Below are 255240 nucleotides of genomic sequence, written 5' to 3'. Positions count from 1 at the left end.
CTATACGGATTGTGCTGAAATTTGGAACAGGTATAGCTTTTGGTCTGAATTAACATTTAGAGTGCTTTTTACCACCCATAACACATTCATTTCACCAAATAAAGTAGAATTCAAATTGAAAAGTTAGTTTGTTTACATTCGAATGTTATGATAAGAACGAAACGTATTTTGACAGCTATTGACAGCTATAGTTCGACAAATTTCCTGAAACATCTGTTTACATTTGAAATTGATCAATAATAAGTAAACAGTGCTTGATCGGTAGTGTAATGCAGATAGTAGCCTAAATGAAACATTAATATATAAGTTTTACTCAACGAACTATACTACTGGAACGCGCACTGCCCATAAGCCACATGTTGTGTTTTCCGGTCGCACACAACTGTGCGTTACTGGTGTATCCATGGACTTGCAGGCGCTGAAAGTGGGCAAGAACTCACCGAGTGGAGCGGCGATCAACGGGACGATACGGCATCACGCCTTTTCATGCCGAAACACAAATCATTGTTTTTATTTGCATTGTTGGCAACTCTTCCTGTTTATTCCGTCAAGACGTCTGATCTGAGCAACTCAACTAGTTTGTTTTCCTTTTATTTGTCAATGTTAGTAATGTTTGTTATTTCGTGACATGGTGAAGAGTTGCTCTGCGTACAACTGCACGTCCAGATAGACTAAAGGCATCCACATTTCTTGTCACAAGTAAGTTCTTACTATATCAACCATGTCATTATTTACTTTTAACTTCCAAAATAGTAATTTTCACCAATATTATGTTCTGTAAAGCCAAATTATTAACTGGGTTATCCAAATAATTAAAAGTTAAAAAGGACTGTTAATGAGTACATTAACAAGCTATCGTTTTTTAATCATGAACAATAATTATATAGTTGAATAAAACATGCTTATCACTCAATTATTTTATCCGCATTGATCCAAGATATCAATGTTGGTCGTTATAGCACTTATGAATGCATAAACTTATGTCATTGCTACAAACAGTATATACTGACCTACTCTACTTTATATATTATGGGAACTTCGTGATTTTCAGCTACCTGTATTTTAATATTTGTGTGTTTGTTTTGGCTTTCCATTGAATGATGACAATTTACTGAAAAAAGTGGATTACTGCGACAAAGAGAAAAAAATTTTAAGCCAACAAAACATACTGTTTTATGCAGTAGGCCTAAACATTTTACAGAACATGACTACCATTTAATTTTGCCTAAAAAACTACGAAAATGTCTCAAAAATGAAATAGTTCCAACATTTTTTTTATTTTCTATCTCATATACAACAGCCACTGGAGAAACGGAGAAGGACTATTGTCAGAAAGAAGGTGTTTTCAAGGGGCATTTAACTTATGACGAATTCACTGGAAGCCACAGGTTATTTTTAATTAAAACTGTAATTAAGCTATTTTTTAAATAATATCTCATCACATCGCAAAACAAAAAACTTTTGACATTACAAACACACCCAACTTAGGAATAAGGCAAAAGTTCTAAAAATAATTTTATTTTCTAACCCGTAGATTAAGTATGTCATGTTTGTAAATTTTATGTAGTTTACTTTGAAATACAATACTGTCAATAAAAATGTTGATTTTGCACTTGGGAAATATTTTAATCTTCGTTTTACATCTTTTACAGACATCTTCGTTTCCAACTTTATAAGTAAAATACCAAGTCAAAATCTCAGTTATTTTGATATAGTACAAAAATCTGTCTTTTAAACTAAAAATAAAAATCCACGGTAAATTAACATTTGTAATAATAAATAAATGGTGGTATCTAACAATATTATTAAGTCTAGAAGTGATGTTAGATCAATACTATAATGCCTGCCATATGGGCGGAGTGAGTTCTTGCCCATTTCCAGCGCCTGCAGTTTCGGAACGCAGCCCAGGATTTCTGCTCGTTTTCTCCGGCCCAGAGCGCGTTCCATTATTATAGTTCGTTGGTTTTACTCCAGATTGCGCCAGTGACGAATTAAAATCATCTAATGCATTAAATACTGTTATAAAACTAACCTTAATGAACAAAGTTATGAATGTTTTCACATAAGTTACTTTAAACTGGTGGGCTTGCTTAACATTATGATATTACATTTTAACAATGGCTTACGGAAAAACAGAGAAATGAATACTAACATACCTTAACGATTCATTCTTTCCCTGGCTACAGTCCAAAAAACAAGTGTAACGCAAAACTTTAATAACGATTATTTAGGAATGTTGCATAACCTTAATAAGGATTTCCCCCGGATGTACTTCCGGATTTTATACCGGAAGTACATAAGAAGTAGGTAGGACTTCCCCCTAGGTCGTAATAGGCTTTTCAGTCCTAGCAAACTCAACTATGTCATCACGATTTTGACCAAAGTAGATTTCCGAGAACTAGATAATCGAACGTATATAAAATTTGATCGAGGTAATGTGGCAAGCTAAACTGTGACATAGTATGTAAGTGAATTTAAATGGTCTTAAGTAGGCACTATTTAATCGAAGTAGGCATCTCGGTCCTACGTAAGTATGTATATATTTCTTCTTCGTCAGAACAACAAGGCAAACTCTACTATAATAGAACTGGAAATATTTTAAACCTGAAATATATGACAAGGACTGGAAATATACGCTTTTTGACCGAAGTAAGTTTTCGAGACCTGTGTGATCCGAGATTTGTGTTTTCTTGATCGGGATGATAAGGCAGATTCAGCTGTGTCGTTGTGTATATAATTAATTAAAACCAGAAATGCTCCTACATGTGCCAAACATGATATAATAATTAAGTTAAACTTTGATACTATTTACCACGAACTTAAATAATATCTACCTGATGTATGTCTACTTACGTTTTAAAATTTTTATAGGACTCCCATCATATTACATCATAATTGCTTTTACTAAGTAATATAAGGACTTTGGTTCTAAGATTGCGTGCGAAGCCACGGGTAACAGCTAGTAATATATATATATATATATTATATATATATATATATATATATATATATATAAATGTCTTTAAAACACTAAACAGTTAGTAGAATTACCATTAATTACAATTCAATATTCATACCTGATAATATATATTGTTTGGCTTCACAATTTAGAATTTAATTATCAATAAAACCAATTAAAAACATGTAGATTTTGTTTCATATTAGCTATATTTCATTTTTGCATTGTATATTTGGTTTATTTTACTAATGAGTAGCATAAATTAAATTAAAACGATGCTTATAGCAGTAGTCTTTAAAATCAATATTTTTGATAAATTGATAAAGATGAAGCTTATATTTGTTTCATATTGTTATCCTCGCAACAACCAATATTTAAAACACTTTCACTCTGTGAATCCTTTCGATAGCGTAAAAGAAGTTTCTCACAGAATATGTTTAAATATTGCTTGTTGGTACTTTACAATATTGTATTATTATATACCAAATTACAAAATGTTTGCTGCTCCTCGCTCGTGCAAGCATACATTAAAAATGTTCGTGCTCGCTTACGCATTGACGGATTTCGTTGAAACACGTTCTGTTATAATTTTAATAATGTTTTTTAAATAGGTATTGTCTGGTACATTTTTTATATCTATACTGGTTGTTTTGTTATTTTACGTTAAAATGTTCTACAGACGCCGTTTTGTATTATTAAAGAAATAACACAATAACTTTTTTAAATTTCCTTTTATTTATTCAAACCTATGTGCCAAATTTGGTTTTTTTAGCTTAACCAGTTTTAGAGATAATAATTTTCTTATAACAAAATATAAAAAGGCGACTAGCGGCTAAAAGACACATTTCTCGATCTACATTTATATGACTTTTTTGTTTGAAATGATGAATAATATTAGCCACAGAAGCTTGTGACACCGTTTTGAGAACACTCTGTATATATATATATATATATATATATATATATATATATATATCTGTAGCAATTGCAATGCAATATTAATTACCATAAACAAGAAATTGCCTAAATTCAAAGACTAAACACTGAAAAATGTCCTATAAACAGTCCATGCATAGCTTAAAGCTCTTTGTGAGTGCACACATTTTAGCGCCTTCATTCCTTAGTGCTGTTAGAGCAACACACGCTGAAGTCGTAGGCGTTATCGCTATTTGGAAATCAACTGCATGTATACGAGAAAGGTACAAATTACTTTGTTCATTATTCATGTCGTTTCTATAACTGACTATAATTTTTTCTAAGCAGTTTAACTTTTGTCCACTAGAATCATTTACATCTATCGAATGTTTAGACAGATCTCGTTACTTTGCTGTTTAATACATAACTGGTGACGGTAATAGTCCTGTGGTCAGACTTAGGCCAATCATTTTACTGTGGTAGACATTGTGGTTCATATGTCTCCTTATTGGCTAAACACACTGCACATTATTATAATTACGAAATACTTAAATAAATAATAAAAACTGTTAAATTAGTTTTATTTTTAGATTTTTGAAAATACTGAATTTTTTATAAGAACATAATCTTTTTTTATTTTTTATTTAACAAAAATATTCACAATTTTTAACTCGATAAGTGGTTAAAATGTAATAAAATTGTCTGTAAAAGAAGCATTATTATGAATTTTGGTTCATGTGTCTCGTTATTGGCTAAAAGCACCGCAATTGGGCACATTATTATAATTATTAAATATCTAAATAAATAGCAAAAACACAAATAAAATTTGTTATACAAAATGTTATTTATTAAAAAAAATCTCAATTTTCAACTCAATAAATGGTTGAAATGTAATAAAATTGTCTGTAAAAGAAGCCTTAAAGAAAAAGAAGCCTATGATACTTTATGCAAGTGTGATCGTGGGATACAAAGACCTTAGCAAGCTTCAAAAACACTCCAGTAGAATCGAGACAAGCCAAGCCAACGTAAAGAATTTAAGTGAACAAATATGTACCTTATTCATTCTCCTTACTACTTAATTATACACTGATAAAAATAGGCTCTGTATCGATAACCTACAGGCTTGCCATTCAATCCATGCTCAGCTATAATGTGTTTCATGCTTTTCTGGCCATAGTGGCCGAATAATTACATTTTCAGCCTAATTCAGCACACTTTTTCTGTTAGCTTCAATTTACCACCCTATTAAACAATTATATTTTGTGTGGGGTCAGGGATGAAAAAGTAAAAGATGTAATCTGCATTTAAATTGAATTAGTTTCACTTAGTTAACCTGTGTCTGAAAGTGAAATTATAATGGAAAGAAATAAACCGCACCACAATTTCGGAGACCGCAAGCCGAGGAATGTTACAGTAGAGCCGAGGCCAGTGCTCGAAGGACCTTGGACTTGACAAGGTTATAACCCGGTAGCAGGGAAAACCAGATAATTGTTGGAATTCAAAAGGCGTTTATAGTGTTTTAGCAGAGGTCAGCCGTCGTGGCAACTGATAATTTATGAGGCCGCCGCGAGCGTCGAGCTTCAGGATACTGTAGGAGCAGAGCGAAGGGAATAAGACTGTTGTAGCAAATACAGTTAGAGAGGAGTAAAATACTATTTTGTTAATGCATTATTATAGTTGTATAAACGTTAGTAACTAAGTATAGTCGAAAAAATTATGACTGCCTGTCTGTACGATATTTCGAGAACATAATAAAAATAAACCGATACACAGGATTTAGATAGACCCTACAGGACACGTCGCGTCTTCTGGAGCTACTTAACGCCTTCTCTTTGTTAACCGCAATACCATCTCTTTACTGTATTACGGGAGTTGCATACAAACTAGGCGCTTAGTCTTTCGACCTTCCAGTGAAATTTTTGACCTGAAAACCTTTTGACCCCGGAATCAATAGAGTTCTTTTTTGAATTAGTGAAACCTTTGTACCAAGCCTCTTGGAACTTTCCATCAAGATTTATTGCACATATAGACAAAGACACGACGCCACGAGTTTACGAACCCGCTGAGCCCTTAACAGCATCTGATTAACATTTATGTGATTTTAAATTGAGATATCGGTGTACTACCACGGTGTATATCCTACTTTTAACCGTCGAGCTGTGTGGATCCTTCTCGATGTTACCCCGTGACTTTCCGAGAAGTGAGCTGTATACCGCCTCGAAACCGTCCGCAGTTCACTTCTTCCCACCTCCTGTCATAGCACAAAAGTTAAGACCCCATTTGCATTTTATAAGCACGTACCCTAGTTTTTCGTGTAATTGATTTTCTCCTCAAAAGAAAAATCTATCGGTAACTTAGTTAGCTGTCGTAGGGTCGAAACTAGGAGGGAGGGGAGAATTAATCAATATTTTTCTACAGGTTATACATTTTTTTTATCTTGATACACCCACCAAAACAACCCTTAGACACGTAAATAAAAGCTGAATCATCCTTAACCAATAATATAATCACGACGTTTTGGCATAAAATTTCGAATTCAGTCTCTATCTCTCGTTGGCTGACAATGCCGTATGTATTATTTAAGATGCTGATGTTTGGTCACGAGTATAGTAAGTTAGTACAAATATTATTTATGCCCAAACTTGACTTTTGATATTTTGAACCCTTTCGACAACTTCCCATTTGGTGTTGTCTAAAAGTAGCGCGCGCGGCTGACGACGGATTTCTTTTTAAGGGGGGGGGGGGTCCTCCCATAGATTTTATGAAAAACTAAGTGTTGCTGTTTATATAATGCGTATCGGTTCTCTGGACTCAGACTATTATTAAATGTTAAGTTAGAATAGTTCTTTTTAGTGTTGACAACACGTAATATGTAAATTAGGTCAAATTAAAAAATGACATGTTACCGCGTGGCATTCACTCCTTTTCTCACTTCTCCAGTAGGTAATACTAGGCTCTCACCTAACACCTGGCTGGACACCTCTGCAAGAGTCAAAGTTCGCCTTGACAGCTGCGGCGGAGAAATTACCGCACACAGTAAAAAGACCTCTACTTTACCGATCGGGTCGATTAGGCGCGTTTCCAGGATTCAAGAAGGCTTCTGACAAATGCGTCACATGCTTAACGTTCGATGCCGGTATATTCTGTAGTTTCTTCGGTTTCGTAAGACTGTACGACACTTCTTCGTGAAAGGTTGGTTATATATATACAAGATAAGGTTAATTTGGTTCTCAGTTTAAAGTTTCACTATTGTAAAGTAAAAATATTGAAAACAACGTTGTATGCTGAATTAGCAGAAAATGGAGATATTATAGTACCACTCATACATTATACAGAAAAAGAAGAAAACAAGTAAATCTAATTAAGCTTATATTTCTATCATTTTCAGAGCTTATTTAAAGCTAACCCCTTGCCTAGTGGAGATCACTTCTGGCTGGTTTATACGTTCCAGGTGAACCTACTACTGGGCACAGCAAAAACCGATGTGTTACTTAAATCTGGAAACCTTATGTATGTCCAGAAGCGGCACATTACTAACCGCAAATGTCGAGATTATGGGGACATTTCGATATGTCTAGTTTACTGCGGGAGATGACTGTTGGAGTTGGTAGGGTTCGTTACCTAACCTCAGAGGTTCTTGCTAGCCTCAACATAAGGGTGCCACCCCTGCCTGCTTTGACTGGAGATTCTGGTTCAGAGTTGGCCTCCCGTTCTTTCCAGGGAACATGACTTGAGATTAGTGGCCTAAATTCTTCCACATGGATCTCGATAGGAGGCGGTCCCTACCCTAACCTTACCCATCCAGAATATCCTGTTACTCCGAAAGCAGTGCAAAGGTCATCATCATATAACTATGTGCAGTTTATAAGCTTCTTGTTCGAACGAAATAAGTTAGAAAATGTAGATGAAAATGGCTGAAATGTGTAATAATTGTAAAACTTATTAAGTCTATATGTCGTATGTTAAGTCTATCAGACTGTCTTGATTATAATAAAATATATTTATTGAAGACTGTGATCAAATTTTTAAAATTTTTTTGGGGGTTTTTACCAAAGAGTTTTATGGGAATCCTGATGACACGCCTATTGCGGTGTATGAAAATATGTCTTACAACAGTAGTACAGAGGGTAAAGGTCAAAGGTTATGATTTCTCTATCTGACCATAACGTTACATAGTAATATTATAGAATTTTTCACCATTCATGACAGATTTACATATGAAACTTCTCTGGGAAGCCTTTGCAACTTAATTTGGAGCAATGAGAGGTAATGTAATTTATTTATAAGCTGTGAAGTTTTCGAGCAATGACCATCATTCACTACAGTGGTACTAAAATATGATTTTCCATATCGTGCTGCAACAAGCCAACGCAGGTTGGAGATATGGAGTTTTCCTCTAATGGCATCTCTTATTTCAGGAATGCACATGAACTGTGTTTGTGGTCAGGCGTCCTTTTGGAGTCCATTTGGTATTGGTCTGAAGCAGCGAGACTGGATAGAGTGCAGACATTGATATTTATAAAAAGATTCTAAGATAGTTTTTTGTGATGTTAAGAGAACTGAAAAGTATCATTGCTTTCAAACTAGAAATTACCATTCTAGACTTCTAGACAATAATGTAGATGATCCATTGGTTACGTACCCGGGTAAACCTAAGGCTCATACCACTAGACTAGCTTAAAAATCTTCCAAATCTATAAATAACTGTTTATTTATGGTTATTATAACTATATATAGTTTTACTATATATAGTTTAACTATATATAGGTTTTTGGACCAATTCGTATTACATCTTAGCCTAGACTTGGTGCGTGTTGAGAGTTTGAAATGGTTCTGTATTTCTAATTTTGCACATAACTTAAAACTATAACCTAATTTGACGTGGAAAAATAAACGTTAAAGACAACATGCGATCTTAAAATGTGTAGCTATCTATCAGATCTACCTGTTTTTTGAGGTACATTTCTCCGTGTACATATCTCCCTGTATATTACATAGGTAGATACCGATATCCTTAGATAGTATGTATGTAAAATTTGAACTTAGGAGCTTCACATAGATCATGGGGAGAGTAAAAGTAGGTTGATTTTATCTTTTGGAATATGTATTAAAGATGAAGTGTGTTTAGAAAGCGTAAAAAAATTAATTCAAGGTACGATAAGTATGAACCATTAAATTAAGAAAGAAGCTTTCTTAATTTTGCCCTCCTCAGCATTTACTTAGTAACTTGTATAACTTGCAAGAATGTATAACATTTACTATGTTTCGATGTAAACACATTAAGTAGTGTTAGGAAATGTAACTTATGTAGGGGGATAAGCTACAATTACCTTCAGAAATTTCAATCAAATCTGTTTCCTTTGCAATAATTTCTAAACTTCAATCAATACGTTCATTTGTGTTGTAAATCAAGCGTTCAGTGGCTAAAGTTAGTTTAAAATCAATGTATAATTTTATTTCAACAAATTTCTACGATGTTTACACTAATACGTTCATATAAACAAGAAAGATATAGTAATCACGTGCACAAGTTGAAAAGTATGACTCTCACCTTTTTGGTCCTGAATATATTGCAATTATTAAGAACTTTTTCTGTCCTCCTTCAGCGTTAGTCAGTCAGTCTGTCTCTCTGTATGTTGATAATAAGGTCCTAGAGTCTTGAAACTTTTTGCATAGGTACCTTGGTTAATGGAAGAACTCTATTAATTTTGGAGCCAAAAGGTCAAAGGACTGTCCGTGTTTTTATGTCCACCTGCCTGTCCCTCTGTCTGATTACGCGATCAAAAACCCTATAACTTTCAGCTTGGTATCTAGATTCTCTTGGTATGAAAATCTCTATTGTTTTTGGGGTCAAAAGGTCATGGCAGTTCGTCTCTATATCAGCGCAATGATTCTTTCCTTGCGATCTGTCAGGTCTATTGACACATTCAGATACACATCTGGATTTCTTGATAAAAGCATTCTTTTACTTATATATTTTTACCGCATTTTTAGTTATGACGTCATTTTCTGGAGGTATAACTACAAAATCTTGTTTAGAACGGGTGCGTGGTCTGGGAGGTCAGAAAAGCTGCCATAAATGTTATCCTGCGGAAGGGCTGTTGACTCTACTTTCAATTTTCATATATCGTGTGCACACTTACAAAAACCTAGTAAGTCCTCACCCGCAGATTTGAAACGGGGCACACAAATAACCATTTGTCCTTATGTTTCGATCGAATATCCTAAAAATCTCGATTCAGTATCTTGGATAAAAGTGATTTAACCCTGAAATAAATTAGATATGCGATAGTTTAAATTTATTCAGTTCAAAATTTAAAAAAAATTAAATAGTAAAGGGTACTACTTAATCGAGGTATTTTTGATAGATTTTTTCCGAGATGTGGAGCGTTGTAATTAAATTAATAATTTTACTAATACTTTCAAATACTAGTGGCTCAACAGTAAAATAAACATACTATCTTGACCTAGTAATTTGTGATAATGATCTATGCAATGTATTTGTCTATGATCGATTAGACTTTGACTCCATTGTATCGGGTTGTTTAAGTCGTTTTCGGTTTTTATGGAAGTATTTAAAGAAAATCTAACACCCTTTTCAATATTGTTTGTTTTATCTAAGCTTTCATAAGTGGAAACAAATGAACAAACGATTTGATTTGCAAATTTTACTTGATATTAAAGTTATTAGAACTCCGGAGCCTTTAGGTCTCCATGAATTCTGAAGTTGTGATTTTAAAAGGTTAAAAATAAAATAAAAATATGGCAATAATGTTGTAAAATGTTTATTCTTCCGCTTTTACGTTTTGAAACATGCACGATTTTCAAAAAGGATCCAAAATAAAATAAATAAATTCCAATATATTTAAATTAGGTAATATAATTCTAAGATATGTACTATGGTGCGAGATTAAATTTCTTTTCGTTTACATCCTTAAATTACTTAATTTAAGAAAATTGTAAAATTCCATATATATTTTCGGAATATATGGTTAGGTATGGCATCAAAAGTAGAGCTTGAGTCTAAATGATTGAACGTGTAGACATGTAGACCTGATTAGTAGCAACCGAAACGATCAGCAAAAGACGTTGAAAATTGAACCGTATTCCGCAACAGTAGGTCAAACCAAATGAGTGGATGCCACACTCGCTTGTATACGCAATCGACATACTGCTAATAATACAAGAGGTCGTGCCAGCCACCTCACTATTATCGTATGTACGTCCTGGCTGACGGTGAAAGGTGACAATTTGGGATCAGCTGCTCGCCCGTTATATAAAACGGTCGTAAACCAACCCACAGTAGATTATGTATGGCAGGGGCAGAGGAGCCTGGCCTTTCTACAGCATCTGGGAGACGGGGCTGAACGAAAGTGAACGTACTTGCATCTACAAGACTTTGATGTTCTGACATACCGCGAATAAATTTCAACAACATCCTTCCATTGAAGGTTTTAGAAAGGAGTGTAATAAATTGTTAGATATACATAAAAATTTATTCGTCTTACCTTATATTTCATTGCTTTTGCTATCACCTGCCACTGCAAAACTGGAAAGATTACCAAGTTTAAAATATTGGACATTTTTTAAAGTGGGTAAAATCACTTTTCGTGTTCTAAAAAAGATTATTAGATTTCGATGTTTCAATTTACAATTTTTTTTATATAAGAAACTACCTAATACAAAGTATAAATTGATTAGAATAAACTTAAAATACTCGTGTAAGGACCAAGATCGAAATAGGACCGCAAAGTAGGACCCAAACATTGATTGAAGGTTTTCACTTGACTGTTCACACATACGGTTTCATAATAACGGTTAAAATTACACAAATATATTCTAGCATGGTTATTTAGATAAATAATTTAGCTTAGAGTAAAAAATTGACAAATCAATTTCTTTGGTTACAAAACAATGTTTTTTTAATGAGTGAGTTTCACGAGTAAAAAATATACAACAAATAATAATAATAATAATAACAAGAGGCAATACATAGGTTGGTGTAATTTAGGAAATTAAAAGTTGTATGTAACTGTGTTTGTAGTAATGGTTAGATTTCCACCCGTGTGATATTGTGATGTAGGAATACTTCCATCACATCTGTACGGATTGTGCGGTGTATGTGACGTGCACAAACATGTACGACTATGTGCGTATGCTCCATACCACGCAAGGTTTCGCAACGGGCTTTCATATTTCCGTTTAAGGCACGCTCGCTTTAGTAAGCAAAGCCCATTGATTGTTCGTGCATTTCTTTGACACAAATTTCAAACTCCAAATCAGCGCTAATATTTTTTTACATTTGCAGTGTCTTGTCCCTGTTGTGAAACGTGTCAACAACCACAAGCGACTTGCAATGCTTCCGGTATGACGTTCGCTCCGACTCAACATGATCTTATATTATGTCACCACACATACTGAGATTGTTGGTACAGAGGTGTATATGGTAAACGTTCTTCTTGTAAACTTTGCATTTAGGGTTATATAGGGTGTTCCGTAACTCTCTGGACAAAGGTTTACCAAGTTATTGCTTAGTCCACGACAAACACATTTCACCATATAAACATGGGTTTCCTATGCTTAGTTTTCCATCTGTCTGTCAGTGTTCTTCAGATTTTAAATAAAACATTGATAACATGTCTGCTTTCAGCAGGTGAATGTATTTTAAATAAACTCAATCATATATATGAGTGTTCACAGTGTTATGTTTTAGATATACATTTGACTTATTTGACATATAATTATTTCTGTTATCAGTTATGACTAGAGCGAGTTCATCAGTGCATATCGATTAGATTTTAGTTTTTTTTGTTATTTATTATTTTTAGTATTTAATATGAGTTAGGAGTTTTCACATCTGAAGAAGCCTAAAGATTATTAACGTCATGAATACCGACATATATATTGTATATGTTCTACAGTAAAATAAGTTAGTGCACTCAGTAACAAGAAGGAAGGAAAAGTTAGAACTGGATTAGCTTACCCAGATAGAGGTTAGTTACACACAACACAATACTTGTATCACTTGTATTAATTACCACACAATCACAACTGTTAATTTTCACAACACAGCCACTTGTGACAGTTTAAACAAAATATAGGAAAACACAATATGGATAGGATAGTAAATTGTAAATGGATAGTTTAGTATTTATTTCTGATGAATTGTGTCACTGAGTATCCAGAGTGACGCCGGCTAATGCATGACTGAATCAGGCACAATTTGGACAAACCTCTGTCTGAGAGCGAAACTGAACTTTGCTCTGAACAGGTTGGACAACCAATGAAAATAAAATCACGGTTGCCCGGCGTTATTCAACAATATTTGGATATTCATAGAAACCTATCAGCTCTGGTTCACGTCAGTAGTATTAAAAAATAAATAAAATAAAAAGAAAACACTACAATTGGAGGCTCGATTTTAAATAACTACTATTTTAAGTTGCTGGACTCTAGATTAAGTGTATTAATATTATTATTAGATTATATCACTGGCCACACTACTGGTAATAGTGGTCAGTAAATTCCGAAAAAGTTATTGTGAATTATACTTTGTAAATTATTGATGGAATAAATTATTATTATTATTATTATTTCAATTCTCAAAACACAGTGTTATATTTTTGTAACATTAACGATTGCAAATGTCCATAACCAGAATTATTGACTATTCTTTCTAATTGTCCATAGTCAATAATAAACCTTAAACAAAAAAACAAAAAAAATCATTTAGGCCTCCACCTACATAGTTACAGATTAAGGTCACATGGACCATATGCTTCTAGAAGTCTCCAGCTTCTAGAACCACTACTGGTATCTGGGTTCTCCTGGTCTCTAGAAACTATTCATTTAAAAAATCGTACCTCTGATACAAACTAGTCTGACATTTTTGTTTCTAGCCTGAACCAACAGACTCTTATCACAAAATATGCCAGGAACAATAACGAAACCCCTCTGAGAAGATAAGAGATTACTCCTAGGTGTTAAGAGTATGCAGACCTTACATTTTCGTTCTGTATAAACTAAGTTTTTTTTAAATTATGACCGTGAAAACCCCCGCCCTGTAAATGCGTCGTACGAAGAAACACAGTTCCTAGGGCATACATGCTTGACATTATAAATATTCCCAACTCCCTGAAACACAAGTTATTTCACATAATAAAAGTTTGTGCATTTTAGTCTTGCAAATAATCAAACCAGCAATTAGACAGTGACGGATTTAAAGACGCTGGACCAAGAAAAAGGAGAACTAGAGCTGAACTCAACATTCGCATTGAATCAACCCTTACCACTATAGCTACGTTATGTGTAGAAAACTTGGTTGCTCCACGGTGCTTAGATATCGTGTCAGAAACATCATAGTACACTGAATTGTGCATCTGAGACAATGAGATACCAGTCTCTTCACCTAGATTACACTATATGTTCATATTTTGTAGTCTAAGTATCTCTTATTTCAAAACGATATAAAGAGTTAATTTTGAGCTTCTTCGTCGTCGAATTTTTTGGATTCTTACAGATGAAAATGACTCCAAATTCCGGGAGCCAAGTCTATGACTGTGTCGGATTCCAGACACTGCGCTGAAAGAAGATGAACTGGTGCTGAATTCAACATTCGTAATTAGTTAATGTGCGTTTCACAACTGTAAACGTCCTTAAAACTTTCATGAATATTATAGTTACCCCAACTCTCTAATTATTTTTCTTAAAATTATTTCTTATATATTTTTGAAATACACCTGGGCACCCTCTCTGATTTGGTCTCTCAATCCCCTTCCGCTCCAGTCTTAAAGTATCCTTGATTTTGAGTTCCCGAACGACCACTCTTAATTCTCTCCTGAGGCGGGAAGATCCCAGTAAGGATCCGCAACCAAACCACGGTCGCGGTCCAGTTCGTCATGCCTCCAGTTCCCGCTGCCATGCCCGCTTGACCGCAACATTTCGCTTAGCCGGTGTGGTGAAAGTGGCGTTGCTTCGGTGCGGTCCAGTTTATCGCAGTTTGTTACTAACGATTTTCCGGTTAATGGCGGAAATAATGTGAAGAAACGTCCAGCGATGCTCGGCAATTAGTCTTGAACTTGAGGTAAGTTAATGATTAAAGAGCTCTTAATGAGCGGATGAAAATAAGCGTTTCGTGGTTTATTCAAGGCCACTGCCTATAAAATTACAACTTGACAGATCCATTACAAATTCTTAATATAAGACGAAATGCTGTTTTTTGGGGGTTTAACTCTACTAAAATACCAAAGTGCCTTTAAATTGAAAAGTTGATCTGTAACAAGAAACTATACACACTTAATACGTTGTAGTTAAAATACACACATTTTCGTCGCAGTTTTTCAAAATTGTTCCCAGGTTTTTCTACATTACAATTTATTCAAATAATTATAATTTTTTATTGTTTATTAATTAAAATAACCATGAACATTCCACTAATTTCTCAATTTGCTGGAAGGAAAATTTTATTCAAGAAAAATAATTTTCATTGTTGTTCAATGGGTACAAATTTGTGAATGTTACTCAGTTTTTAGTTTTTAAAATCCAAAATCACATGAAAGAACTACTGGTATAATTTTAAAGTAGATAACATTTTAGACCAGTTACAGTGTTATGTATTAAAATAATAGTTCCAAAAACGTCTTTTAGATAAATGCGTTTCTTCATTGCATGTTACGGGTGGTTGTCGCATTATGTCTTTAAATATACGGCTATTACTAAGCAAAACATATGAAGGCGTACATGTCTTGAAGTAGGAAGGATAAAACATGGTTACCCTGGATTAGGCGCCCTAATTTGTAATAGTAGACCTACAAGTATAAAAGCAGGCTGAGATTTATGACATCTTAGGTTTATTACTAATGTTTATTATTTTGTTATGTCAGTACCAAAAGTTTTTTTTTCAGTTTTTATATAGTAGAATGTGATAGCCTAGTGTCATATGAACGTGTCATGGGGATATTTTAGTAAAAAATGTTGACAACTATGTTCTACATACAGTATTGTGGAACTAGTCCGTTCATTATGAGCTAAAGTGGACATGGTCTGAGACATTTCGCCTAAATTTGAAACTGAAACTTGAAGGACCAGAAATGTCTACTTAACTTGTCGACTACTGATTGTCGATTCTGACCACATATCACTTTCCACCGGACTGCAGCAGCACTCTCACGATCGGATACATTACTTCAAAATGTTGCCGGACATGCAAGGCATACCTTTCCCTCTGTACTGTGAATAACGCATAGTAAAAGTAATCACGATCACCGAGAGTGTACCGGTAGTTGGGTATTCATGTTCCATTCACTTATAATATAACTTTTTCCTAAAGCGTTTGACTTCCCTTAGACCAACTGTACCATCATAGACTTTCTATTTCTCTAGAGTACAGAATAACACAATTTTCCTAAAACTCACTAAGCTTTTGTTAGATAAACACCAGACAAAAGTACTTAGATGACCGAACATTGCCATTTTAAATCATTATATGGAATTGACTTTATTTGCATTCAAACGATCTTGATTAGTTTTCAACTCTGTAAGTATGATTATAAATCTGGTAGAAGGCTTTCAAAGTGTTTGAATCCTGCATAAGGCAAAACCAGCATTTACTAGTTATTGTCTAACAAGTAGTATCTTATTTTAAGGGTATAAACAGATAAATTCTTTGTTAAATCATAAGAAAAACCCTCTGCTTTGTAAGACATTTAGGGTTCTTGAATTAAAAAAGAACTCATGATTATGACCATCTAAAATGTTCATTTTTTAATTCAATCAAGCTTGATACACCGCATTTCAAAAATTATACAGGCGAGTCAAGAAATTCAATATGAAGTGTCATACAAGTAATGACATTCGGTGGGTATGAAACAAACACACGCAAATACATATCTATATGCCCAATCTCACTATTATCTAGCATAGTCGTTCTGGGTATTGGATACATAACAAATTCATTCATGCGGTATACATACATATTTGGCAAAGCTAGCTGGAATGCAGAGACGAGACCATTATATTAGGCACTAGCTGTTTCCCGCGGCTTCGCACACTTTTGTAAGATTTTCCCGTGTATGAGCAGTTCCGGTACAAGTGGATTATATTTACAACGCCGATGTAGAGTTTGCCTTGTTACCACGATCAAGAAAATCCGCCAAAAGTGTACAGCCATTGTACACGCACTTACAATATATAATACAGTGATCTAACACTCAAGCTTTTAGTTCAACAAGACAAATATACATAAACACTTAGCGCCTTCAAATAGTGTATGGCTATTTAATATACGTAACTGTATCGTAATTTCAGTTTATGTGTGCAGGTACATTGATAGCTTTTATATTTTGCAACACCACCTGGTGGCTAGTTCAATAAATGTGTATAGCATATAAACCTTCTACTTGAAAATTAAATATACATAAAAATTTCCATAATGATCGGTCAAATAATTTCTGAGCGAAGAAAGATATTACGAAGCAATGATAACAAAAAACTGTTTTCAAGCTGAATGAGACATTCAAGAACTATGAGATCAAGGAAGGACACGACTCCGCTGTGGAATTAACGTAATTCCATTTAGTTGTGGCTCAGTGTAGCCCAAATTTGGAAGGATACAATACTTTTAAGATCTAGAAGATAGTAAGATCTTGGGGGACTAGAAATGATAGGATAATAATAAATGTACAAAGGGGAAAACGGTTAAGCAATAACAAATGACAACACAAAAGAACAGGCACAAAATCTCTACAGTTATTCAAGGATTATAAGTGAAAACTTAAAAAATTCTCAATAAATTCACCAAAGAACATAACTTCCAACAGTTAGAAAGCCTTTGATTAAGAAGTGACACTGATCACCGTTTGCCATATTAGTCGTTGATTGGTTAAGCCCCCTCCAACTCGCCTGTAGAGACGGATGTCAATTATTTGCAGTTCCGTTTAACGTCTGTTGACCGATTTCTGTGTATAGCTACTCCAAAAGCTATAAACAATTGAACTGTGTTAGTCACGTTTCAAACTGGCTGTAGGAACTAAGAAAACTAAGCACCGTTACTCTATAATACAGTTTACAATATTTACTATTGTTGGTGTAGTAGCATTTAAAATAATTATCTCTTAACTAATCTGATGATAATTCATGTATGATATGATCGTAAAAACCCTCTCTTTAGGTGATAAATTTTAAATAATATTTAAATTTTGGCTTCAATGTAAAAGCTGTAATTTTATTTAACAGTTAAGTTGTGTCATCGACAATCCCGGATGTAGCCTATTCTATGTGACAGGTCAGCAAGCCCTCTGATCTCACTAACTATGCAAACTACAAGTAAAACGTAAGAGCGCTATAACTGAAGTTAGGAGGTATTCTATGTGACAGGTCAGCAAGCCCTCTGATCTCACTAACTATGCAAACTACAAGTAAAACGTAAGAGCGCTATAACTGAAGTTAGGAGGTATTCTATGTGACAGGTCAGCAAGCCCTCTGATCTCACTAACTATGCAAACTACAAGTAAAACGTAAGAGCGCTATAACTGAAGTTAGGAGGTATTCTATGTGACAGGTCAGCAAGCCCTCTGATCTCACTAACTATGCAAACTACAAGTAAAACGTAAGAGCGCTATAACTGAAGATAGGAGGTATTCTATGTGACAGGTCAGCAAGCCCTCTGATCTCACTAACTATGCAAACTACAAGTAAAACGTAAGAGCGCTATAACTGAAGTTAGGAGGTATTCTATGTGACAGGTCAGCAAGCCCTCTGATCTCACTAACTATGCAAACTACAAGTAAAACGTAAGAGCGCTATAACTGAAGTTAGGAGGTATTCTATGTGACAGGTCAGCAAGCCCTCTGATCTCACTAACTATGCAAACTACAAGTAAAACGTAAGAGCGCTATAACTGAAGTTAGGAGGTATTCTATGTGACAGGTCAGCAAGCCCTCTGATCTCACTAACTATGCAAACTACAAGTAAAACGTAAGAGCGCTATAACTGAAGTTAGGAGGTATTCTATGTGACAGGTCAGCAAGCCCTCTGATCTCACTAACTATGCAAACTACAAGTAAAACGTAAGAGCGCTATAACTGAAGTTAGGAGGTATTCTATGTGACAGGTCAGCAAGCCCTCTGATCTCACTAACTATGCAAACTACAAGTAAAACGTAAGAGCGCTATAACTGAAGTTAGGAGGTATTCTATGTGACAGGTCAGCAAGCCCTCTGATCTCACTAACTATGCCAACCAGAACTAAAACGTAAGAGCGCTATAACTGAAATTAGGATGTATTCTATGTGACAGGGTAGCAAGCCCTCTATCTCACTAACTATGCCAACTAGAACTAAAACGTAAGAGCGCTAAAACTGAAGTTAGGATGTATTCTATGTGACAGGTCAGCAAGCCCTCTATCTCACTAACTATGCCAACTAGAACTAAAACGTAAGAGCGCTATAACTGAAGTTAGGATGTATTCTATGTGACAGGTCAGCAAGCCCTCTATCTCACTAACTATGCCAACTAGAACAAAAACGTAAGAGCGCTATAACTGAAGTTAGGATGTATTCTATGTGACAGCTCAGCAAGCCCTCTATCTCACTAACTATGCCAACTAGAACAAAAACGTAAGAGCGCTATAACTGAAGTTAGGATTTATTCTATGTGACAAGTCAGCAAGCCCTCTGATCTCACTAACTGTGCCAACTAGAACTAAAACGTAAGAGCGCTACAACTGAAGTTAGGATTTATTCTATGTGACAAGTCAGCAAGCCCTCTGATCTCACTAACTATGCCAACTAGGACTAAAACGAAATAGCGCTATAACTGAAGTTAGGATTTATTCTATGTGACAGGTCAGCAAGCCCTGTCACACTAGGACAACTATGCAACTAGGACAACTAGCAAGCCTAACTATGCCAACTAGGACTGAAACGTAAGAGTGCTATAACTGAAGTTAGGATGTATTCTATGTGACAGGTCAGCAAGCCCTCTGATCTCACTAACTATGCAAACTACAAGTAAAACGTAAGAGCGCTATAACTGAAGTTAGGATTTATTCTATGTGACAAGTCAGCAAGCCCTCTGATCTCACTAACTATGCCAACTAGGACTAAAACGAAATAGCGCTATAACTGAAGTTAGGATTTATTCTATGTGACAGGTCAGCAAGCCCTGTCACACTAGGACAACTATGCAACTAGGACAACTAGCAAGCCTAACTATGCCAACTAGGACTGAAACGTAAGAGTGCTATAACTGAAGTTAGGATGTATTCTATGTGACAGGTCAGCAAGCCCTCTGATCTCACTAACTATGCAAACTACAAGTAAAACGTAAGAGTGCTATAACTGAAGTTAGGATTATCAATTTATTCGCTTTCTAGAGAAAGCTGGTTTATGACAACGGGATACTCATCCCAGCTAAGCTTGACTAAGCACTGTGGAGAGTTGGCGTGAACAGTAAAGGCAGGAGATTGCTTGACATTGATGTTTGGAGACACATACGAGAATGGATGGAATGGGAGCAAACTATGCTAATTCTTCCACGATCTAGATTCTCACTGGCCGACGGTAATTCTAGACTCACTTTAACAATATAAGGAATTTCTAAACCATTTGAAAAATTCAGTTTTAGTAAACCAGGTTTTTAATCCCAAATTCAATCAAACGAAAAATTCATTCTGACATTTTTATTAACGAATGATTTTAGAGTGTTCTAAAATCTAAAATGCCTTTTTCTTATTGCACCGTTATAATAAAGAAAACGCAATACAACACACAAATAATATGAACATTAATAAAGGTAATACTTGAACCTTAGGTGACTAACAAGGTTTAGTTTCCATAACACCTTCTATGTTTATCACAGAGCCAAAATAGCTTTTGTCAACTATTTTTGCCGCTTAACAATATTGGCAAAAATACAAATCACGATAGTTCCCACGCGCAAACACCGATGTTCTAAAATTCTTCAAATAAACTATTAAAATATTCAACTTCGTCTACTGATCATTATTCTCCCTGATAATTCAACCCAAAAGACACTTTCCTCCAATTATTACAGAAATAGCTGAATAAACATTTTATTTCTCCAGTCATATTTCATATAATCTTTCGTACACATACTGTAATGTCATATCCCTATCTTCAACAGTTTTTTACCTTATTATAAGACGCCTAAAGTTCTACTTCAAATTCATGCCAGTTCTATTGCACGTAACAGAAAAACAATTAATCTGAAAGTTCCAAGCGGAATCTTCATGTACCTGGGCGTGGGTGTTCATAACCTTTCAATGGGTGGTCTCTGTACCACTTTCACCATCTTGAGGAGGCCGGATGTGGCTGCTGATACGGTGACCGGAAGTCGGTAACAATCCTCTCTTGTTGAATGGGAGGGGTAATAAGACCACTGCTTGGTTTTCGTACACAATTAAACCTAGACTGGACCAGAACAATACACACAGGTTCACTTTCCTTCGTCTGCCCTTCTATTATGTCTAATTAAGTGAGATTAATTTCGCGACGCATGTTACATTTGCAGTTTTCACAAATTTTCCGTTTAGGCCAGAATGTACGCTGTAACATCGAGCAGTAATATCTGCTCGGTACTGTTATTTACACATATAAAGAATTTTGAGATTTAGTTCCTTTTTGATATTGGTGTTAGTTTTTGACTTTAGACTAAACCTTGGCAACAAATTTGACTTTTAGGAATTTCTAATCACCATAATTTCGTTATTGAAGTCAAAACAAGTTTTCAACCTCATTTATTCCATTGCCTTTTATATTACAGTTCCTTGAACAACGACTGAATTCTTGAGAAACAAAATATATGAAAGGAGAAAAACTTTCTCTTTCCAGATTCTATGAAACACGTACGCGCATTTGATTTAGATCAGAATCTTGAGTATGAATGCTATTTCATCGAATGCCTATTTCATGAAATCTGTATTTATACGTATATCAGCATCCTCAATATCCCTCCAAACAGCATGTTCCATTTTCTCTTGCTAAATTACCATATCACAATATTATTGGTTACTTTGAGCAACTCAGCTTTAGGGATTAGATGAATCCCAAATTTCGTTTTGAATCATATCAAAGCCTGCTTCTTGTTGTAGCCTCTGCCTAACATTTCACATTCACGTTTATAGATTGCTCATACTTGTAAAAGTAAAAAGTAAAGTAAAGATGTCTTATTTTATCAGGCGAAGTTAGGGCTAAGAGGCCCTTTCTAACACAACTTGGAGACCAACGGCTTAAAGGTGACTTCAGAACTACCACCCGGGCAGGCGGACAGGATCGCTAAGCGGTCACCCATCCAAGCAGCAGCCACGCTCGATGTTGCTTGATCTGGTTATCTTGCGATAATCGTTGTACCCGCTACACTGCGCCATTTGCTATTGATAGTATTAGTACTTGTATTTACTATCGTTAGAAGTGTGGTTATGGACCTATTTTTCATTGATTGATTATTTGTGAGTATAAGCCTAAGTAGTTAGAGTAATAATTATTGTTCCCACGTACCCTCCGTTGGTTTTCAATATTTCCTTAATTTTATTTTTAAGCTTCCTTCTTTTCTTAGTTGTGCGATAAACTCTGTTATAGGCCATTCCCACTTTCGTCCATGGTAATGTGACATGACTCTTATTTTTAATCTGTGTTATTATTAGAATAATAAATCGGAAACTAAAACCCTTTTAAAGAAAGAAGGGTACTTTGGGATTATACCGACCACACCCAGACATGAATCGTTATTTCACATTTCGTTTCTACTGATTACTAGATTAGCGTAGAACAATATTTCGTCAATATAAAACAGGAATTGTCTTATCGCAAACACCTCCCCATCCTCAGACAGAGGTCAAAGTCGAGCGTCTAGTAGATAACGTGATTGCAGAGTCTCGCCGCCCGTTCAGCTGGTGCATCGCTTTGTTGTACTTCCGTGTTTTACCTCTACATTTCTCCAAACACAAAAATTCAACAAAAACAAACATTTACCAAACTAAACTTTTTATTAAAAAAACACTCAAAACTTGTTTTTATTCTTGATCACATTCCGCCACCCAAAATGCGAGTGCCTCCGGCCATCAGCGCGGGCTTCGACAGCACCTTCGGTGCTGCCCCGCGCTGATGTCGACGAAAGAAAAACATCCCTCGAGATAGTACCTATCAGTAAAATATCAAATTCTAGAGGGGCTAATCAGAAATATAAATTGAATTGTAATGGAAAGGCAATGATGTACCGTGCAAATCACGTGATGCCGCGCGGCCTGCCGTAATCAGGATTCTCGAGAAAGATAAGATAACAGCGACAACAATACCGATCACAATACCTGGAAATGCTTGTAAGTTTGTAATTTTGTAATTGAAGAGTTGTTTTTTCGTTCTATCATGTATGTTTCTATAAATTTCTATTTTTGTGTTCTTCATACTGGTGTGGTCGGTATAATCCCAAAGTACCGAAAGAAGAATTACATATTAATCTAAATTATAACAAAGATCCTCACAACATATTAAATAGCAATTTAAAAAATAAAACAAATCCTATGTTTGAAAAAATATTAAACACAAATTACTAATCAAAATTACAACTGTGTCATATAAATTTAACATCTGTTTAAATAGTCGACAGGTGTATATTTATTTGTTTTGTTTATGATTTAGTTAGAGGTTAATGTTCACACTGAAGATGGTTTATACCGAAACACGTGTCTGAAATAAAATAATTTTAAAAGGGTTTTAGTTTCCGATTTATTATTCTAACATAAAGATAACCCAATAATGTGGAGTTCATAACATAACTGTGTTATTATATTTAATTTTGCTTTCAATTTCTCAACTACAGTATTTTTTTGGATCAGTATTGGTTACTAATATAAAGGTACTTGAACCCATTTCCTCTATATTTTGTTGACAGAACAGCTAAAGTTTCTATAACCACCAGGCTCATAGATCCTTCGTCTATCATAGTCTTTTGCTGAACGTTAAGAAGCTTGAAGGAAACTCCTTCGTCCGTGGTCAAGGAAACGGTCGTAGCTGGTGTAAGAATAACTACGTACCCGCTACGCTCAAGATCTCTTTCAGAGTTTGTGTTCTTGTAGACAGTTCTCCTAGTCAGCGGTTCCGTGACCATCTCGTTTAGTTCTTCTTTTGTCCTGTCTCTTTCAGCCATCGAGTTGGGCTGAAAAATATCAGTCCTCGATTTGGGCATGACCTCATAAAAGACCATACTATAACCTTAATACCATTACAGTTTGTGTGAATGTAGTTGGTAATACTGTTGCTGTAAATTTACCAGACAGACGCGATACAGTTATGTGGTCTTGTAGAGTTTTCTTTATTATCTGTAGGTATGAGAGTTTTTCGACGAAACAAGCAATTTAGTCCAAGCCTAGCAATTTCTCCACATCACTTTTGATTTCCGTTTTCATATAGTTGCCAAAGACATTTAAGATATTTGCTTCTTGTTCTGTTTTATTGATTATATTTGATGTTTCACATTTTGGATTAATCCAGCTCCCCTATTCCGTTATCATTCTCTAAGAATCAATCTCTTCCCCTATACGAAAAGCAAATATTTCGTATTATGTTTCTTCTTGGAGAACATCTAGACACTTTAGCACTTATTAATAGCTCCTCCTATATTAATAGCTTCCTCAAGCGCTTTAATCTACTTCTTCCATATGCTGACGCCGCTTACTAGTTTAAAACATCTTTTATTTTCCCCCAATGAACTTTAAAATTTTCCATCCCGGAGCAACTCGAAGATTTGAATTCAAAAGTAGTCTTTCCATTTCCCTGGGGTGCACTACCAGTCGTTGTACTTGACATGTTAGGAATTTGTTCGGAGTTCCCTTCCATATCCTTCTTAGCTGCCTCTTACGGCAGGCAGTACAATACCCAAGTCTATCCTGCTGTTCTCCTCGAACCTGGAGAAGGCTTTAAAAGCCAATGGATAACGAAGGAGGGAAAATAACCCAAGATGCTTCCAGATCATGAACTACTTCCTTTAAAAAGGAATTATAAGTCAAGATACCAGTTGATTGTAAACCTGTATACCCAGTTACATCCAGAATATACCAAGTACCTTCTTATTCAGCAATGTTTTCTTCAACATCTTATTGACATTTGGTTTTGGCTCAAGTATTATGTTACAAAAAATACATATTCTAGTTCTGGTAATGAAATATTATATTACGTGGATTTTAAATATTATTTAACACTCGAATTGTATACAGAGTTTGACATGCAGACTTTACAGTGCCTAGACTATGAATGATTGGAGCGTGTTCATACAACATTAATATTATTGACAACACTACACAATGGGTGTTATGAGTTCATAATATATTTAGTAGAACGATACTTGAGAGACTAACCACTTAACTTGTGTTGCTATAGCTATCAACCCAAACAAACTTTTACCTGTTATAAGAAAGTGGCCTCCCTTAGGGAAATTCAATAACAGGCTTATCCCAATAAGTACACAACATGCCTGGTGGTTTTATATATATGAAGACACTTCTGTTCATAGAATCGGTATTGGGAACAAATGTAACACAATTGAATAATCTCCGACGAAATACTGCTAGAAAAGTATATACTTGTTTTGGTATATGTTTTCTGATAATTTCACCAGTCGCAGGCACAATTAGTGATTTTCCTTTATTTGATGCACTAAACTATTTCGATTATTTTACTGAAGGTATCTTGGCGTATATTTTGTCCTGTGCGATTTTCAATTATAGAACAAAAATATTTACAATACTAAATCTGTCCGAAATCGTCTACAGTCTGTCATCAGCTGGGATTGTACACATAGACCAGTCACAACCTCTCGTAGCTTGTGTTTCCCTCCTTATATACTTGTGTCATGCTGGTGAAAACTTAGTGTATTTAAAACTATCCTTCAGCTTAGAAAACAGTGCCAATTTGTATTTCCAGATTTGTGATATTTACGTCAACTTGCTGAAATGTAGTCAATTCTTTGGCTGCTTGCTTCTAATGTGTAAATGTGCCAGCATTCAAAACACAGTGATGGAAGAAGTAGGAAAACTCAAAGCAAAGGTAATTGAAGAGAGATCATCCTTGGGACGGTTTAGGAATTCGAACATTCGCATTGCTTGGGGAGAAGACACCAATACTTGGCTCGATCAATTATCATTTCTGTACAGAATCCACGGCAACCTCAGTCATGAAAATCGCTCTGTTTGGTGCTGCTACAGGGTTTTTGTGTTTTGGATCACAACAGTTGCCGCAGTATGGACTCCTTTCTACCTTGTACAGCTTCAGATAATCCCTTCGAATACGTGGATGAAATATTGGTCCCTCCGACCTTCCTTGTGCAGCTACCCTATTTTAATTGTCATGGTTATAACGTGTTTGACCATGTATCAGTCTACGCAGGCAAACTCTATTAAACAGCTATCATTCATCTTGGTCAACAGCAGAAGGAAAAAGCAGCGAAAAGTCGTCAAAATCCCAACTGTTAGCAGGACATCATCGTTCCAGTTCTGTCTCCTGTTACCTGTTTGATGTTAGCGTTTCACTATTGGTTTCTGTTTTGGACACAAGTTTGTTGGTTCTCTGTACGATGCTAAATTGAACAGAAGAGAAGTTGAAGCTACTTGGTATCCAAACTAGGCATTTCAGTTGGGGACAACCAAACACGAAAAGCAAATGTATGGAGATATACTTGTTTAGCGGCAGATCATCGTGGGTTGAGTTTAGTGTTCCTCAATGATATTTACTTTGTTTTATATTGTAAATTCTCTATAACAACGATTTGGTAGTGGAATTTATCAACGTACAATTAATAATGTATTTACAGGGCGTGCTAAAATGTATTAAAACGTTTCAATCAAGTATTGTGTATTCCTTTCATCACATGAGAGAATAACACATTTTCTAAAAATGTATTACTGGGAGTAAATTTAAGAAAATGTGTGGAAGGTTACTCTACAGTTGTATACTATATTATCACGGTATTATATACTAGCAGTTACCCGCGATTTCGCACGGAATTTTCTACTTAAAACAGGGATATCGTTGGCATATTAATTTGAAATGACATTCTAAACACTCCTAGCTTAGTTGATAATCACTCAATTGGGTTGTTATCGTATAAGGCTTATTGGTTTTATAGTTCATCCACTGGAAAGCTAAGACATAGGAGTTTTAGTAAATTTCTTTATATATAATGTTTAGATATAACACTTATATAAGTTGAAGGGTGTTGGTCATAAAATAAATGTTTATTTTCCCTAAATCTCTTTATCATATCTTCATGTACTACATTCCTGTAATATTCCAGTGTCAATCAGAGAAAAGTTTAGACAAGAGTAAATAACGTTGTATCCAATTGCTCAAAGTCGATTTCGAGTATTAGCATGCAAAATACTCTTAGCAGCAAAATAATGTACTAATGTAAATATGTACTAATGTACAAAATAATGTAATACTCTTTGACAAAGGAATGCAAATTTCATTGGAGACTAAAACTCCTAAACGAAAATCAGGTGTAAAATAGTAGACGCTATAAATAAAAGAGAGTATTTCACAATTTTACATTCCTCAATCAATAATTTAAAAGTGTTTCTTGCCAATATCATATAGAAGCTTTACGCTTTTAACGTTTAGAGCTTGTATCGAATGGACGAAACACATGGTATCTGAAGTCGTAGTAATAAATAACCTAGTTATAAGTGGTATTGCACAGTTTACTTATAAGTTTAATTATGGCAAATAACACCAAAAATTACCACTTTAAGATGTTTAAATGCTTTCTGCCAAAATAGAGTAGGGTGAACTTGGTGATTGGACCCGGTGGTTCCAATGTCCTTTGGAATTTTTCCAGCATCTTGGCTTGAAATTGCAACTGTAGGCACAATAAGGAAGATTAGAAGACTAGAGGTCTTCATGATATGACATGATAGTATGAATACTGGAAGTACTCAAAGTTGAACAAAAACTCGCATACGTAGTTCTCGTAAAATAGAATCGCGACAGTATTATCTATTTATTGAGACAACTTATAATCACAATAATGTGGTCTCGTATCACACAACTAAAATCTGTATTAATCTGGTAAATAAAACATCATCGTAGGTAAACTACTTTACTATTTACGAATTTAGTCTCGCATGAAAGGGCTAATTTGTAATACGAAAATTAAAATTTTACTTACTAACAAGGCGCGCTAGGTGGTAACCGATAAGCTGTCGAACGGCTACAAAGTTCAAGAAAGAAAAAAATGACTACGCGTTCAAATTACACCAAGTTATTATTACGCCAAGAATGTATTTCCAAGAACATCGGAGAAGAATAATACTGCAAGTAACGTGTAACAGAGTTGCATATATAATGCAAATAAATACTGGTACAAACTTAAAATCACGCGAATAAGTAGAACGTGTACATTTCCCTGTTGTCAGGATTACACGTAATGATACACACTTTCTCTGAAGATTGCCGATCCCTGCGAGTCACTCTTTAAGACACGTCTGGCAGCAGCCCAGTTTACTCTACTTTAGCCCAGAATTGCAGACGAGTCAATCTGCTTCCATTTCTAGCCAGTTGAATGTCGGTCATACAGGTGTTTAGCCTTTAGTGGGTAAACAAGTATACGATCCTCAACGATGACAGCGAAGTGTTCGTCGTATTTCGCGGTAAAGGATTTGGATGTAACGTGTTACAAGGAGGTATGTGACGTGTATTAAGGAGGGATGCAACATGCTATAAGGAGGGAAGTAACACGTTATAAGGACAAGTCCTGTTTGACTTCAATATCTATCCGGGGTGTTTTTGTCAGATGCAAGTCCAGCATCTGACATCAGCATCATAAATTATTTTTTATCTAAACTGCATCTTATATTTTCTCTTGCAACTCATCTAATTACAGAATAACAAAATCCTTGGTTACTTCGGGCTACTCAGCGTTAGCAAATTGATGGATCTTCTCCATAATTTCTTTTTGGAGTATCTCAAAAATTTGACCTTTGCCCAAATTTATAATTCCATTTTGAAACTACTAGTATTTCTATTACTACTAGAGGAGAGCTGTGTCTAATTTTTTATTGTTTGAGTATAATATTTCAGTAGCTGGAGTAACAGCTATAGTTTCCACGTCCTTTCTTTCCTTTTTTTTCTCTTTTGATCTCATTCCTTACTTACATGTACAATAATACAACAATTGGACTCATTAGGTCAATCCTATTTTTGTTTTTTACATACAAGTTTTCATTATTGAATGTTTCAGCTTTGTCAATGTGATTCAACTCTACAGATCACACCCCAAGTCATTTCATCTTTGGTGGTCTATCTAAATATCATTATAAGTTTTTAATTACTGTGTACTCTTTTTGATCACTATTGATAGCTAGTATAAAGGTAAAATGCTTTTCCATTTCAGCAAAATTCTCCAGGTTTTGCTTCATTTACTCTAATTAATGTTTTATCTCTTGATTTAGTTTTTCCTATCTCCTTAAGGATCTGCAAAGAAACTCTTGTTTTAACGTCCATAGCTTGTGTAATAATGACATTATAGCTACCACGCCCAAGATACTATGCTACGATGTTCAGAGACTGTGTTCTTGTAGGCATTGCTTAACCAACGGTCCATAACTATCTCAGATAATTCTTCTTCCCTGTCATGTTCTTTCGAGCATCTCGCTAATTATGCCAGCTTTCTATTTGAGCTTATTTTGTTATATAACCATGCCATAGTTTTTATGAGTGTAGTTGCCAAGACTGTTGCTATAAGGTTACCTGAACGGCAGATAATATATTTATCTAATCTAGTTTAGATTGTTCATTTATGCAGAGAAGAAATTTTTGTTGTGAAATAAGAAAAAAAGATTTCTTCATATCCCATATGACTTCCACTTTTATGCAGTTGCTACAGAGTAATAAGCAATGTAATTTATTTACTGTTTAAACCTGAAATGTCACATTTTGGTTTAATCCAGGTTTCCTTTTTTTAATAAAAAAGATAATTCTTTGACGCTCTTTTTATTCTTTTTCCCTATGAGAAGGGCAGACTAAGTTGAAAATCGACTGAACGACTTGGGGGTAAAATCTCTACTGCAGCTTCTAGACTTATTTTTATCAACAAAGGTGTGATACTCCAAGAGGGCCATAAATCGTACATAGATATAATGGAGTGAGACAATAAAAAAACATGGAACAAATAAGTTGTTTGATCACAAACCGAAATTTTTCCAGCTGAATAGTATTCTCTTTCATAATTTCTGTGTTATATTCGGTTTTGCTTTTTTTCTTTGCGCTAGTAACTAACTTAATTACTGAGGTCTTTATTTTCGATCTACTAAATTATTTCAAATTTTTTTTACCTTCAGTATTTTATTTTATATTTTGTATTGAGCGATTTCTCATTACAAAAAACGTTTTATCTGTCCGAAATAGTCTACAATTTATTTTTCATTAACTGGGATTGTTCACATAAACCACTTACAACTTCTCGTACCTTGTGTTTTTCTCCTTATATATTTGGTCCACTGGATATATAACTGATCAATAACCGTATATAACCGGATATACGACCCAGGCACTTTAGTTGGCTGTAATCTACACCTGAGTGATAAAAAGAAATGGTTGGAAATAAATTTCTTTACAACAGTTGTCGCGGTTTGGGTATGGAGTACCCCAAGGATCGATACTAGGCTCTTTGTTATACATTCTAAAATACAAATCATTTTGAAGTGTACATTGCGTACCGTGAGTTACATACCAACATAACAGCATACACTATTGAGTATGCAGGCGATATTCCTTGTTATTTTGGAGATCACTCAAATTACGTTTGAAAATACTGTTTTATTTCTTCACAAAAATTGTACTTTACAGTATTTAAAAATCCATTTTGATTTCAATAAAATTGTTATTAGTAGTTTTAAATATTAAGGTGTAACAATTATGCCGTCTGAAAAAAAAATTATTGTATTAAAAGCAACAAATAATCCAATAACTTTAGGGCTGGAAGAAAATTAGATGGTAAGTTTAGCGGACAATCTCATAGGATCTCACAATGAAACTAGTCTGAAAATACTGTGCAGAGTGCATTCTTATCAGATGTGACCAAAAAGTCTGAAATTTAACCACTGAAGGGCTAAAGGATGGATATGCAAACATTTTTGTTACTTATAATACAATATAATAACATGACACATAACATTTGTGTTCTAAGGTAAACCGTGTTTAGTCATAAAGTTCTTATTAACTATTCTTATTCTACTCTTCTAGTGTTCAAGCGCCCTAGTGCTATTAAAAAAATAACAAACTATCAAGTAGAAAAGTTAATGTAGATAAGTATGAAATTCGTTATTTGTTTGATTGTTCAAACTCGATTTCGAGTATTTAGAGGGCAAAATAAATATCTGTTACGATTAGACATAAGTTTATTTACTGACTAAACGTCCGAAATAAAAATCTAGACAGTGTAAGAAACGAGAATTTTTCACAATATTCCTATCTTCCTGCATTCTGGGAAACAATGTTTTAAAATTTAAGTTTTTCTTAAACAGTATGCAAGAAGGTATAGACTTTACGCTTTCAACAATGTAAGTATGCCACCTTAAGATAATTGTCATAATTATGGTGTGTCAGTTTCCCCGTTGGCAGAACAACCCATGATGGTATGCACTTTCTCCGAAGGTTACCAATCGCTATGGGCCACTCTTTAAAGACTCCTTAAAGGCGCGCCCGGCCCAGTTTACTTTTGCGCGGAATTACAGGCCAGGCAACCGCACCTGTTTCCATTTCCATCCGGTTAAATTCTGTCCTCATATTCAGGTTTCAATGTATTCAGACATTGATAGGTTCAAGCACAATCTTAGCGAATATACGGTCCCTTTGTGAGAGCAGGCTGATGTTTCTATTCGGCTGCTAAAGACTAGAATGTAACATGTATCAAAGTATTGTGTATCAGTTAGCAATAACCTAATTAGGTTGTGTATTGCATATCTGTCGTAGGTTGTATCTGCAAGTCTTAGGCTGAGTCGTGCCGTTTGCCCATTAAGGAAAAAATTTAATGAACTCCGTGCTCACTGTCTGACAATGGCCTATTTTGCTTTATTCCATTCCCATTGTAGTTGTGGCACAATGTCCCAGAACCAAGATGTTGCTGTTGCTTCAGAGATGGCAATAACGAATGTATACAATGTCACTTTGAAAGAACACTGCAGATCTTTGATTGCACTGATAGGAATCTTGGCCGTATCCAGTGTATATAACTTGCAATGCATCTTAGTCATTCAAGAGCCCATCATTGACCCTTCGTGCAGATGTTCATAACTACCAGAACCATCTGTACCTATTAAATTTCTTGTATTGAACGGTTCATTAAATCATTCAATCGAAGACTCACATGAATGTTTGTTTTCACTATGTAACTGGCGTGTGTTTGTCAGAAAAGGGCCTAGATTTAAACACTGCTGAAAATCTTTAATCATGCAGTTGATAGTCCTATCGGTGTATTAATTTATAAATTAAAAAACTATGAGAAATGGGTACGAATAGGTCACTCATTAGTAGGGAATGGATTTGTAAAAATTATAGATTTTAGTCAAGTGTAATACATCCTGCTCGAGGTTTAGTTGACGTTCTCCTCATGCAAGAGATGCGCATATTGCAGATGCGCTGCATGAACGGTTTTCGCAAGTTTAAGCCAAAGCATCTTGAGGTTATTGGAAGCTTCCATATTTGAGGTGAATTGGAAATAAATTACTTGATTGTTCTAACTTTAACTATAAATAACTTTACCTCTCCCCTTTTAGGATTAAAAATTACAGCACGTAAAAGGAACGTTTCTGTAAATAGTAGTTTCGATTTATTAGATATGTTAACTCTGCAAGATAGCTTAAAATGTAATACCGACACAAATATAGACACCATTTAAATAGATTGTCTGTAGTATTGTTGTTTAGTGTACAGCTTTGAAGTTTTCTCAAGAGCAGGGAGTTGTTTTGTTGAACGGTATTTATCAAGCCGATCATATGCGCATTTTGTTAACAAATATCGTGAGAATTCAACTTGTGTATACTAATAATAATTAACGTTCGTAAGATATATTTTGATTTGACTGATTCCTTTTTTCATTTTACTACTCGATTACCTTTTGATGTGCGTAACTTAATGACCACTCTGTATTAAACATGAAGGCTTCTCTAATTTGATTAAAATATGTTTAGCTTCTTCCCTAACTTGTTAAACATTGCAAGTCCTCCACTGCCTGTAGGTGGCCATTTAAATTAACTTTAATTGCTACACCTTTAAATTACATTTCTAAATGTATTGTATTTTTTATTCTCTGATTAACTTTGTGGAGAGCACAATTTATAAATGATAATAATTATTAATGTTGTTAGTTTAAGAATTGTGTATTTGCTACGCCGTCAAAAGAATGAAGAATAAATTGAGTTCATTTGTAATACTGATTTGTGTTCAAATATAATAATAAATAAACGTGTTAAATTGCTTTAATTTATTAGAGGATTTATTTTCAACGTTTCATGTATTTTAGCTAGACAGTAATTGTACAGTTTAAAGGGCAATTCTTTGTTTCAAGTCCTGAAGGGATCAGGATTTTTCAGACATCTTCTATTGTGTGATGATACAATAAATAGTAACACTACGTTTCGAGACCTGCAATCCGATGTCTTCCTCAGGATATATGACCTATCACATAACTACAATCTAGGTCAAATAACAAATCATGCTAATACGTTGTGATGTGGATAAGTCAAGAATCAGAACAGACATGTGTCATATATATGTCATATATGTGAACTCGATGCACACAATCTCTAAAACAAGCACTTATATTAAAGGTAAAATAATTATAATTGAACTAATTAAAGAAAGGTGCATACCATCTGTATACCAGTATGTATACATCTGCTACAGATTAGCTGTCACGTATGCTCATTTTTATGTCACGTCATAAATTTTGCCTGTGGCTTCCCTCCCTTAGCTGCAAAAGCTTTGTAGAAATATCTTGGGTTGAACCATAATACCTCTAAAGTTGAAATGTAGAATACATACTTCTCTCAAACACGTCATTAATCATGTGTTTAAAATAATTTTGGTAGTGGTACTCTACCCCCTTCGGTCCTCTTGTATCATTAAGAAACAACCCTGCATTTGTTTACTGTTTAATCTTGATGGATGATACATAAGTGAATAATTAATTGGTTACACAATGATAATTATGTGGGAAAACTTATAATCTATAATTGCTTCTTTTAAGTTAACATACTTCTACAATTAATTAATTTATATTATAATCATTATTTGTGTCATGAAGATTATTAAGTAATAACAATCTTAATTCTACTATTGGCGCCTTTCCATTGAAGGAGTGCGTTAAATACTTTTACCTTTTCCAGTTTCGTGACGAAATAATGGTGTTTTAAATCGTAAGGCAAAACATATGTTTACAATCAGCAAAGTTCATTCAAATGTAAATTATGTGTTGTGTTAAGAAATAAATACTAACTTTAATCGATTATAACATGTTATTTTAGTACAACTAAGGTAAAAAACTGAGAATATTTAAATTTTGTCTTCGAACAAAAGATGTTTGAAACAATACAAATACTCTATAACTTCCAGAAAAACAGCGATTGTCAATATGCTCAGGATATTACGAAACGTTAAACGTTTGTTAAATTGCCTTTAACAACTGCCAGTTAAGACATGTAAGCTCGAATGGATTGTAAATTTCACAAGCAATAAAAGAATAATGCCAGTGAAAATGTCTGTTGCAGAACCGGATGATCCAGTGTTGCTAGCCATGGCGAGAAGAAGGCGACCCCGTATCATCTTGAGAACGGCGCGTCGGGGACAGAACGGCAAACCAGTTCGAAAGTGGACGGAAGGATGTAGAAAGTGCAGACGATATGGTAGTGCCAGAGCCAGGTCAGAGTGTTAGGGCAGTGGCGAAGACCGGTACCGGTTATGGAAAAGAGGATCCGCAAAGACCACCGCCCTCAAGTGGACCTCAACAGAGAATATAGAATTACAGACCCATTACATTAACGCTTTGCTAAAAAAATAATAAAAAAATGGAAAGTCAGTTGCGGGACTGACCGATATAAGTGACTACTTCTTTTAACGGCCTGTGAATATATTTCTTGAAAAAGTACGTTTGGTACTTTTTTCTTAGAGGATTAAATTACATTATTGCTTTGTTAATGGATTAGAAAAGATCTAATCAATTTATTTTTAATCCTTTTTTAATCTCGTCAGGACGAAACTAATAGTGAACTGGGGTTAATATTAAATTCAGATTTAATATTAACCGTGCTGAAATTAAAAAAGTCCAATTCATACCAAAAATGACCTGAAAAAATTCCATAACCAAGGAGAGTCTATATAAGCAGGGGTAGATCCAGACTGTATATATATATATATATATATATATATATATATATATATATATATATATATATATATATATATACTAGCGGGCCCGGCGCGCTTTGCTGCGCATTTCAATAATTTTTTGCAAAAGTTGCCCGCGGCTTCGCACGCAATTTCCCGTTGAAAACAGTACACTATATTCACTTATTCTTTTTCTATCACATTCTAAACATTGCTGAGATAATTGATAGTCGTTCCATCGTGAGCCTCTTGGGCGTATTATGAAGGTATGTACCATATTCCTGCCTGTATCTAGCTGTTACCCACGGCTTCGCACGCAAATCTTAAGAACCGAAGTCCTTATATTACTTAGTAAATTTTTTTTTTTTTACTATAATAAATTTTAGATTAAATTAGTTATATCTCCGATGCCACGATTGAGCTTGCTTTGTTGTCTCGATCGAGAGAATATGTACACACGGAGTTTTGAGAACCATACTTCTGTCAAAAAAAACAACTAAGGTTGATTTTATAACATTCTTTATATTTGTAGCCAACGTAAGATAGTAATTATGATATCTGCATTACTCTTCTGATCAAGCATGAGCATGGTTTATATTAAATAAATATTGCAGTTAAAGGTGAATTTTTTACGTCAAATTTGAATTGTATTATCTGGATAGTAAAGTCTATGTTTAACAGTGATTGCAAAAACAGTTTAAACAAAATTTGTCGTTTCTCTTAAGCTTACTCTATGCTTTAAAACTATAAGTGTAATATATGTTTACAAAGAACAGCTGATTAAAAATTTGAAAAGACGTTAACATATGTTTGCTGCAATGCATTTCTTATGGGTATTTCTGTAACCAGTGGGGCGGAATCCTGAATCGGGAAAGGGATGGGCATAGCTTATAAACCTTCTCCGTGGAAAAATACATATACGTACAAATTTTCATCATGATCGGTCCAATAGTTCACGATTCCATAAAGGACAAACATACAAACATTCATTTTTTATATATATAGAAGATATATATATAGATATAGCTCCAGACACATTCACTCCACATTTCTTAAAGGAATATACATGAATCTACTAAATCTGAATTTCAAACAAGCATAATATCCTTCATAAAGTTACCACTAGATCTATTGTATACAACTATAAATGTTTATGACACCGTGTTTGTAACATCAAAATACGAGATTCGACTTTTACGATTTGAATTGTTCTCTTAGGACAAAAAGCTTATAAATTGCACTTAGTCCTGTAAGAACCTTTGCGCTGCTTCCGGAGTGACAGGATATTCAGGATGGGTAAGGTTAGGGAGTAGGGGCCGCCTCCTATTGAGATCCATGAGGAAGAATTAGGGCAAGTCATGTCCCCCTGGAAGAAGGGGAGGCCAGCTCTGAACCAGCCTCTCCAGTCAAAATAGGCAGGGGTGGCATACCCTTGGTAAGGTTAGCAAGAACCTCTGAGGTTAGGGAACAAACCCCACCAACTCCAACAGTCATCTCCCACAGTAGACTAGACCTATCGAATTGCCCATTAATCCCAGAATCTCAACATTTGCGGTTAGTGATGTGCCGCTCCTGGACATCCATAAGGTTGCCCAGATTTAAGTGACACATCGGTTTTGGCTGTGCCCAGTGGTGGGTTCAACTGGAAGGTATAAACCAGCCAGAAGTGATCCCTGCTGGGTACGATTTGAATTACTACAATTTTTACATCCATGATATTGTTGTCTAAGATAACTTTCAGACTCTCTCTAGATCGCGTGTATAAGTCGGTAATGCCGGAAGCTAGTGTAGCGACATCTACAGAAATCCAGACCGGAAACTGTCATCTTGAAATGGCAGCAGTTCCGGTCACGTGACGTCAGTGTCAGCTGATTGGATGAGTGCCGCGCTTGTTTGTGTACAGTGATGTAATGTGCTTGAACAAATAGAGAAGGCTGTGGACTGCGGTCCTGCAGCAGTGAGTTTCAGGGAGGTCGCTGATGATTAGGACGTTTTGTTGAGACCTCGGTGCGTAACCGTGAAACGCCAAGTGTCTACCTTCCCGCCAAAACCGGAGGGAAACCGCAACATTTGAAATTTCATGAATTATCAGAGGTGGTGTTACCAAATTGAGGGTTTCAATGTTTATTCGCCCTTCATCATATTCTGTTAATTATACTTTGTCTCGGAGAGTATTCTTTTACACAAATCCGCCAAAATGTTACTTAATGTAAGTATATGCTGCTCCTACTAAATTCAAAATTTAAATATTAAAATAAGTTTACAATTAATTCTAGTTAGTCACTGTAGGCTAATTTTTCTAAGTGATGTAACATTTCTGTGTAATCCAATAACTGTTTAATTATGTACCATCATAAGTATACATAAAATACTAATTTAATATTTACATTAACAAATATTAATCCAAAGAAAGACTAAACTTAGTTAAAATATGCCGATACTACGGAGTATCCAAGAACCCGAAAGAAGCTAATAAAGGTTTTTACCTAACTCACTAACTTTTTCCTGGACTACTGCCCTTTGTTTACTGTCTTTTAACATTTTCATCCCAAAATCTATAGAGTTCTTGCTTTGATGGGAACATGTATACCAAGTTTTAAATTTGTAGGACTTTTCTATCAAGAGTTACCGCAAAGACGGAAAGACAACAGCGCGTTGTTAAGTAGTATCAGTCGGATGTTCAAGAAACAAAAATATATCTTCAGAAGTTAAATGTACAGACACAATCAGGAATACTGTCTGCATAGACTGGGTGCAGACAATCAATCTTTCGCTGGGGCGAAATCAATCTTCTGCTATTATTTTCCATTGGCCCAGCAAACCATGTCCCCTGACCAATTACAATTACTCTAACGTTTAAATTTCTTTAGATCATTGCTGCAAATCCATGAAAGAATACGCTTCAACGTGGAGACACCAGTACAGTATTGGATTATAATTACAATTTTGTAATTAGAAGAAACTAATTCAGTTTAAAGGTCAAGAAGAAGGTAAGGGTAAGACCCATAAAAGTTCCACAGAGATGAAATATACATAAGTTTAAACTATATATATATATATATGTGCTAGCCCAAGGACAGTTGATCAGTGCCTCTATGTTGCGTGAGGTCGCCTGGACCGGTCAGGCCGCTCTATAATCAGTCGAGATGAGAGACGGCTCCTGAAACACCTAAATGAAACAGCTATTCTCTCACTAGTCTCTTGTTTTAAAAACTTGTAGAGCGAGGAGCAACAAATTTTGAGAAGCTTCTGTGGTAAACACGAATATTTCTGTACAAACCAGTTATTAATCAATAACAAATTGTTGTCGAATAGTGATTGCATAGTTGTACAGTGGAAAATACAACGCCTTTCGCAAGCTTAGTGTTGTGCTGAAAGTGTTATAATATTTGGTCAAGTGAAATAAACAAGCATAACAATTTTGGTCAAGAATTTTGAAATATAGAAAAACTAAACTATGTTGTTTTTCTTAAAAAGCTGTTGAGTAGAAAGATGCAGTTGAAGTAGTTTTTTGAAGAAATAGTGGCAAAATTACATTGTTGGTTTTTGTTAAACCCTATAACATCAATTTTGGAAGACTAGCAGACGATGAAGCAGCTATTCCCCAAGCAATAACTAAACAAGAAGGCAAAAATTGAAAGTAAATTGTTTCTTTTTTTACGACCATTTGAAAGAATGTTGTGTTTAGCTCAATTATACCTTCCATTTAGTGCAGTGTTTGAAATCTGATATTGCTACAGACTTGACTCATTGAATCATGTCAAAGTCCGTCTAGAGAGAAGGAAGGTCCACTAAGCGGAAGATAGAATCGATCTACTCATCATAAACATTGAATCAACCCATCCCACTATATGTATGTTACGTGTTTTTTTAATAAGTTTGAAATACTGGTTCATAATGTCGTAGTAATATGTATCTGTGAGAAATTGGCACATTTTTTTGTTTTATTAAGAGAAGGAGTGTTCTAATGAAACTATCTTTTACATGCAAGACTGTTTGGAGTACACATAAATGTTACTTAAGTTAATCAGAAAATAAAAATAAAAATTTCAAATTTAATTTAGAAATGTTTTAGATGTAGATTATATAATATATAATCTATATTATAGATGTCCAAGAGAACTACACCATTAATCCATAACACGATCACTGATTATGAAATAGAAATTTACGCATTACTGTTTTTCAGTGAGAAACTTCCTTGACGACGAAACAGCTTTGGGCTCTGATTATTCGTATTTTCTTAACCAAATGAAAGGAATTTTCAAGTATAGAAAAATTAACATTGAATCTGCTCCCCTTCGAAATCATAAAGATCGTCTATGAGTTCCATACCCGTTACTGACACTCAGACATTATAATATTATTTTCTTGAAGATAATGACCAATTAATTGATATTTGACAGACTACTTATATTTTCAAGATTTTAATCAATTTGGAAATTAGACAATAATTGTTTTTATCGACTTTTACTGAAGGAGTAGAGTTTTTTAGTGCTTTAAAGATGTTCAGAACGCATAGTAAAATACTTAGTTGATATCCCAAAGACATAATTAGAAGGAAAATGAATATTTCCTTTCTTCTGCGTTGTCAGAAATAACTTCAAGATCAGGAGTAGAGCCGCACAAAAATTTAAACTACTTGCTATTTGTTTAACAAAATCGGAGTTGTGATAGTCTTTGTTGGTTAAAAGTCTATTGACGGGAAATGATTCAAAGTTAAGAACAGAATAGGATTAATATTTCAGTATTTGGTTTTGGTTCCGTATTATCTCTCACCTGTAGGTGTGATAATTGTTATAAAGGTCAATAGTGAAAGGCCGTGTCTAGAATTATTTTACTAAAATTCTCACAAGAGAAATTACGAGACATCGAATAAGTTTTTTCACTTCTTGAAAAAGAATTTTAGTTTGCTGATTGATTTAAGGGACCACGTCAAGAGACATTACAGCTGCAGTCCAGAAAACGAGTGGCAAATTAATTACTCGTCCTCCGTACATGGTCAGTGTATGAACGAGGAGTGATTAAGTCGTCAGCGTAAATGTCAGTGACAACGAGAAATGACTAGGCAGAATAGTACAGCCCTGTTCTCAGTCTCGCTTGTCAGAATCATTGCTGAGTTTGCTCTGTTACTATACAATTATGTAATTTAGAGCAGACTTTGGTCTGTAGATCTTGAGTATTTGATAACACACTGTGTAAGCCGAGCACCTTGAATTCATCAATCATCAAATTCGTCTTTGATAAATCTATATTAATATCCTGAATACAAAGATTATTCCGTTGCTCTTGTTCCGAAGCTTGTTAATGTCAAATTCAAGATTTACCAAAGCTTCGACCACTTTAAGTATAGGCGTATATAAAGGGGGGGGCCCTTTCGAAATTTTGATAAACAAACATTAAAATTGTTAAATTGTTAAACATTAAAACTTAGTTTTTTGAAGATTACATATTTATAAGATCTTAAAGTACACCAATTTCCCGAGGGAAGATATCCGTGCCCCCTTTTTTTTGGATGGTATTTTATATTTTATAACTCTTAAACCATCCAATGTGTCAGCCCCCCCCCCCCCCCGAAATAATGACCTATATAGGCCACTACAAACTTTAAGCCAACTCTTCGAAAGACCCATGAAATCAAGTGTAAAGAAAACATTATTTAAACAATTGATAAAACTGTTTTGGAGAAGCTTCTAAAATTCACTAAAAACCCGTAAACAATTGAAGCCTAGAAATTCTAAAAGATCTAAGTGCCTAACTAAAATTGTTGGAAAAGAGGAAAAAACTGCACAGTTTTCATGAATAACAATATTTTATTGAGAACATATTTTCTTCTTATTGTTAAATTATCAGTTAACAATTATACTAGTTATGCAAAGTTTTCCATAAGAACTGTAATAAAGAAAAATATATATTGTGACATAATAGCAGACAGATGTATGTTTAAGGCAAAATTCTTTGGCAAAGATCTAAGTCCAACGTTCGGTTATGTACATTTTCACTGGCACATCTCTTAAAAAAAACACTCTATTTTCTGGTGATACGTACTCCAACATTTTTCTCAGGTCCTTCTTCTTGTTTTCTGAGAGTGGGACTTCATCGGGTAATTTCTCTAGATGCATATTCACGATATTTTGTATTCCAACGTTACGTTTGAAGATATATGTTTTTTTGGAAAGCCCCAAGTTCACAGAAGTTATTTTTAAAGAAAACATAACCAGGATTGTTTCGATTAATTTTCATCCAGGTTATCTTGGATATTCCTAATGTCTTTGTGTTTATGTAGGCTGCAGATGCCTGATCAAAATCAAAAAACTTGTCAGTCATGTCCAAAAACTTAAAAGGCTTTGAAGGTCTGGCCCGTTTAAGACTTTCTTTACATCCTCAACAGATTCCATCTTTGAATGTTTAGCTATTTTCTCTATGAGGGCAAAATCCCTATCAGCACTGGAAAAGCTGTGCCCAGAAATGAGGAATTTATGTTCAATTTCACAGGTTGACTTTCATCGGTTGTGAAAGCTACAGAAGTGTCTTCATTCATATTTGTAATTAAAAAGCAATAAACACAACGCCTATAATCACTGAGTTTGAGGTTAGAAGTCAAAAGAAGGAATAGCAAACTAGTAAAACAACTTGGATCTCCTAGAATTTCCAGATGTGGTGGAGTTACACAAAGCGCATTCTGTTGGATTATTTTACAACTACTTGGAGAAGAGATGGCAAATACATCTGATAGGTGTGCATTGGCATTGTCACTTGGATCACATTGGCAGCAAAAACTCATTTTATAAAAAAATGGCACTTAGAGCTTTTAGAGTTTCAATTGTTGTTCAATTGTTTAGGCTTCAATTGTTGCTCTCGGTTTGAATCTAAGTTTAAAATAATCGTAACTATCCAGCTCAAGATAAATTACAGGAAAGTTCTGATCATCATAATTAGCAAGATCTTTCCACAAGGTTTAGCCATTACTGCTGTTAAATCGGACATATTTAATTAGTGCTATCCGAATACAACATATTATATTATTCAAATTAAAAGTATGTTAACGGCTATAAAGTATCAGTAACATAAGCATGATAGTGATAAAAGGCATGAAGTGAAGGCATTGGCTTTAAGAAAGGGACCAATGAGAAAATTTTCACAGCCAAATTTGGCAATAGTAATGCAACAGTAGGTTAAAATAATACAAAAACACACAATAGTAATTAGATATCTCGATTATAAATAACATTGTATTAATATTATATATTAATAAAATATTAGGCTGTATTTGTAACACCATAACATTTAATAAGCCCCTTTAAAAAGTGTTAATTGCAATTGTTTTTTTTTTTTTTTTTTTTTTTTTTTTTTTTTTTCAGAAATCAGCACATTTAAATAGTATTAAAACAAATAAGAACACTGCTTCAGTGTCCAAATCTTTGCCGCTTAGAATAGTTTAATTTCCGTACATTGGTGATCTAAAGTTTTTCTAAATTTGATTTAAAGACAGGTTGGAAATCTTTGGTTCAACTAATAAGGCAAGGCTATTTTTAATATTATCACTGAGCGCTTATGTTAAGCTATTAATTAAAAATATATAGAGAAATTGATAGAAAAATAAAATAGATATCTAGTTGTTATTCAGGTCTATTTTAGGTCTATCTAAAACATCTGTGTTTTTATTCGCTAAACACTAACTTAAAGCCGTTTTTAAACTTACAGCCTGAAAGTCTTTCATCCTGAATTTCTGTTTTTTTTTTTTAATTCTAGCATGAGTTGGATATAAATTTACAATTACCTAATTTTTTGCTTTAGAATGGAAATACATTATATGTTTCATGTTTAATATTGTTAACTGTAATCACTTAATGTAATTTTAAGTTGGGCTTTAATCATATTGGAGTTCAAATACGATCGCGTGCACATATTATATAGAATATAAAAAATATTCTTATATATATTCTTATACATAAAAAAGAAGTTACTATTTATAGGACTCTAATTCTTCTACTGGTAATTGGTGGGTGTGGTAATTATGTTATTTAAACAATTTTATTGTAAGATTTAACTATAAAAATTATTATTTTTTCTAATTAACTGACTGCACCCACTGTTATTTCAGAATTTAAGCATGTGCATTATGTTTTAGGAAGTGATGAATGTTTTATTTAGTGTTTCTATGCAAATAGAGGAGAGAGAAGAATTCCTCCGAAACTATGTTATGGATTGTGCCAACGGACACAAATTGCTTATTTAGGTGTAACCTATTACTTCCTCAATTTCACCTCAGAGGTCGAGGTCTAGCCAGCATTGTGCCACATTCCTCGGACAGCTGCGGTCTACCGAGAGAAGTCGCATCTTGTCGTATCTGTCCAGCTGCCAAGCTCTACCAACAGTTCCTGACCCACTTTGTCCATTCTTTATCATACAATGGTACAGAGAGCTGCATCACATAAACCTTATAGAATTTATATACACAAATAAATTATCCACATTACTTTCATTTTGTTCTGAGTACTGTAAGAACATTTGAAATTGAATGGAAATCGGTCTTGTACTATAACAGAGCAATGTTGCCTTACCTGTAGAAGATTCGCTTTGATAGAAGAGTTGTAAGATTTCATTCATACTCCATGTTCCTACTTTGTAAGACATTCCACTGCAACCAAACAGATTGCAGTTCTTTGGTACTGTACAATTTGATATAAGACGCAAGAAAAGTTTGATGGAAGATGTAATATCGTTTGAGACCAACGCAAACTATTCCACTGTAATTTTAACCTTATTCGTGTGTTTTTTCGTTCTTCGTGTAGCGCAATTTCACATGTTGACTTAAGACACAATAAAGCTCTAACATAAAAAATTATATGATTTATTATGCTCCTAATATTCTAATTTGAGTTCCTTTTTTAATCATGTAAAAGTGAAATTTACTATCTCGTATAAGAAGCGATGAAGATTTAGTGAAGAATTTTATATAATCTCATTCACTCCCAATAGTTGCAGTATTTTGCATTCTGGTAGTCGAATTCGGCTATTTTTGCAGGAACCATAGATGTTTTTACTATTTCTAGCTGGACGAAAATGAGTGATAAATTTAATTGGTAATACAACATTTTGACTCCACCAAATAACCTAACGAAATGTGCCCTCTTTGGAGAGATAGTCCATGGAAGCAGAATAATTTGTTAATTTCTCGTTCTGGTTTTAGTCCATGCAAACATTGGAAATTTAAATTGAAGCAAGTCAGGAAAATCTTGGGTTTTTAGAGTGGTCAATGAAACAATGAGTACTATTGTAAATGGTATCCATTAAGATCTTTTTTGATATAACAATTGAATATGATTTAGCTGGTCGTACAACTGTTTGTTGAAACAGCAGTAGTTTTATATTATGGAAGATCTACATGTATATTTAAATACTAACAAGTTTATAGAGCAAGTTATATTGTCTACTTCATCGTGTTTGTGTATAAACATTAAGCGAAGTATCTCTTTGACTTTGTAATTGAAACCTTTTATCTCGCTTTTTTATAGGAATCACAAGGAAGAAACAATTAAAATAAAATAAAAAAAATAAAATAATTTGAAATAAAATAACTGCTAGACCAAAGAGAGATCTGTTTAATATATATATATATATATATATATATATATATATATATATATATATATAATATAACTGGTATTACACTAAATTGTGTACATTACATTGCATGCAATAAGTTCAGTAGGTGTCAGAGAAGCTAAGGGTAACATACCACTTGAATATTCTCAGAAGATCTTTGAAATCATTTCATAAGTGTAATTTTGACTAATCCGCAGATTCTGTCAAATCTAGTCAACATATCCCAAACCATACAAGGAGAATTTCTCTAAAAAATCTCACATACTTCAGGTAAGAAATAGTGACAAGAAGGTTTTTTTTTCATTTCAAAAATTAGCTAACTTGATAAATATTAATTAGAAATCACCATATTAAAGGGACAAGGTTACTAAACTATATTCATTGATTCATTTTGTGATAATTTAGAACAACAGAGGAATGATTTGATTTAAATAAAATGAAATTTTCTGTCACATATTAAAAATGATATTATTAACACCACCTTTGTACAGAAAATGTATTGTGATGATTGGAATACCCATGTGCAATTTTTACAATATATTTTTTTATTAGAGGGGTTACAGTAATGCCAGAGGTTTAACAAACTTTACTTTGTACATTCAGTATCCCTTTTGTTATAAGAGTATATAAATCATTTAAAGTAAATTTTAAACAAAAGTATACCATTATACAGGGTGTAACAATTTAAAAGAGTAATGCAATTTCCCTGTAACGTTATGCCAAATTAATTTGTATTGATTGAAGTTAAAATAAATTCCTAGTAATTTATTTTCGTGTTAGTTTTATCACTATTCTGTAAAAAAGGTGCCTCTACTAATTATTTTTATATACATTTTATAAAAAAACTACACTTTTATTATTACCAGAAACACTACGGGCATGTATTCGGAATAACTGTGATCTTTTTTCCGAAAGTATGTTCTACTTATTTTTCTGGAAATGGTGGTTTTTGAACATAACCGTTTCAATGATCTGACAACGTATATTCTTACCTTAATTCCTAAATAAAAACGATTTAAACCGTACTAAAGCGAGACAACGGGTCATTGAAGAGTCTGAGAGAACGTAGCAAAAGCCTTCAATGCAGTTTTCCCAGATCAATATTTTCAATATCATTGAAAATCTTGATCCAAAATAAAGATATAGTGGTCAAGAGAAATCAAACATTTTTACTACGTTTCAAGTCTCTAGGACCTCTCAATCACAGACAGATCTTGACGCTGTCTAGGGTCAGACAGCGACAAGATTTTCAGAAAACTTTAACGGATCCTTGATAACTTTTAGAATACCTCAAGCCAAATCATCTAGAAATCTAATTCAAGAACAATATTTAACGCTAATTGCTTCGAGCAAATTAAAAAAAAGCGACACAATTAATATTTATTTTTGTTTTTTATTACAATTTAGGTCAAATATGGAATTAAAAACAAAAATGCTCTTCTTACTGCATATATCTTAATACAAATCCCCAAGCTTGGGTCGTGCCTGAGGTTGGAAATTCTAAATGTTTAAAACTATTGGCTAAGCCTTAGCGAAGGCTATCACTCGTGTGGCTGAAAAAAATGTATTTATGCCTGTCTGTATGTGCGCACGATGTCTAGAAAACGAACTGACACATAGACTTGAAATGTTGTATGAAGGTTTACATATGAGGAACACTGAGTCCGATAATGTCTCTCCATAGGATTCAGAAGAGCGTCAGCGAATCAGCGAATATTTTTACACTACGGGTAACCAAGATGGAAAAAAGTCATATGAGATTTTAACAAGTGAGACTTTTATTCATACACTCAGTGTTGATGATAATATTTGACTTGAGCGCACTCTGACGTTGTAGTACCCTCGCTGGCTTTCCGGAAAATTGTATTTGAACACTGCTATAAACCTAACTTACCGAACAACAAATGTGAATGTACCAGGTTACAAAATATCTCGAGGAATAATTTATCTGTAAACTATGAATTTTGCATCAAACTTCATTTCTACATAGATAAGAATGTGTTTTATGATGATGCATGTCCAACCATAGAATTTGGCTGAGCGTCATTGATGCCTATCACTCAGTAGGCTGACACAATTTGTCTTTTGTCTGCCGGGGGAGGGGGGGATGTAAATATTTCTTTACTGAGTGATTGTATCTATGTATGAATTATTTAAATTTTAAAACACGCATGGAAACATACGCGAGCCTGTTACGCGACACGTGGCGTGGCGTACTCCTACTTTGCAATGCAATAAAATAATTACATAGTGAAAGAGCCAATTTTGATTTGAAGTTTTATTTATTATTATATGAAATATTTAACATTTATATGGTGATATGTTTAGTTTAGAATGTATGGCCTTATTCTCAAAGAACCATTCCAATTTGAAAATTCCTGGTGATTTTAATAAGACAACAGCAAAGTTTTGGGATAGTCTAGTTTCCTGAGTATTTTATTTTTGAATTGGAAAACATACTGGTGCTTTACATATGTTACTAAGTACCGACAGGACCTGACTGGATACATAGTCCGCTGAAGAATGGCTTGCAATGCTCCATAGTTTTACTGGGATCTTTTGTACTTTTACGATCCTCTCTAGTCCATTGTACGACGATACAGAAATAACCCATAAATCATAGTTATGAGGAAGATCGCGCTGGACAGACTTTAATGAGGACAACCGCCTTTGGTATGGCTCTAATTCCAGCTCCTTCAGTGGACTCACCAGAAATGCACGTTTTACTCGTAGCACTTTCGTTCATCATAAACGATTACTATTATTATCAGTAAAGAATTACGATGAAGGATATGGTATATTTCTAAGACCTAATGCCTTTCATGCATTACAACTGAAATTGTTTTAACTGTCTCAGACTTGTTGTGAATGATCATAAACGATTGATTCTAACTAACGGAAGGTGGCTTTTTGGATTAATATTAAAGAAATTACAGCCTGTCTGTGATAGTAGTAAAAATTTCTTAGGATAATTATATTCGTTTAGATAATGATGGGATCATTAAAAATCTTGAAAGATTTATAAGATTTAAGAAACCAGCAAAACAGTGAGTGATATTTAGACACATCAATTCAACTTTGATGCCGTGGGGTAAAAATCTATAATTATTGAACAATACAATTAATTATAATACAATTTTGTAATCTACACAGTTATTATTTTTGAGTTGACTGAGTTTTTCCCGATAAATTGATATCATTCAATATTCTGAAGAATGTTCTTTAAATATTGCTAAATATTATACTTTGAGAGCTTATATTGTATAATAAATAGTAGTTATCTTTAGTACTTTTGATTCTTGAAATTTATATTCCGTAACTTTACCTTTCACTTTAAAGTAGTATCCATTGTTTTTTTATTATAACTAATTGAACTTTTCCATACACTGCATACGTATTACAAAAAAATGTGAATGTTCAAGGGATTAATTTTTATGGTTTCCTTAAGTAAAATAATTTTGTTATAGGGTCTACGATCTATTTTTGTTAATATTACGCTAAGAGGTAGATGGGTGGTTTGTTTTATTCAATTCAAAAATTGTTAGGAAAACTGTCACATTATCATTCCTGGTTGATTGGTATTAGAGGAGTGTGCTAACTTTATATCGGGTTTTCAAGAAACGGGTTTACATGAAAAATTGGTTTTACATGTAATCCAGCTTAATAGAGGTTAACAATCGGAGTCTACCAATCAAGAAACAGGAACCTTCAACATTTCTAAACTAGTTAAAAAATTAATTTCAGTTCACAAAATTATTTTCACAAATGGGATTGTGATAATCATGAGACTCTAAAGAAGTAACTACGTTTGTTCTTAGTTTATGTAAGTTTCTTCTAACGCTCTTTCCACTAAAGCATTCTACTGTATGGGTATAACAACGTCGAGAGAACAAATTCCGAGATAAAGACCAGATCTCCGTTCCTATATACATGTACCAGAGGCGCCTGTGGAAGCAAGGCAATCCCCAAGGAACCTACGCAGGAGTTGACCTGTTTCCTCGGGATGGTGAAGATGTTCAGATGAGAACGGGACAGCCGCTACGTGTCCTACGCTGGCAGTGACCCGCAGTGAGGGTCGACAGAGTTGTTACCTCCTCAACTGGAGCGTGTCTCCATCCGCCTGCAATCTTCACGGACCTCTTGGAGATGCTGGAGCCTGGTCGAGTTGAACACTATTTGAAAAATGTTTGATCCTTATTTAGTGCTGGTTTATAGTACTTCAACAAAATTTGGAACAAAAGTAAAATATTTAGAGGCAAAATTTGTTTTTATGGCTATTAAACATCTCTCCAGTATGCTGATAACACGACTCTCTGTTTCACTAAAAAATCCGTACCCTTCTTCCAGTATGGTGTCAGCCAACATAACAGCTGGCTCGTCATGCCTGTATACTGATCGCGAAGTAAAATTTATAGAAAATTGGATTTTGCATAATTTGTCTTAAGATTGAAGCTGTTGAAATGTTGGACGCAGTTGTTCATCTCAAACAAAACTCTGCTATTCCAGAATCAATTTTGATTTGCTAGTGAAACAGAGAGTCGTGTCATCGGCATACTGCACAAGTCTTCCGTGCAGAAGTGATGAACAATGACATTGATCAGGAAGAAAATAGGAGAAGTGGATCATAAACACTTGTGGAGAAATAAATTTCGGATGGGTCTGATCTACTCCCTTTGTTCAGCTCAAGCTATAAAAACATAGGATGCCCTAAAAGTGTGACCTGTGTCTATATGTTTACAGATTTTCCTTAATACCACTAATCCAAAAGAACATAAAAATGCAATTTTAGTTTGCATATACAAAAGGGCGTATCTTTAAGATCTCTACATGTGACAATGGAAGGAGAGAAACAATATTGTACTTGTATCAAACATATGTATTAAACGGTATATGGATATAATTACTGAGAATTTGAAAGGGAGTAGATAAGGAAGAAGATATATAAGGAAGCAAGATAAATTTACCAGAAGAAGAAGAAGAATACTTGCAATATACATAAGGTTTTGTAATAAATTGATATTTCATTTTACTACCCGATTGTAAATAATCATGCAATAGCGTGTTTGAAAGTAAAATGCCAGATAAAAACAATTTTAAATTATGATTCAATTATGATTAGTGCAAATAGTAAATTAAAATTTTCCTTATGTTACTTCATTGTATTTCACCTTATTGATACTGCTCCTAGACCATGTACCTAAATGTAGGTTTTGGGATTTTAAGAAAGGTATTCTAGTCCTTGTCTTTAACAAAAACGATCGATCGTTTACTTGAGGAAAGAACTGGAGTCTTCGTCTTCTGAAAGCTTTGGATGTGGTGGATAAGGTGAGGGTGTGGTAAAAGCCATTTTTTCGGTGAGATATGTTTGAAGGCCGTGGAAACTATCTCGTTTTAGCATGAGAAGCATTTATTTTCCATATACCTGGTTCTGGGAATGCCGTTAATTCGCGTGGACTTCATTGTCAATTGATCGATATGACCAAAGATCAATATGATGAAACAAACAGTTGAATCGAAACAATTAAATCTTCTGATGAGCGGAGGATGTACTTCAGAGTACGTATGTAATTGTGATACCACAAGTCATGCAGTTGTTCCATCTCAATACTAAATAGATGAAAGATGATCTGTATTTCTCTTGCAACAAGATCAGTTCCAACCCATCATGGTTGTTCGATGCTACCATTTCCTCCACAATGATCTTGCATGCAAAATTACGAAATATCGTATAAAAATAGATATAAATTGAAGGAGGTTGATTGAATAGTGAGTATTCTCATTCCACTCTTCCTAAAACTGTGTCACTGTTTGTACGTCCATAAATGTTCGAAAAGGTTCCTAAGTACTTAAAACTTGACGCATGCTTGATCTAAGGAAGAACTCTGTTTATTTTGGGGGTTAAAAGGTCAAAGGGCAGTCCGACCTTCTATGCGATAATTCTATCGTTACCTTCTGTCGGATCGTTTGGTACTAGGTTTATTAAAGCAGCGACGAAAACGTATCTATATTTGAACGATTGATTAAAAGTACCTAAGTCAATATTTTCACATTTAGTTATTACTGCTTTTATACCAACTACAGGATTCCACCCACCCTTGGGTGTCAAAAGGTCTTAATTTTAACTCTTAGAACACATTATTGCAGCCCCTACATTTTCTGCGGGAGTGTCAAAAAGCATCCAAGTCTGTAACTTTATGTAATAATTGTAATTACTAGTGCTACTTGTAAATTTTAAACGCCCCCCCCCCCCAAAAAGCCCATTTTGTGGAAATGGTTCGCTTTTCTTTTCTAGAGAGGTGTCATGAGTTTCATTTTTCTATCTTTGCCCATTGAAGGTTGAGTAGAATCCATCCATGCTTTTAACTTAGTTAATTTCAATGAGCTGCTATTTTGTAGTGGGTTTAGATAGAAAGGTTTAGTTTACACTGTTATTCTTCTTCTATCAAGACCTTTCAATGAGGTGTCGCTTAATTTGTTTTTATATTTAAAATTTTGAGTTGCCCCCCCCCATTCCCATTGTGGGGAAATATACAAAGTAGTAACAGTGACTAAAAAGTTCATTTCTATTTCCTAGAAAGGTGTCCATAACATGTGTATCCATACTTTTAACTCACACTGTATTGTTTCATGTCACGTCATGTCTGAACAGAGATTCGAACTCGAGACTTTTCGTCATACTGTCCGCGCTCGACGAGACGACCTGTTAAGGCCTGAGAGGTTATGGCCCGTTAAGGAGTTGCAGGCGTTTACTACGAGAATACACGGCGAGGCGAAGCTGAGCTACGCAAGCTACTACTTATGCCGTACATTTATAGTTAACCATATCTTCTGTATGCTAACATGTTTTGGCTGTCAATCATTTAATGATTGATATTGTATTTATACATTGGTTTCATCCTTTGAGCAAGACGCACAATAAAATATTAAACCGTTAATTTTTACAACGTAGGATCAAATGTAACCAATTTAGTTTTTATGTAATACTAGCAGTTACCCGCGGTTTCTCATGCAATTTAGTAGGCTTTGCACCGTGTATGAGCTTTTGTGGTTCGAGTAAATTTTATTTCCAAAGTCAATGTTCGGTTTGACTTCTTTCCACGAACAATAAAATATGTCAATATGTGTATATTTATGGCCATTTTAATTTACTCCGGTCTTAGTATTTGGTGTTCCATTGTTGGTTTTGCCAAAACTAAAATTGGTGTTATAACAGTCCTTATATTCATAACTAAGGTTGGATAGCAAATTTGTTAAAATCTAATACTTCATATTAGCTACAAATGTGTAGTTAAAAGTACATTTTCACTAAAACGTTTAATTATATTATTTGGATATTTTCTTACTATGTGCTCAACAGTGGTTCGGAAAAGGTTGAAATAAGAAGTGTTGTTACTATCAAGCTTATGTGCTTTTGCGCTATAAATGTAAACAAATAGTGGTTAAATTAAACATGTGGTTGTGCTATCTTAAAACAATGTGAACACAGAACAGATGATTACATTTAAAAGGCTTTTTAAATTCATTTTACACAATTTTAGAGACAAAAAAGGGATTTTTGCTGCTTTATAGACGAATGGGGCGTAGTCCGGAGGGATTTTCGAAATAAGAATATGCCTGTATTCATCCCAGGGATCCTAAGAATGTCCATATACAATGTCCAGTACAATCGGTTGAATATGCGTGACAAATAAACAAAGGCACTTTCGCATTTATAATACAATAAGGATAATTATGTTATTGTTTTATATTGGACAACTCTCCAATATGTGTGTGTGATGTGTGTTCTGCTGGGATTGGTGTTTGTTCTAAGTGTAGTAAAAATATGTTGAAAATGTAATAAAATGTAAGTGAATAAAACATAATATTTATATGTGATATCATCTTTACAATTGAAAGAAAAACCAGTAGACTTGACCTGCTTGGTTCGTTGTTGTAGCAACTAATGAATGTACAATGGGGTTTGTTTGAGACAATAGCTATTCACAACTCTAACAAATTAGGCCTACTATTGATTCAGGTCTTTATCATAAATATAGCGTCAAATGGATGGAGGAACTTGAAATTAAATTAATAATACCGTCTAATTTGCACAAACAATTTCGCACACTATTGATTAATGTAAAAAATATATGTAACATTGTGGAAAATAATATGAATATGATTGTTTGAATTCATAATTGATTTAAACTGTGGAATATTTCGGTGTTTTATATATTTGTCGATGTTATCACATTGATTAAAAATAAATGCGATATAAGAAAAACCTAAACGGTTTGAAAAACATGATGGATAGTAATACCTCACAAAATGCGTAACGATTTTGAAACATTTTGAAATTCCGTTGCATGGAATATGTTTAAGTTAAACTATGATTTTCAAATAATTCGATTTATAAAACTGTAACAATATTATTTCATGAAATATAATTTAATCTGAAATTATGGTGTTTTCTATGTGTTTGTGGCTTTGTACAACGACAGTGTTCTCATTTTCTGCCACATATTTCTTTCTTCTCCACGAGATGCATAGTTCTTAGACGTGTGTCTAATGGCTCTTGAAACTCTACAGTCCTTTTCTGTCATTCTCCATTATCTCCACAAAAAAAACTTCAAAGTTTCTCTTAATTAAAAAACTCGAAGCTGGATAAATGTTTCTCATTTATAAATTATTTCTTATTCTATTATAACAAAATATCTCCTCCATCAGCAGAGCACACTGTCAGACATATATATATATATATATATATATATAATATATATATATATATATATATATATATATATATATGTATATGTATATGTATATATATATATATATACACATTAAACTGTATAAATGCCAATAGCCTTATTTAATTTCAATAAACATTAAATCACAAAAAGTACTTGCTCCGCCGGGAGTCGAACCCGGATCTCTCACTTGCCGGGTGAATGTGCTACCATTACACCACAGAGCGCTTACTTTTTCCGATTCAGTTATTTTGTATTTGGCCATACCTGTCACACACACACACACACACACACACACACACACACACACACACACACACACACACACACACACACACACACACACACACACACACACACACACACACACACACACACACACACACACACACACACACACACACACACACACACACACACACACACACACACACACACACACACATAAATCAGAGTAAAATGAAAGTCAAATGTTTGCAGATTATAAGTTAGATTTAGATTGTCACGTGGGACTGAACTTGATTCGAATGTCACGATATGAAATTACTAGAAGGTGGAGAAAGCTGGCATAAAAAGGTAGATTTGTTTTCCTGGGCTGTAACACGAAAGTAAGGAGGAAACGAGACAATATTTGTTGGGTTTGATTGATTCACTTCTTACGTGATTAGCCAATTAGGTCATGTGATAGGTTTTTTTTCTCTTGGCTTTTACCATTATAGAGCGCTGGCTTAAAATAGAGTTTCTGATTCTGTGGAATTTCAAAACAATTAATTTTAAATAAATCACCTACGTGCGGGGAACGAAAACGGGTGGTTTTTAGTCAATATGGGGATTTATGAGTTCGACATTTCAGGCAGAACTTCTAGTATTGATGATAATACACAGTATTTTACCCATCCTAAGGTATCGATTAGGGAAAAGTTTAGGTTACATGAAAATATGGTCATATTAACCTAAATTGTTTTCTGCATTGGATGTACTACGCAAAACCATCGATTATTTAAATTACTATTATTATTAATTACGCTGTCTTCAATGAAGTCGCACAACAGTATAACATATTAGTCACGATTTTACTCGCACAAAAACCAAAAGTCACACCTTTTCACTGTCAGAGCTGTGTATTAAGGATCGCAGATGATTTTACTATGTACATTCTCTTTTTCCTTCTTCTCGCTCTTTTTTTCCTTAAAGGTCTGCCTTAAATCGACACATCAAAAGAAATAAACGATCATATTGTCTTATAAGTGTAGATCAATATATCTTGTTATTAGAGTACACAATTTGTGCGATTAATATTCATTCGTCATTGGCTGATTAAGTTCGACATTCTTCTAGACGAGTAGCGCAAGTTATGCAAATTCACCTCATAGAAAGGATTTCGGCTTCTATGGAATGGATGTGCGGCTGTGCGCATGCGCCCACTCAACGTGGAGGGGGGATCAGCTGTTTGTTTATAGCAACAGTTCCCTTCTCCTAACCTCAAACAGTCGCCACCACAATTGCCGTGCACTCGGTGTCCGAGCGTCGTCTGCGCTGTTAGGTCACGTGATTCTATCGCTGCTTCGGTAATATCGTGTTCATGACATGTTATTTTGTTAATTTTATGGTACAGACTGATGAAGTGGGTCTTCCATAAAGTGGTTTCAAATAGAATCAAAGGACACAAACCAATGGATAACATTTTCAGACAGAGAAGGATGCTGGTCCCGAAAAGGTAATTTATTTATTTATAAGGTGTTGGTTCTTATAATTGTTGTTATCTGCATAGAAGACGAATGCACTTATGTACAGCTAAAATTAAAAAATGGTAACATAATGAATATATGCAGTATGAAAACAAAACTTATCTAGCTTATCGTTATTATACGACAACACGACTATGTTACATAAATTAATAGTTCTTTTTATATGTGTACAACTTTTATATTACTTATCAGAAATTAATATTTATTATGCTTTTATAAAAAAATAAAATTAAGTTTTCCAAATAATCTCCCAGAACTACTATTATTATATTAAATAGACTATATTAGACTATATGAAAAATATCAGTACGTACAGTAACATTTTTAAGTGTGTGTCTTCTAAAAGGAAAATCCAATGCGTATTAGACAATAATTGTGTATGAAATATCAAAAGTATTTCTTAGCTAATATGATTTTTTATATCATCAAATACATCAACATTGTAAACAACATTAAATGGAGTGTCTGGTCTTATAACAATCGTGCTACAAAAACATGTACAAAACCTGATGCCACATTATTATGTTAAGTCAACTGGATTCACTGTTTAGTACTTGTATTTCTATTATTTTTCATCTGAATATAAATATTATGATCATGTTTTTATTAGAATTCTATTTTAACAAAATACAGACTAGCACACAGTGGTTATCAGTGCCAATCACTCAATCCACTTGATGGACTGGAAAGAAATTAATTTCTGTCTATATGTCGGCACGATATCACGAGAACCTCTATATAGATTTGACATTTTGCACGAAGCTTCATATGGTGCATGTTACTCCATAGGGTTTGGCTAAGCTTTAGCGAAGTCGACAACTTAGGGTAGTATCACGAGAATAAATTTAGCTTTAAAATCTTAATTTTGTATCTTTTACTTTGTCTGTTTTCCGCTGCATGTTTCTAGAACCAATTGCGCTTTGGACTAGAGCAATCCCTGTTAAGCGGCAAGTCTGGCGTACCTGTACCTTATTTTATTTATTACGGTTACACATATTTTCGAATTCAAGTCTTATATTATTAGCGAATTGTGACTTCGACTGGGACTAAGGTAGTTTTACACGTACAGACACACAAATGCAGGAGGTTAAGGTCGGTCGCATATCCACCATATTAGTTAAGTAGTGCACTTCTCCAGATACATATTTGTTCTTTGTAAAACTATCCTAAATCGATTGGTATATATAGATTGTAAACATCGCGATAAGAACAATCATACAAAACAACGTATAATGCACTGAAATTGTTCAGTGTTGCTTAGTCACGAGTTGAAATGTTACTGAATAAATCCTTGATGAAAGCGGCAAGTGCCAGGTTGGTCCAAACTTTAAGCGCTCGTGAGTATGGGGGTGAGTGACTACCTGGCCCTTCAACCGCAATTCCTATTTCTTAATACTATATGCTTCTATTAAAAAATTACGGAATGATATGTAAAAGCCTTGAAATGTTTATCTTATAGAAGGCGATTATTTCATAACTGTTTTACGTGTAATCCAGTAGAGATTAGAAAAAATGTGAGTACCGTAATAGATTTTAAAATTTTCTTAAATTGGACTCGTGTTAAAATATTTTATATGGTAAAATAATTATATACATATATATAATTTTTTCCGAAAACGCATTTATGTATTAACTTATTAACAGTGTGTACATTTCATATTTCATTCATTAAAGTTGAACGTAAACATATATTTTTGTACATGTACTAATCATTAATCTTTTCGTGGGGTGTGAGGAAGTCAAGAACATCTTTTAAGATAAGGACATATAAGGGCATAAGATATTGAATGAGAACAAACAGTTTCGACGATCATTAAAAATACGGCACGACTTTGCCAACTTTTCATGAAAGTAAAATAGTTTATTAGGTGGTGATTGAGAGCCAAATGGATGAATAGGCAAACTTGGGTATGATTTTTCATCAGGATTAAAAGATATACAATATTGCCATGTTTATTTTTTAAAAGCAATATAGGTTGTAAGGAAGTGCTTGAATCCCTTTGATAGTATTTTATATGCGGAAAATAGTGGGTCATAGGTTACTAATTCGAGATTAATTTTTAAGGTAAACGCTAAAATAATTAGCCTTTTCTAATTCCCCCGAATTAATTAAAAGGCATAGTCAGGCATTTGTTGCTTATTTACAGCACATCTAGAGTTTCCAGACTGCTCTCCCTGTAACAGTCTTTGTTGCGCCAGTTGATTTATATGATGCCTCTCGGGCTAACGTGGGTTTCCATGTGGAATATAAATCGATATCCGGTTTAATTAAAACGGGGACTGATGTTACGAACTATTGATATTCACGTGACTTCGGGAATGTTATTAGCTCTGATTTTTACCTGCCGCCGTGACCGTAACAATAACCGTGACCGTGACCGAACCTTTCTCTATTTTGCGATTCCACCTCGTGCGTCACGCCCAGTCCAAGATAATTGCGCTTCTAGCGGCCTACGGACGCGTGAGGGGAGCTTTTTGACCTTGACTTTGACTTAGGATATGATCTTTTTAATCTCGCAGGACAGTCAACCTGTTAAAGTTTTTAATTTTACATATGTTAAAACATGATTTACTGTTTGCCTTCCAGTAAAACTTGTAGAGTCCTACATTTCCTAGGATAGAGGCTGCAAGAGTTAAATATTGAATTAATACACAGTCCATAATAATATATTCTCCCCTATGCTAAAAAAACTGTTGCTATTTCAGACATTGTGACTATGTGCAATCTAGCGAACAACGATAGAAACACTAGTTATAAAATATATTACAGAAAAAAGAAACTTATACTGAGTAAACTCTGACAAATTAATAAATAACCCACATTTAATTAATCAGATTGTGATCATTCCTAGAAGATTCAAATAAGACATAAGTGCTACCCAAAATTTTACATTCAGTTAATCATGTAGAGAATATTGCTAGAAGATTCAAATGGGTTGCATCTTTAAACAGAAAATTGATTATGGTAGCGCTACCTACACGTCATTGAACAGAACTAATTTTACCGAATAAAATTTCTCCCACTCAAGTTCCAATGGATATAATGTCTATTCTCTTTCAAAACTAAAGGTTGAAGTGTAGAGTTTGATTGTATGAATTACATTATTATAAAGTATTATGATTCAGACTAAGTTTTAAGTATATTTTCCAATGCAAACTTTCCTAATAACCCCTTAAGGTTTACGATAAAGATTTAATTGTTATGCTTTTGCAATGTTTATATTCATTTTGATTTATTTTTTTATATACAAACACACTTTTGTAAATCAGCAGGCTAAATAACATTTAAATCTATATTTCAACATTATGTATGAACAAAGAACACGATTCTAGCAACATTCTCATGGTCTCAGATCATTCAAAAAACTAGTGGAATGAAATAAACAATATAAGTTTGGGCTTTCTCTGGTTTTAAACTTACAGCCCTTTTCTTCCCAGTGTCATTTAAATATTCTATGTAGCAAAATCAAAATAACTGCACTTTTTATCTCGCATTTCTTCGAAATACAAATTGGTTTGTAATACGCATCACATAGATTGTATGAATTGAAAGTCAGAACCATTCATCTTGTTTGAAATAAGGTTTGTTAAACAAACAACATAATTAATGTATAAACTCTTCATTTGCTTCTTCCACAAAAGTAAAATCAAAGTAAAACAGTGAGTTTATGTTTCTAGTTATTTATTTACATGCGATCAGCTGATATCATGCAGTGTTGTCAGATTGTGTGTTTTATCTTCGTCTCCTGTCCTTTTCTATCGACTGGACCAAGGCTCTCGTCCTCTCTCTTGTCTATATATTTTCTTATTTCCACACAATCCGATTTTCTTCAATATTCATCGTACACACCTATTAGGCAACACATTTTTACCTTTCATCCTAAAAGATCGGGGACAGAAAGTATCGCTATTTGGGCTCTTTACTAAAAGTGGATATAAATTAAGAGATAACGAATGAAATTTCGAAATCATTAATTAATTTGTTGCAAATCGTATTTATTGTGTTAGAATGAATGTTGTACATAGGCTAAACTAAACTTGCCTAACATGAGATGCTAATCTATTACTTCAACCGCCAAGTGAACATTTTCCAAGGTTGGATACGCATTCAAACAATGCTTCTTCTTGTTTTATGCATGACGCTTTCTTTGATTGCAATGAAAGTGGAAGTTTATATATTTCATATTGCTGGGAGACACGCCGGTGTAGAACTTATCAGTGCCGGGCTGCCTGTAACAGGCGAGCAAGCAGATGTAGAAAGTGGAGCGGTGACTGGGATGATTAGCATAAAGATAAACAGTTCTTGAAGAGTGAGGACTGTTGTATAATAGGGCCTGGTTCTGAGCTCACGTGACCTCTAGGCGATCTGCGCCCTGCTTCTGAGACATCCCGGTAGGCGCAACTACAAGAGCTCGTGGTCGTGGAACTGACAGTCCTTGCAGACATGTTGGGGACTGTACCAACTCATCGTACAATAGTAATCCAACGGGAGGCGAGCCATGTATTACGGCTATTCGTCCACGTTCATTGGTTATGTAACAGTCTGTAAGAAGATATTACTTCCAATGATAAAATCCATTGCCACTTGAAAAGTAGAGGTCGCGCTCTACATATCGGTAAACGAAACAAACAACCATTACTAGAAATATACAGAGCACTGTTAAACTTTTAATTTCGAGTTAATTCCTTTGGTGGGCCGATGGCCGAGTGGTCTAAGACGTTAGACTTTGGGCCTGAGTTAGAGATAGTGCAGGTTGAAATCCTGTCTCTCGACTGCCTATATACTGTATCGACTCTCCCTTTATTCTGTTTGATAAGATCCTCGCACAGGCCAGTGGCCCATGAGGACGGACAGAATAAGGCTTTAAAATGGGATCGGCCTCTCATTTTAATGAAAAAACCCGAATAATAAAAATTCCAAACATTTTATATTCAAATCATCAATATGAGATCATCACTTGAAGATTCAAATGGATTACAGTTCCAAACAGAAGATTCAGTATGGGAGCTTATTTACTAACATTTTTACCGAAAAAACCCCCTCATGACAAAAATGCTCATGAGGATGCATGGTCTGAAAGCCACGGTATGCGAGTAACCATGAGTGCGTGCCTTCACGCACACACCACCTAAATACATAAATATACCAGAGAAGTTCGGTATCTCGCTGCAAACAGGGGGTGGCTGGCTGCTGGTGACACCCTTCAAATTAAATTTACGTAAGTTAATTACACGCCTTGATATTAAGCAAAATAATTTATTGATAGCAAATGTATTCAAAATTCCAGTAATAACGCTTGATGTCTTCAATGGATTTCGGCATCGAAGAATCTAGATCTTAAGACGCACCATGGGCCAAAACGGTAGTTGTTACAGCATTTTGAAATACTCCGAAAGCGTTTAGAAGACGTAGTATGCCAGGAAAGTGGGTTGACGCTTAGCCTAGAGACTATACTGGCTAATATTTCTAATTATTTGGCAGACATCACGTTAACAGTGACGCTAGTCAAATGTAATCAAATGATATAGAGTTTATTGACGTTACATTATTAAAGGACGAGTAAATGATTAAATATTTTAGTCATTGATTACTTCCGATATCAAAAATGGTGGTTAACTAAGGTAAGTGTTTCTGTTCAGTAGAAGAAGAGTTTAGTAAGCGCAAATGTGATACTTTGTTCTAACATTCAGTTAAATACCTATTTAAAGTATAGGTAGAAAACGTGTAAAATCTTAGTTTCACTAAACTAGTTTTTATTATGATGATGACAATGATAGGGATTTTAAAACTGATAGTTTATTCTATTTTAGAAGCACATTCCACTAAATTTGTTGTTTCTTATACGGTTAATAGCTGTACCGATGGCTATTTACATTGTAGACCCATAAGAATGATGATAAACCTTATAAACTTTTACAACCTTATATTTGGTCGCGGAATCATGAAAGGAGAATCATTTAGATATATATTTAATTAATTTGAATCCAAATGCTTTTTTTCGATATTTTTATTGGATTTTTATAAAACACACTGTATTGTACTTTATTGGTTAAATACTCAGTATTAATTATATATTTTAAATGAGAGATTCCCTACAACGCTACGAACAAAATAAGGACGTTGGATTGCATGCGTGACATTGTTCTAATAGATAAAAAAACTCAAGGTCATATTCCACAGCCGGTTTGTTGGCGTTGTAGATGTGTAAATATTCGTATATTTTGCATATAAATGTTTCCCATGTATAGTTTTTCAAGGCATGCATTCCGAACAAAAACCCTCAATGTATGCTTATCTGCTTTATATTATGTTTTATAATATTATATTCATTTTCATTAAATCCCATTCAATAGTTATTTAGATAGTTTGTGAAAAGTATGTCATAATCATCACCTAAATGTTGGATAAATATAGGTAGAATCATCAGTTGTGTGTAGAATTTCTTAAAAATCCCTTTCTTCTTTAATTTTGAGCACTACTTGTGATCCAAGCTACGGGTACTGTTTTCACCATGGTTTGTTGTATTTGGTATGGTAAACATTGATTGATTGGCCAAAAGTAAACGCAAACTTTATGAGTTGGAAATATGCACGTGGTACTAGATGTTTTTTTTTTATTTAGGTTCTCGCATCCATAATGAAATCCTAGATAAGAGCATTTTGAAATTAAAATAATGCTTCGTATCGATGACCAACAAATATTTTTTAGTGCTATTATTGCCTAATGAAAGCCTTGTATTAATATTTAGTAAAGTTGAGCTTCAGGTTATAAAAAGTTACTCTATGCATGTTTCTTACTTCACGCATCTTTAAATATTGGAAGTTTTATTAGTGATGAATGAACATTCATTTACGAATCTGTTGGTTCGTTTTTAATTTGTCAAACAAAGAAAAATATGTTCTGAGAAAAAATAATCGTTTTTACTTTTAAACCTTTTACTAACCTCCCTGCTTTTGCCATCGATCAAAACTAGTATGACTGAGATCGATTTCTGTACCAGGATATATAGTTCTCTATCAAGTTCCAGAAAAAGTAGGTTGTGTGCTTTTATAATAGGCAAATAGTTGTCTCTTGGTTCCTGGTCTATAACAATAATATGTGTAGTATCTTCGTATTTCAATTACGATTAATAGATGTATACGTTTCTTCTAATAAGGTTATGCCCTGTATATCCTTATCCACCTTTTTATTTAAATAAGCTTTTATGTTCACTTTCACTACACATCCACTTGTTCAAAAATACACAGTTTCTATCTACGGAGTGTATCAGCAGATGCATTCAGTATAGCCGATTTATAGGCAATAAAGTGAGGTGAAATGTGTTACTACAAACTTTATGACTTTTGTTGCTATTTCTATCATAAACGTTTCTACAATAATTTATTGAAAGTTATTACTACCACCTCTCCCTTTATATATACTGTGAAAGTGTATTATAGTCTAACAATACACGACACAATTTTAAAATTTGTGGACAACTGAATATGAAAGTACAATACATTTATTGACACCTCCCGTATATGATTCATTGTGATGTGTGATGAAACGGTATTGCTTTAGTAAAAGGGTATATACCTGTTCCATAACCGTATTCCTTGTAGAAGTTGATGTAGGAATTAAATCTTTTCGAAATGACACAGAACATTCACATATGTTCTATTAACTGTAATGAATATTTAAGCGTTGGTGGTAAAAATTGTAATATGATCATTAGAGTTGATAGAGGATCACAGTTTTTATTTGATTTTGGATATGAGTTTTTAATTTGATCCTTCTACGATAGTCATGTTTAGTTTTTATTCGTAAAACTAATATTATATTTAAAGAATAAACTATCTCAAGAATGTACATTACTTATTTTATACATGATTTTCTTTATGATTTTATATTGTACTGATAACAAAAGTTTACACATTAGGTATAGTTACATATATTTTTGAAAGTCTTTATAAGATGAACAACCCAAATAAAAACTATGATTATTAAAAAAATGAATTTTTAAAGCTAAAAATAACAACTTTTGGTTTATATAGCCTACAAATAGTGGGAAATGACAGAAAATTTTCAGTTATATTAAAGGATTCTGTGTTATACACTCTTACGTTTATACTTAGGTACATAGATTTTTAGCTCCTTCAACTGAAACTGTGTTAAGCCCTTTCAGTGTGTTAAACGTAGTAACAGTTTTTTGAATTACTACTTTAACTATTCAGTTTTGATTGTAAAATTACAATTTATTAGCTAGTAATAAACAATAAACTTTTCATATTCGAAAATTACATGATTAAACCTGAATCCTGGAAGGTACATGGACTTTTCTACGTACAAAGGCTATACAGTGTAAAAAAAATTATGGTTGCCTGTAAAGTCGGTTTTACGGGCGAAGATTTTACGTGACAACGTCTTTTTCTCGGTAGAATATTTATTGATATGAATATTATTAAATTGCACAATAGGAACAAGGAATTGAATGAAAATAAGAATCGCACAAATTTTAACTATAGAAATATATTTTGTTTACTAAAACATTGTACATAATTTGAAATTAATTAAAATTTGTTATTGTAAATGGTAAAGTTGAATAAAACATTTACTAAAATTGGAATTTGAAATTCTTGCTAAACACAGTTAAATTCTAACTCCGCGCGTGGTGATTGGTCGGTTTAGTTCGTTTGTTTGGTCGCACTGTTATGACAGGGAGGTTATAATTTGTTATTTTAAATGTTTGACTAGCAATACGCGCTGTTTCTTCTCAATCGACTGAATTACGATTGATTGCAGAGTGATTTGAACTAATAATTTACTTAACACTATCAACATTTGTCAATAGTATGACATAACCTATAAACTCAGTTTCTCAACTTTTGTGTCAATCTAACAATTAATCAATCAATCATAGTTTACGATAATGAAATATCAGTGTACAATTATTTACCTTTATTGTTGTAGTTGTTGTAAATGACGAATCTAAGCACTCCACATTTTCACGAATAAACATAGTTATCTGCTTTATCCCGTGCGGCGGACCCACAGTTATCTGCTTTATCCCGTGCGGATCCCGTGCGGCGGACCCACTGGACGGGCATCGTAACGTTACCGGGCGTTACACTTTTTCATGAGTGACTCCGAGCCGCAACCTAATTTAAGACGTTGTCACGTCAAAAAAGGTATTACAATTTTTCATGACCAACAATGAGGAGTTATAGGGTTCGAGTCCAATTTTAAAAATGCAGTGTCCCATATTTTACTTAATAAAAAGAAAGTAGATTTATTAATGATTTCAAAAATACGATAAAAATGTATTATTTTATACTTTGTTTTTTTATGAAATAAGTCATAAAAACCCGTTTTTGTATGGTTTTGTGATAATTTCATTATAATATTCATAAAATAGAATAAAATTCTTGCAGATTTCATGAAAAAGCGTTTTTCAATGTAGATACTAATAAGAGAGCTGTGACAGTTTCAAAATGTTGACCAAAAACAGTTTTTTGAGCGCAGGGAATGAACGACGTAATCAATAGTCAACTTTACTACATTACATTTATCGTCTTGCTATTACGCACAACTTTGTCCATTTACTATTTGCTATATCTCTTGTAGCTTCCAAGATCCTTTCAGCGTGCATATAATTTGGAGCACAATGTAGGCTATATAAACAGTTAAGGAAAGTTTTTTCACTTAAAAGAGCATCTTTTAAGTAAGTTCCGTGATTCGAGCAGAGTGCGCCATATTTTCCCTTTACAGCACAAGAGAATAATGTACCATAACTTGGTCATCAATGTAGCAAGCCGCAAGGAGCGGGGCACAGACCAGAGTGGCTGGGGCGTGAAGGGGTATAATTACCTGTCATCAACCATATGCTTCTGTACCAGGTACTAGTTCACGGGCAAGGACAGCAAGAACAGAGCATTGACCTGAGTCAGTACAGAGTTGTGCCGCCTAGTCGAGGCTTTCTGCTGGAAATACTTTTCAAGGGAAACTTTCTGTAGGGAGAATCGGCAGTTGAGAGGAAGAAAGCTGATGAGTTCAAAATTGATCGAAACCACTGATCCGGAAATTGTTTATTGACTTCTCAAACATTACGTAACATACGTTGTGACCTCATAATTCACGGTTTCTAATACGCAAATTTATTTTTAATACCACACAGTTTCAAAATATATTGTTTTATAAAAGTGAAGAAATTACTACAGAAAATGAAGAAATTGAATTATATGTAATACATTTTTATTTTAATAAAAAAAAAAAATTGAATGCCAGTTTCTAACCCAAGGGATAGAGAAGTACTATGGAATTAGAGATGATCATAGTCATGTTAGCGCTTCTACATTATGGAGTGAATAATTAATGATTAGCCAGGATAATATTAAGGCTATAAAGTCTCTCTTTCATTGCTGTTACGGACCAAAAGTCCTTATGAAGGTGCGTCATAGAAAATACTACTTGCATATTTTAACATATTGATTTGTAAAAATTGTATTCACAGTAATTATTTTACCTAAATACTTACCATTCTTATACCGTAAGCAAAGGTTGGTTTCTCTGAGCATATACCCTCGAACGATCACGCAAATTATAGATGTGACTACTTGAGTATTATTCTAATAACCGCATGGGTTGTCCATTGGGGAAAACAGAATATCTCGTTTGATTAATTAAAACGAATAGGCTTAGCTTTATTTTTTAGAATCTTTGACGCCTGATGAAGAGATTAGATTTTAATCCTCGAAACGTTGTGATATATATTTCTGTAAGATGCTGTTAGCAATCCTGTTACCCTTTTAGAATCTCTCCGCTTCAACTCATCAAAATAATAACAGTTCTTTTTTGGCGATAACACCGGAACCCTGGAGGACTTTAGGGATTATATCGACGGTTTATAGTAAAATAATAACATAGACTTTGACTGCTTAACCATTTCAATGCCTTGTGAGATTTCTAGAATCAATCCTATAATATCCATTAATGTATGAATGTGTCAATTGGTACTGTTAAATAACTATGCATAGGTCTAATCATTTATAGAATAAAATGGCAATCGGGAGTAATGAGATCACATTAATAAAGGAACAGAGAAAGTGGATAATTAAATAGTTGCCTCATTAGAGACTTTAACGGTTGCAGACAGAAGTCGTTGGTCTGACGCTAGTCATCGTTTTTCACTATCTTTTAATGAGGAATACGTTGCAAATAACGACACCTGCAATCTCGCTTAACGAGAGTCACATTTCACAGAGGTTAAACTACTGTCTATTTAATAGCTATCGTTCCTTACTGTTTCATTTATGTCTCTTGTTTATCATTCTAATATAGTTTGCTTCTTTATTACACAATTGGTTACAATAATAATATTTTTAACGATAAAGACATAAGTAGGATTGGAAACTTAATGATTTTGAGTGACTTTAGTTTTGAATTAATCTTATAATGATTTAATCGAAAGATCTATTCGTATTAATTTTAGTACACCATTTTCGGCTAATTTAAAGTGTTCATTCTTGCCGTATCAGTTTCATTTGTTAAATATTTAGCTGATTTATCAATAACCATTATTTTTACTATTTGTTATGATTAACTAATCGATTTAAAATATCTGTAAATAATTAAGTAGACTAAGCGACTAATTATTTATATATTTGCAGTTTTGAGATTTTTATTTATTGATGGTGCACGCTTTGTCTTAACCCTTTGTTGTTTATCGTTCAACTCATGACCTAAACACTGCTGAAAAGAGTTAAAAAGAATTTTTGAGCAAAATTTGAGCCTTTTTTAGTATGTAAAATACACTTGAATAGTTTCTTAATTGATTGCTTTATTATCAGATAAATTTAGGGATTGGTTGTTCTAACGTGGACATCGAACTATATAATTGTTGGGATATACAATAAAATGTTGTTAACCATTATATTATTATGTAAAACTACGAAGATACTGTGGTCAATGAAATATAATAAGGCTCAATATAAATTTATCTAAAGCATATGATCCTATAAGATCCTTATAAGATCAACGTGTGCGTGTATTTTCAACATTATTGAATACTATTTAGATTCTAAATAAATGGTTTTGTAACTCTACCAAGGTGCTAGCTAAGACATTGTTTTTCCAAAGTGTTTTGAAAACGTTAATATTTATTAAAAATTGTAAGTATTTTTAACGTCTTTAGTAATGAGATAAATTAACAATCTAATTAAAAGTCATACTATACAATATACTATCTTCTTTGAAATCCCATCTGCAATCGCAGTGCATATGCCAGTAGAGTTAATTAGTAAAGACTTTAACTTAAATGGCCAAGATTCTCCAACAAGATCTGCAGCTTTATCTTATTAGTGAAAGATGTTGTTGGCATGTAAATTTTAAAAACAGTGCTAGCTATGTAATTTTGCCTGTCTTGTAGCCGGAATTTATTTGTAATATGTCATTGAGGTGATCTTATTTTAAAACTTCTTGGCATACTAAAACATATTTGTGTTACTAGAGATCTTTTTAAAGGAAACAGTAAAATGTATTGACTGTCTCGCAACTTTTACACATACTTATTGGAATTATTAGCTGTTATTGGAGTGTCTTAATCCTAGAACTACAAGAACAGAGATTCAATAATTTAAACATTACATTTCTCCTTATTCATCCAATATCATGCAAAATAATTATTACATAGAGTCAAATTTAATCATATTATTAACAATTGTTTACATACATTAAAAAACAAAAACCATTGAATATTCTGATTTTTATTCGCAAAGGCACAGAAAACTCATAAAAGAAAACACGTTTAAACGTGAATTATTTATATTTGTTAAAAACATACCAGGAACTATTTACCGACCATACAGTTTCAGATAGATTCAGACAGTAATATCACTGCAGCTAAGTACGATATGTGGCTGTAGTTAAGTGCGATATGTGAGTGTAGTTGAGTACGATAAGAGGATGTAGTTAAGTACGGTATGACTTACACGCCCTACATTAGTCGTTAAATTGTCAATAGAAAGCGATCTCATCAATAAAGTAACAGAGAAAGCGAATAATAAAACCGTTGCCTTTACTAATACGATCTATTTTAAACCTGTTTCAAACTATACAGAGTGTCCCATAAGTCAATGATAATATTCAAAGGGGTGACTAACCTAAACAACAAATCCCGACCCTAGTAAAAGGCGCTTAATTTTCGAGTTATTGATACGTTTTTTGGAAACCACAAAAACTACTTTAGATGAATATTTCATGCTCTACTACTACTACTACTACTACAAATCTGAGACTTTCAATCTAATTCTTCGTTTTAAAGTCATATTGTCATGAAAAATGGTTCAACTGAACAACAAGTTAATGCCATCACAGTTTTCTCCTTTAAATAAAAGTAATTTCGAGTTTAAGTTATTTAAAATAATTAATCTTATTACTCAGTGATTTGTGCTGCAAGGAAAATCCATTGCTAAACTGACATGTTCATATATATGCACGTTGCAAGTGATTTATATGTAATAATATCGTTTACCACTGTAAAAATAAGCGTATTTTTCTGTTTTATTACTAAAGTAACAAAAGGTTACAAAGTTACAAAAAGTTTTAACATAAGGTTTCGAGGATTGGGATATATCCTCTTCGTCAGGCGGGAAGGTATACATATAAAAATAAAGAACAGAAAGAATAAAAGAAGGGGAATATAAAAGGGCTTAAACATACTCAAAAGCTGCTTGGAGTCCAGTCCGGTGCTGTCACTTCACATATTGCTAGTCCCGAGCATAAGTCACGAGTACGAGAATCACAATCACACATTACATCAGCTCAGGCGAAAGTATTCCACTCGGGCTGGGCGTTAGCTAACATTTTTACATTTTCTTATGGATAACCACAATAGCAAAGAAAAAATCGTAGAATAAAGCAAAATTTAAACAAACTTTGGTGCAGTTATTTCACAGTGTTAATAAGAGACAGTTTATTGTTCGGTGAGACTTTCCTTTCGTTTCGTCGGATTCTTCAATAGTAGGTTGTATCGGCTAATTTATATATAGGCAAGAGAGATTTCGATGATGGTGATTGGGGATTGGCTGAGCGTTAGAAAAGCCTTACAACTAGTAACTTGAGAGTGTCTCGAGAATAAATGATCTTGAGTCACTGTAGACATGTCTATAGACATGAAATTGTGCATACAACATCAGGAAAGTCTGTTTGGTCTGTTAGGACGCAATGGGGTCTGGTTACTGCTACTTTTCTAATAGTAGGTACGATTAAAACTGTATCATAAGTAGATGTTTTACAACATAATAATAGGAGGCCATAAATCAACTCATCCTCCTCCATTATAATCTAGTGAACACAGGACTTCTGTTAATTTGTCTTACAATATTATGTTTATTTTCTCCCGGCAAATACTTATCAGAAAGTACTATAGAATACGTAATATCATCTACTTTAGGCTTTTATTATTGTAGGTTTATAATTACGAGTAAAACTCAATAATAAATACTATTATTGTGTAAAAAATCTACAAAACCTCGCCTACTAGTACATAGTGATCCAATATACGAGGATCGAGGGTATATTGGACCTCGTATGTTAGCAGGTCGGTTTTCAGCATTCTTTCAAATTTAAGGAGGGAGTGAAATCGGTCTGCAATTACCCGATAGTTACGCAGCGCCTTACTGGTTTATCTTCTTCACTGGTGAACGGATCTCGGAACGGAAAGTATGAGTGGGCGGGGTTGTAGCTTCAGTGACCTTGCCTGTCAGAAAGGTTGGCAAGCCTGACCACACGATCGTTAAACTGATACATATAACAACCTTCATAGAAAGCCGACTATTATGTAACGTAGTAACTGGTTTCATGCAATAATTGCAGCCAACATATTGATACTTTAGATGTATTATTTTTTATATCGTACTGTTTTTTAATGATTAACAGAAGCGAATGGTTATATCTTTGCGTGATAAAAATATTTTTATCCTTACATTACCTCTTCCAGAATTGAAATCCATGAATATTTCCTGTGTGAGCTCAAGCTCTTATGACATCCAGTGCAGAAATAGAACACAACGGACAATGGCCAACAATAAAGAACCTTGAACTTGTGGTGGAACCAACGGTCTTGAAGTGGATTTCATTGTCCGCGTTTACACATTGTACAGTACGCTATATATGTCACTTCTGGACACACACACACGCGGGGCACTGACATCCTTCTATGCTATCTAAGATCAGCATTACTCTGCCACCGTTAGTCGACATGCGGAAATGCCGTGTCCTCCTCTACACTGGTACAGTTATTTGTAGGGATAGAAGCGTCCGGTACTCAGTGACGTACAATCCGTGCTGGATAAACGTACAAAAAAGAAAAGCATATAATTATAGTAATAAGTGAGTTAAGTATGGGAAAAGTTACAACCTAAAATTCTATAGAATGAAAATTAACTGTCCAAATAAAGATAAAATAGCACAAAATCTCACTATTTAATCATTTCTCAGTAAAGTAAGAGATAATATTAATAACTATATTATAACAAAATGGAAAGGTCAAAATAGGCAGTCTCATTTGTGAACACTAAAGTGCTGCTGGAGAAAAGTACAAAAATAGATAAGCATATCTAGTGATGATTCAGTTAAGTATATATTTAAAACCTAAAATTGTGTCAAATGAAAATTAACTGTCCAAATAAAGATAAAATAGCACAAAATCTCATTATTTAATCATTTATCAGTAAAGTAGTAAGAGATAATATTAATAACTATATTATAACAAAATGGAAAGGTCAAAATAGGCAGTCTCATTTGTTAGCACTAAAGTGCTGCTGGAGAAAAGTACAAAAATAGATAAGCATATATAGTGATGATTCAGTTACTTATGGGAATATTTACAACCTAAAATTGTGTCAAATGAAAATTAACTGTTCAAATAAAGATAAAATGGCACAAAATCTCATTAATTAATTATTTCTCAGAAAAGTAAGAGATAGTATTACTATATTATAACAAAATGGAAGATAATATTACTATATTATAATAAAATGGAAAGGGTAAAATGGGTAGTTTCATTTGTGAGCACTAAAAATCTGCTGGAAAATCGTGCATAAAAAGATAAGCATATCTAGTGATGAGTCAGTTAAGTATGGGAATATTTACAACCTAAAATAGTATAGAATGAAAATTAAGTGCCCAAATAAAGATTAAAATAGCACAAAATCTCACTCATTAATTATTTCTCAGAAAAGGAAATGGTAATATTACTATAGTATAACAAAATGAAAAGGTTAAAAAGAAAATATTTAGTCTTAACTCAGTGCCCTCTTAATGGGGCAGCAAGAATTCTCGGGGCGTGAAATAATTTTATTGTACAGCGTTGATAGGGTACTCAGAAAATAATGTTTATTTGAAGACCTTCTAGCCTGTCAGCATTTGAAAGTAATTTAGCAATGAGAGTCAAACTTTAGTTATTCTGCACAGATGTCCCTGACTCTTGGCGGAGTTAGGTGTGTCAATGTCGCCAATACGAGAACAACGTCATCGGTCACAGCCAAGGCTGAAAGCGGTGATAAGTCATCGGCTCCTTGGGTTCATGGCGAGACAGGTGCCTTTTCCAAATGACAAGTTTTATCAGAACAAATTATTATTGTATTTTGTAGACCTTCATCCGATATTTCTCTGTGCTAATTAAAGTCAGAGTCAAAGGCTATTATGAAATTTAAAATAAAAAAATATAATTAAACATTTTTCACCAAAAAATATGTTATTTGGAATATATAAACTTTATGTTCCAGTTGTTAAATAGTATATTTCATATAACACTAGTCTGCTGCGTAGGACTTTGATCAATGAACAAGACAATTTGTTTTAGCAGCACAATGTTTCATCAACTTTCAACAGATTAAACTCTTGATTATTACGGGTAGTATATAATTTTCCATTCGACATTTTTACTTGATATATTATCACATAGTAAGCTTTGCCGTGTATTACGAAAATCAACTTGATTGCCAACACAAACAAACGAAAACTAACTTTGGAAGTAAGTAGGAAGTCGCTGTATGCTGACTATGTTTCATAATCGATATCACAAATCGGATTGGTTGACGATCCTCCCGTCTAGTATCGCTTTTAGTAGTTTAGAATGTTTTAGTATGTGATAAGATCTCTCTGATAGCGACCTTATTCAACATACTAAATACGCCATTTAAAACGGAGAACCCTCTATGTATGACATCCTTTGCAGCCGAAATTGTATAGCCATTGTACTAAGATAGGGTATAAGTATGGCGGCGGCAGGAGAACAAACCATCGTCTAACAGGATTATTTTGTGACCATCGTATTTTATAACAAGTTTTCCTGGATGGAAGCAATTAAGTAATCAAATTTTGTAGGGTATTCGATGTCAGGAGTGTTGTAGAAACACACACACACACACACACACACACACACACACACACACACACACACACACACACACACACACACACACACACACACACACACACACACACACACACACACACACCCCATTACACCTTGACAAGCTTATTTAATAGATAAATTTACTCAGTGTCAGAAAGAGAATGTTAGAATCAAGAATGACAATTTAGTGATCGATAGATAAGTGTTAGTGCGAGTTAGTGAGTCCTTATTCAACGGGGAATCTCAATTCTTGCATTCACTCTACGTACACTTAAGACTGACCGTGTTTCAGGACAGTGAAATGAAGAATTTAAAAGTAATTCGCTAGAGTAATATTAATAAAGATGTTTTATAAAAACTAGTACAGTTGGCATTTCCATAGCTGAAAGTACCACATTCGCGTTCCCTTCAGCTATCAGTCTAACATGTACCCCACCGAGCCATCAGAAGAATGAATGAAATAACGGAATAAAAGCTACCATTGATGTTTTTAGAGAACTGGAAAACAATTTGGAATAGACATAATGCTGCCTAAAAAAACCTTTTTCAATGTTATGAGAACAAATAGTCATTAAAATAAATACATTTCCACCAGAAATGTTATTACTATAAATTCAGCAAACCCTTTCAAATCGAAATAAGTGATAGTATGTTTATTTAAATAAGAAAACGAATAAAAAACCGTTGAAAATGTCATATTTGTTTATCTATCAGATATGTAAGTAAAAGATTAATCAGCGTGGCCAACGTGATAGAGAAGAACTATTGGGCTGGAAAAGGCAACTATCACACTTCTTATCTCAACAGCTGACTCAGATATATTTATTATTTAGGTGTTATCTATCATTTGGTATATTGTTCACTCTCTCGGTACTATTTCGATCTACTCGAAAACTAGCTGACGGTCAATTTGTTTCATAAAGGAAATTCCTCTACAGCTTTCACGAAATACTAGATTGTATGATTATAAAATGTAATAATAATAAATGATTTAATGCGTAAAACATGAAAACAATGTTATAGCTATCATCAAGTTGTTTAGCTAAAATTTTGCATTCATTCTAGCACCGAAGTCTCTCTCATTCATTCGAATTTATCCAACACTTCCCCGGTCAGTCAACCAATTAAGAGGTCTCCCAATTGTGTGCCATAAACTCGTCTATACTGTAGAACGCGTGTGTAGTCAATGTTGTTTTTAGACGAGTTTTGAATGCCTTCAGCATGGGGACACTTTTGATCGAATTCGGCAAGTTGTTGACAATTATTCGAGCTCCTGCCTGTACACTCCTGCATGTAACTTGGTTATCAGCACCAGGGCTAAAACAAACAACACTAACCACCATCGCATCCCAATTAGGCAGTGGAAATTAAATGAAGACGCGACGACATTAATAGCAGTAGTTAGACATTGTTGTAACTGCGGCTATCACGGCAGAGCAAACGAACAGTCGGTGGGCTGTCGACAATTCGTGACTGTTCCGTCCTCAAGTGCCAAAAACAAGGCTCAATATTCACTTTAGTAATGAAATTTTTGTCTTTCAATTGACCTCGTCCTTTAAATTAACAGCTTAATAAGTAAGAGCCCTAAACCTTGGGAATCGTGGTGAAAGGTTAATTAATAATAGTATTTAAGAAATTATCATTCAACAAGCACTTCCTTGTAGAAATGGTTTGTCTTATGCAATTGTGTTTATAACGCTGGTTTTATTACAACTCTGCTTTTATACCAGGATTTTTTCGAAATGTTTTGAAATTAGTTTGCTGAACTCTCTCGATGAACAGTTTGATTGAGGATTGCACTGATCCGAATTTCTAAAGAAGGAGGTGGCATAATATTGAAAATTATTTCCATTATTGAGTGACATTCTAGTTTTTTTTCTAATAATTTTTACATAAGAATTCAAAGGAATAATATATTTTATTTCTAAATAAGAAAATTTTGTTTTATTCAAAGCGTGTCTGGTTCATTTTATTACCTGTCCAACATAACATTTAAAAATAATAAAGGCGCCTTTATCTCTTACGTAGGGGAATAGATTATTCTTCAAAAGTACTATGCTTAGAATCCATATAAATGTATTCAGCTTTAGAAAATACAGTTAGTACTTTGAATTAAAGTGTAAATATTAGAAATCCTTAAAATTTGATATTATTGTTCTTTTTATTTAGCAATCACTGAATACTACACATGAGAGTCGATAAAACAAAGAAGCATACAACAATGTATTCTTAACATATTTTGAAAACGTTTTAAGGATTCGAGATAACCAATCATTCTTATCCATGTCATTTCTTTTAGTTTAGAATTTAAAATAATGTTAATGCAAGATAAGATTAACATTCACAAAAATGTAATTTGGGCTTTACCAGAACTTAATTCGTAATTCCTGTTATTTTTCGACGCATTTCTAATTTAAATTTGATCCGTTTCTAATTAAGCAATCAGTAACGATTATGTAAAGAAAGCTTGACGCTGTTAGCATCAATGTTCCTAAATACTAAGGCCAGACGGTTTCAAGCCTATATAGGGACCTCGGTAAGGTTCGTTTACACTCATGAATATGCATCTGGCTGTTGATCTAACCACACGCGAGGTACCGGGAGGCAGCGAAGCGCGACCTCACGTCTGAGAGTCTCGCGGTGTGGCGGGTGGCGGCCGACAAAGAGTAATGGGGTACGGATCTGCCGCACATAGAGGATGAAGGTGGGCGTCATAGATCTATCTGATGTGCTCTTGAGGTCATTGACCTTACCTGCCCAGATGTCGGATGAAAAAATGTGTCAGACTTAGATCAAAAATAGGCATGTACTGATAACATACACAACATAGAGTAACATAAGACAACATAGAGTAACATAGAGTAATGCAATTGTTCTGAAGATGAGATTGTGCATCTGTTACGCTCAGAGGTATGGAAAGGGATGCAATAGGCGTGCTTTGTAAGTAATTGTCTAAAATCCATACTTAAATAATGATCAGTTTAAATTTAAATTTGGGTTAGGTGCAGACTATTACACTATAAAGCAATAGTACGCTAAAAACAATGTTTAAATTATATGTTTGAAGTTTTCAAATAACAACTTGTGTCTTCAAAATATTATGAGATTTTAAAAGTGTATTTGTAAAAGGTTTTTATTCCTGTAGGCTGTGTAACTGTATGCTGTTTTTATAATTAAATACGATGCACTAATTATTGTCCAATGTAAAACAAACATTCCGTTAATTTAATTTCAAATTAATTTAAATTAACTCAAGTAAAATAAAGTAATAGTGTTCACTTTTGTATGTGGATTCATAAAAATTTAGAAATAGAAACAACGGACTGGGTACCCAATGAATTAAATTTAATGTTATAGACAAGTTCCAACTCAAGTCAAGGACGAAAGTTTTACGTGGTAAAAGGTTTACATAGTTACGTTTATAATTAGTTTTATTTTGGATTTTTAAATAGATCTGTACTGTATTTCTCCGATAGATGAGTTCTTTCTGATACTGGTATATTTATAACCTTGCATTTAGAACCAAAATATTGTTTTAACTTTGCGCAATAAATTTGGTGTGTTGCTAATGCTGGAAGGAAACTGTTAGCTTGTTTATGTTAGGACTATTCAGAAGCACCTTTAAAGGTCTTTTAGGCCACACCTGAAGGCAACTAAGCTGCAGATCGGTTTGTGATTACTTTTATACATAAGCGCAGAAGAATAGGGCTTCAGATCATTTACAGGCATAGATGTCGTTGTCCGCATCTGTCAAGGAACACACTGATAGAGGTGATTCTCCCAAGAGAGATTGCAGATAATTTTTACCAAGAGCAATGTAGCCAATGTATATTGCTGCTTAACTCTTTAGAGATATAATAGTAGTAATATCAGTTAAGTGCCCAGTTCATGCATCTAGGCAGGGTATGGATAGTTTTGGAAATACTTTCCATATGAAAAGTCAACTATTAGGCAGATATGAAAAAGATTCATTAACAATACAATACAATACTAGGAAGCATCGACAAACCCATTTGGTGTCTACGCTCAACTTCAAAAGTACGATCGACTACGATCGGGTTTTTGTTTGTAAACAATTAATTTTGTTCTTTGTTCAGATGTTTTTGTTCGAATCGAGTAAAGTTTTATCATACACAGTTGATTAGGCGTATATAATATCTCAGAATCTGTGGTCCTTGTAGATCAAGTGATATTCGTGACATTCTAATGAAATTTGACATGACTGACTGTTGTCTGAAGTAGATGCGTTGTTTGTTATTAATGTTGAAGTTAAAACTGACTTAAACACTGTTCTACATCAGCTAACTTCATAAAAGGTAGAAAACTTATTAATTTGCTTGAGAGTCAATGTTATTATGGTTATTTCATTGTGTTTTTAGCAACTACACATTGGGAGAGATCTGCCACTGTCCTCTTTTCTCTGTAAACATTACAATTATTTCCATTTTTAGTTCTGAACCCCATAGCACTATATATTTTTGTGCCCACAACTAAATTCCCTAGATTTTGCTACTTCAAACTTTTGACGCATCTTATATTTTATGATAAACCAAATACTTATGTAATATTGTTTTCACATGTCGAATACAAAATACAATATATGTTGTAACAACTATGGATATTTTTATTTTTACTTTCAAACTGTGTAACTGTATTCTCTCATTTTTAACAAGAAAAATTATATATAACACTTTATACATATATTAAATAAAGCTGTTTCATGAAATGTACAAAGCGACCCAGTGGGACCTACATAAATCAACGCACACTTTAAACATTTTCCAGGGGCAAATCTCGAGCTGAAAAAGTGTTGCTTACTAATAAAACTTTGTTTGTATTATCGTAACTCAAAGTCAATTACGTCAGTCATTTAAAATAAATACGTAACTATTATTTTTTAAAGCTGCAATGGGCAATGCCAAAGAGTTAGTTCCTTAAAAGAACTGTGTAGACTGTAAATATAATGAATTTAGGGTATGCTTTCTGTGTAAATAAAATCCGGATGTACCTGAATAGGTTTGCTTTGATGTAAAAATCACTCTCTCAATAAAACTGCATAATTATTAGGTATAAAAAACTGATAAAACATTTTGGTCGAGGTACGTAGTTTGGTAAGAAGGAACGTTGTTGAAAATCTATTCTCTGCTAGTTAATATGTCATGCAGGGATATCCAAACGTGACGATGAAACTTTTCCCCGGACTCTAGTGAAGGGTCACGTTCTGATAGATTCGCGTCACTTTTCCGTCAGCACGTCGTCGTTGTCCGTGTTGAAGACCCTCGTGTTTTACCGCAGATATAAGTTGATAGCTTCCATTGTTGTCTCTCGTTATTTTGAGGTTTTTGACATAAACAGCCTCAAAAACTGGTCGCTTCAGCAGCTGACGTGAAGCTTCCAGATGTCTCTGTGTGAAGACTGGAATAAAACAAAGCCAGTACGGTAATAGCGATCTTATGTAACTTGAGACGAGTTTAGCGGAAGTTCATTAACATCGTGCGGAACTCTGATATAGAAGAAAGCAACGTCCAGTGTTCTTTGAGGCGTCAAGAGCGTCGTGGATCACCAGATTGAGATTGATCTCTACACTCTCGCACTTTCTCTGATACGCTACAGCAACTAGGAGGTAGACTGCATGGTCTTCCGGATCCTTGAGAAATCTCCATTAGCGACATCCCTGGACTTCCTTATCATGCTGATCTGGAATCCATAACCGACACTTTCCGCATACTTTCTCAACCATTAACACGAGTCGGAAAGTACATGGCACATTTATACTAGTGATCATAAAATGTACAACAATTGTTTAACGTAAATATTGGTACGTTGCAATATTGTTACTTACTTCAGTTTATTTTAAGTATTTAAATAACTATTCAAATTTTATTAAAGCAAATTGGTCCTAATATCGATTCCTGAGGTATTCACAAGCAGAATTACATTTTAGTTTTTTATCAGCTGTTATATTTACGAGAGCAGTAATTTATAGCCTTGAGTACCAATTGTAACTTAGAGCGAGTTTTGCCTATTCATTTAGTAAAGGAATAAATATTTATAGATTAAATAAATTTTGTGAAATTGTGTTCACAATTTGAAATATTACAATTATTTATTTAAAAATACCTGATTACTTCTGGCCTTCATTGTGGTATTATTATAAAATTGGTATTATTAATGTTACATTGAAAGAGTAATTTCACTGTTTTACAGGTATTATTTGAAAGTCCTTTCAAATTTAGCGTAGAAGTGTCCAATCTCGTAAGCATCACATTCAGTTTAGAGGACCGATTACACAAACACCTGCTCCTGTTTTCCTAGGAACCCATTCGCCAAATCTAAATAGCCCTGGCCATGCGTCTTGACTAAAAGCGTAGCCACGACCTCCGGTCGTCGGTCACGACGCCGGGTCCTTCCTTGCAAGTCACTTGGACTAATAGACTCCGACGTGGCTCTATTGACAAGAGATGAGAGACATTCACTTCCGTACCGCGACTAATCTCTGATCGCATCATCTGCGACTTTCATCTCTGATGAGGAGATTGTCGACGACGTGGATAAGAAACACAAATGATATGAGTGGAGTGGACGGTTTTTAGGCGTCGTCAGTAAGTATGTGCTCTGTGAAATTAGACGTTGAGATGATTCGAGGTGTAAAAACGTTTACGTAATCACGTCAGGGGTGATTATACGAGGAGAGGATACAATTTTATAATGAAACTGACATACTGAACTCTTAGGTCAGTTGGATGATGTTGAAGACTAGATATAACACAAGACATAGGTAAAGCATTCAACATATTTCTAATACAAAAGGCAAACATTTATATTTATATATCATGCTTTTTAGATTCCTGACTCATGATTCGGTTGTTCATGATTGAATGTTTCTATTGTACCTTGTTCTAACCTATCGTATCTTTGAGGTAACGTAAGAAATCGAACTTATACACTAATTAGTTGTTGAGTAGCCTCGTTGTTAAATCTATAGGTAAGCCATCATAGAATATACTACAGATTGATGAAGGACTTTCTCATTTAATTTTATAGAATACGTCATTGAGTCATTTATAATTTTCTCTTACTAAAAATATGGACGTTTCTATTTTTAGTACAATTCACAGCTGCGAATGGTTTTCGTGATCTTTGATTACTTTTAATGATCTGCTCTATTCTAAGCGTTGCCTGGGGAAGGGATAGTAGTCCTTATTGCTGGGAGGAGAAGGTCGAAGTTCGAGTACGGTGAGCAACACGCGATTTGCCACTCACCGATATCTATTCGTTCGTGTTTAGACACCACAATAACATTTGTTTGGAAATGTTCCAAAACTCTCGTTAATTAGTAATACAATAGGCTAATATTATGGAGTGTATACGGTACGTATGCGGATACTTCTCTAGCACTATGTTTGTTTGGCAGCGAACGGATGGTAACCTTTGCTGAAATATTTTTAAAGATAATCTTTAAGTTAACAACAAGGGAAGAGTATACCATGTGTCGCGCAACAGGCTTCGCTAATTCTGCATGAAAAATTGCAAATCTATATTGTTCATTTTATGCTCTAGATGTCCTACGGGCAGATAGACGGGCATACAATGATAAAGAAAGGAAATGTTTTTCCCTTCGGCAGATAAAAGAGAAATAAAACTGTGTCAGCTACTGTGTGACGCTCTGCCAAATTTTAAAACCAAGGTTGCACATGCGCCAACGTATAACTCGTTCTTGTCTATGTAGAAATGAAATTTCATGCAAATTTAAAAGTTTATAGATGAAATATTTCTTGAGAATCCCGCAAAATGAATCATTCCAATTTGTAGTAAGTTAGGTTTTGTAGCAGTGTTCAAAAAATGAAAGTGTGGTAAACTATCAAGGTTACTACACCGCAAGAGTGCGTTTAACTCAAATATCCACATATTTTTAACATTGACTCCAGTCTATATCTTCTTTTACTCTATAAATAACACTTGAATGTATTAAAATACCATATGTTTGCGCACAGTTTCTTACAAATTTATTTATTCCGCTCTTTACTAGTTGCCGTCATGTTTACCATAAGACCGATATAAAACTATTGCTAACGTTCTGCCAAATCCCATGGAGTGACACCATCGAATTCAGTGTTGTTTATACAGAGATGAAGGTACATAAAAATGTCAAAGAGATTCGTATTTTCGTTTTCGAGATATCGTGCAAATAGAGAGAAACCCAGACAGAAAGGAATTTTTCCAGCCCTCGAATGATAGGCTTCGCTAAAGCTCAGCATATTCATTAAAAATTTCTAAATATTTTCCAATTGAAAATACCTCAGGTATTAAGGTGTATGTCTATACCGTAAGCTGAAAACTCATTTATTTCCAAAATATTCTTGAACTTCAACTGATCAGTAACCCGATGGAATACACATTCTTCTGAAAGTGGTTCAGGATTACGTGTACGATCCTGGGGAACATGATGTGGGGAGCACGCTAGTAACTTGAGCACGACGGGCTCAACGACACGCCATTAGCAAAGTACTCGGATGTTTGTGTAACGTTGTTAAACAGAAATTTAGCAAGGCTTTCTTCTTAGAGAAAGTAGCTTTGTTAGCTTCGTCTTGGGTGCGGAACTACTCAAATTTGCCTAATATAGGCTTGTTTCAAATTTACTTTTTCACAAAGGATTTTGAACGATTTATTTTCTCTCAATCCTTTCTCATATCGAGTTTTCCAGGTGAAAGAAGGTAGTTTTCAGTGTGAATTTACTCATAATATTGTTTTTATGAAAATAAACTAAATTTTTAGTGTGTTTGAGGTTCTTATAATAACAAGGTTTTAACAGTATCGCATCATCACTTGGTGAGATGTCAGATTTTCAAATCTTTGATTGACAGCTATAATGAAATATATCGAAATATAAAAGGAATCTAACACGAAAAAATTTGCCTTTAATACAGTCCGTAAGTAATGAAAACCATATACTGTGTTTCTTAATAATACAATTGACTTATTATGTAATTCGAGTATGCTATCTTGTAACCTCGTGGAAAAAAAACACTCAAAATGTCGAAAAGCACTAAAATTATTCCATAACTTTTTAAAGAAATTTAGTTGTTGTTCTGTAATTGTTTTAATCACGTCAAGGTCCTCTTCTTGGTAAATTTAGTTCAATTTAGGGCTAGATAGTTTAGGACTAGTTGGAAAACTAATAGTAAAACAATCAGTTGTGGAAGTCTTGTTGAAACATTGGCGTTCACCGTTGTCTAGGGTTAAGACTGCAGGTCTCTAACAGAGAGATCGCGGCTTCGATTCCCTGCGGGAGATGCGGGTGAAGGCAGTAAAGATTTGCAAATAAAAATGAATACTTGAGAACTACGCCTTTTATTGTGTTCATGGACTTTGGCAAAACCCAGTCAGTCGTTCTCAGTCGGCTCAAGACAAACATATTTATTTTATAGTTATGTATGAGTTTTCAGGGAAACTAAAATAATCTCTTCTGCAGACCTTTGAAAATTATAAAGTCCACTGAGAAAAAATTATAGTTTAAATTAATTAGTGCGTAATAAGAGTAGATAACAAATTAAAACATATTTTGAAGGGACATGTTCGTGTTTTCGTATATCCATTGATTTATAATATGACATTACTTTGACCTCCATACCAACCTAATATTACAGTCACGAAGTCTCTTGTTATATCATAAACGTTTTAGAAGTAGATTTTAAAATTTTCGATGTTTAAGATCTTCAAGGAGGTTCTGTAGCAGAAAAACAATACAATTATTCATTATTTTTATGATTATTGATATCTGTAGGGACTAAATTAAGACATATTAATATATTTTAAGTTTAAGTGTTTTATGTATGTAAAAATGTTTTATCTAAATAATGTTTCTTGATGTTCCATTAAGTAAAATAACATTCTGAACCAATTATAAATTTCAATACTTGCAGTATATTAGTAGGTATGCAAAGGTTATTTTCACTAAGATATGCTTTTCTTGAGTTGGCGATCTAACGACTATTTGTAAGGAAAACCCCATTATATATTTACTGTATTAATACATTTTTTTCTAAGCTGACCTAATCAGCCGCAGTTCAACCATGTGGAAAGATATTTATACGGATTAATATATGTATAAAAAATGTAATCTAAAAGTGAGGTTCTTTTCCGACTCGTAACATAAATTTTCCGAACAACGCTCAGTGATATAAGAGATCAGTAATGCTACGTTTCGACTCTGCACTATTATCTCTTCTTCAGGTTAACCAACATAATACATAACTCTTCTTTAAATTAAAGAATTATCAAAGCCTTGTGGGTGGAAACGCTCTGGTATTATTGGTTTATGTGAACCCATATTGATTTCCTAGAGCTGTCTGTTAGAATATTATTAGTTAAAGAATGTCCTAGTCCAAACATAACGACTCAAAGTTAAAAGTCAGTGTTGCTTCACTCCCACAACCTAAATCATAACTAGTATTCATGGTTACGGTCAAGAGTCTTTTACTAGCAAATCCAATCCGTGTCACATACAACAAAGAACGAGCTTGAAGACGAGACATGCAACCTCTGCGAAACTCCCAGGACAACAATAACAACCAAGGACCCGCCCGGTCCCACGGTGGCGAAAAGTGGGCAACGGCCTACTTCACCACAGACATTGGGAAAGTGGGAAAACATGATCGAAAGCCGTAGGTGCATCATATAAAAGTCTCATTAAAATGACGTTTGTGCAAGGCTTTCTCGTCTATACTAAACTGTGTCTGGAAGCAGTGTGTGGTTAAATTTTCATAATGAACTAATGTGAACAAGATGTGGGTGAATCAAGGATCCCATCATATTCTGCGGGAATACTAGCACAAACATGTTTGTAGGACAGACTAATTAGTGGAATAGGTATGTAGATAAACATTATTTAACCTGTACACAACACCTTCAGCCACAAGATTGCAAAACCCTTATGAATAGTTAGTTACGGGGGTTTCCGGACATTTGCCATCGTAGTGAAACAAAAAATCAGTAACATTACGTTTCGAGATCTGCACTCTGATCTCTTCTTCAGGTATATATCCAACCTAACACATAATTACAAATTAGGCTAAAATAAACAAATCATACCAGAGCGTTGTAACACGCCTAAGTCAGGAATCAAAACCACTATGTTGTGTGTCAACTTCACTAACTCTAAAACATAAATTTAATACAAAAATAAAACACAAGACTAATTATTCAAACTGAACTACAGAATAAAGGTCACAATAGGTCTGCTTTCAAGCAACCACTTACGACTAATGGTGGTTGTGACCTCAGTCGTAGGTGGTTGCTCGACGAATGCAGACGTATTGTGACCTGTATTCTGTAGTTCTGTTTTAATAATTAGTGTTGTGTTTTAGTTTTGTATCAAGTGTCACAACGCTCTGGTATGATTTGTTTATTTTAGCCTAGTTTGTAATTATGTGTTAGGTTAGTTATTTACCTGAAGAAGAGTTCAGATTGCAGATCTCGAAACGTAGTGTTACTGATTTTTTGTTTCACCGAACGATGGAAAATGTCCGGAAAACATCCTGTGTCCGTCACAACCCTTCCATCGTCAAAATAAACCTCAAACAAAGAATTAGTCAGTCCCATTGGATGCACACATGTATGCCCTGATCTGTAGGATCTTGTCCATCACTTCTCAGAGAATTCTAGGGGCTATTACAATCCGGAAAGTAGAACACTTGTGCGTCAACTGGTGATCCAACTACTTTGAAGCCTAATTTGGGAAATCACGGTTGTTGAACAAGGCAACGATGCTCGGTGGTATTGCCGCAAGCCAGACCGCCTCTTGGATCATTAATTCTCGTCCAGCACAGCGGTTCAAATTGCTCCATGTACGATGAATTTCAGTTCTTCTCACCAACACGAGAAATATTCGATTAATCCCTCTGTATTAGAACCTACATATTTCTCGTCTGTTATGAGATTGTTTGAGGCAAAAATATTTCCAGAGTCACCTCCACCAAAGTCTGTGGGTTCTATCATTCAAGATCATTCGGTTCTATCCGATTGTCAAAACGATCATCGTTTGTGAGATAATACTGAATGTTATTTTACAGTATTTCTTCACGGTTTAGCTTTACTGCCTTATCCAATGATTTTCTTCATATATACTCTACTTGTAAGGTTTACGCCTAAAACGATCATCTCATTTCATATTTGATTGATGTTATTCTATTAACTAAACTCAGCTACAGTGAGTATATAAAAATATTGAGTGTGTAATTAGACATCACGAGCGTTCACGGCCACAAGACCGGTTCAGCGGCCTCTTCATTCATGGGGGCATTGGGCATCATTATTGTATATTATGATTGGCTGGCCAAGTGCGTGAAAGTGATCTCGAATATGCAAACTCTAATTGTGTAGACTATATCTGAAGTAGAGTATAAGACGTCCGAAATTACAATAAGATGTATGCGTAGAATGCCTACAACACATCTATATTATCATCTATATCTGCCATCTCTAGCGGTAAACCGAGAAACCTACCTTCTTCGTTTTCATGAAAATTTGGTGGTGTCATTTTTTGAAGATTTTCAAATGTTAAGGTATGTCGAGCCTTACTAAATTTTAAAGGTCTGGTGTGGCTGATACTGAATATCTCGTAATATATACTGATACACAATAATGATACTTTGTATTCATTTATCATTTTGGAAACAAAGTTATAATACATTTCGCTTCTTGTATACAGGGTGGTTCAACAAATGTCATAGTTGTCAAGTTTCTCAATTTTTTACTCTTTAAATATTTTAGAAAATCAAAATGTTTCTGCAAGGTTATTAAAGAAGTACGGTACTGTAGAAAAATAAAGCCCAAACATAAAGTACCTCAACTTTTAGTTTTCAGGACAGCTATTTATAGGTGTCATGAAAGTCATACTATGTTATATGAATTTCTTTAGTTTTACGAGCTTTAAACATCCTAAATTCGAACCATTTATTTTTTTTAACTGTACTACTTTGGGAACCTTGAATAAAAATTTGAATTTGTTAAAACTAATCAGGAAACAGTAAAAGAAAATTGTGGAACGTTTAAAAAGAGGTATGGCTCTACTACTTTTACATTTGAAATTATTTCATAAATGACCCCTAACCCTATATAGTGCCAATTTGGGGTATTTTTTTATGTTAAAATAATTGGGACGGGTGGTTTGCCTCACTCTGTATAGTCTGGAATTTCAAGGGAGGGTCTGGATAGGTTTTTTACAGGACTGAGTATCTAGAGGACTTGTAGAATGTAAAGGAATTGCTTTAAACATTAGTAATTAACATAATTCAGGACGATATGTCAAACTTTAAAAAATAAAATAAAATCAATGGAGATATGGTCCGTAATCTCAAGCTTTCCTTTGGTTACTTACATATGTTACAAAACTGGTATAAAATTCATACCATCACTAATATATCGATTATAACGTGCCTATATCATGTTTCATAATAAAAGTAAACATTTACATAAATAATTGGATTTGATTACTATACAGGGTGTCTCATGAAGAAACGGAGAAACTGTCAGGACTTGTTCTTACGGTGAAAATAACGAAAACAGTTCATATACACATAGGTCCAGAAACGCTTAGTTAGCGAGCTATACAGGGTGAAAAATTTCGCCCAGATTTCAGTGCCCGTTAAAAGGGAGCCCTATTAAATTATTTAGGGCGTTACTCAGGACGTAAAATTTAGTGTATATTATGCAAATTGAACTGAAAAATTTAATAAAATTGGTACCAGACCTCTAGCTGCAGTAATTTTTAAGATATCTGAAGAAATACGAAAAAAGTGTAACCGATTTTGTCTATTCTTCGTACGTTATTTATTTAATTAAAAATTGATTTTCTTAAAGTTTACGTTTAATTTTTACTGGCTTATTTTACATCATTATCTTAAGAAATTAATTCTTTACAAGTTTTGTTAAAGAATTTTACGTGTTTGTTACACATTTATCAAAGTTAATCTACTTGAAACCTAAATGAAACTTGTTTTTGGACACCGAATTTTGCGTATTTCTTCAGATATCTTAAAAATTACTGCAGCTAGAGGTCTGGTACCAATTTTATTCAATTTTTCAGTTCAATTTGCAAATATACACTAAATTTTACGTCCTGGGTAACGCCCAAAATAATTTAATAGGGCTCCCTTTTAACGGTGGCACTGAAATCTGGGCGAAATCTTTCACCCTGTATAGCTCGCTAACTAAGCGTTTCTGGACCTATGCGTATATGAACTTTTTTCGTTATTTTCACCGTAAGAACAAGTCCTGACAGTTTCTCCGTTTCTTCATGGGACACCCAAGTTACATTACGAAACTAGATCGAACAATAAAAGAAGTTCGACCAACACACGTAGTTATAATAAACATTTCGTTGTTAAACAATTTCTAACATCACAATTTTTATTACTTTGCGTATAAACCTGACACACAAAATGACGCAATATCCATGCAGTCATGCTATTGTCTCCGTTCTAGGCTTGGTCACTGTAGTTTTGTTCCAGTACGAAAGTGAAGTTCACGGTCAAGGAACAATGGCGCATCGTCATGCTCGGTGCCGCTCGATTCTATTCTTATTGTTTCTTCGCTTCGATGAATAACAATAGGAAGAATGAGTTCACCTTCTTTTGTTTACTCTCGTTCGCTGTAAGTTTTGATACTTCAAGTTTACATATCTTTATATTGATTAGAGAGAGTTAATGTTAATGTATGAATAACAACAGCAGTAACGATCGAGGGAAGAGAAGTTTAAATTTTAAAATATATAGGAGCTACAAAAACGTCATACTATAGGCTTTTGTTTTATAAGTACACGTGTACGTAATTATTTTAAGCGTATATGATGTTAAACAGTTGGGAAAAAATTATAATTAAATAGTTTATTTTTTGAATATGATGTATTTTAAAAGTGATTCGGATAATAAGAATCTATTAAAGAAAATAATTTGAATGATATACAATTGAATTAATTTTTAATTGTATTAAGTGTTTTTGATACATTACAATATTAAAACATCGAAGATTTCTATGGTCGTAATAAGTGTGAAAGATCTTTATTTAATGTATTATTTTAAATTAATTTTATACTTGCCACGAAAATATTATGTCTAACATAAACGTAACTAAATTTTTTAAATATATTTTTATCCTGCCTAAATATTAAACTTTTACTCCAATTTTACTGTAATATTGTATTTATACTTACAAAATTAAAAAAATGTATTACATATTTTTTAGTAATTAAATTTTGAAATATTTATACAATTTTATGTCTGAAGAAGTACGCTGAGATGTACGAAAATTTATAAAGAGTTTACCAATATTTGGTTTTTTTATCTTTGTTTGAAGAGAATTCATAGATATATATAATTTGAGATTTAAAAAATAAAAATTATATATGAAATATAATATATGCAAATTTGTTTATATATTACTAGAACGTTTTAATTGTCATTGTATTGTTGATAGAGTACAAGTAAAATGCTGGTTATACTGAAACTAAACGTATTATTCAAGAGTTTTAAATTATTATGCTACTGTTATCCTCAATTAAATTATTATTTTAAAGTTAATTATATGCAATCTTAACTTTAAGCAATGTTAGAAAAATAGCATAAATATCTTTTAAACTATCCATCATTGACCTGTTGGTCATTCGTTCGTTTGACCTCCGCGGTTTCCAGTTTCACGGCATTATCCACGGAAGTGTAACGTGAGAGCGTAAACATGAGATTATTGCGGAGGTCTGTGAAACAGCTGATCGTTGTAAACAGCTGATACGGTATCGACCTTCGCCGTGACTCCTCGCAATTACCATAGCCACGGCCTTCTTGACCTCGTCGACGGGTGAATTATAAAAATGTCGTCGGTTTGTAACTGTCTTGATTTGAGTGGTCCTTGTTTTCCTAATTTTAACCTCATAATAGATGAGATGTATAAAGCCAAACCATCATTTTGATGATCTCTGAAGTCACGAATCTTTTAGGTTAATTTAAATTAAATTCGACTTGCTTGAAGATTTGAAAAGGTCATTCTTTCTCAGTACAGTATTATTATTTTTTTAGCTTTTAATTGTGAACTAAAATTTCGTGATTTTTGTTTGTAAAGATCAGTATAATCCTCATCTCTTAATAGTCTATTAATAGTAATTTCTTAATTGCAAAATTCATTGTAAAATGCTGCGGTTCTCCAGACGTCTTCACGATTGGCAGAATCTGAGATATAACTGTATCTAGGATCTAGCACCCTCCACACTTTATTATTAACAAGTTTAAGGACTTTAATCTATCGTTAAATTTAGACTCTAAGAGTCTAAAATTAAAGGGTCACCCTGTATTCTAGGAATCTCATTATCCTCTGATTGTGGTGTCGAAGAGCGTCCAGCACATGGGTCGCCTATCATTTTAAACACTACAGTAAATACCGACCATTAAAAAGTTATTGCGAACACTCTAAGACATCTAAGAATCTCCATTCCTCTAAACTCAACTGGTCCCGAAGAGCTCGTGGCTTATCTCAATCCAAATCTCCGATAAAAATTGAGATATAATAAAATTTAATAAGTTGTGAAAAATAAATAGTTTGTAATATTTGTTATGCCTCTCGAGAATTTATTAAGACAGTAGTTCAGCCTGAGAGGTGAATTTAGGTTGATTCTGGAACAAATTGAATCATAATAAATAATAACTGCAATAGTACAAAACTATAATATAAAATGAAATTGGAATAATTTTATTTATTAATCACAAGTTTTGATGTCTTCAACGGATTGTATCTTTAATTTTACAATTTAAATCGTTATATTCCGATGAACTGGTGGTGAAGTAAGTGATATATTTATACTATAGAAGAACCAGTAAACTATAATTTATTAAAATGGTTCCGTCTTTCGATATAATTTTATACAACAAAATAAAGCTGATCAGTAAGATTCCTAGACTCATCATGTGCACCTCTCTCCTGGTCGTCCTCAGAACATGTCCCGCCTCGGACAATTTCTACCATAACCGTTGGTCTAATGGCCTATCACTCCTGTACGGTCCCTTCACCGTACCTTGTACTCTGTAAAGTAACTGTGCTCCATTAGCTGTCGATGCCGTTACGTTTGCTTTCTCTGTTCTGGCGAAAGCATCTAACATAGTTGAAGTGCGACCTGAAGTTTGTGCGAGGGGAGAAGGAGCAAACACAAACAGAAACAACAGAACACTAATCAAAGAGCGTTGATTGTGCTAACAAGCTTTAATATACCAGGCACTTACAAATTCATTCATTACAAACTCTAGAAGACTATCTGAGTTAGTATTACAATTCTAATATTATTACAATAACGAAAATGTCTACATTCTATTCTTCGAACTCGCTTTTCAGATAATATGAGTGTCATTTTGAAAATTTCAAATGAGATTTTAGTTCATGAATCTAAAGTATCTCTGTGGCAAATATGTGTGTAAGTTAATGTGTTTGTAAGTTAATGTATACAGAATAAGCGTTATATATAGCCCATTGCATGCACATGCGTAATTTTTTATGAAGGATCGTTTCTAGTTCAAGAGCACAAATGGATGCTGTATCAACAAAGCATTTCATAAATTCATGTATAGCAGGACCCATCAAAGTTACGTTTATATAAATTGAACTTAAAAAAGTTACTTAAAATTCTCAGTACCCTATGCAATTATCTTATATCTGCTAACCGTTGCCATTTTGATTAAGTTGTCTTTTTTTAATACATATCTGATTCATGAATCTATCCAATGCATCCTGTAATGGACAAATACATGTGCTGAGTTTTATCCATACCGGTTAGCTATGTCGGAATATTGTATTCAGAAGGGTATCATTCCATGCTTTCAAGGTGTAAAAACAGTTCTTGAGGTCCAAATGCTTGGCCGCCCTCAAGAAAAAGAAGAAAGTGAGAGCCAGAAAACGGTGTATTTTATAATTATATTTCGGAATTCGCTCCTTCCAAAAAGTCGAATTAAACTTTGTTTGTAAAATTCAAAACGTGATATTTCAGATAGGCTACATTTGTAATATTTTACATAAGCTTCTCATCTGAAACTGGCCAAAAAAGAACGAAAACGAGTCAAACGTTAAGCTGAAATCGCTTTACAAAAAGTGAAGACTATCAAACGTCAAAGACAACTAAATCGTGGACTCGCTTTGCTCGGGCAGTTAATGCAAGAACGAGTGAATAAAATCTCATCAGTGTGCAGGTGAAAGTTTTAACCAGAATTAACAGAGTATTCAACTAAGTAAGCTTCGGAAATTAAAGCCACCCACCACAAGAGAGATTAACGGCGAAACTGCCAGTGCCTGATGCCAATCAGTGACCCAGTGTAGCAGACTGCCCTCTCTCAACGTGTAAACAGGCAGGTGACACTCGATACTCGATACTCAACCGGAAGTATCGGGTCCCGGGATCAGACCGGTCGGCAACCTTGGCACAGTTCCCGTGGTCTGGGTCAGCCGCCGCCTCAGGCAAGGAAGACGCGATGAGCAGCTCCCGCGAAAGTTGCAGCTTCTGCCGGCCGACCGCTCTCGGGTCTCAGCGTGTGGTGAATGCCCCAAACTGATTTGTCAATGATTAAGTACAGACCACAGAAGTGGTTAAGCTGACTGGCGCTCTATGTTTTCAGTAATGTCAATGCAATTAAATTTATTACGTTAAGAATAATAACAACAAAAAACAAAAACAACTTTTCATACTAAAATGCTTTAAATATAAAAAAATTAAAAGGTGCAGATTAATTGCTTTAATTACAGGATTAAAAAAATAAACCCAAAATTCCCTTTTATATCAATGGAATATCCCCAACCTGTTAACAAATTTATCATAGATAATTTAAAAAACATGGGTTGTTAAAAGTTGAAAAGTTTTATTTTTTACATGTTTTCCAAGGTGTTTGGAATATGTAACGAGCCAAAGGAAAACATAATTAACATGATTAATACTTTAATAGCACATTTACCCTAGAGAAGTTCACTAAAATTTAATTTTAAAAGAATAGCACTTTAAAAATACCCCAAATTTTAAATTTATAATTTTGACTAAAGATTAAACGAATCGTCCCTCTGAAGAACTGTTACTGATGAAATAAAATTTTAAGTTTTATAAATATAATTTGAATTGCTGTATACGACACATACTTTGATGAAAGTTTGCGTGAAAAAAGCATGTTGGAGATTAATATTTTTAAGCGCTACAACTTAATTTGAAGTAATTGCTAAGGAATGCAGATAAGATTAAAAAAGTAATTTATTCTAGCACAATATGTATAAACCTTTTTAACACTTTTTTAAACTTTTATTTTCATACTATGTACATTTCGAAATCTGAGATTTCATCTTCAGGTACTAAGGTACCTTAGTACCAAAATGTACATAGTATGAAAATAAAAGTTTAAAAAAGTGTTAAAAAGGTTTATACATATTGTGTTATACATATGTATCAAACAGTTTTTGAGGCTACATCTCTAATACATTCTAGCTTTATAAAGTACCAGCTTATACGAGTAATAATAATGTAGCATGACTGACAGTGCGTCGTATTAAGTAATAAACTGCTGGTGTTTATGGAGTTTTTATGACCAATAACATTTTATATATTTATAATCAGTCATTATACAGCTTAATAATAGGGAATAATTGGAATAAAATTTAGTTCGATAAGATTTTTACAACATAACCGTGCACTCAATTTGAAATTCTTGTGCATCTGCCAAGGACCATACAAAAGTCAAGGACTCTGGGGTCAAGTGAGTGAGATTGGACTTTTAGCATTACCCAACCTACACTTTCCTAAGTTTAAAGTTTGTTATTGACGAAGGTTTGGAAGGATAATAGAATTTCAGACATTTACCATTGTCATATGTTACAAGATGTATAACACAACGTTTCGAAAATTGAAATCTATACACTTCATCAGGTGAATAAATAACTGATTTAACTGATAACTGATCTCCACAATGCCTTAACCAAACAAAACACCACACTTTTAATATGCTATCTAGTAAATCCAAAATTGAGATACTTCTGTTAGATACTTATGGATACGTACACTAGAAGTCACGTTACTTTGAAAATTCTGCCTTAGAAATTACATATTAATATGCTATTTTATCAACGTTTGGAAATGAGATGCGTTTTACATTCTTTATTGGTAAGCTTCAGTTTTAAACTGTATGAATCTACATTTATTGAAGCGAGGAATTTAAATTTGTCACTACTTCTTTCCAGAGCTTTTAAATGATTTAGACCATCCACATAGTTTTGCTAAACCTCCTGCAAATTATGATTATATTTCAATGGGAGAGTAGATACGATCCTGGATTATGGAACCTTTCTATAATCCAGGATACGGCTGAGGCTTCTTATTCCTTTCGTTTCTACCTAGAATCAATGAAAAACATTAAACTCACACGGGGAAAATATCACTAAGAAATCGGTTTAATTTCATGACACTGCTACAATACTACTTGTTAGTCTCGCTTTCCAGTCCACTGGCGAGAAAGTAATGGCGGAACAAGATTTGCAGTTAGCTGAAGAAAAGGTTGGATTTTAATGACAAAGGAAAAGTAAGTGCATGCGCCCTGTGGTGCTCTAAATTGAAATTTGAACCGGTCCGTTGACCGTGAGGTGAAAGGAAGAGTGCAAGATGTGGATTTGGTGGCGACAACGTGATGGGTTTCTCCGGTTTAAGTCACATCGTGACAAGAGAGATGTGCTGGCTAGAGTTACGTAAGCCATTCTGTTTTTTATTATTGTTGCGCACGTTTCAGGGAAGATGATTTTACGTAACTTTTGCAATTTTATCAGTAAAAATAAACTATTTTATTTGCTTTTACGATTTTGTTCTTATATAAAATAAGGGATTTAACGAAAGCATAACACAAAAGATAAGCTTCATTGACATTTTGACTAGTATGCGTGTTATAAAACTCAAAAATGCCTTGTGTTCTGCTCTAGAAGAAGTTGTAACCAACTTACAGGTTAACCAGAATTTGTGTAAACTTACATGGCGTACGAAATAAAATTGTAACAAGTATCGTGGTCAAGGGTTCTTAAATATAATTTTGTAGACCTTAAAACTTACCGTTATCACATAAAATTGTGGGATGAGGCAGAGTAGAATTTCTACCATGGTACCAGAATAATTATTTTTAGAAATTAGGAACAGAAAAGGATAAAAAGAGTATTAGGATCAGATTTTAACTTGAGAGAAAAATCCCAAAGGTTTCAAATCTATCACAGGAAAGTATCCTATGCTTTAAATTTAAATCAATGAACTAGACACCAAATATTTGGAGAATTTTGTAACAATTCCAACGGTACTAGTTTCAACGAAATCCGTCAAGCCATAAGCGAGCACGATTACTTTAAATGTACACTTGGACAAGCCAGAAGCAGTAATATTTTCGTCTTCAGGCATCAGCTGTATTACATCAGTTATAAAAATTTTACAAAGTACCAACTACTTGGAAAATGCTATTAAAATCTCAACGTAACTCCTTAAATGCATAAGCGAGCTCGACCACTTTAAAGATACTCTTGTAGAAGCCAGGAGAAACAAACAACTGATACCTCTCAACTATGACATGTTTGGCGCTCCCGGCTACTTGACCACTGTAACAATTAAACTAATTTGTTAAAAATACATTGGAAATTAAATATTGTTTAAAGAACAATTTATTTTGAGAACACTAAACTACGATACGTTAACGTTTTAAACGTTTATCTTCATCGTGGCACATTTAAATCGATTCCCACAGTTACTGACTTCTCTTTGACAATCTTCAGAATATGAGACACCATTATCAAGACTTGTCATTCAGAAGAAATGCATGAATTAGCCTTTGCTTTGCCGAAACAACAATGCGTGCCAAACCGTGTGTGAACAGGGAAGTGCGTGAGCATGCACAATGCTAGAGTCCATATTGTTCTATTATGGTCTCTGGCATGATCTCTTTTATACGCTCTCTGCACGAATGTCTCTTGATAGGTTCAGATCTTGAACCTGTCATCTGGATGTTAGTTCTTTGGGTGAGCATCACGACGCGCTGATGGGATATCTCCTTCTCTCCCTTCTCCCTCTCTTGCAGAAAGTCTTTCGCAGTAATTTTGGAGCAGAAAGTATGCTCCAGAAGACAGCAAATTAGATAGTATAATCTATGATAGTGTAAAGTCAAGAGAAATAAAGACACGAACATCCCTTAATTAATTGCATATCCGTCACAATAATCGGACTATAATATAGTCTATAATATAGATATATTATATCTCACATCAAATTTAATGATGAGTTGCAAAATCCGAAATATAGTCTTATATTTTAATTTTACTTGTGGGTTCAGCAATTTCCATACATACGAATCAAACATGAAAGCCACATTTAAAAACCATACAACGGAGGACCGAAGAACCTGTCAAAATGTAACGAATGAGGTAGCAGATCCGCGCTCAGATAGAAGGATTGACAGCAATTTTACTTTAAGAACCAAAAAACCTCTTTGGACCAAGATGGACCATGTTTGCAATCTCTGGGACCTTTTCAGCAAGACATTCCACAAACGCACAGACCTTCATTGATTTTTAGGTCTCAAAAATCAAAAGAGGTATTTCCTGGACCAAGAGGAAGCCATGCACCAAGGTGGAAGTCCATAGGACCTTCTTACCCAGAATTATCGCACATATGGACGTATAACTTTACGATTTCAGAAGGTCCTGTCGGATCCTTTATAAAGGCAGTTTTATGAGATACTGACACGTTGAAATCTATCAGTTTTGTGTCCTGCAGCTTTAATTCCTGTCAAAATAACACTTGTTCTCTGAATAGTGTTTGTCATTGCATTCAATTGATCTCTTACGAGCATACAATAAGATGCTATATCTATAGGTTCGACAATGATGTGACAATGAGATTAGCCATATTCACAAAATAAATATTCATTGAAATCTACTAAAATCTACTAAGATGTTAGAATTTTAAGTTTAAGTTGGTTCGAATGTACGCAAGGCTTGTTTTGAGTGAGTGATTTTAAGTCAAAATCCTTGGCAGAGAGTAATAGAGTAAGAGAAGAGATACCCTTAGTCTACTACTCTCGTTAATGCCTAGCTAACATCTTTATGGATGTCTGAAAGGAAAGGTCGACTTAAAAGGTAAGCCGTCAAACTAAACTTTGCAGTTCCGTGCTTTGTGCCGGCCTTCAACAAGATTTCTCCCTTACTAACGGCGAAGCTGTTTACGAATATATAGTCTGAATACTTATTATTATTTGGTAAGATTATGCCTTATCACAGTGTAAACTTCCGCACTAGTCCATGGCCATTAAAAAAACACAAACTGTGAATCTGTGAAGTTCAATTGTTGAGTAGTAAGAACAGTTTCATTAAAATATTAAAACTAACTGCAGGATATAACTTGTTACCATTTTAACTATAACTGAATACTACAGTTACCCGTTATCTATCTTTGGTCACTTCATTTAGTCACTCAAATGAACCAACTTAGTGCTTGTTATTGTTACATCCAATATTCAATAAAAGAATTGTAATTAAAGAGTGTGGTTACCTCTAATGGCGAACCGGTCATCTACTGTTATTGTATTTGTTATGGTTTACTGTACCGTAATGTTATTACAGTAATATATGTAGACTAAGAACAATAAAACTAGGTTTTGTGCAGTAAAACTGTTATTACCAGTAGGTTTTTGCCTTAATCCCGATAGGTTAACGAACTAACTTTATGATTTATGAATACAGCTCGTATTTGTTATAGGTTTTAGCTCCTGTGCACCAATCAGTCACTTCAGTTATTTCCATCTCATTATTTGCTCACGTGACCTTGACGAGCGGATGGATGTGCCGCTATTTCTGTTCGTTCGCTACGCTCGACTAGTCAACCTCAGATCACGTCTCGGTTTTTCCCGTCTTGTACTGTTACAGTTATTGTCATTAGTACCTCCAGTTCAGTTCCGGATGGTTTAACCGTCTTCTTATTGGCTTCATAGACAGTGATATCTCGAACAGACCTGCACTTTTGTTGGCACAAAAAAAGATTTTCTTGATAGCCTATCTTGAAAGTCCGTAAAAAGTTAACATTATAAAAGTTAAAGGATAAAATTTACTTATTACGAACTATAGCAGAGTTCTTAGTTGTCGCTTAGAACTAAACGATTTTCGAAAGTAGTCGTCATTTTTATTTTCGCACAAATTTCATTCAAATACTAAACTAGAGGTGACATTAAAGGAATTCCCAACACTATATTATACTACCAAACAAGAATTAAGCCTCACTGGCTTATAAATTTAATTAAAATAAAATAAAAAATCATTAGATAAAGCATATTATACAATTGTTCACCACCAATTAATACACCTCCCACCCATTCAGCAATAAGTTTAGAAATAAATAAACCGACAGACGGATTATTCGTGATTACGATAGTACACAACCTCAAAGTCATTAAAGCCCTTTCTTTGGTTTAGGTACCAAGTTACATGTTTATAGAACTTTTCTATCAAGAATTGTATGCACAAAAAACAGGCAGACGGATAGATAGACAACGGTACGATTTTAGAAAGGACTTGTCTAGTCCTTAACACCTAAATTAGCCCTTTCTTTGGTTTAGGTACCAAGTTACATGTTTATAGAACTTTTCTACCAAGAATTGTATGCACAAAGAAACAGGCAGACGGATAGATAGATAGACAACGGTACGATTTTAGAAAGGACTTGTCTAGTCCTTAACACCTAAATTAGCCCTTTCTTTGGTTTAGGTACCAAGTTACATGTTTATAGAACTTTTCTATCAAGAATTGTATGCACAAAAAAACAGGCAGACGGATAGATAGACAACGGTACGATTTTAGAAAGGACTTGTCTAGTCCTTAACACCTAAATTAGCCCTTTCTTTGGTTTAGGTACCAAGTTACATGTTTATAGAACTTTTCTATCAAGAATTGTATGCACAAACAAACAGGCAGACGGATAGATAGACAACGGTACGATTTTAGAAAGGACTTGTCTAGTCCTTAACACCTAAATTAGCCCTTTCTTTGGTTTAGGTACCAAGTTACATGTTTATAGAACTTTTCTACCAAGAATTGTATGCACAAAGAAACAGGCAGACGGATAGATAGACAACGGTACGATTTTAGAAAGGACTTGTCTAGTCCTTAACTCCTAAATTAGCCCTTTCTTTGGTTTAGGTACCAAGTTACATGTTTATAGAACTTTTCTACCAAGAATTGTATGCACAAAGAAACAGGCAGACGGATAGATAGACAACGGTACAATTTTAGAAAGGACTTGTCTAGTCCTTAACACCTAAATTAGCCCTTTCTTTGGTTTAGGTACCAAGTTACATGTTTATAGAACTTTTCTACCAAGAATTGTATGCACAAAGAAACAGGCAGATGGATAGATAGATAGACAACGGTACGATTTTAGAAAGGACTTGTCTAGTCCTTAACACCTAAATTAGCCCTTTCTTTGGTTTAGGTACCAAGTTACATGTTTATAGAACTTTTCTATCAAGAATTGTATGCACAAAGAAACAGGCAGACGGATAGATAGACAACGGTACGATTTTAGAAAGGACTTGTCTAGTCCTTAACACCTAAATTAGCCCTTTCTTTGGTTTAGGTACCAAGTTACATGTTTACAGAACTTTTCTATCAAGAATTGTATGCACAAAGAAACAGGCAGACGGATAGATAGACAACGGTACGATTTTAGAAAAGACTTGTCTAGTCCTTAACTCCTAAATTAGCCCTTTCTTTGGTTTAGGTACCAAGTTACATGTTTATAGAACTTTTCTATCAAGAATTGTATGCACAAAGAAACAGGCAGACGGATAGATAGACAACGGTACGATTTTAGAAAGGACTTGTCTAGTCCTTAACACCTAAATTAGCCCTTTCTTTGGTTTAGGTACCAAGTTACATGTTTATAGAACTTTTCTATCAAGAATTGTATGCACAAAGAAACAGGCAGACGGATAGATAGATAGACAACGGTACGATTTTAGAAAGGACTTGTCTAGTCCTCAACACCTAAATTAGCCCTTTCTTTGGTTTAGGTACCAAGTTACATGTTTATAGAACTTTTCTATCAAGAATTGTATGCACAAAGAAACAGGCAGACGGACAGATAGACAACTGTACGATTTTAGAAAGGACTTGTCTAGTCCTTAACACCTAAATTAGCCCTTTCTCTGCGCCGTTAGGGCGTCTGCCGGAGTCAAAATAAAGAGATTATAATAGTACATACGTACATACTATAAATATAAAAAGTTAAAAGTTAAAGTAAACATTTACGAGATTTTGATACTATTTCGATGGATGGGTTTCGTTTTATACAAAAAATGCGATGTGGCGGAAGGCATTGTGGCGGATCGGGACATTTCAAACCTCAGATCATGTGCCTGATGCCTCTGGCTATAGCGCACGCTTCGGTGGCGCCTATGGCGTCACCCCATACTTCTGGCGAAGACAGAAAAACATCCCTTCGAGATAGTACCCAAATTCAAGCTCAGATCACGTAAGCGCTCGTAAAGGTTGAAATTATCTTTGGTACTACTTGTAACATATTTTATGACAATCTAATCTAAACCTACTTAATCGCGTAGTAACCAGTAGTAGATAGGGACAGAGTGGCCTCTTAATTACATCAAAGTACCAAATTTTCTTTTGGCATTACTTGGCAAAATGGATATAGATACCGTACGCAATTTTCACCTTCGATGATTTTTGCGTGCTTTATGTACTTGGCCAAGACCAAGAAAAAGTAAAATATGAAAGCCTCATTGGAAGTTTCACAGCACGATTCAACGACATCTCACCCAGAAACTATCATGACGGTACACAGCACAACACTAGCGAATTCTGTTGATAATAGTGATATAGTGATAACTTTAGTGATATAAAGAAATGTGGATGATCTTGACCACGTTGGACGCCACGCGTAGAGTGCTCACAAAATAATGCAGATATTCAGCGTGCAGCTTCAGTTAATTTATCTTTTTCCTAGTTTTTACAGTGGTGTCGCAAAAGACTAATAATGTCTCCAATACATAAGAATCCTTTGTATATAACTTGACATTTTCACGAGAGCAAAGTAAATTCCATCCAACCGAGCACTGATGGGCGGAGCAGGAAAAGCAGTCACGGTCAGCCACTTGTGTGTCAGCTGACGTAACATGACAGAGGGAACTGCGGGCATCGGACTGACTGCGGAACCGAGGAGTGGACTGTCTGCTAGTGCTTCGAGCTTGTCAACTGTATTGCAATATTTCAGCGACTCACTCTGCGTGACCTGGCACAATAACATGTAATGTAACCAGAGCTGACCACAGGGGCGTAGATATGATATTCGATGGAAGGGGGGGGGGGGGTGTATGCAACAAAGTTTTGGAGGGGGAGAATGTCAATGACATGTAAGAAAACAAAATGAAGACTCGTAATAGATTTAAAGGTTAAACAAAATAGCGGTATTAAAATGTTTTGTTCAATTTAGTAAAATAGTATTACTGATATTTCTAACTGAATTGTTTCTGAATTAAATTAAATTTGAATTTAATTGTAAGGAGTTTAAATCCTGTCTAACTGTACAAAAACTGGTACATGGTGTAGAAACAGATCGTAGCCTAAGACAGCATTGAAATTAAACTAGCTGTTAACGTTTTGGCTTTCATAATAGTCGCTTGTGGAAGTTTCGCGATTTGAAAAAAGGAACATATTTATAAAACATGATTTAAATGCATCTCTAAAACGAGTATGGTTATGGGACATGTTTATTCCTGCAGGGTACTTCAAATTTGAAACTGTATTTGGGAATCATTCAGGGGCAGTGACATCACTTACATTTTGATTTTACAATTTGACTAGACCTCCCACTACGACCCAGCGTGAAAAGCATATAAATCGCCAGTCTAAGTCGAAAAATTTATTTTTTTTAGATCCTTTGTGAAATGAGGTCTTCAAATAATCTAAGTATATGAAACATAATGTCATGTCCTTCAGTTAGTTCTCTAAGCATTTTTATATCTATTTATGTGTTATTCTCGAATATCACATATGTATAATCAAGAGTATTGTGAATTATAGAAACGCCCTTAACTTAGACAGTTCTTTTACCAAATTACATTAAAAAATAATTGAAAATCTGTTACGTACCAAACTATAACCATATGAACTAAAAGTATACCTTCCGGGAGCTACACAATAAAAATGAAACCTATGGGTGAGAGCAATAGGTTAACCGTTCTTTCATTAATACACTCCTCAACAAAAGTATCGCTAAAGTCATGTTTTTCTTATCTCGATCAGTTAAAAAAGTACTCAAAGCCCTTTTTAATTTATTTAATTTTCATATCATACACTGGGAGACGATATAAATTTAATTATTTTTAGTAAGGAGTATATTTTATTGGAATGCAATGAAAAGTAAAAGTATCAAAGCGACCTTTTCATCTCAAACGGAACAAAGGTTAATTGCTAAATTTATTTCAAATAAGCACTTGGTACTATTTAAGTACTTCTTTGGATGCACTTCCTGGAGCATTGTCGTCATACCGCTTATTAAGAGTGACTTCTTCTTGAGGTTTAGTCTTCCATTTTATCACCAATAGGCTGGGGTTTCTGAGAGTTACAGGGATGTTTCTTAGTATGATACGTTTTTTAGTACAAGTTTTCTTAACAATTTAAATGAAATTAGTCGGATATATAAGTAGAATTTGCACCATATTCGTTGAGAGGTTTATCGTGTTTATCAAAATGCACTCGGGGTTTATTGGAAGCCTCAAATAACCCTAACTCAGTAAAATAAGGCAAAATAAGGATGCAACCTCGGAATGAAAGATAATAAGCTAAAAATATGCATACGTATTTATTTTGATGGTATAAAACTTACCTCAAAAGTCTCATATAAATCACGTGTACGCGTCTTTAGATATTTAAGGTCAAAGTTCACGAAAATCGGTTTTTTTCAAATATCTCGTTCCCCTTACGCTAAATGACTTTGAAGGTGGTTAGAGAAATTGTAGAACGGAAAAATTTTCTTCAACTTTTGTCCTGTAGTAATTTTATGTACGTTTAACCCTTTTTGAGATACAGCGCAAAGAGTAGGGGACCCGCTTACCAGTATATACTATAATGTGAGGTCAGCCAGTAGAATACAATAAATAAATGAGTTATATTGTTAATTACTCACTTACTATTATTATTATTACTTAATACTATTATTATTGTTATCATTATTATCATTATTATTAAATTTTTATTATTTAATATACATAGACGAAACCCACTACAACATATATCGTCGATGGTGGATTTCTCTTGCATCGCGTTGTATGGAAATTAAGATGATACTATCTCTGATATTTTGAATAAAATACTTCAAATATTTACAAACGAATTATGGGTCAAGTATCGTTGTTGTATTATTGATGGTTACTCAGACTACACTAAGGACATTAAAGCAATGGAACAATTAAAAAGAACTGCTGGTGTTTCAAAATCTTACGAACTCCGCTTTGATGAAACAATGGAGGTGCCCAATCAGCCAAGAAAAATTTTTATCGCATTCATCTAATAAAAAAATATTTATAGACATGCTTATCAACAAATTAAAAACTGTTAATATCACTACAAAACAAGCCAGAGATGAAGGAGTCTAAACTTAAAAAAAACTTTTTGTCATTGTAAGAGAAGATATTGATTTGCTAGTTATCTTGGTAGGACGTGCTCAATCACATCAACAATAAATCTTTTTCAAAAAAATGGGTAAGGGTTAAAGTGGAGACAAAACTGAATTCATCGAAAAGTTTCGATAAATACCCTCATTCTAAGAAACACATATTATTTTTTACACGCGTTTAGTGGATGTGATACGACTTCTGGGCTTTATAAAAAAGGTAAAATATCGTTTATTAAAATGTTTGAAAAAAAAATCACGATTTAAATCAATCAGCTCAATTATTTAAACAGAAAAAACTGCTCTGTACAAGAATTTATTTGAAAATGGAGTATGTATTTCCTTAGCAACGTATAATGCTCCGAAATCAGAAGTCTTTTTGATACACCCAGTTCATCAAATCAACAAGACTCAACAAACCAGTGCAGTTATCAAGTATTCCTCCTTCAAGTACAGCAGCTCGTCAAGCATATCCTTCGTGTCTTATTATCAGACTCAAATTTGGTTGTGAAGTGATTTAGAATCCCAGGAATTCGGCTGGGTAGGTGCAAAATGAACTCCTGGAACCAATAACATCATTTATTAACCACCAGCACCAGAAGAACTGCTGAATACAATATTTTGCAATTGCAAGAAAGGTTGTGGTTCTAATTGCGCACGCAGACAATCAGGATTGCGATGCACTTTAATTTGTGGGCAGTGTAATGGACAATCATGCCTCAACGCTTCATCAACTTCAGATGGTTTCAATGAAGAAAGTGAATATGCACCTGACATTCTTGAATCTTTCTATTCTGATACTTTAGTAAACGAGAATGATGATAATGAATCCGATATTGAACAGCCAGAGGAAGAAGAAAAAGAAGAAGAAGAACTAAGAAGAAGACGATAAACAAGAAGAAAATTAAAACAAAAAACATTAATCATTAATAATGAAAAGAAATATTTTATGTTTGTAATTTTATTAAATTGATTATTGGATCAATAAATAAATATATAATTAAATTTCATTTGAAATATTTCTTTTAATATTGTATGTTTGGTAAAAAAAAAAAATAAGTATTATTTAGAGAATATATCATTTATAATTAATATCTATAAATATGGTATATTAAATAATAAATAATAAAAATTTAATAATAATGATAATAATAAAATTTAATAATAATGATAATAATGCTAACAATAATAATAGTATTAATTAATAATAATAATAGTAAGTGAATAATTAACAATATAACTCATTTATTTATTGTATTCTACAGGCTGACATCGCATTATCGTATATACAGGTAAGCGGTCCCCTACTCTTTGCGCTGTATCTCAAAAAGGTTTGAACGTACATAAAATTACTTCAGACAAAAGTTGAAGAAAATTTTCCTTTCTTTCTACAATTTTCTCTAACTACCTTCAAAGTCATTTAGCGTAAGGGAAACGAGATATTTGCAAAAAACTGGATTTTCGTGAACTTTGACCTTAAATATCTAAAGACGCGTACACGTGATTATATGAGACTTTTTGAGGTAAGTTTTATACCACAAAAATAAAGACGTATGCAAATTTTTAGCTTATTAATCTTTCATTCCGAGGTTGCATCCTTATTTTACCGGACTACCCTGGATTTTTCAAAACTGAAACGCAAAATTAAACTATGTTCTACGTGTTGAAAACTGAAGGAATTCTTAGACGGAAAACGCCGCAGGCGAAGGGAGAAAGGAAGGTAATAATTATAACGACATTGTGCACAGGATAGAGTTGTAGATGAGGGAGATGGAGCAACGCCCGCGGTAACCGCTTATGGCTAATGACACATTAGCTGCGGCTGGAGGGGCTAATTGAGAGATGGGGGGGGGGGGTACCGCGAGCTAATTAATTGAGCGTGGCAAGTCATTAGGCGCAGAGGTGAGTTACTGGAGAAGATTCTGCGGGAATTTTAATACAAGTACGAGAAATACTCACACTTGAAGGAAACGTGAGAACCCCTTAACTTTTGGACTGATTCTCACTGTATTTAATTCTTTTTTGTTATCTCATTGATGTTGCTGCATCTGAAGATCTGATTCCAATTTGTTCCAATTGAGACAGTGAACTTTGATTACAATAGAACTTAAGTAATGGAAGTTACAACATAGACACTTTTCATTTCATTATTTCCAATGGATCAAAACCATTACAGTTCTTTATTTGAAGTTTATTTAGTAATTAATAACGCTATTTTGTAAGCCTTATTAAGTTTAACAGATATTTTCAAAATATTTAAATCAGTTCTTTATTTGAAGTTTATTTTTGACGATGGAAGGATTGGGAAGGAAACAGGATTTTCCGGACATTTGCCATTGTTCAGTGAAACAAAAAATCAGTAACACTACGTTTCAAGATCTGCAATGTAATCTCTTCTTCAGATAAATAACTAACCTAACGCATAATTACAAACTAGGTTAAAAATAATATAGTTTAATAACATCAACTTACTTAATAAATAAGATTTAAACATACGAAATTTTGTCCAAACACAAAACTTTCTTTTTTGAGCTGTACGTAGAAATACTTTCTTTTGTAAAATTATGCTCAATGTTCCCATTCTTCGTCTTCTAAGGTCACGGTATTTAGGTCCTTATTTTCTCTACTCCTGTCTTTTCTTTTTAGTGGTCAAGAAGTGATTAGGGCGTGCTTTCATATAATTACACCAAAGTGCAAAAACAGTAGCATTTCCGTCCTTACTTCTTGCAAAACCACATACTATCTTCTCTTACGACTGTGTAGAATTCTTGCCAACAAAGTTACCAAACCAGTTGTCTGTCACAGTTTGGAAAAGCCTCATCTTGTAACCTTCAAGTTACTGGCAGCTATTCTGGCACTTATTTAGCCTCTACATTTGTAATTCCGGGAACGGTGGAATTTTAACAATCATTTCTATAAAACTGCACGATAAAACTTTATCTCATCTGTGCAGTTTATTCAGTAGTTGATTTAGGATTCAAGAAAAGCATTTCATTAACAAGGCAAACTATCTACCTGAGAAGATGTTTAAATTTTTATTTTTAATATTACTTAAATGAGAAAGTTGTGTGCACATGAATTAAGAGTAAGTCAATAAAGACGTGATTGAATGACTTTGTTGGGTAAAAGTGTTACTAAGTTTCTATGGTAAGTATTCTTTTATTTTTAGAAGTTCAAACTTTACGTGTTGTATTTGGGTACAAAACCTTTTCAGAAAAGCAAATAGATACTATAGCATTCTTTGATCCTTGGAGGTGACACAATCGAGTTGTTGTATATCGCAATCATATACTATAACCAAACACAATAAGATGTTTGTTATATGTTATACCATTTATCAATGTTGTCTATTCGGCGGATTTTTTTATAAGATCGATAAACTATCCATTGTAGCTTTGGTGGGACGGAACATTTTCTATTAGAATTATGCTTCTGTATTCTTCTACAAGAGTATTGTTCTATCACATTACTCTAGACAGCTATATGTGACTAAATTATTTTTAGTTTACTTTAATGAATATTGGTTTTTTTAAATACTCTATGTACGCCACAATGATTATGCAAATTTATTTGTGGTAAAAAATTAAATTTTCCTAAAAAACGCATAACTTATTACAGCATTTCTAAAGAAACTCAAAAATCCACCACTTTGCAGTATGTTTTTAGTTATACGGTGTGCAAGGCCTAAGTTAATTGTTTTGTACTAAAATTGTAAAACCTTTTTCTCCAAACACACAGTGCGAAACTGAACCAAGTATTTAAATTTCAACAAATGTCAGGAATCTGCATCAGTCGATTTCATTGGCCTTTTAATGATAGAATATAAAATAAAATATAAGTTTTGTCAGACCTGCCGTACTATATTTAACACTTCACTCATGAGTTCTTGAACTATTTATTTCTTAATTAGGTATAACCTAACATTATCAGTTCTATTTGGTAGGCCGGTCAGTGCAGACCTATTGTGACGTGTATTCTGTAGTTTAGTTTTAATAATTATTGGTGTTTAGTTTTATTGAGTGCATGTTTTACAGTTAGTGTGCACGGAGTTCACAACACAACATGGCTGTCATGAGTTACGCGTGTCAAAACTTTCTGATATGATTTATTTATATTAACCAATATTGTAATTATGTGTTAGGTTAAGTATTCACCTGAGGAAGAGATCAGATTGCAGATCTCGAAACGTAGTGTTACTGATTGTTTTGTATCATTGAAAGATGGCAAATGTCTGGAAAAAATCTTGTTTCCTTCACAATTTTTTCCATTGTCAAAAACAAACTTCAAGCAAAGAACTGACTATATAAAATATTAAATAGCCTGAAATTATATGTCGAGTACACATTTTACAGAATAGCGTTATTAATTACTATACGAATTATGTAACACGAAAAACTATTTTTTAAATATAATTTTGACGTGCAACATTAATATTTAGTAATATACAATCTTCAAAGGAAGTATGTCTGTTTTCTAAATTTACAAAACAATATAACTCTAATTCCGTTAAATATTCTTTTGAATGGGTCTTCTATATGTGAATATCTTGTTTCTTTTGTTCCTTTCCTACCGTAAGCTACATCACTTATTACCAGAACATGATTTAATAAGGTTTTAAGTAATTAATGGTTATGAAAATATTTTATTGAATCTGGAACTTAAATCTAGAATCATTTAATATTTTATGGGTTACAATAAATAAATTCATTCATATAAAATACATAGTATAGTACCCCGATTATGACAAGCTTTTGTAAGATGAGATGATTTCATTGTAGACCGAAACTGAAAATAAATTTCTGTTTTGTTCACATTATTGTTAGGATGTTCAGATTCCTATTATGACCGTTTGCTCTTAAGATGGCTCCATATGATTGCGTTGCCGCGTGTAGCACTGTGTAGACAGTCATGAAGTATTATACAAGAATAGTCTAGATGGCAAATGTCATTACATGACGTCCTGCCCATGACCTCGCCCAGTATGTGTAACAACAGCGTACGTAGGCTGAGTGCGCGTCATCACGGAGTAGGATACCACCGCTGGCTGGGCCACGCCCGCGCCGCGCCGCGCCGGTTTCTCTGGAGCTGGTTTCTTGCTTTCTACAAATCTACGGTCGGTACAAGCCTATGATTGATACTCACTCTTGACCTTCGCGACCCGAGAAATCCGCGACGTCTGCGGTGAGGAGCTCAAACCTTTGTTTGGAGTGGATGTAATGTTTGGCCACTTTTAAGGCAAGGGGAAAGTGGGTGAAATGTATTGGCCGAGGTGGTGACGGTTTGGGGAGATTCGCCACCTCAATTAGCCCTCTTATATGTGTGGTTTGCATACAGTTTTGGTGAAAACAGCTGTTTCTGAATGTCTGTGCTTTCTAATAACTTATTTCAAACAATTATTATCGTATCTGCACCTTGAGTAACTATTGAATTATCTTATACTTGCACATTCCACTATTAAAATGACTATTACTTCTTTTCATACATGGTTTTTAACACGCTTTTATTATTTAATAGAACTAATAAAGATTTTCATTTTAAGTAAGTCACCCAGTTAATAAAATCTAAAAACAGTGTATAGGATGTAAATTGTCCATAGCTTTAGTCTAATTTGTTATATACGTATGAAGAGTGAAACTAAGAAATGGAAATATCAGATAAATCTAAAAATCTAATATGAACCATTTACAAAACAGCATTACAAAACTAAGTGGAAACATTTCTCATTAAGCTGTCACAAAATCGAGTTTTATTTGTTTAAAAAATATGCTTACTAATTTGGGTAACCCACCAAATATCCAACTTACTTTTGTTATTAAACTGCAAAAATGTTTTACAATATTTGTTAACAATAACCAGTTTGTATAAAAATCGAAATTAAAATTGCCATCCCAATAACATTGATTTTGTTTTGCTGTGTCTCTTATGGTCAAGTATGCCCTTTTTGAGATATTAAATGTTATTTTATTTATTTTTATGTTCATTTATTTAATGTTGTACCATTCAAGATTATCACAATTAGGCTACGCAAAATAAAGTTTTGCTGCAGACGGGCTATTTAAAGCCCTAAAAGCTATAAAATAATACCTCAAATGTTGACGCATGCAATGCAATTGTGAAATTGTTGATGCAATAAAGAATATTATTATTATAGCTTAGTTATTTTATTTATTTATTCCTTTAAGACTTCAGGCATAGCGTCATGGATTAATATTAGGTGAACGATTGATGATGTCCTTTGTAGTTCTTGTACTGCCTAAGGGCATGTTAGGTACGAGGCATTAATAGAATAATTAATAAAATAATAACAATTAATAAAATAGTAGTTCAATGACAAGGGAACTTAGGGACCTAAATACGGGTATTATTTTTGGTTTTGGTCTGTTTATGGTCAACATGTAACAGTCAAGACTTTTCTAATCGTGTCTAAGTTGGCAGGAAGAAATGCGCAGATGTAGACAACGAAATAATACGTCTTCATTGCCTAAAATGTCAAACAATCTAGCCTATAAGAGTGTGACAGCCCCCCCCATCACAACTAAAGCCGGCCTTGAACTGGAAATGCAGTATTACAAAGATTCAGCCACTCAAACTTCCAACAACAAGATACAAGAAGGACCGACAACAATAATTGTAAGGCTGCCTTGGGTTGGCAGGATGCTGTCTTATTTAATAGCGTATAATTGGGAATAATTGTGTCTCAGTAATTGGATCTCGGCTCGCTGCAGGAATTAATTTAATTAATTTTCCGGTGGATCGCTAAGACAGACAAGGCGGTGAACTTCTCGGCGAGACGGCGCGCTTTTTTTGTTTTTGTATTTTTTGTCATCGTTAACTTTGTTATTCGTGACGTTTGAATGGTGAGATAGTATCGAGGTGTTTCTGACGAGAAGGTGAATTGAATTAAATACTTGTTGTGTATAGGTTGCAAGTGCAAGCAGATATCGCAGTCATCATTTCGTCTATCCGTCATTACGAACAATGATGCGGTATTGTTGTTTTATAATTATAGCTTTCTTGTCTCTTTCGTTTATAAAACTTAAAAATAACAATTTTCTTCTATTGTGTAATTTTATACGTAACATGGAGAAACAATCGAGTCGGGGATAGCTCATAAAGCGAGCAGGGGTATCCACTAGTTAAAACAAATCTATTTAGGTAAGAATATTCAACACTGCCAATTAGGAATAACTCGGTTTATAATTAACTAAACCTTAAATAAAAAATATGCTTTTGTTTTAACGCCTTGTAAAATACAATGATTGATGATTTGTCAATTTTATCACAGTGATTTTATTTTTCAGCACGAACTGTAAGGCAGTTGTGTTTTTATACCCTCATATCGTGTGAAGCTGCCTGTCGTGATGAATACTATATGGTTGTATGTGCATCCAATCTAAGAAATATTTTACTACTGCAAACAGACTGTGGCTTGGTTTTCGTTTATTTTATTCCAAAGTAAATGTTAGATTACAAAAGCGTTTGATCTAAATGTTACACTATAGTTATGTTGAAACAATTTTTATTGTTATGATCTTGGGGCGTATGTAAAAATGGAATAGTGTAATGAAAATTATGGTTAAGTCGTCAAATACCCATTGGAATCCTGACCAACTTAATGGAGTAAAACAAAAAGGACAAAAACCTTATAAATTGCACTTAGTCCTGTAAGAACCTTAGCGCTGTTTCCGGAGTGACAGGATATTCAGGATTGGTAAGGTTAGGGGGTAGGGGCTGCCTCCTATCGAGATCCATGAGGAAGAAGGAAGAATTAAGGCACTAATTTTAAAGTCATGTCTCCCCGGAAGAAGGGGAGGCCAGGTCTGAACCAGCCCCTCCAGTCAAAGCAGGCAAGAACCTTTGATAGTTAGGGAACGAACCCAACCAAACTCCAACAGTCATATCCCGCAGTAGATTAGACCTATCGAACTGCACCCCAGAATCTCGATAGTTAGTGATGTGCCGCTCCTGGACATCCATATGGTTGCCTAGATTAAAGTGACACATTTTAATCTTAGTATTTTAGTATTTTGGTGTTTTCTGTGATTTAAGCAAAGCGTTTGATTCCGTTGATCATAATATTCTCCTTGGAAAACTAGAAAAATATGGAGTTAGAGGTCACTCTTTTCAATTCATGAAGTCGTATTTGTCTGATAGGAATCAAACCGTCCAAATCCATGATGGCCAAAATAAAGTTTTCTCATCATATAGAGCTGTTACTTGTGGTGTTCCTCAAGGCTCTATTCTTGGTCCTGTATTATTTCTCATTTATGTAAACGATCTTCCAAAAATTTCAACAGACCTCAAAGTTACGATGTTTGCTGATGATTGTTCTTTTCTTGTTTCCAATAAATCCCCACATTTGGCTATATCGAATTCAAACATCCAGTTGCAAAGTTTAAATCAGTGGTTCAATTTAAATAAACTTAAATTAAACATCAGAAAAACTAATATCATCCAGTTTCATCTAGGGAACACAAACCAGTTTAATATCCAGGGTCTTATCAAACTAGGAAGCGAGGAAGCCAAGCAAGAAATCTCAGTTAAATGTCTGGGTTTATATATCGATAATAGGCTCACATGGGGCGGCCACGTGGAGCATGTCTGCAAAAGGCTTCGAACCATGGGATTTGCTCTCAGCCGTCTCGCCAAGGTCTGTAGCCAAGAGGTTCTACGAACAGTATATTTTTCTCACGTTCAATCGATTTTGAGGTACGGGTTAATGTTCTGGGGTCCATCCAGTGTAGTAAATTTTAATAGAGTATTTGTCCTCCAGAAATGGTGTTTGCGAATCATCTCAGGACGTAGGAGATTCGAAACTTGTAAACCTCTTTTCGGTGAATTAAAAATACTTACTCTGGCGGGTCTGGTGGGGTACGAGCTATGCTCTTTTGTTAAGGGCAATCCAAAGCTTTTTGTAAGCAATGGACACTACCATCAGTATCCGACCAGATCAAGAGGGCTGATATCTGTGGCTGCACATAGTACTAGCGCATTTGAGAGGGGTCCATACCACTTGGGTGCAAAAGCTTTCAATGCATTGCCATTGAATATTAAAAATGAGCAAAATCTACGTTTATTTAAAAAAAAAACTAAAGACACACTTTCTTGATAAATGTTTTTACTGTGTAAGAGATTTGTTAAGTTAGATATAGTTTTAGTATTTTGACGTGTAATGTAAAAATGTATTTTGCATTTACGAATAAAGATCTTGAATCTTGAATCTTGAATCACATCGGTGTTTGCTGTGCCCAGTGGTGGGTTCAACTGGAAGGTTGCCAGAAATGGTCCCTGCTGGGTATGAACATATGTTTACATAAGATTCGACCAGTTTTGTTATTTGCACGCATACCTCACTAGAATAACTTCACCGAAGGTTTAAATCGGTGGTAAAAACCTTTGGTGTATTGGAGTAGAAAGAGATCATATCAGAAAGAAATTTCCACCTCAATATAAAGGAGTTTTTGTCAGCTTTTAGTTATTTCTTTATGTATATTCACAAAAAATACTTTCTTCCATCTTGCTGAGAAATAAACTACATCCAGGAGAACATTCAACTAACGGTGACTATTGTTGCAGGACAAGCGAGTTGGTGGCCCTGATGGCCATCTCCAGCACGCTGTTCCTGTTCCTGCACACGCGAGAGCTGCACACCAAGCTGCGGCAGATGGAGACCCGCGGGCAACCGGAAGATCTCACGGCGAACCAACTCTCCGGTGAGTTCTGTTTTTGTCACTTGTCACTCTAAACAGTTGGGGTTGAACTCTGGATAATACTCAACTAGCCGTTGTAATGCTATATACAGTTGCAGGCTAGAACTTTAGATCGTTGTCTACGAGTGGAGATTAGTCGGTCTACCAAATCAGGAAATTATAAAAAGTTTTAATGCCACCAACTCCCATTTCTATTTCACCACCCAAAATCAAAATTATTAGGCTCAGCCCTCAATGTAGAAATTTATAGTGTAGTATTTATTCAAACCCATATACTTTTATTTTGTTAGAAAATGAATAGACAAAGTTGAGGTTGAGCTTAATTAATTTGTTATGACTATGATCTCTATGTTTCTTTAGAGTGGTAAGCATTTTGGGAAAAGATCTTTTGTTATATTCTGGAAACAATTTTGAAGTATTACTATTTTAAATAGCATCTAATGACAATGTGGGTATTTTTTGTATTAAAAGACATTAATAGATAGTTTGACACCTAAATACGATGGTGTATCGATTATCATTCAGATATTACATTTAAACAAGTGATATAATATTAAATATTGACGAAATAAATTATATATTAATGAAGTAATCCGGATCTGATTTTGTGATTGAAAACGATGTAGGATTTTTAATTAATAAACAAGAAAACTTTTTCTGTAATGCTGTCAATTACCTAAAACGTAAAACTAGAAAATAAAGTTTATATGGAGATTTACAATATAACTAAAATTGCAATGCTTCGTAATCGTCCCACTGTTATACTGAAGAGTGAAACATCTCTAGGGTGAAATGGTGCGATTTATTATTACTTTAGGCGACAATTATTGGGTCTGCTAATAGCTTACGTTTTCCTAAACTCCACAAAGAATGAGATCAACTTACGTGCAAACAAAACATGTGTCTTACTTCAGTAAAATGCACAATAATGGTAGTTGCCTCTGATTCATCCGTAAGTAGGATTGGATGATTCCAAAACATGAGGGAATAAAGGAGCTTGCTATTTTTGCCTTATGATTCGCTCTCGATATTATCCTATTTTTATGGCCTCGTTAAAAATCTCGTCCGGGTTGCTTTAAGAAACCGAAATATAACATCAGAACCAGACAAGTTCTTTGGTTCTGTGTACCACAAACCACAGACAAGTGGTTTGTGATATTTCACGTCGCTAAATGATACTCAAGAATGTTTATTTTGTAAAATCTCATTATTTTTCAATCTATTTATTTTTCCTAATGCTGAGTTTAAAAAATGTTGGTTTTTGCACGTGAGTTCAGTTTCTTGAATCAACATTTAAATAAATGTTTAAAAAAAGTAGAAGATGTGAACTTTGCAATGACATATGAACAAATATTTACACCCCTCATCAAACGATTTTTCAAATTAAAACTAATTATCGTATTAAAAACAAATCTGCCATTTGATTTGGTGTATTAGGGCAGCAAAGGTTTTTCAATAGTAAAACACTAACAAGCATTATGTTCAATATCAAGTTCATTTTAATTGTACATTTTACTTTTAAAATTTGTTCGGATACTCCAAATCCAATTATATGATTCGCGTTCATCAATAAAGTTGTTATTTTAGAAATATTTAATATAAATCCAAAAGTGATGCTAAATACTGCTTAATATATATATATATATATATATATATATATAAAAGCATATATATATATATATATATATATATATATATACATATACATAAATATCCTCTATATTTCGTCTTAACAAGACATTTTGAAGAGAAATAGGTCAAAGTATTAACAAAATCTAATAAACAAAAGAAACGTCATATGTTAAAAACTAATTTTGAATTAGGTACAAAGAGCAAATAATTGTGCATAGTACAAAGAGTATAAAGTTATAAATTCAATTCGTAGTTACATGTGTAATTTTATAAAATAAAACAAATTAAAAATGTAAAGGATAATGTATATCTACAACTATCCATACCTTATATATATATATATATATATATATATATATATATATATATATATATATATTACTTTTTGCCCTTTCTTGAACTAAACCAACTAGAAACCGCCTTAGAGCTAGGCTAAAAGTGTGCACAGATTTGATTTTCATGTATATCCAAATTTTCGAATTCGATTTTGTTGACATAAATATCAAATATAACAAGTAACCACATAAATCTCTTTGTAATGTTTATAATATTTTGTAAAACTGAATAGTTTAAGGAAATATTATTGGACCACATGTAATTTGTAACCAATTCCTAAAAAATTTTCCAATCTAATCTTAAAGATTGTTAAAATGTTAAACATTACTAAAATTAATCATTAAAGTAAAGAAAATCACACTTGTTTTACTGTTATCCAACTTTGTCTCTTGTCTAATTATTTTTTTATATACTGAAAAAGTGTTGTCGTTCCTTTTAGTTAGTAGGTTGAGGATAGGAGTACAGGAAGGTTCATATCTTGTAAGGACCATTAAAACTATAGTGGTGTGCAGGACCTTTATGGATTAAAGAAAGCATTGAACATACTTGATTGAAGCATCTGAATCACTTCCTGACCAGCTTGTCTGGATTGTTAGATCTTAAAAAATGCTGCAGTGTCTTCGAACAGGTTTACGTTCTCAGAGTTTTGTAATAAAAACTTGACACAACTTTATAGAAAGGACACTCCCTCTTACTTTCTCTCGTTATTGGATCAAGGCACAAATAGTTGAGCTAGGAACCGAATTTAATACAAATAACATAAAACATGGTATTTTTACATTCATGTAAAAATATCAATTAGAAACATAAAGATGCCTACATCTTCAAATACATGAAGAGTTTGAGGAAAGGACGAATATGATTTGTGGTTAGGTGGGGTATTGTCACTGATGTAGTTCGACTGTTTTTGGCTAGTCCTAATAATATTTATAAATGCGAAAGTGCCTTTGTTTGTTTGGTTTTGATTTCACGCGTAAACTATTCAACCGATTGTACTGAAATTTTACATGGACATTTTTAAGGTCCCTGGGCTGAATATAGACCCATTATATTTCAAAAATCTCTCGTGGCTACGCCCCACTGGTATTTAAAGGACAGAAAATCCCATTTTAGTTTCTAAAGTTGTGAAATATTAATTAAATGAGCACTTATAGTTTAATGAACTGTTCTGTGTGAACATTGTTTGTTATTTTAAATTGGTTTACATTTATAATGTGTACATTTTCATAGGAATTAAAATTATTTTTGCTTTGCCAACTTAGTTCACTTTTGCCAGAAGTAGGCTTTCTGATCTGTGTCATCGGGAAATAAGGCAAAATCAAGAATGGAACAAAACATACTAAGAACAAATTAGAACACAGTGGTCAGCAGTTTTAGTTGTATTTTCTTGATCGTGGCAACAAGGCAAACCCAACATTGGCGTCGGAAATATAATTCACTCGAACCACCAGTAGTCATACATGTGCAACAAGTAACTAAATTTCGTGCAAAGGAGCGGATAAATGATAGGAGTGCACATATAATACAATGTATTGTAACTTTTACTTTGCATTTACTGACTGTTATGAACCAAAAATGAATTGTCTTTTGGCAAAATTAGACTTCTCAGATATGTGTATGTATATATTTTTTCTTGATCAGCAAAGAGACAAAAATCAACTATTGAACAAAGAAATACTAACATCGAAGTAATGTACAATGACCATAAATATACACCATATTTTTTAACATATTTTCTTGATCGTGAGAAGAAGGCAAGCTCAACATTGGCGTGGCAAATAGGCCTATAATCCACTCGAACCAGAAGTGCTCATACATGTGCAAAACCTTCGAAAGTGCGTGTGCAGCAGCGGGTAACTCCTAGTTATTATTATACATGAAAAACAAGTAAGAGCTGAAATTATTCATGGAATCCGAACCAATTTTTTACGGTCTGAATCATATTTATAGCTTTCCGTAATCTATACCAGTTCCCACAGATGATCTTTATGATAATGCTCCACACCATCTAGAGTGTTTGATCTAGCTTTAATTCATCTAAGAACTCCCACATCAAAAATTATATAGAATATTCGATCACGATTGTAAAAGTCTAATATTGGTGTCCAAATACATCGCAAATTAATTTACTAACTTTACAGAATCACTTGTGTAATTTTTAAAGCACAATTTATCAATCTATTAAGACAAATTTAAGAATCAAATTTTCATTTCTCTGATATATCCCGGGTTTGAGTAATTGATAACTCAAATAAATTCTAAAAATTAGAACAAAACAAATTGGGTTTTGTTTTCAGCTTTTGTTTTGAAACCCATGAGAATTATTTGCCTCATCATGCATTTCTGTAATGTATACTATACCATTGCTCGCAAATGTGTCCCTAAGTGTCCCCTTTAAATTCCTTTGGTGTATTTCAAAAGTCACATGAATAAATCCTCATAGATGGGGGAGTTGTTTTCTTTTAGGCAGTAATATGAATTGAACTTTTATTCTTTTATGTAATCACAGGTTAAAAATAAGACGCTGTATTTCTTTACTAGTTCTTACAACCCCATGAGGTTAGTCGATTCCAGGATGAAGGACTTATTATCAAAACTTTCGCGATCACAATTTAAAGTGTCACATTTTCATGTTTTATTAAGGTTGCTTTTACGTTATTGTGACAAGAAATTCTATGTGAGAAATGAAAATAAATTTATTATCTTGAAATAAACGTCATATAAGAGGATAAGTGAAAATACGTGCGGGGGATGACTGTTGGACTTGGGAGGGTCTCTATTAGTGTTAAAGATTTTTGCAAGGGAGATTTTTGCTCTCTTTAAAGATGGGAGAGCCCTCTCCCCCTTTTAGGCTTGCGAGAGAGCTAGCCTCACCTCTTCCACATGATGACATGACTGACTTTGTGTCCACTAAAATTCTTCTGATGGTGAATGCAACATTGGATCCCAGCAGGAACCCCCCACTTTTGTCCATCCTGAATATCGTGTCACTTGGGAAGCAGCGCAGAGAAATTCTTATAAGGAAACCTCTAAAAAACCTTTTTTATAGTACAAGTGCAGTAGGTTTTCTCAGTGCCCTGTCTTTACGCGCAAAGTTATTTTTAGAGGTCTTTTACAATCATCATCAGTACTCTTCAGATTAGATAGTAGTTTGCTGATGTGGACAACTGGTTTGAAAATTGTAAAACTTTTGATCTTATACAAATATTGCAGTTCGGTTCAGGAACCGTTCCGTTGTTTGGTTTCAGTTTCAAAGAACAGTTCAGAGGTGTCCCAATCTTGAATTCTTCGTAATAAGATAGTGACAATGTTATTAGATTTAACAAATTATATAGTTTTCTTTGTGAGGCTGGTTTTAAGTCATGACCAAGTATGAATAAGAAGGATGGAAAATCCCACTTTTATAACACAAAGATAAGTAAATGTATATAACATGATTTTAATAAACGATAAACTTTATTGCAAGCGATAAAATATATTTCACCGTGTTATACATATCAGTAAAATGATATTTAGATGGTTTTCATTCATTCGAGAGTTCATAATATTTATTTGTAATGTAAGCAGTATTGGAAAAGTATTTTAAAATAAATTTTTAAAGAATGTAAAACATAGAGTTAATTAGATGAAAATAAACTAAGGCAAAACCATTCTGTAATACATTTATGTATATTATTGAGACTCAATTAAAAATGTAACATATTCCAATTTTATTTCGCTGGGTTTCTTACAGTTGACCTCGAAATCTTATTAGTTCTCGATTCCAACGTACGAGATAACGTGGGAAGGATGAGACTGAGGTCACTTCTAATATTTAACGAGTTACTTTTCCTAACTGTAGCAGTTATAAAGTTACATCGCAATATTACCTGGCAATTACCCTTAATGAGAATCGTTCAACAATAATCAAAGAATGTCATGACGGTTACAAACTAGCTGCATTAGAGATAATCTATGTAGGCCCTGTGATTGGTGGGAACTTTCGACGCATTGCTTAAATAAAATAATTTCTGATAAGTTATATAAGATTAAATAAGTATGGCTTGTTAAAAAAAAATAGTTTTAGCTTCGTTTAGAATATTTTGTATTCGGTCTTTTTCGATATCATTTTAATTCCTCGTAGTTCATTAATGACTTTGAAAGGATAACAGATCATTTGTAGTTACATGGTTCAACAAAAACACGACGTTTTGAAAACTGGTATTTGTTGTCTTCTTCACGTGCACTGACTTGCTTAACAGGAAGCAACATTGAGTTAATAATGTTAAGCAAGTCAAATACAGGCCGAACGCATAGTGAAGCATAATAGTGAAGCTAAAAGTTTAGACTGCCTTGTTTCTTTGTTACTTGGATTACCAAGTGGATTTGAAACTAAAACTGCACACACAAATCGTGTTAGAATAATAAGTTCAAATTATTCCTCTCCATAAAATGTTGTTTTCCTTATTTCATGCTTAATAATGCAATTTCTTAACAATAATTTCTTAAAAAACTTAAAATTTGTAGAAATGTTCTCACGGGCACGCTCTAACGTCAAATATATAAAAGCCAGTATATTTTTTTAGTGTTATCGACAAATTTGAATTTGATATGATCATTAAATTTTTGAAATTTCACTCAAAAGAAAAAATTTAATTTCTGGAAAATTTTAATTACTTTCCATTTTATGGTTCTTAAAATGAAATGGTAAACTTATAGTGAAGGGTTACTTGATTTGTACAATTCAGGTGTAGGTTTTTAGTATAGGGTCTATTGCACTTCAACAAGACTTATATGTCTGTTGAAGTTTCATTATTACAATTATTCAACAAGAATAATATGTCTTATCAGACATCATGAGGAGTAGAGTCCAGGTTTTTTAATATATCCGGCAGTGCTGACCTCTTGCCCCACTGACCACATCGAGAGGTCATCTGGCTAAATTTCACAGATGAAGTATAAAAATATGCGCGCAGCATGTCAAGCAGGATTTACAGGCTTATAATCAGGGTTAAAGAAAACTTTTTAAAGATACGTGTATACACATGGAGGATAACAGGAGGTTAACATTGTACATCCTAATAATATTATACATGCTAAAGTGCCTTTGTTTGTTTGTTTTGCTTTCATGCGTAAAAAATTCAATCGATAATCCTAAAATTTATATTGACAATTCTTAAGGTCTTAAGACGTATTCCTATATCGAAAATCCCTTTCGGCTATGTCCCACTGGTCTTCAAAGTAGCGAAAATCCCATCTTGGCTCTAAAGTTGCGAAATATTAATTGAAAGAGGCTGTTAAATGTTATCAACTGGTCAATGTAGAAATTGTCTAATGACAGCACTCTTGTTTAATTGTTATTTAATATATTTAATATGTTTAATTAATTTAACCCTTATTTTATATTATATTTTTTATATTTATAGTGTAAATTCTCTAAGGAGAACCATTAGTTTTGATGACGATTTTAGATTTCATCGATTAGGTAAGTATTAGGTAATGATTAACCTTAGAAAATGTACTAAAATATAAGATGGTCGAAGTTTGACACCGAAGAATCCCTTTGAAGCAGTTGGCAAGAATTATGCTAGATGAAAGTGTTTTAGAACTAATGTGCCAATCCCAGCTTTAGATGATCGAACATATTTACAATATTTTCCAGTTTGTAAAGAAACAAACACGTACATATTGTCATTGTTAATGTACTTAAATTGTACATTTTCTGTACATTTTAGTAAATAGCAATAGCCCGTCTTAGTTGTCTTTTGACGGAAGTAGGCTTCTCTGATCTGTGATGTATATTTTCTTGCTTGTGAAACATGGCAAAATCAACTATGGAAGAAATGAATATTAAGAAATGAGTACATTTAAATGTTCATAAATATTCTGATCTGTGATGTATATTTTCTTGCTTGTGAAACATGGCAAAATCAACTATGGAAGAAATAAATATTAAGAACTGAGTACATTTAAATGTCCATAAATATTCTGATCTGCGATGTATATTTTCTTGCTTGTGAAACATGGCAAAATCAACTATGGAAGAAATAAATATTAAGAACTGAGTACATTTAAATGTCCATAAATATTCTGATCTGTGATGTATAGTTTCTTGCTTGTGAAACATAGCAAAATCTACTATGGAAGAAATAAATATTAAGAACTGAGTACATTTAAATGTTCATAAATATTCTGATCTGTGATGTATATTTTCTTGCTTGTGAAACATGGCAAAATCAACTATGGAAGAAATAAATATTAAGAACTGAGTACATTTAAATGTCCATAAATATTCTGATCTGCGATGTATATTTTCTTGCTTGTGAAACATGGCAAAATCAACTATGGAAGAAATAAATATTAAGAACTGAGTACATTTAAATGTCCATAAATATTCTGATCTGTGATGTATAGTTTCTTGCTTGTGAAAACATAGCAAAATCTACTATGGAAGAAATAAATATTAAGAACTGAGTACATTTAAATGTCCATAAATATTCTGATCTGTGATGTATAGTTTCTTGCTTGTGAAACATAGCAAAATCAACTATGGAAGAAATAAATATTAAGAACTGAGTACATGTAAATGTCCATAAATATTCTGATCTGTGATGTATATTTTCTTGCTTGTGAAACATAGCAAAATCAACTATGGAAGAAATAAATATTAAGAACTGAGTACATTTAAATGTCCATAAATATATTCTGATCTGTGATGTATATTTTCTTGCTTGTGAAACATGGCAAAATCAACTATGGAAGAAATAAATATTAAGAACTGAGTACATTTAAATGTCCATAAATATTCACTTATTGACGTATTTTAAGGTCGTGGGAATAAGGCAAATATTCAACATTGGCGTCGGAAATATAATTCACTAGAATCAGCAGTGGTCATACACGTGCAACGCCTACTAAATTGTGTACTAAGTAGTGGGTAACATAGCAGTGCAGATATGAAAGACTGTTATGAAACCTATCTTAGTTGTCTTTTGACAGAAGTATGCTTCTCAGAGCTGTTTATGTATGTATATATTTTCTTGATCGGGAAAATGGCAGTTCAAGTATGGAGGAAAATACTGTTTCTTTCAATCATTAATCATAACAAATCTGTATATTTCTGAAGTTATAGCTCATGTACGTACTATACAAAAATTCACACGTTGATCTTCCCCTGTTTGTATCTCGTCCTGATTACAAAATTCTCTAATTTTCTACTTTAATTCTCAGTAGAGTGATAAAACTCCTATTGTTTCTAACTTCATAGTAGACTTTAAAATATAAAAAAACATCCCAACCAAAACCCGTTTACCACCTTAATTAGTCAACATAGCAAAGCATTGGTTTTGATTTTTTTATTTATACCATAATGGAAAGTCTAAGGTTGTGTAATTGTGGACTTAACTTTTCACATTGGCTTATTTACTGATAGTTATACAATAATTTGTTCTAGTACTTTCATTTGTACACGTAGTTAAATCTGCTATACTACCTCAGGTTATCACACTATATAATTTTTACACTAACTCTGATAGTAGGATCCAATCTTTCCAGTTCACACTGAGTTGAAACATTGTTAACCCAATTTTAATCTTTAGTCAACAAACTCTTTTGACTTAAGATGGCTTTACAAAAGGAGTCTAAAATATTTTAATTTCGTTAACAATGTTTCGACGCGTATTAAAAGAAAACACACACACTTAGTAATTGTTATGGCTACATAAGCCTAAGAACCTAAGAGCAGCTCCTAGAGATGTTTTAAAGACAAAATATTTATTTACAACAATATCATTATTTATTCTTCGGTTCTATGACTTTCCTTAACACAGCTTGACACATTTGGTGTCAATAAAGGGGTGGAAAGTATAGATGAAAAGTACGAATTCCCCCTAAGACATCCTGATTAATCTCTTGCCATTCCTTTAAGTTCATGATATCTAACCATTTATTACGTAGTAAAAATGAATTATTCATTTAGTGTCCCTATCCTGCCCTTTATTGCTGTACATTGTGAAATCAACGCAGTGCGAGTTGCGTGTGAGTAAATCGTTACCGTATTATTTTATGTAAGCTTCCTGATTACGTTACATGTGAAGAGACTCTTTGCAATTTTATGGCGATTCTGCACCAATTCTTGCAGGATGATGGTCATTACTCTTCAGAATAAGGACTATAATGCTTAATGAGTGTCTGATTCCACTCTTAAACTAGACAAGGTAGGAGCACGCCTCACCACGTGTCGCGTAACAGACTTCTCTGAGGTTGCACGCAAAAGTTCAACTCTGTAGCTCATTAGGCTGCACGTCTAGGAATGCTAAAATGTCATGACAATGTACCCAGCATGTTTTCAAATTTATTTTTTTGTGATTTTCACATTGCCGTCATGGTTATCCATAAGAATAATGTAAAACTATTGGTCGAAAATTCTTTCGAGTGGCATGCTCCATTATCGAACACGATGCTGCTTACACAGCTATGAATCTTCATGCAGAATTTCAAGTTCGAGATATCGTGCGAACACGATGCTGCTTACACAGCTATGAATCTTCATGCAGAATTTCAAGTTTCAAGATATCGTGCGAACACGATGCTGCTTACACAGCTATGAATCTTCATGCAGAATTTCAAGTTCGAGATATCGTGCGAACACGATGCTGCTTACACAGCTATGAATCTTCATGCAGAATTTCAAGTTCGAGATATCGTGCGAACACGATGCTGCTTACACAGCTATGAATCTTCATGCAGAATTTCAAGTTCGAGATATCGTGCGAACACGATGCTGCTTACACAGCTTATGAATCTTCATGCAGAATTTCAAGTTCGAGATATCGTGCGAACACGATGCTGCTTACACAGTTATGAATCTTCATGCAGAATATCAAGTTCGAGATATCGTGCGAACACGATGCTGCTTACACAGCTATGAATCTTCATGCAGAATTTCAAGTTCGAGATATCGTGCGAACACGATGCTGCTTACACAGCTATGAATCTTCATGCAGAATTTCAAGTTCGAGATATCGTGCGAACACGATGCTGCTTACACAGCTATGAATCTTCATGCAGAATTTCAAGTTCGAGATATCGTGCGAACAGACATATAAATGAAATTTCTCCACCTCCTATAGTAATAGGCTTCGTTAATGCACAGTTATTAAACGATACAAAATTTTAAATGCTCAATTAGTTAGTGTTTTAATGTACATAATGATATTACTTTGGTTAGCTGATCTGATATTTCCCCCAGAAACGAGCTGGTGGATGAAATGACAGCCCACACAGGTTGTCAAACTGCCATTGTGAACCCATAGTAGGGGAAGGAAAGCGAAAAGTTGAGGTTGGGGAAAGTTTGGCAACCACATACGGGTTACGTTATGGCCATAACTGTGCTCCGTGTGGGCAGGTGACAATATCTGGATGACAGTGATGAGCTGTGTCATTGGGACGTGGAATGAATAAAATTACGGTGCAGTTATGAGCATTGCGTCACGGCAGATCCTGTTCTGAATATTTTCTTACTCTTATTAAACTTTGATAGTGGAAAAGAAAGAGTGTCCTGTGATAAAAATATAATTGATTGGGTGACATCGAATCTTAAAATAGATTTGTGGCTATTTTAAGCCAGATAGTATTACAATTTTTATTCATGTTTTTCTGATTTCTACGCTACCCTCTTAAGAACGCTAGAGCCTTTAAGGGGATGTTAAGATCATTGCTATAAGATGAAGGGACGGAATTGTTTTATTTTGTAAGCGGGTTTCTACAAAATAACTATAACAGCCAAGATCAAAAACGTGCACGCTAACGTTTTCTGAACAAATTTCTAACTTTATCTGATCATTCTATAAAAATTATAGATGAAATGAAATGAATTAAAATTATTAACATGAAACTTGTTGATATTACATGCGAAGTTAAGACTGAAGTTCTCTCTTCCACTTAACTTCAAGTAGGAGATTGAGGTTACAATAGAGATGTAATAGATCCGCGAGGAGAAATTAAGAAGAAGATTGCTAAGAAGACAGTTAAGGAAACTGTCTCCGTTAGTTACAATATTAAATCTTATTCCTTGATTATGGTTATCCTTAAATTAATTTTTGTGGCTATCAGTGGATATGTCGTTATGATAAGTTATAATTGTGATAATTCACTCCTTTGGTGAGATGTTTACATAACTGACTCGGAGTGTTTATGTATAATATGAATATTTCAAGAGATTGATAGGAATGAGCTGACCATCTCAGCAATGTGGAATAAACTTAATGGTAATTAAAAATTTAGTCTACTTGTGCTTCAGAAAGCTTGATTAAATTATAATTATAAAATAATGTAGTATTGAAATTAAGTGCTTAAAGTCACTTTCTACTAATCGTCATTTCAATTTGGGGGGTTTTCCCCAGATTTAAATAAACTTTCTATCAAAAATAATCCTTCCGTGAGGAACTAAAATTCTAGAGGCTTATTGGATTCAAGGCGTGGCTGATATTTTGCATTAAAAAATCAGATTAGGATCATTGGGTTTCACATTTTTTCAATTGAGTTATCTGTTCAATTCTTTTTTTAACTTGTAAATACAAATACCTCTTAGTTCCTTCTTTGTTCCACCATTGACTATTGAAAAGATAAAAAGCTATATTTTTGTGACTCTAGACAAATTTATAGAATACGTTATGGGGTGAGTAACGACTTCTAAAAGAATAGAAGACATTTTTTCCCACAGTATTAGAAGATCTATAAAATGTTCTGAAGAGTGTTTTGATGATATTTATTTATGGAATTCACAAGAGTTGCGCAGATTCTGTACAAGGTTGAAAATTGCTTGGATTTGTCTTTATTGCTATGCCAATATGAACGAACGTCTTATAACTTTACAATATATGCTTTATAGTGGTGAAGTTTGTAGGGTGAGCTCTCTTTGATTTGGGGGTTAGTAAGGAGAAAGCCATGCTGCCATGTTATATGATTAAATTAATAGAAATTTTAGTAAATTAACAAATGAAGGTTACATTGGAATTTTTGATGCGCGTTTTACAGGTTAGAGTATATTTTTAAATATATTCTGTGAAAGGAAGAGGTTGGACAGTTATTATATAGGTTTTGCTGACAGAACCTGTTATTCTGGAAGCATATGTTAAGACATTGTATATGTATCAGGTTTGAAATTACTTCGGCCAGGTCAATCGATTAAACTTTTAATTTCAAATTTCCCCCCTTTTATTGTTAATGGTTCTGTTTTTAAAGATGTACGCATCTGAATTAAGTTATAACATTGCAAATTACATTGCAAATTTTAAACTAGATTCAAGAGTTTAATGTATTTTAATATCATAATTTTATTAATGATATAACAGTTTCAGAATAATCTGTTAACTGAAGATATTTTAAATGGAAAGAAAAATAAATTTAATATTATTTATCAATTTCAAGAACATGAGATTGTGGGCTTAAAAGTATTTATTTCAGCTAATAGTGACACTTACTGTCATAAAACTTCTTTAACTGTTATCTTATAGTCTGTTATCTTCTCTACGATAATGTCATTGATCAGAAACTCTGATATTATTGCAGGTTTAATGGCATTGCTCTCACCACTTTCCCGAGACTTCCTACACCCGACCTTTCCGTCGTGTTGGACATCAGTTGACACATGTTACCCCGGTGTCTGACCACTTTCCCCAATACTTTCGTTACGGAATGCCGGGTGTGGACCTGGAAAGGTCCCTCAACACTCAACATTCCTGACCACCACAATGATGCAACGGTTTATGCATAACCACAATGATTGATTGTGCGGGAAGCGTGAATTCTTCTCTTTTATCATTAATTGGCGATTACCATGAAACTGTCTGGCAATTCTTTCAAGAACCATTGTAACAGTTCTAATATCTGTAATAGCTGGAGTTTTGTTATAGGAAAATATGTCATAAAAAAGTAAAAGTAAAAAAGTAAAGAATGTCTTATTTTACCAGGCGAAGTTAGGGCTAAGAAGCCCTCTCTAACACTTAACCTGGGGACCAACGGCTTAAAGGTGACTTCCGAACCACCACCAATGGCCGGGCAAGCGGGCCGCTTGCAAGGACAGGATCGCTCAGTGGTCACCTGTCCAAGCAGCAGCCACGCTCGGCGTTGCTTGATCTGGTTATCTTGCGATAACCGCCGTACCCACTACACTGCGCCATTGGTCATACGTAGGGGTTCTCAAAGGACCAGGTCCAGATGTAACAGAAAGGAAAACCATGTTCGAGAAACTGTGATTCAATTTTTTAAGAACTATTGCAGTTACCACCGCAATTACTAGTTAGTAAATACCGCAATTACTATTTAGTAAAATATTTGATATATTTAAGATTTATCAAAAGACCAGTTCCGGATGGAACAAAATGAAAAACTGAAAGTAAGTACTTAACAAGTATCAAACTGCAAGTACTTAATATTTTACGTCAACTATACAATAAACAATACAGGAAGCTTTATTACCAAAGTAAAGATGGGTTATTTACGTAACGCCGATACACTATGATTTTGTTAGCTTAACATTTTTATTCACCTATAATTTTAAAGAATTTCATTGAGTAAATATCTAAACTTCCTATCAAAATATATATTATTAGTAAGAACGAAGTAGTGCAGTAGGGCTCGTGCAGTGAAGAGGGCGGAGACTCGTGGCACGCGTGGCCTACTGAGTCTAATGAAGGAGTACGACACCAGGAGATCATGAGCCTGAGCCTCGTGGAGTAGTAGTTAGCTAGTTAGTTATGGTGTCCTCTTCCTTATCTCCTGGTATCACATTAGTGGAGAAGTGGTGCTGATGTCCCTTCTTAGTTGCGGCTATCATATTATAAAGTAATTTATCACAACCGTCGTCAGCAAAATGTATTTAACTAATTACTAATATCCCAGTCTTCTCGGAATATCTGAAATGATAAAGTTAAAATACGGTAATATACGGCTCCTGCTGACTACTTCAGAACTTTTGGAGACCTAAATAACCCCAGTTACTAGGTTTGGAACGCGTAACGTCTCCAGTGCTGTACTACTTTCGATTTAGTTCTCCTGTTAAAAGACCAATCTTGTCTGAAATTCATGGTTTTTCCTCAGGATACCTGATAATGTTGTCCTTGGGATACCAATAATTCTACTCTTTATAGCACAGTCAGTACACGAACCCTACCAGTGGCACATCGGATATGACAGCAATTCGTAGGTTGAAATCATTATATATAATATAAATATCATCCTTGAAGATAATTTTGAACTTTATTTTGATTGTTTGTATATACTCCTAAACTTGGTACCGACCTAAGATCATTCCAAGATGGTCAAAAAATAAATATATTCAATTCAATTCAATTTAATTCAATTCAATTCAATTCAATTCAAGAACACATTCCGTAAAAATATTTTTACTGGGGGAAAAATACCAGAAGTAAAAATTTTCGATCTACGACCACTTTCAGTAAAGATCAGGAGATGATGAAAAGGCCACTGCCTCACAGCAAATGATGTAAAGGCGCCAATCATTATGACCAATTAATTATTCGGTTGAGTTGAGGGGGCCGTTAATAATGCATTCGTTGCAAATATTGGATCGTCATAAGTTCAATTTTTTAAAGTAGATAAAGAATAATGCACTTCAACTCAGTAGATGTGCTTTGACTTTAACTCTGCTGACTTCTCACCCTAACATGCCTCAATCATTTGTCCCATTTGTTTATTCTGAAATGAAAAATCCACATTACAACAATACCACATAGTAATTAATGTAATAAATTAAATATTTTCAGTATAAAAACTCAATTACCACAGTTGAAGTTTTTAATATGAATATTTTATAATCAATAATAAATTTATTGTTTAAATATCTACTCATGAATAAAAACCACTACTTTATTAGCATTAAATGTTGGCTTTATAGAATTAATGGTTTATTTTTTAAATTAATATAATCCTAAAACAAAGCGTAATGTAAGTGCCGTTTAAGATTTAATGAAGGGTTTAATTACATTTTTCTATTCAAACAATATAATTACTGTAATTTCCTGCCATAGAAAATTGATTGGGATAAAAACACGAGTTCCATACTAAATTATACAACACCATTTATGTGTTTAATAAACTGTCCATAATTAAGAAACATATTATAATAAATTGAGGTGTAAAAACTGCTCAAGCGTCCATAAGAGATGTCCATAAGATATGCATACCGAAGCGAGGCGCTTGGCGCGCTCCACCCACACTTTGGACCAAGATTATATTTTGATTTAAAATTATTAAACAGTAAAATTGAGTTTATAACCAACGTTTGACATGTTTAGTATGTTTTAATAATTTATATTTTTACCTTTCCGACTTTGCCAAATGTATGCCACTGGGTTTTATCAATAGTTTGGATGTTGGAATAATAGTTCCAGGTTCTTTACTTCGGTACTGTCGTAGGACTAACTCTGAAGTAGCCTACTTTTCTTTGCCTAATATGAGTTATGAATCTGTTGGAACAGGAGGGCTAGAATAACATAAATAAAACATATATTTGCATAATTAGTAATTTAATAGTTAATATTAATAATCAAATTCATATTAATTTAATATTAACATTAAATAATTATACATTAATTAAAATAAACAAACGTAGCATTGGTTACGTTGTTTGCAAAATTCAAAACTCTTTAAATACGTTTGAAACACATATCAATTATATTCCGACTTGTTTCAACTTAATTTTCAGTGTTAAGGCATTAAATAAAATTTAAGAAAATATTCCGTACCACCTTATTGAAATATGTTAAATCAAGTATTGTAAATCAACGATCCTGTGTATAATAAAAAGGAGAATAAGTAAACGTATTACTCAGGATAGATCTTAATAAACTACATACACGTTTATAGACTCGAATATACATACAATATACTCGAATATTCGTAGCATATTGTAAATTTTGGTATGGAAAATGTCGTCAACCAAATGTAATTTTTTCTTTGTGAAGAGAAAAGCATTTCTTATAGACTGTTGCATGAAGTATGGTTCACATTGGTAATATTTTAAGACAAGTATGTTACAACTCCATGTTTATTTTCATAATAAAAACTAAATTAAAAGGCAACTATTTTATTAAACCAAGTTTTAGAATTTTAAAACACGGAAAATTGATTATTATATGCAGTATGTATTACCCAGTACAAATTAATTAATATTTTAACTTATAAACAATGAAGGGTTTGCATGGAGACTTTTGTATATTGTATAAAGATAAATAAAACTCATTACGAAAAAATGGAAAGAAGCACTGAGATGGTAATTCAGGAAAGTAACAGTAACCAGAACAAGGACATGCCTATTCTTATCAGCTCATGCAATCTGAACACGGAGACAATCAAGGACTCTGACTCCTACTCCAGTTCCATCAATCACTTATTTATCCTTCTTTTATAAATAAAGCCACGATAAAAATCTCGAGCTCTGGTGGAAAGGTAATGGTGGAAAGACGGTATGGACACATTTTGTGCTCTTATTAGTGTGTTTTCCTGCTCGGTGGTTTCTGTGCATGTCGTCCAAGCCACGCCTGGATGGTCGGGTAAGGACCTCGTGTGCTTCCCTTGAGCCCTCCATTGTTTCCCTCAAGGTCATCATCATTCGTGGAGACTCGCTACCGGAGTTCATTTATATGGGACGGCACAGTCTGGGAAAGGTGTGGGAAGTGATAATTCACTTAAGTTGTGGGAAATATTCCGCTTCCAGAATACATTGTTAGAGTGAAGAACGTTGAATAAGTGATTCACTTATTATACAAATGCATCCGTTAGATCAACTGCTGAGGTATTCTATTAACAAGACAAGGCAGTAGTACGGTGTATAGCAACTACCGACCTATAATCACTCTCCGATGACAAGGAGAGGCAAACACTCCGCCTAATTTGCATGTTTGATGAGTGTTACGACGAAATGCTAGAAGAATACCGGCCAATTTGGCAACTGTCCTTGCTTAACCGCTCACTTCACAGAGAGTGCCCAAACTGGGGCGAGAGCGTGAGTGGAATCTCGAAGAAGGCGTGAGGATCGTTGTCAAGTCATCTTCGCAAGGTCGTCATACGTGCTTGGGCAACCGGTAAAAACTGAAGCACCGAGAACAGATACTCTCAAAACGATGATGAAGGTTCTTACATAATAGTGCCTCATCCGCTTTCCAAGGATGCACGAAGATATTTTGTCGAACGCGTAATTGAGGGCACGAAAGTTAAAGTGCTCTCATCTAGACTAAATGGTCTTTGATCGTCTTTGCAAATAAATATACATCAAGGTCTTCGTGAGATCAACGAGCGCCTTTTACTCCGTGTGTTGACACTAACCTCGATTCAAAATCCACACTTTTATTTTGGAATTTAAAATGAAAGCTATTTCCCTTGATGTATGACAGTCTACGAGAACCTAATTAACTAGGTTAGTGTACACAGTTGTCCTTAGCCTGCAATGGAGAGACAGGATTTAAAGAAAGGTTGGATGAAGGTCAGACCATGGCAGGGCGACTATCTGAGGAATTGTAACATGGAAGTTGTCCTTTTTCTTTAGATCTCTAAACGATTTACCCTTCTTTTCAATCGTGCATTTGTTAAACTCAATACTATAGATGGTATTTCAGTTTGAATGGTAGACATCAAATTTGTCCCTATCATTTTAAAGTACGAACATATCTGCAGTTTATACAATATACGTACACTACATAGGAATGTAGGTATATAATAATTAATAAGCGATGTGTAGTAATCAGGATGTCTTAAATTTTTAATAACGAATATATGTAGACATAATTAAATTTCCCTTTAAATGAAACACAATGAGAAATTTGAGAAATGCCGATAACGACTAACACATTAAACCTATATGAATACGGGATTAATTTATATCATGCATCCTTCCAAGTAATGCAAATGTGAATAGATGAATACATAGTTTGATGTTAGGATTTTTTTCTTCTCAACTTACTAAACCGTTTGAGTATAGATTTTGCTCAGCTTTGTTTTGAATAAATTAGTCTGTCAATCTACGTTTCAAGCTTACTATACAGGGCTCAGCTAAACTGGTGTTTACAATATTTCATCAGATGCTTGGAGATCTGAAAAATGGCGAGAAATGCCGAAAATATTCATATTTAAAGTACTGAAAGTAATAACTCTTATTCAAATCCATTGTGTGATTACTTTTATGCACAGGGATGACAAACTTAAAGGTTGTACTTAAAAAAAATCTTTAAAAAATACAAATTACACAGTGCATTGCAATACACAATGCTAACAGCAGTAAAAAAGTACCATATACTTTTTACTATAGATGGTAGCAGTGACGAATTCATACCATGCATGCAATAAAACTCTTTTTTGAAACCCAACTTTGAACACAACTGTTGATTTGAGCATGCAGAGTACTAGCAATTGATCTCCTTGACGTTGTAATGGGGATTGTTTTTTAGTGGTTGAAGAAGAAGAAATAGAGCTCTGGCCAGTAATATTGTACAGCCAAAGTCTCCGAGACTGAAGTAACAAGCAACACCAGTGAGTTGTGTCAGGTGTGAAGTTATGTGCCACCAGACACAAACAGTTATCTTAATGAGGTCCGAGGATACTATCGAGTGTAGTAATCTTGTTGTCCAGTGATGGGAGACACGATTCTTAGGTATACATTTGCATTATTTGTAGGTTGAGGGCGAGGAAGCAGATTGGAAAGCAAGGACGTATACACTGTATTTTATCAGATTTATGAGGGGTTATATGTATTTTCCAAGAACAAACGCAAACAAAGAGTTATAAACAAGCACTGCGAACCGGGTGACCCCGCGACGCGATCTGGGAAAAGACGTCCTTTTTGGGAATCATTTTAATTATTAACATAACTTTGATATTTCTGCTCTTATTTTGCAAAAATTACTAAATATGCTCGAGTTGAAAATTTGTATAAACCTAGCTTGCTGAAATAATATATTTTAATATTGATTATGTTATTAACTCCACATTACAGGGTTATCTTTATATTAGTATAATGAATAGTCAACTAAAACCTTTTTAACATTATTTTGTTGCCATACACATGTTGATTATTTTAATTAATTAAATTTAACACCCGTTTAAATTGTCCACATGTGTATATTTATTTGTTTATTATTTGCTTAGAGGTTAATGTGTACTGATTATGGCTGAATACCGAAACACGTGTATGGCGATAGAATAATTTACAAAAGGGTTTTAGTTGATTATTCATTACACTAATATAATATTGATATTTAAGTTTCTAAACTATAATAGTAGTCTATTACACTGCTTAAGTACTTATTAATAAAGAACTATTGATTCTGACTTTACCATTATAACTTATAATAGCAAATAGTAATAATTCTTAGAAGATCCTCAACCAAATCCTATGGATTTTTAAAAACATTTCTGGATATAAAATTCTGTTTCGTTCTTCGACTTCAGGACTTTGAAACACTGCCCTTTAAACTAAGTATCCAATTATTCAAACATGGTTTCGGAGATTGGAATATCTTCCCATTATCATTACTTACCAATCAAACTACCATATACCTTTGGTGTGTTTTAAAACATACTTAGACGGCATCTGTTGTTCTTAATAGAATAGTATTCGAAGCCTAGGTAACACTAGGTAACAGCTAGTTTTGCGGTACTAGTACCCAAATAATAATAGACAGGTTTCTATGAGATGTATTCAATAACGTAATAATATACAGTAACTATTACAAATTATCAGCGTACATAAATCCCCTTTAATAAAGACATTTTTTAAAATGTACGACATGGTATTGTCATTTAGATCTGCATGAACAAAAAAAGTTCAATCAAATATGAATATAACTAAAAAGATTTTTTACCAGCACCGGCTTTCAAAATGTGAATTGACTATCAGTTTCATATATGATAACTTTCAAATACCTATTCCCACTTAATAATGACAGAAGTAGTTCCCTCAAATTCAATAACAGAAACGCACATTTAACCTGAACTAATGATATAAAACACCTTGTTTTAATTTGGAAAACTTAGTAAATCCAAAACTGAAACAAAACTCGAAAACTTATGTACGTATCGAATTATAACTGTATCTAATCCAGACATTATTTTGAGCCAATCTTTGTCATCTTAAACAGCAACTGTTGTAGAAACTGGTCGAAATTTGTAATTTTGTCAATATACACATAAATTATTCATCGATGTCTCCTCGCACAACCATGTCATTACATTACTCTCTAGTCGGAGACAGCGTAGCTAATTTCGTGTCCTGCCATCCTTTCGCCGTCACACTATTGGCAATATAATTACTTATTTTAGGAATTGACGTCCCTGATGAAGTGAAAGTAAGCTTTGTTTCAAAATACATGTGCTTGACGTGTAATTACCCACCAAAAAATCACATAAAATGTGAAAGTTTTGTTAATACTGAGTTAGTTAGACAGTGATTGATACACTGTCATGTGAGTCATTACTAGCTAGAATTAATTTAGCTTTCTACCTACTGTACATAGTTTAGTACAAAATTACATATATCTTTAACTATTTTGTTGATTTTAAAGGGATGAAAATTTCTAATTCTCCTTAAGGATTTGTAATAAAATGTTTTTAACTGTTTTAGTGGGTTCAACATTTTCTTTACTCAAATAGATTACTAGTTACTGCACCTAAAATCCTAAATTACAAATTAAAAAATTTGACGACTGACAAATAATTAGTTTTTAAGGAATATCATTCATTTAATCATATGTATTATTAAAATACGTAATTAAACGAAAAATCTGGGCCCATCGAGCCTGACAAGGTTAGGATGCTGGTGAATCCCCAATCCCAACTTGAGCCTGATTAGATGTCGTTGCTTGTGTCTACCCAACCCAAATCGAGCCTGATTAGATATGGTTGCTGGTGCATTCCCAATCCCAACTTGAGCCTGATTAGATATGATTACTGGTATCTACCCAACCCAACTTGAGCCTGATTAGATATGGTTGTTGGTATATTCCCAACCCCAACTTGAGCCTGATTAATACGGTTGCTGGTGCATTCCTAATCCTAAATCCAGCCTGATTAGATTGGGTTGCAGATGTATCTTACACCCTAACTTGAGTCAGATTAGATATGGTTGCTAGTGCATCCCCAATCCCAATTGTGCCTGATGAGATAATATTGCTGTTCCATTAACGATCCCAAATTGGCCCTGATGAATTAGAATTGCTAGTGAACCTAGTGGGTAGCAACTTAGGTCTTGATTGGACAGGATTACTGTTCTATCTTTGATACGCGTGTTACAGAATTTGTAGCTGAGCTTCAATTCTATATTCCTCAATTAAACATATATAAAATTCTTTGTTGTATTGTGTAATAAATTTCTTTACACTTATAGTTTTAAAGCATAGAGTAAGCTTAAGAGAAACGACAAATTTTGTTTAAACTGTTTCTGCAATCATAATATATAAAAATGAATGTTTGTGTGTTTGTCCTTTATAGACTCAGAAACTATTGGACCGATCACTATGAAAATTTGTATTTTTCTATGTAGAAGGTTTATACGCAATGCCCATTGATGTAACTAACCACCAGGCTGTACTGCAAGATATAAAAGTTATCAAAGCGCCTGCACATTATAAACTGCAATTACAACACACAGTAGTTACGTATATTAAAATATCCAAACACTATTTGAAGGCAAAGAAATATACGGGCAAAGCTTAAGAGACGCGTGCGAAGCCGCGGGAAACAGCTAGTTTTCAATATTTTTTGTATTCACGCAGAACAAAAAAAGTGCGATTACGAATTTAATGATAACAATATATGGTTTTGTAGCGTTCTTTTTGTGTTATTAATAGCTTTAGAAGTGTATCTCCTACAGAAAGGTTAAAAATAAAAAATAACTTTAAAAATAAACATTTTATAAAATGCTATCAAAAGTCCAGCCCTGCTTTTATTTACGGTATTTTTTTACTGATCCAAGTTACTACCTTTATAGCGCACTACATTTTTACAAATCAGGTAACAAGTCTTCTCTCTAAATTCAAATTTACATCATAGCTTTACACAAACAAAATGCACTTGTAATAGGAATACTAATTTACAACAAATTGCCCCTTTTCGGTTGATGTACTTGAGGAAAACTATAATAAAATTGGGTGGCATTGTGGCAGTTTACACAATTGTAACGTTATGATTATCAAAATGTAACAGTGTGTAGAAAAATGTATTGGTGTAATTACTAAACTAAAGTAAGTTGTACATTACTTTTAAATAACAAATATTTAAATAAAAATGAAAAATATGTATAACTGATGAGCCATCAGCAATTCTCTGATCAATAGTGCTTCATCATCTCAAATTTCATGGATTGATCATCTTGACCAAAATTGACCATCCATTGATCTGTATTAATACATTAGTTGCCTTTTGCTGAGATTCTGTGTTGCTATTCTGTTTGGTATTTTTGAGGGTTGTAGACGAATAAGTTAATCAACGCTTTTATGAAAACGTTAAATTTTCAAGAAAGGTCGTTTAAACTAAAATAGCGTTAATAAGGAACGCCTCACTGGGATGTCGGTGGCCCTTGAGTGTGACACTGAGCTAGCGTGCGGGCACTCTACCTACAGGTCTAGCATAAGACTGATTTTAAGTCCTCTTGAGATTTTACTTAAGAAAAGTCCTCGGCAATCCTCGGGAATTCCAAAATACGGAAGTGAAACAATTCAGAGCCAACTCTCAAGAGGTTCTGACCACCAGATATCACCGGTGAGGTCATCGTTTGCACCTGAAACATCGGAGGAACCGGTTTGGCTTCGGTTACCCGAGATTGTACTGACATTGGACGTAGTGGACTCGTATGTACACCGAGGAAATAAACCGTGCGCATGCGCACAACCGGTCTCGCGACCTACAAACCCACAGACCAACTTAGCCCCACTTACATTCACTCAGGTGGTTTGCACAGAGATGGAAACAATGGTAGCTATCTCCTGTGTACCTGAGTGCCTTCCTTCCGGACCCGGAAAGCCGAGAAATGATTATCTTAGAAGTAAACTAGGTTTAAAGAAACACTTTTAATGTCAGAAATTGAAATTTAGTCAGTTTAAAATTTAGGTTTAAATCAGTTTAGGACATTAGATTATACAGACTAATGAGGCTGGTAAGCGAGATAAATGGAAATAAATTAATGGTGAGTTATTTCATGATACTTACAAAGTACCAAGTAAATGTTCATTTACATACGTTACATACTAAAAATATTAAGTCTATAAACAGAGCATTAATTTAACAACCCTAATAATGTATAAGTCAATTAAAAAAATATTTTGATAACATCAATAAACTCCCTTTATTACAGTAGGCTAAACCGTCGACGAAGAAAACGTTATCGTCTTAAACCTCATATACTCCTTGATTGAAATCGAGCGGAGATTGAAGTGAGGCCCTCCCTAACACTTAACCTGGTGACTATCAGCTTAGAGGTAACTTCCAATTCAGCACCAATGACCGGGCAGGCGGGCTGTTGCAAGGATCCTATCGGATCACTCAGCGGTACCCACCCAAGCAGCAGCCACGCTCGACGTTGCTTGATCTGTTTATCTTGCGATAACCACCGTACCAGCTACACAGCGCCATTGGGGATTGGAGGTTGGAATTTTGTTTGCCCAACTCATTGCCAGCAGGTGGTTTGGCTCACTTTGGTCTGATGGATACAATAATATCATATGTACCATTGTAATTGTTATTATGTCGGCAAATCTGTCATCCCACAGTTAAAATTTACACCTGAGCTACTTAACACTTTCTGTCAGCACCGTGTTAAAGTATCTTCGTAGAATTGTTTGAACCTTGGGGTTTCCTTAGTGTGGATCTATGTCTTCTGCGAATTAAAAAACCTTTAAAAGACGTAATTGGAAACTAAAGTAGACGCAATGTCTCAGCCTTAACATAATGAGAGAGATTTTTGTTATGTGCACATTCAGATCGTTCTGGAATATGAATAATTCCAACACGGACAGGAGGACAGAAAAAAATCCCACAAACGGGACCAATGTGGAAGAATCTGTTTAAATGTGGAATAATGGGAAGCTTTTGAGATGAATTTTCTTTAGCCTTAAACAGGCTTGGTGATTTGTTAAAACGGCTCGTCTCTCGGTCGGAATGATATGTGAACAGTAATTTATGTGATTAACCCCAAAGCAAAAGTATTAAAAATAAGAACTGGTTTAGACAAAAGTTCTGTATAACCAAATTTATTAACTAACGGCTTTAAAGCCAAGCATGGACGCCTATAAATCCAAGTATAGTCCATCAGCAGATAAATTTTAGTATACATGATTACATACATCTTCCTTGTCTCCGTTACTTTTAGTTATATGTAATGAAAATAAAAATATAGGTTATTTCAAAGGACATTTTAAAACAAGTTATTAATAATCTTATAAGATTTAGTATATTGCCACTTTATACTAAAACTATTACCAACATAATCAGGAAGGATATAAGTAGGAGGAGAAATGAATAAAAATAAGAATGATAGAATGATACAATTTAACTCACCCAGCTCCAATATCCGGGATAGAAGGACTGCCAGATCCCGTACAGCCCCTGAAGAGTCTTGTACGACCCTTTCACATAGATATGTCATAAAATCTTAATCAATGTATGAGATATAGTGTCTAAAAGCAATTTCACGTACAACAACAACATAAAAAGATAACAATCATAAAGTTGTCTCCCACCCATCGCTCATTTAAACAAGATCTCACTTAAGTCTATCTTCCAAAATAAAAATCTCAATACCCATCTGAAAGTTATAATGATAGACCACATAATTAAATTGTTTTAGAACAAATATTACAATATGTAATAGTATACTTTTTACAATAATACATTTCAAACCCCTTGTATAAATCAAATTATTTATATTATTAGTACAACACATAGTTGTAAACTTAGTATAAAATTAAATACAAAAATGCTTCACATATGTAAATGAATGTTACTGGTGGATTTTTACAACTTTATTACACTCTTTAGAGTCATAATGGACACTTCTTTTAGAAATTAACGAACAAGTTTTTAAACTTTACTAAATTTATAGAAGCATTGGGGTAATTATACTCCCATAATTAGTCCTAAGCTTTGAATGTCAATTAAATGTGTTGAAATTCATACACCTGGTACGTATATCGAGTTATGTGTGTCGAAAACATCATTTATGTGTGCAATCGTCATACGGTATATCTCATTCACACAATTCAATTTCCTCGGTGTTTTTTGAACACCTAAAATACACTTAAAAATGTTTAAGAAGGTAATAGACGTGTATAATCAATCAACAATAGACAATATAACTCAATATAGGAATTCACGAAAGCACAGATTTAAGCACAAATATTCTGAGATTAGCAGTCCTGGCCCTATGCAGAAACAGTAATAGACATATATAGTTCGATCGTCAATTTCATCTTTTAAGAATCTTTTTTGTTCTTAAATCTAAAATACAATAAAAAATGTTTAAGAAAGTAACAGACGTGTATAATCAATCAACAGACCATATAACTCAATATAGGAATTTACGAAAGCACAGATTTAAGCACAAATATTCTGATTAGCAGTCATGGCTCTATGCAGAAACAGTAATAGACATATAGTTCGATAATCAGTTTCGTTTTAAGAATCTTTTTTTTGTTCTCTCATATGAATAACAATAATTTGCTTTATAACTTAATGGCATGGCTGAATATCACAACAGATATTTTGAGATAAATATTAAATATTCATATTTTATATAATCATTTACAGATGTTTGAAACGAAGTGCTAAATTCTATGAAGCGTTCATTCTCATAAAATGGCACTACACTTTCAATAATATTTTGAATTTCGTCAAAATATAATCAGGAAAGGAAACTTTAAGATCAGACGTAACTTACTTTGATAGATTCATTTTATGAATTATTGGTACTTGTTATACAATCTTAAGCAAACTGCATCAAAATTGATTGTAGTGATATTATCAGTTATTGGAATTAAAATTTGACAACATACACTAAATTTGTTACTAAAATATATCTTAGCTTAGTAGAATGTGACGCATCACGACATTTATATGTTGTACAACACTTAAATATGTTTTCATCAGCTCTTCTTGACAGTTCATCGACACATTTAATACGTGAGGGTGTTTCGTATTATTTAACATTGTCAAATAAACGTGACACCAGCGTCTGCGCACACAGACGTACCGACACGCACGTACACAAACGCGCACGCGCTGGCAAGTGACATGCGCAGTAGATCATCGTAATTACCCACATCACACCGAGCGCGGCGCAGCCACACACGGTCCGTGCATGGGCTGATGTAAGTGGTGTAATTATTGTTTTTGCAAACTTCCGTTTAAGTAGTAGGGAATGTCTTTGTTACATCACACGGTTACGTACATATGGGGGTCTACACGATTGGAGTTCGGTTCGTTTCCAAATTTTGAACAATCAATTACCAACATAACATGTCAACATATTTATATAGGGGTTGAGAAACAATGATGGAGGATGAGGGTGATGGTACGGAATTAATTTTAGCCTTGTTACTATCTACGGTCGACTGGTTTTGAGAAAGTGTCGTTCATTCATTAATATCTAATCAATTAAAACTAAGGGAGCTCTTCATGCCTACTTGGTGTGGAAACCACGGAGATTCTAGTCTTAACTCTGGTCTTGGTATCATTTATCCATGTTTATTTGCTAAAATTCATCTCTCCAACAACTTTTTCGTAACTATACAACTTTACAACACGTCATTACCCTCAAAATCTGACCTGAATGTAACTGGACCATTGTGAAGAGATATTCTCATGCCTATATATATATATATATATATATATATATATATATATATATATATATATATATACACATATATATATATATATATGTATACATATATATATATATATTCTTATCCTACAATAACAACGCTACGACATTTACATTCAATATTAAGATAAAAATTAACTAAACCAAAACATTTAATTTAAATTGCAAGTTTTATAATTTCACAACAGTTAATTAGTGTTTGAGTGACTTTAAACTTGAATATTGAAGAAAATGATAGTCAGAATACATTAAAATAATTATTGAAGAGTACATAAAATGTTATGTTAATGTTAATAGTATTTTATGTTTTATGGCGCACGCAGAAATAATTTAAATTTGGACATTTTAACCATTTGTTAAAGGAACACGCTTGAATCAAATGAAGCTAGCTATTTTTGAATTGTACTAACACATTTCGAGTAGTGTAAATGTATGCTTTTGTGTCAATACAGACATACATACTGGATTTAGTCTAGGATTTTAATATACATCTCCTGACATACTGCTAAGTTATATGTAAGAACAGAAAAACCACCTGGTAAAAGCAAATACAAGAATAAAATTGGTATAATAAATATTCCCGAGTCACGTTCGCTTAGGTAAAGTAAAGATAATTATTACAAAAAACAATTCCAATACTGACACATGTCTGTGATTGATATGGTCAGATCAGAATTCACTAATGTTCCACCAGGTCCCATCAGTGGTAGTACTAGGTCTGGACGTCACATAGCGATGGGTTCTGTTGCTCAGTAAGACTTTTTCTCGTTTCGTGCGACCATTTAAACGAGTCTCCAGGTATGCGCGGTCCCCTACAATTAGTTTAATAGCTTCAGTGTAAAAACTGCCATCAGCGTTGAACGAAGTACATTGTTAGTTAGACGGGGTGAATGAACACATAAACATCCAACAGCTATTAATTCTTGGTATAATGGAGATGTCACACAAAAACCACATAAACCTAGACCATCTCTTGATGAAATCTTCATTTCCTCTCATAGAAGTGCTGAATTCATAATTCAATTAAACGACAAAAAGCCTAGACACCCTTGTACATGTACGAAAACAGATATATACATCCTAAAATATCTGTTTTGGGGAGTCTTTAATAAGCGGCCTACACTCGTTATCCGGTTGTTTTTATCTGATAATTCGATATATTATCCAACTCCGATATGTAAAAAACAGTAAGAGTTATAATAAATTACCGTAATAAGAAGAATCTCGTACATTACAGCTTTAAAAACATAAGTTTAACACTAATATTACAAAACAACAAAAGCAAGTATGGCCTAGAGTTTGATATCAAAGAAACCTTACAATAATTATAACCTGCCTTGATTGATATTAATGAGTAACCGCTTTTGTAAAATGGAGGAAACAAATAGAATTCTCCCCATGTGTTACCAGGAGTCAACCCCACATGTTGAAGCTAAAACAAATCTCGTCACTTGTGAGAAATATCTCACATATATTCCTCATATTCATCGCCATTTTCTAATTCTCAAAATATTAGTTTCTTCTTGTTGTTTATTGTTTACAATTACAATTACTATAACTAATAAGTTGAAATCATATGCTAAGTTAAGTAAATTGTAATATCGAATTATTTCTTCGGATAAAAACATCGAACCATTCGATAAAAACAACAAAATAACGAGTGTAGGTCACTTATTAAAGTCTACCCTCTGTTGTAATGGGAACAATTGGGAATTATTGTACAACAAGAAAAATCTAGTACCCGAATTTGACCTTTTTAACTTGTCTACTATGCTTTCCCTGGGAATTCCATAACTACCGTGACCAGATATTTCTCACTCCAAAACGGGACTCTTTCCTAAATAAGCATTTGGGTAGGGGGAGTTGTGTAATAGTGAGGTTTACAAGAATAACATAAGTACACATCAAATAAATAGTTTGCAAATGTTTTATTTTACAATGTAAAATGGCCTAGCTGAAACTTGAAATAGATACTGAAGTCTATTTAAATCTCAGTGTTTGATATTTTTCAACCTATTTATTTAACTAGATTGACGATGATCGCAACTCTGCATGAAAGTCTTGGCAGCTTAAATCAAAATTGAATTTTGTCAAGATGATTAACTTCTAAACGTCCGTTGAGGCTTGAATTTTTACATTAACTGAAGTGAAAATATAAAATAAATATATTATACGGTATACGTATTATTATTGAATATATAACGGGTCTGACCCTCAAAGTAGGGACGTTTAAGCGTCCCACGGTCATTTGTGGGGACAGTGGAAATACTTACTATAATTTTTATACGTATAGTCACGTTATTCATAATAGTGTGTTATAGTAAGTTTTGATAGCGAATTTTGTATACGTCTACACTTTTCAGGCTATTCTTTGTTACAAGTAGTTCAGTATCAAGTAACGGAGTTACTATTTTTGTAACTGGTACGGTATTGGTTTCAAACGCGTTACATCTATTCGAGCATATATGTTTAACCCTGTATGTGCTTTCTTTCAAGATGTACGAGTCAGAGCTGATATATATTTATCCAGCCATTTTGTAGTTCCTACCAGAAATGTTTTTAAAGAGATATCCATTCTTTATATATATAATTTAACATCAACCTTAACCTTGGTCGAGTACTGAATACACTAACGAGTAACACAAAGAAATTCAATTATAAAGTCTATAGTTGTAATTGTAATTGTTTGAGTAATAATAACTTTATATTTATTATAACATTATTAAATTAAAAAACTCGTCTACAATATATAATGAAATCATCTTCTCGGAATTTGAATTTGATATCAATATTCCAAATATTTAAACAGTACAATATTTGTGTGGCGTGAGTTTTTGCATACTCGTCGGTCTTTTAAAAGCAAAGTCATTAACTTGATAAAAGCCCTTAAAAATTAAGTGCCCATAACGTTGATGGTTCATTACGTAACATGACGTTGTGATGCTACGCGAGTTTAAAAAAGGAGCAATAACGCTTTAATGATCTGTATTGGTAATTGGCCCACACGTCCAGTATTTTTACTGTATATTGTAGAATGCAATAACAGAACAAATATCACGTAATCATTAATGTGTGAGATAAAAACACAATTGCATTATCGTGAAGTACTGCTTATAGCAGACAAACCTTATGTAGATGCAGCTAATTTAGCCTACTTGGAAGTCGGTTGCTGTTTTAGTTTCCATTAACCTTTACTATTGTGCTTAAATTATAATAACTTGTGTACAGTTAGTAAGTTGCCCTTACTTCTCGTGTAAATGGAGAAAATTGTCAGACAAAGTTCAATATTTCTGATGACATTCGTTTTCAATTTAAACTCATTGGAAATCGTAAAATTTCCAGCTTAAGCCATGGCGAATAATAATGTGGGTTACAAAAGCTAATTTAAATATGATGGGACGAAAATGTGTACGAATAACATACAATTAATTAAAAATGATTAAGCACACGTATAAACAAATAATCGTTTTCAAACTGAAAACTCGAAAGCTAAATACGTGCAAGAATTTAATTTCGTTTCAATAGATTTTGATTATTTCTGGTGCGTGATAGTGATTATTATATTATATTAGAAATTATTTAATGAAAAACAAAGTAAAAATAATCACGGATTTCAACTTTATGTGCAACCGACATGTAAGGCTGTAGCTCGAACAAGAAATGAAGTGAAAATCACAGCAATTAATCTTGAGAATACCTGTTCCTTCGATGGTTTCTGTAAGGCTAAACGTAGAAAATCAAAAGATATTTCAGGGTACCGAAAATGTACGTGCAATATCATGACCAAACGTTGAAAATCAAAAGATATTTCAGGGTACCGAAAATGTACGTGTGATAGCCTGACCGAACTTTGAAAATCAAAAGATATTTCAGGGTACCGAAAATGTACGTGTATTATCCTGACCAAACGTCGAAAATCAAAAGATATATCAGGGTACCGAAAATGTACATGTATTATCCTGACCAAATGTCGAAAATCAAAAGATATTTCAGGGTACCGAAAATGTACATGTATTATCCTGACCAAACGTCGAAAATCAAAAGATATTTCAGGGTACCGAAAATGTACGTGTGAATAGCCTGATCGAACGTTAAAAACCAAAAGATATTTCAGGGTACCAAAAATGTACGTGTATTATCCTGACCAAACGTCGAAAATCAAAAGATATTTCAGGGTACCGAAAATGTACATGTATTATCCTGACCAAATGTCGAAAATCAAAAGATATTTCAGGGTACCGAAAATGTACGTGTGATAGCCTGACCGAACGTTGAAAATCAAAAGATATTTCAGGGTACCAAAAATGTACGTGTATTATCCTGACCAAACGTCGAAAATCAAAAGATATTTCAGGGTACCGAGAATGTACGTGTAATATCCTGATCGCCCATTGGTCAGCTCTGTAGTCTCGACAGTTGGCCGCAATCTGATCTTTAGCTGACTGATTAGATATATTGTAAGATAACATGCTCTCTCTTTTTGGCGGTTTCTAGCAAGTAATTCATCTCCGTGTTAAAGATGTACCAAAATACTGGGATAGATAAACCTTTCAAGATTTAAATCCTAATCAGAGAAACACTCGCAAATCAACTTTGGTTAAAATGTACTGGTGGATTAAAGCAATTTCTTCGGCATTTCGACGGTTTATTAGTTACTGCTAGAATATGTATACACAGATTGATACGTGTAGATTTTAAAATGGTATGAGGTAGACGCACGTTAAACTACGTTAAGATTTGCTAATTAATATTTAAAAAATCAGACTTAGTTTTAGCAGGAACCATATTAGTATGATTGTACTTCTTTGGTTATGAACTCTGGATTTGGTATGACCTGTAAAATGGCTCACAGTAACATTCTAGGTAAATTAAAGAATGTAAAAGAAAATTTTGAAAAGCAGAAGACAAAAAGGCAAATGGAAAACACGTGCAAGAAGTATAATATCAATGGGTTTCTATGAACGAAAAGAATCAGATGATTTTTATAGTGCACGATGTATTGTATCATACTAGAATGTACTATACAATGATGAATGACTGGATTATTGATCACTAGACGATAAGAATTGGACGATTTGGAAAACGTGTACAATGAAAACTAGCTATGAACAAAAACCGGTCCTTACCTTACGTCAAAATTCAGTTCCATGAGTCAAGTTTAAGCTAATAATGCCATTTACGAAGATCAAATACTCGTATAAAATGCAAAAACAAAACAGGTTCAGCAACTACTGTGGATTATTAAAATTAACCCTTCCAGTGCCAGAGACTCGTGTACACTGTGAGTAACACATATATAGTGTCAAGTAGTATAAGGTATTAAAACCGGCCCACACAAAAACAGTTATGTGAACATATTACACATATACATACACACCTATTTATGTATAAACCTACAATCCAATGATTGGAACAAAAACATCCGGAGGATTCATGCTCTTTGTCGACGCCAATGGCTGAAGAAACTTTATGTTTGGCTTATGTCATAATTATATTAAGATTACCACTTTGAGTCATTGATTAGCATTTTTATAGATAGGCTTTTCTGTTCGGGGACCAAATCAGCCATCGTGAACTATAAGAAAAGACACATATTTCCATGTGTGATTTTATAGATGATAAAAACTCGTCATTAGGTGACATTCACAAAAACAAAACAAGACGAAGACAAGACGATCGTGACCTGTGAGAAGGCACACAGACGACCACCGATCGTTCACGATAACTCAATATCCTCAAATAGGTTACAAGGTAACCTCGTCCTACCAGACAACGGTATCGTAGTGTCTCCCAGAAACACAATATTTCCCGAGAATATCGCATGTGTATATTTTGTTGCGGCTGTGACACCGTTGTGGGAAGAGAGAAAGGGAGCAGATGACCGACCTGCGGGAAGATGGACGATGTACAGTTACTCGGATTGTCCGGTCCGGTAGTGGCCAAAATGTCTTCATCTGCCGCAGTAATGCTCCTCGGAGGATGACATCGTGGCCGAGATCGACGCCACGGTAACCCGTTCACTTGTGTGATTCGGCCTGCTGAACTTTACCGGGCTATTACCGACAATGGGCCCTCGTCCGGCCTATCTGGGTCAATAGGTTTCGTATCCCTTCGCGACGGTTGATGGTTCAGAAAATCGTGCTGTCTCCGTTTCTTGAACGCTTCCGCCATCTTAATTGCGTTCCGCAAAGTTTGGTCTATTGAAGAAAACAAGGAGATCGAATGTTCTCTTGGAAAGTATCGTGTTCTCTGAAAGTTTAAATCGAATACACTTAAAACCTTCGAAAATAAGAATCCCGCTAAGGTGCTTTGATTGAGATTATTGACTATGGAGTGTCACTAAAGTACATTGCACAATCTGATAACCATAAGATAACTCAGGGTCTTGAAATTTATATTGAAATTAATGGCAAAGAACATAACTAATAGTAGTTATAAATACACTAGAAGTTACCCGCGGTTTCGTCCGCAATTCCTCTGCATTGCATTAGACCTTATTTTATGTTTTGAAGGCTATGAATTGACACACAATTATAATTGAAAATAAATTACTTAAACATATGATCGTTTTGTCATAATACAATCTTTACATAAAACAGGTGATTAAATTTAACAGGCTCTTTCAATTAATATTTCAGAACTTTAGAGACCAAGATGGGATGTTTCTCTACTCTAAAGACCAGTAGGGCGTGGTCCGGAGTGATTTTCGAAATAAGAATAGGCCTATATTCATACTAGGGACCGTAAAAATGTCTGTACAATCGGTCGAATAGTTCACGCGTGAAAGCAAAACAAAAAAGACACTTTCGCATTTATAATATTATTAGAATGACACAACACTATTACATAATATAACTTTATTGAGTTAACACTCGACAATAATAACTGTATTGTTAACATAATCTTTGTAATTAAATTGATCAAAATGAGGACGTATACTTGAAAATTCAAGAAGAATTCGGAACTCTAAAAAGTGTTTGTACTATAAACTAATCACTGACCAGTATGTTTCTGCGTCACTTATGGATATGTTGTCTTCTCTTTGGAAAGTCAAAGGTTGAGCATCAATATAATCGACCCTAAATATTTTTCCCAATTATAAGGCTAAAATTTAAGTCTCACGTATGTTTTCAAGTATTCTAAAATCTGTATTTGTATCCTAGCAAATGACGTACGCTAACAAGTACCTTTGTTGCAGGAGGCAGCGGGTTCTCTGCCGTGAGTGCTATGATGCGTCAGCTCAAAGATAGCGGAGAGGTGAGTATCATAATACTCCTTAAGAGTATTATGTGTAGTATTCTTAAATACTAATACCTAATATGGAAGAAAAATTGAAATAAAACAAAAATCAATCAAATATAACGATTGGAATATTATAATATTAGGTATAAGAAGTGATTATAAGATTATTCTCTATAATATACAATAATACATCTTTTGACACTTTTTTATCGATTTTATTGTGTAAAATGTACATTTCGAATTCGATGAATTCATATTCAGGTACTTGTACGTTAAGATAATGTAGTAAATCAATAATTGAAACCAAATTGTCGTATGTTTTTAACTACCTTGGTGGATAAATTAATATTTAATTTTTTTGTAATCAATTTATATTGTTTAAAAAGTCTATCGAATAATAGATTTTTTTTTGTTTGAAAATCTTTGTCATTTAATAATACATTAGGATTAATTTTGGCACTTTTGTAAATTTTTAAAATGTTCTAAAGTTGATAATAGGTGACTTTTTGCATGTGTGTGTAAAATGTTAAGATTGTTATCGATGTTTGTGTATGTATGGCCGGTTTCATTTAAATGTTCACAATATTTTTAATTTGATGATGTCTTCAATGCTTTTATATGTTCATTAAATCTAATTTTGAAGGACCGGCCGGCTTGTCCAATAAATTGGTTTTGAAAATCATTGCAATTTAATTTATATACTCCAATCTTGTTAAGTTTTGAATTTAATATTCCACAGCGTTATTTTTCCAACTCTATTCTTCTGCAAACCGTGTTATCCCGGTTTTTTTCAGATTTAATAAACCGCCTGCCTAGCAGTGGACTTGCCGATGACCTTGGATTTATCAAATGGTTGGGTGTACTCTGTAATTACTTGCCAATAAGGAAAATCCCCTTGTAGTTGTCATTTGGAGAAACTTCTTCAGCAACAAATTCCATTTAGTTTTTTTTTTTTTTCATAACTGATGAAAGGTCCTTTGCTTGAAGTTTTTTTTACGATGGAAGAGATAACATATTGATTGTGATATAGACTTAGAGTTATATTGGTATTTATAAATTTGGGCCAAAGACATATTTTTGAAGTTTGTATTAATATTTTAACTCTTCTACTGAATAATAATGTTGTACTTTAAAATTATACTCTGAAAAACTTTTATTGTGTTACACAATTCGTATGGTAATTAATAACCCTATTCAGTAAATTTAATAAACTTAACAGATATTTTCAGAATACTTCAATCAGTTCTTAGTTTGAAGTTTGTTTCTGACAATATAAGAATTTTATTGTGAAGGAAACAGGATTTTCCGGACATTTGCAGTGATAGAATACAGTCATAAACACTACGTTTCGAGATCTGCAATCTGATCTCTTCTTCAGGTGAATGACTAAACGAATGCATGACTACAATCTAGGTGAAAGTAAACAAAACATACCAGAGCGTCGTGACTCGCATAAGTCAGAAATCATAACAGCCGTGTTGTGTGTCTATTCCATGCACACTAACTCTAAAACATGCACTTAATAAAAGCCAATTTACAACTTATTTACAAGAATTGCAATTAATTATTATATCATAACTTAATAATATGTCAGAGATAACGAAATCTCTTACAAATTCCATTACAGTCCAATCAATTGGACTAATCCGGTACAGCGACCGGACTTTAATACGTATGACTTCTGCGTAAGTCTGAGGACAGATAACGCAGGATCAAATCCTGTCTGTGAACGTAACATTTTTTTATCAGTAAACCTACTATTGACCTTGTACTGTATCAACTTTTCACCTATTTTTGTTTGATAAGACCCTCACATAGGCCCATGCAGATGGGCAGAATGAAGGTACAAAAGATACATGTAGCTCCTCTTACAAAAATCTAACTCACTCAAATAGGAGTTAGTACACAAAATTGTTGGTAACATTGTAAACAATTACTACTGCCATTATGACTTATCTTAGTTTATGTAAGTCGTTAATTGTGCTAACGACATTGTTGATTCCGGCGTTCACGCGAATATTCATATACAAAGAAAAAACATTTATGGAAGCTATCACTAGTGTCAAAGATAAAAATAAAAAATCTGTAAATGAACTATTGATTTAAAACATAATTCAACTGCATTAATCTATAAGTTATCTTTTTAATGTTGAAAGATTTGCCTTTGTGCGTAAAGGTTCATACGTTTTTAAATTATACGAAACGAAAGCTCAATATACTGCTATTAACGTTTTTATTTGATACTTTAGAATTCAAATTCAGTTTTAGAAGGCATAGTAATAAACCTGCTGGTAAAATTGTAAACAATTGTTGCCATTATGACTTACTTTATTATATTTATGATATACAATGACGTTAATTTGTGCTAACAACGTTGTTGATTCCTGCGTTCACATGAGTATTAAAATACAAAGAAAAAAAATTTTGGAAGCTATCACTAGTGCCAAAGATAAAAATAAAAATCTGTAAATGAACTATTTATTTAAAACATAATTCAACTGCATTAATCTCTACATTATCTTTTTAGTGTTGAAATATTTGTCTATGACTAAAAATTAGTACATCATTTACACTTATATATAATTACACTTTAGCCTAAAACAGTTTATAAAACGTTGTAATAAAAATGATTTAAAAATAAGTACTGGTGAAATGCTATATTTTTTAGGAATAACACTAATAAACAGCAGTTCAGTTTGTTTTAATTTTCAAAACTGAAAACAGTTTTTAAGTACTCAGTAAACATTGTTTTATTAGGAAACAATGCCAAATAACGGAAGCATAAAACGCAATTATTAACATTTGAACCTTAAGAACTCAAATTCAATTTTAGAAGACGTTGTAATAAAACTGTTTGTAAAATTGTAAACAATTATTGCCATTATGTCCTTACCTTAGTATATCTATGATAATACAATGACGTTAATTTGTGCTAAACGACATTGTTGATTCAGGCGTTCACACGAATATTCAAATACAAAAAACTTTTTGGAAGCTACCACTTATGCCAAAGATAAATATAAAAATCTGTAAATGAATATTGATATAAAACATAACGCAACTGCATTAATTATACGTTATATTTTTATTTTTGAAATATTTGTACTTACGTGTACTTAAACGAAAGTAAAAAATACTGTTATCAACGTTTTTATTTGACAGTTGAGAATTAAAATTCAGTTTTATAAGTCATAGTAATAAAACAGATTGAATCCCATAGCTAAATAAATATACATCTAGTTTAAGCTAATTATGTGTAGTTTATACGAGTATGCTACATCTCGTATGGAACAAATCAAAAAACATTTTGAAAATTCTTCAAACCTCTCTTTCAAGTAGGCGGCTGATGTGTTTTAGTGCCACATTCTGGTCTATACTTGACGCCACCGTGCCGTGCAGACAAGGTCGGTTATGATGGGAGGGAGGGCTGGGCTGAAACTGTATTGTGTACAACCTTGGTCTTGATCTTCTCCGCTTTCTCGAGGTGAAACGGGTTGTTAAATTTTATTGCGTTCTGGAAGGCGTTCGCTCAGTGCATAGATCTAATAGCGGCTCGGGGACTCGTTCAATTTCTTTCAGAGTCATTTCAGGAGGAAATCGCCCATTGTTGCGATCCGCTGGCGAGAATTACCGATGACTGTAACTACCAGAGCCTTAGAGATCTACTCGGTGCAGTAAGAATCAATGTTCGCCTATACCATGCCAGTGTACAGATGGATAGATAAATAACTACCGCCTAACGGAACCTCCTATTCCACTTTAGCCTAAAACAAGTGCTGTCAGACTTTGACAAGTTCTACTTTCAGCCAAGTACACTGGGCCGGAAGTAATGTTCGCCTATACCATGCCAGTGTACAGATCGATAGATAAATAACTACCGCCTAACGGAATTTCCTATTCCACTTTAGCATAAAACAAGTGCTGTCAGACTTTGACAAGTTCAACTTTCAGCCAAGTACGCTGGGCCGGAAGTAATGTTCGCCTATACCATGCCAGTGTACAGATCGATAGATAAATAACTACCGCCTAACGGAATTTCCTATTCCACTTTAGCATAAAACAAGTGCTGTCAGACTTTGACAAGTTCAACTTTCAGCCAAGTACGCTGGGCCGGAAGTAATGTTCGCCTATACCATGCCAGTGTACAGATCGATAGATAAATAACTACCGCCTAACGGAAATCCTATTCCACTTTAGCATAAAACAAGTGCTGTCAGACTTTGACAAGTTCTACTTTCAGAAAAGTACGCTGGGCCGGAAGTAATGTTCGCCTATACCATGCCAGTGTACACATGGATAGATAAATAACTACCGCCTAACGGAACCTCCTATTCCACTTTAGCCTAAAAACAAGTGCTGTCAGACTTTGACAAGTTCTACTTTCAGCCAAGTACACTGGGCCGGAAGTAATGTTTCGCCTATACCATGCCAGTGTACACATGGATAGATAAATAACTACCGCATAACGGAACCTCCTATTCCACTTTAGCCTAAAACAAGTGCTGTCAGACTTTGACAAGTTCATCTTTCAGCCAAGTACGCTGGGCCAAGAAGTAGAGGATATTTTGAAGAATTTGAGCCACCAACGTAAACAGCGTGCTATTGTTTGTACTATTATAATTTTACTAGCAGTTACCCGCGAATCACACGCAATTTCATTTTGGAAAAACAGGGACACAATGAGCATATTATTTTTAAATGGGATTCCAACAATCCTGAGATAAATTTTATAGTCAGTAAAAGCTACTCTAATCTCTTGATCCATTTGAATTTCAAGTTCAAGATGGGACTTGAAGTAAGAGAGTAAAACTCTAATTTCTATCCAATATTTTCCATAATATGTTTATTGAATAACTCCGATTTCAGTAACGATTGAACTATTTTAGGCCATTGTGGAGAAACCCTGAGTTCTAAAGGAAGACTTAAGTCTTTTATGTGTAACAAATTATGGCATTTTTACTGCAGTTAAAATATCAATAAAACATCCCCAGACAAAGTTAAAGCATCTGCTACGTAAATTACGTTTGTACAGCGTAACTGACTTTGACAGATTACGTACATTTACTATAACTGCTTAAATGTCTAAAAATTATTACAGTATTCTTGACTTGACATATAACACATGTACCATAAATACATGTTTAAACCGAATCCGTAAATATAATGGATATTGGAGTTTTAAGGATGTTTGCAAGACCAGTGGGGCTCAGCCCAGAGTGATTTTCGAAGTAGAAATAAGTCTATATGTTAACCAGAAACCCTAAAAATGTGCATGTAAAATTTTAAGTATAATCGTCCCACTAGTTTTAAGTGATTGAGTAATAAAGACACACTTAGAGACACTATTAGATGTTTTACATAATATTATAGATTTCCAATACTATATCACAATCACGTAACGAGAGAACTTAAGTTATTTCAAAATAAGTACTGGTGAAGTGCAACACCTAATATTCCTGATAGGAATAACACTAATAATGTTTTTAATTTTCTAAACTGAAAACAGTTTTTTTTAAGTACTCAGTAAACATCGTTTTAGTAAGAAAATTGCTTGAAGGTAAAAAAAACACCAATGATTGTTTGGCCCCGAATTGGGTAATTTTATTAAGGTTGAAAATGTCAGAGGAGTGTAATTGATCGCTGTTTCACAATAAAATTTAATTTTAAAGGTAAGCCACACACAATTAAAATATTTATTTTTTAAACATGCGTTTTTATTAAGATGGCTTTTCAAATTTCAGCTATCTTAACGTATTTCAAATATTATTTTAAGCGGTAGTACATTTTTTTGGCAAGTATGGTTATGTAGGACAGCGTTATACTCTTCGGAGAAATTTAAGCAAGTAATCAGAATACATATATAAACAAAAAATAAATACAATTCACATATTCTTTTCATCACTTTACATATTTAAATTGAAAGCACCGAACCGTTTAAACTGTCAGAAATTTTGTTGTTGTATATAAATATAGAAAATATATTTTATATTTGATGTGTAAAAAGAAATAAACCATTTTAAATAAGATAAATCAAGATTTTTTGACCAATCAATAAATTGGGATATATGTTTTACTCATTTTCTAATACGCCTTCCAGCCTTCTCAAATTTGAGGATGCAATTTAACATTACAAATGTACTGCAGACTGCAGATACAGAAGTAAAGCGCCTGAATAATAAGTTACAATATATTATCATAATTCTGTGTTGTATTACTTCTAAATTTATATCTAGAGACTCTATTAATTCATTAAAATCTACTTCTAGTATGTATTAAGACTGATTAAAAATGTATTATTAGGAGCTATTTCTACTGAGTTCTATATTTTATGGAAAATCAAGTTCAGTACTTCCTTGGATATGGCGATTTCCACGAATTCACATAAAAAATCTTCCTGTGTGATGTAAAATTGTGATTTAGGTCAATTTAGGATATAGAGTTCATTAATTATGTCGTAATCAAGTCCAGTTTAAAGTGATTATAAATAATGAATGACAATATAACGTTAACTATATTACCATAGTGTGTACGTAGAATTGTTTCGTATATGTAAAAATTTCGATTTTTCTTATTAGACATATATTTTAAAATAGTACTTTACAACAATAAATAAACATGGCTGCATACCAGGTATTGATTGAATAAACATGAATTTTAATATTTTTAGATGAATTATTCATGTAAAAACTGCTGTGATTGATCTTGGGGTTATCAGTAATTAAAAAACAATCTGTAGACTAAATTAAATAGAGTAATAACTACTGTTATTCTTCTTCTTATTCTATGGGGCGGCCTTCTGCCATGCACTCAATCCTCAAGGGCCTTTTGTGCACCCCGGAAGCACGCCATGGGGCCTACCAGTCTATGATTTCAGCAGTTCCACAAACGGCCGAAAATAACCTATCAGGTCCTCCTGGGGAAATTCACCACACTCGTCCAAACTGACAAAGATGGCATACCGCTCCCTTGCTATTGTAGGACAATCAAAGAGTAAGTGTTCGGCAGTTTCTACCTGCTCATCACACATTCTACAGAGCTGATCCTCCTGAAGGATTCCTACTCTGTGAAAATGCTTCCTCAGGTGACCATGTCCCGTGATCAGAAATAACTACTGTTAGTTTTTTGGCATTACACTGATTCTACATAGATGTAGCTTAAACCAATAAACTGATTGGTTTTGCTGTTCACTAGAAGCTGTGGAAGTCTTCTGCTGTTATCACTACGTCGTGTTTCACAGATAGATAACCTGGACGCCGCGGCGCTCAACAACACAGCGAAGGCTAGGCGTCAGCTCGTGTTCTTCAACCGGGTACCTAAGGTGGGCAGTCAGACGTTCATGGAGCTCCTGAGACATCTATCGATCAGGAACAACTTTGCCTTCCACCGTGACCGCATCCAGAGGGTGGAGACCATCCGCTTAGCCCCGGCAGAGCAGGTGAGTGCAGTAACAAACTGAGGCGTAGACGAGGTTCATCAGGATATTATACCCTTGAATATGTCAATTAGATTTGTCTCAGTTGTATAATAAGCAAATACAACTAGAGCTAGATACTCTGAGAAAGTAAAAAATCTAGGACTTATTATTGACAAACACTTAAGATAGACTGAACAGGCTATTACATATTTGATATGTAATAGGGTCTTTGCCGGTGTTCACAGTCTCAAGCGGCTGGCTTCACATCTACCAGAGCAAGTTAACATAAAGCTGATAAAGACTCTTGTACTGCCTCACTTCAACTACTGTGACATAGTCATTAATGACATGACTGTGGAGCTTTCAAATGGACTACAGCGTGCTCAGAACTTTTGCATTAGGTTCATTTTCAATCTCAGACGTGATGATCACGTAACGTCCTATTTCAGACAATAATTATCTATCTTAAAATTACAAGATATTCGAGACCATCACTCACTCATACTGTTGCACGCTCTTTTAATTACACATTGACCCAGTTATCTTTCAACCAACTTTCAATTTATGTCTGAAATAAGTGAACGAACTACAATCCTCATTATCTATCTCAATTCATCGAACAACTACCTTTAGTAAGTCGTTTACAGTTTCTGTCTGTCGATTGTGGAATGTTTTACCTATAAACATCAGAGCCATTGATAAGCGTGCTCGCTTTGGGGCGGAGGTCAGGGCCTTCCTTGATGCTGGGGGCCAGGGGTTATAGCGGTTGGCGGCTTTGGAATGTGGTACTTACGGCAACTGAATGCAAGTTGAATGAATGCGTGTATGTCTTATTATAGTATGGTAAATACGTATAAAGTTACATTAATTATAGATGTTTGTTTTTTAAAGCTAAGATTCTTTTAATGTATAATGTAAAAATAAATAGATTTATTTTTAGTAATACATATATCAGTTACTTTAATTTTTTACGAGATTAAGTGGTAGAGAGGACTTTATAGTACTAACTTCGCCTCTAATAAAGACATTTTTCATTTCATTTCATTTCAAACACTGAAATCTAAATACATGTCTTGTAAACCTTTTAGTAAGTTAAGGATATTCCATATTTTCTTGCAATCCCCTGTATTTGGTATTTGAATCCATCCCATCCAACAAACCCGTTAGCCACGTTATTGCTTAAGTTGGTGAAACCCTAAATATGTTTTCTAGACATATTTTGAGAATTTCAGTCTCTACTATGGTCATCAATCTAGTTCCGGACGAGATAATTACATCCTACGCTATAATGCAATACAGTAATACGTAGTGCCATAATTGGAACATTTTCACACATTTAGTATTAAAATACTAATGGAACATTTTCAACGTTTTTCTTTATTGCGAATATTAAGCTGGAGCTTTAGATATTTCATTAATATTTCCAGTATTTAAATTAAAAACTGGGTAAAAATTATTTACAAGCATCCTAATCTTATTTGGGAATAAAGAGCTAAATGTAGGGCTGGTTTTTATATTAAAGTTGCAAATGTCTATAAACAAATGACATAGTATGTGTAGTAGATATTACAAATTTTTCAAATTTTGAAATACAGTATATGAAATATTAGGCCTGCATATGTATTATAATTTTAACTCTGTTTTAAAGATCATGCCATTCTCAGGCTATCGTTGTATGGAAAGTGAAAGTTATTCATTTGAAAAAGGTTATTGACTGGCATAACTGACATTGACTTGTTCATCTGTATATTCAAACTTCAAAAAGATCCTAACTAACTCCCCCCCCTCCACTTATCCGGTAAAGTATTCCATATCATGTATATTTTCAAGTAACATTTTGTCACTCGACTATTGACACCTACAGGAATATGGTTAGTGTGTATAGTTGCTCATGATATTTCTGTACTTCAATTTCCTCTTGAAAAACACATCCGTATAGTCACGAAAGTGGCAATTACAAGCATAGAAGAGCCTAGGATATAAGAAAGCTCAGCACAAACTCGCCTTGTTGACACAAATTTTATCGGTGATGATGCAGAACTGCAAATTGCTCCTGGGAGAGGACGGAGTCTGGAATAAATGGGAGAAAGCCGAGAGGATGCGACAGGTGAAAGCCGTTATACATCTGAAGTCTTGGAGATTATTGCTAATGCTGGAGTATAGGAAACCTACATAACACCTTTTGTAGCTTTTAGTGTGATTTACAACATCCTTAACATTTAAGTGTAGCCTGCTTTTGAGAGCAGCAGTATGTTACGCTACACATGACGCAGCTATGGTGGGAAGGGTCGATTCAATGCGAAGTTTAACTCTTTGGGATCGTCATCGTAGTGCACTCAATTGTGTACCTGACGAGATAATGAGAATACCTCTTCACCTAGATTGCACTCATATTTATAGTCTGCGTGTCTCTGGTGTCGAAACGATGCGGGGGGTTTCGTTTTGAGCTTCTTCGTGCTTTGTCGCCGACTGTTTTTTTGATCCCTTCAGACGAACATGACTTCAAATTTCAGGAGAGAAAGTCTGCAACAGCATTAGATTACTGATGCTGCACGTAAGAAGAAGGTGATCTGGAGCTAAACTCAACTGGAGCTAAAATGTAAAGCACTACTTACACTGTACCAAATGTTAAATATTATCAACAAAACTCCCTCTCTAATCTTCCGGTATTTCTCCTTACCAAAATGCAATATTTATAGAAGGTTTTCAAATTATAAGGGAGGGATCTATAACGCAAGAGTGTACTGAAATGAAAATCTCGTCATTGAATTTCCCTCTATTTTTTCGTGTTGTTTCATAAATAAAGAATTCACATCTTCAAATCTCATATGATTGTACTGAGATTGTTTACAAATTTATACAAAGGATAACCAAGGAACTCAAATAAATATAGTGCTTTCGTTAACAGTCTAAACCCATCGATAATGTAATAATGATTGTTCTGTGTTTTCCAGCTCGGCTTGGCAACCATGATCGACCAGTACTCCACGCCCTCCGTCTACGTCAAACACATCTGCTTCATCAACTTCACACAGTCAGTTTGTTCATCAATATCGTAAGATAGTTTAGTCTTGATGTGATTTATCGTATAATAATGAGAATACTGGTGAGGCAATGGTGTCACTTACACAATACTAACTATTATTTAAAGGACAATGTAAGCGTATTACATATAAGAAGAAACTAAGTGAATGCATTAAGTAAAGATAATGTTAAGCACAATATTTTGTGTATTTCAAAGATAGAATAGATACTGATCATAGTTATCAGGAACACATATATTTGTTTATGATCTTGTTTATTCTGCTAATCGATCTTCAAGTTAGGTTTTGTAATCCACCAAAGGGAATATATTTTCAAGAAACTTTTGGGCTCAGCCTTTTCAGATACCATTTCTGTATACAGGAAAAATAGAAAAAAAAAACGATTTTGATTGTTTCACGGGGAGGGGTAGGAATTTTAAGCTTAATTTTAGGGCGTTTTATAATCAGGCTCAAATAAAAACTATTAACAAAAAGGTTATAACGTTTTAACAGTACAGTACATGTTCATGAGAAATTACTAAAGAGAGTCAAATGTTAAAAAAATTAATACAAAAATGATTGCTTAAGATAACATCTAATAAAACATAACATTTTAAAATTTATATTAAATTAAAAACTATATTTTCCTTTCGTAACATATGGCTAAACAATTGTCACTCACTGAAGCTTTGACCTTTGTACGTACTATAAAAAATGCCAATTTTTATCTGCAACAGTATTTATTTCAGCCTGATTACAAGCTTGTATACATTTCCTTAATTACTGTAATTCCTTGTGAAGAAATTTAATATTTTTGGGTCTATTATTATAGTTAACCCACAACAAACTTTGTAATACGTTATATGTGAATCTATCTCACTTAATGAGGTTTTATATTCTGCGGAAGTATAATTTACCTTTTGTAAGAGAATGGGGTCGGATAATCGTTCCCTTATTATCTTATCTACTAATGCCTCCAGCCATCAGAGCGGTATGCGGCAGCATCTGCTTTTCTGCCCCACACTGATGGCGACGAAAGAAAAACTTCTATCGCGATAGTGCCAATCACGCAAGATAATAAAATTCTTGAGGGTCTGATAGTAAATATCTGAGATGGCAAGTACAATCCAGCCATGAACGTAGCCAGGAAAATATGTTTTGGAGAAGAAGGGGTCCACAACTGATATTTTCCCGTAGCGGACAGAGAGCAAGGTCCCATTTTGTTCTTTAAAAAGTTCTTGGCCCGTTTTTTGTTGAGAACGATCTTCCAGCAGTACATGTCATTAATACTGAATTATTTAAATAATAATAATCGTTTACAAAAAAAGTAATTTAAAAATATGAAAATTTGGGGGGGTCTCCTTGGACCATCACGCTGGCTACGCCCTTGGCTACAGCCACACATTCGAACGGCTTTGACAAGTCATGAAATAAGCCAAGCGAAGGCACTCTTGTCGCTTTTCAAGACCCTCCATCACGATGTCGATTACTTGGATGACTGCAATAGTTGACAATCTGTTTTCGAAATGCAAACTGTTCTTTACCATATAAAACAATAAAATCCTATATACCAAGCCACTATAAAATGATGTATATGTTGAGATAGTTAGGCTACATGTGCTAACATGTCATATGCTTGAGTCTCTTATGTGTGTATTGAGTTTGTTTACAAATTTCTTTATTTTGCTATTTTCTCTATTATGACAACCCATAAGAAGCGTGTAGAAATATCCGCTAAAACGCTCAACCAAATCCTATGGAGTGACATGCACCATCGTCGAATTTAGTATTGCCTGTATAAAATGAAGCTTATTATAGGTCAGTTCGTTTTCGATATATCGTGCGGACAGACAGATAAACATAGGCCTACAGAAATGAAATTTAACCCGTCCCACGAGAGATTGGCTTCACTAAAGCTCAGCCAATAAAGGTGTAACTCAATTTCTCGAACATTAACGCGACGGGGTATTACTTTACACTGAGTAAAAATGGATTTTTTATAGCAATTAATACTAGTCTAAACTATTCATTCGTTGGGGACACAAATACTATACTAGATAGCTAATTCAGTGCAATTAAAACTTCATTTTTGTGTATAACCAACCGTGGAAATGCTGTTAGGCCAGTTATTGAGTTGAAAACCCAAGTAGGAACATTTTTCGGAATGAGCAAGAAGTATTTGTGTTGCCTGAATCCCATAAAACCGTTAAGGTTTCTGCAACATTGTAAACGCAATATGAACGTTATGAAGTGGAGTCAATATTGAGTACCGATGATGAATTTCCTAGGAGGAAATTAAATCAAGCCTTACTTAGGGGACAATTTATAATATATTATATTTTTCTTAGTATGGTAAGTTCTTATACTAGATACTAGGTAAAGATAGTAAGCCTATTATAGTTTTAATGTCTCATATAACATACTCTTTTTGTAGCACTGCAATTTATAACAAACATGAAGTGAAATGTTTATTTTGATTTTTTCGTTATAAAAAGTAATTAAAATGTTACAGTTCAATTAATAATACCATTACAAGAATACTAAAAGGTTGTTCCACAATATGGCAGTCATAGAAGTAAGCGGCTATAGTAGAATGACCTTGATTTTTAACCTATAAGGATAATGTTAAACCTAATGCAGTATTACGCTCTTATTTTTGATCATAGCGTTATGGGTGTCATTTTTTAAAGATATAATTAATATGCACCCAATTGCCTTTTTTGTAAAGTGTGTACTTTTTTAATATTTAAATGATGAAGTACTACAAGGTTTGAGATTTGATCTAAATAACTTATAAAGAGCTTTTGGATTGTATTTTATTTATGTATAAAGTGGGGCATTAACCTGTATGGTTAAAATAAGGGCGTACAACTGCATGAAGTTTTTTTAAACATTGTTGGGGAGAAACTCAAAGTCGTTTTACTATAGCAATCGGCTGGGGCTAATGCTGATTCTAACCCAAGTAAGTACTGAAATACAAAGACAGCCCAACAAGATTTACAGATATGTTTTAGTCGAGACTGGTCCCATACAGTAATTAATTAATATTTATCTCTTTCCTGCGCGAACGCGGCATTCTTCTGCATTGTGCTGCTACCTAGACGGTTATTTTGTAACTAGTTCAGCTCTTCGCTACACGCAGCACATTATTCCGTTCAAGAATCTTTATTGCCCAAAACAAAATACTATTCAACAGATTTGTATATTATGTATGTTTTATACACAAAATATATTGCTTTTCTGTTTGGACTTGATGTATAACTTATGAAAACTTTATTTAATAGTTAATGACTTAATATTAATAACTTATAATAAAGAACACAAGCTTAAAATTAATTTTGTTAAAAATAATTAAAAAAACATTTCTGGAATACAAGAAAACAAGGAACCCATTATGATTATGTTTTTAACATCGATAGCAGTTTTGTTTCGCATACTGCAAGTTGGTTCTATGAGTTTTTGATTTGCTGGCATCAACTGTGTTGATGATACAGTAAAGATGGAGAGCTCCTTATTTCGTATACTTCGCTGCCATCTTTTTTCTCTTATGGTTGCAGAAGCCTTTTTAGTTGTGCTGTACAGTGTTTCTGTAGTAACAATGATGAATTTTCAGTTACAACCTGCCAGAGCCCATCTATGTAAACCTTGTGCGGGACCCGGTAGAGAGAGTGATCTCCTGGTACTACTATGTGAGGGCGCCATGGTACTATGTGGAGCGCAAACAGGCCTTCCCTGACATCCCTCTACCTGATCCCCAGTGGCTCAAGAAGGTAACTTATGCTAAAACACCTACAGTCTCTTGGTACTCACCAATAGTTTCTCACTTTCATTCTATAAGACTGTTTTTAAATTGATTTTTAAGGAAAGGTGGAGTTTTTATCCACTTCTATACAGTATCTGCTATTTAGATACACCCAAGAATAAATTTGTTAAATTTAAAGAAAGGTTACCTCTTCTACTTTAAACAAATAGAAAAAAGTAAGCTAGGGGTTTTTGTAAATTAATAAAATTAGGTAAAGAATTAAATGAAAAAGTTGCAGCAATTTAACAAGACTGTTGAAAAGTATTAACATGACGTGAAATATAACAATTTCAACAGCCACGACTGATAAATAACTTACACATACTATCAATGAATTGCAGGGACATCCATGATATAATTAAATAAACAATCTGTTCTGTCATGAGTGTGTACAAAAATAAATATATGCAGACAATAAGTGGTGTTCAATTGCAGGTGAGCTGTAAAATTAAAACAGGACCAATTATAAATAAAATCTTCTAGAGCCAAATTGTACAAATTGTTTACCTACATACAATTATTACACAAAACAAAATTATTAAAATGACCTTTGTCTTGAAACAAAACTAAACACTTATAACTCTTCCTAATTCATGTTTCTTTTCAATTGAATAATTATTACAAAAATACTTTTTAGCACGTGTGGTTATTGCTTAAAAATAGAATAATTTACAGAAAAAAAGAGAGATTCTGGGTGATAAATTTAAAATAGAAATTCACTTTGCCCTATAATAAGATGTAAGGCAACTACAATAAAATAACACAGAATAAGTGATGGTTTTTTATGTTTGTGAGTATATTGATGAATGGTAAATGAGTGTTGTGATGACTATTTAACCTCAGTTGTAAAAAATTATTAAAAAAAAAACAAATTTGGATTAGCTAAAACATAATGCGAAAATGTGAAATTTTAAATCATTATTATTTACATAAAATTAAACCTTTTACCAAGAGCAAGTACAAATATTTTCTAACACTGAAAAGGGTCACGCTAACACCACTTTCAAATTTCCACTTTTTACATACAGGTAAGAATGTTTTTCTCCAAATGAAATCATTAACTTATAAATAACATAGTTAAGGAGCTTATGTAAAATTTATGTCATGTTTTTAATACAAAATGTAACATTATTTTAAAAGTTAAACAGGTTTGAGAATACTGTTACTGTAAATATTGGTTACAAACTATGTAAGAGCAGGATGTTTATTTGGGTTAGTTTCAGCTTTGTGTCGAAAAAATAAACTTACAATTTAAAAAAAATTAACTGTTCTATTATGTATGTATGTGTGTTTAAAATATCTTTAAATGGTTTGATACCCGAATATAATGTTTTTTTTTTTTTTTTGTTTTTTTTTTTCAGAAAAATCAATTTAATTTTTAGTATTACAAGGTCACAATAAAAACTGGTTGTTAAAATGTTTTATATACTTTGGCAAGAAACACCTTTAGTGTGATTCTATTTTTATGTTATTAAATTTGACAATAGTTTACAGAGATTATTACAGTTACTGTTTTCATAAACTGAAATCTTTCGATTTCATCTCACTGATTAGAAGTGTTGAAATGAAATAAATTCATGAAGTAAAACTTGACTTTCTAAGTGGCAAAGTTAGGACTATGGAGTCTTCTCTTCCTCTTACAATTGAGTAATAGAACTTTACTATAACGTCTTAAGATTGTAATCTGTAATTTTAATATACATAATGGTTGATGTGATTGAAACATTTCTTTAGAAACATTAAAAGCTATATAAATATTTGTTTAATTATTATAAAGTTATCTTTCTTTCTGTTTCAATATCATTGTAACTACTTATTTTTGTAAAGTGAACCAGACTTTTAATTCATTTCATAAACCTTTAAAACAATCTGCATACGCTATGATACTAGAGTTTTAAACACAAGCATTGAAATTTTATAAATTAACATAAAAGTTCAAAAAAGATAAACCCTCAAGTAATTTTTGTGTAGCTCATTATAACTTATGTCACAGTTTGAGCATAATAGTGCCATTTTTGTGTACTGCAGGACTTCGAGACCTGTGTACTGAGAGGAGATAGAGAGTGTCAGTACCTGGAAGGAGAGACCAGAGAAGGCATCGGAGATCATCGCAGGCAGAGTCTCTTCTTCTGTGGCCACAGCGATGCTTGCACGTCTGTATACTTGGATCTCCTAACAAATATTCTTTCTGTTTTTATTTGCCATTTCCGTTCCTTGTTTCTCTTAGTTCTATCTTCCTGTAAATCTGTTATATTTCTCAATTTCCTCGTGAATTTGGTGGATACTTCCCTTCCATTTACTTACGTAAAGTTCTATACATTTGAATTATCTTAGTCATTTAGGTGTTTTATAAGATGAAAGAAATGCTAACTAGAAATACAATTGAATGCAGTGACAGTTTGTCCACAAGAGCTCTGGGATATATACTCCCTCCCCCCCCCCCCCAGTAAAAACAAGAAACATTAAAACTATAAATAATATTTATATAACAAACTTATGCCTACTGTATTAAATGAAAAAGTGTCAATACAATGTTAATAGTAAAACATTTAAATAATTGCTTTCATTGTGGTCTTCAGGGGTGTGTCAAGGTAGCACTGAGACTTCAACGTAAATCAGATGGCAAAAGCCTTTCCATCAATGACAGTGAGGCAGCCAAGTAGTTGTATTTGAGTAGGGGTTTTTGGGCAGAGCCCTGGACTGCTGGCAAGAGTTGGCTGCACTGCTGATACCATCTATGGGCAGTGACGGAACAATTTTAGCAATTATGTTTATTCATACACGGTTGATAGTAACACGTGACAGCAATCTTTGTAGCTATTTAAATATACTTATACTAAAAAATTAGTATAATTAATAAAGGTAGATCCACTTACTAATTACTTATTTAGCTACACCAGTTTTAGAATGTAAAATAACAATTCATGTAATAATGTGTTTAAAGTAACTCTGATATGTCTAAATTTAGGCCAATAATGTAATAGAAGAACTTCATTTTCAAAGCCATTTTGGTAAAATACCTTATAACTTCATATATTATCTTACCTTATTTGATGCAAAACATTTTGTTTGAATTAAGTAGTAAATGTTTGACACTAGAGTAAGGATCTTTAACAAACACAACCTAAAATAAAGGATTTAAAATAATAAATTTACAGACAAGTTATTATCATACTGTAACCATCAACAAGCGAAAATATGACAATGTTCACACATATAGAGGTTATTAGTGAAATAACCTTTAACTTAATGTTAGTTGATATATGGCTAGCTATCAATAATCGAATGATGATAAACCTATAAGATAAAACTAATTAATCATTTGTGAAGATTATAGTCAGATGAGACACGACTTCATTACTCTAATAAAATGTTTTAATAATTTCGAAATTCCTTTAGTGTTTACAATGTTGTAGTTTTTTCAAAATGTAATTTTGTCCTGTTTCTAATCAAATAAGCACAATGACTTGATACGTTGTGGTTGTTATACAAATGTTCTGACAGATATATAACCATGTGGATATCCAGAACTAAGAGTGAATTTTGGCCTGTTTCTAATCGAATAAGCAGAATGACTTGATACGTTGTGGTTGTTATACAAATGTTCTGACAGATATATAACCATGTGGATATCCAGAACTAAGATTGAATTTTGGCCTGTTTCTAATCGAATAAGCACAATGACTTGATACGTTGTGGTTGTTATACAAATGTTCTGACAGATATATAACCATGTGGATATCCAGAACTAAGATTGAATTTTGGCCTGTTTCTAATCGAATAAGCACAATGACTTGATACGCTGTGGTTGTTATACAAATGTTCTGACAGATATATAACCATGTGGATATCCAGAACTAAGATTGAATTTTGGCCTGTTTCTAATCGAATAAGCAGAATGACTTGATACGTTGTGGTTGTTATACAAATGTTCTGACAGATATATAACCATGTGGATATCCAGAACTAAGAGTCAGTTTTGGCCTGTTTCTAATCGAATAAGCAGAATGACTTGATACGTTGTGGTTGTTATACAAATGTTCTCACAGATATATAACCATGTGGATATCCAGAACTGGCAGTGAATTTTGTAGTATTTCTCAGTAACACTGATTCAATCTTTTGGTAATCTTCTTTATATATATATATATATATATATATATATATATATATATATATATATATATATATATATATATAAAATCAAGTGTGTTCTAAAACTATCTAAAATTATTAATCCAACAATCCCTTCCCAGTTAATTATCATTATTTCATATTTTGCATCAAATCGAATGTTACTTTCAATCACATCATAAAAACACTCACCTCTAATCATAGAAAGATTACTAGATAGCATGCCTAAACAACTAGATCAGATTTGTAAGTGAGGAACGAAATTTTGCGTAGGAAGGTTTGTTGGCAAGTCTGGAGTCTTTAAAACAGTTGTTACATATTATGTTAGTTTTGGTACATATTGGCAACATTTATTTTGAAAAGACATTTTTAAACAAGACAGAACAAGCTCATAAAATACTTGATATATAGTTGTGCTTGACAAGGGCAAGCTGTTCTCTTGGCTCACTGACAACTTGTTATTTTTTACATCAACTCCCTCATAATTCACACAAGTTTTTTTTATTATTTTGCCTTTTTTCCATAATGGAGAGATGGAGAGCTCTGAAGTTTTAATACTAACTCCTATCTTGTGGCCTATAAAATTAAAAAATATAAAAAAACTAATACCATGATGTTGTTTTATTATGTTGTTCTTACACAAAATGGTACCTGTCTGGTATATGAGATATCATAATTATGTTATTTGAAATTATGTCTACTAGTAAAATTTAAAGTAGAATTCGGTTCATCTGTAAATGAACATTATACCATTAAGTTTAATTTAAAAATACTAGCATTTCTTTTTCACCGAAATGAACCTTGGGAATTCAATTTTGACACAAATGTATGGAATTAAAAGAAATGTTTCATCATTGACTATTTTTCATTGAAATTAAAAAATGCTCCATAATTCCGATGAATTCAACTAATTTTTTTTATTTCTGTGATCATATATCAGGGATTGCTATTAACAGTTATGAATGAATTTTTATTTTTGTAATAAACATCTAGAACTTTTATTTGATTTTAATTACTAACTTATTTCCTTCCTGAATATCTTACAATATTTTCCTTGATTTGTGGTGTTGTTCTCAAATTCCATGAAATCAAACAAGTGTGGCTGTAGTAGACGTTCCTTCTAGCAAAGATGTAGCCAATGAGGGAGTTTAAGGGTCTGGACCCTCCCAAATTTTAAATGTTTTCAATTACTTTTTTAGTAAACAATTATTATTATTTAAATAATTCAATATTACCGACATGTGCTGCTGAAAGATCATTCTCAACAAAGAAACGGATCAAGAACTTTTTAAGGAACAAAATGGGGCATTACTCTCTGTCCACTGCGGAAAAAACCAGTTGTCTGGACCCCCTAAATTTTTTTCCTGGCTACGTTCTTGCCTTCTAGAATTTTATGGTATTATCAAAATGGCAATGCCTGTTTGTTCCTATCTATTCTTTCCTTTGAATTAACGCCACCCTCCCCTCCCTCTCTTTTACCACACTTCTTCATCATCCACCGCTGACTCTCTCCCTCGATAATTGTTTTTACTATGTGTTAAAAAAGCGCCAATAAGGCTAGTAATGTTTTATGTAAGGGTAAACTTTTGCATTTCAAGTAACAATGTCGTAAAACACAACTTTTCTGTACTATCTGTCACGTAGACAACATTTCAAACATTGCTGATACAAGTATAATATTGAGGTATTTCTGTCTCACTGTTAGAATTTATATAATCAATGGATTTGAATCTGAGACTCTTTGTTTTAAATTGTTAATAGATTATTCGGTTTCTAGCATTGGGCAATAAAGCTGAAACATCTCAAAATTACAATATTTTGCGTTAACAATGTTTCTGTCGTTGACACCAGAAAAATTTGAAGATAGCAATTTCTTGTACCAATTAAATAAGTTAATATTTTCTCATAAGGTCTCAGCCGAAAATATGTACAGTATATGTATATCATATTATTAATCAGACAATAAGACAAAACAACAATTTAATCGTTAAACATTTTTATTTGATTGATGAATTCTGTAAAAACATATGCAATATCTTGCTAGTAAACATGTAATTTTGTCTTTTCTTAAAAAAAATTAACTTGTCAGGTTGTTATCGTCTTTTAAATAAACCTAATTAAAAGTTAACAAATCTAGATATTACCAAATCTATTCAGAGATTTATTGTGGAAGTCAAAAATGAAAGTTTAGAGTTTAGTAGTTGTGAGTTTGAGTGGTAGTTTTGAGTTTGGAGTATGCTCTGTTAGCATGGACTTATTTTACCACCAGTCCTAAAATATACCTGATCCAATGACTCTTTCCAGTTTACTCGGTTTCAACTAATTTAAGTTTAATGGTGAATGCAGAACAAGTGATTTGGGTAAAGAATAAAGAAAGGACAACATGATTCCAAGAGCTTTAACTCTGCCAAAAGTCATTACATTATCGTCGTTCATAGCAGGAACTCTCCAATGCAATTAAGATTGTACATCAATATGAATTCTTATTAGGGACGTTAACTTAATTGGTATCTAGTTATATTATTAGAGGACTTAATCTGATGAGGTTTTGCAGACCATTTAATACTGAGGGTGCGCTGCAGAGAGCCAAGAGAGCTGTGGAGAGACATTACGCAGTCGTTGGAGTGTTGGAGGACCTAAACTCAACCTTTACAGTGCTTGAACACTACATTCCACGTTTCTTTGCTGGGGCCAAGCAAGTCTACACAGGTAATTGTTTAATTTACAAGATAAACATTTATTTAGAAAAAGATAAGTAGTGTACACTACTTATTCAGCCCTTATTTACAATCATTACCGTGTTTGAAATTTCTTTCCAAGAACATAATTCTGCATACTTCTATCTGACACAGCTTCTTGGAAGAAGAATGATCTTGAAAGTGAAATTTTAACATTTAACCTTTTTAACACATGTACATTGTACAATTCATCTAGTGCCGGATTGACAGATTTTGAGTCCCTAAGTCAAGATTTTTGTGCGGCCCCCTCTTTCCCTTGTGGTATCTGAATTTAAAACTATGCTGAGATAATTTATTTGTGATGACAGATTATTACATAGACTTAAAATACAACTTGTACAATAAAAAAGGTTACTTTTTGAACACTTTTATATAAATATATTAAGAAAATAGAATTTGTACTTAAAAACAAATGTATATTATTTCCTCTTTATTTTAATTTATGGACATTTTATATCAGTAGTTGAGATTAATACGGTTGTATGTAACTGTTTGATGTAATGAAATATTCAAATTTTATAGTTTAAAACTTTATACCTCAAGTTCTGTGTATCACTTTTGTTTAGTAAACAGTTCTATAGTTTTAGTTGTCTGGGGGAATGATTGTAACACTAAGAGATTACTAATATTGCAGAAGAGAGCTATTAGGATTATTTGTAATGTGAACAGTAGAACATATTGTAAACCTTTGTTCAAAAAACTCAAGATTCTGACCGTTCCTTCTTTGTATGTTCTTAATGTTTCAAATTATATACAATATAGATCAAATGAAATTCCTAACAATAGATCCATACATAGCTATTCTACTAGAAATTGTTTACATCTCAGAACCAACCATTGTAATTATCAGACAACTAAAAACAGCTATGTAGAATTAGGTATAAAATTATATAACCTACTGCCAGATAATGTAAAAAGTTTAAACCTAGTTAGTTTTAAGAATTATATGAAAAACTTTCTAGTCAATCTAGCTGTATACAGTGTTGATGAGTTTGTAGAATGTATTCAACAATAATGAAGGCTGTGTTATCAAATAAGTATTCATGCTGTGAACAAATTTGACGATGCCATGCTGTGTATTGTAGTAACGGCAATAAAGCTTTGATTCTTGATTCTTTAGTATAGGCTATATAACAGTATATACATTTTTTATAATATAAATGTGACACCTAGTACGGCCCTTCTAAGTCCGTGGTCCAAGGCCTAGTCGGCTTAGTGGTAAATCCGGCACTGAATTCATCATTGTATTTTGTAGCCATAAAACTAAAAATAAGTATAGAATAATTTTGAATCAAACGTACTCTTAGCCTAAAGAGGCAAATAACTTGTTTTGTGCAGCCATTTCAGGGGTTCAGAAACACAATTACACCCTGTTTACCTCCTTTTGAGATTAATACATCTCTCTTCAAAAAATTACATCTTTAAAATGCTTTACAACATGCATCTTTAATGCTAATTTGTAGCTTCAGATTGTATTTACATACAATTTGGAGCTTTAGCTCTATGGAATGTTTAATCTAGGTTTGAAATTTACCTGATATCAAGGTCCCTTCACAGAGACAAATTTAGAGGACAAATTTGGGTTAGAATATATCAATCTGCATATTCTTATATTCATATAGTCTCTTCAATGATTGAACCTCGGAAATGAGATATCCAGGTCTTATCTGGAAGATGGAAGGATGGAATTTGGAAACAGGATTTCAGCTACCTGCAACAAACATAGCCAAAATCAGAATTCTCTTGGTTCAGACTCTATATGAAATTTAATGAATCTCTATGTTACAGTTAATTCCTCATTATTCTTGATCAAGAATTAATAATTAAACTTACTGAGAAACAGTTTATCTCAGCTAAAATCAAGATATCATACATTTTACAATCATTTATCATATCCTTCATTCAAACTTCACCTTAAGATATATAGTGAGGCATACCAGTCTCTCAGACTTGTAATGAATCAAGAATCAAGATATTTACATCTCTATTATAAGAGATATTGTAAGAGAATACTAGAATAATAAGTCTACAAGGCATGGCTTTCTGCATTTTATGACATTATCTTGTGTTTTGGAAAGAAGGATATATTTATGAGTCAAATATGTTCTCGTTTCCAGGAAAAGTCACACCAACGTACATTCAACATTATTTACCTTCTATGAAGATAGAGCATGTTCCGCATAACAGTTGTAAAGATAAATGACTTTATTTATGACGCAAAGTTAGAATTAACAAAGCATATCGTCCCTACCACTTAACCTTTAAAAATCTGTTATAACCCACAATATCTTCTGTTTCTTTTAGTCTAGGAGCTAAGAGCCAGAGCCACACTAGAATTTTTGGGAGAGGAGGGCAATTTGAAATGGGAAGGTATAGAAAGGGTAAAAATATCTAATTATAATTTTTTCCTCTGATAATTTTTATCAGTCATATCACCAACAGACAACAAAATAAAGAGACTGAAATTCACTGTTTTCAACCAAATAATTAGTTTTCCTATGGTCGTTGATGCTGCAACTCTGTTTTCTTCTTTGGGGAAATTACTTGATTGATTTTATGAAAAACTACACTGTGAGCTTATACAATGTAATTTGGCTCTCAGCCCCTAGTCAATTTAAACTTGACTAGGTTTTTATTATTAGGATTACATCCCAATCTTGGTGTTTTAATGTTTAATATAAACAGCTGAGCATTGTTGAACAGCTGAGCGTATGTTGACAGAATCGAGATAGCTCATACAAACAGCTGAGCATTGTTGCACAGCTGCAGATTGTTGAACAGCTAAGCATATGTTGGCATTTCTTGCGATTCAATCTTTTGTAATGTTGTGTTGTGTTGCGAAGTTGTAGTGAATAAATGTCATTACCAATTGATATTCTTGTTTATTGAATTCTTTGGTTTAGGAACTCAAACTGTAGCTCAGCATGTAATTATAAACTAATCAATTTTTAGCTGACAGTGGCGGATTTAGAGGGAAGGCAAAGGGATCATGATCCCTCTCCAAATTGTTTACTAATATTTAATTTTCACCTATGAAAGTAAATTTTAAACTCCAAAATGTCTAAAAATGTATTTAAGGCATGCATTTAAAAATTTTTTTGATTCTGTTATCTCTGTTTAACTTTTATTATAATTTACTTAAAATACAACACAAAAGCCATAAACCTGAATTTCCAAGAATTCTACCTGAAAGCAATCACACTTTTTTAATAATATTTTATATTGTAGAGAATTTATCTTTGCAATCGGCATTCAAATAAAATTAAATATATTTTGTTTTATAAGCTGCTCAATGAAAATGGATTGATAGTATTAATGGTTACCTTATTTGAATTTGTATTAGACATAAAGAACATTTTATAACAAATAACCAAGAAAGTTTGAAATATTTGCATGCCTCAGACTCAGTATGTGGAAATCTTGAAGTTCTCTGAGGTCACTTGCATCTGTATAACCCAATTGATGACCAGGAGCAGCACATAACAAATAACAAATGTCAATATATTGGGGGTAAAAGATTAACCTGATTGATAACTCTAGTTTAGTGTGGAAGGTGAAGGTTGGAGTGTGTGCAGCTCCCTAGTGTCCAAGGCTTTAGCAAGCCTAAACATGGGAGAAGCACTTCCTCTGCTCAATTTGACCCCTGAAGCTGGAACAGAGCAAGCCTTTCCTTCTTCCACGGTGGTATGGCTGATGTAGTGTCTGGTATCGCATCTTCACCCTGGGGCCTTGGGTGAAGGCAGCATTCATTCCCTACCCTTACAGATTCTAAATATCCCGCCACACTGGAGGCAGTGCAGAAGACCTTCTAGATTCATGTACAGTATAGGTTCCTTAGCTCTGTATTATTGAGAACAAAAAATACTGTAATCTTATATGATGAAATTGACCAGACACCTTATTTAGATAATAAGATGTCTTTATACACCCCTGTAGTCATTTAGAGTCAATTATAATTGGAGAATCTCAGACCTTCCCTCATATCCAATTCCTTTACTTCTATGTAGCACCATTAAGGCCGGTATCGACAGTGCGAGGCTGCTCGCTGCCAATGCCTCGTGGCGAATGCTCGGCTTTGCCTCAGACTGTGGATACCGGGGTTGCTCGCTATGAGGCGTTCCCGTCACAATGTGAGGTGAGCCGTGTGCTTGTCGGTTTTAGAGCAGTGCTCAAAGGTGCCTCGCTCCGAGCTGTGCGTCAAGTGGATACTTGCGCTGTCTGCCTCGCACCATACAAGACACAATTCTGCACTGCAAACCAACAAACTTCCACACTGTCATCATGGATAATCATGAAATTATCGACAAACGTTTACTGTAGGACTCGAAACACCCTGAATATTATAATAAAAACAAGAGAGAAGACTTGTGGCGCGAAATATCGCAGTCAATGAATGTTTCGGTGAAAGATCTGAAAAAGAAGATGACGTCTCTGTTGGGGTCTTACCGACGTGAAAGGTCAAGGGAAAAGAAAAGTCAAGTTACAGGATCAGGTATGTTTGTATGTATGGATCACATACTTCTGGAATAATCACAGATATTCGTTGTTTGGATATACGAAAGAGGTATTGCAATCTTGTAAATGAGTCTCCAGTAACTAAAAATCTCAGAGTAACAGCTAATCTTTCCTTGGTGGTAATAGCACTTCGCATGTACATGTCACGTTTCTTCACGGCAGGCTCTATCAATGTAATTAAATGTTCAAAATCTTGCTTGGACATTCGCAAGAAATTTGGCACGTCTTCTTCGAACCTCACGTCTTCTAGGAGTCTGTTCCCATATTCGAACCGATTTCGATAAATCTTTTTGACCCACCAAAGGGTTTACGACGTTTTTTTCCTAATAATCGTCGCCATCACAATAAAAGCAGCGGCAGACACTAGCGCATTTATAGAAAAAAACATATTGTCCCCGACTGTCTTCACTACGAATGCGGTTGTTTGCGTGCTCGCAGTGAGCATTCGTGGTTACAAACTAGCTGCTAGCTGAAGAGCTCACCCTGAGGCAGATGGCACGAGGCACTTGGCAGCGAGCAGCCTCGCACTGTCGAATACCAGCCTTTAAGCTCATAGCTTCTAACTATGGTCTAATCAGACACTCTTATCTAGATGTTGAGATGTCTTTATATAACCTATAGTCATTTAGAGTTAATTATAATTGGGGAATCTCAGACCTTCCCTCATATTAATTCCTTCCTTCTATGTAACGCCAGTGAGCTCATGGCCTCTAACTGTTGTTTAATCAGACACTCTTACTTGCCATCTCGAAATATATTTAGAAATTTTAGTAAGTTAGCGATTTATTGTTTGTTTCAATCAATCACCCACTTTTTCAGAAGAACTGGAGAACTTCAGGAAGATAAATCGGAACACGTTCAAGCCCCCGGTCAGTGAAGAGGTAAAGGATATGGTGAGACGCAACTTCACAAGAGAGATCGACTTCTACCTGTTCTGTCGTCAGCGTTTGCACCGACAGCTGCTCGCATTGCGGCTGCCTGACCTCAGCAACACCATCACGTGAATAAAGCCATCTTCCACCGGATTGATTGTACATATATGCAATGATGCCGTGTCTACGCACACACTATTCTGTGATAATCACTAGCAGAAGAACCCTTATAGACTGATGTTGTGCGGAAGAAACAGGGTTCTTATCTTAAAGGACTTAGTAAAATTTTTGTGTTAAAAAAGTTTTATTTATTATAACATTGGTCCAAGTTCTTGTAGGTCTTCTGATATGAGTTTCTTTACATCACACTGTTTATTTGTTTTGAAATTGTACATAAAAAACAAACTGAGCATTTACTTAAAACTAGGAAAATCTTTATAGGTACAGTATTATTAAATACTTAGCTTTAGATAAATTATTTTGCTATACAAATATTTTTTTGTTAAATAACAAAAACCAAAGAAACCGAAATGTGTGATTTTACAGTAAGTTTATTACTAATAACAGAGTCAATTCTATGGAAATTTTGATGTAGGGTAAAATGAATCATGTAAAATTAGAGTTTTGTAAATTGGGAGAAAATTGCATACTTATTTTGCTACTAATTAAAGCCAATATCTATATTAATAAACCTTAAAAGAAATAAACTGAGAAGGCAGCAAATCTCATCATAATGTTTACAAAATGAAACAAACTTATATTTTCTTCTAATTATTTTTTTTTCACTTAATAAAAAACAATTGTACATAACAGATTCATTAGTAACTAATTTGAAGTATGTGTATGTCAGTACTATAAGTAGTAATGTTCTAAAAATTTTAAATGACAATCGAATAGAAATTAACTCCAAAATTTTTATGTTAATAAAACAACATAAACGTACTTAAATGGAAGGGCAGAATATGCATTAATTTAGTCAATATTTCCTTTACTGTTATGAAAAAACAAAGGCTTTCAGTCTGTCTAAACAAATACAAAAATAAATGACCTTAAACCTTACCTCATAAGTTCAAGATTAAAACCTTCTTTTATCCACATAGTGTTTACCCACAGAGACTCAGTATAAGAATGATATACTAGTATTTGTATGCCAGCAGCAGCGTACTCAGAGAGGGAGTTTGTTTATAAAAGTAAATGAAGGTTTGACATCAATATTCTGTTTTTTTAATCAAGTAAAGTTTTTATTTTATAACCTATCTTCTACTTTAGATTTTTAAGTAAAACATCTATTCATTGGCATTTTCCAATATTTTTCTTACGTAACGTAAGTAATGTTTTAGTTTTTCTTTTTGGCTGATTTTTAGGTATCATAAATTAGTTTGCTTTGGGTTAATTTTGGCTATTGTTCATAATGCATTATTTTTAGTACTGGTACTGCATACCTATACAGGATCCTTGAAAGATTTTATAATTATATTTTACGTAGATTAACAAAATTGAAGCGCTATATTATAAATTGGTTTCATCAAGAAGAATCCATACTTATTAGTTATTAGTTAGTTGTTACATATACAAGTAAAGTGCAATCAATTACATTCACTCTATGATTTAATATTTCATTGTAGATTTTGTAACAAAAGTAAGTCTGCATGTAACCCAATCTGTAACACCCCAGAATTTGATCCATACTGCTTCCTTCTATCATTAATGTGGTCTTCACATATACATATATATATATTTGAAATATTAACACTGGGATATTACCAGTTAGTTGTGTTTGTATGAACAATCATTAACAACTTGTTGCTCCATCCCAGTTTGGCTCAAGAGGTTTCATCGAAAACTAGACAAGAGGTACTGTGGGAAAACAATCAGATTCAACCTCGACATATCGACCTTGTGTTCAGTAGATGTTAAGTATTTTTCTTCAAAACACATTATGAATATTAATTCCTTCTGTATATACATTGTGATCAAATTCACAAGTATTTTTTAGTGTTCTTTATAGTCTTTTCTATAAAACTTTTGTACATACTTATGTAATAAAATAAATTTTTATAAATTTATGTTTGTTTCTATTTCCATTGAGTTTACTGTGTGGAGTGGGGGCTAAATAATAATACAGAGTTATTAAAAATAATATTGATTTATTTGCAGACAAATAGTAACAAAATCATGAAAACTGCATAAAACAATATGTTATTCTAACAAGTAATATGCACCGCAAATGCCTAATATAAGTGCCTTTCGTTACTCAGCAAATATACAGGTAATATCAAAGAATGGTGCAAGACTAAACAGTTAAAATTTTATTTCCATGAATTAAATTGGCTAATTTTTGCATCAATGGAAAGGGTATGATTTTCAGTTGGTTATGATAAGATTATGTTTTGTCTTGGTTGCTTGGTTGACTAATGCTAAACCGTTTTCAATTTTAAATACCAAGACCGTTGGATTCATCGCTCTGGGAATGAGTAGAGACCTCTGTTACACTGGCCATCACAATCACCTGACTGCGATTATTTCTTGCAGGGGTTTTTCAAGGACAAAGTTTACTACCCTCCTATACAGAATGTGTGGACGGAGTTGAAATATCATCTATACTACTTATTGATAGTGCATATTACCATGTTTTAGTACATTAAAACTCTAAAATATAAGACATTGTAGTATGCAGTTATATATTATTCCAGTTATTATTCCATGTTCACCAGATGAAGGGAGATACTTTAAAGTGGAGCGAATAATTTAAATTTAAGTCTTATAGTGAGAAAGTTTTCAGGAAATATTTTGTTGGAAAGATTTATTGATTCTATCATTCCTTCCTTTATGCTGTATTAATTTCAGCTCAAAAATCTATTTCTAATTCACAGCCACGATTATCAAACAAATACCAAAAGTGAACCTGTGTCAATTGATAATTGGTCTAAAAAAGTACCAATTACGTCTTAATCCATAATTTTGTAACACTCTTCCGGTGAGTCTTATCATGAGCACACACAAGGGGAGAGGGGGGCTCAAGCCCCCCAAAAATTTTGAAAGATAAACATTAAAATTGCACCTAATAGTTTGTTTTCATTTACAACACATTTATTAGATATTAAAGCTTAACAATTTCTAGAGAAAGATTCTGGAAGCTCTGTTTTTGGAGGGTATTTTATTATATTCTACATACGCCACTGAGTCTTGAATAAACGTTATCTTATGGTGAAGAAATGTTTTTAAACTGAAGCATCTTTTTATAATCAACAACAGCCTTTATTTTATATAAGCTTCATTTAATTGATTGACTATAAATTTATGAATATATTTCTATACAACATTGTTGTCTATGAAAATAGAATGATTGGTTGATGTTAAATTAGGTTACCAATTTGCAGGATTTGTCTAAACTTCTCAAAATCATAACAATCTCTAAGTCAATATTTACACGTTCATGGTTTGTGAGAACTTACTTAAATAAACTAAGTACTTAAATAAACTTGTGGGTGGATTTTAAGTTGCTACTATATTATTGATAGAACCTAACAACAAAGTTAAAACGAAGCTCTTGTTTCTTCAAATCATGTCACCCAACAGGAGCAACTGTGCTAAATATATTTTTATGAATGTTGGGAATGTATTTAGTCTCACAAATTTGAATACATTTTTCAATTGATTGAACACAGCCGCTGGAATAATGACAGCAGCTGCTCAATGTCCTATTTTAAAAGTGTTTACGTAAGAGAACTAGTAGATCTAAACACCTGGTTCATCTGTTTTTAAAGGCTATAAATCACCAGTAACCTTTAACTCAACCGGCAATTTTAATTGTTTCAGTAACTCTTTGACCTATCTTCAGACACTTCTGGCTTCAATTTTCACTTTTCAGGGTTATTTATGACTCCACTACATTGCTTGACAAGTTATTATTGTCTGTTTCTCGTTTTAGCTGCCAAAACATTCCTAGAACTCATCACAGTTGTTCATGGTTTAGTAGTAACTTTTTTATTACTAATGAAATTATTATTAATTATTAATAATGTAATATAAAATATTATTTATTATATTACATTATTAATATACTGTTATATATACTCTGGTTTTTATATATATACTACTGTTATATATATTAATACTATTACAACAAAAAAATATATATGCCATGAGGTTCTCAGAAAGGTTATGCGACAAATCATCAGTTTTTAATTTATAATAAATCATAGAATACTAAATTATAACAATTTTCTTTATGTGGTATTAGGGTTTCAGGCATTTGCTATCGTTATAGGCTACAAAATATATAATACAACATTTCGAGGATTAAAATCTCTTCATCAGGTGAGAATATAAATAGTACAAAAAGTTAGACCGTGCAGCAATGGACTGCCACTAAAAAAGAAAGAAAAGAAAGAGAAAGAAAAGAGATTAAACATACCCAAATGCATTCTACTTTTACCAGTGCTGGTGTGAGGTTTGATTGTGTTTGTGACTTGTGCTCGTGACTTGCATTCTGTGCAGTCAGAACACCTGGGTTCATTTTCTCCTGTCTGAACTCCAAGCAGTTTTGCGGTATGTTTATCTCTTTTCTTTCTCTTCTTTTTTCTCTTTCTTTTCTTTTTTGTAGTGGCAGTCCTTTGCTGCAAGTTCTAACCTTTATGTACTAATCATCTTCTCACCTAACATAGAGGAGAGATTTCAATCCTAGAAACGTTCTGTTATACATTTTGTACTCGTAACATATAACAATGGCAAATATCCAAAATCCTATTATCCTTTGAAACCATCCACCATAAATAACACACTTTAAACAAAGCTTTCTTTATGTTAGTATGATTGCTGTATTAATTACTTCTTGTTCGTGTTCATTTCATCAATCACTTATTTACATCATCGATCCATTCATATTCACCTATATAAATATTATTCAGGGAGTCAATTAAGTCCCAGCCGACCTAATTATTTAACCATTACAAATACTTTCATATTGTTAGTGTGCATGAAACACTGTTTCAATATGTATTCAACAGACTGTTATGTTTACAGGGGGATGCTTATAGAGGTGGATGGAGTCAGTGGAGAAGTTATAATGGGGGAGTAGCATATCAAATTAAAGGTATTTATTAGTATAGTAGAATGTGTTACAAACATTCTATAAGGTTACCCCTAACCAAAGTGGCAGCTTATTGCAATTTAAAAACAGTGTCATTATCAGATTTTATTATTAGGTATTTTCTTGCTATCTGTATAACAGTGTCAGAACAAATATTCAAACACCAAATTAAAGGTTTTTATCAGTAGAACACAATTAATGTTTATTTATTTATTCTTAAGACACTGGAAGTCGAGTCATGATTGCAAAAGGATAAATTAATGCCATGATTGCAAAAGGGATAAATTAATGTTGCACACCTTGGTTTATTTGTGTAATGTTTTTAACCCTTTTGATAACCTTTCATTTGACTTACAAAAAACTAGTGCGGCTGATAATCTATTTCTTTCTTATGGGTAATTTCTCTTTATCGATTTCAAGAGAAAGCAGGTGTGTGCTAACACAGTGCAAATTGCTCTTGGCTCCTAGACTATTACTGTATCCCAATTGTAATATTACATGGGGTATTACCCTATTATATTACCTGTCAATTTCAATTTCATTAATGTAGTAACTAATTTTCATACGTGGACCTGGCTTTTGTTTGTTAGACAAGTTGTTTGTATTAGTTGTAATCCTTTCTTTTCAAAGTTGTTAGTATTTTTTAGGTTATACTTTTAAAGAAATTTAATTTTTATTCTGTCATTAATATAGCTTTTATGTAAGGCTATGTAAATATAAGAAAGAATTCTTCTCAGCACTCTGATCTGTAGTCTTGGCTGGGAATATACTAATAATACTTTGTTTTTTATCGTATATTCTAAGTATGTGGAATAAAGTGATTTGGTTTGAATTTGACATTAAATTAAAAAGCACTTAATCTACTCGTACTCTCATACCTTCAATTACATTGTATAAAGATTCACTCCTGCTCTGCAACAGTCATACTACCTCAGATCCAGGGAGTCTTCCATCATACTCTTGGATCATCAACCAGATTGAACCCTTTGGACATAAAAAGGCATTGGAGGCAAGTTTTTAACTTGATTCAGAATGGGAGTGGTGAAAACCAAAGGAATTGGTACAGCAACAAATTAACTAAGTTTTTTGTTTTCAACAACATTTTCGGAGAACATCACATTATTGTGTTCAGACGTACCTGTGTTGCGTATTTTATGCAATTTGAAGTGCTGGGAATTCAGCTCCCTCCTTCTAGAACCTCAACTTCATATTATTTTACCTGTCATTAATATACTCTTTAGGAATGCTTTAACCGTTTACATGTAGTATGATATTCAACCTCATCTGTTTTAACTATTCAGTAGTGCTCTACATAACTTAATTTCAAATTTCTCAACGTAATTGTTATGAAAGCCACAAATGGCAAATGAGTACGATTTGAACTTGTGCTTCTCTGATGAAGTGTACAATGCACTGGCTCAATTGACTAATTTAATGACCTTCTCCAAGGAGTGGATTTGAGCCTGCTCCGCCAAATAGGTATTTGGTACACTCATATGAGATGTACCAAATTTGTGGCAAGACTGGTGAGGTGACTCCTCTTAAATTAGTGGTGGCTGTCTTGTATAGTACATGAAAGATTAGCGAAAACTTAAAATATAAGTATGAGTATATCAAATCATAAATCACTGTTTTAATTTCTATTATTGAACAGGGTGAGAACCATCAATAAAATGTTGTTACACAGTCATAAAAGATATCAAATAGATAGGATTCATATCCTTATTGCAAAGAGGCTAAGATTAATATTTACTACTGAACAAGTCACTTCCTCTGCCCCATCCCAACAAAAAAGATAAACATTTTTATGCAATTTGGATATTGAATAACTAATAGAATAACCTAAGAACAACAATTTTCATAAAATACCGTACTCCATGTTCAGGTATTTGCTCTTAACCCTAATTCTTTTAATTTCTAATTTTAATTTAATTTTATGCTTTCACTTTTAGTTGGGAAGATAAGGAAATACAGCATAAGATTCACATGAAAATTAAGTGAAATAAAACATTCAATATCAGTATTTTGATTATTACTATATTAAAAGAATTTTTGTTCAGAGAACTAGTTCAGTCATTGTTGTTCAGGTTAGTTTCTCTAGACAGATATTTCGTTCGAACCTTATTAAAGGCTCAATACTCAGTTAATGAACTAGTTAATAAAGCTGAGTTGAGGCCTTTTGTAACAAGTAATTTCTCTCCATTTTGATTTTTGACAGTCTTTTTTAAAGAATCACAGTCTAGGACTCAACACTAAAGATCTCATGTGCAGACTATGCTATGAGGAGAGAGCCAAACACATAATATTTTATTGTAAGAACCTTGATGTATGAGAAGGACCCTGTTATGAATCTCTCAGCTGGATTAATTTTATGTCAGTATTGGGCAGAGAACTCATATCTTTTGAAGGTACATAGGGATACATACTCTTCTAACAGCATCCTGGGCTGAAATAAGCTAGGTTGATGTGCTAGTCTTTAGGAATCGGCGGAATCGCTATAGCACAATTTTAATCTAAACTAAAAGAAAGAAAATTTTCATACCCTTAATGGAGAGAGGACCAGCATTAACAATATTTATCACTTAACAAGCCCTCTCCCCACCCCTAGTCAAAATTAAAGAAAAATGAAACACTTCTTTGCTGACCATAAGTATGTTCTTACTTCCATTCCTTGAAATTATCATTGCAAACAAATATAATGCAGTTATGCATCTGACTTTTGTTTTTTAAAGTATATTTTATAATGTTCCCTTCATACTTACACAAATACATCACTTTTACAAAGTTAATTACACATTGTATTAGTCACAGTAAATTTGCTAGCTTTATAGACTGGTAAATAACAAATTATGAAAAATGTCCATTCCAGCTTAATTGGAAGAAAGGTTGATTTCATCTATAGTTGTCAACTTTAAATGTCAAAACTAAATATGCATCATTAACTTACAAGATTAACTTTTGTACAACATTGAAGTACACTGACTTGTGAAGGTTGGTGTTTTCATTTGGTCTCATAACACTTTCAAATATTTAGAAACATCTTAATAACTTATTTAGTCTTTCCATAATCTTGAAATCTTAGAAGACATAAACTTTAATAAGCGTATAAATTTGTTTGCAAAAGTGGGAACTTGATTTAGGAACATAATCAATCCGAAATAAAGTAAGCATATTTACCTTACATACTTATACAAAACTTGTATGATCATTATTTCAAACACTCATGAAATACAAAATAACATGTAAATACACGCATTGTTCAAAATAACCTAAGTGTTCCAAAACTCCTTTTTGTTTTAGTCTATGATGTACAACAACTGAGAAATAACCATTCCTTATTCAAATTTTGAACAGCCACCATCTTAAAACCCTAAGAATTGTGACAGAATTAATAAGAATAAAAATTGGTTGACTTTTGACAATCAATAAGATTAATGTGTTAATTTTGATTTCATGTGATGAAATACCAGAGATAAAAATTTGTGCTGATATAAATGGCAGCCATCTTAAAACCTTTTATTGTTAGAGACTAACTAAAGAATTTATCCAAGCAAAGTGCAAGTACCAGCTGAGTATCAAGTTTGGTTTGGATCAGCTAGAAATCATAAAATTAAATTACAGTATTCACAACTATTTCTCCAATCCTACTCAGTATAAGGAGCATTAAAAAATGCACAAGAATAACACTGTTGTAAATGATTAAAAAATTCTTTGTTCTACAGTGCATAAAAACTGAGATATAATTATTCCTTTTCCAAAGTGTGACTGGTGGCCATCTTGAAATCTTAAGAGATATCAAAAACATACAAGAATAAAAGTTTCAAATTACTACTTGATTTATTAAGGTGTTATTGGGATCTACATTTGAGTTTAAATTGTTGTTCAAATGCGAGTAGCCACATTATGCATAATACTTGCACAAATGCATGTTAAATTGCAAGCTCATACCACTGATGTATAATGCAATAGCATAGTACTGTTATATTGTACATCAGTGGTGCTTACTCGTATATACTGAAATGCTTAAACTTTGTGTGTCCATGCATAAGTGGATCCTCATAACATACCATATCTACATAACGTACTATATCTACACGTAGAGAACGTAATTGAATAAGACCATATCATGAGTTCTGTTGCATCGTGCTAGCCATATCATTGGGATTTTGGAGATGCCGAAGCAAGGTGAAAATTTCCTCACTTAATATCACATGATTTACGTTTGACACTGAAAATCAAAAGAATACACTGAAAACCCCAGGAAGGTATAAAAATATACAAAAGGTAAACAGGCATCTTTATTTATTCGTAACAATTCAGTTCTCAAAAATCAGGTACGTACAGACAAGTAACCGGCGTCTCCATTTTGTGTTCCTTTATTGCCATATGTCATATTAACATTAATCAGTCACTCGTATTAACTATAAAAATAAATGTACACTTCATTATAAAACTAAATTTTCTCTATTGGCAGTAGCTACAAGATTACCTTCCAATTGGACTGTTCGCTGTTCATAAAGGCATTGGATTGTATATTAAAGGTGTGTGTACGAAGATTTTTAAATTTTACAATAAACATTACTGTTTTAATCGTTGTAAACTCGATAATTGGTTATAAAAATATTATATTTAGTAACAATTAAATATCGACAGCTGACTACTGAAAATATATACGGAAGATTATTGGCACTAAGTACTAAACTAAACTAATAAGAAAAAATTCGACTTATTTACAAAAAATAATCAGCGAAATTGCAAATTGAAACATAAATTGGCACATAAATTATAATATTAAAATCAAGTACCCTTTTACATTTTCGGGATGCAGGTGAAAATAGAATTTTATTAGGACCATAGCACCAGAAAATTAAACGTAGGTACTAACGATAATAGATTTTGCTCTTAATGCTACAATTCATTTAAATTTACATGAAATTGTTATCCACAATAGTAATGCTACAAATTCGATAGCTACAATATTCATCGGTCTCCAATACTAGCCTATATCTACATATGTAATGTAATATTTATATAATACATCTATACTTTATACACGTATCCACAAAAGTACAAGTATTACGATAATAAAACATTTATTAATAACACATAATATACAATTTCGTTACAAAAATATCTATCACACATATTTCATGTACAAGTGAAATTATTGTTTTCTACTCTTTAAGGGCAAATTTGGTCTTTGGGTAATACATATTGTTATTGTGAACAATAATTTGTGCAAATTACAAATTGAAATGCTATTTTTATCACAAATTTTCTGTTTCTAAGCACCTCATGCACACCACAAAATATATTAAGAGAAATTACGTTTGTTTAACTTTACTGTAACTGGATAAAGTATTCTGAATTAACGAATAAAAACCTTCTATAAAAAGGTTCCATTTGGGTTAATATTATGTATTGCAACTTCTTAACAAAAGTCATTTGAATAAACGAATGGAAAAATAAAAGTAAAGAACATTGTAAAGAACTGGGCGTAATGAAAATAGCCCCACAATTTTTTTTCAATATCCATTGAAAATCTAGATTAAACTATGATACCATTATATGTTATAGCAACATTTTTCACAATGTCTTTTCCCCACTTTTTCCTACACTTTGAGGAAATTAAATGTTGTTCAATCCTTTCATTGATTAATAGTAAGCAAAGAATGAAATAACAGATTTTGGCTGATATCTTGAAATAAATTCCATTTTATTCAATATTAACACATGCTTTCTCAACAGATTTGAATTTCTGAGAAGAATAAAAATAAGAATTTGTAATTACTAGTAAAATACATTCAAATAATGGGTGCAGACTCCCAAATTTATATTGTTACTTAAGAGATTTTTTTAACTTGGGATTTTCAGTTGCCTTAATTTTATCTGCATGAAGGTCTGTACAATTTGTTTTGATGAAAACAGGTTAAGAGTTTTCGTATATCCTATGAGTTCTGTAAAACCTAAAAGCTCAAGCAAATTTAAACAGACTATATCATGTAAAAAGAATCAAGACAAATTTACATTTTATCCCCAAAGCCGCTTTTAATAAATTTAGGCCATAAAATGTAGATAATGTTGCTTACTAGTCAGTTAATTATCAATTGATAACCATCTAAAAGGTGTCATATTATGCAACATGGGTGAAATTTTTCAAATTCGAAATAGATTTTATATCTAACAAAGTAAATATTCTCAAGAGACATTAATATTATACTGCATATAAACTCCATAAAAACCCATAATAACAATTATTGTCATATTTAAATGCAATAAATTTGTATTTCTTATGCTTTGCTCTATTATTTGAATGTATATTCAAAGAATTTTGAGAAATAAACCATCTATTTTGACCATGAAATTAATATCTGTTTAAGGAACAATCGTATTTGAATTAAACAAATAGAATTTATTTCAGGAACTTGGCTAAAATTTACTATAATGCTAAAAGTTTACTATCCAACTATATAACCTGGCTAAAGCAAGACAAATAATGAAATATCTTCAAAAGGTCGGCAAATTTATGAGATTGTACAAATTTACACTGATTTTACTGACAAGAAACTAAAGTTTTATAACAGAATTAAAAAATGAACAATTCACAAGTACTTTTAACAATTTCTAAATAAGAGCCGTTTTATTACAAAATATGACATTTTACTGAAATTGGCTGAGAAATTGGAGAGGCCACTAGTCATTATCGGGCTATACTTGACTGATAAAATTTCACAAACAAACAATAACACCGGCTAGTCAGGCTGTGGGAAAATGCACAGAGCCAGTAGGGTCGGTGGCCCTTGATAAGATAAGCTAAGGAAACACTCAATTGAACTAGAATTGGTTCATTCAATCATTGTTTATCAAGCTATAAGAACCATTTCAAGACAATCAAAAGTAGGTTGTCACAGTTTTACAAAGAGAAAGGCGTTCCAAAATATTTTTAAAATTCATAAGTATTTTAGTAACTTTTTAAGTCTTCTTTGTTCGAAAAGTTAGTTTGCTTATCAGCAAACACGATGTATTGAAAAGAAGATTAGTCAATTGAGTTTATCGGTTCATCTGAAGTACTTGAGGTAATACATTTTATCGTGTTCTCGAAAGATAACATCGTAATTATTATTATCAGCACTTTGTTGTCTACTGGCTTTTAAAATTGCAGACATCAATTCTCTTTTTTAATTAATAATTTGTTATTATTAAAACTCACTTTGGTACAATAAAGAAATTATTTCATAAAGTTGTCTCCAGTAAATGTTTACGGTTATACAAAAGTTATGGGGTTTTTTTATTTGTTTTGTAAAATATATAACTGAATGTTCGGTTACCCATTTTAAAAGCTTTTAATGTAAAAGTTGTAAATTACTAGAATAAAATGTATAACCTTTTTGGTGGTCTATCAAAATTTTCCGTTGATTAACAATAAACATTTTGAAACACACGTTTATCCAGTTGTACATCTACTAATAATATTTCAATTAAAAACACATCCTTATCCTGCAAGATCCTTCTTTGTCAACAAAAACAATGTAATTTATTCATGATTATATTTATAATAAAACACATCAATTACTTAGGCTACTCTGTTATTGTGCATATTTCAACCATTTAGGCTTTTCAATACCATTAATCAAAAACTAATATCTATTAATATTATTGGTTATTTCGATAGGAAATAAAAAGTTTAAATTTAATCTCAGAAACAACTCAAAACGCAACAAAGGTATAGCCTAAATAGATAAATTTTCAAATAATTTCTCAAACAATTGACGTATTAAAATATTAGAGCACAATATTATAATATTATTGATAAAACTTGTGTAATGTTAAAATGTGTTTTAAAATTAGGTTTCCGAAATAAAAGAATAAAACACGTTGGAAATCAGACTAATTAATCCGATATTAAACTAAATTTATGTTTCTAGCATACAATGCGTTGATATTGGACTGTATAAAGATACTGTTATATATTGCATCTTTGAAAACAGATTTGGGTACGTATAAATAAAAAATATAGTTTATTAGAGCTTTTTCTTTAAGCGCCTAAGTTGAAGTGTTAAAAAACCCACGAAGTTTTACACCAATTAAGGGCAAAATTTATTAGTGTTATAAAATTGTTTCAAGTGAATTACGTTAAGTTGTATAAAAATATTTTCTCACACTAAAATTCTGTTATTATATAATAATAGTAGTAATGAGTAATGTTTTGGAAATAGTATACTAAATTAGTCGAAATGTGTAATATAAAATGAATGTATAACAAATTTTATTGTATTTTCATTTTTTTAAATAATTTGAAATTTCAGTTGAAAGAGTGATTTGTATAAAGTATAAAGTGCTCCGCTATTATATGTTTTATCTCGTATGATGACAATCAGATTGTGTTTTCAATAAGCGTGTGTTTGTACTTTTAATTGGTTAAAATGTAGACTACTATTTCCAAAGTTATTTTTATTTCCCTAAACGTTTGAAACTCAGTCAATGTCTTGTTTGGCTTTAGGCCTACAAAGATAGAATCTACTGGGCACTACAAAAAAAACTAAAGACGATTACTAATATGAGGAACATTTTCGTACATTAAAACATCAACTGTATACAAAATAGTTATTTAAAACATTTAAAGTGTAAAAAGACAACATTCAACTGCCAACTATTGTACTTATACGCTATGACTTAGTTTTTACTCGTGAGGGAAGATCGTGTTTCAGTAAAACGACGCCCACGTCTCCACGGGACTAGCAGGTATGTTGGGATCTACGTATGTCCGGGGAGGTCCATGAGTGGTGCACTCGAACGCGTAGTTAACACCGCCATTACTGTCCCAGAACTGTGCCCCAGCCGCGTGGAAACGCACAGCAAACTCCAACCTCTGGCCGACATTGAGTGTGTGAGCGTACAGCATGAAGGCGAACTTGTCCGAGAACCCATCACAAGAGTCCGGAACGTACCTAGCTTGCAAGTCGGAGAAACTCCGCCAGTTGTCGATGGAGTAACGGATGTAAACACTCTTATGGAAGTCGATGTTCTTGACGCGAACGAATCCCGAGATCGCAAAAAGTGATGTGTCGCTGACGAAAGCGTTTTCTAGACAGACGTTGTTCTCTCTCACTCTGTCGAGGAAGTTGGGCTGGACACTCGGTTGCTGGAAGAGAATTACCAGGATCTTCTCCGGCTGGGGGGTTACCACTGTCACAGTGGCTATGGGAGACTCGGTCACAGGTGATGATGACATCTCAATGCCATGAAGATCTTCAAAGGCAGATTTCGGGACAGTCGGAACTTCATCCAAAAAAGTCTTCACGTCGGCCAAGTCCAGGCCAAGAACATCAGCAAACCGGACTATCTTCTTTCTGCCTGGTGTACCGGGGGGTGTTTTACCACTCTTTAATGAAGAACATCTCCTGAAATTTTTTCTTTTTGTTTCTATATCGTATTCCTCTTCATCATCTTTGACCTTTGCATCCACCACGGACGGGGATGATTCCCTCACTTCTATAATGGGAAAAACTGAATCACAATCATCTACCATCGCTGGTTTTGCTGTATCTTGTTGATCTTCTTTAGAAATTTCTTTTTTAAGTACCTGGAGAAGGTCTGCCAATGAAACAGCATCTTCGATTTCTGCAACAACTTCACTGTTATTATTTGTTTCGGGCGTTGAAAGAAGTTCAAGATGAAGTTTTTCAGATTTTTCCTTGAGTTCGATCATTTTACAATGACTGTTTGTTAAATCTCCTTTAGTTGATGCATCGGTTTCTGGCGAGCTGCTCGTAATGCATGATTTTATCTGTTCTATGTCACAGAATACACAGAAAGAGTTATCCATAGTTTCTGAAACTTCTTCAGCAATTTCGATCGGAAGATCATCCACAGTTTGCCTTGTGTCGACTTCCACTGTTTCTGCATTGCATGAATTCACTACACAAGGATTAACCTCTGACTTTTCAAACTCTACATTACCGTTTTCCGGAAAACAACTGTCAGAGCTAACTTCTGCATTATCAGTTTCACAAGCGTCTTCTTCCAACTTCAGATAAGGTATTTCTCTAACTCTACTGCATCCTGAATCTGCATCGATAAGGTTCATGTGTCCATTCGTGACCATCGAAGACCTATCAGTCTTCAGGTGAAGGATCGGTATCTTTTTCAAGGGAACCGGGCTCCCTGGCGAAAGGTCCTCAGGTTTCTCTACCGTGTCGAAGTACTGAGAGCCGGCCGAGTCACTCCTCTCCAGAGCATATGTTGCACGGTTCTTCGAGGCTATGAAGATCGGTTCTGCCACTTCTTCTTCTGGGCTGTCCAGTGAAGAGTTGATGTCATAGTAGACCTCTGTATCTGATGAGGAGTTGAGGTCACTCCAGCTAGAGTCCTCATTCTCTTTGAGGTTACAAAGACGCGTCTGTAGGTGTCGGGCAAAATTTTCAGCTCGACTCTTCAATAGTCCGCCACCTCCACCGTGCTCTGAACTCATCTTCCCAGCTGATAACCCTGAAAAAATAAACAGATTCAAACAAAATTCTTGTTACGTGCTAGTCATATTCAACATTGGCAATGGAAGAATTTAAATTTACTGACCAATATTGCAAATAAATTATAGTAAAAGACACATTTGGGTTTAAGAAAATTTAAGAAAAACCAATAACATATGTACCAGATTAAGGTCGTCGATGTGCCAGAAGACAATTTTATAAGACAAATTATTTGAAAGATTTGTGAATTGCAATATCATTAAAGAGCTATCCTTAATTGAACAATATACGTAACATTCTGCATTTTCTTTGAAGTTCTACACCTTTAGAGATTTTCAGATCATCAACAGTAGATGATATCAATTGAAGCTGGGTAAATTGTGCAGCCAAATTGACACTTAGTATTCTGCACATCATTAGCTCTTCCTTTATGACTATCCTTAACAATTTTTGGATGAATTAATAAAACAATTCATACCATAAATTTATTGCAAATAACGATAACATTTCAAGTTGCTGGCCAGTAATTAGGTGGACAAAGAGTCCTGTGAACATAATAGGGTCGAAAACAGGTAAACGCAGGCAAGAGTATTTACGGCATCCGATGATCTGATTCCTCTGAGGTATTCCCAAATTTCATGGCCTTTATTTGCATTTCTGGATAAAAGAAATTCTAGTACAAACATTAAATATCAAATACATATAGCATCAAGTGAAGATAATTGAAGATCTCATAACACTGGGGCTGATTCACTGAGCAGCTAGACGTTTTGTCGCGGTGCCAACCTATTATTAGACAACCTTACATCATGATAGACTGACTATGAATAGTCAAAGTCAAGGGCTCTCATTCACTGATAACGTTCTCGTCATGGTTGCTAACAGCCCTGTAATTTCTTAGAAACTGGTATCATAAGTTGACAATAAAACTCCCAACCTTTAAGTATTTTGATATCCCAGTTTGAAAAAATGCAAGATTTTAAGAAATTACATTTTTTGGGGAATCGCGATCAGCGAATGGAGATTCATAAAAAAAAGAAAATTGTCCTTGTCAATATTAAATTGAAATTTACAAAGGTTAATATCACATATGAGTCAGATTGATGTTGATCCTATAAGATTTCAAATACAGTACAATTAATATTTTATATAGTTGGTATCGAATTTGTAATTTAATCGAATACCTGAGAACGTTTTCTCTCCGCAAGGGTCTATTAAAAATAATAGTGAACTTTTTTTAGAATATAATGTATAAAACTACGATGTGAAATACAAATCAGATATCATAAATAATTTTCAGAAGATATAAGTTAGCAGTAGTTCGAGAAACTAGCATATAATAATTTTGCTTTGCCTCCTTAGATGTATGTATACGTCCAGAGGACAGATTTACTAGAATTTAAGAAGAATGAACTTGCATCATACTTGTTTCTGTCGACCAACAAAAAGAAGTATGACTCTTCTTGCGTCAGGACAGTGATAGCCAAGTAAGATTAGTCTATATTACTTGTTTTAGAATGTTTCTTGCTACAACAGGAATGAAATGGTACATGCAACGCATACATTTTTCTTATCAATAGCTGTAACCATTAAGATCCAGCAGCTTGTCAGTGAATCTGATACAAAAATAAGCCGAAAATGACACACAGATTGATGATTACGAAATTAAAGTGAATCGTATAAATAATGACAGGTTTTATCAAATTTCCAAAGAGCAATAAATAATAAACAGTTTTAAAACGCTATGTTGGTCAATAATACCCATGGCACTAAAGTTTTGCCAACTACAGACCAATCATACTCTTCCTCTATATTTTGAAATTTTCTTAAATGATTCAAATGAGCACATTGGATTTGGCAGAATTCCATTAATTTGCGCGACATTGCCATGTTTAAAATTTCTAGACTTGTTGTTATTTTATCAATACAGGTGTACTTGAGTTGAAAGGCTGGAGTCGGTGCAGTGAACCGAAACGGACTAAAAATAGCCAAGAGAGAACCGGTTATAGAATCTGAGTGGGCACTGGACCAGAGAAACGCAGGTACAACTTCCTGACTACTATACGTCCACCTTGATGAATCATGTATGAGCTAGATCAGGCACAGCACGCCATGTGGGGTCTATTGATGAAAAAGCGGGTTTCAAGTAATTGTGTAACTATTGTATTCTTATTTATACTTTAAAACCTTTATGTTGAGACCTTTGAAGCTTAAGAGCACGTACTTAATAGAAACCGCAGTCAAAATAAAATTTAAAACTTTCACTGGAACGCAATTCATAGCGCCATCTTGAAAATGAAGAAGAACCAAACAAGCAGTTTCAAAAACTTCTTATGTAGCAAAATCTCTAAACATTTTAGTGGGCAATTCCATTTTCTGTGACAAGATAACAAATAAATAGGAAGAAGAAACGTGTGAATAACAGACTGAACATTTTAAATACATATCATTAAAGAGATAGTGTCAACGCTATGGTAAGGCACTACGAAACTTCAAAGAGAAAGAGCAGAAGGGTGAGAAAACGGTATTTTGGGTTATCAAACAGCACGACTAATAAACATTATTTGTTCCAGTTGAGAGTATTATCTAATACAGTAACTTATGACGCGACCTTTACCTTGAGGAGATCCAGAATTCTGAAGGTTTCAAGTCATCAGACGAATTCTGCAATCAATCTTGAACAAATTCGTTGCGAGTCCAAAAATTATCCAAATTTATATAAACATATCAATCTCTGAACTAGCAAAATTTCACTACACCAACAACATGAACGATTTAAGTCAATTACCACAACACCATCATTTTTCTTCAGCAATTTTGGGATTTACAATGTGACATGTGGATAGTCTATAATGAGTGCGCATACTAAGAGATAACTTTCAACCAAAGTCCAGTCCCCAAGGTTTGCTGGTCAGTCAAAGACGGCGTGAATGTATTGATTACACAATTTTTGTCTGTGATAAGAACGATGTCTAAATATAAACAGACTACAAAACAATCAAAGAAGCCACAAAATGTGATCTAACCAAAACAAGTCTGCGTGACCTTTTGATCGGCCTGTAGTTAAATTGATAAATTCCAAGCTTTCAGAAAATCTATACAAAATATACGCACAACAGTATGTTGTGAAAATTGCAAGTATATTCATCAGTGTATTTCAAATTTATTGTATTTTCATGTCGATACCAGCCAAGAGTATGAGAACTTTGCAAGGACAGAGCAAGGACGTCAGGTACAAGACCTCTTACTTGGCAACTTGGTTGGAGACTTTTAAGGAACGATTGTTCAGGACACTTAGCTACCTAGGAAGAAGTAATGAATTACCTGTCGAAGATACCCCTTAATAATTAATTAGAAATTAATTATGAGCTATGTTATTTTAGGTGCCACGTTTAATACATGTTTTACTAAACTTCATTATAACACTACATTTATCGATAAAAATTATAAAACAATCCATTACGTAAAAATAGCTTTTAAATAAAAATATTTGTATTTTTTAAGTAATGTTGTGGTGAAGCATGCGCCTTAAGTAAGAACTTAGATAATCTAAAAAAATACACCTATTCATGTTTGTTTATGACAATTTATTGTTTAAGCATAAAGAAGTACTGATTGGATGAATAGTAAAATTATACCTATTGCAATCGGGCCCATTAAGAAATTCAGATGTCCAAGAGTAAATTAATCATGGTCACATTTGACATTATATTCACATTATATTGAGCTTTCCCTGAAGTAATGTGATAAGCAGTGGAGAAGCGGTGTAGACCTCACCAGTTGAAAAAAGGTATTCGTCAAAAAACGTTAGTTGTCAGTTAAAGCAAAAGAGTCCTTCGTTTATTTAATCGTACTTGCGTATTGGTATTCCAAAATCGTACAATCAGATGATCTTAATCGTAGAATACGATTGCGCCTTTCTTATTGTTTCGTGTAGGCTACATGTACATTTACATGTATTTCGAACGATGCTCGGCGATGGACTGCTGCATCGCGTTGAGCCGGCCGTCGCGCTTAGTAATGCATGTTGTCAGACGGTCTAGAACACAGTTGTCTACGGGAAAACCATTCTATCTGTTAAAATTTCATTATATTAATCACAAACATAAGTAATTAGTAATCTCTTAGAGTGACGATATTATTGAATGTTTATTTGGTAAATCCATATGGCGCGAAGCTATGCAACAGAGAGGACCCCTAGGAGCCAGATATCCTTCGGGTCTCTGGCAGTAAAAGACAGTAGAAGACTATTCTGGGTATTCTTGCTAAAACTGATGAATGCTGTTATTAAAACAACACGACGACGAGGCTTTAAATGTTTCCGAAATTCAAAAGAACATCAGACAGCAAGAACGACTTATGAATAATTCCTGGTCATACAAGAAGTAGATTAGCTACAGTGAATTGTAACTGGTCAGGTGAAATTAACAAGACCAATGGCACCAAACCGATATGCAAATGCAAAATTCTTGCAATTTATATAACAGTTAAGTCACTAGTGCATGTCAAAAGGTTAATTATTATTTTATAAAAGAAACGAGTTAATTAAAAGTGGTGCAAGTGTCCGGATCGGTTGGACGGAGGCGTAGAAAATGATGTTGACAACACACAGAGTATCTAAAAATAGTAGCGGGAGATAAAGCGGACACGCGATGGGTCATGAGTGAAGCTCGTGCTATGGCGGCAAGAGGCGCCACCCCACGCCACACCACAACTCACGGCGTGCTTCCTTGTTGTGTTATCATTGGCTGTTGTACAACAGTAAACTCTGCTCCAAGACAGAAGATTAACTCGTGTTTTCATATTAATAGCAACATAAACGAGAACGAAGTGAATATAAACAGGAAGTAATGATAATGTTTGCACGGATACCCTCAATCCCCTTTGTCTCCCAGATGTAGAAAAGTGACAGATTACTTCACTACACAAAACTATTGCAGGGCTGGTATTCATTTTATTATATCTAAAAGTTCTAACAGATGACTCGGAAAATTCTAATTGTGATATCCCTGAGCAGCCTAGATGTTAGGTCCGACTCCCTTGAGCAGCCTTGATATTAAGCTTAACTAACTGAGCAGCCTATATATTAAGCCATACTTCACTGAGCAGCCTACATATTAGGTCCGACTCCTTTGAGCAGCCTAGATATTAAGCCCAACTTAACTGAGTAGCCTGACTCTGAGTAGCCATACTTCACTGAGCAGCCTACATATTAGGTCCGACTCCCTTGAGCAGCCTAGATATTAAGCCCAACTTAACTGAGTAGCCTAGATTTTAAGCCATACTTCACTGAGCAGCCTAGATGTTAGCCTAGACCCCTTCACTGAGCAAGCCTTAGATATTAGGTCCGACTCCCTTGAGCAGCCTAGATATTAAGCCCAACTTAACTGAGGAGCCTAGATTTTAAGCCTTACTTCACTGAGCAACCTACTAGATATTAGGACCGACTCCCTTGAGCAGCCTAGATATTAAGACCAACTTAACTGAGTAGCCTAGATTTTAAGCCTTACTTCACTGAGCAACCTAGATATTAGGACCGACTCCCTTGAACAGCCTAGATATTAAGCCCAACTTAACTGAGTAGCCTAGATTTTAAGCCATACTTAACTGAGCAGCCTAGATTTTAGGCACGACTCCTCTGAGAAGCCAAGATGTTAGGCCCTACTCCTCTGGGCAGCATAGATGTTGGGCACTACTCCCCTAAGCAACTTAGATGTTAGGCTCTCGATGTTGAGCACCCTAGATATCAAGCCCAACTTCACTGAGCATCCTGCATGTTAGGCCTTACTCCCCTGAGGAAAATATATTGTTGATTTTCATGTGAAAATTGTAATAAAACAATACAATTAATTTCGATGTCTTGAACTTGCATAAGTATACCATACAGTTTATGCATTCCGTTGTCCTAGAGAGAAAACAATTTGGCAGAGACCCGACATGTATTTCATTTGTTAGTGCCTTCAGCGCAACACATTTTTAAATACAACATTTCAAAATATAAGATTTGCAAAAGACCTAGCAATGACTCATTTTGTGCCAACCGAAACAAAGGCGTGGCAATGAAAAAGTCGGAGTTGTTGGCATTTAACAGCAGTACTTGACATTTGAGCGTATTTAGGGCTCGTCGTCTAAAATTATACTCGGTGCTTTCCCCTCCTACAAACATTTTCTTATTCTCTCAGCGGGATTGGGTTTGCTTGGAACGAGGTCGTCATTGTAGCCCATTCTAAATATTGTTCGGTAGATCACATATGACAGACTATTGTTAGTACCATCAGTAGAGACGTAAGTAGGACTTGACATCGTGGGGGGGTGGGGATTGACGATCACAACACACCAGGGGATATTGAATTAATATAAATCATTAAAATTTATATTTATATTTTAGAGGCCTATTACAATATAAAAACAATAAATTTAACTGCTGCATTTCAAACAGGTCGATTTGATGTTATACAAATATTTTCTTCATTTTTATGGCGGTTTTGTAGGGGGGGGGGGATTATATCCCCCTCAACTCCCTTATAGTTACGTCCCTTATCAGTACTTGTCGACAACATAGTATCTGCTTGTAAAAAGTAATCCTGCTTAAGCAGGGCTTTATCATAATATATATTATCTAATTTTCTAAAGAACTTGCCGTCCTTTTCCTCCAGTTCTTCCAGTTATAGGCAAAACCTGGTTGTATGGGATATTAATGATCTCTATGTAATACAGTAAAGTATACGAGTAGTTAACTTACAGTTTATACCTCTTACATACAGATTTAGTGTTAATAGTGTTTGATAATTCAACGTATATAAGGACCATGAAACAGGAAGATTGTTTCATTCCTTTTAAATAAGAACATACCGATACAATTTAGTATCGGAGTTCCTGACTTAAAGTAATGTATTATCATGCCATATTGTTATGAGTTTGTTTTAAAATTGGTTTATTCTGTGATTTGCAATTTTTGCTGCCATCATGGTTAATTTTAATTTTGATCTTTTGCCCCAAAATCAATTGAATTCTTTGTTGGAACAAGAGGAACCTATGTAACAAGTTTCAAGTCTCAATGACCTTTCTATCGAGAATTATCTCACGGACGGACAGGCAACACACGATTTTATCTCACGGACGGACAGACAATACACGATTTTATCTCACGGGCGTACAGGCAAATACATGATTTTATCTCACGGGCGTACAGGCAAATACATGATTTTATCTCACGGACGGACAGACAACACGCGATTTTATCTCGCGGACGGACAGACAATACACGATTTTATCTCACGGACGGACAGACAATTACACAATTTTAAGAAGAAATTGTCAGGTCCCTACTATAAGCCACGTAAACCACACATTAGGCTACATTATAAAACTATGTTGATATACAATAAGTGTAAGTAGATAAAATATAACCTGTGAACAAGAATGTTATCACTAATGTTAGTAGAACTCGTAAACAGAATTCAGAATAATCTTCTCGCAGGAAAGACTGTTTCCTGTGCCGTGAAGTGTTACACAATAGCATGTTAAAACATATTAACACATTGTAATTAATGAAAGTTTTTGCTACAACTCTTCCGTCGACAGAATACATATGTACGTCCTCGCTTTAATTAGAATATAATTATGTAAAACGCTGCTAACTACTCGTCCTCTTTATATCACATGGAAATGAATTCATTACTCCCATCTACGCGAATCGAGCCCCAGTTCCATTCCATTTTTAAGATTTATTAATAGCATCAACGATCCTCATAACATTGCTTACGTCACTGTGCATGTGTACCCCAGCTGGAGCTCCCGCCTCTTATATTGAGTAAGAACAAACTGAAAAAAAGATAATCACAACGTGCAAAAATGTACAGTTTTAAAATACTGAAACTTTTTTTTAACTATGAACATAATGTTAACGTAGAGACTGAAACAGTGTTGGCTATGTAACACCAATGCAAACTGTGTAAAAGTTAGCAATTGCTTTAGAGATGAGCGAATTTAATCGTATTGTGAATGTAATTACGTATTTTGTAGGAATTCGATATAATTATACCGGTAATCAATTTCCAAAATGATTTTTTGTCAAAAATGGCGCTGAAAACCGAACATTATTTATCTAGAATCCGTTTGTACAAAGATTTCCAAGATTTTTTGTTACGATTTGAACATTAAAAAACCCCTCCACAAATCCGAACATTGCGACCAGAATAATGAATAAATTATGACAACATTACGGACGATAATATAAGCCGTGTCGTCGAGCCGTAATCGCCAATCCCACTCTAATCGCACACGATTGCCTTCGTCCTCCTCAAGGAGAAATTAAAGTGCCACCACTTTATTCTTTTGGTTATCGGTACTGCTAACCAAACAACTTATTTTATCTTCAAGCAACATTGTTAGTTTGACTAGAATAATTATTATTAGTTAAATAGACAGGCAGACCATTCATGTGGTACGTATATTGATCATTGTTCTAATAATACAAATGCGAATGTACCTTTGTTTGTTTTGATTTCACGTGTAAACTATTTAACCGATTGTACTGAAATGTTACAAGGACATTATTAGAGTCCCTGGTATAATGAACCAATTAGCCTATTTATCAAAATTTAGCCTATTACAATTTCGAAAATCCCTCCGAGTTTCACGGATTTCGAAAAATCCCATCTTTGTCTCAAAAGTTGTGAAGAATGAATTGAAAGAGCCTTTCAAAGGCAATCAACAGTTTTGTGTATGTTATCAACTGGTTTATGACCAATTTTTAATTAATTTAACCACTATTTTCAACTTTTTACATTTATAGTGTGTAAATACTCTAAGGAGTATCCTTAGTTTTCACGCCGTTTTTAGACATCAGCAATTAGATAAGTACTCATCTGCCTTAGAACATATCCTAAAACAACGTTCAGAATTTGACTCCAAACACGCCCTTTTATTCAGTTGGCAAGAACTATGCTAGATGAAAGTTCACTTTACTGTGCTTTTGAACTAAAACTGACAGTGAAACAATTCCAGCTCTAATTTTCTAAAATATTTGAAATATTTTTCAGTTTATACAGAAACAAACATTTAGTTTAATTGTTAATGTACTTTTAACTTTGTTTATAATTGTTAATGTACTTTTAACTTTTCATGTCTAACAGATATTTAGTATTAGACATAAAAGAGAAAGTTACTATTTAACATTTATTAAAATTTTAAAGACAATTATAAAATCCATCTTGGTTGTTCTTTAACAAAAGTAGACTTCTCAGGTCTGTGTATGTATATATATATATATATATATATATATATATATATATATATATATATATATATATATATATATATTTGTTCTTGATCGTGAAACAAGGACATATCAATTATGGGACATCAAATAATTGAACCGGAGTAAATCAAAATGCCCATAAATATAGACTTCTCGACATATTTTTGTGATCGTGACAACAAGACAAATTCAAAATTGGCGTCAGAAGTATAATTCATTTGAAGCAAAAGTGCTCATACACGTGCAAAGTTTACGAAATTGCAAGCAAGCAAAGCTATGTGTGATTGCTAGTATACAGTAAACGTATAACAGGTACGTATAGTAATGATACTTTAGATAAATGGAAATACTCGCTAGACATAATATAAGAGGTAACACAAAGATTCGCCATACAGATAGCAGTTGAGTAGATTAACATTAGTACCATTCCATCTGGAATGTCTTCTTGTGTATGTTATCTTTTAAGATAAGAAAGAAAAACTACAACAAAGCATTAGTTAGACATTGTAAAATTAAAATGTTTTGTTTTGTTAAGACGCTTGTTTATTCACTGGTAATGATTTAATGTAGTTAAATAACATGTAAAATTCAGTATAGATACAGAGAGACAAAAATCTAAACACAGAAAGTTTTTTCTTAAGCATATTTTGAGTTTCAGGCATTTTAGTATTGCGTGTTTAAGTTTAAGCAATTAATTTTGAAAATACAATTAATAGTGCTTATACTCCACATTCCTGAAAGAATATCTCTGGAACAACGTTGGAAACAAACGTACTCTTTAATGTAATTAAAGAATAACATTAAGAATAACACAGAACTTAATTTTAAAATTCTCGTTGAAACGTTTCCTGTAAATACAAACACAACTTATTTTTACAAACTTTGCACAATGTAAATAAATCTTTAAAACGATGTATCATCCGTTTAATGTTTTATTGTAAAATTCTGCAAAACTCAAATTAGGCCATTTTGGGTTATTTTCATGTTTTTGTGTTAAAATTTGACGGCATATGGAAAGAAAAGATATATTTGGTATGATCACCAATACTTACCGCAAGGGTTATCCATGTAACCCTGTACAAATGGTTACCATATTTGCTAAGCTTTTCATATGCAGCTCTGAATTGTGTGACATTTTTGAACTCTTTCACGACGATGGCTAATTTCCGACGATGGAACTTTTGTACGCCGTTGCATTTTTCAATAATAATGGCGAAAAACCAGTAATCTTTCTTTAACTTTAAACGTCTAAGTATAACAAGAAAAGTATATAAACTTCGCAATTTTGCACAATAAAATTATTTCCATAAATTTTTTCCATGTTTCTCCGTTTATCCCAAGGGGTGCCTAAAAATTTAATTTACCTAAAAAATTAAGCAATCGTGTGCCCTGCGGTGTTCACGATAGTCTGAGTATTTGTTTAAACGTAGATCAAATTCAATAAACCTGCAAAGACATGCAAACAATAAAAACGCAATAAGGAAAATGCGTAGCAATAAGGTGTACCCCATCGAGCGCACGTCGCGCTTTACGACAGCCCATTGTGTACCTGATCGGGTACACGAAGGCAGTTGTGAAAGATCGCGTGTTCCCAATGGGGTACACGTCGTCTTGAACGTGTTAAATTTAAGTATTCAAAAATGTTTTTGGTATGGTTGAATGCGCGCTCAAAGTTGACAATTTTTAAAAACTTATTTTAAGCTCAACAGAATTATGAGTTTACGTTGTACTACCGAAGAAAGGTTTACATTATTTCATTTAATATAGATAATAAGCTTGGTCATTATCATAATGTAACTTGGATCTAACCCAGTGGCACAATTTTGTGTGTAGAAATGGCCAAACCGTAAAACATTATTTTGTGTAAGTTTCATTCTCTCAGTGTATATAGGAACATGTTCTGTATATACGAAAAACCACCAGTTTTAAAAGTCATCATTAATATTTCGAAAACACGTTAATTTTTAAGAGATATTATTCATAAAACTCTTATAAAACAAACAATAATATCTTAGCGTATAGTAGAGAGAAACAACTGTATTTTTAAATGGATTATAAAATTTCTTTGTGTTGATAAGGACACAGAGAAAACTTCAAACGCTACTACATTTTGTAATAAGTACAAAAACGAAAAATGTATGATATTGTACCTAGTTATTATATGTAAATTTGTGTCCGTATTTGTCAGACCGTTACTGGTATTGTCGAATAAAATTTTCTGTACCTTTATAATCATGTCTTACATTCACATTCACGTATGAACAAACATTAATTAGTTCCGCGCTCATATACAGTGTTTGGTTGTCCATAAAAGATTACATGTTTGGTAATACATATTCGTGTCTTGACCATTACAAGTTAGCGTGTGTCCTTAAAAGTTCACCTGTTATCTACAAATTCGTCCCTTGACCATTTAAATTTAGCGTGTGTCCATAAAACTTTGCCTCTTGACCATTACAAGTTAGCGTGTGTCTTTAAAAGTTCACCTGTTATCTACACGTTCGTCCCTTGACCATTTAAAGTTAGCGTGTGTCCATAAAACTTTGCCTCTTGACCGTTACAAGTTAGCGTGTGTCCTTAAAAGTTCACCTTTTATCTACACGTTCGTCCCTTGACCATTTAAAGTTAGCGTGTGTCCATAAAACTTTGCCTCTTGACCATTACAAGTTAGCGTGTGTCTTTAAAAGTTCACCTGTTATCTACACGTTCGTCCCTTGACCATTTAAAGTTAGCGTGTGTCCATAAAACTTTGCCTCTTGACCGTTACAAGTTAGCGTGTGTCCTTAAAAGTTCACCTTTTATCTACACGTTCGTCCCTTGACCATTTAAAGTTAGCGTGTGTCCATAAAACTTTGCCTCTTGACCGTTACAAGTTAGCGTGTGTCCTTAAAAGTTCACCTTTTATCTACACGTTCGTCCCTTGACCATTTAAAGTTAGCGTGTGTCCATAAAACTTTGCCTCTTGACCGTTACAAGTTAGCGTGTGTCCTTAAAAGTTCACCTTTTATCTACACGTTCGTCCCTTGACCATTTAAAGTTAGCGTGTGTCCATAAAACTTTGCCTCTTGACCGTTAAAAGTTAGCGTGTGTCCTTAAAAGTTCACCTTTTATCTACACGTTCGTCCCTTGACCATTTAAAGTTAGCGTGTGTCCATAAAACTTTGCCTCTTGACCGTTACAAGTTAGCGTGTGTCCTTAAAAGTTCACCTGTTATCAATAAGTTCGCCTCTTGACCATTACAAGTTAGTGTGGTCCATAAAAGTTCACCTGTATCCATAAGTTCATCCCTTGATCATTAAGTTAGCTTGTGTCCATAACAGGTTACATTTTGGGCAATACATATTCGCCTCTTGACCATTATAAGTTATCGTGGTCCATAAAAATTCACCTGTAGGCCACAAGTTTGACTGTTGGCCGCAACTCGTCCACGATTGCCCACAGGTTTTTAAGGTTACTGATTTTGAATCTAGTCGTTTCGGAATTCTTGAAGTACCCGAAGATTAAACTTTTTCGTTTCGCAATTGTGTGTAACAAGTCGTCATGTATTCGATACTCTATGTGGTGTTTACACTTGTAGTGCGCGAGTAATTTTCTACTTAGGAGCAATTATAAAATAACACAATATCAACGGCTGAACTAACCTGCAGTGGTCTGAGATACTCTATTAGAAAAACATTCACGGATTCTCAATTTAACGATAACTACAATGCTGCCGAGGTGCAAATGTTCAGTCTAGTCCAAACTTCTCACATACATCAGGGAAACAGGTGCACTGTGGTTTATGGTTTATGTGATGTTGGCAAAGTTGTCGGGTTCGCAGTCAGCTGAAGGGAGTATTTATAACTTCATTTGCCTATTTATACTGCTTGCTGGCGGAATGTAACGTGTTTACACGTACGTTCAGTTTTACTTTCAAGTTTCAGCCAGTGCATTGTTGCTTGGCTAATTCGCGTGTATTTCAATATCTAGCACGGTGTTGTTCAAACCGATGAACTTGTATAGTTCAAAATGTTAACCTGTTAGACACAGGGAACTGCATTTATCTAGTTCTTCCAGTAACACCAGGACAGGAACCTACGTAAAAGTTGGTTCCGTGATTTAATTTTATGGTTTCTAACGGATGTTCTGGTTCTTTTATCTCTTTACTAACAAACTCCCTTAATATTTTTAATCTCAAGCGACACTGCGTTGGAAAGTGCAGCTAAACAAATTGGAAAATAAGGAAGGAAAATATGCCCTTGGTTATCTGCCGTAGTGCCATCATAAAAATTGGATGTGGCACGTGAAAACATCATGGACCACTTTCTGTATGCACTTTCAACATTGCAGCAACTTTTAATATAACAGGGTATTAAAGATGGTTCCTTTGCCAAATTCCAAACGTTTAAAAATACTTTGAAGTTTGTTTTTGGCGATGGATGGATTGTGAATGAAACAGGATTTTCCCCGACATTTGCCATCGTTCAGTGAAACAAAATCGGTAACACTACGTTTCGAGATCTGTAATCCGATCTCTTCTCCAGGTGAATAACTAAGCTAACACATAATTACAAACTAGGTTAAAACAAACAAATCATTACGCCGAAGAAAGGAACCACAAGCACCATGTTGTATGTTAACTTCACTAACTTTAAAACATGCACTTAATAAAACAAAAACAGAATAGTGTTGTGTTTAGGTTTTGCAGATTGCAGATCTCGAAACGTAGTGTTACTGAATTTTTGTTTAGAAATAATTTTTCGCTTGAACAATTATTAATGAAAATGTTCAACCATGTAAGTCTTTCTAGTATGAATAATCCGAGAGATGATTAACATTAAATTGTTAGCAAAGGATGGTTGGCTCAAAGCTATAGGACTTGATGGCTTCTACTTATTAAATTTAAGAGCAAAACATATTTTGTGAAGAGATAAGGAAGTAGTTATATTAGAGTCAGAACGTATTTCTTTTCCCGTAGTCCAACGGTACTTGTTAGCTAACGTGTGACTCATGTGTTAAGGAATAAGGTATCCAGTGCTACAAAGTTACAAGATAAATTGTATATAGTTAGGTCCTGCCACCACCTTGTTCAATAATATTCTTTGTACTATGGATCAAATTCCAATGTTTCTATTATTATATGTAGAATGCTGTTATTTTCATATTCACCATTTTAATAAATCACCATGATAATGTAGCTTAATTCTGACTGCCAGCTGTAACAATTTTTTCAGTCACTGCCACTGAAAAATTTTATTTAGCATACACTTCATTATCACTCATTTATCAGTAAATTTCCCTACTTATTATCGAATTATCTCGTATAATACAACGTAGACGTACGCCACACTACGTATCGTACTCAAAATTTCAGTTTATAACTTATTTCGTTCTCGGGTGTCCTGTGAGCACATATACAGCATAAAATCATATAGAAAAGAGATTTTCACATGACCCTGCAGGCAAAAGGATATTGTGTCATCTACTGAGTCATAGGCTATAATGACGCTAAGCCAAATTCTATGGTTGGACATGCACCATCACAGAACTCATTCTTGCTTTTGTATAAACGAAGTTTCATGCAAAACTTAAGAGTACAAGTATAATCTTTCTCGAAATTACTCTACGTGATTCATTTTTTAAACTATGCTATTGACCAATTAACCAAAATATAATGTTGTATGTGTTGGGGTAGTTAAACAACATGTATTAGTATGTCAGCTTTAAAAATACATAAGCGTACATTTATTAGTTTCTCTACAAATGTATCGATTCAGCTATTTACCATTGCCATCATGGTTACACATAATGTTCGCTAACGCTCAGCCAAGTCCTATTGAGTGACATGTGCCGTCATCGAATTCAGTGTGGCCTATAAAAATTAAACATCACGAAAAATTTAAAATATTTTGGTTAGTTCGTTTTGTAGAAAGACAGACAGAAATGAAAATCTTCAGCCTCACAAATGAAATGCTTCGCCTTAAGGCCTCTCAGATAATTATTTTCCTGAAAATCTTTGTCGTACATATGATTTGCCATGTGAGATTGTGTTATTTTTTTTGAATAAAATAAGGTTTCGAGGTATGCAGTTGAACAAATTTTTGAGAATTTAATATTGAATCATCATGAGTGAACATGTTTACAAAGAAATTAATGTTACATTTTACGAAAATCTATTAAAAACGTTTGTTCGTAAAGAGAAAGAAAGACGAGACGGAGGTTTGATGTAAGACAATCTTAACAAACAACAATGAGACTCATCTCGACATGGTGTAGTCAGGCCATTGTCAGCTGGTTCCGCAGCAAACTTTAATATACCAGAGTCCTAAGGCATTAAGTTACGGGTTGATTAAAATTATTTTGTAAGTATGTCACGTTTTATACTATCGCATAAATTACATCACACTCAAATGTGTTACGTAGAGGCTCATAGTAGTTACCAAAACTGCATACAAATTCAAACAATATAGGATATTGATATCAAACAATATTTTTATAACCGGCGTAGGGGGACATCACTTAAGGGGGCGCATACATAAACGTTGAAGAAGATTCCGAAGATTTGGACGGCCACTTCATTTAAGTTACTTTTAACTTGCCACCAAATTTTGTTTCGCTTAACTTGTATTAACGACATCAGGGCGTCAATATAGAAACAAGGTTAAACAGGATCTAATTGGATTTAAGGCTATATTATTTTTATTTTATTCTATGATGGAAAACGAAAGTACATGAAAACCAATCGGAAATATAATTAGTACCGCATGCTCGAAGATAATATAACATAGATATAAAATACCTCCTTAAAAAATTGTTTTATATGGCTGTTATATTTGAATTTTATTCTGTTTTTATACAAAAAATATTCGGATGTTTATTGGTTTTCTGTTTTCTTTACGGGGACCTGAAACAAAACGAGGGAGAAGAGGGGAAAAGTCTGTGGAAATTTGAACGTTCCATACCATTCAACAACTAAAATTAAAAGATTTAACTGATTTTATTAAAATGAATAGTTCATTAAGACCTTTAGATATTAACTATAGTAACTTGTTATTCTTTTAGTTTACTGCCAATTAGTAAACTCTTTTCTATTGATAATGAAAAGGCTATATATTTTCCAGAATTTGATTACTTTTAATTCACAAAGTACTTCTTGTCTGCGGTTAAGTGGAATAGGAAACACTACATTTTGTTTTATGACAGCTGATAAGCTCTGATTCACATAACTTTCTCTAATGGACAGGAGCATAACTATATTATAACTTTGTGATTCTTATCATTGTTGTGATAAAGTGTGGTCGTCTCAAAGCATTGAACTTCTACGTTTAAAAGTATAATGAATCGGAGGCGTGAGTATGGAGACTAAATCTATTCATGGGCGACATAAATAAAAATATCAAGAATTATCAAGACAGTTTTACGGTATGCAGTTCTATTACACCAATGGAATTTTTAATTGATTAAGTTTAAATTTTTGGGGGTTTATGGTCCAAATTGATTTGAAAATTATATAGACAGGTAGGTATATGGTAATTTTTGAAATTTTAATACATTTTTTCATAATGCATAACTTTGCGGCAACACGGAGAAAGGTCTATATAAAAATACGTCATATTTTTCAGTATTTTTAAACTACAGTAGTTGCAATCCCAAAGGAATCTATTAAAAACTACGTATTTGTTACAGCACTTTAAGAGACAAATTTTCAAGTTATAAGACCATTAATGAAGATTGGCATTTAATTTTGTTGAGTAGTTGACGAGTTGTTAGTAATTTAGCCAAAGTGAATATGTTCAGGGCACTTTTTAATTAAATCTGAGGCGACATCATGTATGTACTTATCTAATAGCAGTTTTCAGAATATAATTCAAAAGTAAATTTTCTCTAAACCTAACAATGGTTGTTTTGACAGGCTTTAAGCACAATATAAACTATGAAATAGATAGCAGTAATAGTAATAAGTTTTATATTAAATAATCTTTTAGTGTTTTATAAATCATGCGTTTGACCACTGTCTTTCGCTTTTTTCTGACCTTCAACCTATTCCGTAGCTAATTAGTACATAGTTTTATATATACCAACACACATGGTGGGAGGGTTTATTCAATGTAAATGTGAACTGAAGTTCAGCTCCATTTCACTTATGTTTTATTTCAGCGGTTGAAATCTTAGAATTAGGGCTCTTAATAATTTTTATATTTATGGCAAACAAAACTAAGATTCTTTGGGGCAAATATGTTAGTTACCAGAGGCTTTCCCATCACCTGTTTTCCTTTTCCCGCCTCTCTCCTTATTTGAATACTAAAACCTCACAGTGTAAAAAATGTCATCTTCTGCTCTATTTATAATTGAAAATTGTGTTGAACATACGTAAACTTCACGACACTCAAAAGTTTCCATTATTGTTAACAGTAGACTAGAACTTTTATCAGATATTTAAATACAACGAATATCCACTATATTGAAGAACTCCAAAATAAAATAACCGCCTTTGTGGCTTTTTTATCACAGTTCTCATTGGAACGTGACTTAAATTACACTATGCACACTGCACAGTATAGATTCTCAATTGCAATTCACAACCGATTGGGTTTCAATATCAGGTGGATGTAGGCGACGCCTGACTGATTGAAAAGTGAGAATTGATGCAAAGGTATCAATCCCCAGAACCTTTTTTCTTCCGTCTTCAATTTGTACTCAGAATATTACATTCGCTCTGATCTGAAAATATTGGAGATTTCTGATCATTGTCGTATGGTCAGCTTAAGGGGAATTAACAAACCTTAACAAATTATTGAGTTTTGTTCTCGATAATCATTGAAATAATTAACTGCAAGAGTCACAAATACCAGTGGAGTAAATCAGCTTTCACATCAAACTTGCTTAAGTATGTTCCGCAAAACTCACCACTGGAACAAACCGTGCACTAGATTCCATGCATATCTGATAGACGTGTTACTATTATAATCATAGTTAGAACTTTCACATCTACAAAAATCGCGTTGTGGTTAATATAACTCATTAAGTATTATCTAGATATTTGAAAAGCCAGAGATTTCAAAACAGGAGCTTCTTGGGAAATGTTAGAAGCCAAATTATCAAACATTTAGATGAACACAGTAATTATTGAGTTTATGTTCTCGATAATTATAAAAACGATTAAATGAAAGGGTCACAAATACCAGTGGATTAGATCAGCCTTCATAACAACTTTGATAAAGCACGTGCGGCAAAACTCACCGCTGGAACAAACCGTGCACTACATTCCATGCATGATAGAGGTGTTACTATTATAATCATAGTTAGAACTTTCACATCTACAACAATCGCGTTGTGGTTAATACAAAACTCGTTAAGTATTATCTATATATTTGCAGAGCCAGAAATTTTAAAACAGGAACTTCATGAGAAACGTTAGAAGCCAAATAAATCGGTTAATGGCACGATTTGGATTATATTATTCACTAATTATTTGTACATTTAGAAACGTTGGATCAACCTCGCTGAGGCATACTTTAACAAAGGGAATGCTATCAAGTGTGTAGTAATGGAAGTTTGGACATACTTGTTAAAGAACTTTGGTAAATTATTGAATAAATTTGATAGGTGACGATTTTAAAAATCAGAAAAAGATGTTCAACAACTTCAAAAAAAAAGGAGAGATCTCATGAGTGACGCTAAAAGTAATTTGAGCTGTATGGCTTGTAAAAGGACTAGAAGATCCCACATACAGCAGAATGTATAAAGTTTTTTTCATTAGTTACATTAGTTTTTTTTTCGAAGGATATAAAAGATGGGAAGCCAAAAATTTTAACACTTTTTTAACGTTTAGGATCAAATATTTTTCAGCTTTTCAGTACAAGAAAACTTGCACTTATGTAGGTAGTACTTAAAAAAAAATATTTTTCTGCATTAAACATAAAATAATACAATCTTCGGGAACACGGAATTTGTATACAATGGTACCAACAGATTGCAGGGTAAAATTTGAAATAGGCATCATACCTGAGGAAAAGGCCACGAACTATACTGAATTACAATGTAATGGCCACCTTTACTTCCCGTGCCCGGCGTGACAGCGGCGTGGGAAGCTATTCGTAAGGAATGTGTTTTGTAATTTGACATGTTTGATCTGTCACCTCACCTTGTGTTGTGACACATGTTCTGCCCTTGCCAGCTTGGCATCTTGACGCTGATCATGATCTAGGCAAATGTTGAGGGGGGGGGGAATTGTCACATCTCTGTTATCACAAAATTACAGAAATAAATCATGAAAAATATTAGGCCGAAAACTATATTTCATATTCAACACAAACCTTTCAAAACAATTTTAAGAGAAGGGTTTTATAGGTCTCAGTAATCATTATAGGTGTAAAGATTAAAATAGGATTATTTGCTTATGATAATCTTCACCTAGTGGAATTTAAGTTTTCTCACTCATACTTACTTACTTACTTACTTTACTGCCGGGGCGTAACAAATCTCAGTCGATTCTTTGCCTCGTCTATGAGCCTCTTCCACGCCACCCTGTCTTCCACCAGATCCACAGACCCTCCACACCGGGTCACATCTTCGACCACTTGATCGCACCATCTTATCTTTGGCCTACCCAAAGGGCGCCTTCCTGTCGGTACCGCCTGGTAGACCTCTTTTAACCTTGTGCCCTCCTGTCTCCGATGTACATGTCCTAGCCAGCTAATTCTCTTTGCCTTCACCAAAGCCACAATATCAGGATCTTGGTATACATTGCGTAATTCTCTATTTTTTCTTATTCGCCACACCCCTTCATCACATATTGGTCCAAATATTTTTCGGAGAACTTTATTCTCAAAAACAATCAACCGCCCCTCATTTTTCTTCGTTAATGTCCATGTTTCACTTCCATACATTAGGACTGGTTGAATGATTGTTTTATAAATTCTTATTTTGGAGCATTGTGACAACAATCTTGACGTAAAGAGTCTTGTACACGCCCCAAGACACCTATTTGCATTAGCTAATTTGCTTTGTATCTCTATATCCTCCACGTTTTTGCTGTTTATTGTTACACCCAAATATTTAAAACTTTCTACACAGTCAATCGAGTAGTTGTCAATGCTTAAGTTTGTTCTCACATTTCCAGCATGTCTTCCAAAATGAATAATTTTAGTTTTATCTTCATTTAGCTCTAAGCCTACTGTTTGACATTCTTTAATAAAACTTTTTGTTAGTGTGGAGAGGTCATCCAAACTTTCTGACAAGATCAGAAGTTTTGTTTTCTCACTCATGAAGAATTTTAATATTATGTCACCAATGGCGAATCTCTTTCATGATTTTCATGTATATCTCATACCCATTTGTCGGGGAGTGGGGAAGGGACAGCGCCTCTATATGAGTGGTTATGTCAAGGGGAGAGGGTGGAAATCTGTTCCACTTAGAGCCCTTCGGCTTGGTTTTGTTGCCAAGTACGGTTAGAAAAATAATAACATGCGGAAGTTTATTACACGAAAATGAAAATACAACCGTGATTAAAACTATTCTTACAGTACTTTTTCATGAATAGTCACAATTCAATAGATTGATTGATTATTTCGCCTATCACATAAATAACACAATTTCTCTGCAGCCCTGGCAAAATTGAAGGGATTTTCATTTTCCTCACTTTATAATAAGAGCGCCATAGCAAAGTCCTTAAACAGCGTCCCAAACGCTCTTGAGACAGTCGCGGTCATTTGAACATAACCTCATCTTTGCAACCATTTTCTAATGGTGGTTTTGGGATTGGGAAAGTCGTAAATTTTTTGAATAAATCATTTGTATTCTTCATATATTTTATAAAATAAGTGTTTGCATAAAATATTTAAACTATTTTTTTTTCAAACGAAATACTATTTTTTTAAGAATGAATAGTGTAGTAAATTGTATTAATTTATTAAAATAGTCGCGACACTTAGTAGTAGTATATGAGTCATATATTCCTCCCCCCCTCCCAGTCTTCATTGATGACACATCCCAGAACTGTCTTCATTTGCCGTTCACAAATGCCGTCAATATTTTTGACCTTAAGGTCAGTTCTTCGAACTCTGAAGTTGGAACCCAAAAAAGTAATTTTATAACTTTAGACGCCACAGAATCGTAACCTTGAAATCGAAATTTTATACCCAGAGGCAGTATAATAATATAATTTACAAGTGGATACTTCTTTCTATGAAAGTTCTAATATTAATTAACGGTTTGGTGGTGCCACAATTTGTAGCTAAGAATTGTGAAAAATTCAAACAGTCCTTATATTTTACATGTTTCATCTCCAGTACACAATAGTCCTAACCACAAACAGAGAGCACGTCTAAGTGAACTTAAATCACATCTACAAGAATTCAAATATGGCTTGTACGAACAGTTCTTTTCAGTTCCAAAAACAGTCCATAAATACAAGTAGATTAATTTCCCAAGAATAAAATTATCAAGTTATAACAAAGGGAAAGCAGTTGCGACTGCACAACTAATTTATCAAGGCTACAAGATTTTAACTATTCATACATTGTTTCAAGCTTCATGATTCAAAGTGCGGAGTAAAACTATATCCTTTTGACATAGTGGACATATTAGCCACCATGTGTATGTCAGCTTGGAAGGAAACACTCCATATAGAATAAACCACTCTACACCATGAACTGGGGAACACTGTCTGATAACATGGTGTCAGTCTTCTCTCGCTGAAAGATCCCAACAATAAATAATAACACTAAATATTTAATAAGTGAACGAAGTACAAGGAGGGGTACGTCCTTATTATCAATCCCAATTCATCGAACTACCTTTAGTAAGTCGTTTACAGTGTCTACATGTCGATTGTGGAATGCTTTACCTGTAAACATCAGAGCCATCGATAAGCGCGCTCGCTTCGGGGCGGAGGTTAGGGCCTTGATGCTGGGGGCTTAGGGGGTATAGCGGTTGGCGGTTTTGGATTGTGGTACTTGGGGCAATCGAATGCAAATTGAATGAATGCAAGTGTGTCTTGTAATAGTAGTGTAAATATGTATAAAGTTACATTAATTATTTATGCTTGTTTTTAAAGTCCATTTCATTTATAATTTTAAATAAATGGATTTATGTTTAGTTATAAATATATACATGGTAGTTTTAATGTTTTAAGAAGTTAAGTGGTAGACACGACTTACTCCTAACTTCGCCTCTAATAAAGACATTTTTTTATTTGTGAAACATGAACTGCAAATATTCAAGATCATGGCTTATTCCCGAAAACATTTTTTTTTACTCACTTAATATACATCAGTATGTAACTAGATTGTCCAGGCGTCATTAAATCACATTGCTATATTATCAGTGTCTTAATTTATAACACGTTTGAACAATGCATCACTTATTTTTGTCACAATATAACTCACAATCGTGCGTGGCCAAACAAGCGTATTACACAAACTGAAACTGATAAGTCTGTCTGTTGTAAAACACATATGATTAGAACTTTTCTTTTCGTGATGTCTCTCAAATGTTTACAATTTCACACCCTAGTACATTCCAATGTTCAAACTTAACATGTGTCTGTATGTGCGTCTGTTTGTTTCTGTACGATTGTAGGCCTAATTTCGATCGATATTCAAATGTATAGCAATTTAATTTGGTTTTCAATATAAAACTTATAATTTTCACAGGAATTTATATACACTGGAAATTATTGTAGGATAATAAGTACTTCTGCAGGGTTATAAATTTGGTGATAGCGATGGTGGAATATATATAGTAGACGCTTCAAATATAACATACCTTCCCCTAACACTTATGACAAATAAGATATAATATTTGGAGCTGGAGAATTTGACTTGAGACAATTGGAACCGAAATAGAGTCTTGACTCATACTAAGAACCAATAGAAACCATCGCATAAAATGATTAAGCTACATGCGATATAATTTTATGACCAGTAACCTATTGTTGGACAAGAACGATAAGCAGCAATTAATCGCTATGACTAAACAAGGGAATGCGACTGATTTCTATGGTAATACACACCGATTTAATGTCTTTCAAGCAAAAAGTTCATATTTTCTAATTAGCACTGAAAAAGTCGATACAGTCGGTTATTTCATTTCATACCAAACATATTGGTATGATTGGAGTTTTTACCAGGAATATAAACATATTGGCCAACATATGACATGTTTGGTTAATGTTTGTCAGTCCATAGACATATGTTTTTACGTCCATACCGCAACGAAACATTACCAACAAATTCAAATACGATATTTCGCAGTGAAGTATAAACATTGCCAGAAATAGGGCAAAACATTAATTTTGACAAAATAACAACCATAGTATTTTGAAAATAAACGAAAATTTTCAGTTTTTCGTTCACTATATACGGTACGTGTAAACTGCCAGTCGGAAAAATTACTTCTTTATTACTAGGCGAAAAATTACTTTCGCATATTTTCGGCTTGCTTTATTATATTTAATTAGATTATTGAACTAAATGTATAATTAAATATAATTTATCGTAAACGTATTTAGACGATTTTGTGCGATTTTCAGTGTTAATGCAGTAATGAGGGTAAAACAAACTTTTAAAATCCAAAAGCTTTAAGCTCATATTATATTCTTTGTGAAAATACATATATATAATTTTTATATTTTGGTTTAAACCTACGTATGATATGTCACATGCATTTAAAAACGTATAGAAATATTTTATTATTTGATACGAAACAGAATATATGAATCATGTGCCCATGTTAACAATTGATTGCAATCATATAATACTACTATAAACATAAACACGCACTATGTGTTTCTAAATTCACATAAAATACCTTAGAGACTAACTCAGAGGTTAATAAATATTCATGCAAATATTTAAGGGTACCTATGTTGTTATAATGAATATAATGGTAGGATACGTTAGAATCAATGAATACAAGCATTACTGAAATGGTTACTTGATCAATTTGCCGTCTGATATAAGATATATTTGATGTGAAATTAATTAAAATGTCTAAGAAACTAGGCTGAGTTTTCGTTGGTCCTAATATTTCGAGTTCTAGCATCCTATTCGTTGACTACCAGGTTTACGAAAACGTCACCAATTATAAACTCATATTGCACTAAGATCACTACCATTTATAAAGTACAGTGACGTAATCTTAGATAAAGATCCAGACACCGCAATCTATTTCAACACTGAAGATTGAATTCATTCTTAAAGGTTTCACGGATTTCATAGAAAATAATTTTCTACTTAAATAAGTAGAAAATTGTCAATGTACAAATGTATCATGAAAAGTTTACATTTTGTACAGGTAAACATAAATATTCGAAGCAAATGAGAGTGACAACGTTTCACCCCCAATGTTCCCCCAAGGTTAAAAAAATGGGGAAGAAAAACAATGGTTTCAGAAATTCACCAAGAATACCAGTATATGAAATACTCATACAATTTAACTTACTTAAGGTCTGAAGCAAAATAAGTGTCATTTTTTAAATGCTCAACTTAATGCTTGCAACGTAAGTATAAAGCGATAAAACAAGACGAATTTCTTAATAATTTTGCCTAGATATTCAACACCTAAAAAAGTGAAAGATGAAACAAATATTTAAAACTTCCACGTTTGATTCCATGGATATTTGACAAAATGATTCATTATTAAAGGATTGCATTTTGTCATTTGTAGATTATTCTTTCATCATTTTCATCGTTTGTATGCGTGACAATACACATTTTTATTTATTTGAAAATACACTTTGTAGGCAAAAAGAATTCTGAACCTACCCTCCGTATTACCACACATATCTGACATATAAAAGCAAAAAAAGATTATCCAATAATTAAAAATCATGAAGTTTATTTTATGTTGAAAAACAATCATCATCTGTCAAATACAATATTATATATGATAAAAACAGATAAGGAATTTTACAATTTATTTTGACACATTGATGACACTTCTTTGAATACCAAAACATTGCGAAAAGAGGTCGACGCGTAGAAGCTTGAAATGTTAAGGACATTTGTATGTGTCCTTCCGTTCAATATTCTATACGGTCATAATTTGCATAATATTTCAATGTTATGATAGAACATAAACTGAGTGACCATACCTGTAAGTGGAATCAGCGGGAAAAGGCACACATGCACTCAAGCACACACGACACGGTATATGAGCACAAGCACCAGTGACAAGGTTATGGCAAGGACGGTTAGCGGTCGTATGCGCATGCGCGAACCTCTCCTCGCCGATATCAGCTGATTACGGCGGCCCCAACAAACAGCTGTTATTCACTAACTCCAAGATTGTTTACTTGGTCTAATTTGAATGCGCTTATCTGGGTTTGTTGTCGTTGGTTAGTGATTATGACTAATTTGACTAAAGATTGTTAGTAATGTATGACTTTCTTGAGAACACGAATATATTTCAATATTTTCATGACTTTACGTGAATTGCACTACATTTAAGCACACCATACACTGTCCATGGAACCTGGTCCGACGAATCAGGCCATACCAGATTTGCTTAAGAGGACATCAAAGGTTCGCGAATTTCTATATACTATACGGTACGTAAGCGGTTTGCGCGTGAGGTGCGTTCGACCGTTACCACATTCTATAGGCCTCAGCCTTTGATTAGGTATCAATCTCTGAGAAGATATTTCATCCAATGCTAAAATCTGGTCCATTTATTGAAAGGTCTCTACGCTATATAGCGTCGAATGGCGGAAACATCTGTTATAATTCAATAAATCACAGAAAACTATTAAACACTTGTTACAGTAAACTCTGAAAATAATAATACAAAAATTATATTTAAATAATACAAGAGAGGTAATTACTATGAGATTACAACAAATTATGACAGATACGAACAAAAGATTTAGTATAGTAGCGTATATATGGTTTAAAAATAACAACTTCCCTTACCGAACAAGATTTTTACCACACAGCTCCCGTATGAATGCAAGGTGTATTCTCTGGAAAGTCAAAGCCTCAGTCCAACCCTGTCTCATCCGACCAAGTTGAAGGAACCGTAGAAGCAAATAAAGGATCACTCGATATTTTAAGTAAAAATTCACCAAATTTAGATGAAACCCTTCAGCTATAATAATTGTTCCCACCAGTTGCTCCATCTAGTCCCCAATATCTTACAAATGACAGAGACCAGACTGCTAGATGACCTACTCTGTTTTCTATAATGCTAGATGGATCACGAACAGACACCAGTTTTGAATATATATCAATAAAGTTGCAAGCTTATGATCATCTGATTTAATGAAACATAATGCTTATATGCATAAAACATACGTACAATCAAGGATGTTGGTAATAATCTGTTTATTATTAGTGGTGAAACCATGCAATAAATTTTGAATTAGAATAATACAAATTACTTTCCGTAACTTTAACATTTATTTTAATAACATTTATGTTGAATTTAATAATTGTGGTTTGATTTATACTAATTTAATTTTTAATTTAATACTAATTTAAAAAGCGTTACAATAATGCTTAATACAAATGTTCAACTATGCAGACCGATTGATAAGGTATACCCTGAATATCAATGTTGGAAGTGACTATTTCAGATCTGGTGGGTGTTTCACTCCCTGTTACACTGCTATTTATTGAGGCGTAAAGATGTCCATCAGTTGTCTACATTTAGATAAGCAATCTGGTGCCACTGGTCAAGGTTTATTATATTTATAGAGAATAGGATAAATTTGGGAAACATCTTAATCACAAGATAACCTACAAATACGGGATACGCCAAATATAAACAAGAAGACCGAATTGACGTTATTATAGGACGTTCCCGCTAATTGCGTTATTGTTATGATTGTAAAATGTTTTACTTTAAAAAGGCATGATAGCCTATTTGTCGTATTTTAAGGTTTACTATTTAAAGGTAAATCTTTTTTATCTTGTGTTTCAAATGTATCACGATACTTTTTTTCAGTCAGTATTTTTATACTTTAAATATTCTTGTAGATGTAAGAAATTTTTAACTTATTTTAATGTCCGTACTAAGCTCTGATTATAACTTATTATAAGTTCACTGTGCTTGTTGCAGAACGGTTGGGGTTTTTATATTTTTTATTTAGATTCACGAACATTTCATATTATGATGGAATTCTCCCCCCATCAACAGATGGGCTACCTTTGTGGAGAAACTATTCTATGCCTAAGAAAGTTTGTAATTTTTAAAATTATATTTCTGAAATCTATTGTTTTTAAATGGAATTATATTTACCAAGCGATTATACATACTAACATAGTTCTATGGTTTTATAAATCTTCAATAAGTATACTAAATACACTTTGTATATGTTACTAGATAATACAAAGCAGTATTTAAAGTTTTTTTTATTCCACAGTATAACTGCTTATTCTATTTTTTGGCTTTTGTCGGGAGGAAATCAATCTAATAGAATGCTATATCTGTAAAAAGTTATTTTATTTGTTTTTTGAAAATTCATTGTGCTGTATGAGAATAAGTGTCATATACTATAGCATTATGTATACATGATATAGTTCTGGATGACTATCATGTATCAACAAAGAATATATGTACCAGTAATTTAGCCAATGAGTTGATACTCAAACTACTTTGAACTTGAATTTGTATTGCAATTTATGGAAAATGGTATGTGCTATGACTGTATTGCTTATTTGTTTTACTAGGATTGGTTTAAGTAAGGCCTCATTGCTGTTTTTTACTTATGAGTTTTATAGAGTTATACTGGTCGTATTGGTTCTTTGAGGATTCTTAAGGTGTATATGGAAGAATGGGAAATATGTGCATAATGTGTGTGTACATGTATCCGTAAAATTATTATCAGTTACCAATACGCAACTTATAAAAAGTTCTATTATTGCAACCTAAATTCCTCTGTCTCTTTGTCATGTTCAAAGATTTCCTAAAGAATTCTTGGAACCACAAGGTCCCGGTTCTAATAATATAACGTTGTTATTTTCCCCATGAAAATAATGTTAATCCTCAAACACCTTTCTGTCTTATATTTGGTCCAAAATAATTTGCGTGTACTTTATTTAAAGGTGTATTTAACCATCGCTCAAATGTTTTTGAGTTTAGCTTGTAAACTATACAATATTTGAACATTTAAACGATGAAGTAAAAAGGATTGCGTCTATCTTTCAATAACAGTGTCGAAAATTTAAAATAGGTTTTAATGCCTATTAACTAGTATACATTTAAAATATAAAATCTCCCATAGTTATATATTAATCACTAGAGTCTATTATGGAGATTTTATATATCCAAATTTCTGCACAATATCCTGTCTCACTGCATGGTCTCAAAGAGTGATTGACCTAGAACCTTGTCATGGGCAGTGAAGAATCCTCCATCATTTTTAGACAAGTGATGGCTATTGGAACAGAACCATATATTTACTATTTATTCCGTAGTTGCTCCATTTCATGTTCTAATGGTCTTCAACAGTAGCCTCACCCGCTCTGACAAGGCCAGCTGGACGCTAGTTGTTTAGACGTAAAAGTAAGCAATGGTTTATTGGAGTCATTGAAATGCCTGGACTCTACTCTGTACCGATTTCGAATGCACCCCACATTATATGACCTTACACAGCACAATTTTGACCATCATTCACGAAGGCATCAATTCGTGAAGGCATTCAGGACCATTGGAAGTACATCATCTTTTCAGTCTACCTTGTCTGATAATTTTAAGGCAGATCACTACGGTCTCTAATTGAAACTTTGTCTGGACTTTTTACAGTGAACATATATGAACAGTGAAGTTAAAGTTTCTTAACATCAGTGAAATTTAATAGTATTGATTATTTAACTCGAAATACTGCAAAACAATAATACAATAAAAGTCATGATTTTTAAAAGAAGTTTACTTTCATATTTCGTTATAACAAATTATATATATATATATATATATATATATATATATATATATATATTCAGTGGTTACTGCTTTGGGTATACTTTATCATAATACAGATTGCACCCAAAAAATGAACAACATTCCAAATGTTTTGCTGTCAATGAGAATTAGAGATTTGTATATTTATTTAAACATTCTATATCTGTCTTTTTGTTGTGATAAACTAATGTAGAAGAGTCCCTTCAAAATGCTCTTTGCTTGAAAACATTTCTCCGATCAAAAACATGAGATGCAGAGAGAGATTTACATCTTTTACAAAACGCTCTTTTATATTTATATTTATACAGTATATATAGAAATTATTTATATATTAATGGTTTCAAGAAACACTGAATCGAAAAGGGACTTGCTCCGCCGGGACATGTACATATAAACAATTTTTTTTATATACTATCAAGTGCTATGCTGGCATACAGTAATTCATTACAAATAGGGCACATACTGTATTAGTTGTGCGCAGATTCTGAGGAATTGATCTTTTCGTGATAGTAGAATCCAATATTAGCTTTTATTTATATTTATTCTTCTTTAACTCATACACCTAACTTCATACACATCTTCATTAATATTATACACGCACAAAGTTCCTTTCGTCTTTTTAGTCTTCGTAGCACTCAGCCAATTATATTTAACCACGGTCATTAATTACCTCGTCTTGGGCGACTTCCAAATCTCATGCCTCATTGTTTTGTATAAGGAACCACTGTGACTGTTTCAGTCTTACCTGCGAGACCTACAATATATCGACTAAGTGGGTTCTTGAGGTCCATGGGTTGACATTTAATCGATGTTACGGCTACGTCATTGTAAAACTGTGAAGGCAGAAAGAACTTGTGAGGAACATATATACAACATTAGTAATTCCTTCGAGTCTGATCCACATAATAATTATATATATTTTATATATGCAGAAGCAAATTTGCCTGCAATACAGTCAGGGGTGCAGAAGGCGATTTGTCTGCAGTGCAGAATGTAATTTGCTTGCAATACAGCAAAAGGTGATTTGTGTGAAATGCAGTCAAGGGTGCAGAAGGTAATTTGCCTGCAATGTAGTCAACGGTGCATGAGGTGATTTGTCTGCAATACGGTCAAGGGTGCTGAAGGCGATTTGCCTGCAATGCAGCCAAGGGTGCAGAAGGTGATTTGTCTGCAATGCAGCCAAGGGTGCAGAAGGTGATTTGTCTGCAATGCAGCCAAGGGTGCAGAAGGTTATTTGTCTGCAATGCAGCCAAGGGTGCAGAAGGTGATTTGTCTGCAATGCAGCCAAGGGTGCAGAAGGTGATTTGTCTGCAATGCAGCCAAGGATGCAGAAGGTGATTTGCCTGCAATGTATTCAACGGTGCATGAGGTGATTTGTCTGCAATACGGTCAAGGGTGCTGAAGGCGATTTGCCTGCAATGCAGCCAAGGGTGCAGAAGGTGATTTGTCTGCAATGCAGCCAAGGGTGCAGAAGGTGAATTGTCTGCAATGCAGCCAAGGGTGCAGAAGGTGATTTGTCTGCAATGCAGAGAAGCGTCCAGAAAGAGATTTCCCTTGGAGTCTATTCTCGGAATCAAAAACTACAGATACCAGAGTTTGAACTTTACCACAAACGTAGAGCTACGGTAACGAAAATTACTAATACATTTTAGCTTATTTATTTATGAGTTTAGTGCAAATCATTTAATTTAATAACTTCCAGTTTCTATAACAACAAAAAAGATACCATTGTTGGCGCTTTTCAATCATAATGCAACTTTAAAACTTGATAACTCAATAACCGATAAACATGAAATTTCTATAAGGTTGGTACTATTTTTGAGAATGTAATTTTAGAGTTATATGAGTACATGAAACAAGTATTTATTAAATTACTACCTTAACTTTTACTATTCTTAACCAGAAGGTCCCCAAAAGTCGGCATTGGTCTCATTATGAAGCTTTTAAAATCATTATTTTGAATATATAATTGTATAAACCACCATTTAAAACATTTCATTTTTAAACTTTATTTAATTGAAAAAAAAACTCTTTTGTTTTAACTTGTCCGGTACACACACGTTTGTACGCGCAAACTGTCAGACTGTCCAGGTTACTAAGTCTGACGAGCATCAACCAACAACTATCTTCCTCCAAATTCCTTAAATTTCCTTAAAAGACTTTGGAAATTTACATGCTGGCCTCGCAGGCCATCCGGATCACTGTCATTGTTGTACCTGTGGTATTCCTTCTTAGAAACCTCGTAAGTGTACTGATACAATATAATAATAATCATAAATATTTGATTGAACTTTTAATATTAAATATGGTGTAATCTTTAACAGTATTAAATGGTGTAATCAATGATTTAAAACAATTATTCCAATTTTTAGCGGTCTTTTTAGTAATTACAAATAAAATAAATAAGATAGTGTATTATGCCCGTAGTTTAAAATCTCTCCCGATATCATCCTATTACCTTGGTTCAGTCTCGGGTATATATCAATTTCTATAAACATTATCTGTATCGCATATCTGTGGAAACAGGCCCATTCACCTCAATGCTGCTTTGACATCAAACATTTCTCTTCCTCTACTGCATTGCTTTGTGATTCCATTTACGATGGTCACGTGCTCGCTTCGCTCGTTTGTTTCCTCAAATCGGAGTCACGGAGCGAATGACTCGTTGAATCCTGTTATTGCCTGATCCCTTCGTTTTCATTCTGTCTCCTACTGTAAAGATGTTCCACGATGTCAAAGGAAACTAATTTCGAGTACCTTACGTACACAATTGTGTTCATTAAAGTGAATTTTATAACAATAATTAATTAAATAATATCCAGAATAAACTAAATGGTTTTAAATCGTCACAACCGTAATGTTTCGAAAAAGTTAGATAGTACTACAGTTATCGCTATTAAAATGACACTACAACAGTTGATATTTACACATTTAAACTGATAGTTCTGTGGCAGTGCAAACGTCTTGACTCAATCAGCTGTGAACTTCTATCAATGTATGCTCTATTTACAGCAAAGTTTCTTTAAATTAATTTTCAGAGTATTTATAAGCGGTATTTCGAAACAAAAGTTATCCATATTTTATTCTTATTCGAACAATGTATTGATTTCGTCTGAATATGTCCACTACGTGATTGCGAACACAACATCCAAACATCTTCACAATAATTCTTATTTTTTATGAATACGTACGTTTTATCCTTAAAGCATGGATGTCAACTGTGACAAAACAACCTATTGCCCTGAACATTAAGTTAACAAACCATTGTCGGTTCAACTAGGGGTACCGTGTCTTTTCTCCATCAGATGTTGTCGCGCTGCTTCTTTTGATTTATGCCGACAACAGTCGTGTCGGTTTCTAACCAGCACGCAATGTCGCCATTTTGTGAAGTGGACATCAAGTCACACTTGAAACTTCGCAAAGCTTGTCAGTCATATCCATCACAGTAGCGTTTGGGTGCTAAATCTGCTTGTTCTGTAATCGACCAACAAACAATTGCTAACTTTGAAATGAAATGAAATGAAAATATCTTTATTCTTTCTAAAACATTAAACTTCATGCATCATATAAAGTGGTAGGAATATACTCGATCGTCCTGCACAGTTTTGATGGCCGACAGTCAAACAAAACACACTATTATTAATCATTATTCGTGACACTGAGAATTGGTGTTTGGCCTCTGTAGTGCTATCACTTGATTTACTTACAAACCACTGAAGACAATCTTAAACCTTATCTATTACTTTAGCATTAAGTAACCAAAACATAATTACCAACAAAATTATTATAGGCACGTCTCATATAATACTCGTACTTTCGTAGTTTATTTGTTTTATCGTAACCTATGAAACCTAAAATTCCCTATATCCTATGAACAAATGTTTTACACACCTGCATAATATAGCTACAATCAGAAATATTTTATTCAATTATATCTGTTAATTGATTAGTTTCCTCAGAGTTAATCAGCAATTTTTCAAGTGAGCTTTAAATGTGTTATTAGATTTACACTTTTTTATATCAATTGATGACTTTTATGATTAATGCATTTTTTGAAGAACGCTTGGCAAAATAGGCAACACATTGTTTTACAGCTGCTTGATGCAGTATGGAAAATTGTAAAATGTGACATAATTCCTGTAGTTTGAACTGGAATAGCAGCACGGTCCTCAGTATAACAGTATATTGTAATTTAAAATTACCACTACGGCTGATAAAGACATCTGTCTGTTCTTACACTTAGCAGTAAGGAAGCTTCATTAATACAAGAAACAAGACTGATTATCAGGAGAGAAGGTAAAAAGGCCGGTTATTATGCTTCAATAGTTGTAAATTAATTAATTCAAGATTTACACTTTTTTATATCAATAGATGACATATTAAAACCCTTTGGGCCTAAACAAACAAACGATTTAAAAAAGTGTGTTTACCTTTTAATCGTATAAGGCCTTTTTTCGCGTTCCGCGCCATGTATGTATGATTATATGAATGTTATGTTCCATTGTTTCCACTTCTTTTGAAAAATTTTTAATACTTTATTAATAAATAAATTTTGAAGTAGTAAAATATTCAGCTTTTGATAAAGGGGAAAGGTTGATTTTCTCTTGTTATTATATAAAACTATACTCTCTATCTATATTTTATCGATTTTAATTGCTGAATCAAACACATAATAACATCACTTACACAAAATCCTCCATAGATTTAGATTATTTGCAACGAGACCTTTCGGTAAATGCTGACGATGATAATTACTGCACATTTCCCAGACACTCCGGAGAAGTTTTTCTTGTTTTACGCTTTCTTAAATTGATGATACAGATATGCTATTTAATGTTCACAATGTTTGGTGGTACGTGATCAAGCTCTCGTACGTGATCTTCGTACGTGATCAAATAAAAGTCCAATTCTTAATATGTTTGCTACATTTTATTTACCTGATTGTTAATATGTACATTTTTAAGATTGAATGGGTCCGACAAACTCAATTTAATATAGGTTAAAATAGGTATTCCGTTATCAAATTTACAAATTCTGGACTTTTACTCTCGTATTGATAGTGTTACAAAATTCCTGCGTCTCGCAATTAAATATTACGATTGGCTACATTACGAAAAGAACATAAATACTTAAAACAAACTTATGTGCTGTACATTTTCAGATACTCAAATTGTTACCCACAGGACAAAAATAAAGTCAACTCAAGCGTGGTCGTTTCGCTATTATATGGAAGTTGATAGGTGCTATGGACATTATTCAGAGGGTTTGTAATCAATATATTATACAGTATAATAATAAAATATAATATTTGGTTTACTGTAAAATAATATTGAAGTGATGATGTGACTGAAGTCAATTCACTAAATTATTGATATAAATATATATTAACATCAAGGGAGAATTTTGTAATGTAATGGAATAACACTAATGGATGTTAGAAGAATATTACAGTATTCAATAATTGAACAAATAGTACGTTATGTGTATTATTTTAAACTAAAATAAAATATAAAACAATAGAAAGCAGCAAAATAAAACTAAGCTTCTAATGTAATTACTATTAACTTATATGGTTAATTAAATTTGTGAATGGTCTTTCTCTAGGTTGCATTTGTGTGAGCACTTCTGGTTTAAATTAATTATATTTCCGACGAAGCATTTGAGTTTGCTTATTTGTCTAATTTATGGACGCCTATGTACAACTGCAGCAAGGTTACATGTGAATTAAATAATTATGTAACAGAAAAAGAAGTTTATATTTCGAGATTATGTAGAATATTTGTGTTTCGACACAGAAATAAAATATAATGGTGAAATATATAGATTGATTTAATATTTTAGATCGCTTGGTTTCCTAGATTTTTAATTTGAACATTCATTCAATTTTAAGTGAGTTTTAAAGGACTCGTTTAGGTTGAAGCAATTTTCTAAATAATATTGATTATGTCAAATCTTATGTGAGATAGTTATTCTTACTCTTAAAATATTAATAGTTTTGTCAATAGTCTTTGGGGCACAGTTTATATGTAGGCTATATAAACATGCGTTGGACTGAGAAGACTACTACAGTAAAAAATACTGCGTCTATACCCACGCTTTATTCTACAACTGGCATTAGAGGGAGAACTCCAGCTGTGACTTTGCAACATCACTTCGTAAAGAAAAGCAAAGTGGATTTAACACAATACTCCTTGTGGACACATGCAGCAAGAATTAGAACTTGACCCAATTGTAAACTTGACTCCAATCGCTGCACAGCATTTGGCTTCCATGGAAACAACTTTTTTCCAATTTTTTACACGTTTTGCCAGTACTATGACTGCCTACTACTACTAACTACTACTACTACTACCACTACACTACTACTACTACCACTACAATACTAACTACTACTGCTACTACTACTACTACTACTACTACTACTACTACTACTACTACTTGTCCCAGGGGCTGGTTACTCGTAACCAGACGGCCTTGGCGACCCCGGGTTCCCCGAACAAGTGGTTAGTATAGACTGGTTGGCATTATGCGTCCCAGGATAAAGCTGTGCAGACTATCAGCGCAGCCCATGTACTGACTGCGCTGTGGGTGCTACAGACAGGGAGACGCGTCCCTGGTCAGTAGAGTTAGTACATTTCCATCTTAAAGCGGATATGCACTGATTGATACTAGCTTGAAGTGGTTTACCCGCAAAACGTCCATGATTACCCCGCATGGGTGAAACAGGGATCTAGGTGGACGTGGTGTGCTGGTGACTGAGGAGAAGGTCTGCCTGCGGGATTCTGGATCCAACACTTCACTTTGCCATCACTAAACCCTGGATGTACTGCGGTTGAGACTTGGCCCATCTTAACCAGGGGGCCCCCCGTTTGGCTCAGTCAGCGGTGGAGGTGTTGGGCAAGGGGCTTTCAATTCTGATAACCTACTGAACTCTCTAAGGCCGCTATACTTGGTCAGTGTTGCGGCTAAAGAGGGCAAGGGACGGAAGGATGGATTGGAGGTTCCTATGGAGTCGTAGGGGAGCGGGAGGCGGAACGCTGGCCTGCTGGGTAGGACCCACTGGCCGGTCGCTGGCTTATGCCCCGGCTGTGGTTCGGGAACGAGCCTCTGCACCTGAATGGGGATAAATGCCTCAATAAACATAATGTATGGTAAATCTGGACCATCTTCGACAAAGGAAAGGAAGGAAGGACAAGGAACGCCGGTTCTGGCGGGTCCTGTGCCTTTTGGGAAGAGCTCGAAAACCATTCGTTCTCCACCTCAAGGTGCTTTTTTGGGAGCTCAACCGGCTAGGTCATCAAGAAGACACGCTCATGGAGATTGCTGAAAGCACGTTCAATAAGGACGGTACACCTCTCAATGAGAACCTACATGGGAAAGATAACAGGGAGAGCACGAATGTGACGGAGCAGAGTCTTGCGAGAGCAGTCTCCATTATAGAAGTTCTTAGGCAATTGGCTGACACGGCGTACACTGAAGAGGAACAGGGTCTCAAATCCATTGAGGAAGCCCTGAAAGAGTTTGAAGCCGTTATGAAGACGAACCATCGAGTCCCCACTGTAATCAAGAGTGGCGTGGCGAGGATCAGGGAGTTTTTTTACGAAATCCACACGAGCCGGAAGCAGCGTAGTGAGGCAGTCATCTCGGAACGAGAATTGGTCGGCGCCACTACCTCTCCTGTCGAGATGAGGAGTGGTAAGAGGAAGAGGGCAATGCCAGGTGAAGTTGCTAGACTGGAGGTCAACTTGCCCCCTCTAACTATAAGTGACCCGGTGGGGAGTGGCACGCTGACTAGGGCTAGTCCTGAGCCGGTCACCCCACAGCTGAAAAAGGGCCCCTCTAACGCTGAACAGGTCCACTCAAAGGAGCAACTCTGGCAAGAAGATCGTCAGAATAGGAAGAAAAGGCTTAGAAAAGAAAAGCAAGCTGCGAAGACCGTAAAGAAGAAGTTCGAGGCTCTGCAGAAACAGGCAGCTCCTGCCGCCTCCTCTGCAACGGCAAAGCCGAGGAAAGAAGACAGGAAGAAGACGCGTCCGGATGCAGTCCTCATTCGACCAACCACTGGGAAGTCGTATGCGGACCTGTTAAAGGACATCAATTCAAAGATCAAGCCGGAGGACTCGGGGCGGAAGTCAGGGCTATTCGTCCGACCCGCACCGGCGGTCTTCTGGTGGAGCTCGGGTCGAAGACCACAGACAAATACGGGTTCAGCTCGGCTTTGAAGACGGCCATTGGCGAGAGCGGCACCGTCAGTGTTTTAGAGCCTAGAGCCTTGATAGAGATCCGAGACCTGGACAGTCTCTCTCCGGCGGAGGAGGTTCAGGAGGCTGTTGAAAGGGAGCTCGGTGCTAGCGCAGGGGTGGTCAAGGTGTTCCTGACACAACCAAACAGAAGGGAGCAGAAACTTGCAGTTGTCTCTCTGTCTGAGCGGGGAGTTAATCAGCTGCTGAGGACTGCAAAAATCAAAGTTGGGTGGGTCAATTGCAGGATTCGTCGAAGGGTGGAAGTGACCAGATGCTTCATATGTTTCGGCTACGGCCATCTGCAGACGGACTGCAAGGGACCCGACAGGAAGGCATTGAACCTTTGCCTGAAGTGCGGGGAGAGCGGACACAAGCGCGATACCTGTGCTGCTATGGCAAATTGCTTTCTGTGTGCTAACGAAGATCATGGCACCGTTTACACCAAGCACACTCCTGGCTCGAGAATCTGTCTCACGTTTAAGAGAGCTCTTGAGGCTTCTAGAACAAAAAAGTGATGCGTGTCCTTCAAGGCAATCTCCATCGTAGTCGAGTAGCTAACGATCTTCTTTCCCAGCTTATTCTGGAAAAACAGATCGATCTGCTCATCTTAAGCGAGTACTATCGTGACCGGGATGGACCCAACTGGTTTCCGGACTATCTAGGAACCACTGCCATCTGGGTCCCGAATACCAACGTGTTGGTTAAAGGTCACGGTAGGAGTAGAGGAATTGTATGGGTGAATGCCAGCGACACAATTTTTGTGAGCTGCTATTTCTCACCTAATGTTAACATAGCGGATTTCCAGAATCAACTGGATGACCTAGAGGACATTATCTTGACCCTAGGTAACAGTAGAATAATCTTAGCTGGAGACTTCAACGCCAAGTCTGTAGAGTGGGGCATGCCTGCGACGGATGTGAGGGGTTTCCGGATTTTGGAGATGGTAGCCCGGACCGGTCTAGTGGCCTCTAATGTGGGGAGTGCACCCACTTTCAGAAGACCAGGTTACGGACAGACCATCCCCGATGTCACTTTTTCGTCGGAGGGACTCGCAGGAAGAATCACGGACTGGAGGGTGATCAAGGATTATACCGGTTCCGATCACCAGTACATCACCTTCAGTCTCATCGGAAGCAGACTGAGCCGAATCGTACCAACTCGGGCTTCAGGCTGGAATGCTTCTAGGCTCAGTGCTGAATCCTTGTCCTTGGCGATTGACGAGGGCAAGGAGACAGTTCTCTCTTTAGCGGGTAGTACCACAGACATTGTTGACGCCACTATGAGTCTCATTGGGCGCGGTTGTGACGCCGCAATGCCGCGGAAAAGATCCTTGGGGAGAAACAGACGCTCGGCTTACTGGTGGACGGAGGATATCGCCAATCTACGAAGAGTTTGTTTGAGGCTTAGACGGAAGGTCACCCGGGGAAGAAGGAGGGGGGGGTCTGGTTCCCGAAGCTCTAATGCAAGAGTACAGGGATGCCCGTAGAGGTCTCAGGCAGGCGATCACAGTGAGCAAGGCCTCCAGGTGGAAGGAACTCAAGGACGATCTAAACGCCGATCCTTGGGGATTAGGCTACCAAATCGTCATGCGACGGCTAGGTGCCCAATCTACTAGCCCTAACATGAGCGCAGCCCAACTGGAGGTAATAGTTGATGCTCTGTTTCCGTCTCACCAGATTAGACCGGAGGAGCATATCGCAGTTCGTCCCGAGGAGGTACCTCCGTTCAGTGAACCAGAGCTGAAAAGCGCCATCGCTTCGATGCGCTGTAGGAAGGCTCCCGGGCCCGATGGAATCCCAGCGGAAGTGCTTAGAGTAGTGGCTAGTGGTTCACCGCAGCTGCTGCTTAATATGTATAACCGCTGCCTGCTGGAAGGCGTGTTCCCTCCTCGTTGGAAGATCCAGCGCCTAGTGTTGGTCAGCAAGGGAAAAGGAGACCCCACAAGCCCGTCCGCATACAGACCCCTCTGTATGCTGGACACAGCGGGGAAACTCCTCGAGCGTTTGATCAAACCTAGGCTGATCCAGGCTGTTGAAGCGGCGAGAGGACTTTCTGACCGCCAGTTCGGTTTCCGCGCGGGTTGTTCTACGATTGGTGCTGTCGGCGAGGTTGTCAGAGCGTTCGAGTCAGTACAGCAGGGAGACCATAGGTACCGCAAACTGGTAATGCTCGTAACACTGGACGTAAGGAACGCCTTTAACTCGGCCAGTTGGGCTGACATGCTCGGTGCCCTACAGTCCACGTTTTTGATTCCACCGTATCTCTTGAGGCTGCTAAATAACTACCTTAGGGATCGGAAACTGGTCTTTGGAACGTTGGACGGACCTCGTAGTAGGGAAGTGACGGCAGGTCCTGCTCAAGGCTCGATTCTTGGCCCAGACCTGTGGAACATCATGTACGACGGGGTTCTTCGTATGGAGATGCCGCACGACACCTTCCTCGTTGGTTATGCAGATGACATTGCCGTAGTCATTACCGCGAGAGAGTTGGATGAGGCCCAGAGATTGCTAAGTCTAGCTCTGAGGCGAATACTCTGTTGGATGGGTGAGCATGGACTGTCTTTGGCCACCGAGAAGACAGAGATCGTGCTTCTCACCAGGAGGAGGATAGATCCCGCCGTGCAGCTAAACGTCAACACGGAGCTCATCGATACCAAATGCTGCGTCAAGTATCTAGGAGTGAGAATGGATTCCCGTATGACATTCTGGGACCACATCGCCTGTGCGGCCGAGAAAGCTGAAAAGATTGTGGCCAATCTGAGTAGGCTCATGACCAACGTCGGTGGACCCGCAGAGACTAAGCGCCGAGTCCTCATGTCCGTGACGAACTCGGTTATCCTCTACGGTTGCGAGATATGGGCGGATGCCTTGCGGCAGAAGCGTTACAGGAAGAAGGTCGTGGCGGTGCAGAGGAGAGGAGCTCTCCGGATTTCATCTGCCTATCGTACCGTTTCGGAGCCGGCCGTCCTTGCTTCCTATCGATCTTCTTGCTCTTGAGCGGAAGCGTGTATACGATGGGAATGGCACTGTCAGCCGTGCTACTGCCCGTTCGCACACAATGGATGACTGGCAAACTCGATGGGAGACGGAGAGTCGAGGACGTTGGTCTTTTAGGCTCATAGGTGATCTGAGGGGATGGACCGAAAGAGAGCATGGAAAGGTAGACTTCTACCTTACCCAGCTTCTCACTGGGCACGGTTGTTTCGGCTTCTACCTTAACAGAATGGGGAAGATCCCGAGGCCGGAATGCCAGTACGGGGATTCGGATGCGGACGATGTCTTGCACATCTTCTTCAAATGTAGGTGGGAAACGGAGAGAAGGGAGCTGGAGGCAGCTATCGGGCATGTTTCACCGGAGACTCTTATAGAAGAGATGTTGTCCAGTCCCGAATCGTGGATCGCTGTCGCTGCGTTCTGCAAGAGGGTGCTAAGGCAAAAAAGAAGAGAGCAGCTATAAAGCACCAGAATAGCTCATGCCGGTGGATTTTAGAATGAAGTAATGCCCATTGGGCGAACGATGGCACCCTCTTGAAGTTGTTGCAGAGATGCGTTCCCGAGAGGGTTTCCAATGCCTGGACCGGTAGGTTTTTAGTGGATGAGTGAGAGTCCCACACACCAGGGCGAACACCTGTCCCTGACGGTGCATAATGCATTTTCCTATCGGTAAAAAAAAAAAAAAAACTACCACTACACTACTACTACTGACTACTACTACAACTACTATACAAACTACTACTACTTTTTCACACTAACTTCTCATCTAATACAGTTTTATAGTTCTCCATATTTGGAGTAAAAGCATATAAATGTCAAAGTAAGGAAAGGTATACCCAATTTGCAATGGAATATATACTAGACAATGCTATTTTCGTTATTGACGAGGTTGCATTTAGTACAACTTTCTATATTTCCTTCTGTTGTTAATGAAATTAATATTGTGCTAATGTTCACCAACTCTTTATTGACATGGTATGATCCAACGCATATGGTCCAACAGCTGGCGTTACAGTTATTGTCAAATTATAAATCGTTTCCTAGCGCCTTCAATGTGTGATGTGATTTCAGTACTTATCTATACTGCAGGAATAGAAAGTTAGGTATTTGAAGGCGCTCCCTGGACTTTTTTGTTCTTGTATTAGACAACAAACCGTAGTAGGAAAGTTGATTTACAAAAATTAAGCAATCTCAACACCAACTTTTGGTTTAATTTCTGACTCACAGAGAGGATTTGTTAAAAGTCAATAGAAAGTATAATTGTCGATAGTTTACCAATATTTTTAATATGAGCAGCTTAATATTATTTGGACGTCCTTAACAAAAAGGCATTCAAAGTTTCTTAATGAAACTAAAAGCACCGTAACACTGTGGATACAGTTCACAAAATATTTAATATTTGAATTAAATCAAAACTAAACATTGAGTCACTGAGATTTCTATAGTTATTTGTGTATTAAGAGAGAAAAGCGTCCCTTTGTCAAGCAGGAAGAAGGTAACAATGTCTTCCCTCGCTGATAAACGGTTTTCAAACTAAAAGTTTTATAATTTTTATCTTACAATAATGTGAATAACTATGACTTCATTAACCGAATAAAGTTGTGAAAACGTTTGATTTATTCCCTAGGGAGTAAAAGGAAAGTGGGAACAAAACAATCAAACCTGAACGTTAGTAACCAGAACCAGACAACCGAGTTCCCTATTGTTGAGGTCCCGTTATTGGTAGCACTAGGTCTAACAATGGCGTCGACTCGTGCCGTCAACAGTTACTGTACTCTAGTAAAACCTCTGCTTTTTTAGATTTTATAAAATTGTGGAAAATTAAATATTTATTCATACCATGAGGTTTAACCGTTGTTAACCGTAGTTGCTATAACCATCCACATAAATTCTAATTACAATTTCCACTTGTGCTACATCTTAATTTAGCTCCACCTCACCTTTATTTATTGACGTGACAACGTCTTAAATTAGGTTGCGGCTCGGAGTCACTCATGAAAAAGTGTAACGCCCGGTAACGTTACGATGCCCGTCCAGTGGGTCCGCCGCACGGGATCCGCACGGGATAAAGCAGATAACTGTGGGTCCGCCGCACGGGATAAAGCAGATAACTATGTTTATTCGTGAAAATGTGGAGTGCTTAGATTCGTCATTTACAACAACTACAACAATAAAGGTAAATAATTGTACACTGATATTTCATTATCGTAAACTATGATTGATTGATTAATTGTTAGATTGACACAAAAGTTGAGAAACTGAGTTTATAGGTTATGTCATACTATTGACAAATGTTGATAGTGTTAAGTAAATTATTAGTTTAAATCACTCTGCAATCAATCGTAATTCAGTCGATTGAGAAGAAACAGCGCGTATTGCTAGTCAAACATTTAAAATAACAAATTATAACCTCTAACCTGTCATAACAGTGCGACCAAACAAACGAACTAAACCGACCAATCACCACGCGCGGAGTTAGAATTTAACTGTGTTTAGCAAGAATTTCAAATTCCAATTTTAGTAAATGTTTTATTCAACTTTACCATTTACAATAACAAATTTTAATTAATTTCAAATTATGTACAATGTTTTAGTAAATAAAATATATTTCTATAGTTAAAATTTGTGCAATTCTTATTTTCATTCAATTCCTTGTTCCTATTGTGCAATTTAATAATATTCATATCAATAAATATTCTACCGAGAAAAAGACGTTGTCACGTAAAATCTTCGCCCGTAAAACCGACTTTACAGGCAACCATAATTTTTTTTCAATTAATACTTTATTAAACTAAATGTAAGAAATAAAATAGTTATTATAATGGCCAAAACCTATTATTATATACGACCAACATGATTCAATCTCATCCACATAAAATTGTCTTAAATTGGCTTTAAGGACTATAAAATAATATGAATAGTTTAATGTTGGCATACAATCACGGTTTTAATGGTATTCTTGTTAACCGGCTCTACTGGAGGCTATCGTTATATTATTTCCTTAAAAATTAAGCCTCAAATACTTTTATGGACTATTTATCGAAACATCATGGGGCGTATCTCATTTTATATTTTATATACCACCGCTTCCATTTTATTTTTCGAAAGGTTATCGTTATAATCGATAGCGATGTGTAGTGAGCTTCTTGTTATTGGGTTTCTTTCAATGGTCAGTAATAGTTACTGTCGCGATTACAAAGATTCTTCAGCTGTGGCGAAGAAACCCGGAATGTGTTGTGGAACAGCTTGAGTGCAGTTAGGATTTCTCCAAAAGAACATTACAAGTCCCATAGATAGTAAGGGAAATTTTAACTTTCTTGCCAGAATATAAATGAAGATCTCGTTCGATGCCGCATGAATCCTAATGTCTAGTAACGAGACAGGGTAGGATGCAGAGAGTGAACTTTCCACCAAATGAATTACCGCATTGACATTAAGAAAGACTTTTTTGACTGTGGATTGCAACAAGAACTTCACCACCTTGCTGGAAGATCTCACACCTCAAAGTGTGGAGGGCGACAAGGACTTCACCACTTTGCTGGAAGGCGACAAAACCAAGCTCTGCATCAATATAAATCTGGAAATTAGTGATTTTATTTCAAAAGTATCACAGCTTGTGATAATGAAGCTGTGATCAATTTTAACCTTAGACCATTAACATTCTGAAAGTACCAAGATATAGATTAGAGAATACCACTTAATCCTACAATTTTTAGAACTCTCAACAATTTTAGCCAATTTAAGGAACATTAATTATATACTTTATGGTCAGATTGCATTCACCACGACATTTCTTTTCTTCTAGTTCAGCTATGCCAGATTTAAGGTACTTTTGTTCTTGAGCAGTGTGATCGTTAGCAACATTGACAGCTGACAACTTCTGATCTAACTTTGATCGGTCTTTGGTGAACAATTTGCAAATATCAGACGAGCATCTATCTTCTACTCTACAAGATAACTTTGAGTAGTATAGACTTGTCACCAGTTGTTTTAACGACACCGTTTATTTCAAATCTCTTGTTACTGAAGCTGGGATATGATAGTTTAAATAATTTATCGATTTGTTCTATATCATGCTCTATTGTACGCTAGACGTCAGGGTAACTAGATTTTGGGAGACCATAAACCATGACATTCCAGACTAGGCTAGCTCGTTCATTTACCTCGACAACTACATCCTCTGTAGATATGTGAATTTTGAGTTTAGCTCTAGTTCTCTATATATACATTAGCTTTAGATATACCAATCATAGATTTCTCAAAAATGCTCATTTTCGACTCATTATCGGAGACACGGAGTTCAAGTGAGGCAAGAGTTGTATTTAAACATGGACTGATATTGGATCTTAACATTGACTTAGATTTGTAATTTTTCTCTTTGTGAAATTGAATAAATATAATGTTTAGAGGTTGATCTCGTCCACAGGACCACTTGCGGTTATCGTTCTTTGCCAAAGAGTACTCAGATTTGGACAGGCTTGTATACGAGGCGTACAATCACCGAGACCTAATAATAGAGGCCCACACAAGGGCGGGAGTAACAATGGCAATCGCAACACTAGCGCTGGCACTCGGCATGAATAATCATTAATTATTAAAGGTAAGGCGGTTGTTTTTTTTTCTTTCTTGAGAGCTCGCAAATATTATGGGAGGTGATCGACCGTGCGCATGCGCAGGTAGCGGTGCGCGTAGCACAATTCCTCCATTGTAGCACAATACCCCTTAGCACATCTATTCTGTAAGAATCAAAGACCTTCATCTCCTGTGATAACTCTAGCAAAATCAATGACCTTATATATACCTTATATATATATATATACCTTATATATATATATATATATAAGTAGATATGAATATGCCGATTCTGGACCACTTTTGGGACAGACAGAAAATCAAGGGAAAATACTGTTTAAAGGACAATAAACGAATCTGTAAAATCAAACAGTAAGGGGTTCCTAGACCACTTTTGGGACAGCCCAAAAATCAATACAAATACTGTTCAATACACCATAAATATGTAAAAACAAGATAATAATATGCCGGTTCTAGACCACTTTTGGGGCAGACAGAAAATCAATGTAAAATACTGTCCATTGAACCATAAACAAATCTAATAAAATCTAACAGGAAAGCACGAATGTTAAATAACCGAATCTTTAGCTGTTTTACTGTTCAATGTTTGCTTCTACATTTATAAGCTGTTTTAATGAAAAAATCAAAAAATCTTAATAAAAAATCTTTATTCTACAAAATTGATAGTAACACAGTCTTTATCTTTTATAGTCTTCTTTCCAGTAACAACCAAGTGTAATTTTTCATTTTTGTTTAATTCTTTAATCTTTTTTTCATCCAAAACAGTCAAAAATCTGTTCGGCAAGTGTACTTTACAATCTTCCAACTCGGCAATTATTGTAAACCCGAATTTATCTTTCATTTTCTCCAAATTCACGATTCTATGTTTCTTCCTTTCTTCCAATTCATTTAACTTCTTATACTCTTTAAACTTACATTCTCCAATATCATTTAACTCTTTCAAGAACTCCATTTAAATAGAAAAAATTTAAAGACGGAAAAAATGAAATTCGCTAACCTTCACTCGAGAAGTCGGGGAGAATGTGAGTAAAACCGCATTCTTTTCAAGAGGTTCTTCGTTTAATTTCTCCAAATGTACTATAAAATCATCGAGGATTTCTGGTTCAAAATCATAAACAAATTCAACATCCAGATAATGAAAAAATACAGGTAATATCTTTTCATAATAAACGTGTGTATCGATACCTACAAACCTAATGTATTCTTTGAAAAGGAAAATAATTTTGTCAATGGTTCCAAGAGATAAGTAAAAATTTTTATTCTGTTTTCTAAATTCTGTAACAAATTTTGTTTGCTTCTTGTCTCCATATTGCAATTTTGTAAGCAGGTTATTCAAATGTGTTAATTTATTTCGAAATTTCTTAGGTTTAGGTCTTTCTAACAAAATTAAATTACAACCTCTACAAACTAAATATCTTTTATCGATAATTTCTCCTCTATTAGAACACTTGTAACAGTTGGCATTATACTCTTCCATTTAAACAAAAAGATTTTTTTATAAATGGAGATTATGGAACTAAGTCTGCCGAGATATAAATTTTTCAGCGCAAATGTTTGTGTTTACATTTCTACAACAGAGATAAATAGAAATAATTTCATTCTATTGTACAACTATTTAGGATATTATGTGTACGATTACAAAGATTATTCCGGAAGAAATCGAGATTTTTCATCAGCGAAAGAGTATATTTTTGAAGTTTTAGAAGGAATGAAAGAGAATAATATGAACATCATCAATTATTGTAAAAGACAAAATGAATGATTGTGTCTTTGGTGTAGTGTTGTTAGTGTGCGTGTTTGCGCTATGGGGAATCACATCACATTCAACTTCTACGGTGTCTATTGTTTAGAGACTTGGCCCTGCACTGCTACTGTCCAACCAAGTTAATGGCTAGGAGCTGTAATTCGGGTCTTAGACTCTGGAATTTTTTTGTTCCCAAGTCTCATTTTTCTTTGGTAACTACTGTGTAGAAGTTGATGGAGAGATACAATTAGGGAATTTGTGTCGGGTGTTTTGTAAGTGTAATGTTGTATTAATGAATGATGTGAATGATGAATGTAATGAACGAATTAAGGAAGAGAAGGAATGTACGAATTAAGGAAGAGAAGGAATTAAGGAATGAAGTGGAAAGGTGAGGAAGCAAATGGCGCGCCAACCACAGTTGTCATTACTCGGCTTGTTCTATAGTCATTACACTATGGCCACTCGTGTAAAGACTTGTCCCCAACCACTGAACGACAACCATGTCTTCCTCAATAAAAAGCGCGCCTGAAGCTCTGGGATTTGAACCCAGAACCTCAGGCTTTGAAGGCAAGCGTCTTACCAACTGAGCTACGGAGAGTCTCGAAAGATATAAGCTATATCTCTGCTATATAAGTTGTTCAATTAGGATTGCTAGTTTACAAGTTTATTAATAATTTTATATTTCAAAAACCACTCAACCGATTTTAATGAAATTTGGTACACATATAGTAAATACTTAACTCTTTCGACTTAACTTATCCATAAGGGTGAAATCATCCCCTATTTCTTAATATTCATAAAAAAATAAAAAAAATTATCAGAAAAATCTGAAACTTCAAAAACAAGCGAGTTCAACTTAAAATTTCATGAAAATAACAAAATTTTCAAAAACTACCCCAATCATCCCTTATCTTAAAACTCTTATATCTCGAGAACTATTGGAGCTTTTTTGCTGAAATTTGGTATATAGGATCAGTAAATATTAAAGTATTTTTTAAAATCATAACTTCCGGTCCAACCCTTAAGATGACCTTGGAATAGTTTTTTGTTAATATCATCCCCATTTTTTAAGATATTCTTTTGAAATTAAAAATGAATACTTATATCAATGTCTTTAACAATTCTGTAAAGTTTTAAAATTATCCGATGAATAATAGTGAAAATAACGTGATTTTTACTGAATTTCTCTAATATCGTTCTTAATCACATCATAGGCTAAAAATTTCTCAGAAACCACAACCACATAACATGTCGAGTTTGTAACAGCTTTTTGAAAATCCATATTGATAATTATATCGTTCTTTGAACCAGAAATATTTGTCATACTCTTTGTTGTATCAATGACATAAATAGGTCTATTCGCTAAAAATTCTTTAGGATTGTAATACATTTCCTTATTATTACAGTAAACTTTCTTAAAATCTTGATACATCTGATACATGATTCTGAAAAGACCTCCTGAAATGTTTAAGTTTTGTAATTCATCTGGATAATAAGAACCGTTCAATTTTACTCTGATATTTTTTACATCCAAACTATCAAACTTTGAAGGATTTTTTTCTTGATTATTCTGTCTATCTGTTTGAAAACCTATGATAACGAACTTGGGATTGAAGATATTTCTATAAATATTTGTGATATCGAACGAATAAGTTGTTCCGGAAATACCTTTTTGTTCAATACATTGCCAATCTAGAAAATTAAACATAATGTTTTGACTTTTTGTAATTTCATCAATCAACCTTATTTTACTCGTGATTTTATAATCAATCATTGGAACTCTAATAAAAAAAATCTGTAATTGTTATTTTTCCATCAACAGGCATAACATTTCCAGTTGCAGTCTTCAGAATCACATCATCGTCTTCTGCTCTTATAAAACTTAGATAAAATCCTCCTTTATAGATCGGAATAGTAACATTTTCAAAAAATCCTAATCCAAAATGAGATAAATTTCCAGCTGCTTCAAAAACACCAAATTTAAAATCTGATTCAAAGCCATTAGAAGTTTGAGAAATAACATCACTTTTTGAATACGAAATAGTTCCTTTAATTGTGCTTAATTGGCCACAGTTTTCGACTTCTTCTATCAATTTATTGTGTTTTTCTTACTTCAATCTTAGAAAATAAAAACGGTATAAAATTATCGATTAATCTAACATTATCAGTTCCAAGATATGCTTGACCATCTTGTTTTGTTAAAGTTCCAGAAATATAAAACTGGAAGTTAGACGAGCAAAAGTTATCTCCAAAATCAATATTAAACTCAGTTCTTTTATTCGGTTCATTCAAATGTTGTTTACTAATTGGATAGAAATTTTTAAACTCCGCCCTTTCAATATCACTAGCATATTTTCTGTAGTCCGCCATTTAATAAGAGAAAATTTAGAAATTTTAAACATCGTGTATCATTTTTTCATCGATCTAATGTACGTTTTTATAAGAAAAGATATAAATTTTAGTAAAATAATTAAAAAGATTAGAGTCATTTTTAATGATCTACTTCGTCATATTCAGGATTCTCTTCCTTAAATTTTGCGATCTCGGTCACATATTTCAATAAAATTTGCACAGGATAGTAACCGCTATCTATAATATTGTTCCAATCAACTGTATCTTTATTTTCATCCAAAAACTTTATACTCAAGTGTTGATAGAGGCAAAGAACAGACATATGATCTTTTAATTGATAATGTATATTTTCTTGAATGAACTCTGATGATAAAGTTTGATATTTAGCAATGTTATACCAATTCAATTTGTTTACGTATAATCTCATCATATCTTCGGATAATTCATATTTTTGAGAAATATCATCCCAATGTTCTTTTTTCAAATCTCTTTCGTGTTGCATTATAAAAAGATCGAAAGCACTGTAGTGTCCCGCCATCTCTATTTATTAGGGAAAAATTTCAAGTTTTTATAAATTGGCTCTTTTTAGCGTTACATTCAGCACATTTTCCAGAAATTCTCTTAACTCCGTTAATGTTTGCATAGTATTTTATATCGTTTGTGGCAGTTTTCTCTTTGCACCTCACACAGTATATGAGCGCCATTTATATAAGGAAAATTAGTCATCGTAACCACCTACTCCATTAAATCTGTTGTCGATGTTTTCAAAAGTTTTATCGACATCTTCTTTAAATTTATTAAAGTTTTCTTCTAGTTTATTTACTTTATCGAGATATAAAGAGTATCGATCATCTATACTTTTAAGTAATTCATTATTATGTGTTATTTGCTCATTTAAACGTGTACCAAAATCTTCAAAAAAGTTTATTTTCTCATTGAAATGTGTATCAAAATCTTCCAGAATTTTGTTAATTACTTCACCAACTAATTCATTAACATTATTTTTATATGTATTAAAGTTTTCTTCTAGTTTATTTACTTTATCAAGTAATTCACCAACATCGTCTACTGATCTTCTATTTCTGGCTTCTAACTTGTCATAGACTTCTGTTGTAAAATCTTTAACATGCTGTTTATGATTCTCATAATTTTGTTTTAGTTCATTAAACATTTTAATAGGATCTTCTAATTGAATCATTACAACAACATCAAATGGATTAATTCCTTTACTAACACCGCTAATTCTTTTTCCTTTAAAATCTAAGGCATTTTTAACATTCGGATCATGTAAATCAACAATATCGATGTTTTCTGATAATTTTAGAGGTTTCAAAATTTGTTCTTTAACAACAACATCATGTTTGTCAATACCAGGTCGAACACCGACAATTCTTTTCTTATTAGCCAAACTAACATAATTCTTTTCAACTTTGATCGCTTCAGTAATTTCATCAGCTTTTTCGATATGAGACATTAAATTGGTAAATAATTTTTTTACACCATCATCAACTTCTTTTTCCAATGTTTTTATTTTATCAGCAACTTCATTTGAACTCATGAAATTTGCAAGTTTGTTATCATATTCTGCTTTAAAATCTTCAATCTCGACAGCAAACATATCTGAATCTGGAAGGTTTTGTAATAAATTTTCTAACTTGTTATCAAACTCATTTCTCAAACTATCAAAATTCAAACTATTATCTACATTTTGAATAATTTGTGTTCCAAATACGTCAAAAATATTTTGTGAATCCATATTTATTAAGCAATAATTTGTTAACAACTTCTTTAAAATCTTTACCATTACTCAGTTCATTCAAAACAAAAACACATAAATGGCCACAAATTGGGGGATCTTTATAGTCTTGAATCTGAGAATCATTGTAGTAGACGCTTGATTTTTTCAAATATTTAATCAATTCTATAGGTGGTTTGTCCTCAATTCTTCCATACGAATCAAAATAACATGCATTCTTATCATTTTTATAATAACAAATCCAATGCGTTCCACTTCCCATAATCGAGTCTAAATTCACAATTCCACATTCAAATTTCTTAACTTTTTCAGGTAATGTATCTCTCATGAAGATTCCTCTAAAATGTTTAATATTTTTGCAGATTTCTTCCAATTCCCCGAATGTTAAATGTTTAAATTTTTTTTTCAATGTTTGATTTCACGTAATTCAAAGTTTTTTCATCTAATCCAGATCCTGTAACATCTTCCAACTCTTTATCTAACCAATTTAAAATGTTTCGAACAATAGGAATCACATCCTTTTTAACGATTGGAGCAGCTTTACGAACATAAGGAACAACATTTTTAACAACTGGAATATTTTCTCCAAAATCTAATAAATCTTTCAAAAGTCCACCATTTTTGAGTTCTTTCAACTGATTATAAGAAAATTCTATTCTGGTTCCTTTATTGTTTTTCTTATGTTTTTCGAGTTTATTGTATTGTCTATTTGTTAAAAATATCTTATCTTCGCCATTTTTTAGTTGATCTATTTTAAATTGAATACTAACGGGTATTTTCTTCTTAAAAGCGGATTTTATTTTTTCTTTCTGATTTTTGCTGAAGTTTACGTTCACCTCCATTTATATAGTTAAAATTTCAAGTTCTCTTCGATTCCCATTCCTAGTTTTCTCTTCAAAAACATTGCTCCAGCTGTTGGAAGCGCAACAAATCTTTCACCTAAACTAGCATCTTTTGATAAAAATCTATCCATTGCCTTATCTTGCAAAACTTTATCTGCGATATGTCTGGAATTTGTGTCTCTATGTTTTGCATAAAAAATATCGTGTTCCATAGCAGCTTGATCTAATTTATTTATACCAGGATCTCCTCTTTTTAGTCTTTTTTCGAGTTTTGTGCCAGGCCCCAGATACTGATAGCCTGGTACGTGTAATTCAAAAGGTAAATTGTTGATAAAATCATTCAAAAGTCCACTACCCTCAATCATAGATGAACTTATTGCCGGCAAAACTCGTTTTAAATATTTAATTCCATCAGGTTTTTCAATCATTTCATCAAGTTTGTTCGAAATAAAATCTTTAATCGCTTTCTTTTCGTTCAAAAAATTGTTGTTTCCAGCCTTTTCTTGAGCATAAATATAATTAATAATTCCATCGAGTTTTGTCAAATCGTCGATATATCTGTACTCAATCTTATTATCATTGTATTTTCTCACACCTGATCCTTCGATTCGTTTTTCCCAAATTGGTTTAATCAAATTGAGATATTTTTTACCTTTACTTGACTTTGGTTTCTTAGTTGATGGATCATTATTTTTGTAAATTGAATCAGATTTCCATAAAATTTCAGTATACTTTTTCAAGTCTTCTTCAGAATATAAACCGTCTTTTGGAACATCAGTGCCTGTTAATAATCTCCATAAACCTTGAGTTCCTTCATATGTTTTTTCATTAATAATGATATCATTATGCTCAAAATTCACGGGCAAATTTCCAATCATAAAACTTTTCTTTTTTCTGTCCCAATACAAACCAAATTTATCATCCTTTGCTCTAGGAAGAAATTTTTTACCAATTTCACCAATTATTATATCCGTTGTTCCAGGACTTATTGGTTCAACTATGGTAGAGTCTTCAATGATTCGAGGTCTAAATGGTGTTGACGATGGTAATTTTGGCAATTCAAACTCAGATTCTGGTATCGAAATATCAGCAAATTGTCGTACAACTGGAACCAAATTCATCAAATTTTGATTATCGCTTAAAACATTTTCAATTTTGCCCTCAACATTTTTTATTGCAGATGTTACAGGTTGATTAATTTTTTGAATAAATTCTTGTTCTTTTTCATCAATTCGAATCTGTTCTTTAAATTCTTTGATTAATTTCTTTTCTATTTGATCAAGTTTTTTCGCTTCTTCAGAAGTTACGTTCGCCATTTATTTAGGAAAATTTTGAAACGTGGAACGTAAAAACGTGAACGTGGAACGTAAAAACGTGAACGTGGAACGTGAAACACGAACGTGAAACACGAACGTGAAACGTAAACACGAACGTGAAACACGAACGTGAAACACGAACGTGAAACGTAAACACGAACGTAAAACATGAACGTGAAACATGAACGTGAAACATGAACGTGAAACATGAACGTGAACGTGGAACGTGAACGTAAAAACATGAAAACAACTAGATTATCACACGTTTATATTGGAAAATTTATTCAAATATTTGCCATTTTTAGGCTTCAAAGTTAGATTAATAGTTAAAAATCCGTAGTCTTCCTTCCAAATTTTATCACATAATTCATTAAAGTGGTTAAAACTCATATCAGATCCCACATAATTGTTGTAAATCTTTCTCGAATAGTGATCGTCTTGCTTAAAAACACACAACATATTCAGGTTATTTCTTATAACTTGTTTATCAACCTTTGAAAAGCATTGAGAAAGATAGATACAAGATATGTTTTTGTGACGAGACATTACGAAATATTCCTTAATAACGTCTTGATTTTCTAAAATACAATCATCAAAAACGATTAACGAATTGGGTTTACATTCGCTTAACGGAACTATGTCCTCGGAAGCATTATAAAAATATGATATTTTCTTACTTAAGTTCTTCTAAATATTTTCAAATCTTTCTTGTAATTTTTTATAGGCGTCTTGTTCTAAAGATTTACTAAAAACATACAAATTGGAATAAGGAATCAACCTATTGTAGATAAAATTCAATAATAAAGTTGTTTTTTCCACATCCACTTGAACCAACAATTAACAATCTGATTGGTTGATCTTTCTTATTTTCTTCAAACGTTTGAAGTTTTATCTGATCTTTTTGCTTTAAAAATTTCTCCATTTAAATAGAAGATTTTCATCTTGAAGCAACGCTTGCGAAAATGAAGCTGTTCAAGTTGACTTCAGAAAGCTCTAAATTAGTTTTAAACTTGGAACATCCTATACACTTAGAGGAAGAATCAAATTATTTTATCGGTTTAAGCGGCTTTTATTCTGACAATTTTGTAATAAATATTAGTGAAAGTTCTCCTTATTGTATAGGATTTAGTGAGAAGAACGTAACAAAATATTATGGTTTAAACAAAGGATATTATACCTTCGATCAAATAAAAAATTCCCTTAAAAATTATCTGAAAACATTCAAACAATCAGATAAATCTTTAAACTTTGACGAAAACAAGTTTGAAATGCAAAAAAATTATCTCTCTAATAAAATTCAAATAAAATCACCAGTAAGAATAATGTTTTCAGCAATTATTGTAGAATTGTTAGGGTTTGTTCAAGAAACTATTGAGCCAAATCAGGTATATTTAGGAAATAAAACGCCAAAATTTAGACCTTTCGATGTAATTGAAGTGCACTGCAATCTCGTTGAACCTAGTTTTGAAAATCATACCGAACATTTACACAAAGAATCTGAAATTTTGTACACTTTTTTCCCAAATGTTGCTTATGGATCAAAAATCAGTGAAAAACCGAATGAAATCGATTATATTCCAATTAGAAAAAATATTAAAAGAATTCAAAAAATCGTTCTAACTATACAAGACTCTGAGGGAAATTTAATAAATAATGAGAGTAAAACAACAATATATTTAAGATTGTCGAAAGAATGATGGATCAAGGGGGGAACGAATCGTTCTTACCTTCAAACTTTCAAAACGAGTTGATAATGATGATAAATACCAATACTTTTATCTAAAAGATAAGGTAGCCCTCGAGGGCCACCTCACAAATATTCACAAAAAATACGAATAAAGACAATGTTAAAGAAAAATACAAAAAAAGCTTTGAAAACATAGATTCTGACAAGGGTATCGAATCGCGACTCTTACAAAAATTACATCCAGACACTATTTTCATCAATGAACCAGGACTTTATACTCAAAATAAAAATTGCTTGTTAAATTTTATTTCTATCTAAATGGAGTCAGTTGTAGACCTACTCAATAATCAACTAAAATTCAATAACAAACATATCTTTACGATTGTTGACGAAAACAATGTGATCTGGTTTAAGGCTAAAGACGTAGCAAAAATTCTAGAATATGAAAATACTATGCAAACGATCAGAATAAACGTTGACGAAGATGATAAAAACTTCTATTTTAATCTAAATATAAGGGGGGCTATAAATAGCTTACCTTCAAACTTCCAAAATAACACTGTTTTCGTTAATGAATCTGGACTTTATTCTTTAATTTTGAGATCGCATAAACCAGAAGCGAAATTGTTTAAAAATTGGGTTACGAAAGAAGTATTACCTTCCATTAGAAAATATGGTGAGTACAAACTCAAAAACGAAAATAAGCAGTTAAAAGATGAAATAAAACAGTTACAAATTTCAGGTCAAATGAAATCCTTGAAAATAGAGAATCAAGAATTGCGAATGGAATTAATGAAGAGAGATATGGTATGTAAAGATTTTGATAAGAAAAAACACCATGTTTTTGTATTAATTAAGAAGAATCACATGTGGGAATATCCTTATTACGTTATCAGAGCTCAAAAGAGAGAAATACCGAAAAGATTGAAAGAACTTGAAATTGATTACCCAGAAATGGAAATTTTATTAAGACAAGGAGATCCAAATAGTATAAATCTCTACAACCAAATGAAAGAATCTTTGAATATTTTATACAACGGAAATCATTTTACTACAAATATGGCAGAATCTCGACTGATTTATAGAATATCTAAATTACACGATGAAAATGTTTCTAAATTTTACTAAAAACTCTCGATTTATTATATTTTGTTTGTAAATGTTTAGCATAACTAGGTAACCATCGTAGAATTCTTTTTTCATATTCACAAGGCATTTCGTTTTTATAACTTTCGCTGAAAATTTTTTTAGCACAATCTTTGCAAAAAGCATCTTTTCTATCTTTACTATACTGCCAGTTATTAAATTCAGAAATATTTTTAATTTCTTTACAAAAGTAACACTTTTTCTCTTCTAAAGTTAATTTGTTCATTTTATCATATAATTCCTTACAATAACAGTCTTTTCTATTCTCTTCTTGACACTTTGTACATTTCTTTTGAGACTCCATTTATATAGAACAAATTATTACACGATGAAAATGTTAAACTCTTGAATTATGATATTTTGTTTGTAAATGTTTTTGATAATTATTTAACCATTTTATAGTTCTTCCACATTCACATTGAGTATCTTCATAATATAATCTATGGTGATTCTTCTTTACACAATCTTTACAATATGAGTCTTTCTTATCTCTACTATAGTGATCACTATTAAACTCTGAAATTTTTTTAGTTTCTTTACATTTAAGACATTCTTTCTCTTCCAAAGTTAATTTTTCTATTTTATCATACAGCTCTTTATGATACTTCCTATAACAATCTTTACAATTATAAATAATTCCATCTTTTCTACTCTTATCTTTATAAAATTCTTCAAAACCTTTTAATTCTTTGCACATTGAACATTTCTTTTGGGCCTCCATTTATATAGAAAAAATCTTTGACTTTCTCAATTCATATTCATAAAACTTTCCGGTTATTTCTTCATTATTTAAATCTTTTATACTATAAGTTACAGGATCTGTGTTATTAATTTGATAAATCACAAAGATTTCTCTTGACCAATTGTTCTTATATTTGTTCGAAAATGTTTGTTTTTTACTAACAATTCTTACATGATCATTGACTTTAAATTTAGTTTTCGTGTGAATTTCAGGTGGAACATACTTGAAAACGGTCTCTAATAACTCCTTTTCTGCATCCTTATCTACGTCTTTCGGTTTCATTTTGATTGTGCTATGAACAGTATCGTTATATTTCTTTACGATTTTTTGAAGAATATCGATCCATTTAAAGTTTTTATTAATCTCAAAAATTACTTTCATTCTCTCATTTTGAGTTCTGTTATATCTCTCTACAATACTTGATTTCTCTTCGTTTTCAGTATGATAAATCTTAATGTTGTATTTTCTCAAAACATCGTTAAATTCTTTATTTTTAAACTCTAAACCCTTATCTGTATGAAGTAAGTTTGGAGGTTTGTGATTGATCCTTATGGCATCTTTTACTATATCTTCGAAAGCTTTTGAAATATCCTTGCCGTTTTTTCTTTTGATAGCTCTTGACCAAGCATATTTTGAGAAAGTATCAATAACATTTAACATATACTTAAATCCATCATTTTGATCTGAATAGTTAGACATTATAACTAAATCTGCTGCCCATAAATCGTCAATTCCTAATGTTATAATTTTTCTCTTTTTAAACTTTTTTCGTACCGGTGCATGAATTTCTCGAGCTTCAATCTCTATCTCATCTTTAGTCTTCAATTCTTGCTTAACAGGTTTTGGATTTGGATTCTTTATAAACTTACTCTTGTTTGTCTTACATTTTGAACATTTTGCAGCAATTCTATACAATCCATTTTGAGTTTGAACGATTTTTGAATCTATATTTTTCGTTTTCTTTTTACACTTGTGACAGTGAATTAAATCATCTTCCATTTACATATCAAAGTTTCCAAGTTTATTTAATTCGTCTAATATATCAGATTTTGCTTCATTTTTATAGCCATACGGTACTGTATCGATCTTATTTTCTAGGACAATTCTCTTATCATCTTTAGCGTTCAGTGCCAGCTTGTTTATGGTAACAGTGTACAACTCATGTTTATAACTTTTGATGACTGTCATCTCCCTAAATTCTTCTTTATCTTCGAACAAACATCTCTTCAAGTTTTCGATATTTATTGTTTTATTTACAACGCTTCTCTTAATCCCTTTACACCTAACTGGGTTTTTATCTAGATATTTGTACGAGTACATCTTAGACCTTAAACCACAAAATTCTTCTAAGATTTCGCTATTTAACTCATCTTTGAATTTCCCTATTACCTTCTTATTTTTAGTAGTGAAACATTCATGATCTTTTGGATAATCACTTGTATCAAAGTCATCTATATTTTCTTTAATAATTTTAAAAGGATCTCGTTTCAATTCTAGAAAATAACTGTCTGTATCCATGTAACACAGATTCAAATTTGGATCAAACTTCTTTAATTTGTTGTAAAAAAACTCGTACATTAGCAATTTTGACAAATCAAGAACTGAAAATCCTATGTAAATCGGTTTGTTAAATTTAACCTTTTGTTTGTACATGTGACTCGCTATACAGTTGTCGTCAAAGATGTTAAAGCATTTGAAATTTGTTTTCTTAGCTTGTTTCATTGAAAATTCTTCATTTCCTAGTCTAATATCACATCTGTTTCTCACATTTTCCATAGATTTTCCAAAAACTGAGTTGTTCATTAGCTTATAAAAGTCCTTTTCAAAGTCGCTTGTAGCTTTGGTTCTCATGTTTGTGTTAAAATCAATGTATTCTTTCATAAAAGGCTTCTGATCGAATGCAATAACTCTATTCACATGTTTCAAAATCATACCTTGTTCCAAATAGAACTTCAAATTTCTCGAATGAACAACGTATTCAGTTTTATCCAGTAGAGTTGTGCAAAGTTTGTTTTTAAAATGTTCTGGAGCAAGAGGTAAATCCTTGTGATGTTCGTGTAAATTCGTTGGATATTCTAGATCGACTTCAAGAATATAGCCATAATCTTCGTCGCCAGTGAGTTCCAAAATTGTTTCTTTCCATTCTGCAGTTGTGTAAGTTTTTGGATCCATCCACTTGATTTCGTTATATGGTAAATTTTGCATGAGGCCATACCCATAAAGGTTGTTTGCATCGACGTACAACAGATAGTTTTCGGGCTTTGTCTTATCAAAATCTTTTAAATATTTGTTATTTGCTTTAACATATCGTTTAATACATTGAGAAATGCCTCCGCGAATACCTTTTTCAATCATCAAATACATGTTATAATCGTTAATTAGCTGAAGCTCAATTTTCGTTAATTTTAACATAGCATCCCAAGCAAGACTAGGAGCTGTTAGATAATGTGCCGGATCAAGTTTATAGCAATTCAAACAAATATTCCTAAAATTTTCAAAGATATCAGCGAGCAATAGAACATCTTGAATGTTATAGAGATCAGAGTAATTTCCAAGATTTTTCTCTTTTAATTTGTTCCAAACGCTCAAGTAGTGTTGATAATCTTTCTCAGATATGCTCTCGTCTGTCAAAAGTGAATAGAAATCTTGAATTTTCAGCTGTTCTGTGTAATCAAGTTTTTCAATACTATCGATAAATTCGTAAGGAAATATGCCTTTTCCAGATAGAATTTTAAAGATTTCTTCTTCGTCATTTGGCTGTCTTTCTATAATTTCATTCAGTCCATCCTGTATAAAATGATTTGTATGTTTGAAGTCTTCTTTCTTTAAATTTTTCGCTAATTTTTCGATAGATGACGCCATGAATCTAAACGTGTCTACGAAAGAGAATTTTATGAACTTTCTAGGTTTGTCACCATCAAATTCATACCCGTATCCAGAATTTACAGAGTAATTTATATATCGTTCATCGGTGTTTGCAATCAAATCAACATTACCGTATTGTTTTGCCAATTCTTTTATGTACAAATGCGTATCGTAATTAGACATATTGTGACAGAAAACGGGAATATTCTGAGGGAATTTCAAATTCAGATTACAAATTCTATGAGCTGCACCTCGAAATTTTCCAGTCAAATGACAGTGATCTCTGCATTTTTTGAATGCATCATAAGCAGAACTCCAATTATCTGGTAAAAACCCTAAAGTTTTTTCAGTGTCTTGATACGATATTTCTTCACAAATGTGGCAAAGATTTGAATTTTGATACGAAATTTCTTCTTCGTCAGTCAATTTCATGGGCTTCATGTTCTTTGAATTATATTTTTTAGCTATGTACTTCGATAATTTATTGAGCTCTTCAAACAATTTTGTAGGAACGTTCGGCAACTCTTCTTCATTTTTTGCTCGATAACATATCGGCTTGTACATACGATTGGTCACATTAGACACTAAATATAGAGTAAAACCATAAGGAATATGCTTCTGAATCTTGGTTGTAGTCGATTTTTGCGGATTGTTTTTGCATGTGGGAATCTTCTCTAATATGCTTTCAAAATCCATATAAATAACGTACGGATGGCTAAATTTCTTTTGATAATTAGTAAATTTAGTTGTTTGACCTGGAAATGGCATAATTGGCTTACAAACTTCATGATTTTTACAAATTTCTAAGTGATCTGTTAAATCTCCAGATTTGTAAAAATGGCTTAAACATCTTCGACACAAGAACGTCTTGTGAGCATTTTTTGATATCTGTGAACTCGCTAATCTACTTAAATCTGTTATCAAAACATAATGGGATTTATCATCTTGTTTAACATACAATAAATCAACTTCTAACTTGGCGTCATAAACTTCTGAAATTTGCAACGGTACTATGTGTAGTTTTTCATCAAAAGTATAGACATTTACAGACATTTTCGGATACTTGTACTTTGCTTTGCTGCTTCGTTTTTCAAATAATTGTATATCTTTTAAAGACATAGGATAGTCGAATCCAGAAAATATCTCATCGTTCACGAATTTTTCGTATTGTTTTGCTCTGTCAACATGAGTCTCGGGTTTTTCAATAGCGCATCGGATAGAGTAAATAAAGCAATAATCATCTTTATTTTTGATATTTACACAAGCTTTTTTATCTTTGATTTCCTTTGGTAAATCGATATATGATCCTGCGTTCATAAATTCATGTTTATTAAGGCTCAAAACTAGTTGTTTACAACTTTTAAATGTCCATCCGGAACCTTTATTTGGATTATTCGTTTGTTCTCGATGTGTTAATTTATTAAATTGCTTAGTAATAAAGTCGTTTACGTCAAAGATTTCGTCTGCTTTGATAGTAAAATACATTAGACATGTTTGCGGTTCACCATTCACTAAAGTTCGTTCGTATTCACATTCCAAAGAGAGATAGCCCTTCATATTTTTAACATTTTCTTGAAATTTCTCGATTAAACTTTTAATTTCTGACCGCATAATTGAAAGATATTTGTAAATTGACATGGAATTGTCGTTCAAGTTTGTTAAAATGTATTGCTTGAACAGACCGTGTATTGAGGATAAAACTTCTACATCAATAATATTTTCGGATTTTACTTTAAGAGTTTTATCAATTTCTTCGATCATTTCAGACTTAGTTTTATCGTTTGTTTCTAAGGACAATTTTTCAGCGATTGATTGAATTTTTTCATCATTAAATAGATTGAGATCTTTTTTATCTTCCTTAAAGCTTTTCTTTAATTCACGCAATTTTTCTATATTATACATGTTTTGGTGATCGGCAATTTGATTTTCTTTAGCCCAAGTCCTCAAATAATTTAGTTCTTTATTATAAATTTCTTTGTTCTTCAAATGATTTTTCGAATTGTAATGACGAGTATAGTGATGTTCAAAAATGTCTTTTTTGCAGTATGGGCACTCTATCTTTTTCCGCTCCATATTTAAAGAGCAAAAATTTGTAAACTAAAATTTTGAGAAGTAGTGATTTTTGACACAAATCAGCACAATTTCTGGTCAAATGTTTTCAGATTGTTCTATTTAAAGAGCAAAAATTTGTAAAATTAAATTTTGAGAAGTAGTGATTTTTGACACAAATCAGCACAATTTCTGGTCAAATGTTTTCAGATTGTTCTATTTGTTATAAAAAAATCTTTTAACTAAATTTAGTTAAAAGATTTTTCTATAATAAATGGCAGCGCTGTTACAAGAGTTGAATAAGGTTGGTGAACTAAGATTCAAAGAATATAAGAAATTAGTGGAATTGGAAGAAAAAAAGAGATATAGAATCTTGAATTTGGAGAAAATGAAAGATAAATTCGGGTTTACAATAATTGCCGAGTTGGAAGATTGTAAAGTACACTTACCGAACAGATTTTTGACTGTTTTGGATGAGAAAAAGATTAAAGAATTAAACAAAAATGAAAAATTACACTTGATTGTTACTGGAAAGAAGACTATTAAAGATAAAGACTGTGTTACAATTAACTTTGTAGAATAAAGATTTTTTATTAAGATTTTTTGATTTTTTCATTAAAACAGCTTATAAATGTAGAAGCAAACATTGAACAGTAAAACAGCTAAAGATTCGGTTATTTAACATTCGTGCTTTCCTGTTAGATTTTATTAGATTTGTTTATGGTTCAATGGACAGTATTTTACATTGATTTTCTGTCTGTCCCAAAAGTGGTCTAGAACCGGCATATTATTATCTTGTTTTTACATATTTATGGTGTATTGAACAGTATTTGTATTGATTTTTGGGCTGTCCCAAAAGTGGTCTAGGAACCCCTTACTGTTTGATTTTACAGATTCGTTTATTGTCCTTTAAACAGTATTTTCCCTTGATTTTCTGTCTGTCCCAAAAGTGGTCCAGAATCGGCATATTCATATCTACTTATATATATATATATATATATATATATATATATATATATATATATATATATCTGTACTAACTGCTAAACTTCATGTACCGTAATGCTTCCTAAAAAATAAATCTCCAATAACCTTTTCTCAACCAAATCTAACAAATTTGTTCTATAAACGACTTGTGCTGGAACATTCAACGTGAGTGGTTGTGATGACACAAAAATACAATATAAGCGGCATGTTGAACATTTCTGTAGTAATATGTTCTATTCCTTATTTATTGTATAATGTATATATTATATATTTGTATCCCTCTTAGTGATAGAAGCCGCTCTAGCGACGTTCATTCGTTTAATATGAATGATAGAGATCGATGCGTCGACGTTCAAACATGCCTTCGAATTCGTCATCGCTGCTCGGCTATCTTCGGTTAAATTCGGCCGTTATTTACTGCATTGTGTACAGAAACGTCTTATCTTTCCTCTAGATCTGTCTCCAGATGAATTGTTAAAAGAATTAACAAATAGCTGGTATTTGTTACGACGTTGTTTGTGTTTTACTCGCAGCCGCTAACCTATGAGTTGTGTCGGCGTGTTTTATCGGTGTTATTTCGTTTATTCCGATCGTAATACGTTCGAAATGGCGGATGATTTACGTCGAGAAGATATTAGAAATGTTTTAGAAGAACAAATGAGTGATGTGGGTGACAGTGATATCAGTGCAGACAATTTTCCTGATGATTATAATTCAAATCCTGGTGCAGGCCATTCCCTCCAACGCTTACCAGGAAGACAAGAGCGGCTATGTATTGTATGTGGCCACACAAAAAAAGGGGGAGATCACGATTTTAGTGTCCAGGATGCAATTCTGGTGTTCATAGAGAGTGTTTCCATAAATTGGATCATTTTTGGAGACCAAAGTATCAAGGGAGGAAGAGAAAGCATGATAGTAGTAGTGCCTAAGAGTGAATGGAAGGGTTTCTTCCATGTACATACTGTATATATTTCCATCATAACAGTTTTTTCATGTAAAATATTGAGCGAAAACTGTATATATTATTTATTTTCATGATTTTTAGAAAAAATTGGCTATCTTCAAATCTTTGTCTAGTAAGTTTTATACTATGTGGTTTTTGTGGTAAATTTTTTTTTCAAAAAACAGTTTTTTTAATTTTTGAGCAAGTTTTAAGGGATATGTACAAAGGTAAGTAGTTTTATTTATTTTAAAATCGTTCTTTATGTTTTTATGAATATGTTGGTATATAATATGTTGTATTTTCAATAAAATGAATAATTTTTATTAATTTTTAAGAAACACCCAGCGAAACACTCCAAATGCACCTATCATTCATAATAAATATATTCATCACTAGGAGGGGTATGTAAAAATAGGCTATGTTATGCACAAAATGACGAGTGTCATATTGGTATGGCAAAATGTCAACCTGATAGATTCTCTAAATGACTCGTGTAAGAAAAATCGATATTCGTGTTCGTTTGACACAAAAGATTTAAATTAACAATAGTTTGAAAAATATACGGCAATAATATATTTTATACCTTAAAATAATATCAATTTAGCAGTTTGAAAGTACATACACACATTGTGTTTAAAAAAACGACTTCTCTTAGTTGTTTTACTGAATTATACTATGGTTACGGAGTTAATTTAAGTTATGAATACTTTGTATAAGACTTAGTTAGTTTTATATTAATACCTAGTGTGCATGAATAAAGCGTTATCATATTATTGTAGGACGATTTAACAGTGTATCATTTCATCTTGTGGGTAAAAGCAGCGCTTTATACAATTTTATATTTGTATAATTACTAATACTTTATTGTTTGTAGCATTTTTTTCTCAGCTTGTTACGGAAGTGATGAATTAAACAATTCCTTGAATTCTTATGAAATTTTTAATTTTATTCAACGAAGACACAAATGAATGGCCGTATTGTTGAAAAACTCCTGACACTGGAAACTGAAAATTTTTCAAACAAACAGGTTACCTAGAGATTATTAGATTTAAGAACTGCTAAAAATGCGAAACACGCGTCACGCGTATGAGTTGTTTTATGTTTAATCAGCTGTTTTATAGCATTTATCGATTAAAACATTTTAAATCCAAACTCTTAATAAATTTTAAAACAATTTCACATCCTCTATACATTAATATGATATTTATAAACTTTTTAGGGATTTAACAATTACCTCTATTTTTACGATGTATAATTAATGAAAAGGAATTATAGTATTGTACCAAATAAACACGTGTTGTACTTATTTTATTCTCATTTCATTACTTTAATGTAAAAAAAACTTTTTTATAGAATCTTGGCTTATCAGTTTTTAATTTCATAATATTTGTCAAAAATATTATATAACAATCAATTTTATTGTCATAAAAATATACATATAATGATCATTTTGTCATTTTGATATAATATTTACTTTTCTTATCGTCCTCTCCAATACATTTTTTTAATTTTTCAAGAAATTTATACAATTTGCTTTCACTTTTTGTTATATCATAATTTTTTTATAATTTCATTCCTTTGTAAATTGTTTTAAATATTTATTGAATGGTGCTGTGTGCAATTATTTCTAGATTAATAATAATTTAATAATACATTTATTGTTATGAAAATGTACTAGGAATATAATGTTCATTCTAATATACACTCGTGAAAGCTGCATATTGTTCATTGTAATGAAACATTTTGTATTTTTACATAATTTATGCAATTTTCTTTCGGTTTTTATTATATCAGCAATTTTTATAATTTCACTCCTTTGTATAGTACCGTATTTTTCATATTGTACAATTATTATTGTATAATTATTAATCATTGTACATAATTCTTTCTCGAATAATAATAATTTAGTAATAAATATAATAATAAATCAATAGTAATAAAAAAAAACAATATAATATTGCTAAATAACCTACTGTGTTTTGTAACCTAATAGCAACAAAACTTTCAGTTGTGCTAGCAAGTAACGGGAATTTGATTTTGTTGTTAAGATGTGATCTGTAAAACACTTACGAGTAGAACAAACAGAAAACTAAGAAGATAAAAATATAGACGAGTAGTGTGTACTATTTTCTTCTTTTTTTTGTTCTACGCTGTAACAATCTGACGAAGTTAAATTAATAAATTAAAGTTATGTAAATAAATAGCATAAATTAAAATCATATATATTCTGGAATGTAATACAAAACTATTTAACTGTTTTTATTTTCCATTTTAATTTTTTCACTCTACTGCTTGTTATCATTTTCAACACTGTATATTACTTAGCAGCCATAATAAAACCAACATTACAGGAAATGTAGGCTACAACAAATAGGTTAAACGATTGTTTGCTAGAGATTGAACAACAACAACAATAAAGCATTGCAAACTTGCTTTTCGTTTTATTCAACTTAGTGTCAAATCTCCTCTTGTGGACAACAGTTACTAAAACCTTTGGATTTTAATGATAGAACGAATTTCCATGTCAACGCTTCACATGTAAC

General features: G+C 33.7%; 2 protein-coding genes across 3 annotated transcripts; one reads left to right on the top strand and one right to left on the bottom strand.

Annotated features, from left to right (window-relative positions):
• Window positions 1-55083: 55083 nt before the first annotated feature.
• On the top strand, window positions 55084-175801 carry LOC124353797 (heparan sulfate 2-O-sulfotransferase pipe). Of its 2 annotated transcripts, none has more exons than XM_046803796.1 (9): window positions 55084-55319; window positions 112027-112163; window positions 147194-147252; window positions 154475-154672; window positions 157606-157685; window positions 161288-161444; window positions 163505-163629; window positions 168165-168319; window positions 173686-175801. In XM_046803796.1, exons 1-9 carry the CDS (start codon window positions 55222-55224, stop codon window positions 173865-173867), a joined length of 1191 nt encoding a protein of 396 aa, XP_046659752.1. In that variant the 5' UTR covers window positions 55084-55221; the 3' UTR covers window positions 173868-175801. The 2 variants fall into 2 exon arrangements, with proteins under 2 accessions (XP_046659752.1, XP_046659751.1); XM_046803795.1 differs by having other exon boundaries at window positions 173683-175801.
• A 7311-nt stretch (window positions 175802-183112) lies between these two features.
• On the bottom strand, window positions 183113-214738 carry LOC124353796. The gene is made up of 2 exons (XM_046803794.1): window positions 214634-214738; window positions 183113-189315 (listed from the first exon to the last, which is right to left on the bottom strand). Exon 2 carries the CDS (start codon window positions 189296-189298, stop codon window positions 187532-187534), a length of 1767 nt encoding a protein of 588 aa, XP_046659750.1. The 5' UTR covers window positions 189299-189315; window positions 214634-214738; the 3' UTR covers window positions 183113-187531.
• Between the last annotated feature and the right edge of the window lie 40502 nt (window positions 214739-255240).

This window comes from Homalodisca vitripennis, chromosome 2 (genome assembly GCF_021130785.1).
Source record: "Homalodisca vitripennis isolate AUS2020 chromosome 2, UT_GWSS_2.1, whole genome shotgun sequence".
Classification (NCBI taxonomy): domain Eukaryota; kingdom Metazoa; phylum Arthropoda; class Insecta; order Hemiptera; family Cicadellidae; genus Homalodisca; species Homalodisca vitripennis.
Note: the sequence above shows the minus strand (reverse complement) of the source record. Positions and strands in the feature narration are given on the sequence as shown.

Bases quoted from the DNA above. Each gene is read 5' to 3' on its own strand.
- LOC124353797 (XM_046803795.1), top strand. From the start codon at position 55,222: ATGAAGTGGGTCTTCCATAAAGTGGTTTCAAATAGAATCAAAGGACAC. The intron at 55,320-112,026 runs GTAATTTATTTA...CTATTGTTGCAG, and splicing joins AGGATGCTGGTCCCGAAAAG to GACAAGCGAGTTGGTGGCCC. The intron at 147,253-154,474 runs GTGAGTATCATA...CGTGTTTCACAG, and splicing joins AGCTCAAAGATAGCGGAGAG to ATAGATAACCTGGACGCCGC.
- LOC124353796 (XM_046803794.1), bottom strand. From the start codon at position 189,298: ATGAGTTCAGAGCACGGTGGAGGTGGCGGACTATTGAAGAGTCGAGCT.